At 40.7% G+C, this 284,131-nt stretch overlaps 2 protein-coding genes and 1 pseudogene across 13 annotated transcripts; 2 read left to right on the forward strand and 1 right to left on the reverse strand.

The window, feature by feature from the left end:
* The first annotated feature begins 1,258 nt into the window (after positions 1-1,258).
* LARGE2 (LARGE xylosyl- and glucuronyltransferase 2) lies at positions 1,259-6,942 on the forward strand. Its single transcript, XM_035722663.1, is given in 17 exon segments — positions 1,259-1,465; positions 1,562-1,720; positions 1,799-1,908; positions 2,273-2,355; positions 2,628-2,799; positions 2,801-2,928; positions 2,930-2,951; positions 2,953-3,184; positions 3,313-3,417; positions 3,928-4,040; positions 4,127-4,252; positions 4,330-4,485; positions 4,610-4,770; positions 5,181-5,459; positions 5,753-5,902; positions 6,000-6,195; positions 6,445-6,942. Coding segments are annotated over 16 exon segments (2,340 nt in total). The 5' UTR covers positions 1,259-1,465; positions 1,562-1,623; the 3' UTR covers positions 6,655-6,942.
* A 150-nt stretch (positions 6,943-7,092) lies between these two features.
* PHF21A (PHD finger protein 21A) lies at positions 7,093-198,717 on the reverse strand. 12 transcript variants are annotated; one of them, XM_027578106.1, is made up of 20 exons: positions 195,200-195,300; positions 194,712-194,809; positions 170,708-170,748; positions 169,241-169,352; positions 163,452-163,595; positions 158,075-158,107; positions 155,842-155,907; positions 57,788-57,991; positions 51,353-51,604; positions 50,046-50,135; positions 46,019-46,312; positions 28,023-28,121; positions 25,460-25,511; positions 24,618-24,697; positions 24,084-24,144; positions 21,396-21,559; positions 15,111-15,266; positions 13,822-13,897; positions 13,321-13,424; positions 7,093-12,002 (listed from the first exon to the last, which is right to left on the reverse strand). In XM_027578106.1, the coding sequence occupies exons 5-20, from the start codon at positions 163,503-163,505 to the stop codon at positions 11,745-11,747; spliced, it is 2,043 nt and encodes a 680-aa protein (XP_027433907.1). In that variant the 5' UTR covers positions 163,506-163,595; positions 169,241-169,352; positions 170,708-170,748; positions 194,712-194,809; positions 195,200-195,300; the 3' UTR covers positions 7,093-11,744. The 12 variants fall into 12 exon arrangements, with proteins under 12 accessions (XP_027433907.1, XP_027433912.1, XP_027433916.1 ...); XM_027578111.1 differs by lacking the exons at positions 194,712-194,809; positions 195,200-195,300 and adding an exon at positions 198,195-198,717 and having other exon boundaries at positions 51,353-51,601; XM_027578115.1 differs by lacking the exons at positions 21,396-21,559; positions 194,712-194,809; positions 195,200-195,300 and adding exons at positions 21,634-21,656; positions 198,195-198,717 and having other exon boundaries at positions 51,353-51,601.
* On the forward strand, positions 104,358-105,387 carry LOC113913821 (annotated as a pseudogene).
* Positions 198,718-284,131: the final 85,414 nt, after the last annotated feature.

Consider the following 284,131-nt stretch of genomic DNA (forward strand, 5'->3'; position numbering starts at 1 on the left):
GAAGCAGGCTCCCAAGGAGAAGGGAGCCTGATGCGGGACTCGATCCCAGGACCCTGGGATCATGACCTGAGCTGAAGGCAGACGCTTAACCATCTGAGCCACCCAGGCGCCCAGGCCCTCACTTTTTATAGGTGAAGTTGGGCTAAACTGGCTCACGGAGAGGCGGCCTGGTGCATCCCATCCACGTTCCCCACATACTTAGTGCTTAGTGGGTACTGGACCCTGGTTGGGCTCTGGGACCGAGTACAGGACAAGATAGACAAGGCTCCAGTCCCACGAGCAGCCTTCTTGGGGTGGGGGTGGGTACCTATAAACAAGTCCGCAAGGTCAACTTCAGAGGAGTGCTAGGAATAAAATAAACCAAGGGATGTGGAAGGAGGAACCCGCGTCAGGAGAATCTGGTAGAATCCAGGCAGAAGGAACATCAAGAGCAAGTTCCGGGGCAGGAAGCCCTTAAAGAGCCGCAGGACACTGTGCCTTCAGGGAAGAGCCTAGGAAGGGGTCTGGGGAAGGGGTGGGTGTTCTATCAGATCACTTCACTTCGCAGGGAAGGATAATCCTGCGACACAGGACTGAGGGGAGGGTTAACTGAGATGAGGCTGGTCAAACCTCAGCACCGGGCCTGGCACGGAGAATGTGCGCTCAGGCAACCGCCACTCTTGTCGTTCAGGGGCCAGAGCGCCCACCACTTCCCTCCAGGGCTGAGGCCGGGCTGCGGGGTGCGAGGCAGGGCAGAGTGAGAAATCCAGTCCCAGCCCCAGTACCCCGGTCTAGGCAAGGGCGGGGGGAGCGGCGCGAATCCCGGTGCCCGCGTCAGGGAGTCCCCTTGCCAGCTCCCGGGCAGGACACGACCTTCGCAAGGCGGCTTTGTCCGGGCCGCGCAGCCAGGCGGGCCGGGCCGCGGGAAAGGCAGGGGGCGTGGAGCGGCCCCGGAGCTCCAGGTGCTCCGCAGCTCCCGGGCAGGGCTCGGCCGGCCCCGCCTCCAGTGCCCAGAGCAGGTGTCCCTGGCCCGCGAGGCCCCGCATTCCACTCCTTCCTCCTGAGCCCCGCCGGCCCTTTGATCCCGGGCCCGGGGTCACGGGCCCCTCCCCCGTTGGGAGGTTAAGAGCAGGAGATGGGGCCTCAGGGCTGGGAAGAGGGGATGGGCTCAGGGCAGGTGGCGGGACTGGTCCTTCCTGGGTGGCTGCCCCCGCTCCCTCCAGCCATCCTGGGGGTTTCCCGGGTTCCTCCCGGGCTTGGCTGGGTGGTCGTCCGATGCCGGGGTAGGGGGCGGGGCCAGTCCTCCTCGCCCCCCTCCCGTCCCCTCCCCTCCCCGGGGCCTCCCCGCCCCTTTGGGCTCAGCCAAGCGGAGGTGAAACCTGAACCCAGGTTGGGGGCGGGGCTGGCCTGCACTTCCACTCCCTTCCCCTGCACCCCGGCCGGCTTCTGGAAGAGGAAGGTCGGGGTCCCCAGGCCGCTGGGACAGGTGAGGTGGCGACTCAGAGCGGGAAGGAGGACCAGGCGGCCGTCGGGCCCCGTCGCCCAAGGCTGATCCTCCCCCGCCTCCCTCCCCGATCCGCAGGGACCGCGATGGAGCCCGCAGCCCGGGGTGGCGCCCCGCCCTGAGCACCCCCGCCGGCAGCCATGCTGCCCCGAGGGCGCCCCCGGGCTCTGGGGGCCGCGGCGCTGCTGCTCCTGCTGCTTCTGATCGGCTTCTTCCTGTTCGGCGGGGACGTGGAGTGTGAGCTCGGCGAGCGAGGAGGCGAGCGGAGGGGCCCGGGATCCTTCCCCTGCCCGCTGACGCCACGTGTCTCTGCAGACGGGCGGCCGCGGGGGGCTGCTGCCGTCGACGGAGACCCGTCTGCGGACCGCGGGGGCCGCAACCGCTCGGACTGCGTCCCGCCGCGGCCGCCGCTGCCCAAGTGCGAGGTAGGTGCGCGCGGCCCCCGGCGGCGGGAATCTCAGGGGCGCCGCGCCCCCAGCCGGGTTCCCCCGCCCGCGCCCCCCTCCCCTCCCCGCGGCACCTGTGGGAATCACGACACCTGGCGAGGCTCCGCCAGGTGGCTCCGGAACTGACCAGCCGGCCGGGGATGACTCCCCTGCTCCCGGCCTCAGTTTCCCCATTTGTGAAATAGGGGTGAACTCCTGCTCCGCATCCCCCCGCCCCGCTCTTCCTTAGCTCTGTTGCCGGGCGGGGCTCGGCTCCGCATCCCCACGCCGGGCCAGCCCCGTAGTGGGTCCTTACCGTCCAGTGGGGGAGGGGCTGCTGCCCACCTCTGCGTCCCCTCCCCAGCTCTTGCACGTGGCCATCGTGTGTGCGGGACATAACTCCAGCCGAGACCTGGTCACCCTAGTGAAATCTGTGCTCTTCTACAGGTATAACCAGGTGGCAGGGTGGAGGTGGGGAATCAGGTGTGGGGAAGGGAACACAGGCTTGGGCAGAATCTGGGAGCTCCAGTTACCCCATCTGCGCCACAGGGACAGTGTCCCTTTCTCCCTTAAAGGTGGTTCTAACAGTATCCGAAGCTGGGGACGGAAAAGCTCTTTGCAGAAGTTGGTGCTTTCACTTCTGAGCCCCTCCTGGGGGGTCTGGTCCCATGTTCTTCCTGCTCAGGCCTATCAGCTTTCCTCACCTGCCCTTCCCAAAGGAAAAATCCGCTGCACTTCCATTTGGTGACTGATGCCATGGCCAGGAACATTCTGGAGATGCTCTTCCACACATGGATGGTGCCAGCTGTCCGGGTCAGCTTCTATGACGTGGAGGAGCTCAAGGCAGGAGCCCTGGCCCTTCTGCACTTCTTTCTGGTGGTGCCCAGCCCTTTTCTTCCTCCCAGGGCTTCAGAGGTGGGGGCGTGTGGAAGAGGTTAGAGCTGCCTGGGACCCCCCAGTCCCATCACACCTACAGAAGCTCAAATCCCTCATCCTCCCTGGGGCATATGCCTTCTTCCCTGTGTCACCCGGAGTATGTTCTGGCACTCATATGCCCTTCTCTGCCAGGTTCATGCCCTGTCCTCCCCCACCCCACCCCAACAGCCCCAGGTCTCCTGGATCCCCAACAAGCACTACTCTGGCCTGTATGGGCTAATGAAGCTAGTGTTGCCTGCTGCCCTGCCCCCTGAGCTGGCCCGTGTCATTGTCCTGGACACAGATGTCACCTTCGCCTCTGATATCGCAGAGCTCTGGGCACTCTTTGCTCACTTTTCTGGTGAGAGGCCTGGGACCCAGCCCCAGCCGGTCTCCCCTCCCTGGCCTGTCCATGCCGCGCTGTGGCCTAGCCCTGAGCCGAGGGCCAGTGGCAGCCTCAGGCAGCTCCCTCGTGCCCTCCCCTCCCAGATGAGCAGGTGATCGGTCTTGTGGAGAACCAGAGCGACTGGTACCTGGGCAACCTCTGGAGGAACCACAGGCCCTGGCCTGCCTTGGGCCGGGGATTTAACACAGGTGGGACAGTGGTGGGGGGAAGGCAGGAGGGGTGGGCCACTGGTCCTCAGGCCCCAGGGACGGGGCAGGGCACAGAATGCTAGGAAATCCCCCCCACTCCACCCAGGAGAATAGTGCTGTGGAAAGAACACCAGGAGAAGAGCCGGAAAACAGTTCCAATCTTTGCTGTGCTGGATGACTTTGGCCAAGCGCTGTGCTGGATGACTTTGGCCAAGCCACTCGGTTCCTCTAGGCCTCTTGTTTTCTCATCCATTAAATGGGGATGATGTTGCCAGCCCTGGGGTCACTGAGAGGGAGAACATGGCTGTGGAGGTGCTCTGTAAGCTGTGCAGTGCCCCCCCTTCACCCCCGAGAGGAATGATGGTTGACCGAACTGGTCCATGCTCCTGTCTGAACTGTCCGAAAATATCAATAAGTCAAAAAGTAAACATTCAAAAGACGTCTTTGTGACCCCTGCCCCCAGGAGCAGGGTTGGCCCAGGTGGGCATGATGACCCCTTCCCCTGGGCAGGTGTGATCCTCCTGCGGCTGGACCGGCTCCGGCAGGCTGGCTGGGGGCAGATGTGGACGCTGACCGCCACCCGGGAGCTCCTCACCCTGCCCGCCACCTCACTGGCGGACCAGGTCTGGGGGAGCCTCTGACGGGGAGCGGTGGGAGGGTGGGTGGGGAGCAGGCTCTGGGCCGAGGCATGATGACTGTCTCTGCCCAGGACATCTTCAATGCCGTAATCAAGGAGCACCCGGGGTTGGTGCAGCCCCTGCCCTGCGTCTGGAACGTTCAGCTGTCAGACCACACGCTGGCTGAGCGCTGCTACTCGGAGGCGTCCGATCTCAAGGTGAGTAGGGTGGGGGCCGAGAGGTGGGCTTCTGTTCCCCGTGCGCATCCCCCGAGCACCACCCTCCTGGGTCCCAGGTAATCCACTGGAACTCACCCAAGAAACTGCGAGTGAAGAACAAGCACGTGGAATACTTCCGCAACCTCTACCTGACCTTCCTGGAGTATGATGGGAACCTACTGCGGAGAGAGCTTTTTGGGTGCCCCAGCCCGCCCTTGGCTGGGGCAGAGCAGGTAAGAGGTAGCCGCCTTCCCTCGCCTTGGGGAGGCTCTGCCCCCTCCCTGCTCTGCTGGGACCCGGCCTTGTCTGGGGACTTGCCCTCCAGCCCTGGTCCTCGTCTCCCTGCCACCCCGTCAGGTGCAGCGGGCCCTGGCACAACTGGACGAGGAAGACGCCTGCTTTGAGTTCCGGCAGCAGTGGCTCACCGTGCACCGCGTGCACGTCACCTTCCTGCCGCACGAGCCGCCGCCCCCCCAGCCTCACGACGTCACCCTGGTGGCTCAGCTCTCTATGGACCGGTGAGAGTGCCAGGGGCCAAGGCAGGGGCTGGGACGGGGGGTTTCCGGGAGGATGGTTTCAGTGGGTGGAAGGAAGAGCTCTCGCCTACTGCCTGATGCTTGAAGAGTTCTAGAACTTGCAGACACTGGCTGTGGTTAGGAGCTTGGGTTTGGGGAATCATGCAGGTGCCTGGAATTGCCCCTCTGTAGCTGTGGGACCACGGGCACCACGGGCAAGTCTTAATATCTCTGGCCTTCGGTGTTCTTATTTGTTACCTGGGAAAGGGCCCCCCCTGTGGGGTAGTTGTGAAGATGCGGTAAGACCAGCTTTAAAAGCCCCGAGAAGGGGCTCAGTAAGTCAGGGGAGGGGTGCCTGCGGCAGCTGTCCTGGGGAGGTGCTCCAGCCGGGCTGACCACCGCCCTCGCCCCAGGCTGCAGATGCTGGAAGCCCTGTGCCGGCACTGGCCGGGCCCCATGAGCCTGGCCTTGTACCTCACAGACGCAGAGGCCCAGCAGTTCCTGCGTTTCGTCGAGGCCTCGGCAGTGCTCTCTGCCCGGCAGAACGTGGCCTACCACGTGGTGTACCGGGAGGGTCCCCTCTACCCCGTCAACCGGCTGCGGAACGTGGCCTTGGCCCAGGCCCTCACGCCTTACGTCTTCCTCAGCGACATTGACTTCCTGCCTGCCTATTCCCTCTACAACGACCTCAGGTGGGCCTGAGGAGGGAGGGAGAGGAACGGCAGACGGGTGTGTGTGGACAGGGGCTCCTTTCTGTCCTCTGTAAGATGGGGGTCGTATTGGGGCGGGGGCGGCCGCATCGGTTGTCTGGGCTGCCATAGGAGAGGAGGGGAGGCTGGGATCCACTTCCCATAGCAGCTCTCCTGGGTCTGCCTCCCGCGGGGCGGTCGAGCCAGCCAGCCCTGGGTCCTGCAGCTGAGAAGTCAGGGACTCGCTGGGCCCGGAGCCGTCCCTGCTGCCCTGTTCACGGGCGCTCCCCACTCAGGGCCTCCATCGAGCAGCTGAAGCTGGGCAGCGAGCGGAGAGCGGCTCTGGTAGTGCCGGCATTTGAGACCCTACACTACCGCTTCAGCTTCCCCAGTTCCAAGGCCGAAGTGCTGGCCTTGCTGGACTCCGGCTCGCTCTACACCTTCAGGTAGAGGAGAGGCTCTGCTCCATGCCCCACACCGCTCCCCCGCCCCCAACTGAGCTCCTAGCCTTAGCTTGGCGCCCTGCCCCATCCTGTTCCACAGGTACCACGAGTGGCCCCGGGGTCACGCGCCCACAGACTATGCCCGCTGGCGGGAGGCTCAGACCCCATACCGTGTGCAGTGGGCCGCTGACTACGAGCCCTACGTGGTGGTGCCACGTGATTGTCCCCGCTATGACCCCCGGTTTGTGGGCTTTGGCTGGAACAAGGTGGCCCACATCATGGAGCTGGATGCGCAGGTGAGGATGTGGCTTGCTGCCTCCAGTTTCAATTTGGATACCTCCAGGCCCAGGGAGCTCACTACACCTCAGCGTGGCACACGGCACCAGTAGGCAGTACTATTAGAAGTTTCATCCATATAGAACTAATATCTGCCCTTTGACCTCACTTTGGCTATGAGGGACTCTCAAGCCCACTCCCCATCCCCCAGAGCTGCAATCCTCCCCCCAGCCCAGGCAATGAGTGTCCATGTGCCTCCGCCCCTATAGGAATATGAGCTCCTGGTGCTGCCCGAGGCCTTCACCATCCACCTCCCGCATCGCCCAAGCCTTGACATCTCTCGCTTCCGCTCCAGTCCCACCTATCGTGACTGCCTCCAGGCCGTCAAGGATGAGTTCCACCAGGACTTGTCCCGTCGCTATGGGGCTGCTGCCCTCAAATACCTCACCGCCCTGCAGCAGCCCCGACACCCTGCCTGACCTCCTGGTGCGTGGCTCACCCCTGCCCGCCCCCCCCCCCAGCTCTCACAGGCCCCCTGCGGACACTGGAGCAACCCTGCCACCCTCCCCACCCTCCCTGCTATTTAAATTATTGAAGGTCTCAGTGGAAAGGGCTTCAGTTGGAGCACCTGCGGGGTGGGTCCTGGGGGCCTCCCCTTGCTGCTATCTATGGCTGGGGTCTACTCTCCCAGTGCGCCCCAGCTGTTTGGGGCTGGTTTCCCCATCTTCATCTGTACATCCCTTTTTCATAATTAAAATTCTTCAAGCTCTTTTTCATGTTCCATCTGGTTTGGGGCATGAGGGTGTGGGTCAACCATGAAGGGGCTGAGTCTCCCTGGAGTTGCAGGAGGGCCCGGACCCGAGTGTGTCTTGCCCACCCTCCCCTGCCCCAAACCCAACACCATGAGGCTCAGAGACTTTATTTGGCTTTATTTAGTAAAATGTTAAAATAAATAAATACAAATTGATCAGCTGCTCTGGATCCCCCCCCACCCCCTCAAAACAAAAATGAAACAAACAAAAACAAAAACTTTGAAGCACAAAACTCCAAATACAAGTTCTACCAAGACTGAAATCACAAAGGGCGTGGACAAAGAGACAGGATTGGGGGCTGGCTGGCTCTTTTCTGCTCAGAGCTTGCTGACCTCTGGCTGCCCGTCCTGTCCTGCCTGACTGCAGCTTACCCTGGACTGAGGACCCAACGACACAGAGGTACAGGGGCCAAAGGCTGCCGTGGGGGATGGCAGAGTCCTCAGGGAGGAAGGGCCTCGTGGGGAGCGGGGGTGGGGGGGAGTAAAGTGAAATTTGTGAGTCCTGCCCTTCCTCTACAAGGGCTTTAGAGTTCCACCCTGGCTCTCTGGAGGGAGCGACCCTCAGCGTCCTCCCCTTCAGTAATGCCGGAGGGCCAGGGAAATCTTCCTGGGGGCCACCCCCTCCCTCGGAGAGGAGCGGACACCGAGGACGGCTATAAGTCAGGGTGAGAATGGGGCTCCTGTTTCCTGCCAGGGGTGCCCAGCTGAGGGGTGGGGGTGAGGCCCACAGTCATTTACACAGAGTGAAGTTGCCCCTATCCAACAGAAGCCATGGAATCTGGAGAACCCAGGGCCTGGAGAATCCCTGGGCCACCATCCATCTTACTACCCCAGAAGAGCCTTTTACCCCTGGGGTAAAAGTCTCCTAAATTAAGCCCTTTGAATAAATCAGAAAAACCACACCCTAAAAGGGAGTGAAGGGAGGAAACCGCTTAGAGCTCGTCATGTGACTTGGGATGAGAGCCTAGAGAGGCTCTGCTGGCCCCAAGAGGAAGAATCGGAGATGGCTGGCGGAGCAACCGTACATGCAGACTTAGTGGGAAACAGTCACCCTCACTTGCGGGGAGAGGCGTGGGGCGGCCGTTGTGCCTGTTCGCACTGCCTGTCAAGCCTGAGCCAGGAAGAAGCCGGGAGAGGCAGGCCCCGCAGGGAAACCGGGCACTCAGATGCTGCTGGCTGGAGGTGACCGCAGGGCAGCGCCACCCAGGGAAGGCCCCACCTGGGGGCTGCCCCGAGCCCGGTTGCCCCAAAGGGCCTGATAAAGAAGGGAGAAAGCAGACCTCTGGCTGAGCACAGCAGCGGTGAGACAAGACCCAGCAGGCTCCAGGAAAGAAAAAGGACCTGCGGGCGGCATTGGCAAGAATGTGAGGCGCGAAGATGACAGCAACATGAGCTCACCAGCTCCAGGGTGCAGTGCCTGCGCCACTGGCCTCCTGATCAAGGGCCCCAGACCAGCCACTCCCTGGCATGTGAAGTGACTGCGAAGCCAGCTGGTCTGAGATGTGCCCGTGAGCAGCTAAACCCGGGCATGGCCAAAGAGCAGCAGAGGGAAGGAGAGGGAGGTGGGGACAGCCCAGGTGAGGCAGGCATGAATGCGCATCTCAGGTGGTCACAAGCACCCGCAGGTCTAGGGCACAGACAGAGGGTCTTCTCTTGGCAGGACAGTAGAGGAAAAGGAAACGGGGCGACCAGGACCTTTTCTTGGCAATAAGTAGAGTTTTGGGATTTGAGTCCAGAATGTGGGGGTTTGGGGGCAGGGTTGCATTTGTACTGCACACTAGCTGACTCAGAACAGCTCATACCTGCACTTAGGAAGACTCCACATCCCAACCCCAGGTAAGGCCAGAGTGTGAGTACTCACAGCAGCAGGCAAAATGCTGGTCAGTGCCTAGCTCTACCCACGCCCCATCTCCCCCCGATACCCCGAGAATTCGCAGGCAGCTCCTTTCTGAGCAAAGGCCTCTAGTGATGATCGTTTCCTAACTTCTTTCAAGAAAAGACAGGTATCATGTCGCAACTCCCAGTCTCTGGGCCCAGACAAGTCAAATGGGAGAGCTTAAGACCAGGCGCACAGCCTGCTGCTGGGCTCTGAACCTCCGCCAACTATTCCTCCAACTAGTCCAGGCATCTCCAAAGCTCCCTGACTAGACGTAGCACCTTGGTTTCTGCAGGAGAAAAGGGAGCTCCTCTGTCCCTCTCAGGCAACCTCGAAGCCAGGGCCTGACTCTGAGGCCTGTAGAACAACAACTAATTCCCTAACATTCTGGGAAGGGGAAATGGCCAGTAGAGATGAGGCATATTTGACCTAAGAAGTGTCCCTTTCTCTTGAATTTGCTTTCAGGTTTCTAACTGGGATCTCTGGGCCTAACTGGGCGAGGGAGAAACTAACGGGACCTTTTCTGCCCCTCCTAGACTCTGGCTATCATGGAGTATGGGGCGGGCTTAGGAGAGCTGTCCCAGAAGAGCCGGGGCGACGAGCACCTGCCTCCCTCCTGTGGGCCAGGCACGTGATGGGCCAGGCATGTGATGGGCCAAGGTCTCCAATGAGGGCACACACCTGACAAAATTTATTTCCCACAAGGCAAGATGATAGAAATGGTCCAAATCTTTCAGAACCCTGGTTTTCTCAAGGAACAGACAGGCCAAGCCAAGGCAAGCACAGCGATTCTAGCCAAAGGTCGCCCAGGACACTTGAGGATGGTCAAAGGGCAGTAAACTCTATTGCCGGTACCTGGAGCCAGCAGGCAGAGAAAGCAGCTGGAGAGTCAGACCTCTTCAAAGGCAAGACAGACACAAAGGCCACCTTGGGGCTCTTTGTCTCAGAGACACCATGTACCCTCAAGACCTCTCACTCCTTTGTTCTTTCTCAGCACCAAGGGCTGATGCAGCCAGCCTGCCCCCTGCACCCTCCCGCCAAGGCCAGGGTGCCTGGGCACCAATGAGTGTCACTGGCCGTGTCCTTCAAAGTTGTCCCCCAGGCACTCACAATGCTGGTGGCTGAAAGACGGAGAGCAGCACCAAAGGAAGGGATCTTATTTAGGCACCAGCCTTTTGCTCTAGCAAAATCCGAGGAGACAATGGGTAGGGTAGGGCCCTGATACCATCCACACTCCATGGGGGCTTCAAAAACAGAAGCCCAGATCCCTGCGCCAAGAAGAGAGGACAGTCCTTTCCGAGGCGGGGAGAGTGGTGGGAGGGCTCGGCCGCTGCCCGTCAGGGCTGCAGTCGTCCAGAGGACAGAGATCATGGAGACTAGCCCACCAGTCTTGAGACACAAACACAGCAAAATGTCATCATGATCAGCAGGTTCTGTGCTAAAAAATTATAACTACACAGCATTTTCTCCAGTTCTGACACCTTTTTAATAGAAATCACTGTTTTTAGGAAACAAATAGCACTTTTGTAATTTTTTTTTTACAATGTTTCTTACCTTGATCTTAATTTTAACACTAGGAAGACCTCAATATCTTTTATTTTCCTTTTTAATTTAAAAAAAAGTTGTTGTTGTTGTTTTCCCCAGATACAAAGATTTTTGCCCTTGCATAAAAAACAGTGCCCCGAACGATGACACAAGGACTCACACGGACTCACTGGACCTCACTGACACTATGATTCCTATTCTACCATGCACGGCCTCGACTACCCTTAATTGACTGTCAGCCTGAAAAACAGCTTTTCTATTCCTTATTTTAGTTTTTGTTACCAAAAAAGTAAAATAAACAACAAAATAAAACTTTTTTCTTAAAGAAAACAAAACAAAACAAAAATTTAAAAAAAGAGAAAAGAAACATCTCCATTCAATTCACACACACCTGGGTCGCGTGCTGCTTCGCTCAGAATCTTCTCTTCTTATAAATATAGAAAAGGGATGGAGCTTGTTTTCAAGTAAAAATCACTGATCCACCTTGTTTTCCTTCCTGGACACACACACCCTTCTTCCCTGCCCCGGGCAATGGCCCGCCAAGCAGGCCTCTTGCCTGTTCTTGGAGAGGGAAGGTAACCGGATCATCCACGGGGATGCACGCCAATTTGCCAAAGCGGGGGAAGGAACGCGGGGAGTGGTGGGGGCGCCTGGGGCGGGAGGTGGAGCGTGCGGGAGAAGGACCCCGTGGCTGTCCTCGGTGTCCACTTCCCCGTGCATTGTGCCCCACCCCAGACAATAGGAAATACTGCTTATTTGATAGACTTTTCCCACCCCGGCTCCCTCCCATTCCCTCCCATCCCTCCTCTGGGCACTGGGGTTGGTTAAATCTCAATTTCCTTTTTTTTGGTTTTATAGTAGTGAAAGTTTAGAAACAGGAAAGCCCACACACTCTTTGGACTTGTCTTCTCTACCTAAACAAACGGCTCGGCAAATAAGGATCTGAAACCTGCTCTCCTCCCTCCGCCCGTCCCTGCTCCCCACCCAACAAAACGCAAACAAACCCATGGTGGCTGTGGAGGCTGCTGCAGGCACACACTGGTGTATAATAGAGAGAGTAAATATATTATTTCACTTGGCATGGTGCTGGCAAAGAACCTCCAGCTGGCACTATTTCATGTAACATGGTCCAATCTTTGCATGTACACACAGAATAAGAAGGATCAATTGGCAAACTCCGGTGCCACCTGGCACAAGCATCTTCTCTCTCTCTGGAACCAAAGAACCAAAAGAATTCTGTACTTTCCAGAAGAAATCCGGCTTTGCTTTTCTAGAGTCTTCAGTGTTTTTGCTCTCCTGGCCGCCGGGAGCCCGCGGCTTCTCCTGGCGGGGCTCTGTTATTTAGTCTCGCCCCCCTGGGTACAGTTCGCTGTGCAGCTCTGGGGGGAGGGGGAGGGGGCCGGCGTGGAGGTGGCGGCGTTGGCAGGGGGGGTGCAGTCCGGGCCGTTGGAGATGGCCCCCACAGTGGCCTCAGAGTCTACAGGTTTGGAGAGGTCGATGCCGTGGATGAGGCGGATCAGCTGTTTTACCTTCTCCAGGGAGCTGTGCATCTCCTTCTGCCGGGCCAAGATGGTGTTCTTCATTTCCATGCATTTCTGCAGCAAATGAGAAGGGCAGTGGCACTGAGCCTCCGTGGCTTTTCTGACAGGCCTGGCAGCTCTCTCCAGGGAAAAGAACCCTGCTGGCTGGTGTGCAGCCCCTAGACCTTGCTCTGCTCTGCACTGGAGGGGGCACTACCGCCCAACGAGTGAGTGGTTTAAGAGCCAACCCTGCTTGACACTAGGACTTAAAACCAAATGTGAATTACCACTCCAATGCTACAAAATAAAAGCAATTTAAAAACAACATTCCCAGAGCTGCGCTCAGGCTGGTTTGGGCAGGTTTGGGTAGGCCTCTGCCTTGCAAATGGGTGCTAATGTGCTCAGGACTGGACTGAGCTTTCGAGAGTAGAAAATGAGCCAGTGGTATCTGGATCCAATTTGAGGGCTACTGAGGATCACTTGGTCGGCAAGAATTTAGAGGCAGGCCTGGGGTAGCACAGTGATATTTGGGAGAATCAAACACTGCAGCCAACAGAAACCCTTCTGCTCGGTCATAGACTTGTAGTCTTTTGCCCTTTTGCCCAAGGTCTCCCACAGTTGCTGGCTTCTGTTCTAGGCAGGAAGAGAGATGAAACCTGCATGCCATGGGGAGTATGGTGACAAGGAGAAAGCAGTGGAGTGGGACAGCCCAACTGCCACCAAGTCCAGGGTCCCACCTCCTGTCCACAAGGGCTGAGGCCACCTGGCTCCAACAAGGGGAGGGGTACCTATTCAAAGAGAAATAAAACTTGCTCTGGAGGAGCCTCAGAATCTCTGCTGCAAATACAACCTGGACAGGCCAGGCCGGGCAGTATTTACTTCCAGTACTTGTCTCCAGGAACCTCTCTTTCTCAGGCCGGTCAGGAAAACCTGGAGACGCAATCAGCAGGGTGTGGAAGAAAGGATGGGAGCGACGGGCCATGCAGACAGACCGCTAACTAGGATGACTAGCAAGGCTTCTATGCAGGGACCTGATCTGTGTCTATCTGGCATGGGGAGAGGCTTCATACTCCTCCCAAACCCACTCAGGAACACACAGGGGTGGTGGCCATCCTGCCGTAGCTGCTACTGCATCTCTTTAGCCTGGAGACTGAAAATCCTCTCTCAGGTCAAAGCCACTGGGAGGTTCCAGAGCTTGAAGACACCATATACCAACTGGCCACCTGTCCTGAGGGCCAAATTGTAACTGAAGGCAAACTTTGCATCCATCCCAAGTTAGCTGTGTTAACAAGCTAAAGGACCCGAATCCGCCCTTGGGAGCCACATGGACTATTGTGCACGTGGAAGGGTCCTCCTATCTGTATCCATCGCTGAAGGCATGAGCTTTACTTACACTTATAGAATTGCTGAGCTGTTTCACCTTCTGCTCTAGTTGTTCTCGTTCTTGTTTTAAATCTGAACTCCATTTAAGTAATTTCTGTTTCTCTTCTTCTTTTGCTGAAAAACAAAAAAAGAAACTATTTTTAACAATAAATTCTTTGAAAAGGCCACTATTTTCAGAATGCTGGCCAAAGAAGGCATTTTGCCCAAAGTTCCCCTGAGCTCCAGTCAGAGTGCAGATCATGCCCACCCAGACTTACCCTTATTCGGTGTATAGCCAGGTATGCTAAGAAAACTGTCAGTGGTGTGGGCCTGGCTCTAAGTAAGATGCCGCTTCTCATTTTTCCTCCCCAGGAAAATACTACACAAACTTTTCAATTTGTTCAAGAAAAGCTTTTCATTTGTAACTTTAAATTTCCTTTTGAAAACAAAACAAATGCAGCCTTCCCGTACTTTTTTTTTTTTTTTAAGCAAGGGGAGGCTTCCACAAAAGGGGGTGTGGATGATTCTTTACCTGCTTTGTAGGCGATATAGGAATGAACAATTGCTAAAGTTCCAGGCCATGGAATTGCTTCTTCCTTCTTCAGCATCTGAAAAAAGGTTTAGAATTTTACCTTGAAAGGAGGTATAAACACACATCCCCTGTGTAGTGACAAGCAACGTGTCTTGTCTTATGGTGGACTTATGGTGGCTTGGCTGCAAAACCCTGGTCTGTACTTTCTAGACTATGAAGTTCCAGATGCTCCTGACAGGATGAGTTTCAAGGACAGGAAAAGCCAAGCCACTCGAGCCCCAGCTTGGAAAGAGGCTGGGACCTGGCTGGGCATTCCCAGCTTCTCATGTACGCTGCATACGAGGCCCAGCGACCCAGGCCGCCAGAGCCACTGGCATCCTTGACCAGCCTGTCTCAGGTGTCGCTTTACATGTCCCTCAAAGATAGCCTGACCAAGGAAACGAAATGTCAGTTCCAAATACTAAAGTATAATCCGGACCTTGTGCAGAAAATTACCAGATGGTCAAAGAGCAGCTTCAGGAGAGAACACAGAGAGGCTGGTCTCTACTACCTGGCGAAGACGGTAGAATGCGGACCAGGATGAAAAAGGGAAAACCAGAATTCTCTCAAACAGGATTCCAAAGACCTGAGCAGCATGCCAAAGCTTGCTGAGTTATTAGGTCTATTTATTATTTATACTTTGCCTACTTCTAAAAAGACTGAGACAGCTTATCATAAAAACATAAAGGTACGTGGATAGTTGAGAAAAAGAGGCCAGAAACTAAACAGAGAAGAAGGGAAGAGGCTAGGACAGTTTCAAGCCCATGAAACAGTAAGATGGCCACTTTACAGTTAGTTCTCTGATCCCGGTGATGACACAGGTTAAAGGTGAAACTGTTATTATTTGACTTAAACAGTCAATTGGGCACTTTCCTTTAAGGGTTTTATTTCCAAAAGAAGAGTCTCAAAACCTACTGGGTTTGGACCATTCTTAGAGAAAGAGGCTGAAAGTCTTATGGCTTTGAAAGAGCAAGGTCATGAGAAGATAAGTCATTTTAAATAAAGGGAAGCAGTTAAGAGTCTTTCCACCTATACACAGACTCACCACCTCAGTAATAGGACAGAGAAGCTTGAGAGGATGGATGCTACATGGGTGAGTGCGGTGCCACGAATAGCCCAGAGGTGCCCAGGGGAACTACCAGGAGAGGGAAGAGACTCTGCCATTCCCCCAGATCTGAGGGGAAAGGAGGTCCTCCTGAACACACTTTCTCCTCCTCAGCCCATCACTCTGTCAGACCCACCCATGGTACCTGGTCCTGACATCTGGGACAGATCCACATGCCCTTGGGAATCGTTTTCAGAGGAGGGTCTAAGCAGTCCAGATGATACACACGGGAACACGTGTCACACATAAGCAACTGGCCGCTTTTTCTGCAAACGCTGCAAAAATCCTCATGGATATCACCCTAGGAAATTGAGAGGAAAGGTAAGAGAAAGGACAAAAAAGGTAAAACGTGAATGCTAACGTGCACATTCTGGACATGTATGTTTCAGGACAATTAGCTGTGCCCCTCCAACATGTTACCAAAGTATTCGAGGAAAGAAGGAATTACCAATGGCACAGCCCCCACCTACTCCATACAGCTGAGGCTCCCTGGGCAGGGACAGTATCCTCAAACTAGAGTTGACAGAAAAGCCGTGTAATCACCTAGGCCCAAATTAGCTTTACAGGTGATAGCTCAGCACTTTTTTGGTAGAGCCCAAACCCACAAGTCATAAAGTTTGAAGCCACTGAAATCCATTTATCAAAGTGTTCCACAATATGATACAAACAATTCTCATTACCCATCATTTTTAGGGGAGTTCAGGATTGGGAAAAGAAGACAGACAAGAAATGGAATTTTACTAAATTCTTTGCTTGCTCAGGGAGAAAAAAATACAGTGCATGTTCAAATGGGAAAAGATTAAGTCAGGAACAAATTACACTCACACGAGCTTTCTAACATGAAGAATTTAAAAAGCCAGAGCAACAGCTGATAATGTTCTCTTTTTTTTTTTTAAAGATTTTATTTATTTATTTGAGAGAGAGAGAGAGAGAATGAGAGAGAAAGCACATGAGATGGGGGGAGGGTCCGAGGGAGAAGCAGACTCCCCGCCGAGCAGGGAGCCCGATGCGGGACTCGATCCAGGCACTCCAGGATCATGACCTGAGCCGAAGGCAGCCGCCCAACCAACTGAGCCACCCAGGCGCCCCGATAATGTTCTCTTAAAACCACTATTTGGCATTTGCTGTGCAATGGGCCATTCTATGCTGGGAGGCTTTATTCCTCCCCATAAAACACGTCACCAGATGGAAAGAGACGAGCAGCCCCTCTGCCTGTCTCCCCGCCCCTACCACTGATAGTGCTAGTTCTCAGGTAAGTCTGCTGGAGCCCTCTGAACAGAAGGCCCCATCAGAAAAAAGCAGATCTACTTAAATTGGAGAGGAGACACTGGGGGTGGGCGGGGGAAGGTATTTAGGTCAAAGGTATTTTTCAGCAGATCCATCCCTGGCCTGTTCTGGGAACAGGACTGATAAAGACACATGGGAAGGAAGACTGAAGGGACGTGCCAGAGGTCAGCCAGCAAGGCAGCGCCACAGCCTGGAGCCCCCTCTTTGCTTCCAGTGTGTTGGTTTAGATTTCTAGGCTGTTCTGCCAGAAAGCCTTATACAGAAACTCTGCACAGACAGCATTGCTCAAGTCTTCTTTTCTATGCTATATAACCCCTCGGCCACCACTGCTGGAGGAACTTGTCTTCTTCCCAGACCTACAGCTTCTCTCTAAAGAAAAGGAAACTTTCTCTTAATTCACTAGGGTATGCAGAGCCTAGAAAACCAGCTGCGAAAGGTTGTTAAGATAATCAGAGTGTGGACTCATTTTAGTCTTTCTTAGTAAGAAAATATTATCTCTGGGCAATAAAAAAGATACTCAGTATATGAGCAAAAATACTGCATGAGTGTGCAGCCTTAAAGTTCAGCTTTGAAGCAACAGAAGAGGTTAAGGTCTCATCCCTCAATTAACTGTAACTTTCTTCTTTCATTCTTAAAATCAGGGTGAAAGGCACTCTTCTCTAAAGAAACAGTCTTTCTTGAACCCAAGTCCTGTGTGAGTCTGCATCTTTATGAAGTTTATAAAAATTTTAAGGTTTCAGAGACTGTTTCACATGAATCCTAGATAAATTACCAGTGGTGAAATAGACAAAACAAACTGGACATCTTATTCTGTTGGGTAAAGAGTCCTGCTCACTTTCTTTTGCTCCTGAGTAGGAGCACATCAAGAAGTGGAGGGCAGACAGCATGTAAAATAAAGGTTAAATAACTTCTTTCAAGTTTCAGAAGAAAAGACGACTTCATATCCTATTTCCATGTTCTAGAACAACAGTCCTCAGTCTATTCCATGTCAGGACCCCTTTACAAATCTTAAAATTACTAAGGACCTCAAAGAGCTTTTATTTGTATTTATTTATATATTATTTGAATTATACTTATTGCTATTTACTGTATTAGAAGTTTTAAGTTTTCAATTTTGAAATAATTACAGAATCACAGGAAGTTACAAAAATAGTATACCAAAAAACTGTAAAACCCCAGAACACACAAGTGCACATCCCATGAGCCAGGAGAGTCATGACATCGTTACAGGGCATGTAATATCTGGAAAACTCCACTGGTTACTCTTGAGAGAAAGAGAATGAAAATGGCAAAGAATATTTTAGTATTATCATGAAAATAGTTTTGATTTTATGGATCCCGAAAAGAGTCTCAGGGACCACACCTGGAGAACGACTACCCATAGAAATGAAAAATAAAATGCCAAGGTATAGATTTTATCTACCCAGAATGGGTTCTCTGCTTAGCTTAAAGAGAGCATAGGAAGTCCCATGGAGGTGCTGCTCCAAGTCAAAAGGCTCAGGCTTTGGTGACTGAATTACTACCATAAACCAAATGTTAAATTGAAAAATGGTGACCCATGATTCTTTGCTAGGAGCCAAGCATGTATGTTTTTTGCAAACACCCTGGCTGTATCAACTGCAACTTCATCATTTGCTAAAAGAATTTTATAACTATGTCAACATATCTTCCCTTCTCATAAAACAATTGTGGCAACAAGGTATATCCTGAGGATTAGTGTCTGACTGGGTTTTGTATTACCAAGTCCTTCTAGACAGTTACTGATCCCCAGGAAAGGCTTGCCGCTCAGCTGTAATTGTTTAATTAATGTTGTTGGGGCTTGTCCTACCCACCAGCAAACATACAGTCTTGTGTGCTGATTTTAATCACTGCCACTGTTGGGATACTGTAAAAGTAGAAGTCAATTGTCTTAAAAAAAAAAATCCATTCCACTAGGTTTAACTTAGGAAGTTCTAACATATTTAGTGGTTTTAGAAAAGCCTTCTTTTACCTTTGGATTTCTGAAAAGAACAGTGTTTGCATTTTAAGACAAAACCTGGCAGAAACTTTTACTTTGTGATTTGATCTGAGTAGATGCCTCGAGTTCAGTCTCTCAAAGAAAGCCACAGACCCCCATTAGGGGGTCAACGTTTAGGAAAGGGACTCACACGCAGAACCACAAAATCACCTGTTCCCTGGCATTTGTACACCACACTGTGGGAGACCCCCACCAAGAGGTCATAAGCCGGCAATCCCTCCGGCAATGCTTCAGCTGCAGAAAAGTTGGGACAATCTTTGGTACCAGCAAACAAGGTTTCTGACAAGAACTCCTGGTACTCATTACTCGGGACAGGTAGAAAACCTGTATCAATTACTAATGCCAAAAGTCAGGCAAGCTGGATGAAATTCTGAATTTCAAGAGCAAGGCTGAGTCTGTAGTCATCAGTTATGTCCAAGGAAGGAAGGCTGCCAGAGAACAGAACTCCACTATTACCCGGTCCTCCAAAGAGGATACTTCCTTTGCTGCTTTTAGAATTTTAACTCAGAATGTGCATATAGTAGTCTTTTGTTCTTTGGACAAGGGTAGATCATTAGTAAGCACGAGAACCTTCCAGTTCAAGGGACATTTTACTTGAAGATGATCCTAAAGACAAGCTCTGTAGTTCACAAAAGAAATGGGACATGTACAAAATGAAACTCTTGGTTTCCCTCCTCAAACCTGCTCCCTTTGCCATCTCAAGTAAATGAGAGTTTTATCCTGCTAGTTGCACAGGCCGAAAACTCTGGATTCACCTTTGACTATTCTTACCTCATACCTAATCCTGCTGGCTCTTCAAAATATATGCAGACTTGGTCACTTTCCTCCATCTCTACGTCTACCACCCTACCAGGCCAAGCCATCCTCAGCTCTTGCCTCCTAACTGGTCTCCCTGCTCCCATCCTGTCCTCTCCACAGTCTCTTCTCCAGATTTCAGACACAGTGATCCTTTTAAAATCCAAGTTGATTTTGTAAACACCTTAAAAACAGTAAATGCCGGCAAGAACCATCAAAGGATGCTATAACCACTGGGTAACAGTTTGTTGGGGAACTAGATATTTATACAGACTCAAAGCTATCTCTGCCAGAGAAAAAAGGCCCCTTTACAAGTGGAAAAATTTGATGTGATCTATGTTAAAGGATGAAAGCTAACATCACCAACAGCGGGACAGACCGACTGACGGCACGTGCTACTCGTTGTGAAGTGCTGAAAAGGACTCACCATCTCATATTTAGTGTTCCTACAAAAATGCATACCCCGAGTCTACTCCTGAGGAAACAATCAGATCATCCAAATGGAGGGACACTCTACACAGAAACTGGCCTACCTTTTAAGAAATGCCGATGTCATGAATGACAAAGAAAAGCTGAGAAACTGCTCCAGAGTAAGGAGACGAAAGAGACAATACCATGGCAACAAATATCAAGAGTGATCTTAACCTGGATTCTGGAGCAGAAAAAACAAAGTGCCCCTAAAGCAATTATTGAGACAACTAGAGAAACCTGACTATGGAATATATATTATAGAATAATATTTACTCAATATTAAGTGTCCTCAATTTGATAACTGCATTGTGACTGTATCAGAGAATATCTTTGTTCTTAGAAGATACATGCTGAAGGGTTTCGGGTAAAGATTCATGGTGTCTGCAACTTCTTAACTAGTTCAGCAAAATGTGTGTGTGGTGGTGGGGGAGCATATGTGGCAAAATGGTAATAACCAGTGAATCTGGGTGGAAGGTATATATTTGTTCTTTGTATTTTCTTCCAACTTCTCCGTAAGTTTGAAATTTTTCAAAATAAAAAGTTGAAAAATTAACGTCACTCCTCTCCTCAAGGCCCTCCAGTGATTTCCCCCATCTCCCTCCAAGTAAAAGCCCCAAGGCCCTGCACCCTGGGCCCTGCTACCTCTGGGGTGCCATCTCCCCAAATCTCCGCACTCCTTCTGCCCTGCTGTCCTGGCCTTCTAGCTTTTCCTCCACACCATGTACGTGCCTACCTCACGGCTTCTGCATTGCTGTTCCCTCTGCATGGAACACGCTCCCCATGATCTACTCTCACACCTTCTACTTCCTGCCAGAGCAGCTCTCTTCCCTCTCTTCATAAAACAGGAGCCGGCTGCCATTATGTCCTATCGCCCTTATTCTGCCCCAGTGTTCTTTACAGCACTTATCATTACCTTTTATGTGTTCCTTTGCTTATTGCTGGCCTCTGGCCCTGTAATAGGGGCTCCTTGAGGGCAGGGAGTTGGTTTTGTTCCCTGTTCTATCCCCAGCCTCAACAACAGCACTTGCTCAGCGGAGGAGTGTTCAGGAAGTGTTTGCTGACTAAACTCACTGCTTTGTAAATGCTCATTTAAAATCTTTGGGCGCCTGTGAGAGAACCACACTGATGGTCACCAGAGGGGAGGTGGGTGGGGGGCTGGGGGAAATAGGTAAAGGGGATTAAAGAGCACACTTATCATGATGAGCACTGAGTACTGTATCCAATTGTTGCATCACGATACTGTACACCTGAAACTAATATAGCACTTTATGATAACTATACTAGAATTAAAATCAAAAGCATAAAAATAAGTAAAATAAAAACAAACAAAAAAACCCCCCAAATCTCAGGGTACTAGTTTACCATCCTGCAGTTTCTACATGCAGGGCCACTAAACGTTTTCAGGAACCTGTTTGATCAATTCTGCTGAATAAAGCTGCTTGAAAGAAAAGTTTTCCACTTCTTGAATTCTACTTGAAGCAGGAAACAAGGACTGCTGGGGGAAAGTGCACCCTGTTCCTTTTCCTCACCCCGAAACACAGACGATGGAAACCTGAGCACCTTTAAAGTATATGAGCTGACTTCCCACCCCATCCCCCTTCCTGAGAACTCATTCACAGCAGATCAAATCCAGATTTTAAAAACTCTGACTGAGCCTCCTGATGTAGGTGATTCTCAAGGACATGGCAGGACCTGGGGCCCTGGCAGAAAGCTGCCTTACATGGTATACAGGGTCCTGTAGGGAATACTGCTGTTCCAGGGTTAGTCAAGGAGATGCAGCTGGTAAGGAGACAACACATGATAACGGTTTCCCCAATTTAAGCTCTCAGAAAGAGAGCACGCTTTTCCCAAGTTACTTACGTCTGTGGAGGTGGGGCTGGGCAGGGACACAGGCTGAACAGGTGCAGGGAAAGTGAATGTGGTCTCTGTCTTTTCATTTTCAGGGGAGTCAGGATGACTGGATGGGGGGGATGTTGGGGTAAGGGCTCCAAACCCCAGCACTGCATTGTATTTTGGAGGACGACCTATATACCAAGAGAAGGGAACAAAAGGGAAAAAAGGGGGAGGGAAAGAAAGGGGGAAAAATGATCTTACATACCTTTGGCCAGTGTTCCTCATTGGCTAGCATGGAAAAGGAAGTGAGGTAGCAGACAGAAGGTTAATACAACAGTCCCAAAGAGAGGAAGTGAAGCAAAGATTTAAATGTCATTAGAAACAACTGCATGAGTCTCAAAAGAAAGGAGGATAAGAGAGCCTTGGAGAATGACAGGAGGCCTGCGTCATGTCAAAGGGCCTGGCCTTGGGTGGATCAAGGTGACACTCCTGGACTATTATGATTTGAGATTTCTAGCGTGAGAACAAGATGTCAAAGCTCAAAGAGGGCCACAGCTAGGAGTAAGAGTTTATTCTCCCACTTCTACATATTGTTCTCTAAGGTTTCTCTGTAACCATCATCCTTATAATCATTAATGATTCCCTGGTCCCACAAATGGATTTATTTAGGATTTCTGCTTTTCCTTTTCTCTCCTATCTATATTTTGGTCATTTCACTGCTTGTGAGGGTGGAGAAAGGCAAACTGAGGAGGCAAAACTCAAGTTAACTATTCTTACCCCTTGCTAGTAGAACTAGTGAGAAATATGTTCTGGGACTAGCTGGAACCTAAGAGCTAAAAAAATGATCTGAGCTTGACAATGATTTTAGGTATGTCTGGAGCCAGATTCCCTCCCCAGATGATCAAGAACTGTCTCCCCGCTTCTGTCACAAACACTCTAGTGAACTACATGTCTAAGGACTGGGGCCTGTCACCAAATCTAAGAAAAGGCCCTGCCATCAGCAAGGCTGCTGAAAGACTGACCGGAACAAGAGCACTGGGAATCAAGCCTCGAGGCTACAGAGGATCTATAAATGGACTCTGATGGGTGTGGCAAGACTGGTCAACCACTCCTGCTTTATGATACATCTAAGCCAGGGTCCTTGTCAGAAGGGCCAGGATCAAAGCTTCTAAGCTTTGAGTGATCAAAAGTATACTTTCAGCACGGCAAAGGGGGAAAAAAAAAGCCAGAGAGGCACACAACTGCCTACAAGCACTGGTGAAAGGTTCACAACTTTGCCAACAGTTATAATTTATATCAGGATTATGCACAAGAGTCATGATTCTGTCAGACATTACACAAATATTACCTATCTGTGTTAAACTGGCAATGTCTGCAGTACAAAGACAGGGAATTTAGGGCTGCCCAAAGGGGAAGTGAAAGATGAATGCTCTTTGTTTACCCACAGAAGGCACATCTAGGCATTGTGAATACAGGCTTTCATCCTCTGACCTTGGCAAGTGATGCCAAGGTCTTTCTGGCTCATTTAACCCCTGTCCTCTTAGCAGATACTCCCCACCAGCACACCAATTAACTGTGGCTTCTGACTGGGGGCTCCTTTCTGAGAACTAGGTCAGAGGTCACTAAAAATTGCCAAAAATAAAACAACAAAAAATAACCCACGACACTGGTTACTGTGGCCCAGGAATCAATAGGAAGCAACGATGTAGGGTTTCCCATGGAAATATTTTTTTGCCACCTAAAGGACAGGTAGGTAATGAAACATTATAATGGGTCACTGAGGGCAGGTACACTCTCTCTTTTGGGTGAGGAGGTGGTAATGGTACAGTTGGCAGCCCTGCCGCAAGGGTCGGGATGACCTCCTAGGCTTCCAAGAGCTCTGAGACAGTGTGTGCTTATGCAAAAATTAGTATGCTACTCTACTTGTTCTGCAACCTTTCTAGCCTGGAATGTAATTCAGGGACACATCATCATGTGGAGAAAAGGACCTTGGGATGTATTACTAACATCAAAGAACAAATTTCAGAACCTTGTTTATGAGCTCAAACTCAGAGCTGTTAAGACCTACTCAGACCTGCAAGGAGGGCTGCTGCCTCTGCCCCGCCCACAAGTAAGGGGCACCAGCTGCGCCCCAAAGCCTGAAATATGGGGACGGTGCTCTTTAGGAACTTCTACTTCGGGGAGCCTGTTTCGACCATGACCTCGCTTCCTTAGCTGGAGATGCCCTCAACTCATAGATTCTAAGTTCTCAGTGTGGCTACGTCTCTCCTTCCTGGAAAGTCTGCAGCTCACAGAAACCCGAGTCATGCTCTGGTCTCGCCGGCAGCAGGATGACTTAGACACTACTAAGAACACCTTGGCAACAGCAGGCTCTGTTCTGCTCAGAGATGCTAAAATGCTTCCTTTCACACAATGTTCTGTTCGCTGTGCTATTCATGGACAGCCTGGTGGGCCTGGGGCAGAAATGCTGTATTAAGCCATTTCCTTGAGTCAGCTTTGCCAGAATCCTAAGAAAGGAAGCTTGCGATTCAGGATACAGAACTCTAAGGAGAAATATCACTCTCTTCTTCCCCCATTTTCAGAGAACAACAACAACAAAACTATGTTCAAGGGATTTAGGAGTTAGGCTCTAGGACAAGGGGAGGAAGTAGGGGGAAGAAACACGACACAGAAAGCAGAAGCAACAGCGAGGGAGAGCTACAAAAAGGTACTCACCTCTCTTCCGGGTCCCAGGATGCATTGTACTGTTCAGGTATGTGACTGCACTCTTCTTACGCTTTGAGGATTGAAGAGGGAAAGGTAACTAGTTGAATAGCATGGTTACTACTAATACTGGCACAAGCTAGAGACCAAGCACGGCATGCCTGTCAACACGCCAACAACTGAGTGCAAGTCACCCCAAGGTCTCAGTGCCAACGGGCTCTATTATATATACTTGGCTCTGAGAGAACAGAATATTCCAGAGAGGTCTGCCTCTGCTTCAGATGACAGCTGTGTTGAAGCCAAGATGAGTTAAATTTTTAAGGTAGGCTTGTATTTGCTCAAACTTACGGAAAAAACTAAGGGGAAAGCAGTAAATAATAAAAATGAAACAGTATGATTAGCCAGAGAAAAACCCATCATTTCAAAAAGCTGGCCAAGTATAATCAGGGTACTGTTCCTCGGTAGGTTTTCAGATGGGAGGAGATGAAAAAATTCATAAATAAAACTAGAACTGTGAGGGGAGGGCCAAGTTCTGGCCAGGAATACCTCTGGCTCAAAGACTGCTCCGCTGTATACTGGATTTGCTGTTGTTCTTCTTTTTCGCTCTTGCCTCTTGCTTTGGATTTCTTGGGAAAGCAAAAGGTTTGAATTAGAAGAGAGATATAGAGAACCTCAAAAACTGAACTTCACTGTTTATCTTTTAGTTTTCCCATGACAAATCAGAAATGGGGGCACATCCCTCTGTTTCACAGCAGCCTCAGCAGAGGCAAGCACACTGCTGGGAAGAAAGGTGTAGGACCATCTACTCTCACCTCTCAGAAAGCAAGACCATGCTGTCCCACAGTGTGGCTCTCTGTGACCCAGAGCTTAACAGCAGCCAACACATATAAACAAGCTGTCCTCATCTATTTGTAGTTCACTGGAATACAGGTGTGGATGAACTTTATCCACAGACCTAGACTGAGTAACCATAGTTCACCAGTCTTGAGTTAAATAATAGGACAGGTGTAGCTTTGTAACTGTTCTTAAGATTCGAATAACCCAGAGTGATTGAAAAATACAGACAAAGATTTGTCAGAGGGGCATTTGATACTTCGTGCTGTCAGGAAAAAAAAAAAAAAAGAGTTCCTCTAAAGTGAACAGAAGTCATAGAGGCAGCTGGGGGGTCTCCCCTGGACAGCAGTGTGGATGACAACAGGGAGGGGAGGGGATGAACGTCAGATAGAGGAAAGGCAAGTTTGACTCCAAAGGAAAGAAAGTCCACACTAGCTGAACCATACTCTATTGGCATTCCAGTGTTCTACATTCTAGCAATAAATTCAACACTATTTTCAAGAACAAAGCTCTGGGCCAGAAGCAAGGCAGGACCATGAATTATCTTCTCTTACCTTCTAGATGGTCATGTGTTACCAATCCTAGAGACACCATGAAGGCAAGTTTCTGTGCCAGAGAAACAAGAATGTACTTCAGTTTGGGTTCTCACAAAGTCAAATGCATGTTCCTAGTTAGACTTCTTGGCAAAGCCAGCCCAATGGGCTGGTTGCTTGAAGGAAGGAGGCCAGGTTCAGGTGACCAAAGAACAGACCTTCCAGGGCCACTCTGGAGGCTTTCTGGTCTTATAAGGATCAAAAGAGAAGGTCGGGGGCCTGCATCTTCCACTTTCTCAATAACAGAAATCAGCGTCTTTGAGTGCCCTAAGTTTTTTTTTTTTCCCCCAGAAAAATCCTCTTACAAGGAAGAGGATTTCATATTCAAAAAGCATGCAGAGGGTGACAAAGAGCCTCCCATACAACAAGCTCCAGATGCTAAGTACTTCACTTGTCACAGCAGGCAAGGGTTTCTTACATTTTTACTACCAGTGACTGGACAATGCTAACTCAAAGCTAAATGAATTTTAGGAACAAGAGCAGATGATTCTGCTTAATATTACCATTTTTAAATCAAACACGGACCTAAAAATTATGGAGGAATCTCTCTTTGGAGACCACTCTCAGCGCTCCAACAGAAGTTAAACTGATTAGAATACTGAACCCCAAAGCTGGAACATTAGATGCTTAAAGTTGGAGAGAGCAACAAACTAATCCCTATTTTGCTCTGTAGTTGCATGTGGTCTGACAGTATGTCTTCATGTGCATGTGGTTGCTAAATATGCCAAATAACAGATCATCAATTTCTCTCACTGATTATTATCAATAAAGAATATCATCAATTGTTAGGACATATTCCTACAGAATTGCTTATATCACCATGTGGTCTTTAAAAATCCTGATAGCTTACCTTCAACATTCAATACCATGATGTTTTGGCCCAGAGTGATAGATTCAAGCTCTTTAAGATACTGAGTGTTTTAGGAAGAAACAGTCCCTGAACAAGCCACTTGAGAACACAGAAGTGTCCTTTACTGGTATCCTCAGGGTTCTGAAGAAATTTTTTTATTTTATTTCTTATTTCAAAAACTTAGGTGGGAGCCTATCCCCCAACAGCCAGCGTACTTTAGTAAGGAAAAACACTCTTAGATTTGCTGCCCATTTGCCACACTGCATGTTGAAACGCCATATACTTTCTGACTGCCAATTAACTACATTCCTGCTTTTCACTATTCTTCACAACCTGATCAAGATTAGAAGGCTGTCCACCAACTGTTCTCTGTTTGTAAACCAGTGTGTGGTTTGACATTCAGATGCACCTTCTTTTAATCAAGTGACAGTACTCTTCTTGACCAGTCACATCCAACTCATCTTTGCCAGTCTAGTTCAAGCTCACACAAAAAATTATTAAATAAAAACAAAATCTCCTCTCCTCTGGAACAGATTTTCAGTGATAAAGAGAATAAAAAGTTGTCAAGAACTTTTGCCTCATTCTGTATCACACATGTACCAAAAACTAATTTATTCTCTTTATGGCAGTGATTCTGTCCAATTATAAGGTGGAATATCCACCACTATACATTGTAGTGGTGCCCGCTCGCCCACACTGGGCCACCAACGTAAGATATCCTTTTCCTTTGCTAATTTTGTGGATGACTTCACAAGTTCCTCAGCAATTTGCATCACTGGTACTTCTTTCTGGTTCAAGTTCTGGCCCCTTCTTTACAGATAAATTAAAAACAAATCCATTTCATATCAGAAAGAATTATAATTTGGGCTTGTTTTAGAAAAACCTGAACTGGCTTAACTTAGTAAATCACTGCTTTAAAAAAATGACATGAAGTTTTGATAGCTTCCTGCCACTATCTGACATGGTTTCATTAAAAAGAATGCACTGAGGACAGAAGGAAATAGACTGCTGGTCTAATAAAATCCAACTATCAGATATTCATCATCATATTACCTGTCCACATTTTTCTTTTAGAGCTGCTTATACAAGAGCCAAACTAAAAAATTCTCTTGTCTAAGGGGACACACAAATTCACATTGTGTACTTGTACCAGTCCTGTTTGCTACGTAAGTTTTTAACTCTATCCTGAATTGTAGTACAGATGTTATTATTTTCATCCCTACTTTTAGGCTTCAATGAACAACTTTTGGGTTACTGATTCATTTGGGGTTTGGGAATCAGGTGCAATGCAATGGTAGAAACAAAAATGCACATATAACAACTATAATCGATAACATAAATAAACCTTAACTGAGTGAACCGGATGGACCTCTTAGAAGTGTTGGCTGAGACAAACAAAACATAATTATCATGAGGAATACATGGGAAAATGATCATTAATCTTACATTTCAAATTTGTAACATTGCCTGAAATGCTGTATGCCAGCTCACAGACACTCCAGGCCACACTCTTATTCTGCTTTAGGCCAAACCGACTTGGCAATACATTATTGAACAGTGAGGAAGCACAAGAAAAGGACAATCAAGTGACTCAGAGAGCAAGTCGCCCTCCTGGTTTGTGAGAATAAGTTACATCTCACAGACTGAACCATGCCTTTGGAGGGCTAAGCCTACCTGAGGGTTCTCCTCCCGTTTTGGTTTGGGTGCAGCAGGTGGAGTGATGGTACGGCTCTCTGTTTGTTTCTCATCTGTTTCTGTGTGGGATTTAATTGTCTAGGGAAGAAAAATTAAATGAAAATTTAGAATTCACTTTTTATTAAAAAAATGAAAACACAGCTTAACTGTAGCCAACGAGGAAGAAAAGAAGAACATACTCAAATTGGAAACATATTAATAAAGGAGGCAATATGGATTACATTTTGGAAGGGGGAAAATAAAATGTAAGGCCCCAGCTGAAATAATTAAATTGTGTAACTAGAGTAGATATGAATCTATAACTACAACAGTCTAAATTATACAAAAAGAAAAATCCACAGTTTAATTCCTATGTATAAAAATGAGTATAGGTTGCTCTATTTCACTATATTTTAGAATATAGGGGCAGTTTTCCAGAAGCAAGCCCACAAGCCCACTCTTGTTACATATGGGTCAAACTCCAGTCCACAGCACTCTTAAGATCTGAATAATGTGGGGCGCCTGGGTGGCTCAGTTGGTTAAGTGACTGCCTTCCGCTCAGGTCATGATCCTGGAGTCCCAGGATCGAGTCTCGCATTGTATCGGGCTCCTTGCTCAGCGGAGAGTCTGCTTCTCCCTCTCCCTCCCCCTTCTCATGTGCTCTCTCTCTCTCTCTCAAATAAATACAATCTTTAAAAAAAAAAAGATTTGAATAATGTAAAAAAAAAATCTTACATATACTTCCTATTTCCAATTCCAATCATAACCTACGAGAACATGCAGAACTACCCTCACTTGGGATATTTAACACCTGCCTATATCACTCATCAGAGGAGAGATGAACTTGCCAAGGAAAGGTCATCTTGCAAGAGGCTGACACTCTGATTACCCCGAACCTTGTCTTCCAGATGCAACCATTCAAACAAAAGAACACCAGTAGCATTATCATCTAAGTACAAATGGTAGCTAGCAAATCGGTAGACTGGGCTTGCATTACTATTCTTATTATGACTCAATGGCTAATTCATTTTATGAACCCCTCTGTAAATACTGATATGATATTAGAACAGTGGATATAAAACTGTGAACACGAACCTAATTTACTTTTTCAAATTAAAAAAATGTGGATGCTGTCTTTCTGTATGTCAGCAAGAATTAAATGAGAATGAAGCTGATTATTGACGAGGAAGAAGCTTCGGTCCTATAAGCAGGACATCAAAAGTTCTCAAAAATCATTATGCTGTGAAATATGCTACCAGATCTGAAAAACAAATACAATCACAAAGATCTTTCACTTCTTTCCTAGCCACTTCCATATTTTCTTTCTGCTTCTCTTATTACTTTAAGAGAATGCTAGCATCTGCCTTATCAATACTGCGGCAGCCACTGTTCTGGGGCACAAATGCTGCCTGATATTTTATTTTTCATCAATTCCCTGTCCTATTTCCTCCTCTATATGATAAGCTACTTGAGAGCAGGCATTATTCTACACACATTTTTTACAGTCCTCTGTGCCTAGTACAATGCCTTCCAGAAGAATCACTCACTTCACCTCTCACATACATTTTTTAACCAAAAAGGACATATTTCCTACATAAAACAAACCACTGAACACACTACAAGGGGACACAATGGAAAAGTAGTTTATAGTGTTATCTTTAAGGCTCTGGGTGTCCAGAAAGCTTATTTTCATGGCTTTCTGAGTAAGGAAGGGCAGGGGTCTGAGGGAGGGGGCATAAGAGGTCAAGTGGAAGGGTCTGCTGCTCCTCCAAGGCTATGTGAAGTTCCTTGGGGGTCTCTTGGTTCCATCTCTACGGCTGAGTGACACACGTAGTGGTAATGCCTCTGGGGAAGGGCAAACCAGTTCCTCTCCGCTAAGAAATTACCCAGGGTTCAGATTTTCTCTCTCATTCAAGAAGAGTACAATTATCTCAGGGTTGGATAAAGAACACAAAAAGCATCCAAAATAAATAAATAAATAAATAACACAATCAAAACACTTGGGAGATGTATTTCTTTCATGGAGCTACTGCTCTGGGGGAAACCAGGCCATGTTGCGAGCAGCACTATGCAGAGGTCCGTGTGGTGGGCAACTGAGGCACCTCCACCAACAGCCAGTGTGAAGTGCGGCCTGCCAACAACCACGTGACTGAGTTTGGAAGGGAGCTATCCAGTCCAGGTTGAGCCTTGACTACAGCCCTGGCCAACCTGTCTGAATGCAAACTTACGAGAGGCCTTGAGCCAGAAGCACCCAGCTAGGATGCAGGTTGATTCCTGACCCTCATAAGCTATATGGGATAATAAATATTTGTTGTTTTAAGCTGCTTAAAACAAACCCAAAACATTAAGGTTGGGGGAGTGAGAGAAATGGCAGAACAGGGAGCTCTAAGAATTAATCCTTCCACTGAAGCAATCATTAAGCTGGCAAAAACAGAATCAACTTTTTAGAATTCTGGAGTCTAATAAAAACCTTATAGCAACCAGGGGGACACTTACTGAAGAAAGAGGCTGCTAAATTTCACTAAGAAAGCATTTTTCCTTACCTATCTACAAATCCCCATTCCACAGCTTGGACAGAGGCTTTGGGGATGGAACCCTGTGTTCCTAGTGTGGCTTGTGGTGCCAAGGGAAGCAACATGGACCTTGTTCTCAAAAACTTGTGGTTGTGCATTTTGACCTGTTTGATGGTTCCCTGAGGACTGGTACAGAGGCTGACCTTCATTTTGCCCACCTTAGGCTGAAAGTGGCTTTTGGGGTGGCTTCTGATGAAAGCATCTAAAGACATGTTACCCATAGTCACCTGGTGCAAGGGATGGTGGATGGAGTATACGGCAGACAGACCAAAAGGCCTGGGAAGGAGGAGACTGAGGAGGGAGATTCTTGTAAGAGTAAGGGCTTTGAAGGGGTATCACATATGCTGGGGAATCCAGAGTGTAGTGCATATTCCCAGGACTAGATGCATGCTCAGAAAAGATGTGAGAGAACCCTAGGCTTATACCTCTGGCTGATCTTTGAGCTCTGTCCCAGAAAGAGGTGAAGGCTAAGCTAGGGTTATAGACAGCCTGGCTTAGCACTGAAGAATACTCCTGTTCAGAGCCAATCTGCAAATATAGGAAGGGTTTGTTTTTTTTTTAATTTAGTTGTTGTTGCTATTATTATTATTATTATTATTATTATTATTATCATGTCTTTTTGGCTCCAGTTGTTTAAGGAAATCTGTCAGGTCACTAGCTGACCCGAGACAACAGAACAGAGATTTCAGAGACTATACATGACAAGAAATACAGTTTTTGCAAAAACAGTTTGGAAAAGGCACTAAACAGACCTCAACAATCAATAACAGCAAACTCTGGGGTGGGAGGAGAATCTAATTTCCAGAGTTATCACACTGTAATTTCAAAATGAACAGTTTAACAAAAAATTGGAAGGCATACAAAGAAACAGGAAAGTATGGCCCATAGTAGGAAAAAAAGAAATCAACAGAAACTGGCCTTAAGGAAACCAAGACATTGGACTCTTTAGAGAAAGACTAAGCGTCTTAAATATGCTCAAAGAGCTAATGGAAACCATGGACAAAGAACTGAAAGAAACCAGAAGAACAATTCCCCATGAAAAAGAGACTACCAATAGAGAGACAGAAATTATTGAAAGGAACCAAATAGAAACTCTGCAGCTGAAAAGTATAAAAGCTTAAATGAAAAATTCACTAGAGGGGTTCAGGCAAAAGAAACAATCAGTGAACTTCAAGATAGGACAATTGAAATTATCCAGTTTGAGGAACAGAAAGGAAAAACATGAAGAAAAATGAACAGAGCCTAAGGGATCTGTGGGACATTATCAACATATGCATTATGGACTCCCATGGGGAGCGGAGAGACAGAGAAAGAAGCAGAAATAATACTTGAAGAAATAACAGCTCAAAACTTCCCAAATTTGATGAAAGACAGGAATCTACACATCCAAGAAGCTCACTGACATCCATATAGAATAAACTAAAAGAGATTCACGGTCTGGGGGAAGATGGCAGAATAGAAGGACCCCGAGCTCTCCCTGTCCCTACATTTACAATTAGATATCAAACACGTCTAAGTCAATAAACCAGAGAGCAATCAGAAGACTGGAAGAACAAACTCCCCAACTAAATATACAGAAGAAGCTGGATCTGAAAGGTTAGGAAGTTCAGAAAGGTGGAGGGAGGTTACCTGCAGGAGGGAGGGAACTGTGCGCATGGAGATGGCAGAGAAATGGGCCCTCACACCAGGGAGCTCACATGGGGAAGACTGAGCCCCATAATGTTTGGCTTCAAAAACGGGGCTGAATTCCGTAAGTTTTTTAAACCAGTGGGACTTGGAGCCTGGAGCTTTAAAAGTCAGCTGACTCAGCACTGAGCAAACCAGGAGGGTGAGTGATAGCTGGGTCAACACCCTTAAAGGGACAGCAGCCTGAGCCAAGAGGCAAAATAAAAATGGCAATGTGCACAACACTTGGGTCAAATGGGAGACAGATCTGTTCATACTGATCATACAATATAATACTGATTTTGGAGCATGTTGGGGACTTCTCCAAAAACAAAGGAGCTGGCAGGTGCCGTTTTCCACTACCCCCACCCTTCCCCCAAGCATAAACCTGTGGGAGACAGTGCTCTCATATCACCTAAACTACCAAATTAACTGACACTGACTTCTGAAAAAAAAAAAAAATCCAATGTTTTTGAATATAAAGGTCATTGTGTTCTTCTTAAAAACCACATTGTTGGGCGCCTGGGTGGCTCAGTCGTTAAGCGTCTGCCTTCGGCTCAGGTCATAATCTCAGGGTCCTGGGATCGAGCCCTGCATCGGGCTCCCTGCTTGGTGGGAAGCCTGCTTCTCCCTCTCCCACAAGACCCCTCTATATGCTGCCTACAAGAGACTCATTTTAGACCTAAAGACACCACCAGACTGAAAGTGAGGGGATGGAGAAATATCTATCATGCAAATGAAATGGATGTCAAAAGAAAGCCAGAGTAGCAATATTTGTTATCAGATAAAGACTTTAAAGATTTATTTGAGAGAGAAAGAGAGTGTATGAGCGTGCACATGTGGGGGGAAGGGCACAGGGAGAGGGAGAGAGAGAATCTTAAGCAGGTTCCACACCCAGTGCAGAGCCTGATGCGGGGCTCCATCTCATAACCCTGAGAGATCATGACCTGAGCTGAAACCAAGAATCGGACGCTTAATTGACTGAGCCACCTGGGAGCCCCAGATAAAAGACTTTAAAACAAAGTCTGTAACAAGAGACAAAGAAGGACACTATATAATAATATGGGGGACAATCCAACAAGAAGATAGAACAACTGTAAATATTTATGCACCCAACACAGGAGCACCAAAATACATAAAACAGTTTATAATAAACATAAATGAACTAATCAATAATAATACAATAGTAATAGGGGACTTTAACACCTCACTTATATTGGTGGGCAGATCATCCAAACAGAAAATCAACAAGGGAACAGTGGCTTTGAATAACACATTGGAACAGATGGATTTAACAGATATATTCAGAACATTTCATCCTAAAACAGTAGAATACACATTTTTTTCAAGTGCACACAAAACATTCTCCAGAATAGGTCACATATTAGCCCACAACACAAGCCTCAACAAATTTAAGACTGAAGTCATACCACACATCTCTTCTGACCACAATGCTATGAAAACAGAAGTCAACCACAATCTGGAAAGACCACAAAATCATGGAGGTTAAATAACATGCTACTAAACGATGAATGGGTCAACCAGGAAATAAAGGAAGAAACAAAAAAGTACATGGAAATCAATTAAAATGAAAACATTCTAACACCTCTGGGATACAGCAAAAGTGGTTCTAAGAGGGAAGTATATAGCAAATACAGGCCTACCTCAAGGAGTAAGAAAAATCTCAAATAATCTAAGCTTACACCTAAAGGATCTAGAAAAAGAAGAGCAAACAAAATCTAAAACCAGCAGAAGAAGGAAATAATAAAGATTGCAGCAGAAATAAATGATATAGAAATTAAAAAAAACAACAGAACAGACCAATGAAACCCAGAGCTGGTTCTTTGAAAAAAATCAATAAAATTGATAAACCCTTAGCCAGACTTATCAAGAAAAAAGAGAAAGGACCCAAATGAATGAAATCACAAATGAGAGAAGTAACTACCAAAACCACAGAAATACAATTATAAGAGATTATTATGAAAAGTATTATGCCAACAAATTGGACAACCTAGAAGTGGATAAATTTCTAGAAACATATAAACTACCAAAAGTGAAACAGGAAGAAACAGAAAACTTGAACAGACCAATAACCAGCAAAGAAATTGAATCAGTAATGAAAAAACTCCCAATAAACAAAAGGATCAGATGGCTTCACAGGCGAATTCTATCAAACATTTAAAGAAGAGTTAATACGTTTTCTTCTCAAACTATTCCAAAAAATCGAAAAGGAAGGAAAACTTCCAAATTCATTCCATGAGGCCAGCATTATCCTGTTACCAGATCTGAATAAAGACACCACTTAAAAAGAGAACTACAGGCCAATATCTGTGATGAACATGAATGCAAAATCCTTAACAAAATACTAGCAAACTGATTTCAACAATACATTAAAAAAATCATTCACCACCATGACCACGAGGGACTTATTCCTGGGTTGCAAGGGTGGTTCAATCAACGTGATACATCATATCAACAAGAGAAAGGATGAGAACCATATGATCATTTCAATAGACACAGAAAAAGCATTTGACAAAGTACAACAACATCCATTCACAATAAAAACCCTCAACGAAGTAGGCTTAGAGGGAACATACCTCAACATAATAAAGGCCATATATGAAAAACCCACAGCTAACATCATCCTCAATGGGGAAAAAGTAAGAGCTTTTCTCCTAAGGTCAGGAACAAGATAAGGATGTCCACTCTCACCACTTTTATTCAACATAATACTGGAAGTCCTAGCCACTGCAATCAGACAACACAAAGAAATAAAAGTCATCCAAGTGGGTAAGGAAAAAGTAAAACTTTCACTATTTAAAATGACATATCTGAGAAAGGGTTAGTATCCAAGATATACAAAGAACTTATAAAACTCAATACCCAAAACACAATCCAACTAAAAAACAGGCAGAAGACATAAACAGACGTTTCACCAAAGAAGACATCCAGATGGTCAACAGACCCATGAAAAAATGTTCATCATTACCTATCATCAGGGAAACGCAAATCTAAACTACAATGAGATATCACCTCACACCTGTCAGAATGGCTAAAATCAGAAACACAAGAAACGATAAGTGTTGACAAGGATGGGGAAAAAAAGGATCCTTCTTGCACTACTGGTGGGAATGCAAACTGGTGCAGCCACTCTGGAAAACAGTATGGAGGTTCCTCAGAAAGTTAAAAACAGAACTGAGGACCCTATGGTCCAGCAATCTCACTGCTGGATATTTACCCAAAGAATACAAAAACAGGAATTCAAAAGGATACATGCACCCCTTTGTTGGATGAATGGATAAAGAAATGTGGGGTGTGTGTGTGTGTGTGTGTGTGTGTGTGTGTGTGTGTGTGTGTATAAAATGAAATATTATTCAGCCATAAAAAAGAATGACATCTTGCCATTTTCAATGAAATGGATAGATCTAGAGAATGTAATGCTAAACAAAATAAGTCAGAGAAAGACAAATCCATATGACTTCACTCATATGTGGAATTTAAGAAACAAAACAAATGAGCAAAGGGGAAAAAAAGAGAGAGAAAGACAAATGAAGAAATAAACTCTTAATTATAGTGAACAAAATGACGGTTACCAGAGGGCAGGGGGTGGGGGATGAGTTAAATAGGTGAATAGGTGAAGGGGATTAAGGAGTGCCCTTGTTGTGATGAGTACCAGGTGATGTATGGAACTGTCGAATCACTATTTTGTACTCCTAAAACTAATATAATACTGTATGTTAACTAACAGAAATTAAAATAAAAACTTAAAAAATAATAAAATAGGGGCACCTGGGTGGGTCAGTCAGTTAAGCATCTGCCTTTGACTCAGGTCATGATCCCAGCATCCTAGGATCAAGGCCCACATTGGGCTCCTTGCTCAGCGGGGAGTTGGCTTCTCCTTCTCCCTCCGCTCCTCCCCCTGGTTGTGTGTTCTCGCTCTCTCAAATAAATCAATAAAATCTTTAAAAAATAATAGTAATAATAAAATTTAAAAAAATAAAATCTGTGTTGCCATAAAAAGAAATTAAAAATAAATAAATAAAAGAGATCCATAGTGAGACACTTTGTAGTCACTCTGTTGAAAGCCAAAGGCAGAATCTTGAAAGCAGCAAGACATATGTGATGCATCACATACAAGAGGTCCTCAATATGGTTAGCAGTCAACTTCTCCCCAGAAACCAGAGACCAAAGGTAGTGGGATTACATATTTAAAGTGCTGGAAGAAGGGGCACCTGGGTGGCTCAGTCGTTAAGCATCTGCCTTCGGCTCAGGTCATGATCCCAGGGTCCTGGGATCGAGCCCCGCATCAGGCTCCCTGCTCTGCAGGAAGCCTGCTTCTCCCTCTCCCACTCCCCATGCTTGTGTTCCCTCTCTCTCTGTGTCTCTCTCTGTCAAATAAATAAATAAAATCTTTAAAAAAAAATAAAAAAATAAAGTGCTGAAAGAAAATCACTATCAACCAAGAATGCTATATCCTGCAAAAAGTTAAGGAAGTTCAATGTTAGTAGATCTGACCTAAAAGAAATGCTGAAGGGAGTTCTTCACGCTGAAATAAAAAGACACTAGACAGTAACTTAAAGCCATACAAAGAAATAAGAATTACGGTAAAGGAAACTACACAGGTAAAAATAGAACCCAATATTATTGTATCTTTGATCTGTAACTTCTCTTTTTGTTTCCTATGGGATTTAAAAGAGAAATGCATAAAACAATTATTATAAACCTATATTAATGGGCATATAATGTATAGAGATATAATTTGTGACAGTAACAACATAAACTGGGGGGGCAGAGCTGTATAGGAACAGAGTTTTTGTATACTATTAAAGCTGAGCTGGTAGGGGCACCTGGGTGGCTCAGTCATTAAGTGTCTGCTTTCAGCTCAGGTCATGATCCAAGGTTCTGGGGTCGAGCCCCGCATCGGGCTCCCTACTCCACGGGAAACCTGCTTCTCTCTCTCCCACTCCCCCTGCTGTGTTCCCTCTCTTGCTGTCCCTTTCTGTCAAATAAATAAATAAAATCTTTAAAAAAAAAAAAAGCTGAGCTGGTATCATTTCAATTGTTAAAAATTTATGAATGTTAACTATAATCCCTATGGTAACAACTAAGAAAATAATTAAAATATATACAGAAAAGGAAATGAGGGCATCAAAAGTGTGCACTAGAAAGAAAAACCAAACACAAAAAAAGGCAGTATTGGAGGAACCGAGGAACAAAGAAAACCTAAGACACGTAGAAAACAAATAGCAAAATGACATAAGTCCTTTCTTATCAGCAATCACTTTAAATGTAACTGGGTTAAACCCACCAATTAAAAGACAGAGAGTGACAGAATGGATAAAAAAAAAACATGATCTGAAACATATGCTGTCTATAATAGACTCATCTTAGAGCCAAAGATACAAAAAGGTTGAAAGTCAAAGAATGAAAAAAGATATTCCATGCAAATAGTAACCAAAAGGGTTCAGGGATGGCTATACTAGTATCAGACAAAATTCACTTTGGGTCAAAAGTTTTTACAGGAGACAAGGAAGGTCATTATATATTGATAAAAGGGTCAATTCATGAAGAAGACATGACAATTTTATTTTTTTATTTTTATTTTTTTAAAGGTTTATTTATTTATTTATTTGACAGAGAGAGACACAGTGAGAAAGGGAACACAAACGGGGGGAGTGGGAGAGGGAAGAGCACAGAGTCCGATGAGGGGCTCAATCCCAGGACCCTGGGACCATGACCTGAGCCGAAGGCAGACGCCTAACGACTCAGCAACCCAGGCGCCCTGACAATTTTAAATATATATGCACCAAACAAAAGATTCTCATATATGTGAAGCAAGTTTTGACAGAAATGAAGAAATAAAAGTTCTATAATAATAATTGGAGACTTTAATACTTCACTTTAAAGAATAGAAAGAATGTGTAGATAAAAGATCAGTAAGGAGGGGTGCCTGGGTGTCTCAGTCAGTTAAGCATCTGACTTCAGCTCAGGTCATGATCTCAGGGTCCTGAGACTGAGCCCTGCACTGGGCTCCCCGCTCAGCAGGGAGTCTGCTTCTCCCTCTCTCTCTGCCCCTCCTGCTCTCTCTCAAATAAACAAATCTTTATAAAGATCAGTAAGGAAACAGAGGACTTGAACAACACTATAAACTAACTAGCTCTAACAGACATATAAAGGACAGTTCACTCAACAACAATAGAATACACATTCTTAAGTATACATGAAACATTCTCTAGGACAGACCATGTTTTAGGCCACAAAACAAATCTTAATAAATTTTAAGACTTAAGTAACACAAAGTATCTTCTCTGACTACAACATAAAGAAGCTAGAAATCAAGGATAAAGGAAAACTGGAAAACTTTAAAATATGTGGAACCTAACAACACACTCTTAAACAACCAATGGGTCAAAGAAGAAATAGCCAGAGAAATTGGAAAATACTTTGAGAAGAATAAAAATGAAAACTCAATATACCAAAACTGATGTGATGCAGTGAAAGTAGTGCTCAGGAGGAAATTTACAGCTCTAACAGTTTACATTAAAAATAAGAAAGATCTCAAGCCAATAACCTCACTTTAAACCTTAAAGAACTAGAAAAACCTTTAAGGAACTAGAAAAAGAAGAACTAAACCCAAAGCTAGCAGAAGGAAGAAAATAATAAAAGTTACAGTAGAAATAAATGAAATGGAGAACAAAAAACAGAATCAATGAAACCAAAAGTTGGTTCTTTCAAAAGATCAACAAAATTGAGAAACATTTAGTTGGACAGACTAAGAAAAAAAAAAAAAGAAGATACAAATCACAAAAATCATAAGTAGAAGTGGGGACATTACTACCAATCTTACAGAAATAAAAGGGACTAGGAAAGAGTACACTGAAGAATTACCAACAAATTAAATAATATAGGTGTAATGGACAAATTCCTATGAACACACAAATTACCAAAACTGACTCAAAAAGAAACGGAGAATCTCAACAGACCTGTAACAGCTAAAGAAATTGAAACAGTAATTAAAATCCTCCCCAAAAAGTCCAGAACCAGACAGCTTCACTGGTGAATTCTACCAAACATTTGAAGAATTAACACTTTCTAACTTGTTCTATAAAGCCAGTATTACCTTGATACCAAAGCCAAAGACACCCCAAAAATAGAAAATACAGACCAATGTCCCTTATGAATGTAGTGAAAAATTCTTAATAAAATACTAGCAAACTGAATCTCACAGCATATTAAAAGGATGATACAGGGGCAGCTGGGTAGCTCAGTCAGTTGAGTCCCCAATTCTTGGTTTCTGTTCTAGTCATGACCTCGGGATCGTGAGACTGAGCCCCATGTCGTACTCTGCAATCAGCGTGCTGTCTGCTTGGGATTCTTTCCCTCTTCCTCTCCCTCTCCTTCTGCCCCTCCCCGTGCCCCTCTCCCCTGCGCTTGTACTCTCTCTACTAAGTAAATAAATTCTTAAAAAAATAAAAGGATGATACACCATGACAAAGTAGAACTTATCCCAGGAATGAAAGGAGTGTAATACACCACATTAATAAATGAGGGCAACCCCCCCAACACAAGACCATCTCAATTAATGCAGAAAAAGCAACTGAACACTCACTCATGATAAAACACTCAGAAAGCTAGGAATAGAAGGAAACTTCCTCAGCTTTATAAAGGGCATTAATGAGAAACCACAGCTAACATACTCAATGGCAAAAGACTGAAAGCTTTTCCTCTGAGATTGGAAACAAGAGAAGTATGTCCACTTCCATCAGTGCTATTCAACATTGTGGTGGAAGTTCTAGTCAGAGCAATTAGGCAAGAAAAGACGTAAGAGGCATCCAAATTGGAAAAGGACAATCTAAACCTATCTCTATTTGCAAAGGATGTGATCTTACATATAGAAATCTCAAAGAATCCACAAACAATTACTAGAGCTAATCAGAAACTCAGCAAAGTTGCAAGGTACAAGATGAACACAAAAATCAGCTGTATTGTTATAAACAGTAATGAACAATTGTAATAGGAAATTAAGAAAACAATTACATTTATAATAGCATCTCAAAGAATAAAATATCTAGGAATAAATTTAACTAAGGAGATAAACGACTTGTGCACTGCAAACCATAAACCACTGCTGAAAGAAATAAAGAAAACCTAAATAAATGGAAAGAGATCCATGTTCAAGAAACGGAAGACTTAATATTGTTAACAATGCTATGCAAAGCAACCTACAGATTCAATATAATTTCTATTAAAATTCCAACAGCCTTTTCTTGGCAGAAGAATTGAAAAAACCAATTCTCAAATTCATGTAGGAATTGCAAGGAACCATGAATAGCCAAAACAATATTCAAAAAGAAAAACGTTGGAGGACTCACACTTCCCAATTTCAAAACTTACTACAAAATCACACTAATTAGGAGAGCGTGGTCGGTACTGGCACAAAGATAGATCTACAGACCAACAGAACAGGATTGAGAGTCCAGAAATAAATCCATACATCAATGGCCAACTGGTTTTCAATAACAGTGCCATGAGCATTCAAATGGGGAAATTCTCTTCAACAAACGGTGCCAGAAGAAATGGATATCCACATGCAAAAGAATGAAACTGGGCCCTTATCTCACATTCTGTACAAATATTAAGTCAAAATGAACTACTAACCTAAATATAAAAGCTAAAACCATACAACTCCTTAGAAGAAAAATTAGGGGTATATCTTCATTTTCTTAAATGTGACCACAGATTCCTAGATGTGACATAAAAACCATAAGCAACAAAAGAAAAAAGATCAAAACTGGACTTCATCAAAATTAAATAGTTTTGTGTATCAAAGGACACTACCCATATAATGAGGAAAATACAGGCTTCCAGGAAAAAAAAAAAAAGTGAAAAGACAACCTGCAGAATGGGAGGAAAAAAATACCTGCAAATCTGGTAAGAGTCTAGTACTCAGATTATACAAAGAACCCTTACAACTCAACAACAAAAAGACAAACAACCTAACATAGAAATTGGTAAAGAACCTGGATATTTCTCTAAAGAAAATATACAAATGGCCAACAAGCACAAGATGTCCAACAATTTTAATAATTAATGAAATGCAAATCAAAACCACAATGCAATACCACTTCATACCCACTAGGATGACTATAATTTTTTTTTAAGATTTTATTTATTTATTTGACGGAGACAGACACAGTGAGAGAGGGAACACAAGCAGGGGGAGCAGGAGAGAGAGAGAAGGAGGCTTCCCGTGGAGCAGAGAGCCCGATGCAGGGCTCAATCCCAGGACCCTGGGATCATGACCTGAGCTGAAGGCAGATGCTTAACGACTGAGCCACCCAGGTGGCCTGGATGGCTATAATTTTTAAGAAGAGAAAATAATAGTAAGTATTACCAAGGATGCAGAGAAAATGGTATGCTCATACATTGCTGGTGGGAATGGAAAAGGATTCAGCTGCTCTGGAAACAGTAAAAACGGAACTGTTCCATGATCCAGCAATTCCACTTAGGTATAGACCCCCAGGGACTAGAAAACAGATATGCAACAAATATTTGTACATGAATATTCATAGCAGCATTATTCCCAATAGCAAAAAGGTAGAAAGAGGCCAAATGTCCATCAATGGATGAATGGATAAACAAGTTGTGGTATATACATACAGTGGACTATTATTCAGCCATTAAAAAGAAATGAAGTACTGATACATGTTAGGATGTGGATGAATCTGGAAAATACTATGCTAATTAAAAGAAGCCAGACACAAAAGGCAACATATTATATGATTCCATCTATATGAAATATCCAGAATAGGTAAATCTATAGATACAAAAAGTAGAGGAGCAAATGGAGTAATTACTTAAGAGATACTGGGTTTTATTTTGGAATGAAAATGTTCTGGAACTAGACAGAGGTCGTGGTTGCACAACACTGTAAATGTACTAAATGCCACTGAATTCTTCATTTCAACATGGTTAATTATATGTGGTATGAATTTTACCCAAGTGAAAAAAAATGGGAAACAAACAAACAAAAACAAGTAAGATTTTAGCTTGGTTTGGTCTTTGTCAGACATTATAAACCATTTATCCAGAGGTGAAGCTGCCCTGCAATTGCTATTTTTTGCCTACATGGTGTTTAAACAGTTATCAGTATTTTTAAAACTAGGTGATTTCTCAAAATATCTGAATTTTTGGCCTTTCTTAAAGGAAAAGTTTCCATATGATAAAAAAATTGGCTATTGTCAAGAAGTAGTTGCTTCCTTGAGATGGCATATATTACTTTCTGGCTTACCACAGTCTCTTCTACCTTCTTTGGTCTTGTTGACACCAAGGCCAAAATTGTCAATTTTATCATGCTTGTCTTACTATTTCAAAGAGAAATTAAGAATAAAAGTGGGATATCTCTTGTACTCGTGCTCCCATTGAAAACTGAAAAATAAAAAGTCTACGTGTTTACTTCCAGCCTGCTTTACTCATTTATATTTACTGCTTTGCACCCATGACTATTTGAATTTAGAAATCCTGTTCTTTTTGGTATGATAAAGACAGAAATCAAACACTCTGAACAAGATTAGAAAAACTAAGTTAACCATTTATACCCTGAATTCCAAATTCATCTTATGAAACTTGGCTGCATGAATAATCAAAATTAGTCACTTGCAAATAAATAAATGTCCAAATAGATTCATCAATCAAGGTTGAATAAATTTGGATTGAAGGTAAAGCAAAATCCATCTCTGGTCACTTGGATCTATTTTTCCTGCTAGAGCATTAGTATTAAAGTGGAAGGTAAAGAGTCACCAGCTCACGTTTCCTAAGAGGGAACACCGGGATTTGAGGATAATACATTGGATAATATTCTCATCTTGGAAGGACTCCTAAAGAGGATCTAGTGTAAGTTCCTATGCAAGATATAGAAGTAGGGGAATGGGTGGCAATCTGGCAGATTTTTCCCAAAGAACCCAGAACTTTTTTTCAGTAGCTTACCTTGGGGACATACATGGAGGTCTTTGTTGCAGGGGGAGGATGCAGTAGATAAAATACAAACATAATTCCTGAGAACTAACTGCATCAGTCTAATAGACTTTAAATGCTTTACTTTAGTGCATCATTAACAGGTGTTTAGCCCCATTTCACAGAGTGCTAGAGAGTCAGGGACATAAAAGGCAGTGGTATAGGGGATGTAAGTTTGTCTGTCTCTGCTTTTCCACCAAAAACATGTTTCCAGCCTCAAAGCTCTTTAAACTCTGGCACTCATGTTTTCAGGGTCACAATGTAACATGGCTTCTAAAAAGGGTAAGACAGGGACGCTCTTATCTGGGGTGGATAAGGAAGCTGGTAATGCCTGACAGGGGAAGGAGACGTTAGACACTGTTGTCATAACAGACACTGCCTTCTTCCTTTTCTGTGCCAAGATGGGAGACCTTTGAAACCACACAGCTTGCCATGCTTCCTCCCCCGGAGGCAAAGCCTCCGTCCGTGCCTGTCCTAAATGCACTACGCACTGAGGTCTGTGAGGGTTTAGGCTTTGATTTAGCCACCCTTGTATTCAGGCATCACATTCAGCATAGTAACTGGCAGGTAATCAACACATTTTTATTAAATGAATGTTATCACCTAAAGGAAACAGAAGAAAACAGGAACCCATCTGGCCTGGTCACACAGAGAATGTTGGACACAGGTTTTGATAACTCAATGAGCAGACTGTGAGTAGTACCTCTGTAGCTACAATATTTATATTGCTTCACGCTTAGCCCATCTATGAGATCTCCTAATCACTATAAATGTGATACTAGAAATGAAACACAGAGAAGAAGGATAGGAGAAAGATCTGAAGTCAGAGGATTCTGAGGATGGAGTGTGGTCTAAAGAGCACCCCTGCTGACTGAGCTTAATAACCTGCAAGCCTGTTAGGGCAGGTGGTCTACTAAACTAAACTAATATAGTGATGACTGGATTCCTCCATTAGATCAACAAGGAGAGAGACCATGGAATTTACTGCTAGGAAAGAAACTTTTTTTTTTTTAATTTTTAAGAATTCCTGGGTACCTTTTTATGGTATTATAGTTAAAATTAAAAGCTCTATGAACATGAAAAGATATTCAAGATCCAATATGAAAAAAAGCAAGTTACAAAATATATATTGCTTAATTTTGGTTTTTGCTTTAAAAACGTTAGTAGGTGCACAGAAAATATGTGGAGGAATATAATCTGAACTGTTTATATTGTTTAAGTGTCAGGGGTTAGAATTACGGGGGAAGTTTACTCTTTCCATAGATTACGGAGTGGATGCATTTTTGTACATTACATATTTTTGTAATGCTTGAGTTTTCTTTCATAAGGAATATATACTATTGTAGATGTAATCAGAAAAATAAGAAATGTAAAATTAAAATGAAACTGAAAAAATAAGTCTCCTAAAAGTATCTTTATCAAAAAAGAGGTCAGAGAAAAATACTATTTAGTTATCTAAAAGAGAGTTTTGAAACCACATTCTTTGGAACTCTAAGGCTCTTTCACCAGCTCTCTGGAAGCCAGCACAGGACACGAGGGCAGCTGATCTCTAAATACACTCCTATGCAAACTTCCCAGCTTGAGCACTTCACTATCATATTTTAATAACGAAGTTCTGCTGCTACTAAGTTTGAAAACTTGGGACATAAAACATATGTAACTAATTTATTTCTGAATGCTCCTTAAAGCACTTTCTGGGGTTTGAGTAGGCTCCCCAGGAAAAGAGATCTGTTTTCCCTTGTGTTTTCTGAGCATGAGGTTTTAGTACCCGGCTTTTTAGTGCAAGGTCTGCTGCATTTATGAGCTGTCTGGTTAGAAAGCCGGGTGCTCTATGCATAAGGATCCTCTGTTCAAGAAGGCCAAGGCAGCAGGAAGCCTCTCATTTCCACCATCTGGCTAGCCTCTCTGAATCATGGTCAGCCATCCAGAAGCAGAAGATTCAGGATCACCAGAGACTATTTTCAGATGAATGAGAACTCAAGCCTGAGCAATTAGAAATAGGTCAATGACTTTTTAAAGCAACTTTCTTAAAAGAGGATGCTTTTCTTTGCAAAATTCTTCTTTCTCATCATTGGTCTTTCTTTAAATAGAATATGGTAACTGCCTATAAATCCTTTTTCTTGTTTTTAGAAGTCTTCTGTCACAGAACCCTTAAGAATTTTTGGAGGTAACTTGTATTTCTCTAGCCTTGTGTTTTTAAGAGAAAATCTGACTTTAGAAATATACATGAGAGACTTCAATATTTGAGCTAAAACGGCTGTATTCTCTAGAGTTTAAAAAAAATGCTTTTTAGAAATTTTAATTTTTTCATTTGGTTCTTCATTATCTGTAATAACCAGGGGAAATCTGTCAAATGAAATCCCTTTCCCTGTTTTGTTTACTCTTCTTGCCTTTCACAGTCATATCCTCATCTGTATTCTTATTGGGCCAAAACTAATATGCCATTTTCTGTGTATGATTTATCTCTGCGCTTCAGGAGAGCAGCAGAACCCATCTGTGAATTTCAGCTCAGAACCAGCAGGGGGAGCTCACTCCCACAGGAATCTGAATCCATCTGGAAGGGGATGGTGGGAAAAGCAACCCAACTTTCTTCAGTAAGATTGGCCCTTTTGCACTGTGGATAAATGATCACATGATAAGCAACAGGTTACTGACAATGGTGCTGAGATAAAGCATTCTCAGAGCCAGCCCAGCCTCAACGGCAAGGCTACTACTGCCCAAAGCAGATGCATACTCTGCCTGTACCTGTTTTTCAAGGCTTGGCTTGCTAAGCTGTACAGTCTGAGGTCCAGCGAGTCTGGTCCCTGGAGTAGCTATCACAATGCTGGTGAGCTGGGCCATGGGGAACGTTTTGGCTATGGTTGCAGTCTGCCCATTGACGACACGGACGGGGTGGATGGAATTCTGGGAGGTAGGGAGGGTCGTGGGGGTGAACTTGGTCAGCATGACGGGCCTCTGGATAAGTTGAGGAGCTGCAAGCATGGGAGGAGGTGCTGGGGCAATAGGAATGTTATTCTGGGCCACAGGCTTGGGTCGAACCTATGGGGAAAGAGAGGATAATTATCATATTACTTAAAGAAACTTCTCAAGTCTTGTAAGTCTAAGACATTGCCAGGTCTTTCACACTTTGTACGTGAAATGGTATTTAGTACCAATATTTATTAATATTCATTTTGGTATTATTAATTCTATGGCTGTCAGGATATATAATCTTATAAAAGACTCATCAGCTCTTAAGAGGGTCCAAAGGTTACCCTCCAACGTGGTTCTTCTGAATCCAAACCTTAGCTCCCTCTCCCATACCATGCTGCCTCTTCGGACTGAAGTCAAATGCCTAATCCAGAGGCTGGTCTCACCCAGGATTTGTGCCCAGTATGGTAATAATGCTGCCGCTGGTCTTAATTCACATTCTAAATTTCTTCATGTCCGTGGCTTCAATTCAGCGTGGCTCCTTGCTCTCTAACTCCCTGTTCTTGGCCGCTCCTCTAAGTCACCTTTGTGGGCTTCCTCTTCCTCTGCCCAGTCCTAAATGTAAGTATTTCTCAGAGTTTGTCCTGGAACCTCTTTTATTCCCAATCTCCTCACTCCTCCTGGGAGTTCTCACCCATCCCATGGATTCAGTTACCATCTGTGTACTGAAGACGTCCATACTTGGTATCTCAGGACCACACATTTCTTGAACTTCAGAATCATATACTCAACTGCCTGTCATATATCTCTACCTGGAAGTCTCCCAAGAAATTAAAAATCAACATGTCTAGGGGCTCCTGGCTGGCTCAGTCAGTGGAGCGTGTGACCCTTGATCTTGGGGTTGTGAGTTTGAGCCCCACGTTGGGTGTAGAGATTACTTAAAAATAAAATCTTTAAAAACAACAACAATAAAAAATCAACATGTCTAAAACTCACCTATTTCTTCCTCCGACTCTCTCTTTCCTCCTCTTATCATCCCCTCAGGAAATGGTCTTTTCCTGCTAAATAAACTTCAGAACCAGTCTTGATGTTGCCTACTGTACCTCTACTTCCTAAACCCTTCTCAAATACGGCTGCTTTCTACCCTCATCCTGCCATCGCTCTACCTCATGTCTGGCTTTACTGGAACAGTGACAAAAGATTATGATTAAAAACATGGGGTCAGCCATGCCTAGGTTCAAATCCTGCTTCCTACCACTTACTAGCTGGCTAACCTCAGGTAACATACCTGACTTAAGCCAGCATTTTTTGAACTTTCTGTACAGTGACCCTGTGGGCAAAATCTTTTCCCCTTATGCATGAAAGTTTGACCTGCAGTTAACTCTCCAGCTCTGTTCCCCTGGAAACCTGATTAAGGGTAAGAATGTCAACTACGTTACCAGGCAACATTGCTTATGGTAAAAATGATCCCTTATGGGTAAATTGAATCTGAATGGGGAGAATTATAAATACTTGATGGGACACCATGCTTTGGGCTTCATGAAGTGGGGTGACTTCTGTAACTGAGCATGTCCAGTGTGGGGACCTTGAAAGCCACGGCTATGGAACTGTTATAAGATACACTGGTTCCTGTGTGGCATAAGGCTTCTGTGCCAGGATGGCTCGCCCACCGTCCTGATCAAGATCTCATTTCCTTGCACCTGAGCTATCACTGAACAGCTGTAGAGACTGCTACACAGGCTGACGAAAAATGTCTGATGCTGTCTTGCTGGTAAGCTCTGGTTTCTGTCTTGTGTTGAAGTGTGGGCCTTGACAGTCCCATGAATCTGAATATTTAGCTGAACTTAAGATGACCCTGTGGTGGCTGCTGTGGACACACAGTAGGGAATACATTTCTCACTGTACCAGTACATGCATACAGACATAGACCTATATCTCTATAGAACAAAAACTTCATGAGACATTATGTATGTGCAATGTACTCTAATGTTTCATATTCTGTTTTGTTCACTTTATTTAAAAACTCTGGTCACAATCCATTAAATTAATTTCACACAACCTACTAATGGGTCATGACCCACTGTTTGGAAAACATGGACTAAGCCCTAGGTTCCCTACCTAAAAAAAAATAACAACTACTTTCACAGGGCTGTTGTGGGGATTAAAATAGATAACCCACAGAAGGTGCCTAGCACAGTAAGCGGCACATAGCCAGAGTCTTCAAACATTAGCTATTATTGCTGATGATGTCCTAACTATTCTTCTTGCCCACAGTCTTGATCATCTCCAATCTATTCTCCACACAATGACAAAAGGGAATTTTCTAAAACAAAAATCTGATCATTTCAAGTATTTGTTTGGAAATGTTTTCATGGATCCCCGTTGTTCCTGGGATAAGGCCCAAATTCCTACATAATCTAGAAGGCCCCACAGGCTATGGCACAATGGGCTTCTCCAGCCTCACCTCTTACCCTAGCCTGAGTCAGTTACATGGCCCACTATGATCAGCTACACCAAATTGCCTTGTGGTTCCTTAGGCTTACATGCATCTCTCCATACTGGATTAGCATATAGGCTCTACCCTCTGCCTGGGACATTTTTATTATTCCCCCAAAACTTTGTCAGGCTAACTTTACTAGGATTTTAGGTCTCAGACTGAATGTCAACTCTTCTAGGAAACTTTCTAGAATACCCTTAAGAATGAGTTGGGTGGGGCGCCTGGGTGGCTCAGATGGTTAAGCGTCTGCCTTCGGCTCAGGTCATGGTCCCGGGGTCCTGGGATCGAGTCCCACATCGGGCTCCCTGCTCCTTGGGAGCCTGCTTCTCCCTCTGCTTCTCTCTCTCTCTCTCTCTCTCCCCCCCCTCTGTCTCTCATGAATAAATAAATAAAATCTTTAAAAAAAAAAAAAAGAATGAGTTGGGTGTCCCTCCCGTGTATGGTCAGACTACCCTGTACTTCCCATAATGGACACTGTGATTGCCTGTACATAGATCTGAAGCCATCTGAGGGCAGAGAACTGTCTTGAAAACTGGCTTTTTTGATACCCAAGGTATTTATTAAGGATCTACTGGATAAATGATTGAAATCACCTTATCTCATGTTCTCAATGCCCAAACCTAGTGCACGGGCAATTTGGAAATCACCTATGTCCACTGACCACAAAATCCCTTACTCTTCTCTCTTTGCCTGCAACATGGGGCTTCTGATGGGAACTCCTAGCCTTTCTATGAGGCAAGTCAAGTACCGTCAAAACCCAGACTGGGGCAATCCTGACATCCTGCAATGAGAATGATGAGTTCAGTGCAACTGCTAGAAGAATTCTCCCAGGGCAATATGGGCAAGCAGAGCTGCTTGGGTTTAGGTAGAAAGTTCCCTGTGAAGACCCCCAGTCTAAACTTTTATAGGCAAGGCTTTGTGTTTAAAAAGTATGCTTAATGCCATTACTTCCCAGAGTAAAACTAAATTTCTCTGGTTTCTACTGGTTAGTTTGGCTGTTGTTTCCTTCCCTACTCTCTTTGGCACACAGGAAAAAAAAAAAAGCAGTGATCGCATTCCTTCCCCACTGGAAGGCAGGTTTGGCTAAACTTCCAGTAAGTTAACATCATAAGGTTTAAAATGGGGCTATCTTAAATTCTCCTTTTCCTCACATCCCCCTGCTATTGCGTTTGGTCATTGCTAAGAAACCCTGGTGATCAAATAAGCTTCCTCCCAGTATAGAAATCAGCATCTAGAACTTTTAGCTAACTAAGTAAGATCTGAACAAAGCTGAGCTGATGAGCACACTTCAGGCTGCTTAAAAAGGGCCCATGAGGACTTCTGTCTCACCTAACCTATCCCTGGGCTTGTCACTGGTTTACTCACCTGCGGAAGAAAGTTTGGACGTGGAGTGAGTCGAGGAGGGGGGATAAACTGTGGTACTTTGATGGGCTGAGGAGGTGTTGCCTGAACCTGCTAAAAAATGGGAAAAATAAATAAACCACAGAGGACAATAACTGTTCAATATCAAAGTTAGGCATTCTTACAGTATTTTTAGCATCACTATTCTCTGGGTCAGGCAATATTTTCTAAAAGTTTTCACTGTAGAATTAACCATCTGAATTAACACTGCCTGAAGAAAATTTTTTCCTACCTGCATATTTTACCCTACAAAGTGAACCAACTGCATTTCTGTGTCCTTACACGCCTAATGTACAACACAGCAGCCTCGGTAATCTTAGACAATTTCCTTTGACATTTAAGAACTCTTGCACGTACATATTTTAAAAGTCAAGAATGGATCCAAAGTAAAATCAAACTTGCTGCCTGGCCAAATGAGCTTTCTCCTAATATAAGAGCTTTATCTAGCAGTGAATAGCTTTATTCCTGTAGAGAATTTTCTAACTCTCAGCATTTGGCTGAGATAACTGGTCGCTTCTCTCAAGATTCCTGGTAAGTGCTGAAGCTTCACTTTACTGCTATCTAGTTTAACTCATCACTGGTCATCATTCAAAAGCCACGAAGAGCTCTTAGCTGCAATTTTAAGAAGGGACTTTAAAACCACAATTTGGTTATATTTCCCCCAAGCTTCAGAGAGCATCAATTTCTAAATGGTTTTACCCTAGAATCTCATGAAATGAACAGTTTTTGTTCAAGTAATTCTTCAAGGGATCTTTTTTTCTGATAGACCTTGGGCACGGACACTGTTAATTTGTGAGTTTCTTGAATATTTTTCAAGTGCCTCAGCTTGTTCTAGTACTTCCTTGGTGCAGCCAATTTCAAGGGATAGTGAACTAAAGGAGTTCAGCGGGGAGTTTTCCCCAAATTGGTAATACAGAAGCAGAGAGTGTAAGCACTCAAGTTTCACAGGCAGGTCTGCAAACAGGATGGAGAGAGCTACATAAAACTGTGTGCATGCCACTACGAAGGACATTCCTCCCCAGGTCAAGTCATACTTTGACTGCAGATAATGCGCTGAATGTATTTTGGTCCTTGGTGCCAAGGGACACCTCTACAGTTGTTTGAGCAGAAAGTAGGAATGCCATATTCCCTTGTCAGCCTCAAGGAAAACTTGGTATGGCTGAATGATGGAGACTAAAAAATCCAGCAGGAGCACAAAATGGATACACTCTACAAATGCATATCCTGAACCCTCTCATGTGGGCACACATGAGTAGCAGCTGCTGGCTTACCAGAGTGACTGTGTTTTTTGCCACAATTTGGACAGCCTCTGCCCCAGGCCCAGTGACCTTACTAGACGTCTGGAGGTTGACTGGTGTGTTCTGCACATCAGTGCTGAGCACAGCCTTCTGACTGTTGATGGCGGTCACCATAGCAATGGTAGGTCTCTGGCCCACAACAGAGGCAGGCATGGTCGCAGTTGCTGCTTTCAAGACGAGAGGTAGTGTCTTTGTGGTAATCATAGAAGCTGTAGTTACAGTCTTCTAGGAGACATGGAGAACAGATATTAGGACACTGAAGTGTGATCCCACTAAACAATATGCTACTAATCCCCAGAAGAAAACAAAGCAATGATTCTTATAATCAAGTTTCTCCATATAACATTTCTTTTGTGTACATACAGCACACTTCTTGCTATAGGGAAAGACTGTCTCTAGTCTGTGCCAGAGTTTTCAAATTTAGCTTCAAGTTCATAGTAATAATCACGGACAAATATGGGCACAGGATTTTCAACAATGAATGGGGTGGGTTTACAGATACAGAATATGAGTGTACCTATTTATCTGTTTTTTTATTCTTTGCTTGCTCTCAATTAATTTAAACTCTGTAGAAGTTGCAAATTGATGGGGTATACACCATCTCTATCTTTAATTGCTACAACCTCATCAATATGAAGAAAGCCATCATATAATTCTGGTTATCTGCCTCCTGTCACACAAAATCTGGGATGAAAGGACAGTGTCTTTTCATTCTTTTGAATGTCACCCTAGAGAGGAGGAAGGGAAACTCACATGAGGATTAGCACAATTGTTGCCTCAGAGGCAGTAAATCCCAAACTCTAGATAATAAAACCTATTAACCACCTAGTATAGTAAATACCAGCTCCTGATACCAAAGGGCTGTGAGTCACTAACTACAATCTTTTCTCTGGAGAACTGCTGCAAAGCAATCAAAGATCCAGTGAAACATGACAAAGTGGAAGCAAACACCTGTTTCAAAAAGCCTTATCGATCAGGGGCGCCTGGGTGGCTCAGTTGGTTAAGCATCCGACTCTTGGTTTCGGCTCGGGTGGTGATCTAGGGGTCGGACATTGAGCCCGCTGTCCGGCTCTGTGCTGGACGTGGAGCCTACTAGAGATTCTCTCTCTCCGCCTCCTCCTGCCCTTTCCCCACCGCTTAAAAAAAAAAAAAAAAAAAAAGCCTGATAGTTGAGAGGACGAGCAGAGGTGACAGGACTTGACTGATCCTCCACAAGTGCTTGTGCTCTGCAGCTGTAGTTTCTAGACTTCTAGCTGTAGTTTCCAGAGTAGTTAAAGGGGCAGTTACAAAACAAGAAAATGCAAACAAACTTATTACATGGCACACACACCTAATCTAGTGCCAGTGCTCACTCAAGATCCTAAAGCTCCAAACGTTTCAGAAACATGGAAGTTTATGTGGTCCAACATGCTGGTTCTGGTTTTGATACTACTCCACCTTTTTCTTCTTACTCTATATTGGCACTGTCCAATTTGGTAGCTCCCAGCCACACACAGCATTTAAATTCAAATTAATTAAAACAAAATAAAATTAAAACATCAGTTCCTCAGTCACACTGTCCACATTTCAAGTGTTCAAAAACCACTGGTGGCTAGTGGCTACCAAACTGGACAGCGAAGATTTCCGACACTGCAGAAAGTCTGATTGGACAGCACTGCACAACACCACTGGAAAGGACCCTGCTCTCCCTGAAACAGATCTGGACAAATCCCCTTGTGCATTTCTATTTCAGTGACTGTCAGTACTTGTGTGTTAAGTTGGTTTTTTCCTACGTGTCTGAAACACAGATAAACATCATCTAATCTTTTAATATCTTTATTTTCTTTCAATGAAAACAATTAGTGATCTGGCCTCATCTATCCCATCGCAGCCTATAAGCAATCCTTATTAATGGTTGTAATTAAAATCACCCAAATCTTTGTTTCCTCTCTCTAATCAGCAACACAGGCATGTCTCATTCTCCTCGGTCAGTGCCTCCTCAACTGTGAAGTGGGAGTAAAAGGGGAACGCTGGTATTTATTCTGGGGGAGGGGGAGGCAGGTCATCTACTATCTATCCATGATGAAAACCAAATAAAAGCTAAATGCTGTTTATCATTAGAAATATTACAGTAGTGTAGCAGAAAGGACTCACTTTACATTACCAGCTATTTGTAATCACTGTTTTTAACCCAGTGTGATATTAGCCCTTTCTTTCAGTTTAAGACATTAAAATACAAAGACCTTTTCAAATGGTGAGCAAATCACACCAGATGGCATTCAATCTTGGTGCCAACACAGGTTATGGAAGTAAAGGCTCTAATCAGCAGAACTCACTGACATGGATTTTAAAAACAATTGTGCATGCTGTTACTGCTTTGAAAGAGGTCATGTACTTTTGTTTGAAACATCCTTGGTTCAGGTAAATCACTATCAATATTCTGAGTCGCCCTGAAGTGATTATTCTAAAAAAAGTCAGTAAAACCTCAAACTCACCTGAATTATATACGTACCATTAACTGCAACACTTAAAAAACCCTGAAACCTAACAAGTTTGTTGACATCTTAGGTTAGCATTTTATTCTACTTTATAGATATTTAGTTGTGGCTAATTTCACAACATGTATTCTAGCACCTATATAATTCTCTGTATATATAGGCACAAGGCATAGTACTATAGTTAACTGAAGAAAACTTTTTGAAAAAGACATCAAGTAACTACTTATTTACAGCAGGTATCGACACAGGTATTGCTTAAATCTTTACCTCTGGTCTGGTGCTTATGCTATTCTAAGAGCTTGGGAATATAAACCAAACTCTTGGGAGTGTTAGAGTTTAGAGACAATCTAGAATTTTGAAATCCAAACCTAATGACAACCTCTGACCTATTTGGCAGGAAGAAGAGAAGACACAGGAGAGGGAAGGTATCCAACAACAAAGAAAATTATTTTTCTGGAAGCTATGATTAGTCCCTGGTTGATGTTGTCCAATTGTGATTGGCTCCAAGACAAGAGAGCAGTTTCCCCACAGTGTCATGAAGAGGTTCTTTAATTTTGACAAAATCTAAACTACACCAACTAGAAATTAATGCAGAAATACATGGCAAGAAGCACTAAAAGCAAACTCTTTTTTTTTCTGCCAAGTTATTATTGTTGTTTACCTGCAGAGCATGAGGTGTGATTTAAAACAGACTCCAATGAACAAATCAGAACCTACAGCGATTATTATTATGGGTTCTAGTGAACTTCCATATCTATTTTAGACTATTTTCATTTAATTTTGAATGGCAGATAACTGCTGCGCACCCACATGACTACACATAGAACCACCCCACTCCTCTTTTTGTCCACTAGGGTTTATTTTCTATTTGGTTTTATTAACTGTATGCTTCTTTACATTTGTATTATATCATTAAAAAGGACAGGATTGTGAGTACAACTTGAAGGGTATACCTTCTTCTAGTCCTTCATTTTTTTTCCTATAAATTGAAAAAATTTCATAATCTACCTACAAGGATGAATTTGAGTTAACTAAGTAAAGGGGACTGGTCCCCCCACTTCCTATGCCTTGGTCCCTGCTAGCCACCTGACTTCAAATAAAAAACTTTCTCTTCCACCTCCTGTTTGACCATGGCGATTGCTACTTAATAGTTATTCCTTTCTGAACTTAGATATTTAATATATGCCATATACAACTTCCCATTTGTCCCTGACCTCATGGACCTTTAATGACTCCCACTGACTGCCCAAAACTCCAACGGTTCTGCCATGCATTGGAGGGCTTCTACAAGCTAGCTTCTTTCTGCCTCTGGCTTTATCTCCCTCTCCAGTATTGCCCAGAATCCACACTACAGCCACATCAGTCTCTTTGCTATTCCTAGGACACACATTTAGTTTTGTGACTCCATACTTTAGTTCACACAGTTCTCTACATGTGATGCTCTTCCCCTCTGCTCTATCACTAAAATCTCACTGATCTGTCCACATCCTGCTCAAGTGTCACCTCATTCATGAAGCACCTCTGATCCCTCTAGTTAAAATTACTCTGTCCTCTGGCCTTTTCACAGCTCTTCACCGGTACTTTCATTTTATTCTTCTTTGTTGCCAGTTTACATTTTCCTCTTCTTCTCTAAATTTTTAAAATTCTGTCTTATTTGTGAATCTACCCTCTTCACTGCCTAGCACAGTATTTGCATATAATAGAGACCCAATAAATATTTACAGAATGAATGAAAATGATAATATACCAGATTTGAGGCAGGGACCATAACTACCTCTTTGTATACCAGAATCTAACACACCAAGAACACCCAATAAATACTGATTGACAGTTTACCGTAAAGACAGAAATCAAAAACTTAGAGGGTTTTTTGGCTTTTAAAATTAACAGAATAGTATAAAACAAGCTAAGCTAAATCAATTAAATATATCAGGTGGGCTACCAGGTGGAGAGGTGCCACACAACACCGTTTGGGGGATGGCCCTTCGCCTCTTACCATCATTCACCTTCCCAAAGTAGGACAGAACTCAGATTACTAGGGAAGGAAGAGGTATTACAAGTATTATATAAGTATTTCCTCTGATTTGTGGGACACGGAATGTTACTTGAACAGAAAGTTTCCATGGGTTAAGAGAGAAAACTCGTACATAGCAGGAAACAATGAATTCTATCACACTCCTTCCCCGTAAACACTTTCTGATCAAACTGTCCTTTGCAAAGAGAACAAACGAATCAACTCCAGCAAAAGTAATCTTATGATAAGCAATCCTTCAGAAGAAATACGAGTCCTGGTCAGGGGGTTTTAAAAGTCAGTTTGAATGCTTAATTTTCAAAGATCCTAGGAGTGGAGATTATGGTAAAATTTATGCTCCAGCTATCTGACTTACAACAGGAATTACTCTTTTTCCTACTTTGGCATTTTATATAATGTTGGCATTTCTTTTTTTGGTATTGTCTGGCAGTACAGAAGAGCAGCAAAGGGACAGACTTTCTTCACCAGAACATCTGGGTTCAAACCTCGGCTCTACCACACATGCTACCTGTACAATTTTTGATAATTACTTAATCTCGCTGTGCCTTAGTTTTCTTTTCTAAAAAACAGAATAATAATAATAATACCACCTTCCTTATTAGCGTTGGGGTAAGGACTGTGTATGTTATATGTAAAGCGCTCAGGAGAATAGCAGTATACAGTAACTGTGACTGTCAACTATCTTTAGTAATCTTTAGTATTTTTTACAAGTACTGTATTCTTCACTTGAAAAATGTTCTGTATGAATGAGCCCAATGTCCACAAACAGTGAATAATCAAGTAAACTATAATCTTTTTCTCTATGTATATAGTGAAGACCTAGTGTTGGTGCGTAAAGGATGCCCATGCTTGAGTTTCAGAAGATCCCAACGTCCTTGAAGTCATGTGCAAAAATGAGTTTTACCAGGTGTGAATGTGTATTATTCTGGGGAGAGGATCCACAGCCTTCACCAAAGTCTTATAGGGCTTGTGATCCCTAAGAATCAGGAACCACTGCTCAACCATCCCATTTTAAAAGGTATGCCCACATTAAAGGCAGGTGTGTGGAGATCACGCCTGAATAGTTTTCTTGTGTGTGTGTGTTCCAATAACATTTGATTTATAGATGTTGAAATTGGACTTTCATATAATTTTCATACAAAATAATACAAATACTATGAAATATTTTTAACCATTCAAAATGTCAAAAACATTTTCATTGGATAGTTTTCTTAACTGAACGTTATTCCCAAATATGTCCTTTTTGTGTATCTTGCCTTCCTACCCTTATATGCTAGTTTAAGTGCCCCTTTCAGCAAAAACATCTGCACAGCCATACCAAGTTAGAATGATATTAAGCCTCCAGTTCCTAGTTCTAGTTTGAACCTGTAGCTTCCGTTTCAGATTTCCTTCAATATATGAGAACAAATTCATATGCTCTGAATAATGGAAACATATCACCCTTCTTCTGAATGCCTTTCTACCTGTTTCCAAGGGTCCCGCTCCTGGAATATCTCCACACCTAACTGCTAAGAGTTCCAGCAAAACAATTCCAGAGAAGGCAGAGTCACACAGACTTTTGGAACAAGTGCAAAGAGATACTTCCAGAAATTCAAAATATGACCTTAGTTCTGTTCTAACACAGAGAAGTCATTTTTTCTTTGTCACTGTCTACCTTTCCCCTCTTCTTTGGACAGGTGGGAAATCATTTAATTTTTGCTCCTCAGTAGTATCATTTCCTTCTGCCAATGAATTTCCAGGGATTTTTACCCCAGTGTATAGTATAAAAAAGTAACCGGAGTAACTTTTGTCTAGTGCTGGCTGAGCTTTAGCATGGTCTGAAACAGGCCCCAGCTCTACATGACCGACACTAAACCGGCCTACGGCAAGAGGCCTGCAGGGCCCCCTCCGCACTTTTACCTGTGAAGCGGTCAGGCTGGGAGAGGGTGCAGCTGGCTGGGCGTGGTGGTGGTGGTGCTGCTGCTGCTGCTGGAGCTGCTGGAGTGGCTGTTGCTGTGCTGTTTGCAGTTTGTTTTCAGATTGTGGCAATGGCTGTATTTGGAACTTGTCCGGTTGTTCCTGCTTTACTATCAGGTTCTTCCGCAGCTGTTCAACTACCCTTTTCTACCCCATGAAGACAAAAAGAAAGAACGTCTATCAGAGCATTGTTCTATCGGCTCTGTGAAATGGGCAACTATACCTCTGACATCTTTCCATAACCAGCTTCATCTAAAACTTGTGACATCTAAAACCGACAGATGCAACACATGAGGAGAAACCAAGAGCATAAGACACACTTCATGTACCAAGGGAAACTGAGCCACACAGAGAAGAAAAGATAATGGAGATCACATAGCAGAGCTCAGATTTCAGCTCCATTATTAGCTTGGTGTGCTCGGCTGGAAGGGTAATATAGCGTAGCTGTGAGGACGTGACTCTGGAGACATAGATTTCAGTTTTGCTACTTACCAGCTCTCTGATGTTCGGCAAGTTACTTAACCTATCTGTGTCTCAATTTCCTGTTCTGTAAAATGAGGTGATTAACAATACCCTTAGGGTTCTAATGAGTACCAAACAAGCTGCTGGATGTAAAGTACTCACAACTGTGCCTGGCGCATTGTTGGTCGTTTTACTTTTTCTATCTGATAACACAGACACTGGCCATATTAATTTTTGTTATTCACACAAACATCATTTATCAGTTTCATACATTAAACAGACTTTTAAAAAAGATTTTATTTATTTATTTAACAGAGTGAGAGAGAGAGAGAGAGAGAAAGAGAGAGCAAGAGAGGGAACACAAGCAGGGGGAGTGGGAGAGGGAGAAGCAGGCTTCCCGCCAAGCAGGGAGCCTGATGTAGGGCTCAATCCCAGGACCCTGGAACCACGATGTGAGCCAAAGGCAGTCACTTAACCAACTGAGCCACCCAGGAGCCCCTAAACAGACTTTTAAACAGAGAAACCTTGATCTCAGAAATATGTCATACAAACAATACTCGTTCTGAATTACTCAAATGTGTAACTCATGAGCAGGACCTCTTTGCTGGGATAAGATTTGCAGAAACATGTACATCTGTTTAGGCAGAGGAGGGATTTAGTTACATGGGATAAAAATATAAAAACTAAAGTTTCTTGAATATTCTAGCTCTTATTCAAATCCAAGAAAAATGCGTATTTGGATACTTTCTTACTATAATATATTTCAACAGAATGTAAGCTCCAGGGGCACCTGGGTGGCTCAGTCGTTAAGCATCTGCCTTCAGCTCAGGTCATGATCCCAGGGTCCTGGGATCGAGCCCCGCATCAGGCTCCCTGCTCAGCGGGAAGCCTGCTTCTCCCTCTCCTGCTCCCCCTGCTTGTGTTCCCTCTCTCACTGTCTCTCTCTGTCAAATAAATAAATAAAATCTTAAAAAAAAAAAAAGAATGTAAGCTCCATGAGGGCAAGGACCTATTTTGTCCACAATTATACTCAGGGCTAGAAGTATGTAGCTAAGTAAATGTCTCTTCACATTATGTGTAAAGTGATGGGGACCAGAGACTAGCAAATGACTCAGAGAACATGTCATATAAAACCATTTGGGGCCAGACTTGGGCTGCCTCTCTTGGTCTAATGGCTGGAAGCAAGTATAAGCAGTACTCCTCATATATTTTCAAGTGAGTTCACCAGCTGAGGTTTGTTATTTCTGATAAAAATAGACTGCCATGTTCTAATACAGATCATGAATGAAGAAAAAGAAGTAAATGAAAATCTTTAAATAAAGGGTTAAGTGAAACCATATGGCCAGGTTGATTTCAACCCCCCCTTATGATTCTAACCAACTTCACTGCACATATCCTCTAAAGAACCCAAACTTGTAAGGTTACTTGCTTAACATGTTTGAACATTAAAATATTTATAAAATGGATTTTTAAAAACTTTAAGTCAATACGAAATATATCATTTAGAGAATTAATATTTTTATTGATTCTTTTTAGGCAATGAAAATATCCTATAAAGGCGAATGGGGCAGGGGGAAGTCTGCTAAACTTTATACTCCACTAGCACTGCCTCTTTGAATAGTTAAATTTTACAAAGAAAAGAAAAAAAGGATGCAGAGTCCAAAGTCTTTGCAGAAACAATTTGTAGAATACTAAAAAAATGCAGATTAATAAAAATATCAAATTCTTATAAAAAATTAACTTCCCAGTCTTCAAAACCCTATTTCTCAAGTATAAAAAGATAGAGTAATTGAACTCACACAGTCTGGTGTGATGGCAGTGGTGCCACAGATAAGTTTGAGGATCGTGTCACTGGTAGATGTTTTTGCTTGGTGACTTCAGAACAGTAAGACATTTAACAATTAAATCACTATTTTAAAAAATATTTTATTTATTTGAGAGAGAGAATGAGATACAGCATGAGATGGGGGAGGGTCAGAGGGAGAAGCAGACTTCCTGCTCAGCAGGGAGCCCGATGTGGGACTTGATCCCGGGACTCCAGGATCATGACCTGAGCCGAAGGCAGTCGCTTAACCAACTGAGCCACCCAGGCGCCCTAAATCACTATTTAGAGTTGCTTTCAGTTCTCCTCCCTGAGATACAACCAGCACTAAACAAACAATAGTAACAAACTAGCTGGAGTGTAGCATCAGCAGCCCAAGAAAGGGACTCCAAGAACCTCTACAAAAAACCCAGCTCAAATCAGGGGGAGCAGAGAAACCATGAGGAAATAATAGAACACAAATGTGACACCTGCCAAAAAATAAACTTTGAACAAAAACAGCACAGGAAACGAAATAATTACTCTACCAGGCACAAAAGGAAAAGGTTTTATTTTCCTCTACAGCCATCCCTGGGAAATACAGCGTGCTCTCCTACTTAGTGCCTAACTGGGGTAAACTAGAAGCAAGAGACAAAGCCTGGAACCCACTCCCAGCGTCGTGTACAACAGAAGGGAACAGTAGGGGAAAGAACGAGGAAGGGATGCAGGCTAGAGTACTCTGTAGCCATATGGCTAGAACAAGGTGACGACCAATCAGAACCAGAATCAGCAAAGTGGGAGTCAGTGAGTCACACTGCATTCACAACTGTTCCTCCCCCAGGGCCTGAAACAAAGCCTGTGGAACCTGTGGGGAGGCACGCGGATCAAAATACTTGCAAACCTGCATTAGTCTTTGAGAGAAGAAAAAAAAAAAGCAAAGAGAAGAAAGCTGTGCAGATGGGACAGGGTCAGATCATATGAGCTGGGTAAAATTTTCTTTGAAAGAAGGCTCTGGTATGTTTCCGAGTGCCGCTCAGAAATGCATTGCCCCTGCCCTCCTTGTGTGTTCCCATTAGAAGAATGCCAAGCTTGTAGATGTGCAAGTCTATGAAATTTTTTTAAAAAAATCAAGGTCTGAGGGAAGCGCTGATGCCTCTGTCACTTAAATATCTATCACTGTGTCTTGAAAACAAATATGTGAAGTTAGGGGAGCTCTGCAGTGGAGGCACACCTTAGGCATACAGAAACCCTGTACATTCTTTTAAGGGCAGGCTGATAAAGGAGTTGCCGTGTGCTTTTCAGTTGGTTTTCTTAAGTTCCACAGCCCAGTCTTGTTCTAGAGAGCTTAGTCCCCAAGCTCCGGCAAACACACCATTCACTTTAACCCCAGCAGGAGCCCGATCTGGATCAGTACCAGTTATGCACAGCAGTAAGAGAATATAGCTATCAAATTTCATAAATTTTAGCTATGTGCTATCAAACAAAGTTCTTAAGTATCCTCTCACTTCCACAGGAAGTGAGCCTATACTTTTTATTATTATGTGTTTTAAACAAAGAAATCATGGGCGCCTGGGTGGCTCAGTTGGTTAAGTGACTGCCTTCGGCTCAGGTCATGATCCTGGAGTCCCGGGATCGAGTCCCGCATCGGGCTCCCTGCTCAGCAGGGAGTCTGCTTCTCCCTCGGACCCTCCCCCCTCTCATGCTCTCTCTATCTCATTCTCCCTCTCAAATAAATAAATAAAATCTTAAAAAAAAAACTTTTAAACAAAGAAATCATGACTTCTGCTGGCCATTAATGAAGGTTTATACAAAGTAAACAATTTGGTATTTTCACTGTTATTCACATATAAAGGAGACCTTGAAATGTTGCTAATTATCTTGGAACATTAACCTGAAGCTTTGAGAAAACGCTAAGTGTCACAAAGTGGCCATTTGTCACTGACTAATAAGTTAATGAAATTTCAAAAGAAAAGGGGGCAGGGAGAGAAGGAGATGAGAAAGGAAGAGCTGTAGAGAATGAAGGCAGAAGGGAGGGAGAAAAAGCCAGTCATCTTTCATCTATCATCTTTCCTTAATATGTTTTCTGTAACAACAGGCCAATGGGCCTGGTGTCCGGAATGGCTAGTACCGCCCCCTCCAATCAATCCATCTGTCAGCTGTCAGGAACTACTCCATAAACCCAGCATGTAAGTCCAAGCCTCAGATTCCCTTGACATTCACACATCACTAGGTTTTATCAGGGCTTGTTCAGGCAAAAGAGTTCACAGAGCCTACTGTAACACTTCAAGTCACAGTTTCTGAGACAGGTAGTCACGGTGATCAATATTGTGACATTCAGCGATACTATCAACATGTTCACACGACAGCAAGACAGATCCCAAAGAAAAATACAGAAGTTTATAGGTACGACTCAACAGAAAATCGGGTTCATTTTTCAGCTATGTACGTCAATCATTCCAAGTTCCGGAGAGATGGCAAGACACCCCCCGCCCCAACCAAGGCACCACTTTATTTCCATCAAATTCTCACAGAGATTTTAAAAAGCTTCTCTCAAAAGGAGCTCTAGGTACCAGGCCCTGCCCTCCATAATTGCATGTCAGCGATTCACCTAGTCACTCAACTTGTTGGTGTTTCATTCTGCATTATCTGTTTTATGTCAATTATGATAGGGCAGCACTCACTCAGACATCTTCTTACAAGATACTGCCTTAAAAATTCATTTTTTAAGATTTTTCATACATGAATCAGTCATACAATCTGGAAATAGAACCTGCACCCTTCATACCAGAGACCAAAAGAGACTTGTAACTTTTCACAAATCCAGAAAGTCAAGAACAAACCTTACCTATCCTTCCTACCAAAATGCAGTGAAAAAATTTTCCAGGTCTTCAGACTCACCAATTGCTCAAATGAAACAAGCGACACTAAATTGTGGTGCACAGAAAAACTAATATGGAGAAATTCACATTTGTGGAAGTCAAAATGAAAAAAAAAAAACCAACTTTCTACTCTCTGAAGTTCAACCACTGCATTTATAAGTAATACCAATATTCATCAACACTGAAGACACAGGAAGGAGACAGGATAACAATCTTCAGAATGCTACTACATAATTATCCTTTAAAGAACAGGGTATATGTTACTGACATAAATTCGTGACAAAATTAAAGGAATTAAAAGGAAATAGAAAACTGAGTGAATATTCTACCATTTTATGAACAAGAACACAAAGAAAAGGCAATATATTCAAAATCTGCCCCTTGCTAATGCAGTAAATAAAATTCAAAGAAAGAACATGCACTGAAGTTATTAGAGAGAATGTTCTAGGGGAGACACGCAGGACAGAATTTTGACAGAGAGGAAGGAGGAGGAATATTGGCAGCAGCAGATATAAAAATATACTTAGCTGAAAATAACTGCATTTTATTTGTTTTGCAAGGAACAAGGAAAGTTTTCCCCAAACTCTCCGATACTCAGTTTCAGGGTTAGAATTAGACAGATTCTAACCTATAAAACCTTTTAAAAAGGGATATGCCCTTCTGTTTGACAGAAGCAGTATCTACAACCACCTCATCTTATACACAGAACTGTTTATGCTGTCTACTAAAGAGGATCTGCTTGATCTTAGAGAGCTGGGAACACTGATGCTTATTTTAGAGCTCTGGAAAGTGTCATGGAATTTGTACAGTACAATATAAATGAATTAAGGACAGCAGTTGGAATTACCAGAGTTTTTTTTTTAATGAAGTTCAAAATTCTCCACATGGATGCTTAACAGATGGTGGAGAATACACATGTCATGGTACTGATTAGACTTTGGCTTACTTTTTTAATTAAAAAAATATTTGTTGGGGTTTACTCTTCCTTCAACACACACACACACACACACACACACACACACACACACACACACACAATGATATTTAAATCAATAGGTTTCACATCCTATCTCCACAGGAAATTAGAACTTTTATTCATACCAATGGGATTTATATTCCATGTCTATAGGGGATTAGACCCTTTATCTGATAGCCTGATTGAAATGCAGTTTACATTTTTCTTACTTAGTTCATTCATGCTCTAACAGATAAACTCCACCCTTCCTTATGCATGACTATGAAAGACTGCTAAGATTGCCGTAATCAGATGCTGCCTAAACCTAGGGACCCTTCTAAGAACCTGGGAACTGCCTTTATTTGCATCCAACAAGAAAGAGTGTAGCTGTTGTACTCAAGAGAGATGTGTCCCCTGGAGCACTTCAGTTCTCCAGGATGTTAACATACCTGGATGTGAGGGCAAAATAGTATAAACATAGACACAGACTAAAAAAAGAGCACTGCATGCTGGGGATGGTGGTTGTAAGATACTTCTCTACAATAAAGACAAAGGAAGGCAAAATCAGAACCCATTTGGCTTACAATTAAGTTCTCTGTGTTTCTTTGAAGCACTAAGCTATACTGTCCTGCCTATTTCAGAAACATATTGAGGATCAACTGCATTAACGGTGGGGAGTGCTTTAGAAAATTGTTGAGGGCAATGTGAAAATAAGGGATGATAACCAATGAATAATACAATTTGTCTAGTAGGAATTTTTAACTGACAGCAACAGCTACTTAAATGTGACTTCTACTTCCAATGTCAATTATATTTCAATCACTTGATTTTTAACATCTAGTCAAATATTTGTGTGTTAGTTTTTTTAATGGTAATCACCAAAAAAAAAAGTACATGATTAAGAAAGAGAATGCTATCTGTTGCCTTTTCATCTCAAAAATCAAACACATTAGAGAATATTTCCCTGTACAGAAATCTAAGTGTGGCCCAGATTTCTTATACCTCTATAGCGGTTCAGGGCCATATTCTGAATGCATAAAATAGATGTCCAATTTAAATGTAACCTGACCCAGCAAACACCCTAGATATAGTAATGAGAACAGCAGAAACAAACATAAGAACCATTTATAATCTGCACAATTTAGCTGCTTGCTAATATAAAAAAGTACCTGAATCTTTGTGTTTATACCACAATGAGATACGACAGGGAGGCTATTAATTTGTAAATTAAGCTCCAGTTCATCAAAATGCATGCCCCTCTGTAACTATCTGTTACAGACCTGCACACACCATGAGCTTGTCATTCATCATTCCATGGCTCTATTCTACAACTTAAAAGGCAGCATTGCCTTGTTAATGTCAGAGTTGTCCCATCCACTATAGAAATTCTCTTTGCTCTGTCCTGAAGCTGCTGTGGTTGGTTTTCCTCAGTAAAGAATTATGATTGGAGGTTGCTGTGCAGGAGCTGTCCCTGGCAAGTTGGATATGAAAATACAATTTAAGCACAAGTAATGATCCTAAAACAGGAGGAGGGACAAGGGGGAACAAAACCAAAAACCTCTATCATTTTGTGGGACACTGCTCAGATAAAAGATGGTTTTGCCTACTCCCAAGCCCTGGGTATAATGAGAAATGTAGGAAGACAGAATAAGATGCTGGAAGAGGTTAATCTAATAGATAACCAAATTCTATGCAGAATACATGTACGAGGACATGAATCAATCATGTCTAAAGGAGAGGATCTTTTAACAATCCTTAATTCTGCAGTTTTATCTTAAAAGAGAGAAAAAGGGGCGCCTGGGTGGCTCAGATGGTTAAGCGTCTGCCTTCGGCTCAGGTCATGATCCCAGGGTCCTGGGATCGAGTCCCGCATCGGGCTCCCTGCTCCTTGGGAGCCTGCTTCTCCCTCTGCTTCTCTCTCTCTCTGCTCCTCTGTCTCTCATGAATAAATAACTAAAATCTTAAAAAAAAAAAAAAAAAAAAAAAGAGAGAAAAAGACAACAGTATTAGAACGATATACTCTGTCAGGCAGGATACATCAAGTAGAAAATATTCTATGATGAGGGCGCCTGGGTGGCTCAGTTGGTTAAGCGACTGCCTTCGGCTCAGGTCATGATCCTGGAGTCCCGGGGTCGAGTCCCGCATCGGGCTCCCTGCTCAGCGGGGTGTCTGCTTCTCCCTCTGACCCTCTTCCCTCTCGTGCTCTCTATCTTTCATTCTCCCTCTCTCGAATAAATAAAAATAAAATCTTTAAAAAAAAAAAGAAAATATTCTATGATGAAATGCAGTATTTTCCTTGCATGTGAAAAAAAGTAAGTCTTACAAATCACTGTAAACACTGACATTTTGAATTGGGAAGTATCTTTTTTTTAAGATTTTCATTTATTTATTTGACAGAGAGAGACACAGCGAGAGAGGGAGCACAAGCAGGGGGAGTGGGAGAGGGAAAAGAAGGCTTCCCGCAGAGCAGGGAACCCGATGCGGGGCTCAATCCTAGGACCCCAGGATCATGACCTGAGCTGAAGGCAGATGCTTAACGACTGAGCCACCCAGGCTCCCCTGAATTGGGAAGTATCTTAACAAAGGTACATCCTGAACACTCTTGATGTTTAAAACATAACTGTTATCATCTGCCATAACAGCATAAACACATAGATTTTAAAAAGATTCCAAAGCTACCGAATGAGAGTCTCTTAATTTCACAAAGTATTTGCTATTTTAGTAGTTTAATTTATCACCAAATATTTGTTACAATCACTTAAAGAGAAAAATGAACAGTGTTACAAATTTGCTTTCTGACAAGACCCCACATAAAACAACACAGAGGAAGCAATTCCATCACCTATGTAGGCTGCCAAGATGAGAGATGGTTAACTTCAAGGGACTGGATCTTCCAAGACACGTGACAAAAGATGATTTGCACTACTCTGTGTTTAGTCTGAGTTTTCTGCATCAGAGACAGAAGAAACTTGAACTCATCTTTCAGAATTTTAGAGAGGGTTTGCTTTTTTGTTTTAACTTGTCAGTACTAGAAATTTTATTAAAGAGAGCTAAAGATTCAGCAATATAGAAAAAAAGCATGTATCACCTCCTAATGAATAAAAAGCATTTGGTTAAAAATTTAAGTATTTTATTAAGTCTTAAGTGTGAAGTAAAATATTTTTCACAGGCTATGAAAACCACTAAACCCAATCCACGAGGCTCTATATGAATATTTAGTTTTCACACACACACACACACACACACACACGTACACGCACACACACTCCAAGCTTTAGAAAAGATGGCATGGCTGCAGTAAAAATGATTTGTTGCTTTTTTCAGCATACTTCTTTGTACTAAAGGTAGAGCCGCTTTTTACCTCTACTGTTCTCCAGTTTCCATATCCAACAAAATTATTGAGGTGCAGGGTCAGAAGAGAGGACACTGTACTGAACGTAAGATCAGTCCCTTGATTTTTAAAATTAGACTTTATTTTTTAGAGCAGCTTTAAATTCATAGTAAAGTTGAGTGGAGAGTACAGATAATCCCCAGATACCCTCTGCACTCCCTCCCTCCTTATCAACATCCTCATCAGAACAGTACATTTGTTAAAACTGATAAACCTACACTGACACCTCATTATCACCCAAAATCCATAGTTTACACTAGGATTCACTCCCCAAGTTGTACATTCTATGAGTTTTGACCAATGTATAATGACATATGTCCACCATTATAGTATATGGAATAGTTTCATTGCCCTAAAACCCCTCTGTGCTCTATTCATCCCTCCCTCCCACCAACCCCTGGCAACCACTGACCATTTTACTGTCTCCATAATTTTGCCTTCTCCAGAACGTCATATAGTTGAAATCATGTAGCAGGGAGCCTTTTCAGATTGGTTTCTTTCACTTAGTAATATGCATCTAAAGTTTCTCCTTGTCTTTTCATGGCTTGATAAGCTCATTCTTTTAAGCACTGAGTAATACTCCATTGTTTGGATGGACCATAGCAGTTTCTTGACTTTTAGATACAGTCTAATGTGGCACTGGTGATTTCTAAATGGTTACAACAGAAACAACAATCTTATCAGATAGATATTGCCTGCCAGGTAGGACACACTGAGGCTCTAGAGCATCTACATGACTTGACCTAAGTCTCAAGCCAGGGGTAGAGTCAGACTTAATTAACACTTCTAGTTCCTCGTATCTAATTCCATACCCACCCCCTTCCCCCCACCCCAATTCTTTTACTTGCTGGTAAGGACTAGGAGCCCTCACATCTATATACTACATAATATAATAAGCCACAAAAGCACCTCATAAAAAATCATATATATATATATCTTATATATATCCCCCCACTTTTAGGAAAAATGAGTAGAGAGGCAATATTATGCAGCAAAAATAATACAAAGGGTCAAAAAAATCTGGGTCCTGGTCTCATATTTGTCACTAAGTCACATTTGTGACCTTGGGTAAGTTATTTACCTATTCTTGGGCTCAGCTTCTCTCAGTCTCCAACATTCTCTTCTGCTTAAAATTCTATGAATCTCTGAATGGCAACAGTACAATTTCTTGATCTATACTTTTTATATAGTGCTGTACATAGAAAACTAATGCTCAAAATGATGATCTCGACACACTACAAAGAAGCTAAATTATTAAAAAATGTTTCATTCTGGGATTGCAAACTCACAGGCAGGTAATGTACATGAATGAAGCAGGCCAGCTATGAGATAATAAGGAGTGATAGGGACTAAGGTCAACTCGAGAGGGAGGGCCCTCCCTGTCTGAAGGCACTAATGTAAGAACTGCTTTTAACACTGCGAGGCAAACAAAATCTCTCTGCTGGTTAGATTAAGCCCAGGGGCTACCAGTCTTCAATCCCTAGACAATAATTATATACAGTGAACTGTAGTTACCAGCAGAGAAATCAGCCATTACTTAGAAAAATTTTCAACAATAGGAGGGGAGTCAAAAAGGATTTCAGATAACCAGAAAATTAAAATGACTTTCTGGTTAATTAAAATTTACCACTGTAAAAGGGCTGGGATGTGACTTCCGTGGGAAAAGGTGCAGACATAAAAAGCAAGTAATCAATGGGCACTAAGAAGAATATGGTTAAGATAAAATATCTAAAGAAAGAAGAGAGACAAACAACTACACACAAAATACAGAAGAATGAAAAAATTAATAATAATGTGTCCCAGAAATGTGCTGACTTTATCAAAATAGCTTGAAGTACCTCACAGATAATTTACCCCCCTCCCCATCACATCACCCCACCATAAGAATGAACTGGAATCAGTTTATCTACCACTGAACTGTGGCTGTCTCTAGGGCTGGAGAAAGCAGCTGCTTAAACAGCCGCATTGTAGATGAAAACTGCCTTGTTGAAGCTGTCCAGGGAATTAAAGTAAGCAAAATATGATCATCAGACTTGGAACCCAACTAGAACACTAGAAACATCTCCTGCCATTTAACTGGTTCTCATTTTTGAGTACTGAGACTTCAAAATCATTTAATTTACATAATTAAGAAAAAAGGAATTCATGTTACGAACATATGGATTATTTAATAAATTTTCAAGAATTCTACTTTCTAAGCGAACCCTAGATGAAAAATGATGGTACCACTTTCTACAACTTTCCTAATGGTGTGATATTTTTAGCTTAAGTAATCATTCATACATGTACGCAGTACTTTACACTTGTAAATTTTCATACCCTCTTAGCAAATAAGATTTTTACAACCGTGTAGGGTGGATTAGAGCAAGAGTCATTGATTCAGACAGGGAAACTGAGGCATCTGCTGACCAATGGCCAACCAGAAGTTACACAGTTACCTAATAGTAAAATAGGCACTAGAATATGGAAACCTTATCCTCTGGAAAGTAGTTTGAATGAAGCTCTGTTCACTGAACAAAGAGCTGGAGCTCATTTGTCTGAGCCAACACTTCTGGGGCTGACAGGAGGTTGGGTGATATCCAAGTGGACTGACTGAATGTAGAATATACTGGTGTGGGGAGATGAGCCAAGGGGGAGAGATGTCCTTTGCTGGACATCAGTCTCTAGATACAGTAAACTGCCAGGAAACAATGACAGGCTGTTGAAAGCCAAGGAAGTAAGCTGTGCAACAAACTGAAGGGGCCGAGCAGGAGAGAAGCCAGAGGATGCAGTCAGGGTTGGAAATGTGACAGCCAGAGGTGAGGCATGGACAGCTCAAGAGATCAGTCTGGAGCAAATCACACTATGCCCACTCTGAGGAACGTTTCCTATAAACTGCTCTGAGCACTTGGAAGGGCTGGGAATGTTCTGAAAAGGGATGGGGCAGTGCTGGATGACTTGCTCCAAAATGCCAGAGACAGTATTTCTGTCATCAAAGATACTCTCTCTGGCAGCTGAGCAGGGATACACACTGAAGCCAAACCAACGAGAACGATATGCGTCTTCATCTATGGAGCGTGATGGACAATGTTAAGATTCTATTGCTAACCTTCTACCTCAAGCCAAAACTTGAATTCTGGAACAATGACTTCAATTTAATAAATGGAATGGATGCTGGCAGCATTTAAACTGGTAAAATGTTGGATTCCAGCGGGTTTTTAAAGGAGTATATCACAGCAAACTTTACATATCAGCCACTAATACAAAGCTGATTTAAAATTTTTACTTACTAAAAGATTTATCTTACTGCCATAAAAACCATACAGCGATTTTGCTTTTAAAAATAGAACACAGATGATCAAAACCCATATGCAAAGGGGCTGGGGAAATAACATTATAAACCACACAGAGATGTTTTAAAATCAGCCTCCCCACTTCCAGAGGGGCTACGAGGAATCCTGGCTGCTCCTCCCCAACCCATCATGCGAGACCAGGGCTCCGTCAGTAAGACTGCTGGGCAAGTGACACAGCCATCATTCTGCCAAGTCTCCACAGGCCTGATGGATGTGATGCTGCCTTTACTTATCTTGGTAGGCAGCACAGCCTTGCCAAGAGTGGCTGTGTTTCAGACTTGGTAAGAACAAGGTGTTGGGGGTTTGCTGTTGTTGCATGGTTCTGCAACACCTTATTTCAACTCTATGCTGAGCTGGCAAAAGCACTAAATCAACCCAGCCCCGCAGCAGGACGACTTTGCAACATTCACTGGCAATGTGACACACTAGTAACACAGATTTGTCTAGTCATCACACCCTTTGAATGTCTCCTTGCTCCTTCTCCGTCCTTGTCTCTCCCAGCTGCAATTTTCCTTACTAAATATTTCCTGTGATATTTTCAACTGAAGGACATAAGGATCGAACTCCATCTTGAGCCTGCAGAAATGTGTGTAATCTTTATGCTACTTGTAGATCACGGGAGGAAGACCTGTCAGGTGGTACTTGAGCTTCCTACAGCCTACCTCTGTCTAGGTGCTGCGAATGAGGAGAGGTGACTGTTTCCATCCTCTTTAAAAGAACCCAGTTGATTTAAGGATGGCTGTGAGGGCAGGTAAGATGGACCTTCTTGGAGAAAGCAAGGATATTTGTCGTCTGATGGATTCAGTGGAATGGACCTACTCGTGTGCAGGCTGTCAGTCCTGCCACTAATCAGAGGGGAGAAAGCATATTTAGGAAAAGAAAATGGAACAAACTGACTGGAAAAGAAGAAGTGACATGGAAGTACAATGTTTAACACGCAGCTTTTCTTGGTGGTTGAAGGTGCTCCTTTCCCAACCGAGACACCCTGTAACAGGAAGGAATCATTCCTACGCAGGGGTGCATACCTATACTTCACAGGGTGTTTGTTTGTGTGACAGTTATACTGTCATAATTTTAGATAGTTAAACCTCTGCTCCAGGGTTTATAAAAGATCAGAGCACTTGTCACTCTTGGTGCAGGTAGAGTGAGATAGAGTGGTTGAGCAGTTCATTTTTCTTTATAATTACACTCCATTAACCTTCCACATGAGCGCTCCCCTGTGCTTTCATACCAGCAGCACCAACTGGCTGCATTTGATAAGGCTCTACGGAGTCTGCAAGACCAGCACATGCAACAAAAGGAACACTTTAGTACTGCAGACTTAAGCAGAAGCTCAATGCAGCCCACAGCCCCTTACTGGCACACATACTCAGCTCAATTATACATGTGTTGACAAAAACAAACCGAAAACGTAAAGCTTGCAACGAGCAAACAGATGATGGGAACTTATTTAAACCAGAAGTGATCTGAAAATCTTCTGATAATCTTTATAATACTAAAACCCCAAATTTATTATTATTTTTCTAACCTTTGATAATGTGGAATCCTGTAAGGAATGTACTCAGAATACTAAAGCTTATAGGGTGAGACAATTACTGGGTGATCTATATCACAATTAGATCACACTGGTGTCTACGAGCTGCATGTTGTGAAGGTAATTTACATGCTTAAGTATTTCTCCTTACCTGTCTCTCAGTAACTCATTTAAAAAAACAATAGTTAAGAACTAGCACTAAGTCTATCCCTATCCTTCCTGACAGTGGCCACATAAATGATTTCCCTTTTTGAGAGAAAAAGAGACCTATTCCATCAATAATGCATTCTCCCGGAGTTTTTAATGCAGCACCCGGAACACTACTTTCCATACGCACAAAGGTAGATTAGTGCTTTTTCTACCCTGAGCAAAGGCTAGGTGTTGCATGCTTGAGCAGATAAAACGAAAGCCAACTTGGGAAGTAGGTGCTGGCACAATTAATCTTGACTAGGATCCCAATTATTTGGGAAACAAAAGGTAGCTATATTTATACCTCTGCCTTAACTAATGGCATTCACAGTCCTCACACATCTCAGAATAAGGTTTCTGCCATGCTAGTTTGTGTTTCTGGGTGCATCTCCTAACCACAGTGACCCAAGGAAGGTCAACAGGTATCCTGACAACGCCACTCACTGCTACCTCACTTTCTCTGGCAAATGTACATACTGAAGATGTTGGTCTATGACAAGTGTAACCTGACAATCAGAGAATTAAAGCATAGGAACTCAAGTGGTACAGTATTTCCTTTGGCAAATGTTGTATTTAAAACACTGTTCTAGAGCTATAAAACCACAGCAAAATCTTGTTTTTGAAAATTAATGAGATGCTTAGTACTTCTGAAAGTGTTTGGCAGAGAAATGATTGTTTACATTTACATTTTGAAGATGGATGATTAGATCTGGGAATTCTACTATACTCTTCCTTTTTTCTATGCCTTATGTATGAAACTGAAGATTTTTTCCATTAATATTTTTCTTTTGTTTAATACCATTACAAACTTACATTACTGTGTGTTTTTATCATACTTTCCACCACAGTATCCTTTTTAAAAATGCTTTTCTTAACCCAAATATCAGATCTGGGCTCCAACTAAATAGCTCATAATTCTTTAAAAGCCAATACCAATGATAAAATTTTAATATTTTCTTGCTGCACGTTACATGCTGAAGCATTCAGCATAATGATGTTGAATGACTATGTGCCAAGAGATAAAAACCAACCTATGCCTAAGGAAGCAGCTCCTGAAAATGTTGGTTTTTCAATGTCCAGATCTGGGTGACAATCAGATTTCTCCTCTACCTAATCATGCATATTTTTCATTTCCCAGTGAATAGAATTTCATTCACTAAGTATTTGTTCTTCAGTTTTAAGAGTGGTAGACAAATTAAAATTCCACTCTCTATAACCATGTTAAGAATCAGCAAAAGCCAATCTACCTGCTCAGGATCTGTCGCTCTGACTCATTGTTGAGCCATCTGTTTATGTGTGCTGCTTGTCTCACGGTGCAAATCAACCTGCTGCTGGGCAGACCTGCCTCACGCTGCAAACTCATTCTGCAGTTTCAACCTCCCTCACCAGCAATAGGTCCTCTTATCGGAATTTAAACTACCACTTCAATCAACTAGAGTCAGACCTTATTCTACTGCTCTTGTACAAAAAAATGATACACCACAGGCCCACGTGCAAACAGGTCATCTCTGAACGCTGGGATTGTGAGGAAGGTGGCAGCATATTTCTGCTCCTATCAAAACATTTTAGTACCATCAGCAGCAATCAGCCTGCTACTCTGGAATATACATGTACTACTGTGGCGAGAGGCTAAAAAGATTACTGAATCCCAGAGGACAAGGGCATAAACTGTAAATACAAACCATTCTGGCCTTCCTTGTTTTAAAGACCGGCAACTTATTCATAGATGGGTTTCCATCTGTGTGATTAGCACACAAATTTAAAGCAGCATTAGAAAAGGTTCTTGGAACATCCTCTGAAATTTGCTTCCTGTTTTGCATGTACTTTGCTAATCACTCTCTCATCTTAGATTTGAAAGGATGTTAAGGCCATGAACAGGATGGAGAGCAGTATAAGGTTTGAAGACAATATTTATTGAACATACCTACAGAGTATATAGTGTTGTGTTAGCTGTTGTGGTTATAACATTAAAAGGTTAAATTCTTTAAGAGGTTTATATAGCTATTTCAGGAAACAGAAGATACATACGCAAAAGAACTATAACATTTCTTATGGAGTACTAATAAGCAAAATTATTGGAAGATTTTTTAAAAATATGTAAACAGAGAGCAAGCAATAGAGAAAGTGAAGCCACATATAGAGGATAAGATCAAACCCAGGAGAGTACATTTTGAGCAATGCTAAATCCAAGGAAATTTTGGGGGGAGAAAAACAATTAAAAATAGGCTATCAATAATAATTAAAAATTATTACTTTGGAGAAATGGAGTAAGGCAAATTTAGATGCCAGTGATTGATTGCAGGTCCCTTTATATTAAGATAAACAAACATGTACCCGGGGCGCCTGCGTGGCTCAGTCATTAAGCATCTGCCTTCAGCTCAGGTCATGATCCCAGGGTCCTGGGATCAAGCCCCACGTCGGGCTCCCTGCTCCGCGGGAAGCCTGCTTCTCCCTCTCCCACTCCCCCTGCTTGTGTTCCCTCTCTCACTGTGTCTCTGTCAAATAAATAAATAAAATATTTAAAAAAATAAAATGTAACATTAAAAAAAATTCCCCTCTGTCAAATAAAATCTTAAAAAAAAAAATTAAAACAAACAAACAAATATGTACCCAATGAAAGACATATATGTACTTCCACTGGGCTTTCTTCTTTACACTTAAGAAGACTGCTCTTTGAGAATCGAATGTAGAATTAACCTATCTTGTTCCTAACACATGTACTTGAAAAAATGCATGTCTATTTTTAGAAAGGAAATTTTAAAATCTATCTGTAGAGGACTTGAAAAAGATATAATTTAAAAGGAGTTGAAGAGCTTCTAGACTGGTGTTTAGAGGAGGAAGAACTGTGCAGAAATACCTAAAAACACAGGTCAGAAGAAAGCAAATATTACGCTGCTTATTAGCAACCAAAGCACAGGGATGAGAGAGAGACTGATACCTACATGAGACTTTCTGTCTCTTAGTGGGTGAGAAATTCATCACATTGCATTTTGCTCAAGGCCCTACTGTCTCCACTGTACACAAACATCTTAACTTTTCTCCTGAGGATGAGTCATAGTCGTGGTGAACAGAAATGCTTGTCCTGTTCCTCTGTGCTAAGGCAAAGTCACAACCTCCTGCAAGGCTGGTGGAAATATGACATTTACTATACAACCAGCAACATCGCTAGTCTTTTTTTTTAAACAGATACTGATAAATGGAAATAGCGATCAAGGGAAGATTCTAATTTTTATTTTTTTTTAATTTTATTTATTTATTCATGAGAGACAGAGGGAGAGAGAGAGAGAAGCAGAAGGAGAAGCAGGCTCCCAAGGAGGAGGGAGCCCGATGCGGGACTCGACCCCAGGACCCTGGGATCATGACCTGAGCCGAAGGCAGACGCTTAACCATCTGAGCCACCCAGGCGCCCAAGATTCTAATTTTTAAGTTGACTGTAAAGTTGAGGTTAGCATGTTAACCCTCTCAATTGCTTGATACTTGCAAAAAACCAAAAACAAACCAAAAAACAAACCGCACCATCAAATCATAAGCAAAGACAGCAGACTTTAAAGAAGAAAGCAACATGTTTAGTGAGAAGAAACTGCTACCTCATTTCCCACACTTTGCTGTGAAAACAAATTATTCACTTCTACACTATATGCCAAGGAATATAGTGTTACTTGGAAACTGCATTCTCTTACCTTTAGATGGGACAGCAGCGAAACCCTACCTTTACTTATACTCTACTAGGAGTTGCTGAGTCTCTCTCATCAATATATGAGGATACTCATAGCAATTCCTTTTTTTAAAGATTTTATTTATTTATTTTAGAGCTAAAGAGAGAGAGAAAGAGAGAGAGAGAGAGAGCAGGGGGAGGAACAGAGGGCTAGGGACAAACAGATCCCACACTGAGCACTGAGCCTGATGTGGGGCTCGATCCCACAACCCCGAGATTGTGACCCAAGCCAAAATCAAGAGTTGGACACTCAAATGACTGAGCCACCCAGGTGCCCCAAGAATACTCATATAACTTCTGAATTCACTGCTACAAATGACTATTAGTTGAGATGTGGGACTAAAGAAAGTACGCAATTACCAGAAACTAAGCTAACAGTCAAACTGTAGATGTTAAGGATTTTAATGTTTTCCTTTTGAAAACTACTAGTAGACTTAAAACTGACCAAAAACTTATCCAGTGCAACTGTCTAGTTATTTTAATCCAACCCTTCTGAAACACTCCTACTAGGATATAAGCTTGTATGTCAGTTTGTCATTATTTGTTGCACAAAGATCACTATTTGTGTCATTTTCTAAATTCAAAACCTATGTTAAAATAAGAATTTCACACTCTAAACTCTGAGTAATGCCACACCAACAGTTTGACATATCTTTAGCCATCAAACCCAGATATTTTGCTAACACAGCTGAAATCACACACCAGAACTTATTAACACAGATGTTTAGGAGCAAAACATCATAGAAGTCATGTACTGCTCTGATAGAGAAGCTGAAGGGAATGCGTAAGTTGAAAACCCATCAAAGGCAAGGATTCTGTGTCTACCCGGGTGGTGAAAACGGGGCTCTATGATATTTTAGAAGCGGGTGTCCAAAGACAGGCCCTTAGATTTGCCATTTCAACAAATTTCTATTCTAATAAATTACTGCTATGTACTTAACCAATGGGCCTGTAGTAGGTTCTAATGAGAAAAAAACACATTCACCTGACCTGAGAAATAAATAACAAGACTAATAATGAAAGCCACAGTTGTGGTGACTAATCCATGCTTCCGCCACGTGTCCCACAGCTTCAACAGACCAGCTAATAACACAGAAAAGAAAACAAAAACATTGCTAGCCCACACTGCATTTTTGTGTAAGAAAAGAGCAGGAAGAAGATTAACTGCATTCTTTTTTTTTCCCCCTGATGCTTACATTTTAAAAATTCCATTACTATCTTGCCAGATTTTCAAGAGAAAAGCTGCGCATCAGAGTTAACTGGTACGATAGGCCATGGGAGAATAAAACCAATAAGAAACCTTTCTGTTCTGCACTTCACAGGGCTGTCACGCGTACTAGAAAAACGTCACTTTGAAGCCCTGTTTGCATTCCATTTTTAACTAGAGGGAAGAGGATGGAGGTCTTTGGTTTCTATGACAACCCAGATGGGCCGTAACACACGATACTTACAAATGTTCAATTGCAGGGATGCCAAATCAAATTAAGGCAGAGTTAGCACTACTTCATAAAAACTAGATGGGGGAGAAAACAAAATACTTATGGCAAAATGATGCCATTTCTAGAAGTGGTTCTGAAAGATTTCATGAGCAAATATAAAGAAAAGAGTGACTATTTTTAGTAAAAACAAATAAAACAGTAAAACTAATATATAAAAATAAAGCTCCAATTTACATGAGTAAATGTTTTCATTAAATCTGACTACTGGAAAATTACTACCTCACTTAATGTTAAAAAAAATTCCTCTCAAATAACATGAATTTCATTAGTGATTTAAATCATTACAATCTGGCACACTGGCTGGGTTTTAATGGTGAGTTGAGCTCCTTTGAGCAACTTTTTCCTTTGCTCCATCCTCAAGATTTGTTTCTATATTTGGCATTTATAACTAGAATACTTAGTTCTCAAAATAATTGTGAAATGGCTAATGTTTCAGAAAGGAACTAATTTGTAATTCGTACTTACTACAACTTATAAAATTTATTAACTTTCCAACAGAATGCAAGAGTAATCTACCATATTTCTTACCATTTACAAATTATGATTTATTTGAAAACAATCCCCAGCAAACACTCCCGGCTTTTAAAGCACTATTTTAAAGAAAGGTATATTCACATGTGGTCCTCTTTATTTGAGGGGAAAATAAAATGTTTTATTATTCAAACCTTATAAAAGAATGGATTTAGATCATGGCTCTTACCAGTGGGGAGAGGGGTATCACTCACCCTTTTAAGATCATAATGAAGAACTATGAAGCCTGCCCCCCAAAATGTCATTATGTGCATGAACATATACACACATTTTGCTCATATTTCAGGGCGTTGAGAGCCCTACCTCGAATGCCCTCCATAGAGTTCCTAAGTTCACATCCTGGTTCAGGTCCCTTCTTCCCAAAAGCTAGAATTCCAAACTTGTAATAATGGAAGTCCCCCAAACAAAAAAAACCTTAACATTCTCAACATTAAGTAGATTGATGGTACCTTTTGACTTACAACACAGGTCAAATTAATTAAAAAAAAAATTACTTTAATAAATATGTATCTGCTGCAGAAATTTTACTAAAGCTTGAAGACTAGGAGTTTGAACTCTTTTGGATTTGCACAATCAGGTAAATCTGTTTCTGTGACTTTTTCTTCTTCCCCCAAATGGCATGAAACCATTTAAAAATTATTTTGAGAGATTCCGAGATAGGAGAAGTTTGTACAAGCAGGGCCAGAATAATTTCCTTGGACAAACGTTTTTATAACTCAGATGTTTCTTGTTTTGAAAAGAAAACCTGTATATAAAGAGTTCCATTTAAACAAGAATAGCCTGGAACACACTGTACCTCTACTGTTGTACAAGGAAAAAGCTTGCACTGAAGGCTAAAAACTTTACAAACCAGGATGCTGGTTTTCCTTTTGTCCCATCCATGTGACTCTAGTCTTCACTCAGCCTCTCTTCAGTATTAGTTTCCTCTGTTACAAAATGAGGATAACACACCTCTCTACCCCTGACTGCGCTCCAAGAGAAAAGAGAAAATCTTTCCTAAAATTAGAGTTATAAAATATTCAGCATTCCTAGTCCTAATAATGACACTAAATAATAAACTGATGGTCTAAAGATGCTGATGAACTTGATTTTTAAAACACTATAAAGCTGCCCTGCTGCCCTTTATTATAACGATGTGTTCATGAAGGGCAGAGTGAGAAAAGGCTGCAATTCTCACTAGGATGATGACTAGTGCTTATAGAAGATTAAAAATAAGAATGATATATTATGTAGAACAGAAGCAAAGATGGCAGTAAAAGCATGGCTCAGCACACTATGGAGCACACGATCTTTAATTTGAGAGGTGCTGGCCAGCGCCTGTGTGCAGGCCCACACAAGTCCCTTTAAAAGCTTCATTAGACTCTGGATATTTGCCCTTCATCAATTGTTTCCTATGCCAGGATTTCCTTTTTGAGTGTTGCAACCTAATATTCCTCACCCAGGCAACCACGAGCCTGTTTTGGAAAGGTTCCCTATTTCAGAATCCTCAGTGCTATTTCCATTTGGAAATACATCTTTATGAAAATATGTATCATCCCCAGAACTAAAATGCTTAGATATATTAAGTTTCAGCTGTAAGTGGTATTTTTAGAAAAGTGGTAATTTCAGAATCTCTGCTTCAAAATTACAGAGTTGGTTTCTTTTTTTAATGGAGTCACAAAGTAGAAAATTAAAAAGACATACCAACGATTAAAGTTCTCCCCTCCCTTCTTCTTACCCTGTTTCACTTAAACTCTTAAAAATTTGTTTTCCTTAAATTCTTAAGATCACCAAATTATTTACATGGTAAGAAATTTCATCAGATTTTATCTTCATAAAAATCAAATACCTCAATGCAAAAGAGTTCTTAACAACAGTCAGTGTCCGCGGATATGGTCTGACTTCGTGGATGGTGCTGCTGTACGAGAGAGTGATTCAATCTGAGATGCCTCGGACGCAGCAAAAAAATTCCTATTTTTGACTAACGGAAAAGGATTTCACTTTTAATAGGCAAGAAATAAGAAATTAATTTAATGCTATATGTCACTGTACCCCAATAAAAAGAAAAAAAGAAAGAAGAGACATTGGGGATGAGGGGCAGAGGAGAAGGAAATCTTTGTTCTAAGATTATATTAAAAGCTACTTAAAACATGTAAGTGATGACATTTCATAAACTAAAATATTTGATCCATGGCTATAACAGAATATCCGGTATCTTTTTTTTTTCAACATAACAGTTTTAAAGAATTGCGCTCATTTGACCTCTTATCCAACAGAAACTCATTTTCCTTCATATTGGTTTGCAGGGCACAGAAGTATTTATTTTGTTACAGTACTTAAGTTCTACTGTGGGTGAGTGTTACATATATCCTGCCAGGACTGGAGAGCATTCCATTAAACTGTCTCCTCAAGACTAAGGGACTTATCACGCAGAGATCTGTTTGTAAAACAGTTAATGTCTCCTGAAAAGACGATCTCTCCCTCTCTTTCACTATTCCCATACACCTGCATACACTCAAAATTTCTTCTTCTTTCCTAGGCCTACTTCCAAAAAAGAAACACAGGCAAGCAGATGAGTTGAAGTGCTATGCAACAATGTTTACTTTGTCCCTTTATAACAGGATTTCTCTGTCATCAGAAACTTCTCTGACTATGGAAAATAAGATTATGCAGTTAAATTTTAATACATGCCTGTATGACATGCATAAGTACAAATATGTGCATAAGGTATGATTAGAAAAAAATGAGCTTATTTTCATAAGTCACAAAAAATCAGTCACAAAATAGTTATGCCTTGTTTATACAACATTCCTAAGATAACCTTAAGCTGTTTTTTTTGGTTAAAGCTTTCTCAGATCCTAAGAAAAAGCAAAATCCTCATTTGAGATATTAATTTGATTAATGGGTACCAAATATTCAGACCTTCCTGTTGTGACTTATAAAACAGGTCATTTTGACTGTATTGGCAAAAGACCTTGATTGTTCTCAGCTTTTTATTACAACCAGTGAATGAAACTATCGGCAATCTTTTTAACTAAGAAATCTGAACTGCTTCACACTGGAATAGTTAAATAAACATGAAGGGAACCATCAGCACCAACCACTTACTCCCCATGGGCAATGAATAAAATAATAATATTTGTAGCACAATTAAGCCTCTATGGTTCAAGATGGATCATCCCATCAATTTTGAAACAATTTTACTCTAGCTGTGTGAATCTGATCATAAGGAAAAAAAATCACTTCTAATGAAATCTGGAATGACTTTTTTGCATGTGAAATATATTCATCATTTCTTTAAAAATTTTCACTTCAGAACTCTTAAAAAGAGAAAGACATAAAGCATAAATAAAATATCTTAATAATTTAAAGCCTACAAATGACTGTGGTAGAACACAATTTTTAAACTTTATTTTAAATTTAATTTTTAAATCTTTATAGATAATAATTCAAATTCAGACAAGAAAGAATTAAAGAATTGGGATGTTCATTTTATTTTGCACTTATGACTAAAGAACCAGAATAACCTACAAATGGATCACTGTTGATCCAATTCCTGTAAGAACTAAATGACTTTATTTATTTTTTTTTAAACTTTTTTTTTAAGATTTTATTTATTTATTTGAGAGAGAGAGAATGAGAGATAGAGAGCACGAGAGGGAAGAGGGTCAGAGGGAGAAGCAGGCTTCCCGCTGAGCAGGGAGCCCGATGTGGGACTCGATCCCGGGACTCCAGGATCATGACCTGAGCCGAAAGCAGTCGCTTAACCAACTGAGCCACCCAGGCGCCCCGAACCAAATGACTTTAAAATTAAACCTGTTATAAACTATGAGCTTTAAGAAGTAACTGCTTCCCATTTTCAATTGTTTTCCAATGTTTCCAGAAGCCCAAACAAGAAGTATGATAACAAGGTAATAAACTATGAGAAAACAGTAAGTTCAGAATCTTTCAGCAGGATATACAACTAAGGTAAAGGCTAAGTCAAAGCTAGAATTAACAAGCACCTAACAAAATATTGTAGATTACAGTTTTTTAGTTTGAACAAATCTGCTCTCAGCCTTCAGATCTTCCTAATATTACCAAATAACCTCCACAAATCACTCTATATACATAGCAAGGAGTCTAAGAATGTACCATTACACTCAACCTCTAAAGATACTCATGATCAGTTCAACCACAGAGGAGGCTGTCTGCTTCAGTTAGATGGAGTTATCACTTAATGAATTAACGCCATCTAGTGGGATCAGTGAGATTTCAACTGAATCTAGTTTACTCCAGGTTACTACAATCTATTCAATTGGTCAAATGCCTTGTTTTTAAAATATATATACACTTGTACTAATAAGTGTACTACCTTGAATGCCTACTATAAGAATGTGGTAAACCTGTCTACAATAAAAATGGCACAAAAATATTTTAAGATGAGCAATCCTCACTTAGAAAGGAATATTTCTATTCTTGAAAGGCACAAAATATTAATCAATATGTACTAATAATTTATATTTTCAAAGATCTCAGAAAAGTGCAAAGTCAAATTCAAAACAATATCCAGTCAATAAAAATTAAAAAAAAACAATAATAATACCTATTATTTATTTAATAGGTTTATTTAAAGTTATAATCTTTAAAGCGATCTTGCAATGTTGTTCTACAGATGATTCTGTTATAAAAACACTTAAATCTGGAGTGACTAATCAAAAAAGTTATTTTTCTTATGACTATGATGTGAATGTCTCATCTGTCAACACTAGCTCACTGTATACTCACCATGTGCCCAGAAACATGTCAAGTGATGATGAGGTTCTAAGAGATAAAGAAGGGACCCGGCCTTTCAAGGAGCCCAGACAGAGATCTGAAGCAAGGAACTGGTGGCACCTTGCAGGAGATACTTACAACTACCTTTTATCGTAGTTTTATTGTTAATTTTCTTCACATTAAAAATAAACTGCTACCATGAGTATTAAATCCATCATAATTTTGATTTAGTTACATAATTTAACCCAAAAATTGATGAGAAAAAAAGATGTGGATCCTCCCCATAACCTAATGATGGAAATAATCTTTCTTTAATTTCCACAAGTGTGATTTATTTTTATCATTTGCAAATCTCAGGATAATGGGCTTCTCCACTTTGCTCCTCCACGGAACGTCAGAGTCTCTTGTAAGGTACAGGCCCAGTGATCAGTGTTACTATGTCATTTACCTGCCTGACAGCGTATCTGCTTCTACTTCTTTGGCACTTCTTGGGATTACCATGCTCTGGGTAAGAACATACAGGAATTTCAAATAAAATGTGTTCACTGTTTTTCTACTCACTAGTAGGTAGGAATTCATGTAAAGTGAAGTTCAGGAAAGTAACCTGCAAACTATTCCATCTTCTAAGCGGAAATGTTAACTTTTTAAGATTTTGGCATCTTCCCCTGCACCGTGTATTTGTTTACATGTCTCTCCCTTATGTTCTACCATGTCAATATTAGACTGATAATCTAGAATAATGCTTAGATGATAATTCGATCAGATTTAGCAACATGTGTGATATCTTCAAGGACATGGAAATTCTCCTTTGTATGTGTGTGTCTGTGTATACCTGTGTGTCCTTATTAAAGAAAGTATAGAGGGGAGTTCTGTATTGTAAAGCATACCTGGGCCACTATGAACCTTACATGGCCTGCGTTCTGAAAAGATTAGCTAAATTTAATCTAAACTCCTCTCTTCCTTTCCTGATGGAGTCAGGAAATGGATGATATATCCCACCTTGACCCAGATTTGCTTCACTAGAAAAATGTCAATAGCCTAAAAGATACTCCAGGGGTCAATGGTAGAATATGGGGAAAGAGCCTTCCTTGACTGGCTAGGTTGACTGTCAAGTCTACCTGTACATCTAGTCAAAGAAAAGAAACTGTAAGATATGATGAAATGGGGCTGGGTTTAGAGTATGAAAACCTTACACTGCTGGACAAGTTATACCTCTCTGAGTTCCAGTGTATGTATTTGTAAAATAAAAATATGAATAAAAATAACAACATAGTGTATATTTCTCTTACATAAATATATCTGAACAAGTGTTAAATTTAAGTGAATAAATGTGAATGCAAACTGAAAAATGCTATTTTCAGCCTAATAATCTTATCTGCCTTATCCACTCTCATTCCACCACTGATCTGACCCATATTGTCCCTCCATCTTAATTAGATCCTTCGAAAAAATTCGTCTCTTCCCAGCTCAGTGAACTTAACAAATTGGCTCCCATTTTGAAGCTTTTGTTGATGATGGTGCCTGGGCCTGAAGTACCCTTTCTTTCACTCCTCTGCCTCTGTGTGTCCATCCACCCTTGAGGGTTCTGGTTAAGTCTCAACTCCTCTGTAAAACTTTTCTTTACTCTTCCTGCCTAGAATGATCTGTGGAAGCCTATTTCACCAAATGTCTGAATCATACAATTTAACATCTAAGCATATAATAGTAATAGTAGCTGAAAACAGTTATAGAGTGCTTACTAGCAGGCACAGTCCTAAGCACATTAACTATGTATTATATAATTTAATCTGCAAAGCAATTCTTCTAAGATAGGTACTGTTAGTATCTCATTTTACAGATGGAGCAACTGAAGCACAGAAAAGTTAAGTAACTTCCCAAGGTTCCCAAGGCAGTAAGTGGCAGAGCCAGAAAGGCAGGATTCTAACTCCGGGCAGTCTGGTGCCAGAGCCCATGCATGCTCTTAATCCAAGAGACAGCAAGGATTCTTCTTATTAAATGTTTTAAATACACGCGTTTGTCTTTTGACCCAGAATGTGTGACCCCTGAGGATAAGGGCATTTCATCTAATGTTAACTCTTCCACCACCTTGCATTTTTCTGGGCTATACAATTAGGTACTCAGGGTTTCCTTGAAAGAAGAGATGGACCATCAGTCATTATAATCTGGGAAAAGAAGTTGAGCTCACAATGAGCCATTTCAGACTTCAACATTTTCATTATTTAAATAAATACCCCAATTTGGTCAGCTTTCAATAAGAGACCATTCCTACTTCTAGTCCAGAATCAAAAAATTTAGAGATGTCAGAGGAACATTCATTTAGTCATTTAACAATAGATTACCTTCTAAGATGGCAAAACATACACCTGATTTGAGAGTTAATCGCAGGAATAAGAATAATCTTTTAAGACAAAATCTAACGCTTTCTCCAGATTTATACCCATATCCACAAAGCAGACTCTGCAGTATGTGTAAGGAAAATTAATAATGGAGATTTAATAATTCAATGATTAAGTCATCTGGAAACAGGTATAGTACCAGTCCCAGATATACAACTATTTAAAAAATGTCAGGATCCTATAAATATAACTGACATTACAGTTTACAAAGCCTTTTAAGTACATGTTATTTGTACCTCACAAAAATCCTGGGAAACTATTTATTTTAAAGAAGACTAAAGTGAAGCTCAAAGAGATTTAATGATTTGTCCAAAATTACACTGCTACATGACAGAAACAGGATTCAAATCTTTGTTTTCTGACTCTAATGCCTACGTTCTTTCCTGCTTTACAACAGTGCTGGGAATAGTGGTGTGGATAACTCAAAATTAAATTATATTTGACTTTGGAGTATGTTTTTTTGGGTCTCATCTTTTGGTAATTTATAATACTGCAAGTCAGCAATAATCGTAAAACAAAAATAAAAATACTCTTGGCCCCGGAAGAAACAAACAGCAGATATCCTAAGCCAGTGTGCAAAAGCCTTGGCCCATAGAACTAGAGACCAAGAAGTCAAAATAATTTTATGTTTGTACCTCTCTTTACCTTTTATTTTGGAAGTTTACTGTCCCCCTCCCCTAACTAGCTTCCCACCCTAACCCAGTGGATGGGGAGTAATAATGATTAGTTGATTTGTAAGGCCGACTTGCTGGGTGCACTGGAGTAAGAAAAGTAACCAAATAGTGCACAGTATCTCTCTCTTCACTGGCTCCTTCCCCTCCAACTATATAAATAAGCATAAGTCTCTTCTGTATGAAAAACTCTCTCTCTGTCGCTCTCTCTCTCTCAGTCTGCTGTTCATTCTCCTTCTCTTTCTTGAGGGGTGAAAATGAAGTGTGCAATCAGTAGAGTACCTAAAAAAAAAAATGGGCATCCACTAAACTATAGTTCTCTTTCCCCTTTGTCGCTAAATTTCTTTTTTGTTGTTTTTTTAAGTATTAATTTTAGGTGTGCCTGGGTGGCTCAGTTGGTTAAACAGCTGCCTTCAGCTCAGGTCATGATCTCAGGCTCCTGGGATCGAGCCCGACGTCGGGCTCCCTGCTCAGCGGGGAGCCTGTGTCTCCCTCTCCCTCTGCCTGCCTCTCTGCCTACTTGTGCTATCTCTCTGTCAAATAAATAAATTTAAAAAACCTTTTAAAAATTTAAAAAAAATAAATATTAATTTTATTAGGAAAGCATGTGATAGCTGTATTAGATTATATAATCACTTAATTTGAAAACCATGTGGCCTGAGGATATCAATTAAAACATGGATTTTTTTCCATTCATTTAACAAATAGTTAAGGAACTTCGCTAAATTTCTTAATGGAGTAACTGGGCGTTTTGAACTTCCCACTGGATTTAGAGTTCCTTGAAGACAAGAATGGACTGTTTCAACTGGTAACTTCACTTTTCAGCCTAGCTAGTGATAGGGTGTTCAAGAAGCATTCAATGAACCAATTGTTGAAATAAGAAGACTGGAGATTTCTAAGATATCTTCTGGCTCTTGAAGTCTAGTATTTCATGACATCTCTCACTTGGTACTAAACATTGCTTTTCATTTCTAAATTCATGAAAGAGTTTTGGCTGAGATCCTTTTTCTTCTCTGACTTCTGCAGAATAGAGATGTTATTTCAGGCAATGTCTTTAGCTAACAAAATTTCCCCAAAGCAAAAAATGTGGATGTCCATGAGGTTGGCAGGGGGAAGTTTCAGAGCAGTTTTATTTACTGATTGACTTCAAAAATGAAGGAATTACTATTAATTTTTTGCCTTCTTTTGGGGTGCCTGGGTGGCTCAGTGGTTAGGCGTCTGCCTTTGGCTCAGGTCATGATCTCAAGGTCCTGGGATGGAGCTCCGCGTCAGGCTCCCTGATCGGTGGGAAGCCTGCTTCTCCCTCTCCCATTCCCCCTGCTTGTGTTCCCTCTCTCTCTCTCTCTGTCAAATAAAAAAATAAATAAAATCTTTAAAAAAAATTCTTGCCTTCTTTTTTTAAAAATTTTTTATTGTTATGTTAATCACCGTATATTACATCATTAGTTTTTGATGTAGTGTTCCATGATTCATTGTTTGTTCATAACACCCAGTGCTCCATGCAGAATGTGCCCTCTTTAATACCCATCACCAGGCTAACCCATCCCCCTACCCTCCTCCCCTCTAGAACCCTCAGTTTGTTTTTCAGAGTCCATCATCTTTCATGGTTCGTCTCCCCCTCTTACTCCCCTATTTTTTGCCTTCTTTTAATTTTAAAGCTGTATATGCAACCCATCAAAACAGAAAGACCAAAAGCTTCTTTAGTATAACACTAATTTTTTATTTTTAAAAAGATTTTTAAAAGATTTTATTTTTTATTTATTTATTTGAGAGAGAGAAAGAGAGTGCATGCATGCGCACATGAGCAGGGGGAAGGGCAGAGGGAGAGGGAGAGAGAGAATCCTAAACCAACTCCGTGCCCAGCACAGAGCCCAAGGTGGGGCTTGATCTCAGGACCCCGAGATTATGACCTGAGCCGAAATCAAGAGTCAAACACTTAACCGACTGAGCCACCCAGGAACCCCTAGTGTAACATTAATTTTCAAACTTTATGCACAAAAATTAGAAGCAAAGTGCACACTCTAGGCCCTTCTCTATGTATAGACTTCCAGACTATCAGCCAATCATGGCTTCAGTACCTCCTATGCATCTTGAGACCCAGGGTAAACTACTTCCATTATGCTCTCCCTTGCACTAGACCTCCTCTTCCTTTTGATCCTGACAATATCTATTCCTGAGCTGCTCATTACTACTGGAGCCTGAGTTCATGCTGTCTTTACCCCCACCTTCTATTCACCCTTATGTGATCAGCTATCAATTTTCCTCAAACACTATCTCTGTCTTTCTTGACCTCTTTGTGCAGTTGCACCATTGACCATGCTCTTCCTGGAACCCTCTGCTCATCTGTCATTATTGTCTTGATTCTCTTTCCCATGGTATTGAAAGCTCCTTTAAGTTTAGATTTTCTCATATTCAGATGCTTTTCAAGTTTCTAACCCAGGCCCCTTTCTATACTTATTCACTGGGTTAACTACAGTCAATCTCAATGCTGCAATTATCTCCATGGAACAATGGAAGACCACACACCTTGGAAAGAATTCTGGCCTGTATGACTAGCTGGCTTCAGGCAAGTTAATTAACTTCAGTCTCAGTTTACTCACCTCTTATATGGGAATAACAGTATGTACTTCACAGGGCTGCTGTGACAATTAAATGAGGTAACCCTATATAAAGTACCTAGCGCAGTGCCTGGGACATGGTTTAGGTCAATAAATGTCTCTAGCTCTGACCTCTCTTGGAACCCCCTTCTAATCATATGACAAACATTTCTATCTTAATGCCTCACTGACACCTCAAATCTGGCCTGCTCAAGACGAAACGCATCATTGTTTTTCCCCTCTTGCAGTTTCCTATCTTAATAACCCCCTAACAGCTCAAGCTGGGAATCCTAGACACATTCACTCCATCCTCCCCCTCACCCCTTACATCTAATTAGTTCCCTCACGGTTTTGTACTTCTGTCCCACTACTGTAATTCAGTCCTCTTACTAGGACAATTTATAACATCTTCCTAACTGGTATCTTTCCCATCTAAGAGCAGATAGATCCCTTTGCTGATAGAACAGTCTTTCTCAAAAAAGGGATCTCACCATGTCATTTCTCTGCTTAAAATTTCCCACGTCTTCTCCCTAGTAACTATGGAATAAAGCCTATACTCCTAGGTGAGGCATTAAAGGCCCCCGACAACTGTATTTCATCTCCCACTATAGCCATTCCTTCAACTACTCTGAATTATTCACTATGTCTGTAACTTGAAATGCTTTTTCTTGCCTCTGCACCTTTGCTTAAATTATTCCGTCCCTTTCTATCCAGCACCTCTCCTACCCGTCTAAACCTCACCCATTCTTGAAGACCCAGAACAACAAACACCGTTTTTTACATACACCCTTCCCTAATCCCCTACTCAGGATTAATATCTCCTTTCTCTGTAACTGGAGAATACCCTGCTTATAACTCTATGACGGGATGTACCAGGATCTATTTCATCCTTCAATTTGTAGTTCAAACATGAACTACTACTATGCTGTGTGTGCCTTGAGAACAAGAGAGTCTAGGTCTTGCTCATTTTTTGCAGTCCATTGCTTGGAAGTTGGTAGCTCTCACAGATGTTTGTTAAACTGAACAGAGCAATTATATGATTCTATCAACTAGAATGCAGACCTACAGCACTTAAAAAACTAACTAAACAGACACTATCCCAACCAATGATCAATGATCACGAATGACTAATGGCAAATGGACATGATGTGCCCTGCTGTGATGAAGGCACAATGTACTCTAAGCAAAAAAAAAAAAACATTTAACGTGGATTTAATCATGAAGAAACAACCAGATAAAACCGCAAGGCATTCAGCATTGCAACTGCCCTGGACGCTTCAAAAATGTCAACAAATGAAACATTCCCATCCATCGCCCCGCCCCCACCTCCTGCCCCCAAAAGGCCATGAAACTGTTGTAGGTTAAATATCAAAGAGAAATGGCAACCAAATGCAATGTGTGATCCTTGACTGGATCTTGGAATAAAAATAAAAAGGCTTTTAGAGAACATAATGGTTGCCTACTAGGGAACTGTAAGTATGACACTAGAGCTACCCAAAAGTATAATCCATGACCCATGCTCATCTGTAAACTGTTATCGATACGTGGTGAGGTAAGTAAAAAAACTGAGAAGTAAACATTTGTAAACTTTTACAGAAATGTGACAAAGTAAATTTATGTCTGTTAAACTTAACAAGATAAATCTAATAAGATATGTGATATGCTATTTTTAAGTTTCTTTTCTCTAGTAATTAGTATTATTGTATTTTACGAAAGTATAAACAATGGATTGGAAATTTTTTTTTAAAGTAGGCTCCATGCCCAACATGGGGTTTGAACTCACGACTGAGCCACCCAGGCGCCCCTGTAGCAATCTTAGATGTCCTAAGTGTGATACTGTGGCTATGTTGGAGATAAATGCTGAAGTATTTACTTAGGGTTGAAATATCATGATGCCTACAAAAATCAGCAAAAATAAAATTAAATAAACATGTACAGAAAAAATAAACTAAAACTTCAATTCATGAAAATGTGTACTTGTTGATTTTTACGGGATACATGTGCTATCTTCTCAGCTCTAGTACGGTGAAAAATGAAATTATTTTAGCAAAACTCAGAATAAGTAAAGATATAGGAGATATCGGAGAATACTAAAAGCTAATAAGAGTGCAGACCAGTCCTTACTGACAGCCCCTGGATGCGCTCTTTTCTTGCCTGTGAGTGTAGACAGAACATACTCTATCTACCTGTGGTGGTGGGGCTCCATGAAGCAATTTGGTAAGCTAAAATTCCTGACAATGAAGAACTCTAGATTTGCTCTTAAAAAAACAAACAGATCTGTGATTCAACAGTCTTACAGATCTGTACTTCTGAAACAAATAATGCAACATATGTTAAGAAAAAAGAAAAAGAAGAAGATAGCAGGAGGGGAAGAATGAAGGGGAGTAAGTCAGAGGGGGAGACGAACCAGGAGAGATGATGGACTCTGAAAAACACACTGAGGTTTCTAGAGGGGAGGAGGGTAGGGGGATGGGTTAGCCTGGTGATGGGTATTAAAGAGGGCACATTCTGCATGGAGCACTGGGTGTTATGAACAAACAATGAATCATGGAACACTACACCAAAACAAATGATGTAATATATGGTGATTAACATAACAATAAAAAATTAAAAAACAAACAAACAAAACAAAACAAAAAAACCCCAAACTGGGAAAGAGATCATTATCTTTTTTCACTGTAATGTTTTCTTCCTAATTTCTATAAAATTAACAAAGATTACACAAATCAAAACGCCAATGGTTTTGTTCATTGTAAATATGTAGACTGATAGGAAAAACTAATCTTTTCCTTAAAAATAAGGTAGGGTTCAATAGAAAAGACCATCAAATAGCAAAGTACAACGCAATCAGCTGCCCGAACTGCATGTCATTATTATACTTTTCCTTTTCAATTTTGTAATCTCAACTGGTGCAAAAAGGAAAATTTGCTATCCTGGTTAGTTAAATTAATTTAACTGTAGGGGTTAAAAAAAATGTGTCCTATGCTTCAAAAGCTCCCTTTTTATAAAAGCATCAAAATGTACTTCCCCAGAATGGGGAATGACCTGATGGGTTGGGCATCCTCAGGGTTTGGGCTCAAGCTCATCATCACCTTCAGAACACATACTATTACCATTTAGCCTCTGAGGTACTGGGCCAGTTGGGCAATCTAGGGGGGAGGGCAGGGCGGGAAGAATCTTCCTAAAATTGAAAGAAAATCGTCTGAGAACTTCATCTCTTGTCAGTTCAGAGAAAACAGCTATCCTGAAATATCTGTCTGTGCATAATTTAATTTATGTGTCCATTCAAATGCCTTTAAAATCTCACTAACCTATTTGACTCATTTTCTTATGGAAGGGATTCCATACAATTACAAGTATATATCACATGACTTGGCAATAGACAATTTGGCAAATATGAACAAAATCCTGAAATGGACACCAAATTATATTAGAAAAAGAAAATAGACAGCAATTGATGCTTGTAGGAAAAAAATGATGCTGTACTGAGGATGACTGCAGGTAGGAGCAGATGGCAATAACCCGCTTAATGGCACTGCTTACTGCATACCGTGACACGCTCTCACAGATGCATATCACCAATTTCTAAAATAACATCTCAGAGCAATGCAACCCAGTGCAAGACTTTTTATGACAAAATCAATGTATCATCACTGTAAGCAGCAAGAACACACAAATCATGTAAGAAGCTAAAATTGTACTTAAAGACAAACTGAGTTGGTCAAAAATAAGGCAAGAAAAAGAATTAAAATAACCCCTTCCCATTCTGGAAACTTAGTCTACTTGGGTGTTTTGTTTTGTTTTTGTTTTTAATTTGGAGACTTTGAAACTTGCATACTCTATATTCCAACTTTTGTGGATGCTAACTTCTCAGTTATCGGTTTTTTGCTTTATCTTCTTTGAAGAGGAAAAGAAAGATCTGCTTTTTAATGCTTTCCAGGAGACAGGAGAAAAGACTGTCAGCTTTTGAACTTGGCAGTAAAGGCACTTTTTGATGAGTTTGGGCTCTGAGTTTCAAATAAACTCATATCAAAATTAAGCATCACATCAAATCAATCTTAATTTTTTTTCATTTGAGATCTAGATTAGCCTAGAAGCTAACTTTTATTGGTAAATATGCATGCCATGCCAAAAAATAAGATGGCCTTTATAAACTAAGTAGGATTAAACCAGGCCCAAACACCCATATATGGCCAATACAGGCAAAGTCTGCCTACAGTAGGGATCAGAAGAATTTAGTTAGAGATACTCTGCCATACTTCTGAGTAAGTTCTGGAGTCAGTATTACAAAGTATCATGTTCTTACTGATGCTATAAATTCCACTCAATCCACCACTTGAAACAAAATTTTTCAAGACCTAAATGCTTTGCTTTTGAATTAACTTATCGGGCAGTTAGACTACATTCCAGTCTTAGAGATGAAATTGAGTCCCATCATTCTGTTTGGATTTGACTGGCTTTGTTTTTGTATTTCTGCTTGAGAGTTAAACAGCAGCAATGCCCTAGAAAGGATAGCACAACACTGAACTATGGAAGCAAGTAAAACGTGAGTTATACCTCCTAGGCAGAAAAGGACCATGTAACCATAAGCAGCAGAAAACCCAGCATGCACCTGACTTTCAGACTTCCTAATAATCTTAGCCCTCATGTCACAGACTCTTGTCCTTCGAGGGCAGACCAGCATTCTCAACATTTTAACTCCCTTTATTTTGGCCATCAGTTTGAAGACATGGCTTGACATGAACAACAGGAACTTAGGCCAATTCCGAAAAGCAAAGAGACTCTAGTGAAAGCAGGTTTTCCATTACTTCCATTTTATTTATCCTGGCTATTTACTACCAGTAAATGGGCAACTCTGCCCCTCAAAAATACTCTGATTGGCAATAGGATTACTTTTTCTTGGATCTGGTCCCTATTTTGTGCCATCAGTGGAATCATTTCCTAATGTCTTCTTTTGTTCCCTGTTGACATTCTCAGACATGGCATTTCATTCACACATATTGCATCTGCAGAGTAAGATCCTGTGACATGTTTGGGGACAATACTAGAATTCCCTTAAGTGGCTGCTTATATCCTGCAGCAAACCAATTTTTCATTAGAACTGCCACCAAAGAACAGGAGAGCTGGCTCTGACATTGTTCGATTGGTCTTCATGCAGCAGCAGGAAGGAAGCACCTTGTACATATGCAGTGGGTGACAGTCTCACAGGGCATGTGTCTGCCATGTCTTTTACAGCAGACCCTCAACACGCCTGGCTCCTACTTTCACTTTTTCTGCTCCCCGTGTTTCTAACACCATCTGATGATCTAGAATATAAAATAATATTCTCTTTGGTCCTATTTACCTCCAGAAGTTATGAAATTTCTAACATGAACAGGACTCCCAGCTCCCTATATCTTAAACTATCTCTTAGGACCTGCACCAAGGGTACAGACTTCAAATTCAAAGGTAACCTGTCTTGAATGCTGATGTGCCAAACCCATGATAATCATAATCAAAAAAGATTGTCTCTAACTTAAGCATTTCAAATACATGGAAGGGACCATTCGATTTTTGAAATACCTTCACCAAATTTTTAACGATTAGCAAGCACACACCACCACCTCCATCAGTGTCCTGAATCCGTGAATGGTATCACACTGGGCCACGCATCACAGAAGGTGCCATAGAAAATAGTCAAAAGACAGAGACCTTTATCTTCTTCAAGCTCACATTTCAAGAATTCCTCAGGAGGGAGAGAATAATTCCCTTGGCAAGAAAAATAAAAACCCAGCACAAGAATAGAAAATGCAGGCATCATACTAAGTGTGAACAGAAAAGACCTGCGTGTGCACGTGGGGTGTGCCAGCGCAACAGAGACAATCGGAAGTCAATGCTCTCTTCTTTAAAGAGACACAAATGCGGTAAGGAGAGAAACAAATGAGAGAATGACAAAAAAGAAGTAAAAGTTCATCATACACATGTGATTTTGTGATGTTTCTACTGCACAACAAAACTTCGTTCTGTTAGTTTCTACTACAGTTTACCTAGGCTGAGTATAAATAATGAGAGAAAAGATTAGGAAATAAATAGAGGAAAAGTTAAAAGAATTGGTATTACTTGGTCTGGGAAAGAAAAAAGTGATGTAGAAAGGTCCCAGTGTAAGCGCGAGCATCGCTGGTTTCCTGGCCTTCCGTAAGGCCGGCCGGGGGATGGCAAAGGGGCTGATACCCAGGCCCCTCCCATTCTGAACAGCGTGCGAGTCTGTCCTGCACAAGGCTACTACTCTGCACGGAGCCAGAGGACTAAGCAGAAGGGATTTAAACATGTCAGGAACTAGACTAACATTTGGGAAGTACCAAAATCCATTTCCAAAAACAAATGAAGAAATTAAGAAGGAAGACTGCCTGCCCTGCGAAAGGGTTAGGTCAGCATTCCCAAACTGTGTCATGAGAACAGTGGTGTGTTCCTGGAAAATAATTTGCTAAATATCAAGTTAAATGCAGTTAAACAATTTATTACAGAATCCCAGAATCTTCAATGGATAATGTGCATTAAGAACCTCAGAGGTAGAGAATATGTAACATTTCTTAAAATTTTCTAATTGCAGAATGCTTTTTGCATGGAAAACCTGTTAACACTGTTACAACACTAATGTTCCAAGGAACACAGTTTGGGAAATTTTGGTTTAGGTGCAAATGAATGTGAAAGCAAGGAAAGGACCAGGTGGTGTCTGAGGATATCTCACAACTTTATGATTTTATATATATATTGGGCCAACTGGAACACTGATTGCTTTCTTCCTCTTCCTTCTCATTTATGCGGTGATCCAGGCATAAATCTACCTCCCATTAAGTTATTATCTTCTCTGGTTCTCCTAATTCTCCCACTTACTCATCTAAGCTATCAGAACCTTCCCTCTCTTCCTCCCTCTCTCCCCACATCCCTTTCTTCCTTCCTCCTCCTTTTTCTTATTAGTAGACCTCTTTCTCCCATAAAAATGTTTTCCATTTATTAATAAGCAACATCACTTTTCTTCCATTAAAAAATGTTTGTCATTGCTTTTCACTTAATATTAAATTTCTCTCTGATGTAACCATCTAAGTTCAGATTCTCCTCTATTTTTTTACTTTCCACTTTAATTTACGTGTATAAGACATGGGGATGTTTCTCAGACTGAACCTGCCGCTCTGATGATTCTTTAATTTCCCTGTTCTCTACCATCATGACTCCCTACACCTCCAGGCTAGTCTATAAAGCCACCATCTCTTATTATTGAATATCCATCCTTTCCAATAAATAATTCCTCACAGGAAGCTGTTCAAGATGAGCATTAGGCTGGGCTGTTCCATTCTTGCTTTTTAATCTTGTCACTATTAGATACCACTCATCAACTGTGTAGTGGTGTTCTAGACAATTTATGGAAATAAGTATACATTGCCTACACACAAGGAGTTTTCTCTGAAAGACAGAACACTGATGTGGGTATGCTGAAGGGGAAGAATTTTCTCTCAGGCACACATACTTAGTATTTTATAAAACTTTCTCCATCTCCCAAGAGAATACGATATTATACCACAGATTGAAAGAAGGGAGAAGTTTTTATGGCTTATCTCCACTGAGTTTTTTCTTTGTCCAAACTTACTGTGTCCCCCTTCACTCAGACATGACCAACAAACAGGCAGGGGAATATTACCGGTGGCTTTTAGGTAAAAGTCAAATTCTTGCTGTTGAACCAGATATCCCCTTTACCTTTATTCCTGTTTTAGCACTAACTCTACTCCTTCCATAATAGGTTAAGTTAGTAGTGATATCATCCTCCTGATAAGACAACAATAAAACTCTAACCATTTACAGTTCTGAGCTATAAAAATCCTTTTATCTGAGAAAGAGTAATTGATTCTCTGGTATCCTGAGGACATTCTGATTTGATTATGTTTTTCTTATAATACCATTTTTTCTTTAAAATTTTCATTTTGAAAAAAAATCAAAAAATTTTTCATTTTGACATAATTTCTGATTTACAAAAAAGTTGTAAGAATGGCACAGAGTTCCTGTATACCTTTCACCCAGACTTCCCAGATATCAACTCTGCCACATTTGTTTTATTCTCTCTCCCTAAACACACACACACACACACACACACACACACACACACACACACACACACTTTCCCTGAGCCATTTTCGCGTAAGCTGCAGGCATGATATGTCTTTACTACCGTTTTGCTAATAAATAAATAAGATGGATTCAAAGACAGATGTGTGATGGAGCAAGTATAGGTAATGGGTATAGGACATATCAGATGTTCATTATAAACTTCTTTCAACCTTATTTTATGTTTGAAATCTTTCCATAATAAAATGTTAGGAGAAAAAAATCAGAAAATCAATAATGATACAATGCTATTATCTAGAGACCTTATTCAAAAGTAGATTTTGCCCATGTCCCAATAATGTCCTTTAAGCCAAAGAAAATCCCAGGTGATGCCTTCTTACTTATTCAAATGTGTCCTGTTTTCTCTATTTCTCTGATGGAGCATCAGAGGAAGTCAGCTTTCTAATTATTCATGATTATGTGAGCAAACTGGACTAAGGATAAACCAAAATATCAGAATATCCAAAATTCTTTTATATTTGGCTTTTAAATTGTCAGTGCTTTTGGGGTTAGATATATCTCTATAATTGTGTTTTGATGGAGTTTTAAAATTAAAATTCCATTAGAATGTTCGGAAACACCCAAGCTCTGTGGCATAGGAAGTGTTTTTGTAGTAGAGTATGCCGTGGGGAAAACTGCCCTGGGTAGAAAATTCAGTTGCAGACAGGCTATGATGTAGATAGCGCAAGGTGCCTGAAAGCTGACAATACGTGTACTTAAGAATGCCATCCCAACGCCTTACGATCCTTTGCAGACACAGCATCAAGGTTATTTTTATTAATATACCTCATTTTGGCTTTTTAAAATAAAACCCGAGGAAGAGTACTGAGGAGGACTTTCCCCCTTCTCAGAATAAAAATAGGGAAAAGCTTTAGCTACCTCTTCTATACCCTGCTCGCCCCTCAAACAAGTTTATGTAGTAAACTGTCTCCATACTGAAGGGCTGACTGCCTTTTTATCATCTGAATTAGAAAATGCAAAAAAAAAAAAAAAATCCTTTAAAGTCAAACACTGGAATTAACATATGAGCAGAGCTCCTGTGGGCATTTAAATCCGTAATTAAAAAACCTGAGACGCATTGGCTTGGCAATCGTTATTGTCTAACGTGCGCAGATAGCCAAAAGGTACTGAAATGCGACATTCTGTCCCACATGACTCACTCACTCAGCAGAGACAGCCTCATGAAGAATGCTGAGAAGGCCTTACATCTTTAAATGCCTAGCCCACCAAAGGTCTCTCCCCCAGCACTGATAAATGCCCAAGAGGTCTTGGGGAGAGATTGTTGAGTGTCTGGAACTCAGAAAATCTGCTTTTGCTAGCATGCTCCATTTCTATGCAGGAAAAGGAATCCTTTTCTGAAAAATTAAAAGTCTGAGAGTAGGAACACACACACATATGCACGCAAATCATCATTCCTCTCTGATGTGTGAGAGCGCAGCACACAGCACAGCAATCCAGCTACGAGCCTCCCAGATTATAAATAGGCTGCCAATCCAAGCAGCAGCTGCCTCACATCACTCTGCTTTTTCTCCCTGATTTTATTGTATTTCAAAGATGATGCACTGATTTCTACAAGTTTTCTCTGTGCTAACAGGTACAACACGTACAGGCCAAGGAAATTTGTTTTTAAGATTATTCACATCAAATGCTATTCCATGCTAATCTGCCATTGTTTACCTTATTTATACATGTATAAGAGGTTTAACAGGTTTGCACTCCTGCATTTTCTGTGATAAATTAGGCCCTCAGTATTACAGTTCCACACTCAATCGCAGTCAACCAAGAAATTGCCTTTATAAAGGCAACTGAGCACTCTGTCCTTTCTAGGCTTGGAAAACAGTACTACCTACACCTGAATGCAGACGCCTGCACAGGAAACACACAAAATACAATGCAATTTGATTAAGTCTTTAATGCATACAACTCTTTCAAGAATGAAGCAAACCAATCAACTAAATGTACTGCTTAAGATCTTTAAAATACCCAAGTGCTAAAGACATTCCCAACTCATCTTCCATCACGTAAGAACAGCCAAAGCTATGAGGAGACATCTTTCGTTCCCAGATAGAAAAGCTACCTTCTCAGAAATCAGTATTCAGGGGGACACCTTTTAAAAAATGATTCCTATCTTCTCTTTATCCTGCTTTCAGCATATAATTCACACTGGAAAGATACTTAATAAGCAAAGTGGTCAATATATTACTTTCCTGTTTGTAGTAAGCACATTAAGAAATCTTATTTGGACACCACAGAAACATCAATCCCTATCCATGATACACCTTATATTATGCCAAGGGAAAGCAGCCTAAACTACCATTTTCTTTGGCAATAAGGAATTCAGTTCACTTCAACCTAATAATACAAACAGGATAAATGTTTACTACAGCTGGAATTATTTAATAGGCTGGTAATTAATTCTCTAAATACCTGAGTTGGGAATCTCAGGGGACAAATTTTTTTTTTGAAGGGTGGGCTGTAGGGGTTATAACAAAAAAGGATTTGAAAAAGTTGTCTTATCCAAAAACTACACTTGTGTTCTTAATTATCAAGAAAACTTCCCAGCATTTGTTTGGTGTCAGGATGCAAAATTATTTCAATTTTCAAGTACATGCACACACAGTTGTCCCTAACCTTTTAACTGCGAAGTCTTGGTTCTTTTGGAACAATCTCACATTAATTTCTACAAAAATAATAATATTGCACACAACAAAATATTAACAGTTGAGTGCTAAGCCTGTAGGCAATTTTTGCTTTGCTGAATTAGTTGAAGGTTTACAATAAAAATACACTGTTTTGGAGATGTCTGGGTGGCTCAGTCAGTTAGGTGTCCGACTCTTGATTTTGGTTGAGGTCATGGTCTTGGCGTTGTGGGATCAAGCCCTGCATCGGGCTCCATCCTGGGCATGGAGCCTGCTTGAGATTCTCTCTCTCCCCCTCTTCCTCTGGCCCCCATCCCCTTTCTCTCTCTCTCTCTCTACTTTTCATAATTAGAATAGTAATTACATTACTTACTTTTGGTAAAAAAATGTTTTCCCTCCTTATACTTTAAGGCTTCCTGTAAAGCTAAAGTCTATATGCTAAAATACTTTCTTTATACTTTAAAAGCTTATCTTTCAAAGGTCTTTTAATTTGTCACCAGCTTTAACTGTGTACTACTACACCCCTGAAGGACACACGAACATAGGATGACTGCAGACAGTTAAATGCACTTGCAATCCTATTGGATCTCCAAACTGAGCCGGAATCCAATGCTGATGCGAACATGGCTTATTAATCTGAACCTTATCCTTTCAAAACAAAATGCAGCTCTTAAAGGAGTGGTGTCTGCCATGATGGACTAAACTTTAGGGAAATCTAGTAGTTAACTCAAGAAGTCAATGTTAACTTCTCATCCCATAATCTTCAGCAAATTTTTTGCACTTAATGTTCTGAGATTCTCTTTCACTGATTAATTCTACATGATACTTACTGAGTTTCACAAAGTCTAACAATTACTTGAGTTGAATTTTTCCTCACATAATAGGTTCCCAAAACACCATTCTATTCTATTTAGACGCCCAACTAAGTAACTGTTCTGAAAACATTGTTTTTGTCCTATAGTTCCCTTTGAGTTTAAGGTTCAAAAAGTTCTTCACTGTCTTCATTGTTAAACTGTATTTCCTTAAATATAACCTAAAAAAGTAGCAACAAGTTCCATGTCATTCTCAATAGTGTACCTGGAATAAAAACTACAAATCACTACTGGAATGCTTTTTTAGTTAAAAGTATTTCAACTTTACTTACCTTACCTATTCTGCAGTTACACAGTAAAAATAACATCAAAGGCATATAAGAAAATAGGAATGTGAATCCCTAAATTGGGAGGGGGAGGCAGATAAAATACTCTTTATTTATGAAAGTGTTTTTAGAAGACTCTTAGGACAGTGTTTCATAACTTGATTTAGTAATTATCCTTCTCACTGTAATTTGTTCTCAAAACTGAAATGTAATACACTACCCCTTCTGCTGCAGGAAGAAAGCCTGACATATACAACTAATACAGTGGGTTGTTGTTCACTACAGGCTTTGGACAAAGAATCAACTACTAAACAACAAACTGCTGACTCTATCTGGAGAACATCTTGCTAATACATTAAAAGCTACTGCAGGTTAAGAATCCCAGCCTCTGGGGCGCCTGGGTGGCTCAGTTGGTTGGGCAACTGCCTTCGGCTCAGGTCATGATCCTGGAGTCCCAGGATCGAGTCCCGCATCGGGCTCCCTGCTTGGCAGGGAGTCTGCTTCTCCCTCTGACCCTCCCCCGTCTCATGTGTTCTCTCTCTCTCTCTCACTCTCTCTAATAAATAAATAAAATCTTTAAAAAAAAAAAAAAAAAGAATCCCAGCCTCTGAAAAGAACTATCCAGAGAATATGACCAAGCTACATTTTGGTTTCTATCCTCTAAGTTCTCTGACTTCTTTTTTTTTCCCTAAGATTTTATTTATTTGACGGAGAAAGACACAGTGAGCGAGGGAACACAAGCAGGGGGAGTGAGAGAGAGAGAAGCAGGCTTCCCGCGGAGCAGGGAGCCCAATGTGGGGCTCGACTGGGATCACGACCTGAGCCGAAGGCACCCCTAAATTCTGTGACTTCTTTAAGTGAGTGTCAAACGAAAATTAGTCTTCTCTCCATAAGCTCTCTTGCTTCAATCAAGAACGCTTCTTTCAGCCAAGATGTCCATCGACAGATGAATGGATAAAGAAGATGTGGTATATATACACAATGGAATATTATGCAGCCATCAAAAGGAATGAGATCTTGCCATTTGCAACGACATGGATGGAACTGGAGGGTGTTATGCTGAGTGAAATAAGTCAATCAGAGAAAGACATGTATCATATGACCTCACTGATATGAGGAATTCTTAATCTCAGGAAACAAACTGAGTGTTGCTGGAGTGGTGGGGGGTGGGAGGGATGGGGTGGCTGGGTGATAGACATTGGGGAGGGTATGTGCTATGGTGAGCGCTGTGAATTGTGCAAGACTGTTGAATCACAGATCCGTACTTCTGAAACAAATAATGCAACATATGTTAAGAAAAAAGAAAAAGAAGAAGATAGCAGGAGGGGAAGAATGAAGGGGAGTAAGTCAGAGGGGGAGACGAACCATGAGAGACGATGGACTCGGAAAAACAAACTGAGGGTTCTAGAGGGTAGGAGGGTAGGGGGATGGGTTAGCCTGGTGATGGGTATTAAAGAGGGCACATTCTGCATGGAGCACTGGGTGTTATGCACAAACAATGAATCATGGAACACTACATCAAAAACTAATGATGTAATATATGGTGATAAACATAACAATAAAAAAATTTTTAAAAAAAGAACGCTTCTTCCATTGTAAGAGTAGAGGACACCGCACAGTCTTTTATTCTAATTATATGATTTGCCCAGATTTTAAACATTTGTCTAGCATTACGATCATGAGATTCTTCTTTGAACCAAACAGTAGGGACTGAAATCTCTGATTTCAATATTAGCACTTAAAAAAATAATAATAATCTGAAAAAACAAACAATGGGGAGAATACTCTTTTTATTTCAGCCCAAAATGTATCAAAAGCTACTTTTCATTAGTCTACTCTATGGATGTTACTAAAACTTAACTTTTAAACAACCATGGACACAAAACTCAAGATCTTTGAACCCTAAAATACATTCTTTTAAAGAAAAGCTGCATCATAAACATAATAAACCAATTTTTCACTGTATCTCAAATTTGCATTCAAGTAATATTTTATGCTCTCATTCAACTATTTTCACTTACATTTTCTATACCTGAAATTTTCAGACTTTGAATATCATTTCTTTTGAACCACATTTTGTGTGTACATGTGTGTATGTGTGTGTGTTTCTGTTAGCAATTTCTAGTATTTTGGGGTGGAATGGGAGGACTGATCAGAGAACAGCAGCATCTATCCATATTAGCTCACAAGGAAATAAATGTTTTAAATAGCAAATAATGCAGAACCATAGGAGCTAGAGACTGTACCAGTGAGTGAAGGTCCACAAGAAATTTATGTATGAGGGAGCACTTACATCAAGTGCTCATGTGCCATACATTGTTAGCTTCCCAAGCTCAAAGTCCCAGAATCATCTCATTCTTTCTCCCCCTGCCTTGTGGCCTAGTGTCAATCAATTCGTAATCCTGCAGATTCTTGTTCTGTATCTGCAGTACTGTTCATTCCAGCCTTTCCTACTACCTCTTGCCCCTTACTTGTGTCAGAAATAATTTCCTTACCCCTAAACTGCAATAATATGATTCTAACTACACTTTGGCACCCCATTTCTCCCTTTACATACACAGCTGCCAAATTAATTTCAAGAAAGCATAACTCAGATTGATTATATCACTTCCTTGGCTAAAAAAAAAAAAAAAAAAAGCAAGACTCATAGACTATTACAGTTGGAAGGGGCCCCGGTGGTCCCTGAAACCATCTGCTGAGAGAGAGGGGGAAGGGAAGGTAATGGAGCTGAAGCCTAGAAACAAGAACCCAAAGGCAGTCCACAGGACCCAACCGGGTAGAGGTCTGGTAGGATCTAACCTAACTGTTCATGCAGACTACACAAAATCATTACCTTTCTAAAAAGTTAACAACAAACATGCATAACAAGGCAGTATACATTTTAAATTGTTTAGTTAGCAGATTCTTTTCTCTTTAGATTAACAGGCCCTCTGAGGCAGGTCAAATCAAAAGGGTTTGGCTGAGACTCTTCCTCTAGTTTTTTCTGTAAGGCCTACTAGTGTCTGGGGAAGAAAGCAATAATCTTATTTTTTTCCCCAGAGACTTTATTAACACCATACTCAAAAGCTGAAATTATCCTTAAGTATTCAGGAGTGACACATGCTCAGATACTGTAGAAATGGGGTGAGACATAAATGCTTGATTAAAGTTAGCAGTACCATTATAGGTCCAAGGTCCTAAATTGGATTGGGTCACATAGTTACACAATTTTTCCCAGCGCACAACTTTTTCTCTCCTCTTCCACACCAAAATGAAAATCATAGTTCTACTGGCTGATAGTTTAAATCAAAGTCACAACCCAAATGTTAAATGCTGCTTTAAAAAGAAAACTGTCCTACACCAAAAAACTATTAGGAGTAATAAATGAATTCAGCAAAGTTGAAGGATACAAAATTAATATACAGAAATCTGTTGTGTTTCTATTCACTAATAATAATGAAGTAGCAGAAAGAGAAATTAAGAAAACAATTCCATTTATAATTGTACCAAAATGAATAAAATAACCTAGGAACAAACTTAACCAAGAAGGTGAAAGACATGTACTCTGAAAACTTTAAAACACTGATGAAAGAAATTGAAGACAACACAAACAAATGGGAAGATATACCATGCTTATGGACTAGAAGATTTAATATTGTTAAAGTGCTCTTCTAACCAAAGCAATCTACAGATTCAAGGCAATCCCTATCAAAATGCCAATAGTATTTTTCACAGAACTGGAACAAATAACCCTAAAGTTTATATAGAACCACAAAAGACCCCAAACAGCCAAAGTGAACTTGAGAAAGAACAAAGCTGGAGGCATCACAATCCCAGATTTCAAGATATACTAGACAAAGCTATAAAATCAAAACAGTAAGGCTCTCTGCTCCTCCCCGTTCGACAGACAGCCGCGAATTCTGGTGCAGTGCCAGCTGCGTCCCTGAGACATGATGGTGAAGGTTGGAGTGAACGGATTTGGCCGTATTGGGCGCCTGGTCACCAGGGCTGCTTTTAACTCTGGCAAAGTGGATATTGTCGCCATCAATGATCCCTTCATTGACCTCAACTACATGGTCTACATGTTCCAGTATGATTCCACCCATGGCAAATTCCACGGTACAGTCAAGGCTGAGAACGGGAAGCTTGTCATCAATGGAAAGTCCATCTCCATCTTCCAGGAGCGAGATCCTGCCAACATCAAATGGGGTGATGCTGGTGCTGAGTATGTTGTGGAGTCCACTGGGGTCTTCACCACCATGGAGAAGGCTGGGGCCCACTTGAAGGGTGGGGCCAAGAGGGTCATCATTTCTGCTCCCTCTGCTGACGCCCCCATGTTCGTGATGGGTGTGAACCACGAGAAGTATGACAACTCCCATTGTCAGCAATGCCTCCTGCACCACCCACTGCTTCGCTCCTCTGGCCAAGGTCATCCATGACAACTTCAGCATCGTGGAGGGACTCATGACCACCGTCCATGCCATCACTGTCACCCAGAAGACCGTGGACGGTCCCTCTGGGAAGCTGTGGCGCGACGGCCGAGGGGCTGCCCAGAACATCATCCCTGCTTCCACTGGTGCTGCCAAGGCTGTGGGCAAGGTCATCCCTGAGCTGAACGGGAAGCTCACTGGCATGGCCTTCCGTGTCCCCACCCCCAACGTGTCCGTTGTGGATCCGACCTGCCGCCTGGAGAAAGCTGCCAAATACGACGACATCAAGTAGATGGTGAAGCAGGCGTCAGAGGGCCCCCTCAAGGGCATCCTGGGGTACACTGAAGACCAGGTCGTCTCCTGCAACTTCAACAGTGACACCCACTTCTCCACCTTCGATGCTGGGGCTGGCATTGCTCTCAATGACCACTTTGTCAAGCTCATTTCCTGGTATGACAATGAATTTGGCTACAGCAACCGGGTGGTGGACCTTATGGTCCACATGGCCTCCGAGGAGTAAGAGCCCCCTGGACCACCAGCCCCAGCGAGAGCAAGAGGGAGAGAGAGGCCCTCAGCTGCTGGGGAGTCCCTGCCCCAACTTATCCCGCAAAACACTGAGAATCTCCTGACCTCCACCATTTCCATCCCAGACCCCCTGAAGAAGGGGAGGGGTTTGGGGAGCCCTACCTTGTCATGTACCATCAATAAAGTATACTGTACCCAGCCAAAAAAGAAAAACAAAAAACCAAAAAACAGTGTGGTCCTGGCACAAAACAAAAACAATGATCAATGAACAGAATAGAGTGCAGAAATAAACCTGCATTTATATGGTCAATTAATCTACAACAAGGAGGAAAAATATACAATGAGGAAAAGACAGTCTCTTCAATAAATGGTACTGGAAAAACTGGATAGCTACATGTAAGAGCAAAACTGAACCACTTTCTTACACCACACAAAAATAAACTCAAAATGGATTAAAAACCTAAATGTGAGACCTGAAAAACCATAAAACTTCTAGAAGAAAACATAGCCAGTAATGTCTTTGATATCAGCCTTAGCAACATTTTTCTAGCTAAGTCTTCTCAAGCAAGGGAAACAAAAGCCAAGACAAAATATTGAGACTACACCAAAATAAAAAGCTTTTGCACAGTGAAAGAAACCATCAACAAAAACAACAAGGCAACCTACTGAACGGGTGAAAATATTTGCAAATGAAATATCCAATAAGGAATTAATATTCACTCAATACCAAAACAAATCTGATTTAAAAATGGGCAAGGGCACCTGGGTGGCTCAGTCAGCTAAGTGCCCGACTCTTGATTTCAGCTCAGGTCATGATCTCAGGGTTATGAGATTAAGCCCTGCATTGGGCTCCGTGCTGGGCACTGAGCCTGCTTAAGATTCTCTCCCTCCCTCACTCTCTGCCCCTCCCCCACCTCTCACCCCTGCTCCTAAAACATTTTTTTAAAGTAAATAAATAAAAATAAGAAGAGACAGAGCTCTACCTCAATTAAAAAAAAAAAGGGGGCAGAAGACCTGAATAGATGTTCTCCCAAAGGAGACATGCAGGTACATATGAAAAGATGCTCACATCACTAATCACCAGGGAAATGCAAATGAAAACCACAGTGAGATATGACCTTACACCTGTCCGAATGGCAGAAACAAAAGAACAAGAGGAACACCTAGATGGCTCAGTCGGTTAAGTGTCCGACTCTTGGTTTCTGCTCAGGTCATGATCTCATGGGTCGTGAGATCGAGCCCCATGTGGGGCTCCATGCTCAGTGGAGAGTCTGCTTGAAGATTCTCTCCCTCTGCCCTTCCCCCCAATCACACACTCATGCCCACGCCCATTCTATGATAAATACATTTTTTTTAAAAGGACAAGAAATAAACCATAACCAGTGTTGGTGAGGATGTGGAGAAAAAGGAACCCTCATGTACTGTGGGTGGGAATGTAAACTGGTACAGCCACTGTGGAAAACAGTATGGACTTTCCTCAAAAAATTAAAATAGAAACACCACATGATCCAGTAATTCCACTACTGGGTATTTACCCAAAGAAAATGAAAACACTAATTCAAAAAGATATATGCACCCATATGTTTACTGAAGCATTACTTACAAAAGGCAGCATATGGATGCGGTATATATACACAATGGAATATTACTCAGCCACAAAAAAATGTTATCTTGCCATTTGTGATAATATGGATGGACCTAGAGGATATAATGCTAAGTGAAATAAGTCAGACAAAGAAGACAAATACCCTATGATTTCACTCATATGTGAAATTTAAGAAAGAAAACAAATGAACAAAGAAAAAAATTAACAACAAAAAAAGACTCTTAAATACAGAGAACAGGGGCGCCTGGGTGGCTCAGTTGGTTAAACGACTGCCTTTGGCTCAGGTCATGATCCCGGAGTCCTGGGCTCGAGTCCCACATCGGGCTCCTGGCTCAGCGGGGAGCCTGCTTCTCCCTCTGGCCCTCTCCCCTCTCATGCTGTTTCTCTCTCTCAGATAAATAGATAAATAAATAAATAAACAAATAAATAAACAAATAAAATCTTAAAAAAAAAATACAGAGAACAAACTGATGGTTACCAGAGGGGAAGGGGGTTGGAGGATGAGCAAAATGGGGGAAAGGGAGTGGGAAGTACAGGCTTCTAGTTATGGAATGAATAAGCCACAGGAATGAAAGGTATAGCATGGGGAATCTATAGTCATTGGTACTGTAATAACATTGTACGGTCATAGATGGTAACTACACTTGTGGTGAGAATGGCATAACGTAACATATTACAATTATTCAATCACTATATTGCACACCTGAAACTAATGTAACACTGTGTGTCAAGTTAACTTCAATTAAAAAATAAATTTTTTTAAAAAGAAAACTGTCTTAATCTATAAATTTCTCAAAAGGAAAGGCATCACAGTTTGACTTAAATAAGTCAAGAGCAATATCCAGTGTCCTTAGAATCCTACTACAAAATGATACCAATCTTATAAGACAAAGGGGAGATATCCTATTTATAAATGTAATAAATTTCACTTGGAATTTTTTAAAAATTTAAAATATCATGTAATTATCCAACTGCCTCAGAGATAAGCACTGCGGTTTTATTCTTTCTGATAAAAATATTAGGATTATATATTGAACACTGTTCTGCCCTTATTTTGTTTATTTAACAATTTGTCATGGACACGTTTCCATGTCAATACATGTATCATCCACACTTCTTAACGACTACACTCATGAATACACTACTTTATTTAACCAATCCCCCACAATGAATGTTTTCAATTTTCCACTATTATTTAAAGATTTTACTTATTTGAGAGAGAGAAAACAGTGCACACACGAGCAGGGGGAGGGGTAGAGGGAGAGGGAGAACCAGACTCCTGCTAAACATGGAGCCTGACTCAGGGCTCGATCCCAGGACCCCAAGATCATGACCTGAGCCGAAGGCCGACCCTTAACCAACTAAGCCACCCAGGTGCCCCTCCACTATTATTTTAAAATGATTTAATGAATATCCTTGTAAATATATCTTTATTCATTACTGAATCTCTCCTAAGAATAAATTCTTAGAAGTTAAGTTGCTGGGTTAAAGGATAATCCAATTTAGAACTTGTATTCCTATTCCAAAACTATTCTCCAGAGAGGCTGTGTATTATCAACAATAGTGTGTGAACTGCCTACTAGCCTATCCCTTACAAGTACATGGACTTGACAACTTTAGAAATTTTTTTAAAAGGTTTTATTTATTTATTTGAGAAAGAGAGCCAGTGAAAGAGAGCATGAGCTGGGGGGCGGGGAGAAGGAGAAGCAGGCTCCCCACTGGGCAGGGAGCCCAACCCAGGGCTAGATCCCAAGACCATGGAATCATGACCCGAGCTGAAGGCAGACGCCCAACAGACTGAGCCACCCAGGCGTCCTACAACTTTAGAAATTTTTACCAGTTTGATAAGCAAAAAAACATTTCATTATTGTACTAATTTATAATTTTTTGATTAGTGAAACAGAGTATCACTTCATATTTACTGGCCATTAATGATTTTAATATGGCCAATGATTTATATGAGTGCAAGTGCATGTATGTATGAACATATATGTATGTGTAGTACATACATGTATCTCTAAGAAACAGGCTATTAGCCACATCCTTGCATCCCTGTGAGCCCTTCTCTGATTGCATCCCTCTCCTTCTGCCCAAGAGGTAACTACTATTCCGAACTATTTTTTATCATTTTTTTCTAACTTTACCATTTATGTAGCTATCCATATACAATGTTTTATTAGTTTTTCTTCAAGATTTTATTTATTTATTTGAGATAGAGAGGAGAGAGAGCACACAGCAGGGGGGAGGGGCAGAGGGAGAGAGAAAAGCAGACACCCCGTTGAGCAGAGAGCCCAGTGCAGGACTCGATCCCAGGACCCTGAGATCATGAGCTGAGCTGAAGGCAGACACTTAACCGACTGAGCCACCCAGGCGCCCTGTTTTAGTAGTTTTTATGTATTCTTCCATGACTTGTTTCTTTTGTGCCCAATATTGTGAAATCCTCCACATTGATACGTTTATCTGTATGTCATTCATTTTTTTAAAAGAAGTATAGTGGGGCGCCTGGGTGGCTCAGTCGTTAAGCGTCTGCCTTCGGCTCAGGTCAGAATCCCAGGGTCCTGGGATCAAGCCCCGCATCGGGCTCTCTGCTCAGCAGGAAGCCTGCTTCTCCCTCCCCCACTTCCCCTGCCTGTGTTCCCTCTCTCGCTGTGTCTCTGTCAAATAAATAAATAAAATCTTTAAAAAAAATAAAAATAAAAAAATAAAAGAAGTATAGTATTCCACTGTGGGAATTCACATAATTTATCTATCTTGTCAAAGGACATTTAAATGGGTTCCATTTATGTTATTATTAACAATGCTGCTATGAATATTCTAGTGTAAGAGTATCTCTACAGATGCACTGCCCAAGACAGTGCCTACTAGCCACATATGGCTACTGAACACTTGAAATGTGGCTATTCCAAATTGAGATGTGTAGGAGTGTAAAATATAAACACTAGATTTCAAAGTAATGTTAAACATCTCAGGTAACTTTTAATACTGACTACATGTTGAAATGACAATATTTTAGATGTATTTATATCTAAATAAAACATATAGTTAATAAAACATAATTAAAATTATTATGATATAATTACAATTAACTTCATCTCACTTTTTTGTAATACAGCTACTAGAAAATTTTAAATTACATATGTGGCTTCTGTTCTATTTCTATTGGATAGTGCTGCTCTAGAGTATACGTCTAGGAGTAGAACTTTTGGGTCATAATGTATGCTTATCTTCCAATTTGGTAGAAAATACAAAATTGTTTTCCAAAGCAGTCGAACCATTTTACATTTCATCCAACAGTGTACACAGTTTCTTGCTGCTCTATTCTTGCCAACAGTTGTTGTTGTTGTTGTTGGATACTATAATTTTTGCCAATCTGGCAGAAGCTAAATGGTATCTCTCTAGTTTTTGAATCTCATTTCCCTAAATACTAATAAGGCTGATGAAGTTTCATATATTTGTTCATTGATGTTTCCTTCTCTGTGAGATACACTAACATTTTCACTTCTTTTGTGAACTGTGAACGTTCACTGCCTACTTTTCCCTTGGGATCTTGTCCTTTTCTTAGAGATTCCTAAGAACTCTTCCTATGAAGCCTAAAAGCCCTTTGTCAGACATGTTGAAATATTTTTCTTGGGTTTTTTTTAATTGTTGTTCTTGCAATTTTGCTTTACTGCTTTTGCCTTAAAGAAGGTTTGTCTTCTTTTTTTCCCTTACGTTAAGTCTTGCCCTGTGTAGTTTCTGGTCTTCTTATCATGCTAAGGAAGTTCTTTTATAATCTAAGATTTTTTAAAAAACAATAAAACTCTGTTTTCTTCTAATATTTTTATAATTTTATCTCTAATCCATTTTATTTTTAAATTCAATTAACATATAGTGTATCATTAATTTCTGAGGTAGAGTTCAGTGATAATCCACTTGAAATGTACTTTTTGAGTATGATGTGAAATAAGAGCAGACAAAAATTACACTGACTAATCAACTCATCAGAAGTCCCTCTGTGGCTATGGTTGCGCTACCCACCTCCTTATCTTAAGGAAGCTTTCTTCTCACCCTTGTCCTCCCCACCATGTGCACACCCACACGCACCTACAGAAACCAACACGTAGTCAGTGCAGGAGCTTATGCTACCCTGTCTCCTTGGACATAGCAATTGCTCTAAGCCTTAGATGAGGATGGTGGGCAAACATGCGACTCCAGCCACACAAATCAAAGTACTCCCTCAGGGATTTTCAACTTGGAGATAGAGGTGGAGAGCACTTCTCTTCAAAAAGTGATAATTCTGAGCCTGAAAACTGCTGTAGGTTACATCCTCTGCCACACAGAGTTAGTTTACAGTAGGAGAAAATGAAGCCAAGAACATAAGATGTAAGAGAAAGGGTATTTTAGCAGCTTTCGAGTCTGTGAGGACTGAAGAAGTTTGCTGCTTCTTGCATTCCTGAAGCTTAGTTGTTCATCTATTCCTTCCATTCATGAATACCTTAAAATTCTTTCAACAAATCCTCTTTTTGGCTTAAGCTAGTTTGAGCTGAGCTTATAATTTGCAATCAAAACAGTTCTGACCAGTGTAGGAATCGCACTTGATATCTTTCCTAAAGCGGAGAGCCAACTGTTGTAACTGATTAAATAACTCATCTTCCTCTATCTCATTAAATTTCAATTTATATGAAAGTTTCATTTTTGAGTTTGTTTTGTTCTGCTGATCTGTTTGTTCTTGCCAGCGCCACACTGTTTCACATATTATAACTTTCTAGTATGTTTTGACTCTGGCAACTAATTCAGTCACTGCACATATTTGCTGAATACATTACATTGTGCTAGGCACCGAGAATACCCCCTTGAATAAACAGATGATGTTCTGACTCTCATGGAGTTTAAAACCTAAAAGCAAGAAAGGATGAATAGAGACATTAAAATATAATGAATGTTAGGTTAAAAGGAAAAGGATGCACTAGGTGAACATCCAACAGTTGGACATAACCTGATCTAGAGGTCAGGGAAGGCCTCCAGGAAGATGTGGTTTTTACACTGAGACTTGAACGATCCATATGAGTGCACCAAGGTGGGGAGAACAGTGCCTCAGGAGGGGTAATAGTAAGTTCAAAGGCATAGAGATGCCCAAAAATGGCTGGTGTCTGAAATGAAAGAGAGAAAGAGTGGAATGAAGAGAGGTTGAAAAAAGCAGATGAGTATCGTACAGGTTTTTAAGTCATTCTGGGATTTTGTACTTGGCCCTACGAGCAAAGCAAAGACATTGGGGCATCTTAAGCTATGATTCTGATTTGCATTTTTGAAGACTCACTCTAACTACAGTAACTGGAAGGGATGAAGACTGGAAGCAAGGAGAGCCACAAAGAGTCTCTTTTAATAAGCCAGGCAAGAGATGATGGCATGGACTAAAGCAGTGATTATGGAAAGAGGACTAAATTTTGGAGAGCAGTGAAAGGGAACAACCAAGGATGCCTTTCAGAGTCAAAAATTACTTTCGGGTTTTAGGCTTGATTATTACAACAGACAGTGGTAATGTTTACAATAAGGAACATCACTGAAAACAATTGAAGACAATTAATTCAGGTTTGGGACAAATTTGACAAGCCTGTGGGACACTCCAGTGAAGTTGTTCAGTAGCAGCTGGATTACAGGTCTGGGCCAGAAATGGAGTATTCCCTGTCTTTTCCAAAGTTTCCCTGGCTATATTTGGGTGAACTTTAGAATCAATCTGTCACATTCCCCAAAATATCCATTGGAATTTTGAATGGAAGAATACTAAATTTACAGATTTCAGGAGAATTAACTTCTTTAAAAAAAAAACCATTAAATCTTTCCAACCTGAAAGAAGGTGTAGATCTTCATTTATTCAAATTCCTTTACATCTCAAAGTAAAAATAAAGGTACAGGCATTATACATTTCTTGTTAAATTTATTTCTGTGTTTTAGAAGATTTCTTGCTTTTGTGAGCTAGATCATTTTTCCCATTATTATTTTCTCACAGGATACTGCTGATATAAAGCAAAGTTCCTGGTTTTGATTTTACCTTGTATATGGCCACCATACTATTATTACTCGTAATAACATTCACTGACTTGCCTGGTTTCTCTATGTAGACAATCACATCATATGCAAATAATGCCAATATACATCTACTGCTCCAATAGGGTTTTTCATTTCCTTTTCCTATGTTGTTGTATTACCTAGAATATCCAGAATAATCTTCTCTTTTTCCTTGGTCAGTATCGTTATTAGTTTGTTAATTCTGTTGATCTTTTTCAAAGAATCAACTTTTGTTTACGGATTCTTTAATTCTGACTGATTTGATTAGAGTGCATCCAACCGAAATTTTTCAGACACAGTATTTCTCAGAAAGGCTATGTGAATAGTATACTTTGTGAGACCAAAAATGTCTTTCTTTTACTCTCCCACCCACATGATTCCTCTCCTAAACATAAAGTTCTCCTGTCACAAGCCTGTTCCATCAGAATTCTATGAGTTTCCACTATCTTCTAGCATTCAGAGCTGTTGATGAAAAATGTCACATTTATCTGACTCTCATTTCTTCATAAGTAACTTCTTTGGTTTTTGTTATTAACCACTGAGAAGTCTAGGTGATTTTTCTCCTTATTTAAGAACTTAAAATTTTTAACAATAAGATGATCTTTTCTCCCCCCAGATAATCTTGCCTGATGCTAAGAGCTTTATCCCAAGATCTGAGGCTTTTTTTTTTCCAGCTCAGTAATTTTTTCTTCTGTAATTTCTTTAATCATTGCTTTTCTTTTGAAACTCCTATTATATAGATATTAAACCTCTTCGATCTAATCTCCAATGTTTATTTTTTCAGTATTTTCCATCTCTTTTCTCTTCACTACGTCATACAATTTAATTTTCTTCTAATTTACTAATTTATCTTATTGCAGAACCCATTTTGTTATTCACTATCTCTACTGAATTTACTTTTGAATATTCCTATTTATTTCATTCTTTCAAAAACTATTTATTGAGTACCTACCATGTGCCAGATACCATTCTAGGCTTTTGAAAGAGGTAAAGGAGTTAGCTGTGTGACTATCTAAAGAACTTACCAGGTGGAGAGAATGGCCATTATAAAGGCTGAATGTTGGGAGGAGCCCCAACACATTCAAGGAAGAGTAAGGAGCCCAGCTGGAGCAGAGGAGGAAACGAGGACAGGCCCTGAGGTCTAACTGGCCATTGTAAGGACTTGACTATTCAGGGGGTAAGAAGGATAGCCTGTTTTTATTTTACCGATGAAATAATATCCTCTCAAACCTCACTGAGAATCCTTATGAAAAATTTAAAAACTTATCTCCCATTTTCTTGCATTAGCTGTTTTAGTAGGAGTGGGGTGGGGAATCCGTTTTGTTTTTATATGATTGCTCAGCTTCATTCCCCATTTTCAAGTTGCTGATTTTCTTCATATAACTGGTCATTTTTTTCTTATCTGCTTATACTTCCAAATCAAGTTTTAGCTAAAATCAACATATTTCTGGCCATTAAAGTCCAGAAGACTTTGTCCCAGGCAAAATGAATGGTTGGGAAGTCTGAGAACAGACAAGTACAAGGCCCATCTTGAAGGAAGCAGTTTACCGTGATTTTTATTATAATACTTGCAGAAAGCATGCACAGTCGGCATGGAGAGCTCTAACTTAAACCTAGAGACCTATATGCTAATCATCACACTCTTCATATGAGTCAGTATCTTAAAAATCAGGATAGGTATAGGCTCAAGCCTCAAACTCTCAAACACTGAATTCAGTTCTGTATTTCACTCCAACCTTCTCAGTGGTAAAGACAAAAGGTCAATATTATAAAGAGCAAACCAAAATTACAGATCACTATCAAGATCTCAGTTAAAACTGCACAATCTGCAGCTTTCTAGAGTCCTTGACTAAAGTCAGAGAAAATAATTTTAAAATTTTCCTGTGCTTAAAAATATCTGCATGAATGAAAAATACTGAGTGCTTATCAATCTGTTTCCTTTCCTGCAGCTTCCCAAGACTTTCAAGCAACACATCCATGGGGAAAAAAAAAAAAACCCTCAAATAAGTTTACTATTATTTGATATGAACAGCATTTTTTTTTTTTTTGGAAAAGAGATTAGGTCTTTTATAAGCCTAAAGCACATGTAACTGAAAATGTTCCAGTAGGAGAATTTAACCTTCCAAGTCTTTTTGTGCTGGCTTCTGAGTATGAACTCTGCCAGATATTAACAGGGTTACTAGATGTGGTTTCTTCTGAACAACCTCTGGTAGTAATCCCAAGTGACTTTTCACTCGACTCTTATATTTTAGTGGGTAGAACATAATACAAGTCACATGAATGGAATTTCATTAAACACAGTGGTCCCACCTCAATGGAAGAATGGAGGCAGGGTGGGGTGGTGGTAGAAGGAGAGACCTACACTACAGAGTGATAATACTACTTATAAGCAAAGAAAAATACTGTGTTACATAAACTATGAAGGTTTTTTTAGGGATTCTTTAATCCCAAAATAATTTAGCAATCTATAAGTAGAAGAGACGATGTCTGAGTAGTAATTTTTAAACACTAGGGAGAAGTGAGGGCTTGGGACTTTGTAGCCTTGTCCAATCTAAGATGACTTTGAGAGTAAAATAGTTGGATTACTCATTGTGGTATAGAAAATTAGGGTTTAGCGACTAATACAATCTAGTGTATGGAAAATAAGAATATATGCTAAAGGACTGCATTAAGAGGTCCTGCTGGTAACAAATACTTGCTTACAGTTCAGTCCTGAAGTATCTTACACAAAACTGCATACCATGCTGGGGAGTGAAAGGTTCTGTATATGTTCAAGTTTAAAAACTACTGCAGTTTTTTTCTTTTAGCTCTGATTCTCTCTCGTGAGTTGATTATTTAAATAGTAAAAACCCAGGAATAGCTTCCCCTTTCCTCTTCAGTTAAATATAAATCTATTCACCCTTAGAACTTACACAGACAGAGCTTGTAGGACACTACACACAGAAACACATGCACACACATGCACACACACACCCATTCAAAAGATTAAGGTTTTTGATCCAGCCAGAGTAAGGATTTCCCAGGTTGGCCCCATCTTTTGTCAGTGTACTAGATTTGAACACGACTATACACAGTAAATAGGTCATTCTTGCTGGTTTTTCATGGTGAAGATAATACAGTGAGCAGTAGATACATGAACTTATTTCTCTCGCTCTCTCCTATAAAACACATACAAAAATCCAACCTCCTATTCTCCCTCTTTTCTCCAACATGTCTTTCCTCACTCACCCCCCAACATAGTTTCAAACACAGAAGCAGAACTGATCATATGTTTAAAAACTGAATTCTCTCAACACACACAAATGCTTTTTAGAATACACAGTAAAGAGGCGCCTGGGTGGCTCAGTCGTTGGGCATCTGCCTTCGGCTCAGTCATGATCCCAGGGTCCTGGGATCAAGCCCCATATCAGGCTCCCTGCTCTGCGGGAAGCCTGCTTCTCCCTCTCCCACTCCCCCTGCTTGTGTTCCCTCTCTCGCTGTGTCTCTCTGTCAAATAAATAAATAAAATCTTTAAAAAAAATAGAATACACAGTAAGTGTCACTAAAAAAGAAAAAAAAAAGGCCGGAGGATGGAAAAGACAAGTCGGTAACAAATGAAGTCTTAGAAACATCCGGGACGTATAGAGAAAGTACTATGTTGACAATGATTTGAATGCTGTGGTTATTTCTTCTGAGCAATAACATTTTTGCTGCACACTACTAAACACACTAAAAATTTATTATTTTTAGTCATCTGGGTCAAATTTATCTTGGAAATATCAACCAAGGGGTTAATCTGAAAGCTAGAAGTCTCTTTTCCTTGGTTCCAATTATAGGCAGGCCAAGATCACCTGCTTCTTTCAGGGGAAGTGTGATCTAACTTGGTGAAGCATGCATGTCAGGATTCCAAAGGTACAGTTTCTGCTCAATTTGTCGCTTTATAAGCATACCTAATACATGAAGACCCAGATTTAAAATAAATTAGGAAGCATTTCTTGTTTTTATTTTTATGACCTTTTATTTTGTAAAATTTCAAACATACAGAAAAGTTCAAAGAATAGTACAATGATCCCTTCAATAAACCAAATATCTATATATCCTTCCACCCTCCTTCAAATCATCATGTATCTTTTTTTCCCCCATGAACAATCTGCAAGTAGACAACATGACTTTAATCCTTAACATACTTCAGTAGTAGGCATCTCTATTACAGAAAGCTTCTGTGCCTAATAGTAAAGATGTACCCTGGAACTTTTTAAAGTTCTACACTAAGAGATCTCTGAGAACAGGATTCATCTAATTTATTTTCTGAATCCTAGAAGTCTCTTTATTAAAAATAGCAATTTCCCCTACTATATTTAATACATTTTGAGATTTACAGAACAATTTCTGTAACACAATTAATGTCTGTGGAAGGTACACAATAATTCCTCAGAATTATCAGTTCAATAATATTTTGGTATTTTTCAGGATGTCAGGCAACTAAATGTAATTCATATCATTCTGATAAAAAGCAAACACATCTTGGGCCTGTGGGAGAGCCACATGACCAACCATATTCCTCAACAGGTCATATTCCAGATTTTTAGAGATCAGACTTTCAGGTAATGACCTAAACAAGTCTTTGACCATTTTAAAGTTGGAGTCAGAATTTGACAATGATCAAGAAGATCCTAGAAGAAGCCATATTAGTCTGTGTGATCAGCACAATTCTAAGAGAATCCATCACCACCTGAGCTGGTCTAGGGTAAGGTATAGAGCAGGCCTTTCTAATCGTCTTTCACATTCCCCTCACATATAATAGGACTAGAATGAAACCATCAACTCATTTTTGCAAATCCTGGGGGAACTGAAGGAGGAGACTGGTAAAATGTATAACATTTTTCCTGGCCAAGTAATTTGAACTCTCTCAATCTCACCTATGTCCTATGACTAAGACATGGTAATCGGGATCTCCAAAAGATCTTTCTTCTTCTAATACCTCCTATTATTCTAATCTTCATCTTCCCTCTCTCATCCTATGTCCTGCCCTTCCTTTCCATAAAATATATTTACATTTTTAATGTTGTGAGGAAAAACAGAACATTCATGTTTAAAATGCTATTTGGGTCCCATCTTACATCTAAATGTAAGAAACTCAAATCAATATAAAGTATACTTTATATAATCATTAAACTGAAATAAGTGATATAGGAGTAAGATTCAAAACCCTACCAATGATCCCATTTTATCCAAAGACCTCTTTTGGAAGTTATCATATTTAAATAGAGAAATAAAACAAATTTATGCAACTGTGGAATTTATTCTGAAATACTGTGCCTCTGAAGACAGACTACTACTGTTTACTTACATCATCACCTTTATCATTCATCTACACATAAAAGATTTTTCTCAAATTAATCCTCTCTGGTTAACATACTACATCCTCCATCTAGAAAAAGCAAACAGAAAGGCAAATAAAGCCCATATCATAGTCTATTAGCTATTAATATCTGCAATGCTCTCTCCTTCCAGTGGCCTAGTGAAGCCTTGGCCCCTGAAGTGATAAAGATGAGCTCTGCCAAACTATTCCCCGGCTCTAAGGCAGTATTAACACGTTACAAAGTGCCAAAAGGGCCATTAAAAAAAAAAAAAGTGACCCACTTTTAGAAGTCAACAGCTTTTTCCTTCTGGTGAAGTATGAATATTTAAATCAGGCAGACAAGTCAAGGAGCAAACATTCCATCCTGAATGCAACGTGTGCATCTCCAGCTCAGAGCTGAAAGGATCCCGCTGTCATATACCAACATGGAAATGAATGCTCACTTAGGACTCCAGAAGGGCAGTTTTCTAATCATTTTACTGCCTTTCAGACTTCGAGTTCCAGATTTGGATGTGAGGGAAGAAAACAGTAAAAGATGGATCATAGCAACTCCTTTAAATTATATATTTAATGATTTATATCAGGCATAATATAATTTAATTTGTAGTAAATCAAGCAAACTGATGAAAGGTTACATTTGTGGTTATAACAGCTGTAAATTTGTTTTTACCTTCATGATATAGTAACAATGCATTAGAGGAGTACTCCATTCGAGAAGATGGCAAACCCATCATAATAAAATTGACTAGAATCAAGTTTCAACCTAAGCACTACTGTTTAAATGAGATAAATAATAGCAACTATCAATATAACACAAGATACAGGAAAACGAACTGGAAAAAAAATCAAACTGCTATTCAAAAGCCTATCTACATTACAGCTATAGGGTTTCTTTGGCTTTACTGAGAATACATTATTAAATGAAATGTACCTTAAATAAGTGCAAAAATAACATTCAGAAAATTCATATTAAGGTAAAAGATGTAATTGGAAATTTTAGGGTCATCTGTTCCTACTCAAATCCATAATTATAATTTACAACAGAAACTCCCAATCTTTACACTGCCAAGCCTCCTGGACTAATACCTCCCCTACCCTTACCACCTCCTTTTGGATCTCATATTTATCTTTCAAACAGTTTTTCTAAGTAACAGCCTATGCAACTTATCATAAGTAAATGTAGGATTTCTCTTATTCCTTCAGGCAACCCCAGATCAGGAAGCAATGTTATAAATCAATTTTGCTTCTGCAACAGCTATCCAAACTGTTTTAAACATTAAACCTGCCCTTTCACTCACAAACATTTTCATTTGTAAACAAACAGGCCAAGATTTCACAATTAGGAACAAAATTCCTTTTAAGGAAGGAAACCCTGCTCTCCTAACTATAGACATTACTTCTTTCTACAAGATAGAGAATTGATTTAGTTCCCTGACTATGTTGTTTTAGCAACACAGACAAAAAAAGCAAACAGTCCAATGAAACCTTATTTCCTCCAAATACAAACTTGTTCCAGCCTTCAAATGCTAAAGCATTTGTAGGTGCTAATCAAAGATCACAAAGGCAGGTGCTGATCCAAAGCTTTCTAAGCCAGTCTAGTTGTAGGCAGGGGACAGTGTAGTCAATTAAAGCCTTCTAGTACCAGGCCCGATCATAACTATTCAATCTCAACTTGGTTTGTTTGTTTCCCACAATTTACAAAAAATTTTTAGTATGCAGCAAAGTTCTTATGTTTGCTCTTACATACCATGTTCATTGCTCTATCCTTGCCTTGGTTCACACAATTCCCCTGACTTAGAATGCCTCCATTCTCTCTGCCTTTCTGGATCCAAGTCCCACCTGGGTTGCCAAGCCTTCCCTGCCCTCTCTCTTCTCATTATCTATACCACATACTGACTTTTATTATGCAGTGTCCTGTTCTGCCATGTGTGTTTATTCCTTTCTTCCTACTAAAGATCATAAGCACTGGCACACTTATTAGACATTAACACAAAGGAAGGGCTGAAAAAACACTTCCTGGTTGATGTTGATGGATTTTTATATAAATATACACAGTTAAAATTAGCTGAGGGGAGTCAGGATGGGTGGAGAAAAAAACAGAGAGAGTGCCTGATATGTTTTTAAGACTTCACTATTACCCCGGCTTGATTACTTAACTATATTTTACCCAAGTTAAGCAAGCTAGGAATTAGAAAAAAATTTATTCAGAGCTTCTTAAATAAGCATTTTAGGTCCTAGTAAACAGAGTCACAAGAAAGATCCAAAGCACTACAAAGTGTTTCAAAAAAGAATAGCTGGAAATCAAGATTCTCTCTCTGCACATTCAGTTAATGAAAAAGGGCAGGGCTCCAACTTCAAAGGAAACCACTATTTGTTGTTCTCTAAAACGTATAGATCACTAGACTTAGAAAGCTCTACTCTCATCTTTTGTGACTTGCCTGATCCCTTTATGCTGCAGAGGATATGGCAGCCACATGTCTTGGGAAGAAGACTCTCGTCAAGGTTTACCTTCTTGGAATGTGGTCACCACAGAAATAAGGAGAAACTCCTTTTTGGGCTGGACTCAGTGGTCCATGAGTGCACTACGGTCCCTGTTTTCTTGCTCAAAGAGATAAAGCACCATATTAAAACTCAATATATTTGGGGAAGAAAAGATAAAAACACAAAAAGGGCCTGTCTTATCTCCAGAAATGCAATTCTCGGCTTTGTGAGTTCTGGCATTCTGCTTAGCCAGATTACCAAGCTTATTTAAAAGCTGAAGGCTTTACCCCAACTTCATCTTTTGCTATTTTCAGGGTTTGTTTCCACGAGTGCGCCTGAGCTTGTGTACATGTGCTTCACCCAATTCTCACACATCAGTGAATGGTGGCAGCAGAAACCCAGGTCCACAGCAAGAGGTTTAATTAACTGTACACAGGACAGTGCCAACAGTACTGGGGTCGACTCCCCTGGGGTAGCACGCCAACAAGGCTAATTAATATGCAAGGAAAATCCACTTCTGGGTGGGGGATAAGTGTGTCCCCATCAAATAGGCTATCAATACAAAAAAACCAAAAAACAAAAAAACAAAAAACCCAAACATACCCAAACCCAAACACCTTGCCAGGACAGCCTCAGCAAGAAACCAGAGCTTCTCTGAACACAACGAAAGAGAAAAGCCAGAATTTAGTGTTTTCCAGTGGATGGGTCAGGTTTACTCTGCTTTCTAGCAGGTTATTAGAAGCCACTCTAGGCAGTCCCATACAGGCCTTTCTAATCGTCTTTCACATTCCCCTCATATATATTCTCTGTCAGAAGGGTTGGTAATGGGTTTAAGCCATAAGACCAAAATAATATTAAATGATGATGGCAGTGGTGAAGATCTAGATTGTAATCCAGATGGTAAATGAACTTTCTACATGTAAACACACTGCAAAACTCAATGACTTGGAAGGAAGTCTGCCTTCACTCTGTGAAGAGTGTCTGGACAAATGAGAGTAGTTTCCAAAGACTCATCAAGGATTTCTCCTGTCTACACAGCAGGACACACAGTTGGCACTGCTCTCCATAGTGAACGTTGAAGTCAAAAGTGTATATTCAGGAATTCTGAACTGTTTTCTAGTCTACATCAAGGATGGCACAGATCAAAATAAACAGCTTTACTCTCAATAAAGTTTAAGCTGATCTACAGTGATTCAGGAGGGCTATACAAGCCTTTTTTTCATGTTTAACAAGTGACAAACTCATAGAGAATAAATGTAATTGACCAAATAAATATCACTAGGGGCAAATATATGAGCTATCGGTATAGTACAAATGCAGCCTGAGATAAAGGCTTCAGGCAAGTTACTTCACCTCTCTGTGTTCTATCTCCTCTCATACCAGTTCCCTATGTAACTCATAGGGATGTCAGGAGGATTAATTTGATAATGTCTGTAAAGTGCTTTGAGCTCCTTAGAGAAAAGTGATACAAGTGGTTATTATTACATTCCACTGAGGTTGTGAGGTTGTACAACATTAAAAAAAGATAAAATCAACTCTTTGATAGTTTATTATGAAGAATTTTTATAGCCTGACAAGGTAGTTTATAATGGTTTTTTATTAGTCTTTATTATACGCCCAGGAGATAGGAAACATGCCTGGCTCCCTCTTCTACATAAAGAAACCAAGACAGTGACTTTTGAGATGGGAGGCACTCTTATCTTTTCCAGATATGGAAAGCAAAACAGGAAGGTGAGTGGCTTTTTCAGTCACATTCAAGAGGTGAGAGGGTTAAGCATAATTAAGAATCTGGAAAACATCAAGGGTCACCACTGCGTTCTTTGAAACTCTGACACTGTTCTAACAAGAGTGTAGTGACTAGGAATCAGAAAGCCTAAGATTAAATACTTGCTCTTACCATTTATTTACTAGTTGTATAATCTTAAGAGAAGTCACTTTTTCTTTATGTGTGTCACTTCCCTCTGCACAGTGGGGTTTGGTGGGGGTCAAATTACATAAAGTATGGGAAAACTTGGGCAAGCAGTGACACGCTGTGCAAATAAGTTATTACCTTTATTACATCTCAATATTCTTGAGAATACGGGTTCTCCTAACCTCTACAACTTTAGGAAAGACAATTCAGTGCCCTCAGACTAAATGAAATATGTGGTAATAATTTTTAAAATAGCTTTATTGAGATATAATTCACACACCATACAACTCACCCATTTAAGGTGTACAGTTCAATGGCTCTTAGCATATTCACAGACTTGTACAACCATCACAATTTTAGAACATTTCATCACCCCAAAAAGAAACTCCAAACACATTAGCAGCCACATTCCCACCACCCTCTCTCACTCACACTCATACACACACACACACACACACACACACACTTCTCTCCACCCTAGGCAGCCATTAATCTACTTTTTGTCTCTATAGGTTTGTATATTCTAGACATTTAATCTAAGTGGAATCGTAAAATATGTGGCCTCCTGTGACTGGCTTCTTTCACTTAGCACAACACTCTCCGGATTCATCCATGTGGTAGCACGTATTGGCACTTCATTCCTTTTACTGCCAAACAATATTCCATTGTACGGGTATACCACATGTTATTTAATCTATCTATCAGTCAATGGTTATTTCCACTTTGGGGCTATCATGAATAATGCTGCTATGAATATTTGCATAAAAGTTTGGTTTAGACATATGTTTTCACTTTTGAATGTATACCTAGGAGTGATATTGTTGAGTCACGTGGTAACGCTATGTTTAAGGTTCTGAGGAACTGCCAGGCTGTTTTTTGAAGTGGCTGCACCATCATACATCCCCACCAGCAGTGCCCGAGGAGAAGGGAACTGAAGGGGAGCCAAAGCAGGGAGACGTGAACTGGTACCTGCTCAGGGAGCAGCTAAACTAGCTCTGCACAGTGACAGTTTGTGTTACTGACAAGAGCGATGAAAATGCTTCACGCCAAGTTTTAGAAGGAAGAAGACTGGCTGGTGGGACATTTTCCTCCTTTTCTCCCTCCTTGCCTTGGCCCAGGTACATAAGCAGCTTTTTACACACAGACTAATGCTCCTCCCATCTCTAATAGAAAGTAATACAGAACTTGCAGAGCCAGGCTTTAAAAAGCCCTCTATCATCTCTCAGATCCAGGTGGTAAGATAATGTTGCCCTTTTGAGTCTCTAGAATTGGTATCCAAAATTTATGAAATTTGGTGTGCCAGGCCCTCACAATTCCCTTCAGTGCACCAGGCTGAGCCCAGCCCGAATACATACGTTCAACACAGGTCAAGCATACGCTTGCTCCAACAAAGTGTATTCCTGTACAGTGGCATCTGCAAGCCAAACAGAACTGGAAGAGGGAAACAGATGGCTTCTAAAAGGGGAAGAGAAGAAAAACAGAAGGTCAGGTAGAAATGGGTGAGGGAAAGAAGGGACTGGAAGGAGGATAAGAGAAGGGAGAAGCATCTGGTTTTGCTCTTCCCACCTGCCACAGCACTCTCCTTGCTGGCTGCCAGCATGCTCCCTTGCAAACACAGCTGCAAGTGACAAAGAGCAGCCACTGTCCTACTCAGGGGGTGCCTTCCATGTTCCATACTGTAAACTGTACTGAAATGCCAAATGCCTACAAGAAAGGGAATTACACACCCATTAAAGCCTCAAGGAGCAAACTGCTGTCTATAGCCAAAAAATTAGCACTGAGACCCACAGGTTCCCTGCAAAATAACATAAGACTACCCAGAAAACATTAAAAAGCAACAGAATCAAAAGATTAAGTGCTTAAAAATGTGGCTTATTTTAATTCTGTAACTTTGTCAGACCTACGATTAACTCAATCAATGTAAGATCGTATTCTGTCATATATTTCACGTAGTCTCCACATGTTCAGTATGCTGTCGGGCTCTTTTACAATTAAAAGAAAATTAGCAAGTCTTTTCCCAGCAGAGTTAGGGATTGCCATTAGGGATTGCCAATGAAGGGAAATGCTTCACACCAAATTTTAGGAAGGAGAGATACTGCCTCCTGGGGGCATTTTTCACTTTCTCCCCAACTTTCCGAGGCCTAAGCCAAAGCCAAGGCAAAGGGAATATAAGCAGCTTTTTACACACAGACTAATGTTACCAGCAGAGTTCCAGTGGCCTTGCTCACGGCAGGAGAAGGCATAGTGACTAATACCGCTGAGTCTTGTTGAAGAAAAGTGGCTGGCTTCCTTTGATCAACTGAGTGGTGTGCTGATCAGTGTGATTTCCCTGTTCTGCTGACTGTGAGCGTGTTGGGGAGAGCAAGAGAGCTAGCTTCTGAGAGGCCCATGCAGGGAAGCAAATTCCATAGCTGCCGAATCACAGAAAGCAACAAGAAAGAAAAGAGGGCTGAACTGGAAGCAGACACCCTAATTCTGCCACAGCATGTTACTTACTGATACAGGGATCTCTGGGAGGGCAATGAAGTAGGTGCTTCTAAAACTCTAATTCATCAACTGCAGTATTATATATACTGTTCAACACATGTTCAAGACCAGAGTCCAAGCTCCTGAAACCATCGTTTCGAAAAGTTTTAGTCACTTCATCTTGATGGGGGGAGAGGAAAAAAAATGGAATTAAGGAACAGGAACTCATCAGCATAGGTAGCTCTTGGCACAGTTTTCGAGACAAAGGAAGTGCGTCCAGCACGTGTGTGTGTGTGTGTGTGTGTGTGTGTGTGTGTGTGTGTGTGCAGGACTATAGCAGCATCCCTCTCTCTTCTATTTGCCAGAGAAGCAGCCGTTAGATTAACACAAATTAATCTGCTTATATGCTATTCAGATTTTTTCCCTAGTAAACTGCAAATTTTACCTAAAGGTAAATACAGCGGTCTCCTAGTTCTCTGCTCCATTCAGTTCTTACTGAGAAACACTTCTGTTATCTCAAGTTTCATCAGCAGATTGTACTTCTTCCTAGGGAACAACAGCAAAAAGTAGTTTTCTAAAAGCATAGTCAGTCTCTGACGTAAAATACACCATATTTAAATGACTTCTTCCAAAAAAAAAAAAAGGATAACTTTCCATCTCTAAAGTTTTAATTCTTGATAGATGGAGTCTGTGATTTCTTACACTAGATTCTAATCGTTGCTGCTTTAGAGTAAATAGTCAACTGCAAATTGAGCAAATTGCTTTGGCTATCCTAGTACCAGAAATGAAATGGATTAGGTCAGCAGGTGGCATGTCATTTCAGTGCTGCCTGGGGGCCCAAAATACAGTTAGGTCATTTTTATTCTGGTGGCAGCAGGAATGGAAACCGGAGCATTTAACATTACCTCCCGCCTCTATTCTCACAGCCATCTTGGGCATAGAAGAGTTTACAGAAGCCCCTAAGCCTACATCTCCAGCATCTAGGCTGCTTCTAGGGCCTCCAGAGATACCCAAGTTGAAGCCGCCCAAGGATGCGTGGGATATCTGACTCTGGTCCTCAGGGACACAAAGCTTCTTGTCCACACAAGCAAAGTGAATTCTCTTTAACCACTTTTAAGCATGTCAATATGCAATTCCATTCTGCAGTACTTTCCCTGAAAGAAGAGAACAGCCATTATACCTCTACTCAAGGGGGTGGGGAAACTTTCCAGTCTTTGCTCTGGGGGCAGGGAGGACTGGAGGAAGGAGTGGTCCCAAGCCAAGAAACAAACACAAAAAGAGTGATGAGAGTGGGGAGACAGGAGGAGAAGACAGCCTGAACTAGGAGAAAAATCCTTCTGTCCAGAAATCTGGGCCTCTTGCACTGCTAGAACATTCAAACAATCCAACAACGGCTCTTCTGCCAAGCCTCCTTTCCTCCTATATATTTCAGGTTAGTAGTAGAATTAAAAAACTAAGGTAGTCTTTGCAAGTTTCTTCCTATGAAATAGTCAAAATGATCAGATTATTTAATAGTACCTGGACTCTAAGATGCTATGAGGTGGTAATACTCAACTTGCCAGGAAGAAGGAAAACGGATTTTGATATTAAACAATTTACAAATTTCAAAATTGCATATCCTATCTTTAGACAACTATATTTTTGTGATTATACTTTTCTACCATTTTTAATAGTAATAAAATAGAAAATAACATCAGCTCGAGAATCAGAAGTCCAGGCTCAATAGCTTACCAGTTATTTTCTGCCTCCCTTGTACCTTTTTAGAGAACTACTCTTTCCCTGCTCTCAGTAGATGTAGTTCATTCAGGGATGACCTCAATCCTGCTTCAGGGGTGGCATGTGACCCAGGTTTGGTCAGTGAGACAACTCTAGCTCCCGGGTCACCCTGAAGGACGACCAGTTCATGGACTGAAAACATGTGCATGCCTGAGCTGGTACTTCCAGAGAAAAAGAAAGCTTTCCCTCTTCGTTGGGGTTGATAAAATGGCAGGCTGTCACCAAGAGCTGCCAGAGGAAACCGCTGCTGGTACAAGACAACCAATATGCAAATGAAGCCAAAAGGAGGAGAAAGTGTTCTAAAACATAGTGGAAGCCCCTAAATCCAGCATGTCTAGAACCAGCTACATCCCTCAACTTACTAGTTACATAAGCCAATACATTCTCTTGTTTGCATAACAATTTTGAGTTGAATTTCTATCATTTGAAACCAAGAGTCCTCACATTACTAAACCAGCCAAATAACCTTGGACAAATCATTCAATCTCATTGTATTTCAGTTTTCTGAACTCTAAAGGTAGAGGCAAAAAAAAAAAAAAAAAAAAAAGCACATGTTTACCTTACAGAATTGAAAACTGCTAAGTGCTACACAGGAGGCATTGATATTTTAACTAAAACAGAAGGTAGAGATAGAAGGAATAAGATATTCATGGGGCTAAATTGCTCCTAGCTGCTAGTGCTGATAAGATAACATTCCACTTCTATTAGTTTTCTCATCATTTGCCCCGGTAGGGCCTGTGGAATCTTTATCAAACCTGTTAATCACCTAGTAAATCCTTAAGTATTTTCCCTTTGACTTTCAGTTGACAAGACTTTTCCACCTCCCTGGACATCTCTGACCAAACTACCTGAGTAGCTTACCATGATGGATAAGCAAAGGGATCACAGAAAAGGAAAATAAACAGTACCATCTTGAAAGGTGCGTGTGAGAGAGAGAGAGAGAAACGGTGTGAGAGTGAGAGAGAGGGAGCGTGTGTGTGTGTGTGTGTGTGTGTGTGTGTGTGTGTGTGTGTGTGTGTGTGTGTGTGTGTGTGTGTGTAATCCATGCTGGGAGAGAAGGTAAAGGAATAACTCTCATATGAAGGCAAATCAGGGATGAAAAGGAGCTACCCCTACCCAAGATGAAAATCTAAGTGCCTCAACTAATGTGCCAAAAAAAACCCTCCCCCAAAGCATTGATATTCCAAGAGCAGAACTGAACTATTTAAGATTATATTTTCAAGTCAAAATTCATAATTAAATGTAATGTGTATTTTGGAATTTGTTATAGTGTCCTGATAAATTTTTGGTTTCACAGAACACTAGATCACATCTCTCATGAATAAGAGAATGAAAAATTTTCTGTAAAAATGTACCTGGTCTATAAAACATCAATAGGAAAGAAGGATTATTGAAACAAATATCCAAAAGTAAAAGTACTAATGTCTAGTCCTCTTTTGAGTGATGTATGTGAGAAGATAAATAAAAAAAAGCACAACTATATTGTGCAACTATACTTGCAAGGGCTAGGAAGACAAATAATGAATGCACTACACTTTCAACTTTCAAAGTTTCTGGGCCTAAAGATTAAGCATGAATGAAATCATTTTTAAGAAGAGGGTTTTTTTGTTTGTTTGGTTGGTTGGTTTATTTTTATTTTTTTAAAAGATTTTTATTTATTTATTTGTCAGAGAGAGAGAGAGAGAGCAAGCACAAGCAGGAAGAGCAGCAGAAGGAAAGGGAGAAGCAGGCTCCTCACTGAGCAAGGAGCCCGATGTGGGACTCGATCCCAGGACCCCGGGATCATGACCTGAGCCGAAGGCAGATGCTTAACGACTGAGCCACCCAGGTGTCCCTTAAGAAGAGGTTTTATTTCAAGATATTTTCAGTACCTCTGACATCAATTAGCTTTTTCATTATAAATAAAATTATAACTACATCCTATGCCTGGTAAAAAGAACCCCATGGCTCAGCATTTCCTAACCTTAATCAGTGTTTCATGTGAACTGAACATTATTTTAAAGCAAATAAAAGATATGATGCTTTTCTTCAGGTTTCTAACTCGCCAAAATGTTTGTGAAAGCTAGAATACATTGGTAAACGTTATACACTTCCAACCATAGAGAAGAGTCAAAAGATAATTTCAGTCATCTTTCTTAAAAAATTTTTGCCAAAAGGAAAAGCTGAAAGCCAGAGTATTAATATAATAGTTATTCTGACAAACTATATTATGTAAAGTTTCTTCTCTAGCAAGATTCAAACAACAAACCAACACCATACAGATTTGTTCCCAGATGATTCATCAATAAAAATGCTATGTCAGATTGGCTTGGGGTTATCAGATTTAGTTAGTACAATATCAAACAACTTTAACTAAATTCAACTTGCTTTTTCCTGTATGTCTTTGTATGTATGGGCTCTACTCCCAGAGATTCTAACTTAACTGGTCTAATATGGGGCTCCAGATGCAGCATTTTTCAAATGTTCTTCAGGTTATTCTAGGGTACAAGCTAGGGTTGAACACCACTAGTCAACAGGTAGATGTGGGTCTGGCCTTCAATACATAGACTAGATTTTATTTTGATAACTATTCTATAATTGCTGAGAAAATCATTACTATTTAAATCACTATACTTTCATTAATATGCCAGTAGAAGATAAGATCCTTAAAAAGAGAAATCCCTATCAGCCTTGTTCAGCACTGAAGCCAAGTGGAATGCCTGGCACATGAACAGTTGCTCCATAAATATCAGTGAATCAATGAATTAAAAGCTAAAAAGTACACTTCAGTCTTAGTAGCTTGAAGCAATACAGCAGACGCTCTCTTAAATCAATAATGACCAGGTCAGAGGGCGCCTGGGTTGCTCATTTGGTTAAGCAACTGCCTTCAGCTCAGGTCATGATCCCAGGGTTCTGGGATCGAGCCCAACATCAGGCTCCTTGCTCAGTAAGGAGCCTGCTTTGCCTTCTCCCTCTGCTTGCTACTCCGCCTGCTTGTGCGTGCTCTCTCTCTGTGTCAAACAAATAAATAAAATCTTTAAAAAAAAAAATAATGACCAGGTCAGGATCAGTTAAAAAAAAAAGGGGGGGTCATCTAAATCAGTAAACCATAAGGGTGCCTGGGTGGCTCAGACGGTTAAGCGTCTGCCTTCGGCTCAGGTCATGGTCCCAGGGTCCTGGGATTGAGCCCCACATCGCATCGGGCTCCCTGCTCTGCGGGAAGCCTGCTTCTCCCTTTCCTACTCCCCCTGCTTGTGTTTCCCTCTCTCACTGTGTATCTCTCTGCCAAATAAATAAATAAAATCTTTAAAAATAAATAAATAAATCAGTAAACCATAAAAATTTGTATACATACCTAAGCATTTTAACTTAAATGAACATTCGTGAATATTCATTTGCTAATGTTGTAAGATAGGGCCAGGCCTTTTGTTTGGATCTACACCTTAAAGAATGTCCAAATGTCTTTCATAAATTATAAACATAAGGCATCCTCTACCATTTCCACTTGTGACTTTTTTTGTAGTTTCAAGTTTTTATTTAAATTCCAGTTAACATACAGTGTAATATTAGTTTCAGGAGTAGAACTTAGTGATTCATCACTTACAAACAACACCCAGTGCTCATCACAAGTGCCCTCCTTAGTGCCCATCACCTATTTCACCCAACCCCCCCATCTACCTCCTTTCTGGTAACCATTAGTTTGTTCTCTCTAGTTAAGAGTCTATTTTATGGTTTACCTTTCTCTTTTTCCCCCGTGTTCATTTGTTTCTGAATTTCCACATGTGAGTGAAATCATATGGTATTTGTCTTTCTCTGACTGATTTCACGTAGCATGATACTCTCTAGCTCCATCCCTATCATTGCAAATGGCAAGATTTCATTCTTTTGGATGACTAAGATTCCACTGTATGTATATATATATACCACAACTTCTTTATCCATTCATCAGCCGATGGACATTTTGAGCTCGTTCTGTAATCTGGCTATTGTTGATAGTGCTGCTATAAACACTGGTGTGCACGTACCCCTTCGAATCAGTATTTTTGTATCCTTTGGTAAATACCTAGTAGTGCAATTGCTGCGTCGTAGGGTAGTTCTATTTTTAACATTCTGAGGAACCTCCAAACTGTTCTCCAGAGTGGCTGCACCAGTTTGCATTCCCACCAACTCCACCTGTGATTTTTAAATTATGGTGAGAATTTAAGACACTTTGAAGCAATCTGAATGTAGAATCCTTCTGGAATTAATAATTTATCCCATTCTTTTACAGTTGTCTTACCCAAATGTTACTGGGCAGCAATTTTTTACTAACTCACCTTTATCAGCTCTTTCCAAAGCATTTAACTTGGTTTTCATGGGAACAACTTGCTTTTTCGTAAGTCACTGGTTTATGTAACAGTTCAATTACATAATTACAATAACAAGAACAAGTGGCATAAACAGGCTTGGGAACAAACACAACTCACTCTTGATAAGCATTCCACAACTGATGGGAGATGTATGTGAGTACCTTAGACAGCAACCTTCTGGCCACAGGCATTCGGAGGGACTGACAAGTGACAGTTAAGCCAATGAGTCAGTTAAGACTTTCCTCTGCACAGAGCTTTTACAGTTAGATAAAGGCTGGCTAACAGGTTTCTTCCCATTGACCTTTCCAATTCCCTAGGGCAGTCAGTTCATCCCTATACTAGCAGATCATCTGAACTGAGATGCAATGAAAAGTATCACCAGGTCTATATATTGCACCATCAGAGAATCAGCATGTATAGAGGTAGCAGGAATCATGGAATCTCTTAATACAAAACACCTTAATGTACATCCAGACTCTCTAATTCAGATGTAAGGCGTTTATAAGTTAACAATTCGGGATCCATTTAAAATACAATAGAAAATGAGCCTAAAATCAGAATTTTTAAAATGCTCAACGCATTATTTCACTGAGAGTCTTTGAGGTAAAAGCCTCAAAAGGATATAGACAAACAGAATAGGTCTGTTTTGCTAATTCAGAATCAGCTCCCATTTGGCAGGTGTCTCAAATGAGGACATTCTGGCAACAAAGAACTGCTGCCACCAGGAGGCTCTACAATGTACCTTTTATTGAAAGTCTTAAAATTTAAAATACTCTTGCTTCTCTATAGCTAATGTGATACCTTTTCAAATACACAAGTTTTCCATGGAAAGTTGTTTTTAGTAAAGTTACAGCATTTCTGCTCCCTACTCCCAGGTAATAAAGCCTCATATTTTGAATTTCATCTTAGAAGAAGAAAACAGAACTATTAAAAATGTTTTTAGAGGAGGCAGCAGTTTTGTTTTCATTTCAGCCTTTCCCAACAAAGCTGATAACTCCAACCTTATTCCATGGGACATCTGGCGGAAGACTCCAAAAGCAAAATAGACTGCATTTTCACTGGCTTGGGCTGTGTGGGCCAGCATCCATAACAAAGTAATTCAAATTATTCCTAGGTTAAATATGGAAGTGATGACAATGGCAAAAGGAGGACTTTTACTTTAAGGACCTGTAAACCTTGACTGTTTTCAAATAAGTCTCAGCTAGTATCACAGTCAAGATTTCAAAACAAGGACCTGGACTCTTGAAAAATAGGTACTTGCTAACATATTTTTTAAAAAGATAGTGAATAAATATGTCAACAACTGTCAATTTCTCGGAATCTAAACTTGTTCAAGATGGACATGTCATTTCTATTGTCAATGAAACATTTTCTTTTTTTTTTTTTTAAGATTTTATTTATTTGACAGAGAGAGACACAGCGAGAGAGGGAACAGAAGCAGGGGGAGTGGGAGAGGGAGAAGCAGGCTTCCCATGGAGCAGGGAGCCGGATGCGGGGCTCGATCCCAGGACCCTGGGATCATGACCTGAGCTGAAGGCAGACGCTTAACGACTGAGCCACCCAGGCGCCCCGATGGAACATTTTCTAGCATGTGTCTCTATTTCACCACAAGAGCGCTCCCAACCAATGAATCAGGAATTGGCTGTAAACATGTAATGTAGATTTCATAGATGCTCCTGTTTAAAAGAACTTTAGACAGAGAAACTTTAAGATAGCTATACAATCTCTGTGCTTTGTGTTAGTAAAGAAACCATGTGCTGCCCTATCCCTCAGGGCTCAGTTCCATAAAACAGTTACATTACTTACAAGCACAAATAGTTTAGTCTTTTTGCTGAGCTGATGGGCTTTTTACTTACCTATTTTAAAAAAGCTAGTCAAGTGCCACATCTTATAAAGATAACTGATTTTATTTGTTTTAAATAGAGTAAAAAAAAAATCAAGATGGATAAAGTGTTGAAAAAAACCCTCCAAATGTTAGCACCAAAAATAAATAAAAATATTATTGGTATTAATCTGTTTTGGTTTACCTAGAAGCCATAACAGATTTTTCCTGAGTTCATACTGTACTTGATTAAAGGAAACAGCCAGAATAGTTCTTTTCACTAGATCATGTCCAGAGGGCTATTAATGCTCGAGACCTTTTTGCTTCCCATCTTAGAACAACATAAGCAGTTATTGTATCACTGCACAATTCACACGGATATAATCTTTGAATGTCTCCGAGTTTTCCAGGACAGGGTTTCCTATCGTTTTTAGAATAGACTTTCTCAACCAAGATTCCTCATTTGCACCACAGAACACAAAAACGTATTTCAGTGACTATTTTTTCAATTACCACAAGTACAATACATAACTAGATCCACTGAAATATTAATTCAGTAGACATAATGGATGTCAAGAGCATTAGGGTTTACTTCTCCCACCAAACCCTGTCTTGTTTAGAAACTGTAGAAAAGAATGAAATTTCTTGAATTACTTCGGAAAACTTAACACTTTTTGTTCTCCATGTTTTGCTTTCTAAATAGAGAAATAAAGAAAAAATTGGTGTCTCTTTAAAAATGTCAAATATAATATGGCTCAAGCTGAAATAAGGAAAACCAACTATCACTCTAACTGCAACAGCAGCGAGGGGTGTCACAAGTGCAAAGTCAGTAGGCTGTTCTAGACCTTGCCCCACCTCACTAAAGGAGGACTGCCGCATCCTAACTGAAATCAGGTCTCACGACAAGGCACTACCCATGAACTCTGGTGAAATCCAACCCAGAGCACAAAAACATAAAAATATGATTCTTAGGGGAATTCTCCTCTAAAACTCCAGGCTTGCACAGCACGTTTTCAAGTGTCTCACTGGGTGACTTAGCTGCTAACCTGACTGATAGGTACAAAGCACTATCTTTAAAAACGTCTAATCTGTTTTTGATGGAAATTCCAAACACACCACTTTTCCTACTTTGCAGAGGTTTTTCTGTCCGTTAATTTTCCAACTAGGAGAAGAACTCTAGTCCTGTAACATCTTACCTAAAAGAAAGTCTAGTTAAATATAAAGGATCTCACTTAAATCTGCAGAGAACAGAAACTGAAGACCCTGAATGCCTCCCTGCACTCTATCACCGCCCTCCCACAGGGGTGAGGAAAGGAGGAAGGTTAACTTAAAATTCTAAGATGTCAAGTATCAGAACCTCAAAACTTCCAATCACTTACTTAGAAAAAAATGAAGGGATATATGCAATATCCAATGCATATATTCAACACCCATAATGTTTCCTTCTTACACTATGCTTAACTGTATCATACTCTTGGTAAAATGAAATCTGATTAAGACTTTTTTTTTTATTGAAAGGCTATTTTGAAGGTCAGTTCAAAGAATGTCAAACTTCTCACACATGACTAAAAGAAAGGCCTTGACTTAGTCTTGTTGGACTGATACATTCTCAGCATCTAGAAGGATACCTGGCATATAGAAACATAATAAATACTTGCCAAATCAATTAATCGTTAAAGCTTTTCGTTACATTCAAGGGAGAAGTCCATCCGGCATGTTAAATAGCTTCTTCTTTAAGAAAATGACCTTAAAAATGGGCACAAACTTTCCAGAGAGCAAGCAGGTAATATACAAGGCTTCGGAAGCTTTTTGGGATATTGGCTTAATACAACTCCCTTTCTCTGACAGGTGCTCCCTGATCTAGGCACGTCTGTACTAGAGACATGGTCGCCTGGCCCAAGCTGACTGGACGAGGACTAGATACCTGGTCCAACCAGGCTCAGTACATTCCCTTTCCAAAAATCTGGAATGAGAACAAGCCAGCAAGTCTGGGATGGTCTCTTGAACAGAGAAGATATAAACTTAGGAACTGTACAGTGTCCAGAAGACTTCTGTCTGCCAAGTGTACACAGAAGCTGAGAGAGAGGGGAAATGAAGCAGATGCAGAGAAAGACAGAGACAAGAGAGAGCAACTCTCCAGTTCTAGGCCAAAAGCTGCTCCTGGGTTCCTAAGTTGTTCTAACATGGTTCCAATAAATTCTCCTTTATGCTTAAGCTAGTTTGAAGGCAGATTCCTTTACACAGAACAAAGTTTTTACGAAGATATGTAAAAAATCCTTACTTTCTCCTGATCCTGTCATTTTTCACTTCTAAGAAAAAACCAAAATTATGTGCAAATATTTACGTTCCAGGATACATACTGCAGAGCTAGACATGAAACAGTAAAGAACCAAGAACAATCCAAATGTCTGAAAATAGTTAACTGACGGGGCGCCTGGGTGGCTCAGTTGTTAAGCAAGCCCGCCTTCAGCTCAGGTCATGATCCCGGGGTCCTGGGATTGAGCCCCGCATCCGGCTCCCTGCTCAGTGGGAAGCCTGCTTCTCCCTCTCCCACTCCCTCTGCTTGTGTTCCCTCTCTCGCTGTGTCTCTTTCTATCAAATAAATAAATAATAAAAAATAAAAATAGTGAACTGACTAAATTAAGCCCTATACAGGTATCTCCCACTTTCCAAAAGTTTGAGTTATCCCACTTTGCTGTCACAAAAGACCTACATTATTACCTGTTTTGACTGAAACAAATCCAAAGAAAAAAAGCCATTACCATATTAATGTAGGTCTTTCATAAAAGCAAGATGGTGAAATGCAAACTTTCAGAAAGTGGGGGATATGCTTCACTTTATGCCATTATTTTGGCTTATGAAAGGTTTCATAGGGACGCTCTATTTTCAATTAGCAGAGAAAACCTGTCCCATATGATAGGATACCATCAAGCCACTCAAAATTAATATTCTTGAGGAATATTTTAAAATGTAAAGAAATACACGACACATTAAAAATAGGTTATTTCAAAAATAATAAGCATAATGCCAATTTTATTTTTTAATACAAATGTATGGCATACAAAAAAAAAGGATCTACACATGGAAGTGAGATCACAGCGAAATTTGATTTTTCTCCCTTGAATTTTCCAAATGAACATTCATGACTTTTCTAAAAATGAAAAAAAAATGTTTAAAGAAATGATAGACTACAACCCCTAGTGCCAATACCTGAGTCTCCTTTTATAGCTATGGCATGTGCATGTACACACAATGTTATACTGTAGTAACAAATTTTTTTATTTAAAAATTAACTCATAGATATTAAACAAAAGAGACTAGTTTTGAGTAGATGGATTTGAGGAGGAAGGTCCTCATTCCACTGAGGTGAAAAGGAAAGATGACCTCCCAGCCATTATTTATAATTTCGTAAAAATTCAGAGGTAAGAGCTTCAGAAACAAGCTTCCCTGAAACAAAAGCAGAAAGAGCAAACAAAAGTCAAGGAAATGGGTATACTAGGCCCCCTTGTGATCTAGCTTTGTCTTTTCTTTTCTTTTTTTTTTTAAGATTTTTTATTTATTTATTTGACAGAGAGATAGTGAGAGCAGGAACACAAGCAGGGGGAGTGGGAGAGGGAGAAGCAGGCTTCCCGCCGAGCGGGGAGCCCGATGTGGGGCTCGATCCCAGGACCCCGGGATCATGACCTGAGCCGAAGGCAGACGCTTAACGACTGAGCCACCCAGGCACCCCTAGCTTTGTCTTATTTATACACTCCCCAATACTCTCCCTCTCACTTGACAATCTAATAGTGTTCTCAACTAGTATGATCCATCCACCCCTTTAAATAAATGTAAATCTCATATTTTTCCTTGATGTTATTTGAAATTCAAAACAGTGTGAGCCACATGGCCTGGATTCATACAGGGCTCTACCACTCACTGGCTCTGTGACCTAGGGCAAGTGACTTAACCTCTCCTCCATAAAATGGGGATAACAGTACTTATCTCCTAGGGTTACTGTGATGATTAAATGATTGAATTAGTATATTTAAAGCACCCAGAGAAGTGGCTGGCAAATAGTAAATGCTATATAATTGTACTATTACTAATACGATAATACTGAGCATTAAAAGGAAAACAATAGTGCAAAGTGCTTTGTTTTCAAACCATATAAGCTTACCTTTTAATCTTCACCTGACAGAACCTCTCCTCTAGCAATCCTAACTACTTGTAGTCCTTGAATATGCTTTTCTGTTTCCTATTCCTATACCTTTGCACATGCTGTTCTTTCTGCGTGGAAGGCCTCTGTCTAGCAAATTGCTACTCATCCTTTCATACTCAACTCCAGCATCAGCTCATTTGTGAAGGCTTCCATAAGTTATTCTCACTTCTCGAGAGAATCTCCTCTCTGGGTACCATGTATATTCTGACTTCAAATTTACCGTAATTGTTTTCATGTTAATATTCCCTATAAAAGCCTAAGCTCAGCAACGATGGGCTCTAGATATACGTTTGTATATCTAGAACTTAAATAATTCAGGGAGTACTCAATTTATTCAACAAATGTTTACTGACAGCCAATACATCGATGAACAAAACAAGTAAAAATCCCTGGCCTCATGCAGTTTAGAGTTTCTGAGCTGAGTATGGTACCAGATGGTATGTTTAAGGGCAGAAGAGACATAATATCCCATGGGGCTAAACTTATGAGTAATAGGCATTTATTATGTTTTATATTATATAATTATCAGGGCCTACATCTTTTCTCCACCCAGAAGAGAAGCACAACCAAAGGACACATTAATCTCTCTGGTAGACTCCTAAGGGATATCTTAACCAACTATAGAGCTGCATGTGGCTTGTACTAAGAAAAATGACAAAGGAGAATTAGAGAGGCCCAAGCAGAGTCCCTAGCACAGTCTGGGGATGGATGGAAGGCCAAAGATTTAGTGAGCAGGTGATGTGCCTCAGGAGTCCAGGATACCCCACAAAGACTAAACATCCTATCTAATGCTAAGTCCAGATTTTCATTTTTCTATCTAATTTTTAAATTGAAGTAATATATACAAATAGCTTTAAAAGATAGTAATACAGACTTATGATACAAATAACAGTCCCTTGTACCAACTCTCTCCAAAAATCTCTAGTTCTGTTCCTCTCAGGAAACCACTTGCAAGTCTTTTAGAGATTTCTTCAGGTATTTATCTTCTTATTTTAAAATATATACTCACTGATTTCCCAATTTTTCACTTTAATTATAACCTACTGAATTCTTACCACAGATAACTGAAATTTAGTTCTTACACTACCACCTTCTCTCATTCCATCCCCTACTATCATTACAGTCATACCACAATGTTTAGTTAAATCCATATATAAGGTTTGTATTAGAATCATGTAAAAAACATTAATCGGTGAGATAATTAGTTTACAGCAATTATACTTTTCTTGTACATTTTGTTGTTCCTGGAACTAAAAATGCCTTGCTTTGTTATTTGTTTGGTTTTCTATTTTCACATCATTAATTCTTCCCCATACTCTCCAAAGAAGCTACAAAACTGCTCTAAATGATGGCTCAAAACACATCACATCACAGAATATATCAGTCTATTTTTTCCCTTGGCTACATCTTTCCTAGAGTCCTCCACCCTCTTGCCCAAACTAAACTGGTTGGTCTCTTAACCTGTTGTACAACAGTCATCTGGGTTTTTCCTTCATCAAACGGGATTTTCTTCATCTCTCTTTTGTATTGGATTCCCTATTTTCTGGTTCCATGTCTTCATCTTTACTGGTTCATTTTCTTGTTTTAATGGAGAACATCCTCTAGTAGCTTCCTCAAAAAGGGTGCATGGGAGGTAAGTCTTGTGACCTTGAATGTCTACAATGTCTCTGTTCTACCCTCAGACTTTTTTTTTAAGTTTTTTTTTTTTAAGATTTTATTTATCCATTTGACAGAGAGAGAGAGATCACGAGCAGGGGGGAGCGGCAGGCAGAGGGAGAGGCAGAAGCAGCAGGCTCCCCACTGAGCAAGGAGCCCCCACACAGGGCTCTATCCCAGGACCCTAGGATCATGAACTGAGCTGAAGGCAGATGCCCAAACAAATGAGCCACCCAGGTGCTCCCCCTACCCTCCAACTTGATCAAGAGTTGGATTGGGAACAGAATTCCACATTGCAAGTTGCTGTTTTCCAGAATTTCAAAAACATCATTCCCCGTTCTAGCTTCCTGGGCTGCTAAGTCTGATGCCATCTGATTCCCAGTCCTTGTTTGCAACTGTTTTTTTTTTCCCTCTGAGGAAGCTTTTAACATCTTATTTCTGTTTTTCTGAAGTTTTGCAATGATGTGCCTCTCGGTATGGGGGTGTGGGTCTTTTTTCATTTGCAGTTGTTTGGTACTCAGTAAATTCTATTAACCTGGAATGTATGAGATGTCTGAGAAATTTCCTTATATTAATTACTGGATGACTTTCTCTTCTCCATTTTCAGGTACCTTGTCTCAGAATTTCTATTGGTCAGGCAGTAGACCTCTGGTGTGATCCTGTAAAATTTTTCTCTCTTCTGTCATTGATCCCTTCGTCTCTTCCCTTTATTAAGAGACTATTCCAATTTCATCTTCAAAACCTTTTTTATTATTGAGTCCTTTTTGTTTTCTAACTGCTCTCTTATTCCTAGTGCCCTGTTCTTGCCCCACTGATGCAATACCTTCTCTTACTGATCTGAGGGTCTAAACTTATAGTTCTTTTGAAATGTCCCTTCCAATTTTCTGGGTCTGTTTTGATTTTCATTTTAGTGCCTTCCCTTATATATCTGAAATTCTTGGCTGTTACATTTAAGAATGAAGGAGTCAGGATGTGGAGCAACTAAAACTCTCATACACTGTTGGTAGGAATGTAAACGGTACACATTTTGGCAGTTTCATTAAAGGTAAAAATACCCGTACCATTCCACCCAACCACACGTAGGTATTTACCTAAGAGGGATGAAACAATATCTCCACATATGAATGTTCACAGTAGCTTTACTTCTAATAGCTGGAAACTAGAAACAATCCAAAGAGTAGATCCTGTATAAGCCTATTTATTAAAATTCTAAAATATGTAAACTTAATCTATAGTGACAAAAGCAGACCAATGTTTGCCTGGGGACAGGACTGGGGAGTGGGAGGAAGGGAGAGATTACCAAGGATCACAAGGAAACTTTTAGAGGTGATGGATATGTTCATTATCTTGATTTGATGGTTTCACCCCATCAAAAATTAAACCCTTTTGAAAATGTGGGTTTATTTCGTATTAACTATACCTCAATAAATCCAGAGGACAGAGGGAAAATGGAAACAAAAAGGAGAGAGAAAGTATCCAAAATAAAAGAGGCTTTTAGAAAATGAGGTACTAAAAATGAATTGAAAACCATGGGGCTGGCGTGTATATAAGAGGGTCTTCTCATTATTCAGTATATACCCTATTTTCAGTGTGGTGCTCCCTCCTGCCCTAGACTGTTATACTGTGCCTAATATCTCTGAGTCAAGTGTCCCTGGTTAAATTTCTCTAGAGTAATGGCTGACAGACTTTTTCTATAAACAGCCAGGTCTTTGCCACAATTACTCAATTCTGCCATTGTAGCACAAAAGCAGCCATAGACAATATGTAAATGAAAGACATGGTTGTGTTCCAGTAACTTTATTTACAAAAACAGGCAGCAAGCCAGATTTGGCCCAGGTGCAGGCCATAGTTTGCCAATCCCTATGATAGAGAATAGATACTCTATCTATGATAGAATGATAGAGAATCATACTAGTCTTTCCATCTTTGGAGAACTAATCAATTTCTCTTCAGAAGTGACGGCTATAAAATGCTTTATACCTAAAGAAGATAATTAATCAAGTAAAAAGGGAAAGGGAAGTCATCAAAAAGGGATACTGAAAATCTAAAAAGAGTTGTATATAATCTTAGCAGCTATTAGCAGCAGGGGCAATACTTCTGATAGCTTGCAAAAACTGTTTCATCTGATGAACTCATATCTAGGACAAACAGAAATCAGAGCGGGAAAGGTACATCTTCAGAAGTTTTTGTGACAGGTGTTTACAAATGGCTTCCAACTGTTACTTTTGCCTACCTTGACTTTAGTTGGGGGCTTTAAGGTGTGACTAATACTCTGGGAGATTGCGTTCCAGATTTTTTTAAATTGAAGTATAACTGACACACAAGGTAACATTTAGTTTCAGGTATTCAAAATAGTGAGTTAACAAGTCTGTATGTTATGCTATGCTTACCACCAGTGTAGCTACCATCTGTCGCCATATGACACTATTACAATACCGTTGACTATATTCCCTGTGCTCTACGTTTCATCCCTGGGACTTATTCTATAACTAGAAGCCTGTACCTCCCACTCCCCTTCACCAATTTGGCCATCCCCTCACCCCTCTTCCCTCTGGCAACTATCAGTTTGTTCTCCGTATTTACGGCTCTCTTTTTAGATTCCACATGTAAGTGAAATCACATGGTATTGTTCTCTGTTTCACTTAGCATTATACCCCTAGGTCTATCCATTGTCACAAAAATCTCATCCTTTTTTATGGCCACGTAATATTCCTGTGTGTTTTAGGGGAGGAGTGTGTGATCCATTCCTCTGCTGATGGACACTTGGGTTGCTTCCATATTTTGCCTATCGTAAATAATGCTGCAATAATCATAGAGGTGCACATATCTTTTTGAATTAGTGTTTTTGTTTTCTTTGGGCAAATACCCAGTAGTGGAATTACTGGATCATATGATATTTTTATTTTTAATTTTTTTGAGGAACTTCCATACTGTTTTCCACAGTGGCTGCACCAATTTACATTTCCACCAACAGTACATGAAAGTTATTTTTACTCTACATCCTCTCCAACACTTATTTCTTGTCTCTTTGATTCTAGCCATTCTGACAAATATCAGGTGATATCTCATTGTGGTTCTCATTTGCATTTCCCTGATAGTGATGTGGAACCTCCTTTCAGGTGTCTGATAGCCATCGTCATGTCTTTGGGAAAATGTCTATTCAGGTTCTCTGCCCATTCTTTAATGGGATTTTTTGGGTTTTTTGATGGGATTTTTTGGGTTTTTTGGTGTTGAGTTGTATAAACTCTTTACATATTTTGGATATTAACTCCTTATCAGATATATCATTTGCAAGTATCTTCTCCCATTCAGTAGGTTGCCTTTTCGTTTTGCTGATGGCTTCCTTTGCTGTGCAGAAGCTTTTTATTTCAGTGTTGTCCCAATAGTTCACTTTCACTTTTGTTTCCCTTGCCTGAGGTCACTCCAGATTATTTTAAAAATCAAATAAACATTCCATGAAAAAGGTGAACTGTGAAATAATACGTTTTTTAAAAAATAAAGGCTGCTATCTCATTCTTAATTAAAAGGTCGACTAATTTACACTTCTATAAATCTGTCTCAAATTCATGACTAACTGCTACAATCTGTAATAAATGAGATACACACTTAGGAAAACAAATCTCAAGTTCTGTCAATGCACCCACTCCCCAGCTTCACTAAATTCTTTTCCTTCAGGCATTATAACTTTTCAGGATAAGTTTATGTGTGCTTCCTGACTCCATAGGAACAGGAGTGCTAATTTCTTTTCCAATTACTATATTAGATGACAGAAGCACTAGATAAAACGAGATCAGCAATAATCACTCACTGCTCATAAAAAGAACTAAGTTCAGAATTGATCTCTATCTTTAGTTTTCTTCTTGGTCAAAATGATATAATTTGTTTTGGCAAAAGGTGGAAAGGTTTTTTAAAAGGTGATGGAGGTGGGAATAGGAGAAAAGGTGACAAATTAAACACATTAGCTGGAGATTTCTAGGGCCTCATTTTTCAGAGCAAAGGAATGTTTGGTGCTTAACTGACAGAAACTAATAATCACTCTTGTCATTTTCAGACAGAGCTATTCAGAAAGAGGTTAGCCAATCCCTACTGATTCACACAAACATTTGCTTCCTGAACTCAGAGTAAATCAACTTTAGGGAACATGTCTTCTGTGAAGATAATTTTACAGGGCAGCCTCTCTAACCAGCTACCATGTGAAGACAGCAGCCCAAGAGTAAACTTCTTTTTCCTGTCTGGTTCTCTCACCCTCATCTGCTGGGAAAAAGAAATGCAAGAATCTGTGATCTGGCGTATCATTTATAGTGCTCAACATTTTAAAAAACTGAAATCCATAAATACCATTGCATTTTGATAAACTCTGGTTTTCCTGAATAATTTAGGTGTGAAGGTATTGTTAACAAAGGGACATCAAGGCTGCTATGCTTCAAAGGCATAGGATATTAATATTAGTAACAACGGTGACAATATAGTTTATAAACAAATATTTTAAATATCAATTTTAAAAATAATTTATAGCTCACATTTGAAATAAATTACATTATTTTCTATAATAGATTTACTTTCTTATAATATGTTGCTTTGGCAAATAGTAAAATTATTTTTGCATTCCTTGCCCTAAAGCAGGTTGCTAGCTTAGGGTAGCAAAGGGAGACTCTTCTAAAACCAGTAACAAGCGCTAATGGATATTTTAACTTTATAGTATTTTAGGATTCACATATCTTCAGATATACATTATAATTAATTTACATTGTAGAGAACACTGTTATAGATGTAGACAGACACTGTTGATTGCTTTTTCAACATCCATTATTCTCTATCCCTTCTGCTTCCTATGCTAACAAAAACCAATTTTGTTTGGGTATCTAGCCTCCAAATGTTTGAGGCAAATCCTCAGCTCCAGAACCTAAATCAGTCTTGGATCCACTCTTCTTGCCGGTGACTACTTTAAGCATTGGCATGTGACAAAAGTGGTCAATAAGATGCAAAGTCTGTTGAAGGGCCTCTAACTAAGGTTCTCCCTGCTCTTAAAAAGAGACATTTAAGAATAACTGGTCCTTTTATTTTTGCCCCAGAATGTTCATGTGTGAGGATATAAAGCCTGGAGCTACAGCAATGACCACGAGCAATGTTTGCTGACACACTGAGAGTGGCAGAGCAGAAAGAGGACTAGAACATGGGTTCTGATGGTGTTGCTGAACCGCTGAACTTGAACTCTAGCAATTCGTTAGGTGAATAAGTCCACTTATTGTTTCAGCTACTTTTAGTTAGCCTTTCAGTTACATACAGCTAAAAGCACCTGAACTGGCAACTATAATGCCCGTATTACAGATGAGGAAACCAGTTCAGAGAAATTCTATAGATACAAGGCCAGTCACGATTAGAACCTCTTGCTTTTCTTTAACCAATTTTTAAATACCACTGTGCATGAAGCACTAGGTATACACCAGGTTTGTGTGTGTGTGTGTGTGTTTTAAGATTTTATTTATTTATTTGACAGAGAGAGAGACAGTGAGAGAGGGAACACAAGCAGGGGGAGTGGGAGAGGGAGAAGCAGGCTTCCAGCCGAGCAGGGAACCCGATGTGGGGCTCAAGCCCAGGACCCCGGGATCATGACCTGAGCCAAAGGCAGCCGCTCAACCGACTGAGCCACCCAGGCGCCCCATATACACCAGGTTTTAAGTGTGAAGAGAACACAGTTCTTAGAGACTCACAATCTGGAAGGGAGATAAACATACCAACAAATAGTTAAAGAAATGTGATAAACAGAGCAAGGAGCTATCAATTCACAAGAAAAAGAATTTAACTATGCCAAAAGATGTTAGGGATGAATATATCTGAGAGAGAAACTTTTTTCTTGAGTGATTTAAAATTTCAAAAGACAACTTCCTATGACTCTTATATTTCAAAATAAACATTTTGAAAAAAAACTTCCAAAGAAACAGATGTAATCTTATAAACATAATGTTGAATAAAATAAGACAGAAAAAAATACACCCTATGTGATTTCATATACAGGCAACATTAATGTATGCTGTTAAAAGTCACAACAGTGGTTTCTTTGGTGGAAGGGAATCAGAGTAAAATGAAGAAAGCACAAAAAACTTTCTGTATAAATATCTGATACTGATGGTGCTAGTCATCCAGGTGTTTTAGCTTGCAAAAATGTATCTGAACTATATATACATACACATAAATATATACACATATATATGTAGTTTTCTGTATTTATACTATACTTCAGTAGTTTAAAAAACTAGTATGTTCCTTATAAAAAATACAGATAATAAGAATATAAAAAGTTAAAAGTGCCAGCTTCCTTGGTCACCTCTCTGGAATCCCATATTTCTGAGAGGAAATCACTATTAACAGCTCCATGTAAATAATTCTAAATAATCTAGAACTTTCCCATATTTTCTTTTTTTTTTTAAACACTTAATTCATTTATTTAATTGACAGAGAGAGAGACAGCATGAGAGGGAACACACAAGCAGGGAGAGTGGGAGAGGGAGAAGCAGGCTTCCAGCCGAGCAGGGAGCCCGATGCAGGGCTTGATCCCAGGACCCGGGGATCATGACCTGAGCTGAAGGCAGTCGCTTAACCAACTGAGCCACCCAGGCGCCCCCTTTTTTTTTTTTAAAGATTCTATTCATTTATTTGAGAGAGACAGACAGACAGAAAGAGACAGAGAGAGAGACAGCAAGAGGTAGGGAAGAGCAGAGGGAGAAGCAGTGAGCCAAGCAGAGAGCCCGCCACGGGGCTCGATCCCAGGACCCTGGGATCATGACCTGAGCAGAAGGCAGATGCTTAACTGACTGAGCCACCCAGGCACCCTCCACATATTTTCAAGTATAAATAACCATGAATGCATTCACACAAATTTTTTTTAATATTTTGTATTTTAAATAATAAATCATACTGTAATGTTTTACAATTTGATTTTTTACATTCCATTCATCTTTCCACTCAGTTAAGTACTTCATAATATGCATATATTGTCAACTCTTATGTACTACTTGCTAATGCACACTGATATATGTTTGTTTTCAATTTTTCATGTGTGGCTATTTCTGTACCATACTGTCCTGTAAATAAGCCTGTAGGTCAAAAGGCAGACTATTACACCAGGTTTAGTACTAGACAAAGAAGATAGGAAAGAATATTCCAGGTCGAAGAAACGATAGAGCATAACCAAGAAAATTTAAGTATGTGTCAAGTCTGGAGGACAAGGTGTGTATGAGTTCAATGGAGAGGCTCATGGGTAAGATAATGAGGGGTTTTCTGAGCCACCGTAAGGAGTCCGGATTTATTCCTAGAGTCTAAGGCAAAGGGAGCTACTGAAGCATCATAAACAGGAAAGCCAACATACAAGGGTTGTATTTTATACCCTCCTGTTAATAGTGAAAGGTTGGATGATAAAGATAGGACTAGATGCAATGGGATGCCATGGAAAGGAAGTAGGGGAGTATTGACAATGTTAAGGAGCTTGAATAAACAAGACTTTGCAATTATGGATAAGAGATTGAGAGAGAGACAAAAGGTCCATGATGCCTTCCACGTTTTGCTTGGACACTAGATAAATGGAATGTCATTAACCGAAAAGGGAAAGAAGAAACAGAATTTGAAGGGGGTTCTATCTGGAGAATATGGAGCTCTGGGACATCCAATAGGCAGAAGCTGAAACTACACATCTGTCTAGAGCTTAGGAGAGAGAGGGGAAGAAGCAATAAAGGTTTGGAGGTCACTGGCATTCAGGGGTGGTTTGAGGCTGTATGTCACCCATGGGGGAAAAACAGAGTAAGATGAAAAGGAAAACAAGGACGAAACACCACAGAATATGAATTTTTAAAGGGTAAGCTAAGGAAGAAGTGCCTGAGAAGAAAAGGGAGTAGGTGCATTTGAAGAGGTCAATAAACTAAGAAAGGAAGGTTCTTGGTTCTCTTAAGAAGAAAACCTTAAGAAGGAAATGGTCATTAATCTGAAATGCTACAGTTAGTTCAAGTAAAATGAAGTTTAAAAAATGTACTTTAGATTTGGCAATTATGTTACTAGAAGTTTCAGTGAGCTCACTAGAGCAGAATGAAGATGGAAACTAACTGCAGTGGGTTGATAAAGGGGCTATAAGGTAAGGAAAAAGTAACATCAAATAGAGACTAAGCTAAGATTAAGCTTTCTTAGAAGTTCAATCATGAAGTGACACAGAGACAGGGCAATGGCAGAAAGAAATTAACAAACAAACGAATTCTTGTTATTTAAAAGATAAAAGAAATGTAAGCATGTTTTATAAGGTCAGGAGAAGCCTAAAGAGAACCCAAAGGAGGTACAACAGACAGAAATGAGTGATGTAGCAACATCACAGAAGAGGTTGTTTCTAGATATATCAGGTTCCAGACTGCTGGCCCGACTCATTTACTGGTTTATACTACTTCACTTGATAAAAGTTCCTTTTCTGAAACTAAGATAAAGCTGCTCTGATTTGAAACAGTTAAAAATGGAGGGTATTATGCTAAGTGAAATAAGTCAATCAGAGAGAAACAATTATCATAGGATCTCACTGATATGAGGAATTTGAGAAACAAGACAGAGGATCATACGGGGAAGGGAGGGAAAAATGAAACAAGACGAAACCAGAGAGGGAGACAAACCATAAGAGACTCTTAATCTCAGGAAACAAACTGAGGGTTGCTGGAGTGGAGGCGGGTAGGAGGAATGGGGTGGCCGGGTGATGGACACTGGGGAGGGTATGTGCTATGGTGAGTGCTGTGAATTGTGTAAGATTGATGAATCACAGACCTGTACCCCTGAAACAATACATTATATGTTAATTAAAATTGTTATTGAACATTCTTAAGTAGAAAACAATATTGAGAATATTTTTTCTCAAAAAAAGGGAACTGAACTATTTGAATGGGAAATCTTTTTTTTTTTTTTAAGATTTTATTTATCCATGTAACAGAGAGAGACAGCGAGAGAGAGAACACAAGCAGGGGAAGTGGGAGAGGGAGAAGCCAGCTTCCCACCGAGCAGAGAGCCCAATGCGGGGCTTGATCCCAGGACCCTGGGATCATGACCTGAGCCAAAGGCAGACGCTTAACGACTGGGCCACCCAGGCGCCCCTGAATGGGAAATCTTTTAACAGTAAAATGCCTTACCATGGACATCATAGGCCACCTCACTAGATTACTAGCTTCTTGAAAGCATAATGAATTAATACATTGAAAAACACTTGCTACATATCTACTCTGCTAGGCTAGAGGGGTACAAATATGAGCAAGGAGCTACCTATCCTCAAGGAGCTTACAAATAATTACAACCCAGTGCAATGAAAACAAAGAGAAGTGGGCACAAGTACCATGAAAACACAGAAAAGGGTATCTAGCTTTGCCTGGAGAGTGGAAAGAAGTCAAGGAAAACTTTCTAGAGGATCTTTGATTACACTGGATCTTCAGAGGATAAGTAGGAATTTACCAGGTAAAAACGAAAGAGAATTCCTGCTATAGAGAAAGCATATGCGAAGGCACAGAGAATTGAGAGAGCCCAGTACAGATAGGTAACACCAGGGAACTTCTGGGGTATGTAAGAGGATGCAAGAGAGTCAATCAAGAATGAGCTGCTAAAGGCATCAGTGCTAATGAGCCTGCTTCTCCCTCTCCCACTCCTCCTGCTTGTGTTCCCTCTCTAGCTGTGTCTCTCTGTCAAATAAATAAATAAAATCTTTAAAAAAAAAACCACAGGGGTGCATATATCCCCTTGAATTACTGTATTCATATTCTTGGGTAAATACTCAGTAGTGAGGTTACTGGATTGTAGGGTAGCTCTATTTTTAATTTTTTGAGGAACCTCCATACTGTCTTCCACAGTGACTGCACCAGTCTGCATTCCCAGTAACAATGCATGAGGGTTCCTTTTTCTCCATATCCTCACCCACACTTATTTCTTGAGTTTTTGATTTTAGACATTCAGACAGATGTAAGCTGCTATCTCATTGCAATTTTGATTTGTGTTTCCCTGATGATGAGTGATGTTGAGCATCTATTCATGTGTCTGTTGGCATCTTTGGAGAAATGACTATGTCTTCTGCTCATTTCTTAATTGGATTATTTGTTTTTTGGTGTTGAGTTTTGTAAGTTCTTTATACATTTTGGATACTAACCCTTTATAGGATATGTCATTTGCAAGATTTTCATTCTTTGCACTCTCTGGGACCTAGTACCAAGCCTTTCACTATAGAAAACTCGCAATAAATGTATGTGGAACAAACAGAAGAGTAAGAATCTCAGATTGACAAAGACATTTGAAAAAACACAGACCCCAGGGAGAAGGGAACAGACTATTTAAAAGCACAAAGTAATTTACTGATGAAGTCAAAGTTATACTGGCTACGGCCTTGTTAAATAAGCATTTGTTCTGCACACCATCTACCAGTCAAAAGTTAAGATTAATGTTCTCCAAAGAGTCAAAGTGAAGAGTCCCTAAATACAGTGTTTGAAAAAAGTTCCACAAACTTAGACTTGGTCTAAATTTTCATTGCCTGAGGCAAATGCTCTTCAATAAGCGATGAGCATAGAAAGAAAAAAAAATACAATAGATCCCAGTAGTTCAGTGTCAAGACATGTAACATCTGACGATGAATGTTAAGAATTTCAAATTGAAATGAAAAAGTCATTCCATGGGGCTCCTGGGTGGCTCAGTCAGTTAAGCATCTCTTGATTTTGGCTCAGGTCATGATCTCAGGGTTGTAGGATCTACACTGTGCTGGGTGTGGAGCCTGCTTAAGATTCTCTCTGACCCTTCCCGCTCCCTCCCCCCGCTTTGTCTCTCTCCCTCTCAAAAAGAATAAAATAAAAATAAAATAAAAACTCAGTCCATTTGCCAGTATTAAAAATAAATGATTAGAATGAACTAAGAAGATTGCCCTAACCTACTAAAAGAAGCAAACTGCTGCATTTGGCAGAAATCACCACCTTACTAGATTCCCTCCACCACACTCAGGTAAAATGTCCTACAATAACATGGCACACATTATTAAAATATTGAGTTACTTCATCAAGCTTCTTTGTCAATCTTTGATTAATTAGGTACAACTATTGGCAATAGTGACAACTGTACTCCAAGAATAAAGGTTAAAAAAACAAGAGAAGAAGCTGATCCCCTGTGTACACAAGGGGAAGTAAACTCAACAAACAAGTGGACCAATGGTTTCCCATAAATATTGTGCAGGAGGGATGAACTTGATTAAATCCTAGGGATTTAATCCCTAGCTCCTAAGCTCTGGACAAAGATGAGGTCAGATTCCCACCATAATTTAAGAATCTCTAAGAAAATAACAATTTTAAATGCTAATGTGATGAGCCAATCACACTAGTCTGGTTATGAATGAAAAAGGGTAACATTCTATGGTCATCAGCATCAGAGGCTGGAGATAGTCATGTATCAGGTTACCATTATTAGACTACAAGAACTAATTTACTTACTTGACTCCAAGGCAATGAAGCCTAAAGGCAATGTAATTATTGTGCCTAATGTCCTATTTCAAAATATATTTGATAAAGGGCCACAGAATAGTTTAGGAATACAATTTACTAAATAAAACAGAATGAAGAATACAGTGATCTGGATTCTAGTCTCAAATCAGATACTGATTAATTATATATATAATCATGGCTAAGTCACAGTCCACATCCCAGTTTATGTATTACAGTGATGTACTTACTCATGACTGCATTAAATGTTCTAAGTCCTTAAAAAAAAGTAGTACTTGGAAAAAAAAAAGTAGTACTTGACATGTAAGATGAAGGTGCTCCATATGAGATGAAGTTAACCACTATGACTAAAGCTAACCTACTCCGTTTAATTAGAACTCACCTTCAAAAACATTCAGTGCATTCAACAGATACATGTTCATAACTCCTAAAAGGCATTATTCAAACATTCCATAAACAAGGAAATAGACATATTAAATTATTAACTCAAAATCTATGAAAAAGTCTCTTACAGAATCAGGAACAGAATCAAACTCCAGTTTCCCCTCCCCCACCCACAGTCCATTGTTCAAGTCACCTACTTAGCTTAAATAATGTTGTTTTATGCATCAGAAACATAATTAGTTATGACAGGAACAGAAACTTCTCTCCCAAAGGCTTCAAATCTATTTTAGTAAAATATGTTCAAATTTAAAATGAGAATGGTTTCATAAATGGCAACTATTTATTAAACCCAGAAAAGTATTTCATCTTGTATTAGGTTAAGCAATCTGTAAGGAATAGAGACTATCATTTTAAACACAGGGCTGGAAAAGCAAACCAGTAGCAAAAACCAAAGACTGTGGAGATGTCTACCTCCCTAAAAAAGGAATAAGATAAATAGCAGAAAGGATAAAAGAAAAATAGAACCTAAAACTGAAATATTTCTAAGGAATACAATGGAATATCTGTACCATGGACAAACAGCTTGAAAAATATACTTCCAGATAAGCATCAGATACCAATTAACCCATCTTCCACATTAGCAAAATGCTTTTTTTCCCCACAGGGTATCTCCTGGGAAAAACAAGGTACTGTCATATATGCTGTTAAGTTGATACAGCATTTTCTGGACGCTATTTGGAAATAAGTAGTATTTTAAAAAATATATATACTTAAGTTCTTTTATACTAACTTTAACGAAGTAAGATAGATGGATTATTGTTCTCAATTCTTTATATTCTATTATAAAATTATACATCCACACCCTTTGTCATATAACTTTGCAGGGCTTAGCCACATGATTTGTTTTGGCTAATGAGATATTAAAAGACTTGACGCCAGCAGAGGCTTAAAATGTATTTTGGTAGTTTGGTCTGCTTCTGGTATTCTGATGAAATGGGTATGCCCCAGGTAGCTGCTGCCTCTTCATGGTAGGCCTCAGAGTGAACAGGTACAGAGCAGATCTAACCCAACTTGTAGCCTGGAGGCAGGGCTAGCCAACCCACAAACTGAAGTAGATGTGTCTGGGCCTAGATCAGGAAAGCAGATGTGTCCAGCCTAGATCAGGAAAACCCCAGGTGATGTACAGACCCAGTGTGAAAATAAACGTTGTAAGTCACTCAATAAAACACCGGTTTGTTTTGCAGAACTATTACAGCAATAGCTGACCAATACACCCAGTAATCTCACACCTAAGAATGTATCCTAAGGCAATGAGAGAGAAACAAATTCACACATGTATTTCTATCATAGCGATATTTATAATAGCAAAAAACTGGAAACATCCTATTATCAAATATTAGAGGACTAACCAATTATAATCTAGCCAGACCACTACATATTTGAACCTATAAAAATCGTATTTTTAAAAAACACTAAAAAATGTAAGATGTTCATAATACTTTCAGTTTAAAAAGCATAAAAAGCAAGATGAGTATTTTAAAAAATTATCTAACCTCTATTCTGACAAGCAAAAGACCACACATCACGCCAAAATGAGGAGGGAGGGGTGCAGAATAAGAATGAACCCTGTTAAAGAAATTAATAGTTGCTTCCACATTTCAGTATTAAAACAGATGGATTGTCTGATTATAGTGGTTCATATACCAAGAGGAGAATGTCACTGGATATTTAAATGCTAACGCTCCCTGGAACAGACAAAAGTTTGGTGTTAAAAATTTTTTAAATAATGTTTCTTGTGTATTTCTGGTTATAAAAAGGAAACATATTTATTATACAGATTAAAGTAAGTATACATAGGGCGCCTGGGTGGCTCAGTTGGTTAAGCGACTGCCTTCGGCTCAGGTCATGATCCTGGAGTCCCGGGATCGAGTCCCACATCAGGCTCCCTGCTCAGCAGGGATTCTGCTTCTCCCTCTGACCCTCTTCCCTCTCATGCTGTCTCTCATTCTCTCTCTCTCAAATAAATAAATAAAATCTTTAAAAAAAAAAAAAAAGTACGTATACATAAGACCTTAAAGAAAAAATAAACCACCTGTAAATTCATCACCTTCCCACATTTCATAGTGACACTGTTTCTATCTGTATTTACATGCCTACATATATATATACATATGACACACTTAAAAGTGAGATTATAATGCATATGAAGCTGCACATGCTTTTTCACTTGCTTTATCATGAGCACACTATATGATTAAAATATTTTTGAAACCATGATTTTTAATGGCTCCATAACACATAATCTGTTTAACCAATCAAGTCTGGGGATCTCCCAAGTTAAAACTGTCAACCACAAATTAAAGCCATGTGGGTCAAGGAGCTGACTTCAAAATCTGCAATGGGGAGTTTATTCAAAAATCTCAAGTTACAGTTTGAAAACACTAGAACCTTCTAACCAAGAATTCAATGAAATTCACTGAGTTTTAGCCATGAAAGATGCTCATTAAAGACCATATTTTCCCAAATGGAGCATAACATTTCATAATTAGTCTTGACGAAGAAACCGATTAAATACCAAATATTGAGGTAGTAATAACAAATAAGAACTAGTAAGTGCCCATTGTAAGAATTAATGACTATCTATAACATTTTGATTTTTTAATAAAGCAAAGAGAATGTATGCACCTGTTACTTGTATAAAAGTGGATATAGAAAAAATGACGACAGAAAAGTGTACATAGTATAAAAAGAATAGAAACAAATAATGATAAAGGATTAGTAGTTGTTAATTCTGGAATATGACATTCTTTGTACTTTGCTGTATTTAGCATTTTTCCCACAACCAAAAAAAATGTTAAATAAAAATATTTGTCATGTGAGTAAGATAATTCAGATTTTAGTTATTAAAGTAAAAGGAAAATCAGTGTTTTGCCAGAGGCTAAGTAGATCTTTTGAGAAGGAAAAACAAAATGCTAGGCAGTCAGCATTAGGCGTTTGTTGTAAAATAAAACTATTTTAAACTAAATATCAATGTTTTATGTTGGAAATAAAAGTCTGAGGAAGGCCCAGCTTTTGAACTTTATAGCTGTGCTTTCTTCAAGTACCAGCCTACCTAAAAATATATTTTCTGTTCTATCAAAAAGGTTGTTTTAACAGTTAAGCAAATATTTTAAAAATTTCAAGGTTGCATTTCAGTTTCTGACTCCATTCTCTTTACTTTTTTTACTTTGTATACCTAAGGTTTTCCTGATGCCAGGCCCATTTTAAAAAATTCTAGTTTCTAAAATTCAAACTTAGTTCAGATGAGAGAGTTTACCACTTGATGAACTGTCTTACTGAACATAAACATAAACAGTTGCAATTTTCTATTAAGTGAGGTCCCTGGTAGAAAATACAAATGAAAGAATAAAAAGTTATAGAAATAAACCAAATCTTTACATCAGTTCTCACAAAAATTTCAAATAAATGTAAATTTTTTCAATTGCCCCATTTTCTCCAAATCTAGCTTTAGATTGTCTTAACTTTGTGACAGCATCCCCAACCCCCTAACTCCACTAATCAGTTCTCACCTTCTTTCCCTGCTGGAACACGTGAATTTTTCAGCAAAAGTGACTCATTCATTGGCATCTTGTCAAACTAACCCTGAAACTATAAGGAGGCTCAGCGCTAACAGAATTCTCAAGCTAGAACACTTTCACTAACACACATCATTTTGACTTTAGAGAACTGAATCACTTTCAGAGCCAAATACATACTAAAGAACTCTGTTTATATTTTTCCTTACAAATTGTTCTCCACCATGCTACCTCCTCCCAATTTTATTTTGGCAATTCCCTAATCTAAAATATCTCCTGTCTCTAGAGGAGACAAGATGGGGGAACACAGAAGCATAAGAACAGGACTGGGGAGAAAAAAAGCAGTTGTTCACTCAGCTTGGAAAAAGATTCTATTCTGAACAATTAACGGCTCGCATGCATTCCACATAGTTCTCAAAATTTATTTCTCCCCTTAAATGAAAACACAATAGAAAACACAATACAAACACAATCAGAAATCTCCAGGGATAAATTACTCTCATTACTATTATTTCACTAAATAAAAGTTTTAAAAAAAGAGATGAAAATCAATTATTGAGAACTATTTAGTCAAAAATCCTCAATAAGATGTCATTAGCAGGCACTATCAACTGCAAATCACCTTATGCTTTTGGTTCACACGTTCACCTATGCCAAGACAGAAAACTGCTCCTTTTAACCAGAGGGAGAGCGGTGGGGAAGGAACAAGAAAACCCATGCTTTGTCAGGTTACCACAGACATTTACTTAGCGTTCTATCAATTGTCACACTCCACCTGGTGGCAGGAGCTGCCTGAACTGGTGAAGTAGAGGTCATTATACAAGAAATTCCAAAGACTACTTTCCAGATGTCCTTGGAAAAACAGTAAGATGCTCTTCTCTTGCTCTATATAAATAAATCTAACAAGGTTCCATCTAATAAAGAATAACATAAAGGTATGACAATGATCAGAATGGGAGACCTACATTTATAGCTATTTATTTACAACCATTTTCTCCACAGTAAGTTAAATGTCATCTCAAGCCTTTGAAACAGGTTAACAAGACACATCCAGCAACTACAAGATTCTCTATCACACACTCCCACTAACTTTCTTTACCTCCTTCCCCTATGGGTAAACTAGAGAGTTTAATTAACACAGTTAACAGCAGCCTGCCACATTGCTTTTAGGTATTTGCCAGTAACATATACCCATGGGATACTCTAGACACTGATTTCAACCAAAAATAAAAATAGATAAACAGAGCTCAAACAAAATTAAAACTGAGTCTGGCTGCCCACACTTATTTTCACACATGAGGAAAAATAGCAGTTCTCCTAGAAGCCTCGAGCAGACTTATCTTTAGAACACAATGTTAAAAATATGCGCCCCCCCCCCCCTTTTCCCCTACCTGTTTCTCACTCAAAGCTGTGATTTTGGCTTGGAGTTCATGAAGCTGTTTCTTTAAATCAGCATTCTGATTGGAAAGAAAAAATATCTGTGAGAAAGATATTTCATTTGTTAACAGAATAGTAGCAAGAAGACTTTATGCATACTGTATTACAAATGATGAAGCAATCTTAAGCATTTAGCCAATCAAATTTGTCATGCATTAAACTGTAGTCATATTATCACCACCTAATGTAGCTCCTAACACTGGAACAGGGGCAGTTCCTTTGCGATGGTTTCAAATTACAAGAAGTTTTATATTTTAGCATCTTGTACTGTAATAGTATTTATTCCTTTCTATTGAAATATTGTTATTCTTTATAGAAAACATCAGTTGACAAAAAACCTAAAGCTCCACTAATCAGACAAAAGCAGGAAAACGGAAGTTATAAGTATGCATACACTGCATGCTTAACGGCATTATCAATAAAGATAAGAGTGTTTTCTCTACTTGCCCTCTCCCTTATTTAGTAGAGTACATTTGTTATTTTAGCCTAGATTTGAAAAGCTGTCAGTGCTGCAACTGCCTTAACACTACATCATTCAAATTAACACACTGACTACCAGGGTATTTTCTCAGTTCTAAAATTCTGGGAATCAAAAAAGAATACTATTTTAGATGAGATACACTGAGCGTGCTTGCTTTTTACTCAAGTGGGGAAAAAATCCAAAATTAAAATTTTCAAATGCTTAATGTAGCAGGACAGCCTACTAACAGACTGAACACCATTCCAATAAAAGATCACTTTTTCTTGTTTCACATGCATTTCTTTTGATTTCACCCTGCTTGGTCTTCTGTCAGAGTTGGGGCACATATCCTCCCCTTTATGTTTACTCTACATTGTCTTTTTTATAAGTATATTTGATATAAGGCTTCACTAATGAGATCAGTCACAAGATTGTCCAATGACTTACTGGCCCCTCAGATTCTTTTAAGACTGCTCTTTTACATGACCACTATCTCTATCAGAAATGCTAAAATTTTCAAATAATATTTCAGTTGCTGACAATGTAGGTTACCATATTAAATATAAAAGAGTCTACTAATCTAAGGTCTGCTGCCTCTTGGTTTCCTAAATCTAATTTAAATTTTAATACACTTTAAAAAATAAATAAAAATGGAAAAGCTTCTCAAAGAAGTAGGACTGTCAAACAGGAGTTAAGTGTGGGCCATTAATGCCCAGCCCTCAGAATCAATGGATTGTGTTAACACACACTAGTTAGGCCACTGGGTGCTAAGTTTTTGGAGAAATGAATATATTTCCCACTTCCAAAAAAATCAATCTGCTTTAGTACCATTCTTTAAATCCAAGAATTTATTTTCTTAACCTTACAATGAGGCATGTTTAACAACTACATATATATATAGTATATGTATGTGTGTATATATATATATATACACACACATACATATATATATATATTTACACATATACAATGGGTCTAAGTGTTCTGTGAACACATTTATGGGTAAACAAATCCTGAAAGTCTGATTCTTTCCAAACTTGTGACGCACTGTCTAATGGCTACAAAAGAGACACTACCTGAACAATAAATGTAATCATCAAAGACAAGATAACTTTTTAGGAAGATTTCTCTTCAGGGATAGAGAAGAAAATGCCTAAGTCAAAAACGCCTATGAGAATTTAAAGAGAAGGTAACATCTGCTGGATTATTATACAAGGTACTTTTAAACCCTCTTTAAGAGCTCTCTCAAAGATAAATTTTTTAAAAAGTTAAAAATTATTCTGAAATTATTTAATCATAGTGGAATTAAGTATTTAAATGTTCTGTACTATACCTGTAGTACATAAGCTATGAGAAGATAAGAATTGTTCTGGGCCATATACAATAATTTGGAGAACACAGAAAGCCTCAAAAACTGATTCTGAATAAATAAGCTTATGGAAATGAAATTTGAGCCACATGAAAACTATTAACTCAATTTCTCCCCCAAAATACTCAAAGAAATGAACATAAAAGTAAAATAACAGAAACAAAGATAAAATGATAGCTACACTATAATAGAATGACTGAATTTTTCTAAACCCTTATAATATGAAGACCAATCTGCTAAAAATAATTGCTGTTAGAGATGAGATAGTTTCTAAAACTTAAGTCCTGGTCTGTATTTTAGTATCTTATGGTTATTTTAAATTATCTTAAAAATTAAATGAATAAAAGTAGTATTTTACCTGTGGATCCTGCTTCATTTGAGCAACCAGTTTCTGGTAATAAAAAGAGAAAAAGAGCCATCAGTCTTACATTTTAACCCACTATGGCTAATCAGACTTGGCCCCAAAAATCTAAAGTTTTAAGTCTACCCAAAAAAATGAGCAACACACAATCAGAATAGACCAAAAGCTTCTGTGATCCATATAAAAGGTTAATGAGACACTCTTCTTAATAAATACATATATATACACACACAGGTATATACAAATAAATCAAACTACCACTTTGTGTTTGAAATGAAAAGCTCCTGCTTTTTAACAAATCTGGAGATGGGGTGGGGGATGGGGGCTTTTAAAAATCAATTTAATTAAGATGGATGCTCCAAAAGCCAAACATCCCTTTAAAATGTTGTCATTGTTTATAGAGTCCCAAAAGGCCTGGAAAGAAGCTGTTCCCATAACAAAACAGGCCTGTTTGTATACAGCAAAGTACAGATTTGGCAAGTCCGTTGGTTTGGTTCTTACCATAAAAGGAGGCTAGTGTCAGCTACGACTTTGCCACTGTCTTCTCTACACGGGGTGTACGCAGTGGAACAACAACACAAACTCTACCTACCTGGATTCCTCTGGGAAGGAGAGTGCTACCAGAATACTTAATAAGAAAGACCTTTACTCGGGAAAGCAGAAGTCCAAATAAATTAAAAAGAAAGAAAAATGGGCATCTTCTGACTTAACCCAACTTCTAAAAGCATCATTGCCCAAAGATAACAATAACCAGGACAGAAAAATTTGAAGGATAAAAAATATCAGAAAGCTAATTCCTAAAAGTATCTGGGAATAAGCTGTTCCCCAAGTGAATTTTTCATGTAACTAAAAAATCTGTCCCTCTGAGTGTCAGGGTACTTTTAAATTTTTTAGTCATAAAAATTCTAAAATATATACTTATCTGCCTTCTTAAACAGAAAAAAGTCAGCTTTGATTGATACTTAGAGGCATGATTACATCAATTAATAGACTATTCTATAAAGAGCACAACAGGTCCTTATAATAAAGGCCCCAAACTACTATGATTTAAAGAGCTCTCATGTCTACATTTTAGTTTTTCAATCTACTTCTTAATGCCAAGGAGTTAGCTAGCAAATCTTGTTATTATTATTATTATATCTCCTCCAACAGCCCCTGAACCCCAACTCAAATTTGCAGCTTCTGATCTGCTGTGTGATATGCACAGCGAACTAATTCTAAGATGAGCAAATAGGTTGTGATAGCTTAAGAAACGCCCCTTGAGTAAAATGTATACTCTTCGGTGAATGACTTCTGATATTTATTGTAGTTGGTCAAGAGCCTTACTTCAGGTGCTAAGATGCATTCTGGATAGCTGAGGTTGCCAACAATATAACCTCCATATACACAAGGTATATGTTACTGAATTCTACTTTATATGTGACAGTAGTAACTCTTCTGTATCCTGGCCTTAATCTACAGAACAGTAATAACACACATTCCAAGAGCTCAGCAAAACTGAAACACAACTTTATACATACATATTTTTTACCAGTGCAGCCTAAATGCTAGCCTCATTTTTTTTTTTAGATTTTATTTATTTATTTGACAGAGAGAGACACAGTGAGAGAGGGAACACAAACAGGTGGAGTGGGAGAGGGAGAAGCAGGCTTCCCACTGAGCAGGGAGCCCAATGCGGGGCTCGATCCCAGGGCCCTGGGATCATGACCTGAGCCAAAGGCAGACACTTAATGGCTGAGCCACCCAGGCGCCCCTAGCCTCATTTTTCAATGAAAAAAGTCCTTGCTTTTCTTTTTTAATTTAGTTACCAGAGTTGGCTACTACACTAAAGTTTGCCTTTATTTTTTTTAAAGATCTTTATTTATTTGAGAGAGAGAGAGAGCATGAGCAGGGGGGAGGGGCAGAGGGGCTTGATCCCAAGACCCCAAGATCATGACCTGAGTCAAAGGTAGACGCTTAACTGACTGAGCCAACCAGGGGCCCCTAAAGTTGCCCTTTTTAAGCCAAAAAAGGTTTCCTTCCATGACACTGGAACTTAAAAACCGACAACCACACTAAGCCTCCACTCCTGGAGGAAATAAATAAACCAGCTTTTCTATCTATAAGTAGTCAAGCTACATTTAGACAATCAGAGGCAGGACAGGAGAAGCTAGGCAACTTAACTAGACCATCCAAATCCCTAGTGACTTTAAGCTGACCCTGCGTTATCAAAATTAAGCTACTTTCTTTTGCAAGAATGCAGCAGTTTATTATGAGGATATACTTATGCCAAGGGTCCATGTAAACTACAGTACATAGACAAATCCAGCCTACAACCTGTTTTTATAAATAAAGTTTTATTGGGACACAGCCACACCCATTCATTTATATATTATCTATGGCTGCTTTGTCTATACAGCAGCAGAGTAGTAGTGACAGAGACCATAAATGTCCCACAAAGTATAAAATATTTTACCGCCTTTACAGAAAAAGTTTGCTGACCTCTGCTTTATACTATCCTCTGTTCCATGTAAATACTCCAAAAGTTCAAATATAGTTTCCATCAAATCTATGTAAGAATAATTAAAAAGGCAACTTCTCAAAAAAGATGAGGTCCCCATCACAGGCCATTATTATTTACCATTTACTCAACATCAACCCATATGTACATTGCAACTTTCTTAACCATCTCCCTCTCCGTAAAGAACAGAAATACACTTCTACCACAGCAATACTTTCCTAACGTGCTTCTATCCAGTAAGCTCAATTCAGCCCAAATGCCATCCCTAACTGGAAATGCAAAGGGGAGGCTTTTGCTCCAGTATTTAGTCAAATTCATGATCTGGCTTTGGCCTCAGCCTAACAGCCAGTGCCTACTTTGATGTCATTTCTTGCATTCCTGAACTTGTCATGATCAGTGATCATGTAGGTTACCACATTTCCAAACAGAATAACAACATCAGATTTACAAACAAGGCATGTCCTTGTATTTACTACTAATACTTAGTATTTTTCACCAAATAGGAAAGCATTCTAAATGTAATTACAGTGCAAATAGATGTTTTGTAGGTATATAAGTTGAAATATTATCAATCACCATATAAATGATTACTATTGCACAAACAAAATGTGTAATAATTAAGGATGAATATAAAAGCTCCTGATTTATCCTAAAAAACAGTTAAATATATAGGGAAATAAACAATGTAAATATTAAGAGACTAGGATAACTTTTGGAAGAACATTACATCCCTTTTGAGTCAACAAATGTAATTTTAAAAATTAAATTAGATTTTAAAAAGGAATAAACATTAAATTTTTTCATGATTATAATTTTCATAAAATTGGTACACCTGAATTAAAAATAAAGAAGCAAAATGATATTTAAGAATTCTCATTTTGGGGATGCCTGGGTGGCTCAGTCGGTTAAGCATCTGCCTTTGGCTCAGGTCTGGGATCAAGTCCCGCACTGGGCTCCTTGTTCAGTTCAGGGGAACCTGCTTTTCCCTCTGCCTGCCACTCCCTCTGCTTATGCACTAGCTCTCTCTCACGTGTGAGGCTCCCTCTCTCCCTCTGACAAATAAATAAAATTTTTAAAAAAGGAATTCTCATTTTTAGGGGTACCTAGATGGCTCCGTTGGTTAGGCATCTGACTCTTAATTTCAGCTCAGGTCATGATCTCAGGGTCATGAGATAAAGCCCCATGTCGGGCTCCACCCTAGGTGTGGAGCCTGCTTGAGATTCTCTCTCTTTCCCTCTCCCCCTCCACCCCCTTCTCTCCCTTTCTAAAAAAAAAAAAAAAATTCTCATTCTTAGTAATTTAGTTCAATTTAGGAGATGAGTCTTTCAAGAAAGTCTTATTTGGGACTTGTTCATATCTTGTGAGGATGAACTAAAAGCAGAATGTCAATGCTGCCATCTCCAAATTTCTTGAGAGGAGGAATATCTCCTAAAATCACATACAACTTCATTAAATATCTTTGATCCATACAAATTTCAGATTGGTTATTGTTCTCCAGAAATCCCTTCTATGATGATGTCAGCTCTGAACAAATTATGAATTTAACTGTTGTCATTTGCCATTCAGCCAAATTAAGTATTCAACACAACTCTAGGTTAAAATACTTACATCTGGGAAAAAGACAAGCTTGATTTTATAAATAGATTTTCATTCTCCTCAACTAGTAACAGAAGCGAGGCCAAATAAAAAAAAATGTGCATAACTTATTATATACTAAATTTCTTAAAATTACCATAAAACAAAACACACTTCACATAGAGAAGCTCACCTGTACACAGCAAGCTATAAGACTATGGCTAAGCAGGAGTTTAACAGATCCAAAGCAGAAGAAGGGATTTCTGAATACACAGACTTAATTGTGTGTTTGTGTGTGTGTGTGTGTGTGTGTGTGTGTGTGTGTGTGCGCGCGCGCCTTTGAAGCTTTCCTGTAAGCTCTCATCCACCCTAATTCTAAGCAGCTTGCAAATGTAGTAGTTATCAAAACCTAAGGGGTGCTTCCAACAGTTTCAGAAATTAACTTTAAACTATTCATATAAAACAAGGGAAACTTGTTTCCTTCTCTTACATAAAATATACATATTTAATATTTTATTGATATTATATAAACAATTATTAACATTTTTATGTATATACTTGAAGGTTTGTTCAGCCTATGTACCTGAGGTAAATTTTAAGAATTGTGATTATCTGAAATTTAAACATCTGTGAAGGCAGTGATGTTTTTGGTTTTTTTTAGATCTATTTATTTAAGAGAGAGAGAGAATGTGCGAGCGGGGGGTGGGGAGGGGCAGTAGGAGAGGGAGAGAGAGAATCCCAAGCAGACTCCATGCTGATGGTGGAGCCCAACAGGGGCTAGATCTCATGACCCTCAGATCATGACCTAAGCCGAAATCAAGAGTCAGAGACTTAACTGACCTAGCCACCCAGGCGCTCTGGCAGTGATGTTTTCTTTACTAAAGATTGGAATCAAGGCATAAAGCTAAGTTATGTGTAAAAACTTCAGTATAAATGGTAGTCAACTTAAACATGTCTCATTACTTAAAATATACAAGTTAAGTCACATGAACAAAGTTCTTCAGATGAACCCAAAAAAGGAAAAAAAGAGTTTGGGTTTTTTTTTTTTTAACACCTTTAGTATATGAAAAAATATTTTCCATTCTTTTCTCTGGAAAGGAAGTCAGGAATATTTTATTAAAGTTCTTATAAGTATTGTCAGTGAGTTTGTTATATAACAATAAAAGGCAAACGGCATGACTCTCGGACAACTGTCTGAAAGACGATTAGAAAGTGTACTGAAATTCAGAGACGGGACAGTTTACTAATCTTAGCCATTACTTAATAACACAACACAGAGAAGCCAATAATGGAACATACCTGGTGAACCTGAATTTCCACTTTAAGAGCCTCCTGTAGAGTCTGCAACTCCATCCTCCACCTTCTCCACTTTCTCTTATGTCTGCTAATTCTACAGTTTCTTCAGCCTCCGTTTAAAATAACAAACTCCTCTTCTCACTGCAGCTGTGGAGATCATAAAATGTTTCGGATCATAAAGGAAATATTTGTGTTAAATAAAAGAAATTACATTAGTTGAAAATTATTTGATGCTCTAACACAGAGTAAGAAATTTCCCAAACAGATTTCTTTCCAAAATGAATAGTTTTGTACTGAATTAGTACCACAACTTTCTGGGTTTTACTCACTGAACATTCCTCCACAGAACACTTCAAGTAAGTTAAGAAATGGGGTGGGGGGAGTGTTTAATCTAGTCATGAAAACATCTAAGCATGCTTACATGCCCAGCATTGTGATACATACTACATTCTGACAATACAGAGCTGAACAAGACCACTTCTCCTTTAGATGAGCTGAGAATCTAGAGGGTAAGACTACAACCATACAGGACACACTGTCCTTAGAGACACATAACAACAGGGTCATACATTTTTAAACAACACACAGAGTGAAATGGAAAGTTCAGGGTCTCTCAGAGGTTAAAGAATACCAGAGTACTTTCATCTGGATGGATTCTTACTCTATTTTAAAAATAAAACTCAAAACAGGAAAATTCTTGTTATCATTTAAAGATTTACATTTAACAAATTAATACTTTACAGAGCTAAAATGCAATCGAACTCTGCTTTGCATAAAGTTACGACAGGATGTTAAAAAATAAACCTCTCATGTATAGTAGAGGTGGTAGTCTAGCAATGGATGAGACATTTCCATCTTGACAATGAACACCATCTTCTTCAAGCCTGCCAGTGCATCTCCTTTAGTTGTGTGTATAACTGCAAGTGGTAATAATGTCAAAAGTCTAGACTTGTGAATGTGAGCCTTCCTATTCTGCTCTGTCATCACCACAATTTAAATGAATTCAATGGCTAATTTCTCTTTTTTTTCTTTTTTCTTGAACGTGGCCTTAGACATGATTTGAGGTAACCTCCCAGAGCAAAAGTTTGCTTTTGCCAAAATACATTTAAACTTTACTTCTTTCCCTTCTCCTCTTTGTACCTATAAAACCTGGAGCTAGAGCAGCTTTGCAGCATTCTTACAAACTGAGGAAGGGAACAATGAGGAATCTGAAAGAACCACTACTCCTTAAACCAATTCAATGAGATCCATAATCTTTACACTTTCCAAAAGTTATTTATCTACGGATCAAGTCCATATTCAACCTAAGTTTTCTTAAAACTTCTTTAAAACCTTATTTAACAGTTATAATGGAATCATTAACTATAGAATATATTCCTGTGAATATTAATTTTCATTAAATTTGCTTAATCTTGCTAGACTTAAAACATCACTGTCTATCTCTCCCCTAGGATCTATATACTATGTTATGTAATACCAAAACACTCTAACTTAAAAAACAATAAATTTCAAAAATAAAAAATTCCTTCAAACTTAACATTTGTGGAGGCTAGGAAAGGATTACTATACAATGATACTATCAACCAATAAAAGGCAGTATGTATAGGGGAGACCATTTGGAAAAGGAGATATGTTTCGATAAACTACAAAAGCAGTTTTTTAGCTACTTATTATCTTAGAAAATCTATGTAACTGCAATAAATAACTAAATATCAGAATCATGAAGTTACTGAGGTTTTTGTTGTCATGTAAGTTTTACTCTATATACAAAAGCAAATGCTGGGCGCCTGGGTGGCTCAGTTGTTAAGCGTCTGCCTTTGGCTCAGGTCATGATCTCAGGGTCCTGGGATCCAGTCCCGCATCGGGCTCCCTCCTTGGCAGGAAGCCTGCTTCTCCCTCTCCCACTCCCGCTGCTTGTGTTCCTGCTCTCGCTATCTCTGTCTCTGTCAAATAAATAAATAAAATCTTAAAAAAAAAAAAGCAAATGTTAAAACTATAGTATCACTTTAATTTTATTTTTTTCTAAGATTTTGTTTTTAAGTAACCTCTATACCCAATGGGCAGTTCGATCTTACAACCCCAAGATCAAGAGTCACATGCTCCACTGACTGAGCCAGCCAGGCGCTCCCCCTTTAATTTTAAATACTAAAATAATCTTCCTATTTGAATTTGTAACATATATATTAGAGTTCAACTTGAATTTGTTGAATTAGTTTTAATTTTTGCAAGGTTCTAATCAGAAAACATGTCCAAAAATGCTTCCTTATAATTTTTGTCAAATTAAGAATCACCTTGAAGTTAAAGGGGTATTTTCAACAATAAAAAGGCCATATTTGATTTTACTGGTAGTAACACAGAACATCATAGTTCAACTCAACATATAAACTCTGGAAACAAAGAGCAGATTAAAAACATGGAGAACTTACAATATAAAACTTACAACATACACATAAAGGGTTAACATAATTTATACATTAGAGTGCTCACAAATCTTAAAAATATGAAACAGCAACTCACAGAAGAGTAAGAATGACCAACAAACATGAAAAACATCTATCTTCAATAGTCAAAGAAATGTAAGTTTTAAGAAGATAAGTTTTGTCCATCAAACTGAAAAAGATCTGTAGAAATAAGAATACTCTGAGCTGTCAAGAGTTTGGGTCAGGTGGCACTTTCATAATTTCCTACTGGTTATCTCTGGGTGGTAGCACAAGGGTTATTTACTTTCAATTTTTCAGAGTATTGATGTTTTGACATTTTTCCACAGAAAATATGCATTTTTTTTAAATTAAAAGAAATTAACTGAGGATGGCTAAAGCCTCAGAAAATTTGATACTGATGAAACGAAATGTTCAGGAAAAGAAAAAGTAAAACCAGGATTTAACCTGGAGGCTCTAAAATGTCAAAGAGTGCCTCGCAGGATAAGAAGCCTGTAACTCAAGTTAATGAGGAGCTGACAGCTTTTATTCCTTCATCAGATTGTTGTCTGCTTATTAGAGACAGAGAAAGGCACAAAATTTTATTTGGCGATGACTAAATGCCAATTATTCATTTTATTTCAAAATAAAACTGAAGGGTTAAAAAAGTGACTTGTTACAGAAAAACTTATGAAGGATTAGAAGATTCATTTTATATCCTACTCCTTCAAAAAAGTTCTCTTTCTGGATAGCAGTTTTAAGAGATTGGTCTCTACCTAAAGGAGCACATTATATACATGTATTTATAGCTTATAAAAACAAGGCAAGCACATGTTGAATCCTTTTAAAAAATATTTTGGGGGTTTAGACAACTTACGCAGCTGTCATATGATGACTATGTGGGGGCAGTTTATAGCATCATAAAAAAGGTTTTATTTGCTAAATTTGTAAAAAGATTTATCCTATTTTGACCAATGCCAGCAAGTTACAACTAACAAATCAGCTGCTACAAGGTAAATATAAACAGACTCACAAAGCAGTAACAGACACACTTTACTGAGGTACAATGCCTTCTACCACCCAGCAGCTCTAAATGCTACCATCAGAGAGGGTAACTGCCTAGCACAAGATACCAACATTTGTTATCTTCAGAACCGTACGTATCAAACGACTGGAACACCTAGCAGCTTCTCACCTTCAAATAACATAAGACCAAAAACAGGAATTAATAAAAACTCCACAAACCAACAAAACAAAAATAATAATCAAATCTCACTAAAAAAAGACAGCATACCCCCAAAACAAGAAAAGACGGATTCCATTTACTTGCTAGGTAGCCACTCTCAGCCTCAGGGTTTTTAATTTGTTTGTTTGCTTATAAATCAGAAAAATGGGAACAGTATCATCTACTCATAAAACTGTTACGAGGTTTAAAAGAGATGAAGTTACACGAAAAGCCCTTTGTAAACTACAAAGTTCTATGCTATTCTTAACACGCTTAACTCTTCTACTCATACAAACCAACTTTTTAATAAACTTCTCAACACAGTATTTCGCTGAGAAAATGTAGGCTTCCCTATTTTCAAATTCTCTAAGCAAGGGGCTTCTAACTATTTTGCTGGGTAGAGTTGTGCTTAGAGATATGTGACCTCTAGGTCTTTCATTATGATTCTAATAATGTAGTAATGCCATACCTCTGAATTTACTGCTAAGAAACACTGCTCTGTTCCTAAATTGGTATAAACCTTTTTTCCCATCAAAACTCAAGTTGTCTACCAAGTTTCTTTAACTGACAATAAGTCCATAGAACACTGTGCTCCCAGACTGAATTCCCTAAAAATGGACAGCTCAGTGTTCTCTATACCAAATACTTACTTGGTGTAAGACTGCAGTTATTTTTGTCTTTGTTTTTCTTTTTAATTAAGTAAAATGCACATCAAATGTGGGGCCTGAACTCATGACCCGAGATCAAGTCTCATGCTCTATTGACTGAGCCAGCCAGGCGCCCCAAGACTCCACTTTTGATCTATATATTACACAGAATACTGTTTGGAGTAGGTTTAATTTTTTTAAAAAAAAGAAGTAGAGGAGTGCCTGGCTGGCTCAGTCGGTGGACTACGCAATTCTTGATCTTGGGGATGTAAGTTCGAGCCCCACATTGGGTACAGAGATTATTTAAAATTAAGTTAAAAAAAAAAAGTAGAAAGTCTTGACAGATCTATGTGTCCTTACTTGTAAATGTGTCAAATACTAAAATATCAGGTTTCAATTTGTACAAAAATGCTAGGAGATATAATAGTATCTTTAACTTTTAACTAACAGTGCTAAAAATGATCACAGATACTAATAAATAAAGATAATAGGATCACAGATACTAATAATAAAGCTCTTTAGTAGCACTTACTGAAAACTAATATTTCCTAACATGAATAAAAATGATATAAAAAATATAATGTTTGTTTTCTTATTTTCACAGAGGTATTTCTTTGGTGACACTCCACATGTCAACAGAAAATGCTACTGCACAAAGAACTTGGCAATCCTGATTTCAGAGGCTACCTTCCAACACTGGCAAGGTTACTATGCTCAAGTCTTGGTGTTAATAGCTGTTGACAAAAATCACCTTAGCTAGTGAGACTGATGTTTCCTAACCATTAGATTAGATTTATATATATGCATAACACAATTAGATTTATGATAATGTCTGAATGTGTCTGAATAAAAAATATGTATCTCTCCTCTCTGTTTTGGTTTTGGGGGAACAGGCCAGATCCTTATTTAGAAAAAGAAAAGGAATACCTATACAGGTCATACCATCACAACACAGTGTCAAGTCAGGATTTCTCGACAGCACCCTCTTTGTCATGGTCTGCTGCACTGTCCTGCATCTCTCTCTCTACCACGAATGTTCATTCTGATACGTAGTTTCTACCTCAGCTCCCTGGGCCCAAGCCCACGCCTAGCTAACACACAAATTCTTCTATTTCCTACCTTTCTTTACAGAAATCAAGCACATCTACTAAAATCAGCCCAACTATACCCAACAAGAACATTGCAAGTAAATTTAAAAACTCACAGAAATTCAGAATGAAGGAGTCTGGAGAGTAGTGTATAAGAGCACAGTGACAATGAGGCAGAAATTTTAGAGTTGATTGCCACATTTACTAGAATGCTATTTAATGACAAAAAATTGTCCAGATAAGCCTGGCCAGAATCATATAAATATTTACTACACAAAGGGTAACACAAGAGGGTGTGGTGGTCTTGGCATAACCAATAAGTACTTAATAAAAGTGGAAGTTATGGGAGGATAGATTTCAGATCAATTTAAGGAAGAGCTAAGGATTAGAGCTGTACAAAAAAGGAATGGGTTACCTTATGAGGTAGTGGGCTCCCTGTCATTAGAAGTATTCAAGAATGCTGCATATCATATCCCCCTCTTGGAGATTCACAATGCACATTAGCATATTAAAGGTTCTGAGAAGTCCTGCAGTAAAGAAACCTGTTTAACTTTAACGCAGCATTTCCCAAATTATTTGACCACAGAACATTTTTCCCACCCCCACCCCACCTCAATAATATTTACTCATTTCTGTGGAACTAGAATTCCTCAGAATACATTACAGAAAATAATGAGCTACATTTCTTTAAATGTAGTATTCAATATGTACCAATCTGTCAGGGATATAGGAGAAGAAAATTTCCACACTGGTAAAAGGCTGGAAGAGAAAGCCCTTAAGGTCCCTTCTCTGAGATTCTGTGATTCTATCACATCTCAAAGAAAAGGGCTATAGGGTCTTGATTATTTATTTAAAAAGGCTCCATGAGAGAAAGGCAAGTAAAATATAAAGGTAGTAAAATGCAAGGTTAACTGGTTCAAATGCCTCCCCCTTTCATGTTCAAAGCCCAATCCCTAAAAGATAAGAGAGACACCTCAAGGACAGTGAATTATCAAAAAGAAGCCTTAACCAAATATCTACTCCAGCCACTACATTAATTAAAATTTGAGAGAGAGAATTTAAAAAACAAAAACAAAAAGAAGTAGCCTCGTATTAAGGAATGATCCTATTCCAGCTCTCTGGTTTAATTTTTTATCATAATACATGCTCTCCAAATAAGGTTAATATTTGTTTGATCCTTGGTCACTAGACTGCCCTGTGCAATCTGCAATCTTGAATTAGACATTCAAAAAAATGATTAAAGTGTGATGATTTATAAGCTGTTAGTGTAGATACTAAAGTAGATATTAGGAAAAAAATATGTTTGCCTATATGCCCCCACACTGCTACAATTCACTCTCTCTCTTATTTTTTCCTCTTTTAGAATTATACAAACAACACACACTAAAAATGTAGTATCAAACATGAAGCCAATCCAGCATTAAATTTAAGGATATAAATGCTTAAGAGTCCCAAATTTCAAAGTCAAGGTTCCCATAGTTACATTAACCTAGCCATTTTGCACATACACTAAGGCCATCAAATTTAACAGCTTATTAAGTAATATAAAACACAACAGGAACCTGAACTTTTGAAATTCCTGACTTTAGAATTTTCAGCTCTAACCACTGCATTAAGGACATTTTTGGCAAAGGGGACCTTTACATTTTAACAGGTTATGGAATGTAGGAACATGCAAGCCCAGCAGTATTATTAGAAACACAAACGCATTTGAGATACACCTACGTGAAATTAGACAAAAATTCACTTTCACTCAGTGCAAACAGTAAAGCCTCATTTCTGGGAGAGAGCTTTTTTGAAAAAAAAAAAAAAATCACTGAACATCTGAATTATTACCCAACTAGCATCAGGCACACTATACCTGCCTCGTGAAAGTACTTACCAATTTTGGGGAAACGGGCTCTCCTTCAGCTCTCTTGCTCCCTACAGCAGAAGAAGGGGAAAATGGAATTAGACTACAAAGATTTATGACATGTCATTAAAGCTGAAGACTTACAGATTTCTGACTTTAAGAAGAAAAAACAAAACACACAAAAATCTCCAAAGCTTTTAACCACCACCCCACCCTACCCCAAAAATGGGAAAAGAGGTAGTTTTCACAGCAAGGAAAAAAATCCAAAGGCAGTTAAATCTCTAATTTTCCATTTTTCACTTTTCCACAATTTTTCCAAGACAAGGAAAAGTAAGTAGTTGACAGTTTCCCTTTCCTAAGAGACACACAAAAATAAAATGTACCTCATCTAAATAACACAAATACAGGCTCATCCCCAACAAATGGGCTTCACTGTTCATTGCTTTATACTAACAAATTAAGGTTACATCACTGACCCTTAGAGTTTGGTCTGTTTAAAAGGTCTTTTTTCAATTAATCTTGAAATGGACTTGTCTGATACAAGGCTTCAAAATTCACAGCATTTTATTTGCATCATCGTAATTTCAATTAAACTTTTCATTCACATTCTTCAAGCCTCACCACTTAAGGCTGTAAGCTACGCAACACAAACATGCCTTCCTCTCTGCCACATATTTAATCAGTGATAGAGCCAGAAAGAAAATTAAGGTTTGGGGATCTCAATCTAATGCTCAATGATGCTTTTATCAATTGCATTTTTTAAGATTAACTAAACTCCATTAAATTGACTTCTAAGTTAGAAAAGTCAAGTCAGGCTATACGGGTTTGTTTTTTGGGTTTGTTTTGTTTTGCTTTTTTTTTTTAAGATTTTATTTCTAAGGGGCGCCTGGGTGGCTCAGTCGTTAAGCCTCTGCCTTTGGCTCAGGTCAAGATCCCAGGGTCCTGGGATCGAGCCCCACATCGGGCTCCCTGCTAGGCGGGAGGCCTGCTTCTCCCTCTCCCACTCCCCCTGCTTGTGTTCCCTCTCTTGCTGTGTCTCTCTCTGTCAAATAAATAAATAATGTAAAAAAAAAAAAGATTTTAAGTAATCTCTACACCCAACATGGGGCTCAAACTCACGACCCTGAGAGCAAGAGTCACATGCTCTACTGACTGAGCCGGCCAGACACCCTATATTGTTTATTTTTAACTCTTCCCCACCCCAAACTTCTTTTTCAGTTAAAAAACATTAGGAAACAAAATTTAAAATTTTTCTAATATTTTACTATTAAATTATTTACTCCACATACCATGCTCTAAAACTTCCTTATGTTTTAAGCATGGTATGTTTGTTGACTGATGTTACTTCAATAGTGTTCTCATTTCGAGGGATATTGTAAAAAATCTTCATGTCATCCAGATTATAAATTTTTATTTAATCAAGTACAGTCATACCAAACATGCGGTAAAATAATTTAAAAGAGCCCCAGTTCAAGCAGTTGACATTCATTTCCAAAAGAAATTCAATTTGCTGTTTTATCCTGCCTTTTCTTTAGCAGCAGTACTTCTGAAAGTTCTCAAGTCCATATAAATGGCTATTTTAATCACCAAGATTAGAATGACTTCCAATCAAAAGAAAAATCATGCAAAGGTCTGTAGAATGATGTGGTTATTTAAAAGTGGATTCTCAGAAGGAAAAAAAAATTGTAACTACGTGTGGTGATGTAAGTTTACTAAACTTACTGTGGTAATCATTTTGCAATACACACATATATTGAATCATTATGCTGTATACCTAAAACTAATATAATGTCACAGGTCAGTAATACCTCAATTTTTAAAAAGTGAATTCTTAACATTACAGATAGTACCTACAGAATTCTGTACCACTCAGTACAGGCACACAGTAAATGTTCAGTAAATATCTGTTAAATGAATGAATTGACTAAGTGGACCCTTAACTTTGTTGATGACTTATTTTCCCTATGAGACATTTCTTGTTAGCTTTCTCATGCTGGTGATAATTTCTTATGCGTCAATCCCCCACAGTATTATTTGTTAAATGAATGACTTTGGATAAAAACAAGTAGATGAGAGAAGAAGATATTGCCATTTTAAAATATAATGAAAAGGAAAAGACTGATATATTATACTAAATTAAGAACTTCTGTTCATCAAAAAAACACCATTCAGAGAATGAAAAAACAAGGCACACAACTGGAGATGACAATTCCAACACAAAGAATAACAATGGTTTATAACCAGAACATATGAAATATGTTGAAACTCAAAATGATCAGGATAGAATTGGGATTTTTACTTTTACTTATACGGCATTTGAGAAAGTAGAGTCACATTAACTCTTCTGAAAAGTCATAATTCAGTAAAAAGGCACAATGGATGAACACCTTATCTCTAGGGCATTTTCTCCAAAAATCAATACCAGAGTTAATCCCAAATTGATAAAGAATTTTACCATATCGTGAAACCATGAAATCATAAAACTAGTCATAGAACTGCTTACAGGGACTGTAGATATCACATAGGAAATCAAAGCCTGAGAGGTTAAATGACTTCCCCAAAAGTCACACACCAATTGGTTGTAAAGCTGAAGAAAAGCTTACAGACCCTGAGATTCCTTTGACTGAGCTGGCCTTTCCAAGAGACCTCACCACCTCTTAACCAGGTGCAGCAGTAACACTTCTAAGAAACAAACTACAGTAAATACTGGCAAAATATTTTTGGAAAAGTCTCCACATAAAATTTTAAAGAAAAATTATTATACGTAAGCTATATAGGGCAGGTTTTAAAACTTGAGATCCTTCATGCCTAAGGGATCCTCATGCATGGGCTTCAGAGGGGTTTGCCAACCCTACAATACTATATGCTAAGTTCTGTATATATAAGAATTCTGGGAAGAGGAGACCCACACCTCTTTGCAAAGAAGTTCAGATACTAAAAAAGAGTCAATTATTTTTAGACTAGTGATTTTTAAACACTACTACTAAAGTGTTTCTTCTAATTGACTACCATTTGAAAACTGATTAAAAATTTTAAAAAGATTTTATTTCTATAATTTAGTAAGAGCGAGTGAACAAGAAAGATCTATACATAAATGTGTACTTTAACACTACCTATATGCGAAATGTATTTAAGTCTGAAATGCAAGTTTGATTTAAGGTGACTGAAAGTCCACTTAATTTGTTTCTCACATACTCTTCATACTCAGCTAAGGTAGTTAAAAATTTTAACCACATTTGCTTAAATTTTTCAAATATAGATTTATTATTAAAAATGCACTCAGGGGGCACCTGGGTGGCTCAGTTGTTAAGCGTCTGCCTTCAGCTCAGGTCATGATCCTAGGGTCCTGGGATCGAGCCCCACTTTGGGCTTCCCGCTTGGCGGGAAGCCTGCTTCTCCCTCTCCCACACCCCCGCTTGTGTTCCTGCTCTCCCTAACTCTCTCTCTGTGTCAAATAAATAAATAAAACCTTAAAAAAATGCACTCAGAACACATAAGTTGGACTAAATGAAATTATTTTTGCTTTTAGAGATGAATATATCTTGCTAAGATAACTTCCCATGATTTTCTGCAAACTAAAGATGGTTCACCTCTCCAGAACTTCACAGGGAGCTGCTTTAATTAGAGCTGGTAAAGAAATGAATCATTCAGATTTCTAATATGGTTGTAAAATTTAAAATTCCATCACTAAATCAAAGGTGATTAATAACAACTTAAGTACCTTTTGTAAAATATCTAAAACCTTTGTATGAAGAACATATATTAAATAATAAACAAATTTTGCAGAGAAAAGGTTTAACATTAGATCATGTTTTAAATTAGGCTAAAATTCATCCCACTACAAATTCGAACAATTAAGTTTATAGTCTGTGCTCAATCATAAATTTTGATAAGGGACTAGAATAGCACAGATAATTGTCATTCAAAGACACTTTAAAATGTCACCTTACGCAGAAGATTCAATCTCTTCTCTTCTACTACACCAAGCTGATACACTAATTTTATATACAATAAGTTTTACTGCTTTTTATCTACCCTTCCTAACTTCTAACAGAAAGCATAATAAGTTTGAAATAAATTTAAATGCAAATAAGTGCTCAGAAGAAAAAGCAGAATCCTGCTTAATGAGATTTCGTCCTTTAGGTCCCGATATAATAATCATCCCTGTGTACCCCATTCCTCTTAGTCTTACCCTCTCATGGACATCCCTATAGCACTTCCCCCCTCAGTTTCAAGAAGCATCAATTTTCCCCTCATTACTGGATCATTTTGTTTCTTCCATCTTTTTTTTTTTTTAAGATTTTATTTCACTACACCGTACGTGAGGCTCAAACTCACAACCCCAAGATCAAGAGTTGCACGCTCCATCCACTGGAGCCAGCCAGGAGCCCCGTTTCTTCCATCTTAAAAAAAAAAAAAAAAAGGCCTCCCTTGACTCCATATCCTTCTCTAGTTACTGTCCCATGTTTATGCTCCCATTTGTAAGAAAAATCCCTGAAAGAGTTAACCATATCTCTGTCCCTAGTTCCTTCTCCCCATCCTCTACTGGACTCACTCCATTAGGGCTTTGGCCTCCTTCTATTCTCAAGATCACCAAGGACCTCCCTGTTGCTAAAGCCAATAGAAAAATCTCAGGCCTCACTTCCATGTTTGATCAGTAGTATTTGACCCAGTGGATCATTTCTTCCTTCTTGAAACCCTTTCTCTCCTGACTCCCAGGATACCACCCAATCTTGATTTTCCTCCTAATCTCTCTGGCCACTGTTCTGGATTTCTTATGCTGGTTTCTTCTCATCTCTCAAGACCTCAAAATGTTGAACTGCCCCAGGGCTCAGTTCTTGGCGCTTTTCCCATTAGGTAATCTCACCCACTCTCCTGGCTATAAAATGATCTGTACACTGGTGACTCCCAAATTTTTATCTCCAGCTCAGACCTTTCCCCTGAATTCCAAACTCATATACCCAACTGCCCATTCAACACTTGTCAAATAGGTTTCTCAAGCTCAACGAGTTCAAAAGTAAACTCTTGACTACCTATCCCCCAACCTCCTCTTCAGAGTCATCCCCACTTCAGTAAGTGGCAACTCCATCCCTTCAGGCGAAAATCTTAAAGTCATGCTTGACTCCTCTTCTCTTTTTTCCACACCCAATCTAATAGCCAAGCACCTTGCATCCACCTTCAAAATACACAGACTTTGACCACTTGTGTCAACTCCACTACAACCTCCTTGATCCAAGCCACCACCATCTTTCACTTAGATTATTACAATAGCCTCCTAACTGCCCTCCCTCCTTTCCATCTTTGTCTTGCTACAGTCTATTCTCTCAGCAGCCAGAGTACCTCTTCAAAATCCAAGAAAGATCCAGTTACTCCTCTATTCAAAATCCTCCAATGGTTTCCCATCACACTCAGAAAAAAAGCTGAAGTCCTTTCAAATGGCCCACGAGACTCTAAGTGATTTGGGCCTCTGCTACTCTCAGACCTCATCTCCTCTCCCCATTGCTTAATCTGTTCCAGCCATACTGACCTCTTTTTTGTACTTCAAAAACTCAAAACAAGTTCCCTTCTCAGGACTCTTCTATTTGCTTTTCCCTCTGACTGGAACACTCTCTTCCATAAAATATCTTCATGGTTCACTCCCTCAAAATGTTTAGAAAATCTACAGCAGTTGCAAGAGAATACTAAAATAAAGACTACAATTGTCCTCAGAATTGTTCCTCTCCCCAAACTTACTGTAGGGATGTTCTTTCTTACGCTAACAATATCCTTTTTACTGTCTCCACCTAGCCAAATCTCGGCCAGTCATTCGGGTCCAGATAAAAGATTCAGGGATAAATGGAGACCTTCCCTAACTATCCCAACTCCCAGATCTTCCTTTCTTTGAATTCTCAGATAGTTTATCATCTCTCACATTCATCTTAAAATTTAACCACATACTGTCCCACATTGTAACTTATGTCTTATCTCCCTGACTACAAACATACACACACACCACACACGAGTAGAAATAATGCCTTGTACAAGTAGTTCTCAAACCTGTATCAGGGTAACTCTAAAACTTCAAAAAAAATACATAAATTCACAGGCCCTACCCTTAATAATTCTGAATTCATGATGTCTGATTTAGAGCCCAGATATCTGTATTTTTTTAACTCCCTCCAGAAGATTCTGATGGGTAGGGATTAGGAATCATTGCCTTACAGTCCCCCATTTCCTTCAGTACCTAGGAAAGTAGGCCTTCAAATAGCCTACAGCTAGAATGGACACCCCAGAGAACCAAATCCATTCCTTCATCAACAGGGGAACAGCAATCCAAGAAGTCTACATAACTAGCCAAAAGCTACAAAGATAGTAAGAGGCAAAGCCCAGCCTAAAACCCAGATTTACTGCTCTCAATCTAGGAATCCTTCCATTAGACTGTGCATAAATAAATGAAAGTAATAAAAATCCACAATTCACAGTAAACAGTGATTTTCTAATATTTGACCAATGATTGCAATGTCCAAGCTCTAAGACAGTGCACATTATGTTTGAAAACGTGAGCAACATTAGCTGACAAAAGACGTAAGAGGCCAGAGAGTAATTGAGGAAAGGCTTACAAATAAAAAAATAATTTTTACCAAGTCTTCTTGCAATATGTATAAAAACTTGTAAAATCATTTATTTTATAGTTGAGAAGTATTAGGAGAAATAAACGGAAAGAAGAAATCTTGCTTCATCATGCTATAAAGTACAAAAATCCTTATTCACAAGCTTCCACAGCTCACAAAGCTATAAATGTTTTCTGAGTCTAATCATAACATAAACTTAATTACAGATCAGACTTAGTAAATCACCCCATATCCCAAGATAACTCAAACTCTTATCCTAATAATCAGCTAACCTCAGGACCAAAACTCTTGCCATCAACAACAAAAAAACAACTCAGGTATCTATAAGGCATTACAAAAGAGTTTGGGTTTATCCTGGTGTATAGGGATTTAAGCAAGTGTCTCCTATTAACACTAATGGGAGTTCTGGGTGTAAACGATAAGCACCAAGGAGGAGGATCAATGCCCAGCACTGTATCTGCCAAAACCCTTTCTACTGCACTAACTGCAACTACTGGGACTTGTTCTCTCAGAAATGGGATAATAGACCCAAATTCCTATGTCTCTAAAGCACAAAGATAATTCAAATAAAAGTCACTAAGGAAGGTCACTGGTAAACACCTGATTTTAAAAACATACAAGAAACAGCTAAACTAAAACAACTGACACACTGAGGAAATTTTATAAAATAGCACCAACGAATATGCACAGAAGAAACTAGTGAATTGCTGGAGATAAAATACCTCACACAAAAATTCAACAAGATTAAGTCAAATTTTTAAAAATTAGAGCACGGTCAACCCAAGTACAGCCAGGAGCTTGTCCAAAGAAACACATACACACAAAACAAAACAAAAACTCCTCCCCTGATGGAGCCCTAAGTACACTACAACCCTTGCTTTTAAAACACAGAGGAAAACTCCTGCTGCATTGATAGCCAGGAATAATCACAGAGTACTTCCAGACAAACGGATAACAATCACAAGCTGCCAAGGACGACCAAAACTAACTAAATAAAAATTATAGCACCTTATTGTGTTCCATACTGCCTCACTTCTCAATACAGCACTGCTGTACTCACCAGGCTGGAAAATGAGCAGGTGCCTTTCAGGCTATAGAAAAATTAGTGACTGACACACACACACACACACACACACACACACACACCACACACACACACACACACACACACACACACACACCACACACACACACACACACACACCACACACACACACACACACACACAATCATAAACACAAACACAAAGGGATTGATATTTTTTCATTTGAAGCGGTTTAAGAAATGCAAGGCTTCGCTGTAGGCCTAGAAAACTAAGAGTAGGCCTTACCGAAGAAATGAGGAAAAAGCCAAGGTTTACTCCAAATCCACATTCAAAGACTAAAAGAATTAACATTTATTTCAATTAAAATGCTTTGGCAACAATCCTTTTTTAAAAAAAAGAAAGAGAAATTAAGATTTCCCCCATTTCTAATCCCAAGAGAAAATTAGCATCTTTTCTCTCTACACTGGTTTAGCTCCACAACACAAATAAAAAAGAATCCTGACTTAAGGCCTGAAAACTAAACATGGTTCCGTAACATTCACAGTAAAAACAAAACAAAAAACTAGGTAGTCCAACATATTGATTCTTTATTGTTGCTGCTATCATTAATGAACATTTAGCTCTATATCTGTACTTTGAAATGTCAACGGGAAATTGAAAAAGCTACAATATGCTGGGGATTTTAACTTTTGAAACAAAACCCACAAAGAAACACGAGTCTGAAGCATAGAGCCTCAATCATGCTGATAAGTAAGTGGTCCTAAAAGTTGAAAGTGAAAGCAATATACACCAAAAAAAAAAAAGAAAGAAGTTTGCTTGATATTAATGCTAGCCTTTAAAACCAAAAATATGTTCTGTTACAGAAGACTGAAATCAGGGCTTCCATTAACCTTGTTAAAAAAAAATCCCATGAGCATGGATTTTTTTCCTAAGTCTCTTCATCAGAGCAGCATGGGGTCCCATTAGGCACCCTATTTTACTTCCACCTTATAAATAACGTTAGCTATTCGCTATTTCCATGGAAACCAAGTACAGAGAAACCCACTTAAATGAATACCGGTTAAAGGAATAAGTTTTATTTTAGAAAGATTTTGCTGCTCTAGATGAACTCTACTGGGGAATACTACAAAGTCATCTTAAGTATAATTTTTAAAAATATATCTTTGGTGTAGGGGAAGCTTATTAGCGGTCCTGTTAAATAAGTACACTCCTTGCACTAAACTAAATATGCCAAACAGCATCATAACATTAAAGATACCTTTTCAATGCATTTCATGGGGGTTTAGATGCACGACACCCAATGACTATGCTTCCTCATGCATTGGGGTGGAGTAATTATCCTTATGGGTCTAATTTAATCTAATAAAAGCAAGGAAATTCAGAAATAAGTCTACCATCACCTTGTGACTAGTAATGAACAGGCCCCACAACTGCAGGCACATACATGACTTACTACTCCTCCAAAGAGGAGTGAACAAGGGAGCAAATAACTTAAGTTCCTAATCACCGTTATCACGTCCAGGGATAGCAGAGAGTCAAAATTCCCTCCTCAACAAACTATTTTACAAGTTATAACATGTATTCCTTAGTCAATTGGTATATACACATAGGTGAAATAGAAATAGAACATTCAAAGGAGAAAATGCAGAACAAGATTTAAGAATTTCCGATTTTAAGTTGCCCTACATACTCTAGAAAAGACCATTACTGGTGGCTCATACAAAAGTTGTCAATAGGCAAGTGTACATAAAATAAAATGCAACTAAGAAGGATAGTAAATTCAAAAAACTAATAATCAGTAAGTTTCCAAAGATAGAGGGGGTAGGAAAACTAAAATTTTTCCAGCAGACGTGGTTCTCCGTTAAGTTAGTAGTGGCTCAGACACCTTCAATAAGTTAAAAGACAAATGAAAGCAGTATTATCCTAAAGGATGATTATCAGTATTAAATTTACAATGTATGAAAAGAGTTAACATTCTCACACACATTTTTTTTCTTTGAGTATATCAACAGATCTATTTGTACTGCATGTTTTAAAAACATAAAAGTACTTTCCTTGTATGTTTCACACACTGTAAACATTGGCAAAATGATAACTTGAAGTTGGGTTAAGAGTAATGTGGTGTTTGCTAATATTATTCGCTCTGCTTTTGCATGTTTTTAAATTTCCATAAAAAGAAGTTTTTAAAAGTCCTATAAAGTTAAAATTCTTGTGTCAAATAAGTTTTTCAGTACGTATAATTATATAATAAATGAAACACCTTGTATAGATCTTAGAAGCTACTGAATTTAAATCCAATACGGCCATTAACTTAACATTTAACCACAACTAATTTCCAAGTTTTACTTTTCTTACCAAAACAACTCAGTTAACAGTTTAAAACCACCAGGAGAAATCTGGAAAGGAAAAGATCTGCTATTTTGCAACTACCAATTAATGAAATGCAATCAATGCCTAAAAACAAGGCATTATAGCTGTATTTTACATTTTACAAACTAAAGAAAGAAATTCTACGAGTCCTCTCTATTACTAAATCAGAATACTTTCAGAATCGGCAGCACCATAATTTCCAACTCCTTTTCCAGTTAGGTCCACAGGAGTACAGAGAACCATCTAATCAATTAATGCTTCCTAGTTCCCTTATCTTAGTTTAAGGGAACAAAGTTCCCCTTTCCCCACTATGCCCCCACCTCACCCCCTACCGGAAAATATAGCAACTTCTGAGGTAAAAAGGTCTTTTTCTATTCTCTTCCTTAGTCCAGATATAAAATGTTTCACAAATACTCAGTTACTTCGCAAGTGATTTTGAGCTATTATCCAACTCCTGGCTAAGGGCCCAAAACAAGGAGGTCCACAAACTGTTAAAGCCTTAAGGTCTTGATAACAGCTCTGTTTAAAAACTAATCATTACAATGGTGTTTTGTTTTGTTTTGGAGAGAGAATAAACTCGTGGTGGCTTTGGAGGGAGTGATGCACAGCAGACCGGACAGCTATACAGAGAAGAGATGGCAAAGAGACAGTAAAGAAGAGGGGAAAGAAAAGACAATGGAGGGAGTATGTGCAATCGATGTGCATCTCTCTGTGAAGCAGCTAATGTACCACTGAACCAGACAGGTTCCTGCATAAGTCTAGTAGGAGTTCAGCCCTGACATGAATGGCCCAGCTTTTACAAATTGGTCAGAGACAGACTGACTTTCAAAATTGTACAATTCTTTAAATCAACCTCCAAAGACCTCATAGGGTCTATTTCTAACTCCTGTGTTTATTGAAATGAAATACACTTCTAAACTTCCTACAATTCCATTCACCCAAGAGAAGCAACTGTTTTGTAAGCCCTGCATAAAGAATACTTAATACTGTGCATACACTATGCTAATTCTAAAACTACAAAGCTTCACTTACTGACCACTCTAGCAATTGTAAAGTAACATTACAATTTTTTTAATCGAAAGAAAACTATACTGGGGCGCCTGGGTGGCTCAGTTAAGCATCTGACTCTTGGTCTCAGCTCAGGTCTTGATCTCAGGGTTTTGAGTTCAAGCCCCATGTAAAGCCTACTTAAAAAAAAAAGAAAGAAAGAAAACTACACAGCCTGCTATAAAACTGTTCAATTTTTAAAATATTTGTGGAGATAAAGTACAAGCACATTATCAAAACAAACTTGCTGGAATTTCTGCTCAGAAAGCAGAAACAGTTGTTTTAGGAACACAGGCAAAATAAAATCTAGTAAATGCTCCTATCCACCTCCTAGGCCTTTATTAACTGGTACAGTTGGGTAAGTAAGAACAAAAAGTTAATGGAAGCTATTATTCTACTTTAACTCAAATGCTCATCAGTGGTAACACATGCCATATTCGGGGTGTTGTAGTAAGCTATTGCAAATGTATTTGCTGAATCCTAGGGAAAAAAATATATGGATCAAACATCAAAGAAGTTTCAGGTCTAAATTGGGAGTGAATAAAATTAATTCTATTTCACACTTAATGATCATTACTCCTCCCTCAATTACGGATTTCACTTACCAGATAGATACCTACACACACACACACACACACACACACACACACACACACAAACGGACATATTAAAAACTCAAATACTTTACCAAAAAATATCTTAAGTCTGAGATCATTGTAAGGTGGAAACTTTAAGAGCGGCTTTTCTCATAACCAACTTGTTCTCAGGCCCAGTTGCTAGGCTCAATACAGGTAACATATGACAATTAAATATAGAAAGAAAATAACAATTGCCATAAGAAAAGACCAGGCACCAGATGAGAGGAAATTTCACAGAGGCAAAATGCCCCAAATCAGAAGGCAAATAAATGATGTCCATCGTTACTAGAAAGCATTTGTGTGCCTCTACAATTATTTCCACTAGTTATTCCACTCAAGCATGTGTTCTCAGGGGTTAAGCACACACTTTGTCCCGAGCAGCTGACCCAAGGGACTGACCAGCTGATTAGGATTTTAGACTTTTCAGTTATAAGGCCTAGTCTACTCCTGACTCCATACTACGTGACCTACTGTAAACCACATCACTATGCTGGGACAAAAAAAAGGCTTATATATATCACTATGAGTTTTTAAAAAGTGCCCTATAATATTTTTTTAAAGTCTCTTAAAACTGACATATTCCCACATATTTTCTATTTCTCCCAGAGCTTTCACAAACAAGGACTCATTAGATACACTTTTCCCACCCGTACCTTTTCTCACCATGACATTTCAGGAAAAAAAACCTCCTTTCCAAACTAAGCTGTTCCATATTTACTCTTTCCCCATAAACTTTTAGTGGGACTGTAACCATAACAATGATAACAGCAGTTATTGCTTATCAAGTGTCTTAAGAGTTCCTCATTTTATCTTCATGTCAATCCCAGAAGGTTGGTGTTACCAGCCCTACATCACAGATGAAGAAACTGATGTCCAAATGAACAGCACAGGGCTTGATGGACAGCATGTATGAGAGACATCTTTGTTGAAGGGAGCTTAAATAATTAGTCCAGGTCACACACTCAACTTTAAGTGGTTGTACAGAGATTCCAACCCAGGGGTCAGACCACAAAGCTCAGGCTCTTTTCCCATTACGCAGCATTTGTCCCAAGCCTTGAGGAGAGAAGAAAGGACTTGAGAATTAAGGTTAAGTAATACCTAACAATAGTTACCACTTATTTAGCACATACTATGTGTCAAGAACTTAACTGCAGTTTATATGTTAACTTATTAATTCCTCATAACAACCTCAAGCTACAGGTACTATTATTTATTCATATTTTACATATGAAGAAACAGAGGCAGAGGCACAGAGGGTGAAGTGATTTGACCATTATTGCAGAGCTAATACGTGGCAAAGCTGCAATTTGAGCTCCAGTGTGGATACTCAACCACTGAGCTTTATTTACTGCCATGCTAAAAACTTCCCTTCATCTGAACTGCATGAAAACAAAACTTTTAACCTTTTCAACAAAATTACTGGATTGTGAGCCTTCGTGCTTTGACTACTTATGAGAAAACTATAGTACTCTTCTAAGCACGCACGCCAGACTTCTTTACAGGCACAAAGGACATGCCCCTGGTGATTAGATCACTGCACTGCTCAGGAAGTGGCACACTGTAAGGCTGGTTAAGAGCCCCCAGCCCATCTCTCTCCACACTCAGAATCACACTAACCATGCACTGCAAGTAGGCAATTCAGAGATCTCCCAGCGCAATCTTCTATAAAATGAACGTCAGTCTGGAAGTATCCAAGTGTGTACGGTAGTACCCTTCCAACACCCTTTCTCCTTCTTCCCAAACACCATAAAGAACACCGCAAAAGGAATGAATGAATCTAAGCTACTTAAAAATCATAACAAATGTCCAATGATAACTACAAATTTAAATGAGAAAAAAATGCAAAATTCTCATAGTTTTGTAACTTGTCCAAATTCTACATTCAAAAAAGGATGGGCCTCAAAACACACACACACACACACACACACACACACACACACACACACACAAAAGCATAGGCCTCTTTTAAAGTCTCAATTCTTAGACTACCTTTATTATCATAAATGTGCCTTGAAAGGTGAGAGAAAAATCAATTTTTACCTCAGATTCTGAATATTTTGATATACACATTTAAAAAAAAAAATCATTACTGTTACAAGTTACTGGGCTTTCCACCTTAATATCTACTAGTATGCTAATGTATTTAATTGTATAAATAAAAATGAGCATGGATTTGATTTTTGTATGCTAACATGTAATACACCCAGAAAAATAAATACAGAAGAACAGGACTGGACCTGGAGGTACTGAGAACTTGACACAATGAGAAAAGGAACTATTGCAGCTCCCTCCATTGACATCGTAAAGTTGCCACATTTTCTGGGCTCTCTTTTGAATTAATGTGGCATCTGTTCCAAGTACAGCATGCTAACATTTTACTAAAAGATATTTTCATTCTACATTTGTATGTGGTTTGCTTTTTATTTGAACTCCTGTTTTATTTCAGTGGTCATTATTTCTTTATACCAAGTTGTCCATTTGGCATTCCAAATCTATCTCCCCTATGTACAAAAAGGGTGGGGAACCATCAGTTTAAAACCCTCTAACAGCAATAATTACAATATGCTTTGCATATAGATTAAATAAAGAAAATAAGCAGCACAAAGATTTTTGTAGGCTTTTTAGTATCAGGTCCTGATAAGTTAACAGCATCTGTTCCTTTCAGAAAAAGAATTCTGCTCTGAAGTACTGGGAGGGGGGAGGAAGGGGAGAAGGAGAAGAGAGAAATAAACAAATACTAAATAGAATAATGCAAGTTACAAAGTTTGGTCTTCATGAAATGATGATTTCAATAATTTGCACATATCCAACTCTATCGAATGAGAACTGCTTTTGAAGACATCCTCAAAAATGCTGCAGCAACAAGCCAAATACAACCACTTGTACTTAACATGCATGCTGCATACTCCACAATGTTACGTCATATCAGGCACAGAGAAGACGCTTACCAAGCTATCCTGCGTTCTATAAACTGCCTAACAACAACAGAAAAAGGCACTGCCATCTCTATAGTGGGAGTAAGAACTGACAGGGTAGGCAGCCTTTTCCCTTTGGTCAACTCTGAAGAAAACAAATAAGGCTTATATTTCTGTCTTTTAAGCTCACCTCTCTCACAGCCTTTACTCTGAATCTTCCAGCCTTTCACAGAAAGGCTGTTTCTTTAAAATTAAAAAGGTGCAAAAGATCACTCCAACTTAAGAGCCCACACCCTGTGCCAACTGTCCTCCAGGTGTCCCCATGGCTGCCTCTCGGGCAGAAGAATGGCCTATCTAAAGCCCTCATCTCCAAGTGGGTGCACCCATCCCGGAGAAAGGAAGGGGGCCACGGAAGGAATTATTGCAACTTATATTTTTAAATATCACCCTTTCTTTAAATCTCAGCTTTCCTGTATGTTTTGTAACACACATAAAACACGAATTCAGAAAATTACATATAAATATACATTTACTGGTAGCAGTAATTTTTTAAAGTTTGGAGACAACAGGCCAACAGTATAATAAGAGAGGAAAATTAGGCTCTGCCATTCACTTCCTTGAATTCTTGTCTCTGCCTCAGTTTGACCATCCATGACATGAACTGACACCTCTGCACACTTAATACTTTCTAGGGCATGGCCTGAGCCACACAAAATGAAAAGCATATATGAATGCTGCCAATGCGAAAACCCTTGAATTGGCTTGTTAAAACTGACTATACTGGGGGCGCCTGGGTGGCACAGTCAGTTAAGCATCCCATTCTGGATTTCAGCTCAGGTCACGATCTCAGGGTTGAGGGGGCTCGACTCTGGGCATGGAACCTTCTTGGGATTCTTGCTCTCCCTCTGCCTTCCCTACCCACCCACCCCCACTCCCACTCCTGTGTGCCCTCTCTCAAATAAATAAATAAATAAATAAATAAATAAATAAATAAATAAATAAATAAATAACTGACTATACTGTAGTTTAACTAAACTACTCAGATCCAATTCTTAGAATTTTAAGGCCAGGCTTCAGCACTTCACTAAATACGAGTCTAAAGAAACATTAAGGCACCTTGAGTCTAAAGAAACATTAAGGCACCTTTGACACAAGGAGTGCATTCTAGGACTAGGAAGACTTTTTTAAAAAACTTCTGTAATAAAAAATTTATTACCTATGATGTAAAATTTTTTAATCTAAAAATTACAAAGGTGAATTATGACTAATAACCTTAGCAACAAGATAAAACTCTCAAAGCCAGAATCAAAAGATTATATTTAATGTAGATTATAAGGCCTTGAGGATGTCTTGTTTTACACAATACCAGAGTAACGAATGGTGCTCAAATAATTTTTTTTTTGTCACTTGAAAAAATGGTGGATTATCAGGATAGCATTTGGTAGTGGTTGAGTGAGTAGGGATAGGGATGGGGGTGAGGTCAGCCAACACTACTGACATAAAGATGTGAGCACCAGGACTAATTCCTATGCAGGGTATCTATGTGTATGCCAATTAAGCAGTACTTGGTTTGAGCTTCCATTAATTAAAATATTACAATTATTTTCTCAGCTTTAAAATGCTATTTTAATTTGTAAATGTTGAATGAATGCCTCTAAACAACCAAGAAGAGAACCCACCAGTTTTAAAAAAAGTTATGTGAAACCATAACTGATCTCTTTATAAATAGTAGCTACCAGAATAAACTAGTAGAACTTAATTCTGAAATGATGCCTCTTAAATTACTTGCACAGGACGGAAAATGGTGTTGCCATTTTAAATTGGTTAACATTTTTTGACGTTTTAAAAATAACAATGACCATCTCTAAGGCATTAAGCACAACTAAAAAGAACTTAAAATGCTTTTTGCCCCATAAGTCATAACCAGTCTAGAGTATAAGTTTATAATCTTAATGTATAAATCTTACCTCTCTCCTTCCAACCTCACTCCCACTTCCCACCTGAGCCTTATTTTCAAAAACAAGTTTTTTAAATAGCCACTTGAAAAAAGTAAACTTCAAGACAGTATTATGGTATAACTCTATTTATTTTTGAAATGGATATATATAGTACATATTTAATGCACAGGAAAATTTAAAAGTAGAATGGGATGACTTTCATTTTTTACTTTATACATATCTATAGGGCTAGAATTATTCACATGCACTGCCTTTATAATATTTCTTTTAAAAAAAGGACATTTCTCATCAAACCCTCTAAAATGTTGTAGTTACATAAGAACTAATTAAAACAGCAAATGTAAAATATCTGCACTTACTAAGAAAATGTATAAAATAACCTACGATGCTAAAGTGCCCAAATTCCAACCTTAAGAAATAGATATCAGTCCCCACTCCATGCTAGGCACTATGTTCACAATTGGCATACAATGAGGAACAAGACAGACACTATCCCAAATGCCTTCATTTCCATTCCATTCCAATGCTTACTATTTCCAAAATATTCAATCTAACCCAACCAAAATCAACATGAAACATTCTCAAAATGATACATCATAGCTGTGGCCATTCCAGTAAATTGAAAACTTCTTTAGTAGTTCATTTTCTAGGTTTCTAGAAGAATTACAAGTTTAGTACAATATTTTGGACACTTAAAAGGAGAGGCTCTGGAATCAAACCTGGGCTTGAATTCAGGTTGTAGCATTTGCTACACCTATGTGATCCCAGGGAGGCCTTCATTTCCTTATCTATAAAATGGAGATAGGATAATAATAGCAAATCCTCATAATATTGCTGTAAGGATTACAATTAAATGAGATCCTATATATAAAAAAGCTTAGCGCTATGTATAATACCCAGTAAATATAAAATTATTATTATTGTTGTTATTAAAACAACATAACCCTATGGTGTAAGAACTGTTCACAACTTGCCAAACATTTAGTCTTATATCTATGCCACTTCTCCCAAGAACAAATATATGTATTGGGGTAAGTTTGTATATTAACACGTAAAAATAGTTTTCAATATAAAAGCCCATAATTGAAAGCTTTTATTACCATAACACACCAGTATATTTATGATATTTATGTATATTATACACACACACACTCACACAAATACATCAATGCATATTGTCACTATCTATGCTGTAAACATGTTAAGAACTTGTCTGTTGACCATGGGCAGGGGGTATTCAGATCACCAAATATGATTCTAACTCATATATTTAAATGTTTAAAAATATTAACATTGTTTACACAATATAGACAAATACCTTAAAATTCAGGCATCTATTAGTGATTACAAACTCAATTTATATATACTACTTTAGTCTATAAAGTACATTCATCGGTATTATCTCATCCAGTCCTTTTAAGAGCATAGCAAAATCAGCTTTTACCATTATCCCCAACTTACCACTGCGAAAACTAACGCCCAGCAGGCTGAATTTCCCAAGAGCACACCACTAGTGACAGGACTGGTCTTTGGGCTGAGTCCTATGACACCATCACAATTGTTTCATTTCCATTGGCCTGGGACATTTCATTAAAAAAGACAGAAAACTGTGCTAAATACTTTAGGTGTGTCAGAGGACTCTACGGGGATTACACATGGCTGCCCAGTTTCACTCTCATTTCCAACTTTAGTATTTCAAGAATTACACACGTGTAATTATAAAATGTAGATAAAGAGCATTCATCCAAATCTGATCTTTCCTGCATTGGTCAATTAACACTAGAGACTATTTTACCCCTTATACTTAGCCCTTTGTATTTAACTTCTTTGTAACCACTGAACTTATTTCATTTTAATGTTAGGTCTTAAAAAAAAGTCAAGTTAATAGAAGATAAATAAAGCCACTCATAATGTGGCAGCATTATCAGATCAGATCCCACAAATTTTCGACACAGCTAAAGAATCTATTCAATCTCTGATATACAAATATTAACAAATTTCAGTTCATATTTATAAGAGAAAAAAAGGTTAGTATTATTACAGTGGTTGGTTTGTTGTGTGAACAAGTACTTAAATAATCACTACTAAAGGCAGAACTCTCTTAAACACAGCAGCCCTCAGCAATATTATTCCAGGAACTCTGCACAAGGGAAAAAGTTGGAACAGATATGGGCCAAGCGGGTAAGAAAGACACTATCTTGATTCTGTATACCCTCAAACTAAGGCACATACATTACAACTTTTGCTTACATTTTTCAATATTCCCAGATGTCCCTTTCCCTTCTCAAGAAGCTAAAAGAGACCAGCCATGCAGATAAAAATATCCTACAAGTTCAAGAGCCTAAAAGAAGTTAGAGTGTCCTAAAAGAGAAAAATAATGTAAAGACTTATGATTTTTTTGAACCTAACTTAAATAAGTACAACCCATGGACCTGAAACTACATTTTCTTTCTGGGGCTGCTCACTGGCCTCTAATTCACCAATCCTGTAACACTGTGAACTATGGTGATAGATTGGCTCGTGTTTCTAACAACAACAGAATTTTTCCAAGGTAACATACACTGTGACATGAGGAACATTTTTGCAGCACCTTATTTTCATTAATCAACTAGTATGGGTACTTTACCAGTGCAAACATTATGAACGAAAACATTTTCATTATCTTTTGAACTTTCCAAAGTCAACCAAGGGCTGTGGTACAATGGCAAAGAGCACTGAATAGGCAGAGCTGAATCCTGGTCAAAAGTCTGCGACTGGCTGGTGGCTAACTTCAGGCATATATCACTTAAGGAGAAACTGAGGTGCAAAGATACCTTACGTACAGCAAAAATTCTAAGGAACTGCCACATCATTACCATAGGCCAAAAATCTCAAGGTCTTGTCAGAACAGGCTGGGCTTCTGATCAAATAATCATGTAAAAAGAGGAAAAAATGTGAAGCATGCTATTTATTTAATAACAAGAACCACTACTACTGCTGCTGCTATTTCTACACATTTACTGAGGCTTTATTATGTGGCAGGCACTGTGCTAAGCACTCACAGATTTCAACATCTAATCTCTGCAACAACATTCTGATATTCATTAATAAAGTATCAGAACTTTAAAGAATAGAAAGAATAGAAATTTAAATTTTACAAAGGAAAATATAAACAAATTATTAAAGAAACCTCTGTTTCCTCTATCTTTCAGATTACATCCATATGAGTTTTAAATTTACATTGAAATCACATTTATTTTCAGGAATCTGTCTTCCATTTAAAAAATACTAAGATTCAAGATGTTGACAATTATTACAAAATAATTTTTATATAACCTCTAAACTTAAATATGGGCACTGAATAACTGGCCCCATTCAAAGAAAAGAGAACAGCATATGTATCAGGCCCTACAATAAGCTCCTAAAGCCCATATTAGCAATCTGTATGCTGTAATTATAAAGTGATCTATAGCAGCACAGACAAAAAAATTTACAATTGCTAAGCTAAGTTTTAAATATATAAACACAAACATACATACACATGTATCAGTTATTTTACATGTAAATCTTAAACTAGCTGATAAAAAAATACAAACTAATCCAAGGTAAACTAAAACACTAGGGTGTTTCTGAAAACTCACTTTAAAATATCAGCACCATGATAATCATAATATTAGCAATCAAATTGTACTTAGCAGAAAGTTCTTAGAGGCTTGGGAAGCTGTTTGTATAAAATGGAGTAGACAAGAGGGAAGGGTTCTCTGTGCTGTTTAAATCAACTACAGATCCCAGCATGCAATGCTCTAATCCGGAGTGAAGCAAAAACCCGAAATGCATCCTGGGACCTGTAGTAAGTAAACCACTTCACCCTATCACACTAAGTTTTAAGAAAGTCTGAACTATCTAAGCACAATTTGACTACATCTTATTATCAGGGCCTAGTGAAATTCAGATCTAACTTGTTTGCTCTCTGCTCTGGCAGTTTCTTTAGCACATATTGGAAAAAGTATCAATGAATATTTACATCAACATTTTCACATTAGAAGAACCTTAAACAGGCTAAGCATACAAAAGAAATGCTTAAAAAGCAAAAAGATTTTATACAATTTTTAAATTATTCTTAAAGACATCATTTTTAAAGCCATTTTTTAAAAAGTCTGGTTGATCAGTTTCAAAGTTCTCTATTCCCCTCCCCCAAGAAAGTTTTAATTGCTTTATCAAGTTTTCTCTTAACAGTCTTTCAAGTTATATTTTATAAACAATTTTTCTTGCAGAAAATTCTCATTCAAAAACATTTCCCATACTCTAATAATATCCACTAGGAAAAATATTCTTATTGTAAGAGGGACACATAACACCACCACACACACAAAAATAATATTTAAGTTTCTCTTTTGTCAAGTCCTTACTCAATACCTGTGCCCTCCTCTCCTAACCCCTCATTTCACACACACACGTTTCCAGAAAGAACACTTAGGAAAAAGAAAATATTCCCACTCCAGACTCTTTTTCTCTCATCCATTGACCTCTTCTTAAAAAAAAAAATTTTTTTTTAATTACCAATAACATGTCCAAATAGATAACTTTGAGCTGTTATTTATGTATATACAGTTTCTACACACACCCTATTTTCTGCAAGACTGAGGAAGGAGGCTGGGAAAGAACTAAGTGCAATCTGCATCAGGAGGCCTAACACAGGTGGCGGGTTATTTTCAGGCAACAGCACCTTCACAAACATGCTGTGGAATACAGTCCAAGAAATTCCTAACAAGGAAAGATAAGCTGGCACACAAATCCAGCTAAAAATCACCTGCAACACGTTACTACATTTCACCATAAAAGTGACAGGGTACTACAGGATCTGAAGCTTCATCAATACAACATACTGGCCATTAAGGCCAGATAGCAGTTGCCATGGTTACTATCACCCACTTTTATCAGGAAATTATTGTCATTACTCTGAAGTTTTTGGTACTTATTTAAAATCTAAAAAAAACCCAGTCTCGGGTTTGACTGTTAATTGAGTGAAAGAATCAACTACTGTTTGATTTGTAAGCATGCTGCTTCAGAGATGCACATGGTTAACAATACTTGGATCTGCAGCAGAAAAAAATCAATTCCTTTCTGCTGCTCCTTCTCCTCAAGTACTGACAGTTTGTATCCTCAGTGCAGCCAAAACAATAAAACAAAACCCATCTTTTTGGCTTCTGTGTTTAAGTCATTTTTTGTTCCCTAGGCCCACAAACAGAGTCAAAATAAAGCCTATATCACCAACCTGTTAGGCTCCATCCCCTTCCTATCTCCATATTACCGGTTCACTTTTTTGTCTATTTAAAAAACCAGAAAACATTTCCATGGATGATTCCAAAATATAGATAAGAATAGTTTCCTTCAACAGAGACCTGCGCACTATTTTTTTTTTTTTTTAAACAGGGGGAGGCCTTGCATTGTATTGGAGGGAGAGAAGTGGAGGAGTATTCAAACTGCCACACAAGTGTCTAGAGTGTGAGAAAGTTGCTGTAGAAAACCCAAAGGTTGACCAAACCTCACATATTATCTCTAAATGTGGTGGAAGAGTTCATCATCACCTCAGTCTAACACTGAACAGACAAGTAATATAAAAGTTATCCTTAAAAGTCCACTTCAACATTCTCACAAAAAATAACTCCAGAAATTTTATACACAAGAATTATAGGAAAGCCTACAAAACAGCACAGCCACATGTACATACAAACACACAAACAAGAAAACATATGCTATTTAAAAAGTAATTATCTACAATAAATTTAAAGTGGTGTTAGAGTACTACCTCCTTAAAAAAAAAATCTCAAAGCAGCAAAAATACACACCTGGTAAAGTTAAAGTGATCAAAATATATTGCTGTGCACCTAAAGAATACTCAGGGCCTACATAAAAGCCCAAGTACAAAAGTTCCTGAGAAGTCAACAAAAATCATGAATATTTCCCAACACAAATTAACAGGAAGATTCAAACATATTTCAAGAAATCAGGTCTGAATATAGATATAAAGGAATTCTGTCAAAGGTTAGAGACCTAAAACTTTAATCCCTTTCTTTTCTCCCTTTGAACAGCAATTAAATACAAAAGTTTTCAGCAATAAAAATACCAAGAATACAAAATTTAAAAGCACATTACTATAACCTTAACTTCCGTATTTCCTCAAAACAAAACAAAAAAAAAACAAGAAAAGAAAAACCCCAAACCAACTTTAGTATTCAGTGTCCACAGGATGAAAAAGTTAATACTACCCTGAGAGGTTTCATTTTTATTTAAACAGTTAAATGTTTTTCTCACTTCACACAGAAACAAGTTTCTATATTTAATTTCTAATTAAAGGGGCTATTTCATAAAGAGTAGTAGCTTCTAAAATATAAAACTAGACCTTTTGATATGCTCATAAACACAGGGACTCCCAATTATCTATATTTTATTTTATTTTAGTCCAAATTTGTAAGCAGAGTCTATTTAAAAGCCACAAATCAAGGCTCTGAGTTTTAAACTTTTGGGTTATTTTTACACAAAAATATTTCGGTGCACTCCTCTAGATTTGAGTAGTCATTTCCTCATGCATCCCTCTAAAAGAGAAAAACAAAATGATATACATATGTACCTAATACTAATACATACAGATATACATCTTTTTCACTTTGAAACAAGCTTGAAAGCTTTACTTAGAATTTTTCAGAAAGTTAGCAGAATCACTCAAAACATTCAAAACCTTAACTGTGACATCTGTTACTCTGTGTGTTAATGAGAGTCTATAGAAGAATCCAGGAACTTAAATATTCACTAAAATCAACTACTATCACATCAATGAAGAAATGAAGAAAAATTTTAATGGGGAATACACATTTCACAGGATCTACAAAAAGAAAAATGATCTTTTTTTTAATTATGAGAAACTGCCTCCATAGCATTTTTTAAACAAAGCTTCAAAACTGTAACAAAGAGCTTTTTGGTAACCACAGTAGCATTTAAAAAAAATTTCATAAAAGTGTTGGGGGTACACTTTTAATGTGTTCATTTCCCAATGATGCAGAGAATGTTAACGTTTTAAAGACAGAAATTTCTGTCCATGTATTAATTAGTTACCTATCTCAACATCTGCATGGCTTCTGACAATTTACAAAGAACTTTCACATGTCTTCTCATTTGATCTTCTGAGAAAAAAGTACAGTATTATGCCTAGAAAACCGACAAAATTCAAAGCAGCTTCATCAAATTTTCTACACATTCCTAAGTTTTTTAAACTTTGATACAAAACTTTACAAGCCACCAAAGTAGCATGATATTCCCAGGGATAAATCAATTCACCTAACACTAATATAGTTTCAAAGGAGCATGTGCTGTAAATGCTATGAAACTACTTTCATCTTTATGCAGTTATTGTTAAGTGTTACTAACGGACATATCAGGAGTGACTTATACTCACAGATATAACTTTACTTACAGTTCAAGAATCTCAGTCTTTGGAGGCCAACTCAAATACATCAACCATACGTATTTATAAAGCTGAGTGCCTAAGAATTTATCTACTAGGATCACTGTCTATAGATGTGAGGAAAAAAACACAAGAAATTAAAATTTTTTCCATACAGTATCTCCCTTTCCAAAATCTCGTATCTCTGTATCCTATCTGTATTAATATTATAGGAATAACACAAAAGCTAAAGCCCAATCATACCAACTTCTTTTGTTTACAGTCCTTGGACACAATCTTTTCACATTTGTGTTCAACACCCCACTCACCAATACAAGACTAACTCCTCATCAAAATAAAGTAATTCTAACAGCACTCTGTACCTAAGCGTGGCATTCTTAAGCTATCCACAATAACAAATCTACTTTGTGTAATATTGTAAGCAGGTAAAAAGCAATCAAAGATTTCAGTTTCAAATAGCAAATGTAATTTATTAATGGACTTTTAAATGGACTTACTAAAAATCTTTCTGGAACTTTAAGGCATTAATCCTGTTGCTTAGTTGAAGTTAACAGAGCTGTAATAAGTAGTAAGACCCTCAAAATTCAAGAGATTTGCTTTATCTTGATGTAGCACCTCCTGCTGGATAGCATTCAGAGTTCTTCATGTAAACAGAAGAAGAGTATTTCTGAGGCAGCTCCTTCCAGATGACTGAATGGGAAAAAGGATGGACCCTTCAAAGCTAAAAGAAATAGGGCCCCATCCATCACTCATACCTCTTAAAAAGAAAATCTGGTGTGGGTAGGAGTCTTTTAAATCTATTACTATTCTGGTTCCATAAGACCTGCCTGAGTCCAAAGTGCAACATGCTTAAATAAAGCTTGCAAAATCATCTAAAAACTACCTTAAAAAGCCTTCAAAAGCACTCAAGCAAAAGACTTTATTATGGCCAGCCAAGCAATGCCAGTCATATTGCAAATACCATTATGTTAACAAAAGCAAAAGTCTAACATAAAGAAAAACACCTGGAATATTTTTAACATATTGGCCAGAAGTTTGTGTTTTGAGAATTTTCTGCACCATTACTATGCTCCTTTTAAGAACAGCTGTCCATCTACAGAAGTTTTAAGTACAGAAATTTTTTGATAAACAGGAGTATTACTGCACACAAAAATTTCCTCTTTGCCATCAAGTAAGTCCTGATATTTTAAAATGTATTTTTCAGACATTTTAAATAACCCTTAATAAGCTAGTTTTAAGCCCACAATGTAGATTCCATATACAAGTGAAGATAGAAAAAAAGAATAGAAAGGAACTTACCAAAATCAAAATGAATAATAGTATTTCCAGTAAAAATGTAGTAACAGTTTCCTATAATGCTGTGAAACCAAGTAAATCGTGAAACTTAAAAAAAGGGGGGGAGGGGGCTACTCTTCAAAAACCAAAAGAAAAACTGACCTATTAATTTCTAGCGCCCAAATGTGATAAACACCAGATGTAAACAAACAACATAAGCACTGAAAAGTACACTTAGATGTCTTAGCCCCAGTTTCAGTCCCCTTACCAGGCCCTCAGTGAAGCCAGAGATGTTGATGAGTATCCTCTCTAAAAGGAGATATTCTAGCTCCCTGCCCTAAAGAACCCCTATAAAGTGTGCCTATGTAAAGGCTTCCTTCCTAGAGTGCACAGCTGCTTTTGAAAAAAAAAAAAAAACTTTCATCAACCCAAATTAATCTGATTCTAATATTCAGCTATCAATTATTAATACAGGAATGTTCTCTCTTTAATGTCCCCAGCTTAAGCATCTACATTCCTGACACCTACTATTAACAAAAAATGCACAGCTCGCACCCCAGCTATGGGGCAAATCTCTGAAATCCAAAACACAGCCACAAAGTTCACTGTCAAGGCCAATGCTGAGGCCCACACACGCCCGGACCTTAACTCACATTTGAAATTCTAGAAAGCCACATTTGCAGACATCATTTAAAAACAACACAATGTGGACGTGCAGAGTGAGATCCTCTACTTCAAGACCTAAACAAAGAATATTTCAACATATGCCCCGAATATGATGACACCAGATTCACCAATGAAAACAAAACCTGCCTACCATTAGCAGTCGTACCTTCATCTCAACAACTCAACTACTTAGAAATCACTCTCAGCACATCTGCACCCTACAACCGGCGTGTGGCCTTCTCAGGGGGTGCAAGCCACAGACAAAGTTGAAACGAGACATTCTTCCCCCGGTGCCCAATGTCGATATCAACCCCTCCCCTACCAGGGCCACCTTGCTGCTACCCACCATCGCGAACGTGGTCAGGGGAAAAAAAGAAATCCTAACAGCACCGCTCAGCAGAATAAAGAGACCAAAGAGAGGATGACGAGAAGTGTTGGGAACTGCGTGCACGACGGGGCTGGACCAAACGGAAAGAGTCCCACTCCGCGCGCCCCTCCCCCCGGCGGGGGCGCGGGCGGGGGAGGGGCGGCCGCGGCCCCTCTCCGAGCGGCCTGCCGGCCTCGGCCCGCGCGGGGTCCCGGGGGCGCCCCGCGGCCGCGGGCGGCGGGGGCGAGTGCGGGAGGGCCGGGCCCGGGGTGAGGGGTGCAGGCAGACTCTCCGGAATAACAAGTTGCAGAAGAAGAAGAATAAGCGGAATTTCCCCAACGCTGCTCCGGCCACCCAAGACAAATGCACCAACACACACACACACACACACACACACACACACACACACACTCGGGCCCGGCAGCGTCAGCAGCCGCAGCTTTTTTTTTTTTTTTAACCAGATCCCTCAGTCACCAAACAAGATGGTTTTCCCAAAAAAAAAAAAATTAATTAATTAAATAATCATAATAAAAACTTCCCCCCGACAGCATCCCGAGGGGGGGGCAGGGTGGTGAAGGAGCCGAGGCGACCATCCCCGGGCTGAGGGACAGCCGAGGGGGCGGACGAGGCTCCGCGCCCCCCGCCCCCGCCGGCGGCCCCCTCCCCGGCACCCCGCCGGGACAATGTGACGCCCCCTCCCCGCCACCCCCGGCGCGCCGCCTCTGTCACCCGCTTCGGCCCTGCACTCAGCGCCCAGGCTCCCGAGGCTGCTCATAAACTTACTTCCAATTTATCCTGGGGAGGGGTGGAGGGCAGAGGGAAGGAAGGGGGAGACAAGGTTTTTCCATTGTCTTTTTTTTAGGGGGGGAGAAATAGGAAGGGCACGCAGGGGGGCGCCCCGAAGGGGAAGTTACTGCTCAAATCTCAAGTTGACTGAGGGGTCCTGACGAGAACACCCCCCCTTCCCTCCTCCCTCCCACACACCCCTCCCCTCCCCCTCCCTCCCCCCACAACAAACTCCAAGCAGGCAGCCCCAGTTCCTCCCAGAGACAAACACCAGAGACAAGACAGAGAGACAGGGAGAGGGGGAGAGGGGGAAGGGGGGAGGGAGGGGAAATAGAGCTACTCAAGAAAAAAAGAGGAGAGTGAGGAGAAGAGAGAATGGAAAAGCTGGGATACTGCACCCTCCTGCTGCTGGCTGGTTGTCCCCCCTGGCAGCTGGAGGCAGGAACTCTGAGCAGGAGAAGCAGGAGGAGGAGGAGGAGGGAACTCTTCTTCATGGGGAGGGAGGGAAGAAGCTGGAGCTGCTGCTGCTGCTTCTGCTGCTGCTCTGGGCCTCTCGCACTTTTTAGATATTAGTGTGTTAAGATGGTAGGTTGTTCCCTTCTCCCTCCTCCTCCTCCTCCTCTCCTCTTCTCTCCCTCTCTCTCACTCACTCACTCTCTCTCTCTCTCTGGGCTGTTTCTTTCCTCCTCTTCCCCAGGCAAGGGGGGGTGGGGAGGAGGGGGTGGGGGGAGGAACTGGATCCTCCTCCTCCTCCAGGAGAGACACACACAGGCCCCGGGCCGGAATAGGGGTGGGGGGGAATCAGAGCAGCAGGAGAGAAACTGTGGGAGACAAACAAGCCCAACTCTTCATCCTCCTCCTCCTCCTCTCAGCAGCAGCAGCGAGCACCACCAGCCCATTCACCACCCGGCCCCGGGCCGCAGCACCTCCGCCGCCTCAGCCCGGGGATCCCTCCGCCCAGGCCCAGACACACTCGCCCGCGCGGGAGCCCGCCGCGCGGCCCCGCCGGCCCGCCGCCGCCGCCGCCGTGCGCGCCCCCGCCGCTCCCGAGAGCCGGGCGAGAGGGACTGGGGCTGGGAAAGCGGGGACGAGGGCGGGGGGGGGGGGGAGAGGAGGCGCCGGGGTAGAGGGGCACGGCGGGGAGGGAGGGGGCCGCCGGGCGGAGTTGTACGGCGGCCGGCCCGGGCCCCCTCGCCTCCGCCGGCGGCTCCTGGGCCACATGGGCCCCCCCCGGGGCGGGGGGGGCGGCGGCGTGGGGGGGCGGCGGGGGCCCGCGGCGGCGCTCGGGCGGGCGGACTACTTGACGTGTCGGTGCGGCGAATTTATTTCACTTTGCCTAAGGAACGGGGTGTGCTGCGGCCCCCATTGCCTAGGGAAAAAACCCGGATGTAAAGTGAGTGAAACTAAACTAGAGTGAAGTAGGGCAGCAGCAGCCAAACTCCAGTGCAGCGGCGGCGGCGGCGGCGGTGATGGGGCTGAGCACCGAGCGGCGGCGGCCAAACTCCGGGGCCGTCGCAATGATGGGCCCGTGCAGCGCCGCAGCTCGGCTCCCTTGTAGCTGCAGCCGAGGCGAGGCTGGAGCCCGCTGCGGCCCCCCCAACTCCGCGGCCCGAGCCCAACTCCCCCCTCCCGCCGGCAGGAGCTGCAAAGGGGCTCCGGAGCGGCCCCAACTCCCTCCAGTGCAACAGCAGTTTTAAGGGGGGAAAAAAAGCCGCGAGGGCAAAAGCGGAGAGAAGCAATGGGGAAGCACTGCAATGGGGGAGCGTGGTCCAGGCAACAGGAGAAAGATGCAACCTCAAGTCGAATGCAACATGCAATCCCCGGCCGCCGCTAGCCCGCTCCCTCCCCTCGCCACCCCGCCCCCTTTCCAAATAACTACCCTTGAACCACTTTATTAGCCACACTTAGTCCCACACTCGCGTCGGGGAGGGGCGGGGGACGGGGTCCTTCCCTCACCTTTATTTATTGCTTTCTCCCCCCCTCTCCATGTTTTTTATTCCTAAGTTCTTTTGTTCTAAGGGGGATGATGGCATTTACTTTTCTGCTTTGTGTGGCAGGGCAATCACTGGGAATCGGCCACGTATAATCCGGCGGTTTGTCATATTTTATTAGTGAAAGTATTTTATGCCTATTCTACCTCCAAGGACTGTAACATGGAGAACTGCAGGGAGGAAAAAAAAACATCAGAGGAATTCTTGTTTTGAGAGATTTCTTGGCGGGGAGGGGAGGGCCCTTTTTTTTTTTTTTTTGGAGGGGGTTTATTTAGATTTTCAAATGGATAGTTTTCAACTTAAAGCTTAATGTTTTTGTACGGATATACTACTAGATTCTAAAATAACCCCCAACCACAATAAAGAAAAAAAAGTCCAAAATTCTAGATTAAAGAAAAAAAAATCCCTACTGGACAGTGATATTATCTGGTCTGTGCAGCACGCTGGATTTAACATAGTGTTGGCCTTCGAATGTTAAATAACAATAAACCCCAACCTCAACTGAATACAAATGGGGGGTGGGGGTGGTTTTGTTTTTATGGCTCAGCACTTTTGTAGCATCTGCCACTACGCATTTTCCAGGCATTGATTAGCCATGCAACTCCCATAGGCATGAAGTCCAGTTTTTGCAGATAAAGAGCAACAGTGGTGAGATGATTTGCCCAAAGTCAAAGTGAGTCATTGACAGAACCAGAAATAGCCTTAAACTCTTATTTGTTACTAGTCACATCTTTCCCATTAAATAGTATTTCCTCCAAGAAATAAACAGTATTTAAAAATAAATAGACGTTCTTTACCTTGTTATGTATTTCCACCAGAGGTACTTTGAGATCTTCAGATACGAAGGTGTTTTCTTACTTCTGTGACCTGCAAAATTAAGTTTAGTTTCTCAAGAAAAAGAAATTTTTAAAAATTCTGATTTCTTAAAGCTAAAAAAAAGTATGGGTTTTATTTTACATGCATAGTCCATTTAGTACTCTGAGCTTTATATTAAAAAAAAATTTCACAGCAGAGAAAGTGTGTAAGAGTTTGAGAGCAAAAATGAAAATCCCTATAAATGATTCAAGAAGCCTGGATGAACTCATAATGTTGTGAAACTGAACCCATAACACAGTCAAGATGAATAACGGAAGGACAGGTTGGGTAGTAAGACCCAGCTTTGCCACCTAGAGATAACGCTAATGTATTTAAGAGATGAATTAAGGCAGGGCCTTTCAAACTGGACCAACTAGGAACTGGAACCACAACCTAATAAGATCATTTCAAATCAGCCCAGGCTGTCGAAATTTTTTCAGAGCAAGACTGCTTTAGTGTTCTTTCTGGAAAAAAAAAAACAAACTTAAAAATGTTTCAGAATTTCATAGAAAAAAAAATCAGAAACTCAAATTGTGCCTGAGCATGTAAATGCTCTAGAAGAGGAATCAGTAAATTTTTTTTCTGTAAAAGCCCAGATACTAAATATCTTAGACATTGTAGACCATAGAGTCTCCACGGTAGCCACATTTCTCAACTCTAGTTGTAGCACAAAAACAGCCATAGAAAATATGTAAACATATGAGCCTGGCTGTGTTCTAATAAAGCTTTTATTTATGGGCCTTGACATTTGAATTTCCTCTACTTTTCTTGTGTCACAAAATATTCTTTTAATTTTTTCAACCATTAAAGAGAAAAGTGAAAGCATTTTTAGCTTGTGGGCTAAACCAGTGGGTGAGCAGGACTGGGCCCATGGGCTATGGCTTACCAACCCTGGCTTTAGAAGATTCAAGCTGACAAACAATAAGATGTTTGTGTGTCAATCAAACATCAATGTCATGCAAAATCGCATTTTTAGATATTTACATTTAATTAAAATATTCTAATTTTCTTAACACTTCTACAGCTATCAAACTCTATGGGAAAAGAATAGCTGTGATTCCTTAATAGATATTTCCATTTCCATTCTCTTTCCAACTCTAAGATGCTGAGGAGGAGTGGAACCAAACCAAACTGACCCAGATTCTGACACCTGAGTAGTACCACTCCTGTTCAACTAAGACACCTTGAACAAGTTACTTAACCTCTCAAAGCCTCAGTTTTCCTATCCTATAAAATGCAGCTATTAATATTTATTTGTAGGGCTGTCAAGAAGATTGAATAAAATAATTCATGTCAAGTGCTTAGTACAGTGCCTGGTACATGGGACTATAGAATACATTTTTTTCCCCTGTGTCCTCAAATTCATTTTCCGAGTAAACCACTCTAAAAGTGACTCTGGAGAGGATGAACACATAGAGTCCCAATATCTTGTCAGTCTGCACTGCCACTCGTGGCATATGAGGTCCAAGGATTCTTGGGTGAGTCAAGGTTGTGGGGTTAATATCGTGATAGATTTTGGGGGGTCTTTCTTAATTTCTAAGCATGCCACTCATGGGCATTTGGTAGACCCACACTAGCTATGTGGCCTTAGACAGACACTTTAGCCTTCTGAACCCTGTGTTTCTCATGCACAAATTAAAAATAATCCTTACTGGATTTTTGAAAGGGTTGAGTAGCATAAGTACTAAAGGAAAAAGCTAACAATTAGTATAAGTTAGTGAAAATCCCAGAAATAAGCTGAAAATGGAAAGTTTACACCAGAAGCTCCTTTGAAGTAAATCATTTGACTTTTAGACATGAATGACATAATAGTAAGAGCAGGTGCACAGTAACTTAGAATTTGCTCTCCTACAACCTGTTTACTCCTCCAAAACTATTTAATAGCCATCAAAACCCTGTTGAACAAAAGTAAACTCAAATTTTGAATGTTATTAAATATTGGAGTACAGCTTTTCATTTTTATAAAAGTAGTCAAATCTATCTGTGGTTTCCTGTATATTCCTGCCTTCTGATCCCTGCTTCAAGAGGTCATCCAAAGTCCAAGATCAGAAAAATATCTATAATTTTCTTCTTGTATTTTTATGGTTTCTATTTTTTACATTTACCTCATTACCACATATAATTTTTGCGTGTGTGTGTGTGTGTGTGTGTATGTGTGTGAGAAAGGAGGTAGGGGGGCACCTGGGTGGCTCAGTCGGTTAAGTATCCAATTCTTGGTTTAGGCTGGGGTCCTAGGATCAAGCTCCTTGTCGTCGGGCTCTGTACTCGGTGGGGAGTCTGCTTGAGATTCTCTCCCTCTGCCCTTCCCTGCACTCTCTCTCTCAAAGTAAATAAAACCTTTTAAAAAAAAAAAAGAAAGAAAGGAGGTAGGAATCTAAATAACTTTTGTTTGATAGGAAATATTTAATATTGGGATTCTATTGGATAATATAAAATGTCATTCAAACTGATAAAACAGCTGGTCCCCTATAAGGACTATCAGTCTAATGCAGAGATACTGTTGATGTAGGAAAAATATAACAGAGGCTTATATATTATGGTATTATATGGAGGCATTATGCATTATAATAGAAAAGTCTCTTCTAAATTTCTTTTTTTTAATTTTTTCTTTTTTTAAGATTTTTATTTATTTATTTGACAGAGAGAGAGAGAGATCACAAGTAGGCAGACAGGCAGGCAAGCAGGCAGGCAGAGGGAGAGGGAGAAGCAGGCTCCCTGCGGAACACGGGGCCCAATGAGGGGGGGCTCCATTCTAGGACCCTGGGATCATGACCTGAGCCGAAGGCAGACACTTAACCGACTGAGCCACCCAGGCACCCCTAAATTTTCTTATTTTACAGTTTTGTAGTAGTATGGTACACAATGCACCCAGGGATAGTAAGGTGTTTTGTACTTGTATTTGTACATGATTGTTTCTGATGTTCTGACTATTTAAGAGTATTTCAAACAAGGTAATGAACTTACCCCCACCCCCACCCCCACCACAAAGGCCTAATTGAACATGTTTTCTCATCCAACTCCCCTTGCCTGTCCTTCGCTCAACTATCATCCTTTTTTCTTAGGCTGAAAAGTAACCCCATTGTCTCTTAAAAGGTCAGCCTAAAGGAGATTTAAACTGAAAACCTGAGGGTCCTTCATTGAGGCAGAGAGGTAACTACTGGAGTTCCCCAGGTCTTTTCTAATTCCTCTTGGGCTGGAATAAATGAAAACCTGGCTTGTACCAACAAAGTGCTTAAATAAGTAGAGGAGACCTATCAATGTGATTTTTAAAGAATTATGACAGAAAATCTCCAGTGACTAGCAGAAGTTGAATATACGTTCTTTCTCCCCACTGTCTCAATGGTGGTTTCTGATCTTTTAAAAATCTTCACTTTAACTCTCTTGCGTGTGCATTTACAGAAAGCCAAAATCATAGTTGGAAATGGATCAGGAATAACTTGTAAATAAATAAATATTGGTGGATAAGCAGTTGACTCTCTAGAGAATGCCTTCAATTTCATTGCTTTGCCATAATCTCCAAGGTCAATTTAATCCTAAGCAACACCAGGTGTGTGTGTGTGTGTTTAATAGAATTAACTAGACCAGAGCTCCTAGGCCTTGGCACTATTGACATTTGGGGGCCAGATAAATTTTTTGTTATGGGCGGCATTGTAGGGTGTTTAGCAGCATCTCTGGTCTCTCTACCCACTAGATGCCGATAGCATCTCCCAGAGAGTGGTGACAACCAAATATATCTCCAGACATTGCCAAATGTCCCCTGTGGGGGGGGGGGGGGGCAGGGGGAAGGAGGGTAAAATCGTATGAGGGATTGCAGGAAGAGTTGGGGGGGGTGGGGAGGGTGGTGAAAACCACCGAACTAGACCAAACACCGTGGACAGATTTAGGCGTGTACGTGCATGTACGTGACTCTGCCTTCCACACAGAAGCAGATCCCAATTCCTTTCCCAAAAGTAACTGATATAGATCAGGGGGCCTAAGCTGGACCTGTTGTTAAAAACAAAAATGGTTGCAATTAGAACTGTAGAAACGTCTGCCTTAAAGCTGCTGAGCTAAAAATATCACAGGGAGATCCTCCAAGACTGGGGATGTTAAAAGAATTTTATCATCTTATTATTTCCACCTTTAGATTATCCATTATCAACATAAATAAATTGTATTGTGGGCCTCTGCAATGACGTTATCTAGTGCAAGGCATTCCCAGATTTGGAGTCTGAGAACCTGAGCTTGGGTCTGAGCTCTGCAAATGTCTAGTTAATCACTTTATCTCTCTGGGTCTATTTCCTTGTCCGAAATGGGGAAAACAATAATACTTAATCCACTGGATTGTTGTGAGGGTCCAAGCTGTTAGTAAGAAGTAGCAGGGCTTATTCTTGGGGAATTAGGAATGCTAGACTCATGGAGTCCTGGGTTGACCCTGAGCAAATGATGCACCATCGCAAGCCACACTTTATGTGCAAAATGCAAAAATAATCATAGGATTTCATAAGGTTGTTATGGAATTTAAATGAGATAACGTGTCATATCTGCTGGGTTAAGATTATTATTGGTCTTTGGTAAATTGCCTCAAATTGTACAAATACATATCATTTTATTGTAACTTCTTTTCTATGAGCATCAAAACCTGGAAATTTGAAGAACTAGTTAATACTCCTACGCGAATGAGACCCTGTTATAAATAAGTAGCATCCCAAATTCCAGCCAAGGGAAGGCAGCATTAAACTAGTGTGCAACCTTCCAACTTTCCTATTAAATCAGTTAGGGCACAGGTTTGTTGCAATCACATAAGGTTCTCTTCCCTTTATTGAAATAATGTTCTAATAAGGTTTTTACAACCTCTCTATCACATAAAAACACATGGGGTCAGGCATAGCATGCCCAGCTTGCACAATGTATGTCCAGTCCTGAACATTTAAATCTGACTAGGTGCTGTTGCAAGCGTTAACACACTGCACTGCAGTTCTAAGGTGGGGTATGGGGAGGTGTTTCCTAAGTTTAAATATAAATAAAGGGATTTTATAAATATAAATAAAGGGTATCATGTATATAAACCCTATGTAAAGGGTTTAAATAAAAATAAAGAGTATCTGTTATATAAACTTTTTAAAAAAGATTTTATTTAGTTGAGAGAGAGAGAGCACAAGCAGGAGGAGGGGCAGAGAGAGAGGGAGAAGCAGACTCCCCACTGAGTAGGGAGCCCGCTGGGGCTCAATCCCAGGACCCCGAGATCATGACCTGAGCCGAAGGCAGATACTTAACTGACTGAGCCACCCAGGAGCCCCTTTTTAATTTTTTTTTAAGATTTTATTTATTTATTTGTCAGAGCGAGAGCACAGGCAGGGGGAGAGGCATGCAGAGGGAGAAGCAGGCTCCCCGCTGAGCAGGGAGCCCGATGTGGGACTCGATTCCAGGACCCTGGGATCAGGACCTGAGCCAAAGACAGACCCTCAACCGACTGAGCCACCCAGGCATCCCGCCCCTCTTTTATATAAACTTTTTAATTAAAGTATAACATTCATACAGAGAAGTGCACAAATCACAAGCTGTACAAATCAGTAAATTTTCACAAAGCAAACACACTTATGTAATCTTTGAGTGTTTTTAAAAGTTAGATAAGCCTGTAATAAACATGTGTTTTATCATTAGGTGGTAAAAAAAAGATTACTATGAATTATTTTTTATAAAGATTTGGTAATTTATTAGAGAGAAAGAGAGAAAGTGAAAGCGGGGGGAAGGGCACAGGGAGAGAATCTTCAAGCCGACTCTCCGCTGAGCACAGAGCCAGGATACAGTTCTGGATCTCAGGACCCATGAGAGCATGACCTGAGCTGAAACCAAGAGTGGAATGCTTAACTGACTGAGCCACCCAGGTGCCCAAAAAGGTTACTATAAATCTGAAAGAAAACAGTGGAGATTTCCCAGACAAGACAGTAACTGTCTTTGCTGTGCAAATGTGATTCTGAATTGTCAAACAGCAATATCGCAAAAATGATAAAGCCAAAGTCATTTCACCCTCTACCACTTGATATATGATTTTAGACAATTAACTTCAAGTGCCTCGGTCTTCTTATCTGTTAAATGGAGATAATAACAGAATTGTTATTAGGAATAAATGAAATAATATTTGCAAAAGTTTGGATGAGTTCTGACACACACGCTCTTCATACATGTAAATGATTATCCATTTAGGATGATTTCCCAAGGGACAACAGGAAGGAAGTTATGGAGATCACAAGAATTATTTTAGAAAAGGGGGAGATTTTGCACAGAAAGGGAGCTAGACCAGAACAGCTAAGGGGTGCTATCACTGAGCCCCCAGACCAGCAAATGCTAGAGAACAAAGCCTAAGAGAAGCAGAGTACCCAGAGGCAGCAGGCAGGGTGATGAACCAAGGGGCTGTAAAGATAGTGCAGTTCTGAACAGAAAGCCACAGGGGTGTGCCTGGCATCCAAACAGGACATGACCTGATTTTTCAGAGACCAGAGTAAGGTCTAGGAGTGATTGTTTGTTTGATGTGGGTCTAGAGAGAAGAGCGAGAGAAGAAGCAGCCATAGGAATCATAATCCCAGGGGTCAGAGCCTTGAAAGGCCCGTGCACCGAAGGAAGGGACTCGTTTAGGACTTTATCCAGGCTAAGAGACTGGAGCTACTTATAGCTTAGGAATGACCTCAAGGGTGTATTGTCAGGCCTGGCATTCCTTCTCACTGAAATAAGATGTAACTGTGCACTCGAATCGACTTGGATCCTGAATGAGAGAAAGAGGCGCTACTAAAGAAGAACCGAGTCTCAGGAGCTAGACATGGCAGGGAAACCTCCCCTCTGGATGATGACAACAAGGAGTTGCTCCCAATCCAGCCAGCAACCTAACTGGTCACAGCTGGACCTTAGAGCGTCCTTATTTCCTCTTCATCATCTCAATCTTGAAAACGGCCAACAATGCTCTACAAATCTTTAAAAGGAAGCAATTTGCTTTTTTTTTTCTTGACCAGTTACAGGGAATGCATCAATAAAGAAGATTCAGCAGGATAATTTTGGCAAACAAGTGTGACCCAGTGTCCTCACTTTCATGAAACATTTGTCACAAATGAATAAAGGGGATGAAGTAACCAAGCTAGGGATAGCCAACGGTGGCCTGTGGGTTTTCCAGAGCCTGAACTTGGGCTCGGAATCCTTCTCAACCCAGGGCATCAGGCAGCCAAATATTTGGAGCTTGCTCAAGATAGAAATCCATCTTGTCAACCTGGACTTAGCCCTCATTTCTTGTTATAAGTAATGCACCTATCCTATCTACTTGTCCCAAAGCCCAATTCAAAGGGTATCAGATTTGAAAATTTGCCTGGCTTCAACCCTGCATATTTAAATTAAGCCCTGGATAGGTAACAATTGCCTCTCTATTTAGGGACCTGTTCTCATATTTCTGAGTTTATAACTGATTTATGACCTATAAATAGTCACATCAACCTCATTGCTGAATAATTTACATACTGAGGTCATGCTCTCTGGATGAACCTGACACCCATTAGTGTTAAACTAATCAACTGTGTGCATCCAAGCTAGAACACATGGAGAACCACACCCCAAAGTGGTGGGAACCGAAAGGCAGAAGACCTAGATAGTATTCCCTCTTTTTAAGTCCAGCCAATTTCCTTTCCTTTTAGCTTCATCTCTGAAGTGGGATATTATTTTCCCATAGGTGGAAATGTTAAGAGATCTCTTAAAATAATAAATGTTTTGAAGGCTCTCAGAACTGAAAAACTCTAGACTCAGAGCATTATTTCTGTAGATACAGCGAGGGCTAAACAGAGGTTGGTAATTTGTGCTCTACACTTTATTACATCAGTGAGCCAGATCTCTTCTGCACTATGAGATGGGAGAAGGTTTTTTACAGCTTTTGGGTATAGTCTATGTTCCCATCTGTGAAATGGACTTGCCATACTGCTCATTCCCCTTTGCCTGCAGAGAACCAATTAGATAGAAGTTGCAAAAGGGGGCGCCTGGGTGGCTCAGTCAGTTAACCGTCTGCCTTCAGCTCAGGTCATGATCCCTGGGTCCTAGGATAGAGCCCTGCGTCGGGCTCCCTGCTCAGCGGGGAGTTTGCTTCTCCCTCTCCCTCCAACCCTCTCCCCCTGCTCGTGCTCTCACTCTCTCTCTCTCTCTCTCTCAGATGAATAAATAAAAATTCTTAAAAGAAAAAAAGAAGTCGCAAAAGATTTGAGTTTACTGAAAACTGGTGCTGTAAGTGAAAGAAAGAGGAATTCATTAAATTTAAAATAACTCCACTGCCACCATCCCAGCATCTGGGTTAGTGAATACAAGTAGGGGTAGCAGTGGGTTAGGGACTTTGGGCTAAGAATTGCCTAGGTAGCTATGGAGCTAACACAGAGAAGTAGGGACCTGAAACATTATGTTCTCCTAATATATTGAGAGTGAGAATTAAAAAAACAAGAAGCATTTTCCAGTAACCACTTGGGGACTTTTGACTCCCCAAAAATGCAGGGCATGAGTCTCAGAACCACAAACACTTTATTTTAATACTACTTCTTCAATTAGCATAAGCTCAAACTTATTATTTTTCCAAGTACATTGTGTTGTCACTGTTCATCTAATAGAAAAGAAAAACTCATTCCAATTCCAATCTGGATGAATATTACATTTCCTTTGATAAACGTCAGTGGGTTGATGGGAACAGACCCATTCCAAGCTGAAATGCTCCAACCTAAGCTTTGTGCCTAACTGTGCCTAAAGACAGCTCATTTCACCCTGGAGTGTCCTTGCCTCAGCAGCCTAGGCAAAACCAACTGAGAGTATGACAACATTAACATGGAGATCTCATGTTCATCTGTTATCAAAACCTCAGTTTACAAAAATGTCGTTTTAAAGAAAAAAATGGTTTGGCCTGAGTAATTGTATATAACTAGAAAAAGCAAACAAACAAACAAAATATGATATAGTAGCTAAGACAAGTGGACCCTACTTCCAATCTAATTTTGGATCTAATTTTTAAAATTAAAGTTTCTCATATTTATTTTTACCAAACTTAACAATTTCAGAGACATTTTATCCTCATTATTGATTGGACTTCAACTGGAAATAGCTCCCAACGCTTTAAATCTAAATGCCTCCGCCTTCTCAGGTGCATTTAGCTGTTTGACACATTGGTGTGTCTTAAATTTCTGTGAACTGGGAGCCGGGTCCCCGTTCCACTATTCGCTACCCGTACACTTGAAAACATCACTGGTTAGCTGGCTGAAGTTTTTTCATCTTCAACACGAAAACTTCGGTATCTTATCACACCAGGATAGTTGGGGGATTTAAAACAGGGACCCCTAAAATTTTCCTAATAAGCTTTTTTCCCCCCACGAAGACTTGCTGTTGATCATTAACAGTAAACTTAATAGCTGCCATTTACTAAGTATTCCAGGCCAGCTGTTCTGTGCATACTTAAAATTTTATAGATAAGAAAACTGAGGTATAGAGGGGTTAGGTAAATTGCCTAAAGTCACATAAATAGTAAATGGCAAAACTGGGACTCCTGCCCATGGCTACTTAGATTCAGATTCTGCTTTCTAATGGGAATCCCCGTGAGCCACAAGGAAGGAGATATGGGCTAGTGCCAGGCTTAAAGATGAATCAGGCAAGGCTTAAAGAAGAATGAATGGATTCTGGGACAAGGGTCTCCAAAGAAGAGCAACTTACCTTTGCTTTGGCAAAAAGAGAAGTAAGTTTCTATTCCACATAGGGAGACACATCGTATAACAGAAAATGTGGAGTTTGGAATCAGAACAGCCTATGTGAGACCCTGGGTGAAGCCACTACTTAGCCGAGGGGCCTTGGACAGGTTATTTATCCACTCTTAGCCTTGTTTTTCCTCTGTGAAATAGGGATAATAACACTTGCCAAGCTGTTTTGGTGGTCAGAAATAATTCATGTCAAGTACTTTGCACATGGTAGGCATACAATACAGGGCAGGCAAGATAACGTACCCTTTCATAAGTCCCCTGGCAGCGTTTTCCCAAAATGTGTTGTTAGTAGGCATTAGGTAATAAAAGGAAAAGATGAAAGAAATTCTAAGTGAGAGGACGGTTTGGCCATCAAGTAAATCTGGGAGATGCTGTTAAAGCAAACTCAAACTGTTCCTTTACTGCAGGACTTTTCAGAGCCTTTAAATTGCAAAGATGCAATAGGAATCTCCAAGAGGAAGCATTTTCCCAATCATTGATCAGACAGACCCATTTTTTTATGGAGCATTTTATAGGACTGACATTCCTGTGGAACACATGTTAAGAAGCACTGGTTTGGTGAGTTTGGGAAGAAAAAGCTGGGCTCCTCAGGTTTAGTCATCATCAGGCGATTACTGTTCTGTAGTACCTCCAGAGCAGTCTCTCCTCTCCATTTATTTCTCCCCAGGATAGGACTTCTTTTTACAAATGTCACAGAATGAAGCTCGAAAGGCGATTTCTAGCATCCACTCAAGTGAAAAGTTCAGCACCCAACAGCACCAGGCAACATCCACAAAGCTGACCAAGGAAGACCCATGGGGCCCAGGCATGACCCGGCCCCCAGATGGCAGGACACGGCTGCTTCTTCCCTCCTGCCAGAGCAGCTTAAAAAGTGCAGGTACTCCCCACACCACCAGAAGGCATCAGCCAGGGGAAAAGAGATCCCATCACTTGTCACTTACCCAGACAGCAAGAGGCCAGACCATCCAGAGGGGCCTGCTTAGCTCCTGTCCTTGCACTTGGCCAGCTATGGCCCAAGGAGGGGGAAAGAATTAAACAGAGGATCAGCTTTTTATTTTCATGTAAAAAGCACTTGCCCTGGGGTTATAAATGTTATTGCATTTGTGTAGCACTTTACTGCTGCCCTCAGCTTGCAAGCGTCACGGGATCCCAGTGGCAGTACTTTTATAACCCTTGATCAATAGCTTATTTCTATCGCCTTCAGTCCCAGCTGCCAATCCATTCTGTATAACGTGGGAGGCAGACTTCGCTGCTCTCCAGCTGTACATGGTATGAATGTAAACTGGGCGGGGAACATATGTATGTGTGTGCGTGCATTGAGTGGGGGACACGGGATTTTTGAACAAGGAATGACAAAAATGGGCCCCTTGTTCTGGGAGACTACCACAAAACTGGGAGTTTTCTCTCTAGCAACCAGAAGGAGAGCCTTCTCTCCCTTTCTCTCTCTCTCTCTCTCTCTCTCTCTCTGTCTGAAACAACATGGTTGGTATTCTTTGGTGGGTCAAGAGAAATAAGACATGATTTGCTCTTGTTTGTGTGTTTTTCTGTTATGTATATGCTGGGGGGGGTGGTGGTGGTAAAAGGTGGAACGAAAAGATGTGTGTTCTAAGAGAGAAAGGGCCGTGGCTGTCTTATCATCACCCTTGTGTTCCCGGCACCTAGACAGAGCCTTGCACAAAGTAGGTGCTCAGGAAATATTTGTTGGCTAACTGAATGAATTCCCATTTGCAACAGGAGGGGAAGAGGAGAGTCCTGGAACATTCTCTTAGAACTGCCCGGGCTAAGAGCAAAGGACAAAGGCTTTATGTCACCGCAGCGCTGGGGACCACAAACAGCTACGGCGTGTCTGTTTTATTTAAGGCTCACTGTTAGGCACCGTAGGAACCATGAGGAAATAAGATGGATGAGCGCAACCAGCTTTCATTGTTCTACCTTTCCATGGAGCTGAGTCAGCTAAGCAGCCCCTTAGAGGACAGATACCTCACCGCGCTGTCTTCCCCGCCCCCCCTTCAGAAGCGAGTTTTAGGACCAACTCACTCTAGGAGATGCCTCGAAGCAGGACCCCAAGGCTCCCCAACATTCTCCAGCGTCAGGAAAATGACTCTGGCTCTCAGTAAAGGCAGCCAGGCCTGCCCTTGTCTGAACCTACGTCCTTGAGACTCAGCCAAACCTCTCCCGGCTTGGCGGAGGGATGTTGAGGTGACATTCTTCTCCCTGCCACTCAGCATCTTTTAAACAATCCTCCTCCACCTTGGGAGAATCCGCATGAACTCACTGCAGACTAGGGCCATGGAAGCTGAAAATTCCCTTTCTCCCTGGGAGGGGATTTCGGTGCAAGTGAAAAAAACACACCTCCCGTGAAAAATAAGAATCTGGGATCTCTGCAAGTTGTTTCTGGCTCTTTCGGTGGCCGGTGGTAGAAATCCATGTCAAGCGGAGTTAGGTGAAGGAGGGACAGGGACCTCGTTGGAAGGATATAAAGGTGTCTCAGGGGGCCAGTCAGTGGGCCTCAGAAGGACCTGGAACTAAGGCCTGGAAAGGGTGGAGAGGCAGGAGTAGCAGCTCCCCATGTCTGCCTGGTACCAGCTGCACTTGAGCTGCTCCCGTTCCAGCTCATCCCAGAGTTCATAGCCTCGGGCATGTGGCGGGAGGGAAGCAGGAGGTTGGCACAGGCCCTTTTGGCTCTGGACCACACCGCCTGTAGTGCACCATGAATTAATATTTCTAATAAATCCTGTAATTATCTTGTGAACAGAACATTTGCATGGCACTATATTTTTTGGGTTCAAAGCATTAATTTGTCCAACATAAACATTAAAAAATATACCATCATTTTGGTATCCTTGTTTCTTTATTTCTTAATGCACCAGGAGCCTTACAAAATAGAAGTGAGCTCTAAGGTCCCAACTAAGGGGTGCGTGCACCCTGCTCTGGGTAGCCACCTCCAATGGCCAGCTCTCAGGCCCAGTTCTGAAGGTCTGGGAGAGGAATTCTGCCCCGCTCCACACGGGCCAGAGGTTCACCCCAGCATCGTCAATTGTAATATTGCAAGCTCCCTACGGTTGCAGAAGAAAAAGGGTTGTCATGGGCTGGGCAGACAGACACCCTACACGGTGTAGCTACTGAACTATCCTCTTCATGGGCTCACTCTGTGCAGAGGCCCAGCTGTTGCAGGTCTCCATCCCTGCAAGCAGAGGACCCCCAAGGACTGTGGAATCAAGGAGGGAGCTCACCTTTCCTAAGTGTGTACGACCCCAAAGCATGCTTTCCCCCATCTTGTTCCAGTGTACTGCTGTTTTCCTTGAGCCCGCTACCTTTTTCTTCGTAATTTTCTGATTTATCATATCTTTTCTTTTGAGTTGCCTCAAATTCTTTGTGGCATGACAAAAGAAAAAAAATTAAATAAATGTCAGGGTTTGTATTTAATGTCATCAAATCAACACACATCTTGTAGGCTTCTCAGGATCCTAGCTGTCCTCCAAGAGGGTCCAAGTTAACCTGGGTTCGTCCATCCCTCCTTCCCTCTCTCCTTCCTTCCTTCTTTGTTTCTTTTGTTGTTCAAGAGTTACATTTTTCTGTAGAAGCAATACAAATATCTCTAAAAAATGTATTTCTAAATGGGAAGTATGACCAATAAAATAAAAATCACTCAAATATCCACTGCACACCCCAAGAGATAATCACTGTTAACATTGTGGTGTATAACTTCCCAGATAATTGTCAATTAAATTAGCCCCACTCTTAAAATAACTCTTTACTATAGCATTGACTTGTAACCTTTTCTACTTAGCAATATGTCATATGTGTCTTTGCACATCACTGCATATTATTCTGGAAACATCTTATTTCCTAAACTGGAATCCAATTTGGTTTTCTGATGTATAAAATATTCATCCAATACAGAAAAATAAAGTTTCCCTCCTAATTCCACTCCCTAAAGATAACCACTGTTACTAAAAAATAAATCCTTCAAGTTTTCATGTATATGTAAACACACAATTTACATAAACAGAATCATAACATATAGTGTTTTGTAACCTGCTTTTTACTGCTTATCACTAGATCATGAGTATCTTTCATGTCAATACATATAATGCACCATCTTTCTTCATGTTTACATAGAATTCCATTCCATTGAATGAATGTCATAAGTTATTTAATCACCTATTGTTGGAAATATGTGAGTTATTTCCAATGTTTTTAACTATTATTTTACTATTTATATACTGTTATTGCTAAACATCATTGTACATACATCTTTGTCATGTGGCTGATTACTCCCTTTGAAAAAATTCCTAAAAAGAAAATTGCTGTGAAAAATAGGATACATCTTTTAAAATTTGATTCATATTAATAAATTGCTCTGTAGAAAATTGTACCAATTTACATTTCACCAACGCGTATGAGTTAGGATGATTCTCCATACTGTCTCCAGCATTGGCCATTCTCACTCCTTTTTATCTTTGCCGATATGACAGCTGAAAATGATATTTTATTGTGGTTTCAATCTGTAAGTCTTCAATTACTGGTGAGGTTGAGCATGTTTTTATATCTTTGTCATTGAATTTAATTTATGAGCTATCTGTTTATGTTCTTTGCCCATTTTATTTTACTGAAGTATTCTTTTTTTTTTTCTTATTGGTTAGTAAAAGTCCTTAATATGTTAAGGCTATTAACCTGAACACCTATGTTGAAATTATTTTTTCTCACTTAGTTCATTGTGTCTTTTGCCATGGAGAGTTTTTGCTTTTATATATTTGTATCAGCCCTAGGTAACAGAGAGTCAAGTAACAGGAACTTAAGCCAGAAAATATTAACTATTTAATTAACCAGAAATCCAGAGGTACGATGTGGTCCCAGAATCAGTGTGGTGGTTCCGAGGTATCGGCTGTCTCTTTATGGACGTCCCTCAGATTTGCCATCTGCAATGTGCTGACAGGGTCTTCCCTCGTAAGATGAAATGGCTGTGACACCTCCAAATCTTACATCCTCATAGTCTAATGAGGAACGCAGAGTATGAGGACAAAAAATTTTCTTCATCTCACAGATCTGTTATCTCATCAGGAAGGAAAATCTTTCTCAGTAGTCCCCAGCAGATTTTTATTTACATCTCACTGGTAACCAGTAGTATCTGCCAAAATAGTCAAACCTGTCAATCATTTCCTTCATGACTTGTGGCTTACCACCATATTACCAAAGGCCCTTCCCACCCCCCAAATTCTTTTAAAATGAACTAGCCATCTCCCCCCCTCCAATAAGCGTTATCTTTTGGCGTTTTGGTTGGAATTACATCAGAATTACGGATTTAAAAATAATTAATTAAATAAAGTTACAGATTAATTTTGGAAGACTTCACATCTTTACCAATATTTAGTCTTTCCTCCCAGGATCATGGAGCGTGCCTTTATCTTTCAAGTCTCCTTTCATGTCCTTTAGCAAGGTTTTATAGTTTCTTCAGAAAGATCCATTTTTGTTAAGTTTATTTGTAAGTACTTTATTTTTTACACCAATTGTGAATGGATCTTTCGTGCCAAAAGAAAAGCCAAGGAGGGACCATTCTTGCATTCCTTAAACATACCCTATTTGGTTATGGTTATTTTAAAATATTGCTTGATTCAATTTGCTAATATTTTATTTAGCATTTATTCCCAAGAGAGGTTGGGCTATTATATTTTTTATGCTTTGGAGTATTTTTATAATAAAATTTGCAAAGCTTATAAATGAATTAGGGAACTCGTGATCTCTCCCTTACTCTAAAGCCTGTTATCCAATACAGTAGCCACCAACTCTGTGTGGCAACTGAGCACTAGAAATGTGGTTATTGCAACTAAGGAACGACATTTCTAATTTAATTTAGTTTAGATTAGCTTACATTTGTATTTTAAAACCGATCCTCGATTCAGCTACTGAAAAACTTTTGACAATATTTGGAATAATGTGGGTATGTGAATCTACTCTTCAACTGTAAATTTCATGAAATCTAAATCTTTAGAGATCGGTATTTCTGATAAAAATTTAGTGTCTGAATTGAGACGGGTTATAAATGTAAAATACACTGGAGTTCAAAGAGTGTGAAAAATGATGTAAAATATCCTATTAATGATTTTTGTATTAATTACATGCTGAAATTAAAATATCTTTGTATATTGGATTAAATCAACTACATTATTAAAATTAACTTCACCTGTTCCTTCTTACTTTTTTATGTGGTTACTAGAAAAATTTAAATTCTACATGAGGCTCACATTACATTTCTATTGGACTACACTGCTCTAGATTTTAAATAACAGCAATTATCTGATACTTAACATTTGCTAGAACTATAGTTGTTTTTTTACAACTGCATATTGTCCCATCAAATGGATGAACTAAATGTGGTTAACCAACTGTTATTGTTGAATATTTTAGGTTATTTTTTCCTTTCTTTTTTCTACCTTTCTTCCTTTCAACAATTATAAACAATTTTGTGTTTAACAAGTTTGTCGCTGTATCTTCGTATAAGAGAATGACATGATCAGATTTACCTTTTGGAAATCACTTTGGTCACATTGTAGAGCACAGAGTGGCCAAGGCCAAGCATGGATTCAGCCAGTGAGGAAGCCATTGCCAAAGCTCTAGGGAGATGGAGCCGGTGGAGATGGAAAGAAATGGACACTTTCCAGAGATATTTAGGACATAAAGCCAATAGGACTTGGAACAGATTGGATACCAGAATCATGGCAAGGAAATCATCAAGGAAGACTCCTACGGTTCTTTTGGGGCATCCAGAAGTTGGTAGACAGTCACGGAGTTGGGAGTCCTAGAGAAGGATGGGTTTGGGGGAATAAAATCTTGAGTTCAGTTTTGGAATGGTGATTTAACATGCTCTTGACGCATCCAAGGAGAGATGTGAAATAGACAGGTCAGAGCAAGAGGAGAGGATGGAGGTAAAATTTGGGAGTCATTGGTATACAGGCAATATTTGAAGCCTGAATGATATCTTCTGGGAAGAGAATGTACACTGGGAGATCTGTGTGCTGGGAGGGGGGGTAGGAGAGAGACCAAGCCTTGAGGAACATCAATATTTAAAGCCAGGTGGAGAGGGAGGAGTTAGGGATGGAGACTGAGAGTGACCAGAGGTGCAGAAGCAAAGCCAGGATTGTGTTCTGTGGACTGTCACAGAAGTCAAGGAAAGGGAGAATTTTAGGGAGAGATTATCAACAACTTCTGAGAGGTTTATTGAGATGAACTAAAAAAAAAAAAAGTCTATTGCTCAATCTCACCAATAATCAGGAAATACAAATGAAAACAATAAGATATCACTGTTTACTCACCAGATGGTTAAGATTTTCAAGATTAATAATATCCAGGGTGGGCAAGGATAGGGGGAAGGGTTAATCTCACATCCTATCGGTAAAATGTAAAGGTACCAACTTTTTGGGTTGTCTTGGCAGCATATATCAAAATATAAGTGATACATACCCTTTAACCCAGCAATTTCAATTCTAAGTATCTATCCCAGGGAGATACTCACTCATGTGCAAGAGGCTGTGATTACAATCCTGTTCACTGCAGCACTGTGTATAAAACTGAAAAACTGTTAATAACATAAATGTCCTTTGGTGGTAAAAAAAAAAAACAATGCCACATACTATTGAATATCGGGTAGCAGTTTAAAAGAATAATGTCAGTTTATATACACTTAAATGGAAAGCTCTCCAAGACACTGTGAAGTGAAAAATAAGTCATAGAACAATGTATATAACAAAATACAATTGGTATATGTTTAAAAACCTGTTTATTGCACATTTAGATTTATATGTGTATAAATGGATAGAAAAGTGTCTGGGAGGTTGTCTGGCAAACTGTTAACAATGATGAACCTAGGAAGTGTTTTAGGGTTAGTAAGGACGGGTGAAGAAGGCTTACTTTTACTTTGGAATGGTTTGCATTTTTTTTAAGATTTCATTTATTTGTTAGAGAGAGAGAGAGAGAGAGCACAAGTGGGGGAGTGGCAGGCAGAGGGAAAAGTAGGCTCCCCGCTGAACAGGGAGCCTGACGCAGGACTCGATCCCAGGACCCTGGGATCATGACCTGAGCCGAAGGCAGACACTTAACTGACTGAGCCACCCAGGCATCCCAAGAATGATTTGCATTTTTAAAACAAAAATGTATTCATGAATTGTTAAATTTCTGTGTTTTCATGCTCACGGCATTCGGAAAGATGAGGATTATTGGTAATGAGTTTTATCTAGGTTGTATCCAGGAATGAGCTGATGGAGGTGAAGCCATATTGGAGAGGTTTTCCTGTTTATTTATGTACTGTTATTCTACCATTACCCCCATTAGACCTGTGACACCTGTGCCTGAGCCAGGCTCTTGGGACGTGGGGTGGAAAGAATATGAGCTCAAGGTATGAGAAGAGTCAGATGGCTATCCCAGTACCACCAGGTACTAGCTGAAGCCTTTTCTTATCTGTTTAATGGGAGCATTCACTGAGTTTTGTAAGGATTCAATAAGATCATATTGGTGGGGTTTTCTTAAGATTTATTTGAGAGAGAGAAAGAGTGCACGCAAGCAGGGGAAGGAGCAGAGGGAGAGGGAGAGAGCGAATCTCAAGCAGACACCCCACTGAGCACAGAGCCTGACAACAGGGCTCAATCCCACGACCCTGAGATCATGACCTGAGCCAAATCAAGAGTCCGCCACTCAACCGACTAAGCCACCCAGGCGCTCCAAATGTGATGATATTGTAATCACAAACACCATTCAGGTGGTCACTAACGTTATCTTAACACTAGATCCTGGGCCCAAAAGCCCACTTATTGTCCTGCATCTTGAAATGACCTCTCCTAGTGTTCATCCCAAGCTGCCATGGCTTGCCTGGGACCTGGTTTCACGACAGGGAGGCTTCCCCTCACCAGCCTGCCTCAGCTGACTGGTAATGGCATTTTGAGTAGCTGTGTTGGGAAGGATGCTGAAGGCCAGCCGGCACGTGCATCACAATCCATCAGCAATGTCTGAGGTGGATACAGGCGCGCAGCGTCACCACACGTGTGCCTCCTATATATACCAAACAGAAGACGCAAAGGCTTGTCGCTCTATCACCTTTTCCAGGAATTGCACCACTTATTTCTTTCTTTTCGCCTTTCCACCTTTCTCTTACTACCTACTGGTTCTATCTAATCTTTTATGAAGTGTCATCCCCCTATTATGTCTCCCAAGGATATTTGTGTGTATGAAGGGCTTCTTGAAAAGAGAAAGGCCTTCAACATCCCCCAAAGATGAATCTTTAATGGTGAATTAGAGCACAGTGAAACTTAGTCATTGAAGTAATTTGGGGGCCCTACCTTTTAAATCACACCTCAGAGATAGCTTCCTTTCCTGCTTCTACAGTCAAAAGGATACTCGAGCAGTCGTTGCCTCCTATGATGGCATCCTCCCAGCCTGGACGGGCCCCACAGCCTGCTTGGGTCACGGGGCAGGGCTGCCCTGAACGTGGGAAAACCCAGATGGATGTCGACCCTGGTGAGAGGAGACTTCCAGGACCACTGGCTTCCCACTTCATTTTTCTCAAACTCCCATCTCTTTCCTACCTAACAAACAAGGCAGCGTCTGGGATGTAAAACCCCTTTTTGCGGGGGGGGCACCTGGGTGGCTCAGCCAGTGAAGCGTCAGGACACTTGATCTCAGGTTCATGAGTTCAAGTCCAGCACCCATGAGGGACTTGTGCTATTTCTTCCATCTCACATACATAAACTAATGCTCCTCACACACTGTCCTTCTCTCAATGATTTCTTAATCTTAAAACTGACTTTCTTGGAAGGATGCCCTTCCATTTTGTTTGTATTCTTAGGTTTGTTTTTTTTTAAGATTTCATTTATTTATTTGACAGAGAGAGACAGTGAGAGAGAGAACACAAGCAGGGGGAGTGGGAGAGGGAGAAGCAGGCTTCCCGCGGAGCAAGGAGCCCGATGCGGGGCTTGATCCCAGGACCCTGGGACCATGACCTGAGCCAAAGGCAGACACTTAATGACTGAGCCACCCAGGCGCCCCTGTATTCTTAGGTTTTTAAAATAATGATTTTGTATTATTAAAAAAATAGAGGGTTTATTTGTTCATTTTGTCGGGAGGCAAGGAGCAGATTTTTGAATAGCTTTCTCTGCCTTCATCTTTTACAGCAGAGTTATTTCCTGTTCGCTTGAGTTTACTGGGTGACAGCTACATATAGTTTAAGGGTATTTGTCCTCTTGTCCATCGCATTTGGTCTGATTAATCTATTGGCATAAATACAAAAAACTTTGCCTACATCGTTTGAAAGACTTTGGAGTTAGGAGCCATGAAAAGTGAGTGGCAAGAGCCCAACAAATGGGTCCAAAAAAGCTGGATAAGAACAGCATTTTTTGTTTGTTTGGAAGTAAAACTATCTCATTCTATTTGTCCTAAGTTGCCTTTTTCCTTCATGTTTTGTTGTTTGTTAGCATCTCTGTTGGTTTTCTATTGTTGCATGACACATTATCAGAAACAACACCAATTTATGATCTCGAAGTTTCTGTGGGTCAGGAGTCTGGATACGGCTTCACTAGGTCCTTTGCTCGGGGGCTCAAACAGGTGCAATGCAGCCAGGGCTGGGGTCTCACCTGAAACTCAGGGTCTTCTTCCAAGCTTGTGGTCATTGGAAGAATTCAGTTCCTTGCAGCTGCTTCTTCAAGACCAGCAGGATTTTCTCTGATCTCAGGGATGGTCTAAGACGCTTTAAAAGCCTCACCTGCTTAGGTCAGGCCCATGCTTTAAAAGCCTCACCTGCTTCAGTCAGGCCCACCCAAAAAAATAAACCCTCTATGAGCTTCCATTTGATTAACTCAAAGTCAGCAGATTATGGATTTGAATTACAACTGCAAAAATCCCCTCACCTTTGCCATATAATGTAACCTCTCAAAGGAGTGGTGGCCATCATATTCCCATGTTCCACCCACACAAGGGGAAGAAATTATACAAGGGTCACTGGAGGTCATCTTAGAATTCTGCCTATCACATCGTATTTTTACACTGAGCCATCATAGACAAATGAGAAAATACAAGTAAGCAAAAAGAAAAAGTAAATAATTGAAAATGCTACCATCTAGAGATAACTTCTCCTAAGGTGTTGACTTAGCCCGCTACACCGTTTCTATATGAATATGTATTTTTTTTACTGGGATTAGGGCATACATACTATTCTGTTCCTGACTTTTTTCCATTCCAGCATGTTTTGAAAATATCTTTCTATATCCACACATAACGATCTATTGCATCTACATTAAAGGTTGTAGTATGCTCCAATTTATGAAACTACTATGATTTTTTTAAGTAGTCTGCTACTTGGGGCAGGGTAGGTTAAATAAACTTTTTATTTTTGAACAGTTTTAGATTTACAAGACAGTTGTGAATATACGGAGTATACAGTTTATAGGACAGAGAGTTCTCATATTCCTCACACCCAACTAAGTAACAGTTTCTCTTATTATTAACATCTTACCTTGCTATGGTACATTTTTTACAATTAATGAATGTCTATTGATAACATGATTACTAACAAAAGTCCACACTTTATTCAAATTTCCTTGGCTTTTACCTAATATCCTTTTCCTGTTCCAGGATCTCATTCAGGACACCATATTACATTTAGTCATCATGTCTCCTTAGGCTCCTCTGGCTGTGACAGTTCTCACGCTTCCCTTGTTTCCGATGATCTTGACAGTTTTGAGGAGTACTAATCTGATCCTTTGCAGAATGCCTCTCAATTGGGATTTATGTGACATTTTTCTCACGATTCGACTGGGGTTATATTTTGGGGAGGAAGACTACGGAAGTAAACTACCATTTTCATCCCATCATACCAAGGGTACACACCATCCACACAACTCATCACTATTGACGTTGACCTTGATCAACCAGCTGGGGTTGTTTTTGTCGTGTTTTTCCACTGTCAAGTTTCTCCCCCCTTTTCCCACTTTTCCCCCTTTTCCATGCTGTACTCTTTGGAAGAAAGTCACTTTGTGAAGCCCACACTTCTGGAGTGAGGAGTTTGCTGCCCCGCCTTGAGGACAAAATACCTACATGAATTATTTGAAATTCTTCTGCATGGCAGATATGTCTCTTCTCCTCCACGTATATATTCAATCACTAATATCAGTATGGAGTTGTGGATATTTATTTTATACTTTGGGTTATAATCCAATATTACTTTATTTTGTTCCTCAAATTGTTCCACTTTTAGCCATCGACAACTCTTTCATTTGGCTCCTGCGATTCTTCACTCTTCACAGACTGCTACCGTTGTGGGTGTGGTCTTTGTTTCTTTGAGTGCTTCCTTACTTTCTGGCCTGACAAGATGCTCCCGGTTTATCTTGTGTGTTTCCTGCCCCAGTCCTAGAATCAGGGGTCTACTAGTCTTTGACACTCGGATCATTTCCAGGATTTTTTTTTAACACTTTCTAAACAAGACTGCAATGAACATCCTTGAAAATATATAAACGGGTATATTTATCTGACGATTTACTTTGAATTATTAAAAACAAAAAGGCAGATCCAGAACTTATATAAAGCCAGTGAAAGGATTTTGACCAAACCTCCCTCTGTGTGCCACTTTGGAAAATAGGCAGTTTCTATAAAGTTAAATATACATTTCCTATATGACTAGCAATTCCTGTTGCAGATATTTACCCAAGAGATATAAAAACATGTCCACTAGAAACATTAGTACCAGATATTCATAACAGCTTTATTTATAAAAGCCAAAAATTGGGACAGTCCCAGTGTCCATCAACAGGTGAATGTATAAAGAAATTATAGTAAATCCAGACCGTGAAATATCACTGAGCCATGGGAAAGAAATGAACCATTGATGTGCCTAACAATACAGAAGCATCTCAAAAATATCCTAAGTAGAAGAAGCCAGACACAAAAGAATACATCCAACCTGGTTCCATTTGTATGAAATTCTAGAACATGTAAAACTAACCAATGGGGATAGAAAACTAATAGTACCTGGGGTGGGTGAGATGGGTGGGGGGAGACTGGCTGCAATCTCAAGGGAATTTTTTAAGGTAATGAAAATATTCTAGATCCTGAATGTAGTTGTGGTTACGTGAGTTTATACATTTGCCAGAACTCTGAACCGTGCACTTAAAATGGGCGTGTTTTACCATATGTAAATTACACCTCCATAAAGTTGATTTAAACAAAACAACAAACTGAGTCCAGATTGCAGAAGAAAAAAAAAAAAAAACCCTGCTTTGAAGGGAGTAGGCAGGGAGGGAGGCAATCGCCCTGGGGCGGGTCTTCTCAGGGAAGGCAGTCGGGCCTCTGTTGCCTGTCTCACCCAATTCACCATCTACAGACTCTAATTCTGGTTCTGCCATGTGCCCTGCCCACTCTTTGACTTCTGCTGAATGCCAGAGGGCATCTCGCAGGCTGAATGAGTCCAGCTGCAGGGCTTGGGCTTGGAGAGAAGGAGGCTGCAGGCGCCAAGGGTACCCCCACACCCAGCAAGCCCGGAGGCTGGAGATGCCCTGTGCCACATCTGCTTGTTGGGGTGCCGGCAAAGGGCTGTAAAGTGTCGGGACCCTTGGCAGCTCTGCGGCAGAACACTCCCTGACAATTTGGCAAAAGTGTGGGTGCCTCACTGCCGATGCAAATGGACAGAGGTTTATACAAGGCCACTTAGGGTGGGCTGCCGGCCAAGGAGTGAACTTCAGGTCCTGGCCCAACCAGCCGCAACATGATACCTCAAAGAGGAGGCAGCACCGGGAGCTGGGGAGACAGCGGGTCCAGGTGACACAGCAGGAGGGGCTCTTGGAGGCCACCGGAGAGACCAGGATGTGAGACTCCGGTCTTAGGGACGTGACTGAGGGTCCCCCTCCACCTAGGGGCAGTGGTGGTAAGCGATGACCACGACCAACTTGTGGAGATGTCAAGAGGAACCTTAGCAGCGTGGAAGAGTGGGACATTTGTAACAGACCAGATCTGCCGCCAGTTAAGCAGAATTTTAAGATCTGAGGTATTTATGCAACCAAGCTCACTCATTCCTGCGTGAACCTTTGCGGAGGGCCTTCGATGAGTCAGATGCTGTATTAGTCACTGGGGATTAAACAGGGGCAAAACAGAAAAATCCCTGCTGTCATAGGACTCTCCTTCGGTGACAGCTCTGTGCTGTCATTTCACCCGGAGGTGGGTGCTTTGGAGGAAGACGGGGAAGGGTGAGGGGAAGGGGAGAGCCACGTCAGTGGTGCTGGTCAGGCCCCGTGGAGGAGGCGACACCTGAGCACCGCCAACTTTGTACCCAAGGGCTGGAGAAGCCTGGAGCAGACGGGTTACTGGTAAGTTCTGAGCAGGGCAATTTCTGGGTCAAAAAACATAATCATGTTAAGGCTTTTGATAATACTGCTAAGTTATCCAGAGAGTTTCCTAGGTTGCCTTCTCAAAGGAGAAATGCTATGTGTTTTAGGAGTACTTCGGAGAGTTTAAAGAGTATGTGTGCGTATGTGGTGGGGCAATGCCTCCTTGCTCAAATGCCATCTCAGAAGGCACAGTTCAAGTCCATTGCTTCCCATTCACGCCAGCCCAAAGATTTTAGGAGCTAAACATCCTAGCAGCTGAAAACACCAGTCGGAAAGACCCGCGTTTCTAACCCAGCTCTGCCACTCATCTGCTCTGGTGCAACTTTGAACAACTTTGCCTACAGCTATGTAAGCCTCGGTTTTCTCATCTATAAAATGGGCTTTCTAAAATGCTTAGCTCAGAGGGTTGTGTGAGGGTTAAACAAAGTGATCCAAATGAGGCGCTCTGCAGAGCACCCAGCACAGAGTAAGTGGCCGTGCTATTCATTCTGCAAAGTCAGCTCCTGACCTGGGGGTCAGGAGCAGCCCCAAGCACAGGGCAGTGTGCTCCCTCACGGACACAGAGATAGTGTGGGCCTGCTCTGCACCTGCTTCCAGCTATCAGGTCAATCGTTGAAGTTCAAATGTTGTCCACTAAGGTTTTCTATCTGGCTAAGATTTTTCTACCCAGGTATGAGCTAACCCAACCTTAAAAGACCCCCGAATGATGTATATATTCGTGTCTGTGTGTGCATGTATGATTTTTTTTCTCCTAGAAAGGAACAAGGATTTTTCCACACGCCCCTTAGCAAAACCAGCTGAACCGAGTTAACTCAAACTTCTCAAAAACAATTCACCTCTGCACTTAGACCAGAAATGGAATGTTTCAACCCTAAACTATCCTTGTGGGGGGGTGTGTCTGAAAACCCACAAATGATTTGAAAGAGGGTCAGAGTGAAATCATCATGAGCCTGAGCACATTTCAGCCACCAGACGTGGCAAGTTTTCATTGTTTACTTGCATCTGTTTGTGGTTTTTTTTTAAACCCAAAATGCAGATACAGCCATTATTCCACTTGGAACTCAGACATGAAATGTTCTGCCTCTGCTCTCCTCACATACTTTGTATTGTAACATCAACTTCTCACACCTGCTCGTGTCTCTAATTGTCCCAAGGTCCCCAGACTCAGCAATCACACTTCAGCACTTCCTTAAACTTAATACTGAAAGACGTGCTGCTCCCTCATCCTCCCCCCGACCCCTCCCTACCTCAGGGTGAGGTGTCCACGGCAGGAAACCCTAATCTGGAAAACCCTTCTGAGCCTGAGCTGTCGAGCACCCGCTCCCAAATGCTGATCTGTGAACAAGTTTTCACTCATCCCTAGTGGGGTAAGATAAACAAGAATGATACAGAGAGGTTTTTGTAACACCAAATGTATTCCACGTTTAACTCGTAAATCATGTCCTTGTTACTTTTTGTTTTCAAATATTCTTTTATGAAATTTAGTGAAAATAGATGGAGGTTAGTTGTGGTTTTTTTTTTTTTATACTGTCCTACTTGGCAAAATAAAAAGTTGGCAAACTTAGGCTCATCTCATACATTTTGAGATCTTCCTAGTCTACAGGCTACACAAGTCTAGGAATCACCTGGAAAAGGAGCCAGCCTAGTGCAGGAACTGAGGGAGATGTGCGTGAACTGGATACCTGCTCCATGCTAGGCTCATGCAAGCCATTTCCTCCCACCCTTGTGACCACACTGTGGCGTGGGTGACAGTATTTTCATGTGATGACTTAGGAAAGTGAGGCTTCTTGCGGGTTAAGTGACTTGCCCAAGGCCACTCAGCTAGGAAGGGGGAGGGAGAAAGCTGGGATTTGAACGCAGGCTGCATCCAGCAACGTCTGTTCCTGCCTCCCCTCGCGCAATGGTAGATTCAGAAAAACATCTAAAATCGACGTGGTGAAGAGTCTTATTCAGAAGACTCTGCAAATAAATACATTCATACATCAAAAACAAACCCTTCCATCCACTAACACACACACACACAGAGAGAGAGAGAGAGAGAGAGAGAGAGATGGACTACAGTATTTCATGGTCGATGCACTTTCAATAAACACAAGGGCTGAAATTAAGAAAGTGTTAAGTGCTGACCGGTCAGGGACAAGCTGATTCATAACGCGAAGGGGCAGGGGCGGGTTCTGAGCACATTAACCGCCCTCTTCGGACGTCCAGTCCTCAGAACAGGAACCGGACGCAGCAGCGGCTTCCTCATTACCAGACAAATGTAAAGAAAGTGACAGTCTAGGAAAAAACAAGAGTGATTAGGGGATGGAAGAAGCCATGAGTAAAGATGAAGAAATAATTATACAGCTTAGCTAACTCATAAATCAAGGACGATCATTCCATCTACAAGCACCAGCAAGGTGAAAAGAACCAAAGCGAAAGGTCGGCTCTTTAGTGTACATTTAAAAAAGGAAACAATGGCCGGAATTCAGAGAGTGTTAAAAGCCCCAAGTCAGGGACAAGAGGAGTCACTGTGAAAAATCACCTCCCCAGGGGAACTGGCCAGAACCCCAGGGGGTTAGAGACGCGAGCAGATTGGACAGAGGTGCGGTCAGAAGAGGCGCGGTGGGGAGCAGCCCCCTCTGGGCCCTGCAGGACGATGATCGCCCATCTGAGTTTGTTCCCCTACTTCTTTTACACCTTCTCTCCCTCCACCTCCACCTCAGGAAGATAGGATGATAAATCCAGGAGGAAAACAGAGTCAACAAATATTGCGAGGTGTCATAACATTAGCCTGGCTGGGTTTGATTGGGGGCCGTGACAGAAGAGCACTAATTATCTCCGAGAAAGCAGTCCCATTCCAGAATGATCCTGGGGACGGACGGAGCAGGCCCTCGCAGCTTTCCCCTGGAGCCCTGCCGGGGATCAGGTGACCCAGGCTTATTTATCCAAAACCAGCTGTCACAGGATTAACTGCTAGCTTGAGTGGGGTTCCCCATCACTTCAGGCGGAGGAAGGTGAGATTTGGGCAGAGTGTCAGCCTCCATCAGCCTCTGGAATCTTCTGCCTTTTTTTTTAGAAACCCCTAAAAATGCCTTAGAAATGCCTGGGCCCTGGTACCCAGAAGAGTATAGAAGACCAAGGTTTTTGTCTGCTTCCCACTGGGATCAAACCGTTTGGGCCAACCTGTGAAGAAGAGATGCTTGTCCTGAAAAGCCTCACTGAGGAAAGCAGGACAGGTGGCACAGGAGGTCAAAGGCTGAAATGTGGATTCCGAGGAGAGTCTGGAGCTTGGAGATGTGAAGGGAGCAGGTGAAGGGTAGCTCCTTCTTGTGAATGCACAGAACCCAGGGCGGGAGAGGAAATGGACCAAAAGCAACAGAGATGGAAAAACCTAGAAACCTGGTCAAGCTTGTATTACAAGGACCTCATTTCAAGTTTCTTGCATTGTCCTGCAAATCACTGGTATTCCACAAAGGTTTATCATCACAGTGCAACTAAATAAACATAAAACCAATGGGAAGATAGAAAGGCTCAAAGAATCACAGGAGCTAACTAAGGCACAAGGTGTATGTGATAAGCATACTGAGGGCAGGGAAACTGACTACAGATCCTAGAGAATGTTCTCCCCATGCAGCTCTAAGCATTTAAAGGATAAACGATGCCAGCTAAAAAGTCAGGCATTTTAAAATAGTGACATCCCTCATAAGGAGCAGTTCCATCTTTTTTTCAATTTCTCTCCTTGGTCTCTTTGTGATTTTTTTCTCCCTCATAAAATGGGCAGTCCAAGTTTTTAATCTGACCTGCTTCTCAGAATGGCCTGTTGGCTTTAAATGAGCTAAAGGGAAGTAACAGAATACCCTAGTCTGGAACATCATGTCCAGGCATCGATTACGTGGCCAGCCGGCCCGAGGGGCAAGTGGTTGCGCCCTGGGCTCTTCATCTCAGGGACCACCTTTGCATGGCTGCATTCATTCGCCAAACCAGCAGTCACCAAGTACGAATGGTAGGCAAGGCACAGAGCTGGCCTCTGCGGGAGAAACAAAAACACACAGGATGCAAGAAACGGAGGTCCTTGAGGACAGGAGGGGTGTAGTGTTTGTCTGGGTTTTTTTTTTCTATCCCTCCATAACTACCCCTAGGAAGAGGGACACTGCAAGCTACCATGAGTCATTTACTAGTTAGTATAAATGAAGGCTCAGAAATGAAGTTAGTGTAAGGGTTGAGGGACAGAGAGAGAGAGAGAAAGAGCAAGAAGACACAGGTCTGTAGGAGGGAGCACCATCTAGGGTACAGAGGGGAGGGCCATCCTGGGAAGACCAGAGGAACCGAAGACAAGCCATATAACTTCGTTAACTAATGAAACACGTACACACGTGCACACACACACAGAGGATAAAACTGGCAAGGCCCCTCACTGGAACCGGGGATAAAAGATATAAGCCCAAACCCACAGGGTTACTGTGTGCATTCAAGAGCATGGGAGGCAGACAATTGTGAACAAGGATCTGTAAAACCATGTGACAGTTGTTACAATAAAGTTAAAGAAAGGGATAATGGGTGCAATTTTTAAAGGAACCATGGATTAGATAATGGATCTGTACCCAAGTTAAAAATCCTGACTTTGACAATTGTACTGCAGCCCTGTAAAAGAGTGTCCTGATCTTGGAAAATATACACTGGAGTATTTCCGGGTTAAAACAATTGTTTTAAAGGCACATACATATACAACATCTGAAGAGCACAGAGGATGGAAGACTGACCCTAAGGGGGTGAGGAAGAGAAGGGGGAGAGCGGAAAGAGGCTTCACCAAGGATTTGACAACTGAGTACGGTGTGAAAGACAAAGGGGTTCACGGAAAGAAGGGTTGGAGAGCAGGCATGCTGGGCAAAGGTCATGGCATGAGCAAAGGTCTGGCTCAGAAGCATGGAGCATGGCCCACTTGGAAACCGTAAGGAGTGAGGCCTACTTAGAGTTTCCAACATGTGAGGAGGAACGTGGATGAACAGACAGATGGGACAAGACTCCGAAGGGACTTGGCGCTAGTGCAGGGCAGGTTCTGAAATTGGAAAGTCAAAAGAAATTCCTTGTAGGCACAATTCGCATCTGCAAATCAACCACTCTCTGTCCTGTGAGACAGAGAATATGCATGTAATGTGTGCAAAAAAAGGCTCAAGACCATTTTGAAGAAACAGTTTTTAAAATCAGGTCAACTGAGCCAAGAAGAGCTCAGAATTGGGTTGGGTGAACTCATTTCACAAAAGTTTATGAGCAACGACTCTGTAGGCATTGTGCCAGGCCCTAGGGAGAGAGAGACGAAATGATGTGGTTCCCAGCCTCAAGGTAGATCACAGGCTGATAATCAAGAAGAGCTTCTTAGACAAAGTGAGTTTTGAGTGGGAGAAAGGGGATGTGAATTCACAACCAGTCAGGTCTTCTTCCAGGCTACCGTTGACCTCTACCACTGGCCTCTACTGTGGTTGGTACTCAGGCATCAGTGCACGGATGCTAGGGATGGAAAGCCCATTTGGTAGCCTTCTAAACTGGATATGATTGACCTCTACCCAGCCACAGTGACGAATCTGTTGGAGGAATGTAAAAAAAAAATTTTTTTTAAACTGGCCAAGAAAATTAGAGACTAATTTCATTCATGCACATAGATGCAAAAGTCCTAGAAATTGAGTTCAGCCACATATAAAAAATACATGTTATGATCAAGCTAGGTCGATCCTAAGAATGCAAGAGTGATTTAACATTGGAAAAGCTATTAATGTATAAAGAAGAAAAACTGTATGATTATCTAAACAATTGTTGAAAAAAACATTTGCTAAAATTCAGCACCAATTCATAATGAAACTTCCTACCCGATAGAATTTTTTTTTTACCAAATAATTACAGCAAACGTCATTCTTCAAACATCATTCTTCAAGGTGAAATGTTAGAAGCATCCCTTTAAAAATCAGGAACAAGACAAAAATGTCTGCAATTCTTCTTTCCAGCATTGTACTTGAGGTCCTATCCAGTACAATAAGAAAGGAAAAAGAAATTAAATGTATAAGTTTTGGAAAAGAAAAAAAACAAGACTGACATTATTATAGATAATATAGTTGTTTACTAGAAAACACAAAAGACTTTATAGATAAGTTACTGGAGTTAATTTTTTTAAAGCTTAACAAGGTGGGTGGATAATATGAACTGATTGCATTTCTAAACTCCAGCAATGAACAGTTAGAAAGCATAATTTCAAAAGATGCTAATTATAATAGCAACCAAAATTAAGGTACTTAGGAATAAATATGATGTAAGGTGTGGAAGACCTTTATAAAAAAATTAGCTTTATTGAAAGGCATTAGATAAGACTGAAGTAAATGGAGAAATGAACCATATTCATGAATAAAAAGTCATAACATGAAAATGATGTCAATTCTCTTTCAGTTGCTCTACTGAGTCAACTCAAGTCCTTATCTCAAGAGGGTTTTTCAAGTAACTTGACAAGCTAATTCTAAAACTTATATGGAAGTGTAGAGTCCTAACAGTAGTCAAGATATTCTTGAATAAAGAATAAGGTGTAGGGACATTTTCTACTATATATAAAACATAATATAAAGCCACAGTAAGGAATATAGTGTGGTATATATACAGGGACAGACAAATTCTCCAAGGGAATTGAACAAAATACTCCAAAGCAAACCTACCTGAAACCTTGGAAAACCTTATGGAAACTTGATTTATGACAGACATGGCACAGCAGACCACCAGAGAAAGGATAAATTATCCATTAAATGGTGCCCACAATTTATTGTTCATGTGGGGAGAGGGGGAAGAAGATGGATCCCTATCTCACACCATATCCAAAAATGAATTCTGTGTAATTTAAAAGCAAAACATACAAGGCAACGCTTTTAAGTTTTTAGAAGAAAATATAGAATTTCTTTATGAAATCAAGAAAGAGAAGGATTTCTTATACAAAGTAAAAAATGTACTAACCATAAAACAAAAGACTGACATATTAGACTATATTAAAAATAAGAACTTCTTTCATCAAAATATATCTTAAATGGGGCACCTGGGTGGCTCAGTTGGTTAAGCGTCCAACTCTTGATTTCAGCTCAGGTCATGATCTCAGGGTCATGAGATCGAGCCCTGGATCAGGCTCTGCGTTGGGCGTGGAGCCTGCTCAAGATTCTCTCTCTCCCTCTCCCTCTGCCCCTCCCCCCTAAAAAGAAGATATATATAGATATGTTAAATAAAGTGAGAAGGCAAGCCACAAAATGGGAGAGGATGTCTGTAATGCATTAACTGACCAATGAATATATAAGAAACTTTTCCTATAGCTATCTGCAAGCTCATTTCCTTGTCTCTTTCAGAACCTTTACTCAAATGTCATGTTTTTAATAAAATCTTCCCTGACCACTATTTTAAAAACTGCAAGTTCACCACCACTCCTGGCCCTGCCTATTGTCCTTTCCTGCCTTATTTTTAGCCATAACACTTATCATTACCATACATACTATATATGTGACTAAATAATTTGATTGCCTGTCTCCCCTTCTCCCCAGCAGACTGAAAACTCTGAAATGAGACAAGGAATTTTGGTCTATTTTGTTCACTGCTGTGTTCCCAGCATATAGAAGAGAGCACATAGCAGGTGCTTAATAAATATGTGTTGACTAAACGAATACTTACAAGCCAATAATAAAAATACCCACAACCCAATAGAAAAATCAGCAACAGGCTTAAACAAGGCATCTCAGAAAGAAAAGAAAAAAACCCACAACTTGTCAATAAACATGTAAAAAGATGCTTGAATTTATGAATAATCTGGGAAATGCAAATTAAGACCAAAATGAGATGCTATTTTGTGCTCACCAGATTGGCAAGCATTAAGAATCCTGACAATACTAAGTATCGACAGGATGAGGGGCACAGGAAACTCTTAATATACCTACTGGTGGGAGTGTGAATTATTTCCCTATTCGGAAAACAATTTGGGATTATCTTGTAAAGGTGAACATGTGCCTACCCTACCTGTCAGTTTCTCCGTTCCTAGATGCAGGCCACAGACTGGTGCCAGGAAGTAAAGGATCTGTGATAAGCCCTCATGAGATGAGTACAAAAATTGAAACTCAGCATTTAGAAAATGCAATAGCAACTTGATGTTGCCAACTTTTATTTATGTTTCAGACATTTTTTATCATGGTAAAATAGACATAACAAGAAAGTTGACCATTTAGGAGCACCTGGGTGGTTCAATCAGTTAAGCAACTGACTCTTGATTTCAGTTCAGGTCATGATCTTGGGGTCCTGGGATCAAGCCCTGCATCAGGCTCTGTGCTCAGTAGAGAGTCTGCTTGAGATTCTCCCTCTCCCTCTGACCCAACCCCTGCTCGCGCTTTCTCTCTCTCTAAAATAAACAAATACATCTTTTTCAAAAAGTGGGTCAATTTAAACCATTTTTAGGTGTATAGTTCACTGGCATTAAGTACCTTTACACTGTTGTGCAACCATCACCACCATCCATCTCCAGAACATTTGCGATCTTCCCTGACTGAAATCCCATACCCATTAAACAACAATTCTTCATTCTCCCTGCCCTCTCAGCTCCTAGCAACCATTCTACTTTCTGTCTCTATGAATTTGACTCCTCGAGGTACCTCATGGGAATGGAATCATAGAGTATTCATCCTTTTGTCACTGGATTATTTCACTTAACATAATGTCCTCAAGCTTCGTCCTTGTGGTAGCACGTGTCAGGATTTCCTTCCTCTTTAAGGCTGAATAATAATCCATTGAATATATACACATTTCATTTACCCATTCATCCGTCAGTGAACACTTGGGTTGTTTCCACTTTTCATCTATTGTGAGTAACTGCCACGCCATATTTATTGAAATATATATCTGTTGCATATAATAACATTTCATTTTCCAAGTAATCATATTTATGGTATTTTACATAAGTATCAGTCTGGAACAGATTGGAAAAAAGTTACAATTTACCCACAGATAGTTCAAGAAGCACCACCGTGGAGTAAAGGCTTCCAAACTTTTCTAAAAACCATAGTAAGAAAACTCTTCGCATCACAGCCTGAGGCACACAAACCTAACTGAAAAGGAAGTTTCACGAGCAATACTCCCCATGAAATGCACTAACATAGTTACAGCTCTCTTCCATTTAAAAAAAAAAAAATCCTGGTTGAATCTATTAAATTGATTTCACAGCCCACTCAAGATCATGAATCTCAGTTAGAAAACCAGCACTCTTGAGAAATCCTTCTACATGTGTGTCAGGAGCCATGTGAAAGAATATTCCCAGTAGCGTTCTTCAGAGAAGTCAAAAAAAAAAAAAAGAACACCATCCAAACATCCATCAATAGGAAGCTAAACAAATAAATTGTGATATATTCACCTAACAGAATATTACAGGGGCCCAATCAATGTTTATTGAATGAATTAATAAACAGCTGTGAAAATGAGCTATTTGGATGAATCTTAGTAATACAATGTGGAGGGGACAAAGCAAATCACAGTCAACTCTATGCTGAATGAAACCATTTTTTAATAAAGATTTTACTAACTTATTGGAGAGAGAGAGAGACAGAGATAGTGACAGAGAGCACGAGTGGGGAGGAAGGGAGAAGCAGACACTCCGCTGAGCAGGGAGCCCAACGTGGGACATGATCCCAGGGCCCTGGGATCATGACCTGAGCTCAAGGCAGACGCTTAACCAACTGAGCCACCCAGGCGCCCTGAATGAAACCATTTTTAAAAAGCTAAATGATTAGGGTGCCTGGGTGGCTCAGTCGGTTAAGCGTCTGCCTTGAGCTCAGGTCATGATCCCAGGGTCCTGGGATAGAGTCTGGTGTTGGTCTCCCTGCTCAACGGGCAGCCTGCTTCTCCCTCTGCCCTTCCTCCCTGCTCGTGTGCTCTCTCTCTCTCAAATAAATAAAATCTTTTAAAAAAATGAATAATAAAAGCTAAATAAATCAAGCAATACTAAACATTACATTGTTAAGGGGTGCACACCTGTGATGAAACTATCCTAGGAAGCAAGGGAATGATAAACACAAAATTCAGGACAGTGGGTACCTCTGAGGGTAGGGGCAGAGGGCGGGACTGAGGAGGAGCTCACAGGTAGCTAACAGAATTGGAAATGTTATTGCACTGGGCAGTTTACAAATGTTCCTTTTATTATTACGCTTTCTATCTAGATATATACCGTATGAATTCTTTTAGCTATCAAACATCTTTTATAGAAATGAAACTGATGGAACTGGAGGACAGAGAATTCTACCCACATTAAGCAAGTCACCTCTTTCATTGATACAGCAAAATATCAATACAGTGGGCCCCCTGAGCTTCTTCCAAGACTGGGAAAAGAGCTGATAAGCATCTGAGGGTCAGGTTGGAAAGAATGGTATCAAGCAAGGCACTGGCACACATCCCATCCCCTTACAGAGTAACCACTCCAAGTCTCCTACTCATCCAGCAAACTTCCACCCCTTAACCGCTTCCAACAGCCACAGAATGTTCTTCTGCATCCCTAACTGTTGGTTGCTCTTAGAGTTCTGGTTTGGGGAGCTCAGGGAGGCAATAGAAGATTTCCGGCACCTCAGAGGTCAGGATCCATGACTTTACTCGCGCCGGTATTTCTAACTTTCACCCCAGGGTGTGCGCGGAGTCGGTATTGGGTAGTCCTTTCCTGTATAAATGGATGAAGCACTTGGTGAGAGAATAAATAACTATAGCAATTAAACTATACCATTTCTGTCATTGCCAATGTATGAGATCACAGCAGGCTGTCCTGGTTCATTAGCTACCTGTGACATAGTTATGGGCATGGCTTCCCAAAACGTATTTATGAATTGAAGATCTGATAGAGAATGGACGATGAGCTCACAGGATAAAAATGGGGAAGTGGTCGGCTTTAAAACAAAAATGAGAAATCCTGGGGATTTTAAGAGTCTCGTGGCGCATATCAGTAAATTGGTGATTGTCTCTTTTATCCCCACTTTAATTTTTACCATGGTTAATCCCGAAGTGTCATGACCATGTAATAACATAACACAGGATGTGGAGGCACTGTGTGGGTTTGAATCCCGGTTCCTCCATTTACTGGGTAGGCTTGGACGAATAACGTTGCCTCTCTGTACCTCAGTTTTCTCATCTGTAAAACGGGAATGGTGGTGGGTCATAGAGTTGTAATGACCCCAAGTGATTAAGTGAGTTGCTATTTGTGAAGAGAACAGTGCCTGGCATAGAGCAAGCACCCTATTTATTGTTAAAGAAAATCCTTCCCTAGATTGACAACTCTCTTGCCTGCCCACACGCCTCCTATACTCTTGGGGTTAGCTGCCGTGTGGCTACTCAGACTTGCACGTGGAAAGGCGATTTCTGTGGCCTTTTCCATGGAAAGCCTGAAGAGCTTCCACCTTTCTGGAGCTCTGCTCTAGGACCCTTTGCTTAGTGTGCTTGAAGTCCTATTGTCCTTGCTGGTGTCTTCTAAGGATCGCCTCTAACATACACGGCCTCCTGACGTTCTTCCTTTGTGACGCTTACCCTGCTGCCGTTCCTTTCCATCCTCCCTGTCTCTGCTCCCTCTGGCCTCTTCACAGAGCCCTACTTCACAGCCTCCTAGCAGATTTCCCTCCAGTCTCTGTTCCTGCCAGTTCATCCTTGGCCCTGGGGACACGTTAAATCTTCCTCAAACAACCTTTGCGCGGCATTCTCACCCACCCGCCTCTGCTGAGACCCTCCCTTCCTTTGCCACTTGACAAAGAGTGTTCAAATTCCTCAGCTTGACTATCAAGACCTCCGTGGTCGCCTTTAGCCCTTTATTGCTCCCTACTTGCCTGCACAAACTTCTTCTTTTTTTTTTCAATAGCCAAATCAGTCTATTCATTGCCTCCATACTGGTCATACCTACACCCACCCAGACACCATTTCCTCCACTCCCAAGCCTGGAATGTTCTTCCCATGACTTCAAGGTCTAGGAAAGACACTCTGAGAAGTGAGAGAAAGGCACCAAAATGGAGACTGGGGAATATCAAAAGCAGATTTTGCATTTCTAACTTGACTTGGCCATGATCCCAGGAATGGGGGAAGGATTCTCTCCCTCCTCCTCCTCCTCCTAGAAAGGAGCATGGTGGTTAAGAGCATGGGCTCTGGCTCTGTTAATTCCTGGCTGGGCAAGTTACTTATCTGCTCTGTGCCTCAGTCTTACTCATCCGTAAAAGGGAGGTAGCAACCCTTTACCTTTTACCTAGTACCTTCTGGAATGGATGTGGTGATGTGCACGACGATTCCCCCTTCAAGACTGAGACACCTAATCCCCAGCTGCAGGAGTGATGGCCACTGACTGCTCACACGGAGTCCCTCCCAGGAACCGACCTCAACCAAAGGAAGCTGCACTGCTCAAGATTATGTCCCCTCCCTGGGGAAGTCTGCTTCCAGCACTGAGGCAATGGGGGGTGAGGGGGGCAGGTACGAAAGCCTGGCCTCCCCACCTTGACGAGACAATTCCAAAGGGGCATGCCAGCTTCTAACCTCCCCACAAAATCTCCTGAGGTCCCTGTTGTGACTGCATCAGAGGCCAGAGGCCAACTTCTCTCTCCGCTCACCCCAGCTCCCTTTCCTTTCCCTCGCAGGTGTTGTTCCCAAAACTACCCCTCAAAAAACTGCCTGCATGCAAATCTCTGCTTCAGAGTCTGTTTCCCAGGAAACCTGACCTACAACAGGTGGTTGGTCTAGGAAAGCAGTCTCCAAACTGGGATTTGGGAGCAGAATTGCTTGCTAGCTGACTGGCTCTGAGGACCCCATTACTGATGGCAGGTGGCACACGGAGAGCCCTGGCACGTGGCTAGAGTGCAATTGCTCAAACATTCCCCTGCTGGTGACCTGGGATGGGACACAGGTGGACACTGGTGCCCCGGGGGGTGCAGCATATCAAGCATTTCGGAGGCTCTGGTAAGTACTATTTGTAAAGACTATAGAATGAGATGGCTGTTGCTGGAGGTGGCAGGGGATTGATTCACTGGAGAAAGACACTGAAAGGCCCAGAATGATTAATCACCAATATAAGGCAGAGTGTAAGAGCTTGAGGCCATCTTTGGCAGCATATAGAGAGACTCTCATCTCCTGCACTGGAGGGCAGAGAAAATGAAGGATCGGGCCTGGCACTTAATTATAGGAGGAACAGGACTCCAAAGAAGATTGAATTCTCAACTCCAGCAGATCTGCTATGCCAAGGTCGGGGGCCTGATTAGAAAGAATGGGACCCTGAGATTCTCATGAGGCTGCAGGCAAGACTGGTCAGGACTCTAGGCATCTCGAGGTTTAGCTGAAACTGGAGCATCTGTCCAAGCTCATTCTCATGACTTTCGCAGGCCTTAGGAGAGCCTTTCCCAAGCTCATCCCTGCAATTGCTGGTAGGTCTTTGTACCTCTCCCTGTGTCCTGTTTGTCCTCTCCACATAGCAGCTAGTGACAGGAGGGAAGGAGGGAGACAGAGAAAGAGAGTGAGAGGGCACCAGGGAGTCTTAGACAGAAGCCATAGCCTTTTTGTGCCCTAATCTTGGATGTGCCATCCCATCCCGTCTGCCATTTTCTATGCATTAGCAGCAAACCACTAGGCCCAGTCCACACTCAAGGTGAGAATACATGAGGGAGGGAGTGCCAGGAGGCAGGGGTCATTGGGGACCACCTTAGAGGCTGCCTACCACAACCTGGCAGACCTTTTCAGGTTCTGGAGATAGCGCGTCCCATGCCGGAAGACATTGTGGCAACCCATTTACTTACTGACAAAGAAGACTGTCAGCTTCCAGTGGAGCCCAGAGCAAGAAAGGGCTCTTAAGCAGGTGCAGGCTGAGGTGCAAGTGACCCATCATAGGCACCTATGATGGGAAAAGACACTGTATGGAGTTTATGGCAAACCCTGAGAAGAGTCACAAAGCGGATCCCTAATATTCTGGATCAAGGCAATACCATCTAGAACAGACGACTCTATATCCCATTCAAAAAACAGCAACCTGTGTTCTACTGAGCCCTGGTAGACACAGAGCACTTGATCATGAAACATTAAGTGACTGGGAAGCCAGAACTCTCCATCACAAGCTGGGTCTGTCAGACTCACCAAGTCACAAAGTCATTTGGGCTCAGAGCTCTCCATCATAGGATGGCGGTAGTATATCCAGGATCAAGCCTGGGCAGAGCATAAGGGCATAAGTAAGCTGCATGAGTAGGTGGCTCAGACTCCCATGTACCTCTCCCTCAGTTCACGCCAATGACCACATGCGGAATCATTTATGGCCAGCAGATGACAAAAGGAAAAGGTTGGGCGTGGGTCACAGATGAGTCAGCTCAGTATGTGGGTGCAAAGTGAAAATGGACCACGGCTGCATACAGCCCCACTCAGTGAGGGGTGGGGGAAGGTGGGGATTCTGAAGGATAACAGTGAAGGGAAACCCTTTAGATGGTGTACAAAGAAAAATGGCCTGAGATTAGACTATATAGTGATTCAAAGGCAGGTGTGATTGGCTTGATTCGTTGGTCAAGGGTCTGGAAGGAGAAAGATTGGAAGATTAGGGACAAAGTAATCTGGGAAAGAGGTAGATAGATGAACCTATGGGACTGTGCATGAAGTGTGAAAATCTTACTCCATGTTAACAGCCATCAAAAGTCATCCACTATGCAAAGGACACCAATCAATCAAGTAGGCTGAATTTTACAGGTTGTTGATGTCAGCTAGCCTCTACCACCAGCCACCCCAATACTGGCACAAACAGAGTAGCCACAATGGCAGGCATGGAAGCTGTGCATGAGCCCAACAGCATAAGCTCCCACTCAGCAAGACCGCTCTAGCTACTGCTGCCGCCAAATATCAATGTACCAGCAACAGAGACCAATACTGGGTGCCTCACACGGCCCCATCCTTCCAGAAGAGCAACCAGAACTTGATGGGAAATTGATGACATTGTAACCCTTCCATTCTGATTGGGGTAGCAGACTAGAATGAACACATATTCCATGCATGAATTTGTCTGACTACAGACAGAATGTTGGATACACTGGAACAGAATCTCACATAATGTATGAGACCAAAGAGCCCACGAAAGAGATATGGCTATGGATATATGATCACAGGATCCACTGGTCCATGGCATACTGCACCACTCAGAAGCTGCTGGCCTCACAAGGCGATAGAATGGCCTTTTGAAAGTACAACTGAGGTCCAGCTTGGAAATAATGCCTTGTGAAAATGGAATACCATCCTCCAGGACATAATCTAGAGCCTACATCAATTATATGGTCCTGTGTCCCAGTTAGGTAGAGTACATAGGTCTGGGGACTGAGGGGTGGAAGTAGGAGTGGCTCTGCTTATCATTACTCCCAGTGACCTCAGCTCAAGGAGTCTAGAGGTCTTGGTCCCTAGAAGGTTCCTTCTATCAGGGATGCAGTAATCCAACTTGTGGCAAGAGACCAGTGGGCAAGGAAAAAGTTCATCTTCCTGGAAGGAGCAACTGACACTTACCATTGAGAGGAGGTGGGACTGCTGTAGAATGAGAGCAAAGAAGATATTTGACCCCAGATGATCACTGGGACACACTCTGTGTCCCTTCAAACTCCGTGTCCACTGTCAGCAGTAAATGGACAAATGCAGCAACCACAGCCTGAGGCCAAGCAAGCTGCCTAAACCAGCAGATGTTAACTGAGAGTGAGGGGAATCTGGAATGCAGGGAGAGGAGGTAGCAAGGAATATTAAGCAGTAGCCTAGAGAGTCAGAGCAGTTGTTTGTCCTACTACCTTCCTCGTCTATGTGTCCCCAGAAAGGGACTTCTGGAGAAGCTTCTGAAGAGGCACACTTAGTATATTAAGCAAGTGGATCTGAGCATAAGGGGTGGACTGTAGTGGATCCTCTGGTGTACTGCACATAGGACCCTTCAGTGTTGGTTGCTAACAATTCACAGTTCAGTTCCTCTCCAGGCATTGCCCTCTGTCAAAGGAAGCTGTTTTGTTCAAATTTATGTCCTCTCCCTAGAGGCAGCCCACATCCAGTGACTTGCTAATGGGAGGTAAAATAATTCAGCTCCCTGGTTTGAATTGGGACAACTCTTCAGGGCCATCCTAGCCCCAGTGCTACGCCCTCTCCCCGCCCCGCGCCAGAATCTGCTGAGACCTCTTTGTAACAGTTCTACCCGCTCTGTTTAGGGGTGTCCATCAGCCTTCACAGGTGTTCCTGAGAGTACTCCCACTTCCTGCATGCAAATCTTGGCTTCATATCTGTCTCCCATGGAACCTAACGCTTCTACCCAGAGTCATTATAAGAATTAAATGACTTAGTTTCTGGAAAGGGTTTGGAATAGGTCCCAACACAGAGTAAGCCCTGTATAAATGCTTATTGTTACTACTCTCTCCAATACTGTGGAGTGTCCTGCCCTCATTCCTTAAACCTCGGTTAGTTCTATTATTTCCCCCATTCAGAATCTTCCACTGTGGGATCCATGTACCACTGGTGATATTTGAAGTGATTTTAGGTATTTTAGGTAGTATACTGACAAACATCTTTTAATTATTGTGAATTAATTTTTATTTCACTTTTCATTTTGAAATAATTTTAGATTCATAGGAGGTTGCAAGGAAATGGACAGGAAAGTCCCATGCACCCTACTTGCAATCTTCACCAATGTTAACATCTTACATAACAATAGTACCATAGCAACACCAAGAAATTGGTTTTGGTATAATCCACAGAGCTTATTCAGATTTCATCAGTTTTATATGCACTCATGTGTGTGTGTGTGTTTGTGTGTGTGTGTGTGTGTGTGTGCAGTTCTATGCAATTTTATCATTATGCAGTCTTGCATAACCACCACCACCATAACCAAGATACTCAACTGTACCATCACCTTAAGAGTCCTTTGTTACCCCTTTATAGCTACAAACTTGCTCTTTTCCCCATTCCTAAACTCTTTTCTTCATTTCTAAAAATCTGTCTTTTCAAAAAAATGTTATATTGATGGAATCATACAGTATATAGCCCTTTGGGATTGGATTTTTTCACTCAGTATAATTTTTTTTCAGATTCATTCAAGTTGTATGTATCAGTTCATTCCTTTTTACTACTGAGTAGTATTCCATGATATGGATGTACCACAATTGGTTTGACCATTCACCTACTGAAGGACATTAGGGTAGTTTCCAGTTTTTTTGGCTATTACAAATAAAGCTGCTATGAATGTTCACATACAAATTCCTGCATGAAAAAATCTTCCTTTCACCTGCAATACATGCCATCAAGTATACTTGCTGGGTTATACAGTAAGTTCTCAGTTTTGAAAGGAACTGGAAAACTATCTTCCAGAGTGGCTCTACCATTTTACATTTGCACCAGCAATGTATGACTGGTCTAGTTTCTCCACATCCTCAAAAGCACTTGGTGTTATCACTATTTTACATTTTAGTTGAATTTACTTATATTTATATTAACATTTATTTATATTATTCTTATATTTATGGCAAATAATACTGGTTTTGCTTTTATAGCAGTGATATAAAATTTTATTTAAAAATAAAATTAGGCCTTAAGGGGCGCTTGGGTGGCTCAGTCAGTTAAGCATCTGCCTTCAGCTCAGGTCATAATCCCAGTGTCCTGGGATTGAGCCCCGCATCAGGCTCCCTGCTCAACAGGGAAGCCTGCTTCTCCCTCTGCCTCTGTTCCCCCCTCAGCCCCCACTCGTGTCCTCTCTCTCAAATAAATAGATAAAATATTTAAAATAAAATAAAATTAGATCTTAAAAAAAGTAAGTTGTATCAATGGAGAATATTGAGTAACAGTTCCAATGTACGTGTTGATAGCAAAAATCATGAACTTGGTGCATAAATGTGTGAAGTTTAAGAAGCCCTACATCGAGGGCGCCTGGGTGGCTCAGTTGGTTAAGCGACTGCCTTCGGCTCAGGTCATGATCCTGGAGTCCCGGGATCGAGTCCCGCATCGGGCTCCCTGCTTGGCAGGGAGTCTGCTTCTCCCTCTGACCCTCTTCCCTCTCATGCTCTCTATCTCTCATTCTCTCTCTCTCAAATAGATAAATAAAATCTTTAAAAAATATGCATAAAAAAAAAGAAGCCCTACATCAATTTATCTGTATTATGGGTTAAATAGGTTTTTGTGGCCCAGCCATTTTGTTCCAAATATTCCAAATAATAGACCCACAGTAAAATTTTGGAACATACAACTATATGTTGGAATCCACTCCCACTAACTTGTATTGCTTCATTCCTTCAGAGTAGGTTCTATATTATCTACCCAGTGGCAAACTCCATAAAGACAAGGATTCTGTCTTATACCTCTTAGGACTTAGCACTTAACACATCAATAAGTGCTTCGTGATTACTTAAATGCATGGCAAGAATTCCTGGGAATATTGAAATTGCTTATTATGACAGACTGTTACACTGGCAGCCCCCAGTGAACCATGCCTCCTGGGAGTTAAGTCCTTCAGTAATACCTTCACTGTAATACCACACTGACTCTGTACTTATCCAGAGCCTTGGACATTAGCAAATGTGACACAAGCAGATGGTTATTAAGCACTTGTACACCAGGGCCTGCTTGTGCTCTTGGAATGTTCCCTCTTGGAATGCAGCTGCCATGTGGGAAGAAAGTCCAGGCTTTCCTGCTGGAGAGAGATCACACAGAGATGCACAAGGCCACATGCGGAGAACCAAGGTGCCCTGTCAAGTTCTCAACCGAATGTAGGCACATAGCTAACAACACATGGGGCAGAGCTACCCAGTCGGGCCACTGAATCGTGAGAAATATATCACTTCTGTTTGAAGCCATTAAGCTTCGGCATGATTGGTTACATAGCAATAGATACACTTAACGCTGCCTAGGCTGGGGGAAAGAGATGCTTTTGCAATTGGATCAATGAATCCATGATGATAGGTTGTGGACAGTTGTAGAAAACTGGGAAGACACAGGCAGAAGAAAGACAGAAAGAAGACAGGAAAGAACACAGTCAGGATGGGCTTATTTATTTAAAGTTCAGGATGTTTGAATCAAGGAATCATAACATTTAACAGCCTAAATTTCCTCATGATCACTTAGGCCAGGGAGGGCTAACAAGTGACCTAAATACCATCTCTCCTCTCTGCCAGACCCACGGCAAACATCACCAAGTGATCACAGAACTCTTTCCTGATGAACTGAGCATAGCTTCTGGATCTTTCTCAGCACACTCTCCAGACAGCCACGAACCAATTAACCAGACTTGGCACAGGATATAAAACCAATCTCCATCTCCAACCTCTACCATTATTTTACTAATAAATGATTCTAGGACCTAAGATATTTTTTTGCAGAGCTAGTCACAGAGCTGGAAAGTAGCTAGTGTCAGCAGAATTAAAGCTCTAGACTCCTGAAGAGCCTTGAAATTGGTCAAATGAGTTTAAGGCCAGGCTCTGCTACATTTTAGTTATGTGGTCTAGCTTAGACAAGTTCTTTAACCTCTTATTTCCTCATCTAAAAACAGGGATAATATTTTTTCTTTTTTTTTAAGTTTATTTATTTAAGTAATCTCTATATCCAACGTGGGGCTCGAACTCACAACCCTGAGATTAAGAGCTGCATGCTCTACCGACTGAGCCTGCCAGGTGCCCCAACAGGGATAATAATTTTATCTCACAAAGTTGCTGTGAGAATTAAATAAGTTAATATATTTTATGTAAGAACACTGACCGCCATGCCTGGCATGTAGTGGGCTCTCAGAATACATTGACGTCCCAACAAATAGCAAGGAGCCCCTGGAAGGGAGAATTTAGTGCTTTAAATCTGACCCATGAAAATGAGCAAAGGGAAAGCCAACATATTTTGTCCACAGGAGAGAAGACATGTGGTGGGTATTGGAACTGGTGTGGAGGGCCGAAAAGTGGAGAAGCAGCCGGGGTGGGGGGGGGGGCGGCGCTGAGAGGAATATCTCTGTTCTCTGTGTGTTGCTGGTGGCAGCAGTGAATCTTCCTTTAATCTACCAATGCCACTCTCCATTCTGTGATAATTGTCTCATAATTTTGCCATTTACCTAAAATATGCAAATCAGGACCTGAGAACATGACACTGAAGCCCTAGCCATCACAAAATTTCTCAGCAAAGCAAAAGTTGTTCTCCAAGTTTAGGTCTCATTTCTCCTGTCTGGATGGCTCCTTCAGCTCCAGTAAGACACCCTGAGCCTCCTCTCTCTCCACCCAAGTCTTTGGAGAATGCCCCAAAGTCACATTCCACTCACATCCTCCCCAACCTGACCTTTCACTTGCTTGAGGGCCTTGCCAGGTCCACAACCATACCAGGCTGTGAGGTCCCAGGTGAGAAGGCACTCACTTGGGGACCTGGGTGGCTCAGTCGGTTAAGCAGCCAATTCTTGATTTCAGCTCAGGTCATGATCTCAGGGTCCTGGGACCGAGCCCCATGTCAGGCTCTGTGCTCAGTGGAAAGTCTCCTTGAGGATTCTCTCTCTCCCTCTCCTTCTGTCCCTCTCCCCTAAAATAAATAAATAAATCCTTTAAAAAAAAAAAAGGTGGCATTCACTAATCCATTGACCAAGAAGAGCACCACAGTATACTCATCCACAGCTCATCTTGAAGAAGGAGGTCCCAGTCTTGCTGGAGGAGGCCAGCCTTCCCATAATTCCTCCCTACTCCAGGCAGGATTCTTTGGTTGCAAGCAACAGAAACAAACCTTGGCTAACTTAAGCAAGGGTATGTATTAGGAGGATGGGGCCAACTCAGAATCAAGAGATAGCCGAGAATGAGGCTGGTGGAGTTGGGAACAATGACAGCCATGACATCCTGGATTAGGAGCCCATCAACCATCTTGTTAGGACTCTGCTTCTGGCACAACCTTATGTTATCTTTCTGCCATTCTGGTGAAGATCCCAAGTCCTTGAATCTGACTGGTTTGGCTCGAGCAAAATACCCTTTCCTTTGCCACCTTGATTGACAGCCCAACTGAGACTGCAACCAATGGGAAATGAGTAATTGTCCAAAATTGAAACTGGGTTTGTTACCAAAAGAAGGAAGCAAAATAGTGGGTCAAAAATTGGGTAATGGAGCCAAAAATTACCCGTGTCCAAAACACCCCCATTCTCTCTCCACTTACACAATTCACCTAGCCACCAGGATTCCAGGTGCTGTGTATGCACAAAAGTTGACAGAACTATAAAACAAACCTGGTGATAAACCAGCTGAAGGAAACTCAGTTACAGGAGAAACTGGGTTTTGGGGGTCAGAAGACCCAAGTTCTAGGTCCAACACTGCTACCAGCTGTGACTTCTGTTTCTTCAGCAATGAGATAAGCAGTGATCTATCCAGCTGGTCATTGTAAGCGTTAAAATAGATAATGCACTTGAAGGCACTTTGAAGGCTGTTGAACATGCAAACTTGGGGGGCTGTTATTGGTCTGCCTGGGTTTGTATAATTTATTTCACAGATCACATCATATCAACTACTTAACCTGAGACTATGTTTGGCCAGGAGCAGTGCGCTTTGCCCTTAGCTGGCAGACAGGCTGCCTTAAAGTGAGATGAAGGAGAGACAGCCCTGCAGGTAATGCAGTGGGCAGTCTTATTTCAACCTATTTTGCAATGCAATGAACTTGAGGAAATATTAGGATGCAGTTCATAGAGAGTTCTTACTAACTCAGAAAAATCAACTCCAGTGAGAGCCAAGAAATAGAAAACCGCCAGGGTGTAGGAAATAGCCATTTGGAAGAATGCATCAGATATTCAATATTCAATACAGAATTGAGTGGCAATGTATCATAGTCGTTGAGAACACGAGCTTTGAGTCATGAAGACCTGAGTTTGAACTCTAGCCGCATCCCTTACCTCATCTTTACAAGTATGACAATAATCCATTCAACGAACATTTAGTGAGGACTTATTAAATGCCAGTTATTATTTTAGGCACTGGTGATACAATGGTGAACAATATAGATTAAAAACCCCTGCCCTCATGGACTTTACATTCTATAAACAATAAGAACAAAGTAAAATATATGGTATATCAGATGGTGATAAATGCTATGGAGAAAATAAAGCTAGAAAGGAGGCCAGTGGGGTGACTGTGGAAGAGCCATTATAATCTGTTGAGTGATCAGGGAAAGCCTGGCTCTGATAATAACATTTGAACCAATAAATGAAGGAAGGGAAGGACTGGATTATGCGGATGTCTGAGGGAAGACTGTTCCAGGCAAAGGGGATAGCAAGTGCAAAGGCCCGGTCATAAGAGCACACCTAGAAAGTCCAAGGAAACACAAGGTGGCCAGGAAGGCCTTAGGAGGGCTTGTAGTTGGAGAGAAGACAGACATCAGAACAGAGTATTGGAGATGGGGCCAACACATAGGGCCTGATACTTTGGCTTTTACTCTCAGTGAGATGGGGAGCCACTGGAAGGTTCTGAGCAGGAGAGTAACAATCTAATTCAAATTTTTTAAATTTTTTTAATTTAAATTTTGTCAGCTAACATACCATGCAATATTGGTTTCTGAAGTAGAATTCACTTATATACAATACCCAGTGCTCATCACAATCAGTGCCCTCCTTAATACCCATCACCCATTTAGTAGCCCATCCCTCACCCACATCCCTCCATCAACCCTTTTTGTTTGTTCTCTATCATTAAAAGTTACTTATGGCTTGGGAGCCTGGGTGGCTCAGTCGTTAAGCATCTATCTTCAGCTCAGGTCATGATCCCAGGGTCCTGGGATCGAGTCCCACATTGGACTCCCTGCTCAGCGGGAAGGCTGCTTCTCCCTCTCCCACTCCCCCTGCTTGTGTTCCCTCTCTCGCTGTCTCTCTCTGTTGAAAAATAAATAAAATCTTTAAAAAAAAATTACTTATGGCTTGTTTCCCTCTCTCCTTTTTTTTCTTTTCCCCTTCCCATATGTTCGTCTGTTTTCTTTCTTAAATTCCACATGAGGGTGATCATATGGTATTTGTCTTTCTCTGACTAACTTATTTCACTTAGTGTAATTTACTCCATCCATGTCATTGCAGAAGGCAAGATTTCATTCTTTTTGATGGTTGAATAATATTCCATTGTGTGTGTATGTGTGTGTGTGTGTGTCTGTGTGTCTGTGTGTATCACATCTTCCTTATCCATTCATCAGTCAATGCACATGTGCTCTCTCCATAGTTTGGTTACTGTTGATAATGCTGCTATAAACACTGGGGTGCATGTACCCCTGCAAATCTATATTTTTGTATCCTTTGGGTAAATACCTAGTAGTGCAATTGCTGGATCCTAGGGTAGTTATATTTTTAACTTTTTGAGGAACCTCCAAATTGTTCTACAGAAGAGGAGCGATCACAACCAACACCACAGAAATACAAACAATCATAAAATAATACTATGAAAAATTATATACCAACAAACTGGGCAACCTGGAAGAAATGGACGAATTCCTAGAAACCTACACACTACCAAAGCTTAAATAGAAATAGAAAGAGGAAGAAATAGAAAATTTTAACAGACCCATAACCAGCAAAGAAATTGAACCAGTAATCAAAAATCTCCCAACAAACAAAAGTCCAGGGCTAGATAGGTTCCCAGGGGAATTCTACCAGACATTTAAAGAAGAGTTAATATTCTCCTCAAACTGTTCCAAAAAATAAAAATGGAAGGAAAACTTCCAAACTCACTCTACGAGGCCATCCTTACCTGGATTCCAAAACCAGACAAAGACCCCACTAAAAAGGAGAATAATAGGCCAATATCCCTGATGAATATGGATGCAAAAATTCTCAAAATATACTAGCAAATCGAATTCAACAGTACATTTAAAAGAATGATTCGCCATGATGAAGTGGGATTTATTCCTGGGCTGTAGAGGTGGTTCAGCATTTGCAAATCAATCAATGTGATACACCACATTAATAAAAGAAAGGATAAGAACCATATGATCCTGTCAATAGATACAGAAAAAGCATTAGACAAAATACAGCATCCTTTCTTGATAAAAATCCTCAACAAGGTAGGGAGAGATGGAACATACCTCAACATCATAAAGGCCATATATGAAAGACCCACAGCTAATATCATCCTCAATGGGGGAAAACTGAGAGACTTTCCCCTATGATTAGGAACAAGACAAGGATGTCCACTCTCACTATTACTATTTAACATAGTACTGGAAGTGTTAGCCTCAGCAATCAGACAACTAAAAGAAATAAAAGGCATCCAAATTGGCAAGGAAGAAGTCAAACTTTCACTATTTGCAGATGACATATCACTCTATGTAGAAAACCTGAAAGACCACCAAAAAATTGTTAGAGCTCATACATGAATTCAGCAAAGTTTCAGGATATAAAATCAATGTGCAGAAATCTGTTGTATTTCTATACACCAATAATGAAGCAGCAGAAAAAGAAATCAAGGAATCGATCCCATTTGCAATTGCACCAAAAACAATGAGATATCCAGGAATAAACCTAACTAAAGAGGTAAAAGATCTGTACTCTAAAAACTACAGAATACTCATGAAAGAAATTGAAAAGAACACAAAGAAATGGAAAAGCATTCCATGCTCATGAATTAGAAGAACAAACACTGTTAAAATGTCTATGCTACCCAAAGCAATCTACACATTTAATGCAATCCCCTATCAAAATACCAACAGCACTTTTCACAGAACTAGAACAATCCTAAAGTTTGTATGGAACCACAAAAGACCCCAAATAGCCAAAGCAACTCTGAAAAATAAAAGCAAAACTGGAGGCATCACAATTCTGTATTTCAAGCTATATTACAAAGCTGTAGTCATCAAGACAGAATGGTCCTGGCACAAAAACAGACACATAGATCAATGGAACAGAATAGAGAACCCAAAAATGAACCCACAACTATATGGTCAGCTAATATTTGACAAAGCAGGAAAGAATATCCAATGGAAAAAATAATTTAAAATTTAAAGGCTAATTTGCGCTGCTCTGTTGTGGGCAAAGGCAATACGGAGGAAGGGAAATACTCAACTCCAGCCCTCTCTAGCCATGCTGTCCTACTTAAGGCAGGGAGGGGTTGAGAAGCACTTGTGAAATTCATAGTCCAGAGGTATAGGCTCGCCAAAAGACTAATCGCAGAACTATAGAACACTTCCCTCCTCCCACAGCTACATACTACATTTCCTTTTACCTAGTACATTATGTCCAGCCACCAAGAAAAAATTACAAGGCATACTAAAAGTCAAAAAACACAGCTTGAAGAGATAGAACATGCCTCAGATAGAACATGAACCAAACTACAAAAGATGGTAGGGATGCTGGAATTATCAGATTAGAATTTAAAACAACCATGATTAATATGCTAAGGGCTCTAGTGGATGAAGTAGACAGCATGCAAGAACAGATGGGAAAATGCAAGCAGGGAGATGAAAGTTCTAAGAATGAATCAAAAAAGAAATGTTCTAGAGATTAAAAAAAAAAAAAAACCACTAACAGAAATGAAGAATGCCCTCAATGGGCCCACCAGTAGACTGGACACAGTTAAGGAAAGAATCACTGAGCTTGAGGATATCTCCACAGAAAACTTCTGAGATTGAAAAATTAAAAAAATTAAAAAAATTAAAAAAGAGAGACTGGGGAAAAACAGGACAGAGTATCCAAGAACTGTGGGACAACTACCAAAAATATAACATACACATAATGGGAACAGCAAAAGGAGAAAAAAGAGAGGAAGGAACAAGAGAGCAAGAATAAATATTTGAAGCAATAATGGCTGAGAATTTCCTCAAATTAATGCAGAAATGAAACCACAGATCCAGGAAGCTCAGAAGACACCAAGCAGGATAAATTCCCCCCTAAAACAAAAATTAAAAAAAAAAAAAACTATACCCAGGCATGTTATATTCAAAATGCAGAAAATCCAAGATAAAGAAAAAAATCTTAAAAGAAGCCAGAGGCGAAAAACACCTTACCTATAGAGAAGCAAAGGTAAGAAATACATCTACCTTCTCCTCAGAACCATGCAAGCAAGAGGAGAGTAGAATGAAATACTTAAATTGCTGAGAGAAACAAAAAACAAAAAACACCAACATAGAATTCAGTACACTGTGAATTGTCCTTCAAAAGTAAAGGAGTTTAGGGGCACCTGAGTGGCTCAGTAGGTTGAGCATCTGACTCCTGGTTTTGGCTCAGGTCATGATTTCATGGGTCGTGGGATTGAGCCCCGTGTTGGGCTCTGCCCATCTTCAAAAAACCTACAGCTGATACCATACTTAATGGTAAGAAACTGGAAGATTTCCCAGTAAGATCAGGAACAAAGCAAGGATGTCCCCTCTTACCATTCCTTTTCAACGCCATACTGGAAGTCTTAACTAATAAAATAAGACAAGAAAAGGAAATAAAAGCATACTGATTGGGAAGGAAGAAATAACACTCTCTTTGTTCGCATATGACATGATTGCCTATGTAGAGAATCTGAAGTATTCAACAGAAACAAAAACTCCCGGAACTTATAATCAATTACAGCAAGTTTACAGGATACAATCTTAATATACAAAATTAATCACTTTGAACAAGTAGAATTTGAAATTAAATTAAATTTGAAATAAAACAAAATACTATTTATTTTAGCACTTTTCAAAAATGAAATACTTAGGTATAAATCTTAACAAAATGTACACAAGGGCGCCTGGGTGGCTCAGTTGGTTAAGCGATGGCCTCCGGCTCAGGTCATGATCCTGGAGTCCCGGGATCGAGTCCCACATCGGGCTCCCTGCTCAGCGGGGAGTCTGCTTCTCCCTCTGACCCTCTTCCCTCTTGTGCTCTCTGTCTTTCATTCTCTCTCTCAAATAAATAAATAAAATCTTTTAAAAAAATGTGCACAAGATTTCTATGAAGTACATATAGGAGGAACAGAACAGAGAGTCAAGAGGTAGACCTGCATGAATAGAGTCAACTGATCTTTGGCAAATGAGAAAAGGCAATACGATGGAAAAAAGATAGTCTTTTCAACAAATGGTGCTGGAACAACTCGACATCCACATGCCAAAAAATTGCATCTAGACACAGACCTTACACCCCTTGCAAAAAGTAACTCAAAATGGATCATAAAGTGGCTGAAGGCACATTTTAAAAATAGAGCATAGACCTAAATATGAAACACAAAACTATAAAACACCCAGAAGATAACATAGGAGAAATTCTAGATAATCCTGGATTTGGAGATGACTTTTTAGGTACAACACCAAAGGCACAATCCATGAAATAAAGAGCTGACAAGCTGGACTTCATTAATATTAAAAATTTCTGTTCTGTGAAAGACACTGTGAAGAGAATGAGAAGAGAAGCCACAGTCTGGAAGAAAATATTTGCAAAACACATAGCTGATAAAGACTATTATCCAAAATATACAAAGAGCTTCCAAAACTCAACAATAAGAAAATGAACAGCCTGGTTAAAACTGGGCCAAAGATCTTTACAGACATCTCCCCAAAGAAGATATATAGATGGCAACAAGACATGAAAATATGCTCCACATCACATGCCATTAGGGAAATTACAATAATGAAATACCACCGCACATCTATTAAAATAGCCAAAATCCAGAATACTGACAACACCAAACACTGCCAATGATGTGGAGCAGCAAGAACCCTCATTTATTACTGGTAGGGATGCAAAATGGTGCAGCCACTTTGGAAGACAGTTTGGTGGTTTCTTAAAAGCTAACTTACCATATGATCCAGCAATCACACTCCTTGCTATTTACCCAAAGGAATTAAAAACTTATGTCCATGCAAAAACCTGTTTAGAGCAGCTTTATTCATAATTACCAAAACTTGGAAGCAAACAAGATGTTCTTCAGTAGGTAAGTGGATAAACTGTGATACATCCAGACAATGGAATATTATTTAGCACCAAAAAAATTATCAAGCCCTGAAAAGACATGGAGGAACTTTATATCACTAAGTAAAAGAAGCCACTTTAAAAAGGCTATATGTACCGTATGATTCCAACTATATGAGATTCTGGAAAAGGCAAAACTGTGGAGATAATAAAATGATCAATGGTTTCCAGGATTTGGTGGGAGGAAGGATGAGTAGGCAGAGCAAAGAGGATTTTATTAGGGCTATAAAATTATTCTATATGATGCTCTAATGGGAAACATGGCATTATAGACTTGTCAAGATCCATGGAATGTACACTACCAAGAGTGAACCCTAATGTGAACTGTGGATTTGGGGTGACAATGATGTGTCAATGTAAGTTCATTAATTGTAAGGAATATACTACTCTGGGGAGGGATGTTGATCCATGGGGGAGGCTGTGGAGGCAGGGGCAGGAGGTATATGGAAACCCTCTCAACCCTCCATTCAACTTCGCTGTGAATCAAAAACTACTCTAAAAAAATATTTTTTTAAAAGAGATTTTTAAAAATCCAGGGAAGAGTTCATGGTGGCTTGGGCAAAAGTGGTGGCATTGGAAGTGGGGAGATGTGGTTAGATTCTGGATTATGTTTTCAAAGAAGAGCCAACAGAATTACCAATGGAGTGGAGCATGAGGGCAAGAGAAGAATCTGCGTGCCGCCTACGCGAGACGCCGTAGGACGATAATGCCCTACAGTGCCAGGCACACACTAGATATTCAGCAAACACTGAAATCTTCTAAAATCGCAGAAGAGATGATGGTCTTCCCCAAGGTAATATCTTAATTAGGTAACTTGTGGAGGTAGGGTTCAGGACACACAAAAAACGGGAAAGTAGAGGATGGCTAAGTTCTAGTCAACTTTCCTCTTTTTTTTTTAAGATTTTATTTATTTATTTGAGAGAGAGAGAGCATAAGTGGGGCGTTGCAGAAGGAGAAGCAGACTCTCCGATGAGCAAGGAGCCCGATGCGGGGCTCGATCCCAGGACCTGGAGACCATGACCTGAGCCAAAGTCAGATGCTTAACCAACTGAGCCACCCAGGTGCCCCAACTCTGCTCTTTTATAGGCAATATTTTTTTGTGGCCAGCAGCTCCGTTCTGGAAAGAGGGGATAAATGAAGTAGGGACAGAGAAAAAGAATGATTCATCCCAGGACTGGTACATAGTAATAACTCCATGAGTAACACTTCTTAGTAATCATGATGGCAATACTAGCCAGACAGGAGGCATGTTATATTCTTCTTCTTTTTTTTTTAAGATTTTATTTATTCGAAAAAGAGCAAGAGCGAGAGAGATCACAGAGGGAGAGGAAGAAGCAGACTCGTCGCTAAGCGGAGAGCCCGATGTGGGGCTCGATCCCAAGACCCTGAGATCATGACCTGAGCTGAAGGCAGATGCTTAACAACTGAGCCACCCAGGCACCCCAAGCATGTTACATTTTTCAAAGACACATGCTAGGCCAGCATCTTCACTGTAGTCTCGTAGCCTGTGACATGAGGTTAAGAGGAGATTTATGTTAAGGCATGAAGAAAAGCCAAAGGATTGGTTCTCTAAACATTGATTGTCAATTCCCAAAGAATTCAATTCTACTTTAGTTAGAAATTTCCTATCATCTTCCGAGCCCATACTCAGGATTAGGCACATGTATTTCTCTAGGGCTGAAATTAGCTCAGCAAGATAGGCATTAGTGTGTCTATTTTACAGATGGGAAAAAGTGAGGCTTTCACAAAGGAATCCCTCACTAAGGAGTTGCGAACCTGGGTTCAAACCCAAGTCTGTGTGTCTCCAAAGCTCATACACCTACCTCACTTCTGTTTTGTTAACAATAGCCAGTCTTCACTGAGCGCGTACCCTGTGCCAGGCCCTGGCGTTTTACAGCTTTTAATATGAACTATGATCATCCCCATCTTATAGATGAGGAAATTAAAGCCTAGAGAAGTTAAGAAACTCACTGGTGACCCTCTCAGCTGTCAGTTAGTTGGGACCCAGGCAGTGTGGTTCTAGGTTGCAAGCAAGGTCCATACTCACCTGTTAAAAAAAATTGTTTTTAATATAATAGTAATACATGTTCATGGTAACAATTTTAGAAAATACAACAAAGAATTTTCCCATTTGGAGATAACCGTGATTATCATTTTAGTGGACAACCTTTTCATCTTTTTCCTGCACACACATGCACACACATGCACACATACTCACACACGTGTACACACATATTTTACAAAAATAGGATTATATTAAATGTGCTCTTGCCCTACCCTTCGCTCTCTAATATAATATGTTGTCAACACCTTTCTGCTTTTTTTTTTAAAGATTTTATTTATTTATTTATTTGAGAGAGAGAACGAGCAGTGGGGAGGGGCAGAGGGAGAAAGAGAGAGAAGCAGACTCCTTGCTGAGCGGGAAGCCCAGCTCGGGACTTGATCCCAGGACCCGAAGATCATGACCTGAGCCAAAGGCAGATGCTTTACTGACTGAGCCACCCAGGTGCCCCAATACCTTTCTGCTTTAAGTGTTTTCTACAATGGTGATGTGTTACTCTCTTGGGTCATGCACCTATCTGAGAATCCATAAGAATCCTCCCTTCCCCTAAAATGTGCCCACATACACATACACACACATGATTTGGCATATAATTCCAGAGACCCCCTGAACCATGACTGAGAGCCAGTTTTACATCATTTCTAATGTCTGAATAATAGTCCATCACGGAAGGATGCCCTGTAAGTTACTGAACCAACCTAAGTCGGTCCCCTATGGTTGGACATTTAGATTATTTCCAATTTTCCACTATTGTAAACAATGTTGCAACAACTACTCCTATGGATAAATCTTTGAGTATGGCCCTATCTATTTCCTTGGGATCAATTCCAAGAGCACGATCATTTTTAGGGCTTTTGATAGTATTTTCAAATCGCCCTCCAGGAAGGTTGTATCTATTTACGCTCCTGGCAGCAGAGCCGAAGAGGACCCATTTCCCCACATCACTGCTCGCAGCCCGTCTTATAAAACGCTATATTTTGTACCTTTTTAACCCTGCCTTGCAACTTCTCTGTTTCTCTCTGCTCTCTTGGAGACAGTGATTTCTGACTCAAGGAGCTGGAAACAGCCGTCTTTGGGGAAGACTCCAGGTTGAGAATTGCTGTCATTCCCTGCTTCGATAAAGCCCCAAAGGCTGTGGTTTCCTGGATTTTGCAGAAGACACTCCTTTGCAAATCTCTTTGCCCTTGTCTTTGGGAGGAAAAGTGTCACTAGGCGAGAAGAAACAAACAGGCTACCCTTTTTTAAAAATCTTGGTTGATTTTTAAACATTTCTATTATGAAATGTTTGTCCCCAAAGGAACCAGGAGGGTTCCTTTTAGTAGATCTTAAAATTCATAGATAAGTAATTCTGTAGTGTAACTGCTCCTTCTCTCCCACTTTAGACAGCCAAATCTGTCCTGATGTATAAAATTTAGTGGGGGGAAAAAAAACTCAAGTTTGGCTCGAGAACCCCACGAGGCTGGTTATAAGGAGAAATCTCTTGCATATAGTAGGCACTCAATAAATGTTTGTTGAACCACGCTGGAAGACTTGGACATGTACCCTGGAGTAATAGGAGATTTCATGTACGTGTTTAACTACTAAAGCTTTCATTAACTGTGGCAGTGTTAAATACAGTCGGTACTAATGAGGGGGAGTGGTGACCTGAATACACCAAAACAGAGGGAAATCCCAGATCAACTCTATTTAGTCTTGAAATACAGTCCATGATTTTTTTTCCCTGTAACAGATGTACCTTTCCAATTCTGTTTGGCTTAGGCGAATATTACAATGAGCTTATCCTCCCTGAGCCTACAGAGAGAGACTCTACGAGGCAGTCATCGGGCTAGATTTAACAGTCACCAAAGAAATCCCAATAGGGACATATGAGGTGATCTAAAAGAATCATTATTAATTGCGTTAAGTGGGATATCAATATTAGTTTAGCTACGCAGGGATATGTTCTTTCTTTTCTAAAGTTGCATGCTGTCATTAACAAACAAACAAATTAAAGTTGCCACAGACCATCTGCAAAAGGCATAGTCAAGATTTGGCTCTGTTACAGCAATAACTACCGTTTCCTGGAAGTTGTTTGTGCAAACCAGTTTAGATATATTAACTCAAAATCCTTATAACAAAGCTCTGCGGGGCAGGTAATGTTTCCGCCCTGATTCTGCTTGGGGGATCTCTCCCCTCCCACATCGGGTACTATAATGAGGGAACCAACAACCGAAGAATCCTGCCCTCCTGCCCAGGGGGTGGTGTGGTACCCAGGCCTCTCCTGCCCTCCTCAGCCTACATGGAGGAATCCTCAGACCCACAAGGAAAAGCCCTGAGCACCACTCTGAAGAGTTCATCCATCAGCCCTTTCTGAGGTCAGAGGCTGGGGCTTTTCTGTCTATTCCGTGACCTTCCCCTGCTCAAGGCAGCCACAGATGGTTTCTATTGCATGCAACCGAAGAAGGCTGATGGACAGAGAAATGTTAGCTGACTCACCCAGACTGCCCAGCTAGTAAATGGCTAAGTGCGAATTGTGGACCCAAGGCTATCTGATGTCAGAGCCCCCATGCCACTCCTCAAAGGATGTGCATACAGGGTTTGGGTCAGGTGCCTTCCAAGTCCTGACTTTCACTTTCTCTGCCACCTGCTTCTTCCCTACAAAATTCTTACACACTTACTTCCATATCCATCTGCCCATGGGGCTGGAATAATACATCACTGGGCTGATGTAACTTACCCCTCCACATTGGGCACCCGGTGTTCATTCAGTGAGTGCTCTAATCCGTACTCACACCACCTCTTTATAACTAAAAAGGAGGTCTGCTCCAGCCTCCTGCCTCAAAGAAATCCTGCCCTAACATCAGTAGAATTCAGTCACGCGACAGGACTCACGTCTGCCACCACCATTATCAGAAGGCCACTGGTTACCGCCAGCCTTGGGGAGCACCACGGGCTAATCTAATATAGAACACAAGCATCCTAAAAAGACGAACTAGGAGAGAAAGCACCAGAGCCTCGGGGGAGCGGGAAGAACACAGGCTCTGCGGTCAGAGAGATGAGCTTCCCTGAGCCTTCGTTTCCTCATCTGTAAAATGGGGATAATAGTGCCAACCTCACAAGCTCCTGAGATGCTTGTATCAGATGGAAAAGTTAAACTGCCTCATACACTTTAGGAGCCAACCATGCCAGTGCTTTCCTTCCTAAAGAATTTAGGACAGTTGATTGCTTATTCCTATTTTTAAAGATCTCCAAGGAAGGAGAAACCATAGCATCCCTTGGTAGCTAGTGCCAGTGTTTCACAACCCACTTAGATGATGTGTGAATATAGCACAGAGTCCCACATCCAAGGAGCCTGGCAGAGGCTGGGAGGCATGCCAAGCAGCTTGCTGGACGGCTACCCAATCCTATCCCTTCCCCCGCCATTGCCTCCTAAATATATATATTAGCTTAGCCATCCTTCACGGGCCAACCTCCTTTTGGAAACCCTGTCTGATAATCTGGTTTGAAATGTTTTCGGTCTTGCAACCACTATATCACCTGTAGGCTGTAACATGCTCCAGGCATTTATCAAAAACAGGCTGGTACTGTTTAATTCTGTAATTGGTTAATTCCATAAATATATATCAAATGCCCTTCTGCATTGCCGGACAGCATCCTAGGCACCGGGCATATAGCAATGAATAAAACAGATGAGGTCCCTGCCCTCATGAAAAGCACATTCGAGCAAGGAGTCAGGGGACAGAAAATAAGCATAGACAGTTGATCAAAAATGCAGTGCAGGAAATGAGAATAGGGAGGGGGTGGGTGACCATTACTTTGTAAGAGGAATGGCCGGGCCTGGCTCCTGCCTACCTCGTACCAGCTCCCTCTCATTCCCTGTGCCCCCGGCAGGCTTTCTTTCAGCTTCCCCAAGTCGCCACACTCCTTACAGCCCCAGGACCTTTGCACACTCCCCTCATCTGGAATACTCGTCCCTCCCTACCTCACCTGATTAACCCTCTCTTTTTGATGAGGTAACAGTTGAGCAGACACTGGAAGGAAAGTTGGAGACTACTTAAATGTGCTTGGTTTCTCGAGGAATATACACTCCTGAAGGGCAAGAGAAGGCAGTGGGGAGTACTGGTTAGAAATGCTAGTTCCTGAACTGGATCCTCAGGATCCCTGCCTTATCCTCAAATCCTCAAATCCCTGCCTTATCACATCCTAGTTGTATGACAAGTTCCTGGTTCCCCAAGTCTCAGTCTCCTGGAAAATGGAGAAAGAACAGCATTTATCTCATAGGAATATTGTAAAGATTAAATAAAGTCATGAATGCACAGCGATGGGCATCAAAGGCAGATCTACCCTGAAGCTAATGCAACTTTGGGAATTTACCCCCCACACACACAATACACACACACACAATACACACACACACACACACACACTTGCATCAGCCTCTTACAATGCCCTCAGAGGGGCCCAGCAATGAGTTTACATGGTCACATGTTTTTGTAAAATATGTTAAGAATAATCAGTGAAGACTACTGTCTCTTCCCACTTTGACTCCCTTCTGTCATACTTCTCACATCAGATGGCACTGGAAAGGACATGGCCCTTTTGCATTCATAATTCAGACAGTGAACTCAACCACTTTGCCCCAAGTGAAGAGGAGACTGGCCTTCCCGGAATGTGGTTAGTTCACCATCTCAGGATCCTTCCAGAGTGCAGAGGGCTGTGGGCAGGTGCGGGGGTCGCCCACCCACCACTGCCCCCACACCTGGAAGAGGAGGTTTTGGGGAGCTGGACAACAGACCTCCCATGGGGCTCCCAACTCCAAAGCCTCAGGCTGAAACCTCAGGACATGCTGGGGCCTTCTTGAGTCTATCAAGAGCCAGCCCCAGGGTCTGGCAGTTCTTATACTTAAGCTGAAATCTCTGGAAATCCATACCAGCATGGGAATGAGCTGTTTTCCCACTCTAAGGGCTCAAAACAGCTCATGACCGTCTTCCAAAGGAAAACCTTCTCCCTACTTGAAAGCAGTTATAAAATCATGTCTTGGCCTTTTATTTCCCAGCCAAATGATGCCAATTACTAATAGCAAAAGGAAAGAACGTGACTCATGGACGTTCCAATTCTGACGGCTGATTGCCATAAATTCCCTGGTCCCTAGAGCTCACTCCGCCTCTCCTTTATGACCATTCTCCACAGTCATCGCCCAGAAAGTCACCCTTTCCTCTTGCTTTCCTCCAGGAAACTTCTAGAAAGATTTCTTGAGGCCCACCAATCCATTTGCAAGGTCACACTAAGTCCCTTGCCCACCTCCCAGCCAGACTCAGGGGAAGACTTGATTTTAGTATCCTCCTGTGTATTTGTGTATGTATAAGCACATTTATTTCTAGAACCTATTAAACAGAGAATCTTTGTACACCCTGGTCTGCCCCGGGTCCTACCCACCATCCTCTCCTGCCTTCCCTGGGCTCGTATCTCCCATTCATAAACTCAGCAGGTTCACCATCACTCAAAGTACACAACAGTAACAACAGTGTACGTTAGCCTGGCTATCTCCCTGAAGGCACATTGTGCTCATGACCGCCCTCCCGAGCCCCTGGCTCCCAAAAGGTCAAGACCTCAGCCTTCTCTCTGCCTTCCTGCCCACCCCCCAAAATCAGAGTAAGACCTCCAGACTCCCAGGAGCAACTGCCCTTTTACCGAAGGGAGGAGGGAGAAGAACTTTGGTTGACTTTTAAATCATTGTCATAATATATCGACTTTGCGGCCCAACAATGTTAGGATCCATATCGCCCTAAAAGTGTGACTGTATCTTGGTGAGGATGGGGGACTACTTACAATAATAATTTCTCCCTAACTTCCTGGAACAGTCTCAATATCTGAGCATTTTTTTAAAATTGAGGTGGTTTGTTAAATGTGTAATTAAATGTGATTGGAATGTATAGCTTTTATATACTTAGAAAAAAAGGCATGGGGGGAATGTCCTTTCTTAGACCATGTGCCCTGATTTGGGATTCAGAAAACCTGATCCCTGTAACAGGAGAACGCTGTATCCTCAGGTCCAATAGCTTTTGCTGATGGATTCAAGAGGCTGAGGCTGGGGTGGAGAGTGTGAAAACACTTTGAAAAGACCTTTCACTATCCAGATGCAAGCATTTATCATCATCATCATATCATCGTTATTAGCAATAATAAGTGGATCAGGGGGAGCTTTTCAATGCAAATCTAATCACACTGCGCCTTTCCTCCAAGGCCTCCCACTGCTGGATAGAAGCCAGAGCAAACCCCCAGCCTCCAGACCCTTCGTGGCATTCTTTATAGGAGGAATGGCAGGGAGGAATTCTTTATAGGAGGAATGGACTCCTGCCCACCTTGCACCAGCTCCCTCTCATTCCCTGGGGCACGTGCAGGCCTTCTCTCAGCTTGAATTTGCTACCCTCCTTCCAACCTCAGGACCTTTGCATACTCCTTTTGTCTGGAATACTTGTCCCTCCCTAGCTCACTTGTTTAACTCCCTCCTTTTGTCCTAATATCACACTTCCTCAAGGAAGCTTTCTCCACCTTTCCTGACTGGGTAAATCCTTCCCTTCTATATCCTCAGAGAATCATGTTCAGCCATCCAACTATTTATTAATTCATAGTTACTGAGTGTCTACTACGTGCCAGACAGTATTCTGCAGGTGAGAAATATAATGGTGAACAAAAGAAGTCCTCAGGGAGCTTCCACTCTAACAGAAGAAGAGGCAATAAGCAAATGAGCACATACATGTATACGAGAACATCAGGCAGTGGTAAGTGCTATGAGGGAAAAAAGCTGGGTAAGGATTAGTGTGGTGGCAGGAGCACGGGTAATCATTTCAGATTAAGGGCAGCAGAGAAAGCCTTTCTGAGCAGATGATACCTAAACTGAGGCCTCAATGAAATGAGGAAGCAAACCATGAAGAGGTGTATGGAAAGACGACTTCAGACAAAAGAAATAGCAAGGATAAATGTCCTGGGGTGGGTATGAACTTAGTATAAGTCCGAAGAACAGAAGACCAATGTGCTGGGGCGCCTGGGTGGCTCAGTCGGTTAAGCGACTGCCTTCGGCTCAGGTCATGATCCTGGAGTCCTGGGATCGAGCCCCACATCGGGCTCCCTGCTCCGCGGGAAGCCTGCTTCTCCCTCTCCCACTCCCCCTGCTTGTGTTCCCTCTCTCGTTGTGTCTCTCTGTCAAATAAATAAATACAATTAAAAAAAAAAAAAAGAAGAAGACCAATGTGCCTAGAGTTGAGAGAGCAAACCTACATGAGGTTGGAGGACATGTAGACAAGTCTTTTGAGGAATTTTGCTACAACCAGGAGTAGATAAATAGGGCTCCCACCAGGGGAGCTCATGAGCATTATGGAGGGTGTCTCTGTTTTAGTTTTTACTTTGTTTTAAGATGGGAAGCATTACAGCATAGTTGTGTGCCAAAAGGAATGTTCCAGTAGGGAGGGTGACAATGGTGATTCATGAGAGAGAGATCACTGCAGTCAGTCCTCCAGTAAGTGAGGAAGAATGGGATCCAGGGCCCCGGTGGAGAGCTTGGCGCTACACAGGCACAGGGACGATTTGTAATCTGCGACGGGGGGAGGGCAGAGCACATACATATTGATGCTGGAGGGCTGGGGGCTGGTCAGTTTAGTGGTGGATAATGAGCATTCTGATGGCCTCTGTTTTCTCAGTGAATGGGAAGATGAAATTATCAGCTGAGAACCGGGCAGAAGGGCACTGGGGCTGGAGAAAAGAGGAGAAGGTACCAATAGGCATCTTGGAGAGTGGCAGACTGACTGGGGACTGTTGCGGGACCGCTGGGCATGGCTGAGGCAGTCCAGTCATTTGAGGACTTAAAGTAAAACAAGCCCTGTCTGTGCCATTGTGTTCTCCAGCCGTGCTCCTGTGCCCAGATGCAGGTGCAAAGGAGGTGCTCCGTTGAGATTAACCAGGGTTCAACAGTGAGCATGGGAGTTATGGAGCAATCACAATACCAGGCCATAGAGTCTAGGTTGGGTGAGGAGGAAAGGAAGGCCTAGGTGAGAGGTGGTGAAAGACGGGAAAATACGGGAGAGAGTCAGTGGACTGAAGACCTCAAAAGGGTCAGAGAATTGTTGGAATGGTAGTCCTAGGATCACTGAGTTGGGAGGATATCTGGTGATGGTTAGAATGGAAACTTCAGAGGTGCTGTAGTTACAGCAAGGTCTGTGTGTGACTATGGCTGAGGTGGAGAGGAGCAGGGGACCATGGTATTGAGGTGTCAAGAGACCAGAGGCAGGGTGACAGAGGGTGGTCTACATGGGTCTCACAGTTCCCATGGACGATGGCAGGAGTGGAGATACAGAGAAAGTCAGTGAGCCAGGTAGTCAAACTATCAGTGAACACATGAGCAGGGGGAGGTAAGTAAAGAGCATAGTGGTGGTCTGATGACAGGCACTCATATTTTTCATGTTTATATGATTATTTTATTAATGTTGATTTTACTCACGACACTGTATGCACCATTAAGGGTAGGGACCATGTCTGCTTGTGTTCACCATATGACCTACAGGCCTCTAGCTCAATGCCTAGCAGATAATAGGTACTTAATAAAAACTTCTTGAACAAATGAATGAACAAATACCATTCTCCGGAATTGGAGAAAGAGAGAGGGTGAGAGGCATTGATCCAACAATTTGCTCCTTTCTTTTCCCATTAAAGTTCTCAGCATAGTGCTTATTTTCAGAAATTTCAGTCAATGGTCACTCTACTAACATTTATGAAATACTTGTTAAGTGCCAGGTGCTGTGCTGCATGTTTCAAAGAGGAGTAAGCCATGGCTGCAGCTATCAGAGATCTCTAAGGCTATCTGGATGAATTCAGGAATAAATAACTTTAATGTGATGTGAATAGAGCAATGATAGAGGTATGTGCAAAATGCTCCAAGGACACTGAATCTGACTTCCGGGGTGGGGGAGATGGAAAGGCTGTGGGTACAGATAATACCTGGAGAATGAAGACAGTCAGCTATCAAGACAAGCGGAAGGTAGGTGAAGGACCAACCTGTCCAAAGGTATCAAGGATAGGACAAGCTTAGCAAATTGAGAAGTCTGATGAAGACTAGCAATTAAGCTAAAATGTCATCTGTCCCTTATATTTATGGCCAGTTGGTTTGCAACCAGCATATTAAATAATACAATGGGGAAAGAATAGTCTTTTAAACAAATGGTACAGGGACAACTGGACATCCATGTGGAAATGAATGAAGTTAGACTCCCACCTCATACCACATACAAAAAGTAATTCCAAATGGATCAAAGACCTAAGTATAAGCATTAAAACTACAAAACTCTTAGAAGTAAACCTAGGTGCAAATCTTCATGATCTTGGATTAGGTAATGGTTTATTAGCTATGACACCAAAAGCAAAAAGGAAAAAATAGATAAACTGAACTTCATCAAATTTAAACTTCTGTGTTTTAAAGGAGACCATCGAAGTAAAAAGACAACCCACAGAATGGGAGAAAATATTCACAAATTATTTATCTGATAAGGGACTAGTGTCCAGACTATACAAAGAACACTTACACCTCAACAACGAGAAGACAAATAACCCAATTTTAAAATGGGCAGAAGATCTTCTCCGCAGAAGATACACAAATGGCCAATAAGTGCATGAAAATCGTCCCATCATTACTCATTGTGGGAATTCAAATCAAAACCATGAGATGCCACATTATAACCACTAAAAGGGCTCTAATGACAAAGGCAGACATTAACAAGTGTCGGGGGGATGTGGAGAAGTTGAAACCCTCATACATTGCTGGTAGGAATGTAAAATAGGGTAGCTGCTTTGGAAAACAGTCCCTCAAAAGTTAAACATAGAGTTACAGTATGACCCAGCAACTGCACTCATATAAATATATATATATATATATATATACCCAAGAGAATTGAAAACATATGTCCACACAAAAACTTGTACATGAATGTTCACAGCATCATGAATCACACAGCCAAAAAGTGAAAACAACTCAAATGCCCATCAATTGATGAATGAATAAACAAAATGTGGTATATCCATACAATGGAATATTATTTGGCAATTAAAAGGAATGAAGTGCTGAAACATGGTACTACATGGGTGAACTTTGAAGCATTATGCTAAATAAAATAACCAGATGCAAAAGACCACATATTGTATGCTTTTATTTGTATGAAATGTCTGGGATAGGCAAATTAATAGAAACTGAAAGTATATTAGTGATTTACAGAGGCTGGGGAAAGGGGAAAATGGGGAGTGACTGCTAACTGGTACAGTTTCTTTTGGAATTGATAAAAATGTTCTGGAATTAGATAGTGGTGATGGTTGCACAACTTTGTGAATATACTAAAAACCACTGGGTTGTACAAATTAAAAGTTGAAATTTTATGGTATGCAAATTATAGCTCAATTTTTTTTTAATGTCATCCAGGGTCCCTGTGGCATGTAGCCCACGCTAAATTATGTGGATTAAATCCTGCAGGCAATGGAGAGTTTCTTAGTGCTGTGTGTGTGTGTGTGTGTGTGTGCGTGCGCACGTGCATGTGTATGTATACACTCTTCTTCCACTATAGTTGGAAAATCAGGAAGCTAAATCAACAAAAATCCCCTAGGGTGCTATGACCTCAGGGCAATCAGTACGAATGGTTTGTTGTATTTCCTTACATTCTCGTTTGTGTTTGTACTGAGATTATGTTTTATGTACAATTTGATATGATGCTCTTTTTTTCAGTTACCATAAACTTATTCTAAGCATTATTTAAAAGTAAATTTTCTTACCTAATTATAACAGTTATTTATGGTAGAAACTTTGGAAAATATAGAAAATTATAAAGAAGAAAATTAAAGTCGTCCATAATCCCACCAGTTCGAAATAATCATTACAGACATTTTAGTGTATTTTATTTTGTCTTTTTTCTATGAGTAAATGTCATTTTTAATAGCTGTATAATAGGCCATCCAGTATCGTAGATTACTTTTATTGTAATACAGTTAGGCTATTTCCAATTTCTCTCCATATAAATAATGATGTCATAAATATCTTTGTTCATAAAGCTTTTCCATAGATGGGGTTATTTCCCTAGCTTCTCAGAAATGGCATTACTAGTCAAAGACTGAGTATGCTTAAGCCTTTATGATGTATCCTTAAACTGCATTCTAAAATAGTTCAACAAATTGCATTTCTATTAGCAATAAATGAGAGTGCCGGTTTCACAGCATCCTCATCAGCATTGAGGCTTATACTTTTTAAAACTCTCCTTTTAAAAAAATTTTTTTTTCATTCTACTACAGGTTTCATAAGAAAGAGAGCAGCATGCTCAAGTTTGTATTTTAGATGATAGAGCAGCTGGGCTGAAGAGCGACAGGAGAGTGCTCGCGTGGGAGCCAATTAGGGAATCGCTACACTGGGTGCACTAGCAAAGGAAAGAAATGACACCGACAAGCAGTGAGGATGGGCTTCATGGCATTCCAGATAAGAAAGACATTTCTAAGAAAGGATGGGTTGGATTTGTGACCCGAAACTGGCAGGAAGCGAGAGGTGTTGAGTTTGACTACAAAATGTCTAGCTTTGGAGGTACAGTGGAGGGTGATCACTATAGCCTGAGGCAGGGAAAAAGGGAAGGAGGAGCAGGTTTAGAAGGAAAAGAAAGCTTCCTGATTGCACTTCATTACTTTCGGTGCCTTCCAGAGTTCCGGGAGAGGACGTCAACGTATCCATTAACGACATGAATCTGAAGCTTGGAAGAGAGGATGGCACCAGGGATAAAAGTTTGAGAACCATCCGTGTGTAAATAGGAATGAATGAGATCACTGTGGGCTGAGGAGTAAACACCGGGAGAAACCCAGCATCGTAAGGCAGAAAGAGGAATGAGTGAAGGAGAAAGAGTTGCTCAGGAAGCAGACGGGAACCAATAGACATGGGCAGCAAACACCAGGGGGAGGGAGAGGTTCAAGGAGGGAGAATGGTCAACAGTGTCAGATGCCTCGGACCCGACAAGAGTCCTGAGTCAGCAAGGAAGACCAAGGAGGGTCCCTGGAGAGTGGGCAGCCTGGGGGTGTCGGAAAGGTGTGAGAGAGGACAGTAGCCTCATTGGGAAGCCATTCTCCTCAAGTTTTTGTCTCTCCTGTCATTGGGGCAGGAGTTGGTCAGTGATCCCACTCTTTCCTGCCCACCAGAGCGGATTTGTATTACAAATGGAAACTGAGGAAGAGGCTAGGAGGCCTGGCTCTCAATCCTGGCTCTGCTGTAATCCCGGACATCTGATTTAGGCTTCATCTTTGATCTCTTTACCCATAACACAAAGGGTCGGTGACTAAAGGGGTGCCTGAAGCTGACCTCGGGTCAGTGTTGGTCTGCACCCAAGGTTCCCCATGATTGAAATGAGAAAAATAAGGCCCACGTAGGGTGTTCTCATGAAGGAAGGTACCTTCAGGCAATGTAAAAGTCTATCCTTTATTCTGAGATTATGTCTTTCCTACTTTTTATAGGAAGCTGTCCTTTCTTTTGTGAAATGATGGTAGATGGTAGCTGGGTTTTTTTTCCCCTCATGTTTCTCTCTCATGTTTTCGTTTAGCAAATAAGTTGGTTACTCTCTGTTGGCCCACCAAATCAGCTTGGGAATGTTACTGATTTATGAATGGCAAAAGTGTAGGAATTAGTGACCTAGATATTTTTTTTATTTTTATTTTATTTTTTTCAAAGGTTTTATTTATGTATTTATTTATTTGAGAGAGCGAGAATGAGAGAGAGAGCACATGAGAGGGGGGAGGGTCAGAGGGAGAAGCAGACTCCCCGCTGAGCAGAGAGCCTGATGCGGGACTCGATAGAGAGAGAGAGCGCGCGCGTGCGTGCGGAGCTGAGGAGGGGCAGGGAGAGGGAGAGCGAGAATCTTTTTTTAAAAAAATATTTTATTTATTTATTCGAGAGAGATAGCACGAGAGAGAAGAGGTCACACGGAGAAGCGGACCCCCTGCCGAGCAGGGATCCCGATGCGGGACTCGATCCCAGGACTCCAGATCATGGCCTGAGCCGAAGGCAGTCGCTTAACCAACTGAGCCACCCAGGCGCACGAGAGTGAAAATCCTAACCAGGCTTCATGCCCATCGAGGAACCCAACTCTGGCCTTGATCCCACAATTCTGAGATTATGATCTGAGCCAAAATTAAGGGTCGGACACGCTTAATTGACTGAGCCACCCAGGTGCCCCAGTGGCCTAGATATTTTTTAAGACTCTCACCTCTAAAACCCTGAAATCCCAGCCCTCCGAAGATAGTCCTAGAAGGAAAATTTAACGGTGCAGTGTGGGGCGGAGCTAGCACCCCTGCTATGTAACCCCACCGCTCAGCTCCGCGGCTTTGAGTCCGGGCCTTTGCCCTGAGATGCTGCGTTGCCAGCCCCTCTTCATCCTGCGGTCTTCCGTGTGCTCTGCAGGCTGGCCACCCAGAGCCCGAGCCTCAGTCACTGCTGCTCCTCCCCCGTGGCCAGGCTCTCCTGCCCTTTGATCCCAGCTCGGTGCCAGACTCCTGCACACAGTAGATACTCAGTAAGTAGTTGTTGAACGAGTTCCCATTTTATCCGTGAGGAAACTTTTTTTTTTTTTTTAAGTAGGCTCCACACCCAACATGGGGCTTGAACTCACAACCCCGAGATCAAGAGTCGCATGCGCAGTAACGACTGCGACTGAACCAGCCAGGCGCCCCTATCTGTGAGGAAACTAACTCATCCCCTTCCTTAATCTCCCCAAAGACAGGGATGTGTATCCCCAATGTCTAATAGCTGTCTTGGGGGTGCTCAGGGAATATTTGAGATGAGTTTTTTTTTTTTTTTTTTTCCATAATACCGCTTGGCTAACATGCAGCAGAAACTAAATCTGAACCCAAATCATTTAACTCCAGTCCACTGCTTTCCCTCCCCACCATCGCCATATAGTGGACATTCATCATCAGCAGGGGTGAGGTCTGCCGGCAGGATGACCTCTCCAGGCCTCCTCAGTTCAAACTCAGAAAGCAGTGTAAGCCTGAGCCAGGTCTTAACCTCAAGAGGCAATTTTATTCTGTTCACACCGGCTGATGACGAAGGGGGCCATCCATGAGATGCAAAGCTTTTGAACTTCCCCTTTATCTTTCTCAAAGTAATGACTGCTCTTAGTTTAAGAAGTTAAATTGTGCTAAATACACCTTTAATGAAAAACAGCTCCTCTCCACCCCAGAGGCCAGCACGATCACTCTTTTGCATGTTTTTTCCTGGTGTTTACCTCTCTAAGTCTAAAGAACAAACTTAAGATGATAGGTCTCCATCTGTTGAGTTCCTCTTCAACTAGCGTCCAGTTGATGAACGAGGAGTTCGCTTTTCTAAAGCACTACGGTTCCCCTCTTCGGCTCAATGTAGTTATAACTCCTGCTTACGTTCACACTTAATGTTGACCTTATTCTGATTATATAATTGGTATTCACTTGAGCTAGTGTACCAAGATATGCTTCTCTTTTTGGACAAATTTTGTTTACTCCAAAATTAATAATTACCTTTTTTTTCCTTCTTTTTTTCATTTGTGTATTATTCTGGAGAGCTAGCAATAGTTTTTCTTAGGCCTTCTAACACCCTTTTGATATTTCCTCAAACCAAGCAAGTCGGATCATCTCTACCCATTCCGTTTTTTTCTCGAAGTCCTCCCTAACTGGGTTTCTCCTTCCATCTGGACTGGTTGCTTCCATTGTCATCCTAGAATCCTAGAAGTTTCTTTTGCCATTCTCCTGATTTAGATCCTCTGTATCCTGCGAAGAGGATGTCACCATTCATTCATCCATTCATGATGAATGTAATTCATCATTAAATTTCATTTCATTCTCCTCGCCCCGCCTTCAGTGACTCCCTGAAATGCCTGGGTCTTTCTGGGATTCTGAAGGGCAAGCTTTTGGACCTCTTGTGGGCATTTCCCCCCACACGGCTTGACTATCTCCTCCTTTCATCCCTTCTCTTGTCCACTGATGTCCTTTTGCCCATTCTCCTTGTCCTTTTCATTCACATGGAACTTTTTTTTTTAAGATTTTATTTATTTATCTGACAGATAGAGAGGCAGCGAGAGAAGCAGGGAGAGGGAGAAGCAGGCTCCCTGCAGAGCAGAGAGCCCGATGCGGGGCTCGATCCCAGGACCCTGGGATCATGACCTGAGCCGAAGGCAGACGCTTAATGACTGAGCCACCCAGGTGCCCCCACATGGAACTTTAAGAGAACATGGCGGTAAACACGTATTCAACCCACTGTGTTTAACCAGAGCATGGGATACCCTGTGAAACAAATTCTAGCAAACAGACAAGGCTAAGAATTCTTTTTTTTAAGGGAAAGAAAACGCTTGCAGAGTCTCCCCCCTGTAGTGAGAGCACTGAACTTGACAATCATGGAATTTTATGGGTGAAGTGACCTCAGACATTATGTACTCTCACCACCTCATTTTACAGATGTAGAAAACGAAACCCAGACAGCATAAGTAACTCGCCCAAAGTCACGGAGCAGAGAAATGTAAGGAGTCCCTGTATTTTCCACTTGTAATCCTATGTCGTTCCCACTACCATTCAGCCTTCCCAGAAAAGCCCCTCAGGCAATAGAAAGATTTTCCTCTTGATGGAGCTTCCAAAGCAAATGCCTTTTTGCTCTCTGGGCCAGTCTGACCCTGATCAGTCCCATCTGGAGAAGAACCATGACAATGAACTAGACACTGTTTCTCAGCAAGACTGGGAGTGTTCGTGGCATATTAAACAGAGATCATTTCTTAAAGGATAGAGTCAGAATAACAAATCCACCTTAAAATAAACCTCAAGTCAAATTACTAATTAACACCTAAGTGTATTTAAGCAGAAATAAGTTCAATCGTCTAATTAATTTTTCACCAGTTAAGTCCATTTTTGCATGTTGCATTTTATACTGCCTTGGCAAGGAACGGGATTGGATCCCTTCAGAACCATCTTCCACTTCCTGGTTTGCTAAGTAGTTCAATGTTATTGTCTGTCTCCAGAAAATATAAGTCACCCCAAACTGGTCACATTGCAACTTCATGAGGTTTATAAAGTAATTCTGGGGGAGGAGAGGGGGCTGCAAAGATGAAGATGACGAGATATGGTACAATGGAGTGGAAAAGGTGCCCGTTGAGAGGCGGCCTCTCACGTGGCCCCTAGGGATCCCTGCTTCTTGGCATTCACACTCTTGTGAAGTCCCCTGCCCTAGAGCGGGGCTGGCCCAGTGACTAGCTCCTAAGGAATAGGATTGATGGGATGTGACTACTGAGAGGAGGTTATGACCTCCAACTTGGTTGCTCCTCCTCCCCTGCTCCTCCCCCTCCCTCCCCCTTCCTTTTTCTTTCTCAGATCACTCAGTCTGGGTAAAGCTCTGTCATGAACACCCCCACAGAAAGGCCCACATGCCAAGGAGCTGAAGCCTCCTGCCGAAAGCCCCATGAGGGAGCTTAGAGATGGCACCTCCAGCCCTGGTCCAGCCTCCGGAGACTGAAGTCTCTGGCAACGGCCTGAGAGCAGCCTCCTGAGAGACCCTGAGCCAGACCACTGGGCTAAGCCACTTCCAGGTTCCTGACCTGGAGCACCTTTGTGCGATAATAAATATTTTCTGTTTTAAGCTGCTACGTTTGGGGATAATTTATTAGACAGCAACAGTGGAGGAGACCGAGGTTTGAGTTCTGATTTTTCTACTTCCGTGCCAAGGCATCTTGTATGTGTCTCCCTTCACCTCTCCTAAGGGTGCCTCTTTCCTCGTGTGTAAAATGGGGATAAAGACCATACCTACCCCACAGAGTTGCCGAGGGGTTCAAGGAAAAGAAATTTTAAATGATCGTGAGGCAGTAGGCATTTTTATCTACACCGCCTCATTTAATGTCCTTCAAATGGGAAAAAAAAAACCACATGTGAAACACATCCAGCAAATTGGAAAAGTATACTAGTATCATGAAAGCCAATTCGTTTTATGATTTATTAAAACGTTGTTTAACCAAACATCAAGCTTGGATCGACCTTAAATAAACCATATGCCTTTTAGAACTGATGGGTTTTAATTAGTTTTTTAATTAGTATGTGAGAAGTTTGTAAACCTGTTAGTTTTGCTATCCAAATTAGAAGAACAAGCTTTACGGGATCCTCTCAAGAGATGCTCTTCAGGGACCAGGGTTAAGGCCCACGGGCCCCTCGAATGAATACGGCCCAAGCATAGCTCTCTACCCCAACCCCTCAGGCCAAGCCTCATTAAGGACCCCACCCTCTTCCTGCTCTCCAACCTGGAAATCGAGTCATCTACCCAGAATCCTCCCCTTCCACTCCTCACCCCACATCCTGTCACCAAACCCCGCAATTCTAATTCAGAAACATTTCTTCCTTCCCACTCCTGTGTTGCTGTTTTAGTCTATGTTCATCGCTTCCACATTTTTTAATCATTAATATTATTAATATATGTAATTCTAATAACATACATTAAATACATTATATATAACTATACTATCATCATAATAAATATTTAAAAAATCCTATTTATCGACAGTGCATTGTTTCACAGGTTCAACTCTGCCCTGGTGGTGAAACTTACAGGACCCCTGTCTTCACAGAGCTGACAGCCTGCTTCATGCAGCTCCGTGAGAGCTAAGCTAGATGGAAGGTTGAGAATTGACTGCCTTGGTCTAAATCTTGGCTTTTCCACTTACTGTGTGCCTTTGGACAAGTTACTTAACCTTCCTGTGCTTCAATTTTTTCACCTGGAAAACAAGGATAATAATAACACCTACCCCATAAAGATTAAGAATATTTTAAATGGGTGGAAAGATTAGGGATATTTTATATGCACAGTGCCTGCCAATCAAAAAATGTTACCTGTTATTATTCTGGGTCCATATCACGTTTTCTCCAACACCTGTATCTCTCTAGGACACACCATCCTTTCCAGAGCAGTCTGACTTTTCTTCCTAAGGAGCCATTTGGCCATGTCCATCTCCTAGCAAATGTCAGTAACAGAGGGCTTAGCATGACCCACCTGTCCAGCTCACCTCTCGGGCCCTCACCTTCCACTTCTCCCCGCCCCATGCCCCATGCTCCATCTCACCGTTCCTAAAACAGGTCCCTCTGAGCCTAACTCTGTGTCCTGGCGCCAAGACAAATGAGGTACAGAGGAGAGACAGGCTTGCTCAAGGGGTGGCAAAGGACAGCACCCAAGATGGCGGCTGGGTGCTCCCACCTCTCTTTCAAGCTCTGTAAGGAAGAGACGGAAGAGGGCTGCGACTTAAGCCCTTCTTTGTGGCAGGGAATAGCACAGGCCTTAAAATAGCTGGGATGTTTGCTACCAAGAAAAAGCACATGAAAAGAAAACGAATTAGACCTTTTCCTACCTTCCCTGGGAGCACAGAACTGCCTCTGCTATCATCTGGGGGGAAAAGAGAAAAAGAAAAAAAGAAAGAAAGAAAGAGCATGGACTTTAAAGTGAGACCCACGTCTAAATCCTGGCTCTACCTCTGGAAACAAACACGCACCCTCAGTTTCTTTGGCTGGGAAATAGGAATGATAATGGTTCCTTTGCAGAGTTGATGTGAGGATTCAATGAGAAAGCTCATGTTTAAGTACCCAGCGCATCACGCGGGCTCCAAATTAAAGGCTACCTTCCCATTTTCTCTGTCCTGTTCTCTGCGCCAGGGAAGGTCTCCCTGCTCACCCCACCCTATCTGCCTGATGAACTCCTACTCAATCCTCAAGTCTCGGGCTCGTCACCCTCCCAGAGAAGTCTCTCCTGGTTTTCTCAGGCAGAGTTCACGGCTCCCGCCTCTGTCTACCCCCCAGACTGGGAATTCCTCCAGAGCATAAATCACTACTTAAACACCTTTGGATCCTCAGCCTGGCATCATTCAAAAGCAAATGTCTGTTGGGTAGTGTTCTATGGTTTCCTTATGAAAATAAAGACTTCTTAGATGCTTTAAAATATTTTCATTACAGTACTCTTTGTAATAGAGAAAATTTGGGAGCAATATACATGTCTAATAATTAGAGGTTATGTAAATTATGGCTAATCCTCAAAATGTGGTATGCTGCCATTAAAATCATCTTGCAGAAATGTGCTGTTGACATTAAAAAAAATGTTCTCAATATATATTGTGAGGGAAAGAAGCAGGTTTCAAAACAGTACTATGTACAGAATGATCCCATTTTGTGACAAAAATATAAATGTTTATGTATGCATAAAAAAGGTCTGGAAGGACCCAGTGGTTGTCTCTGGGTGGGTGGAATTTGCATGTTTCTTTTCCTTCCTTATGCTTATATGTATTTTGTGATTTTTCTATAATGAGCATAAATTACTTTTGTAGTAAGAAAAAAATTTTTAACTACCAAAATTGTTTTTCTGATTGTAATGCATTTTCATTGTAGAAAATTTGGAAAGTCTGAAAACTATAAAAAAGAAAAGATAATTATGCACGTTCTTCTACCAAGAGAGTCTATTAACATTCTAGTATATTTCTTTCTAGTCTTCTTTTTATGCATGTATGAAGTTTTTAAACTACTTGAGATCAAACTGATCTATAGTTTAATGTCCTGCAATTTTTTATTACATTGTGAATATTTTCAAAAATTATTACAAATTCTAAATGCTAGATTCTCACAAAGGGCTAGAAAATTCAGCTATCCTGGGGGAGAGAAAAACTAAAAAGAGGGTTAACAACCTCCCAAGCACAGCATAAACATTTTAAAGACTTTCCTAGGCCCAAGAGAGGGCTTACATTGTTTAAAATACTTTAAAATATTCCGTAATAACAGTTTTAACTGCAAAATTTTTGAAGGAGCCTTTTATACTTTTGCTATTGAATTTGGCTAAACATACTCATTTAATTTACAACTGGTGAACAACTCAATTTATAATTGGCTATAATTTCTCAGTAATAACTATTGTACATATTTGGAAACTCATGCAAAGTGAGAAAAATCCAACCTACAAATTGTTTTCAAACATAAAGAAACCATAAATTTTAACAATTCATGATGTTAACATGCTGTGACATTTAATAGGTTTTTAATTAAACATTTCTTGATTTTACAGTTTCCTTTTCATGTTTTGGAGCCAATAGCTTTTTTTGGATTTCAAACTTTTCCGTAGGCCCTTGAAAAGTACCTAGGCCTTGGGTTCTGTGTCTACCCGGCCTCACTGAGGAAAATGCCCTGAGTCCCTTTGGCTACCGGGCAAGCATGGCGGACAGACGTTAGAAACTTTCAGAAAGGTTGGGAGCCACTACAAAGGCCAGCAATGGGAGAGGCAAATTTATTTACCGGAGTTGTTTTTTCTGTGCCAACCTCCAAACAGAAAGTAGGAAATTTTGGACAAGGGATTCCTGCACCAACAGATTTTTGCTTCTCAAGTACAGAAAGTAAACTGGGGAGAAAGGCGGGGGGTGGGGGGAGAAGGAGAGAGGCAAAAAGGAAGGAGGGAGGAAGAGAGAGGGCCACCATTCATTCATTAGTCGCTTATTACTACCTCTCACCGAGTTGAGTGATTTACATACCGTATTTCATTCAACACTCAAAACAATCCTATGAGATACGGACTACTGTCACTCTCGCTTCACAGATAAGGGTCCTGAGGCTCAGACTGGTTAGGGCATTGCCCCAAGGTCTCACAGCTAGAATGTTCTGGTTCACGACTGTCCAACCCAGAAGCCTGTGCATTAACCCCTATACCAAACGGCCTCTCCAAACACACCTGCCCTATCTGGCCCCTCCTAAAATTCCAGAAGAACAGACTTTAAAGCTGAAGAGCCCCAGGAGATCAGCTCACCCTTCCTGTCTCTGTCTTTGTCATAGCACGGCTCACAAGGACAATCTTGTTCCCTGTTGGCATCCCGCTGAGCCAGGCGCTCCCATGGCCCAGGGGCACTGAGCCTGGCCCAGAAAATGTGCTCAGGAGATGTTGGCTGAATTAACAAATCAAATAAATCTCTCATTTTGCTGAGGAGGAAGACCAGAAAGGAAATTGGGGGGACCACACAATGCAGGTAACCTGCCCCTGGTCACCCAGCAAGGTAGTGATGACCAACTCGGGATTAGAGTGCCAGCCCGGGCTTCTTGCACTATGTAACCTAAATTTATACAGAGCTTTCCTCTTTCTTTCATGTCACTTCATTCTCACAACAACCATGTGATTATTATCATATGTCATCAAATCTAAGACCATCCATAGGACAAACCACTCTTTCATGTCATAGGGAACAGAAACAACAACACTGTCAAGGATCCTTGAGAGACACCCATCAACTGTAAGGTGTATGCCTGCCACATGAAAGATGTGTGTGATGTTATCCATATCTTATAGACCTGGAAAGAGGCTCAGAGGAATGGAGTGGCAAGTCTCGATCACAGAGCTATTAAGGGGCAGACCTGTGTGACTCAAACCAGTCCTGGGCTCTCTCTACAATTATACCTCAAGGCATTATGATTTGATGGCTGGGTTTTTTTTTGGGGGGGGGCTGCTATTTAAATAAGCATCATCATTTAGCTTGGTGACACAGCTCCTTCCCTACTGGATTATAAGCATGATGTCTGAGAGGCATTGTCCCAGCACCTAGCACTGTGGCTAGCACAGAGAAAGCCCTCAAAAATTATCTAAGAGATGGAGAGGGGTCACACTGTGAGGCACATCAGAAGTGCAGAAAATGGGGGGCGCTTTGGTGGCTCCATTGGTTAAGCACGGGACTCTTGATTTCGGCTCAGGTCAGGATCTCAGGGTCCTGATATCGAGCCCCTGTGCTGGGCTCCACACTCAGCGGGGTGTCTGCTTGAGATTCTCTCTCTCCCTCTCCCCTCTCCCCGATCACCTGTGTGCACACACTCTCTCTCTAAAATAAATAAATCTTAAAAAAAGAAGAAGAAGAAGAAGAAATGCAGAAAACATGGGCCTGAGTTAGAAGCCCCCCACCTTGGGCCAGTCCTGTGCTGCTGATAGCAGATGAGGGGAAAGGCAAGTGCAGAATGGGGGGTGGGGATGGGGGGTGGGGCAGGACGCCTATACTTGGAATGGGTCCTGAGGCAGACAGCCCTGGTCAGAATTCCGGCTTTGCCAGCTACTAGCTGCGGGGCCCTGGGTGAGTTACTTAATCTCCCTGAGTCTCTGTTTCCTCGTTGGCAACATGGGAATAATAATGCAGTTCTGCATCTCTCATGAGATGGTGTGAGAATTCAATGAGAAAACAAAAGTAAAAAGCTTAGCACAGTGTCTGGCACATGGCAAACAATCCTTCACAGCTAGAGCCAGGTAAAGGAAGAAATGTCTGTCTTACGCCATTTTGAACAGAATTGAACTGGCTGGGCGGTGGGGGATTTCATAATTGGGAACCCTCGGCCTCAGACTGGCCATATAAACAGACGGTCCTGCAGTGGAAGACCTCCCACCAGCTTTTTCAAGATCAAACACACAAAATAAGACATGAGAGTCCTGTCTTATTCACCTTGTCTAAATCACCATGTCTAAATCACCTTAGCATAGACACTGAGCAAATTAACAGAACCCTAAGCACTTACCTTGGTCAACCAAAAAGCAGAAATGTTTAAACCCAAGGTAGAAGAGATGATTTTCTAGGAAAATAGAAAATATGGCTGCTAATTCCACAAGAGTTTTTAAAAATACACTCTAAAAAAACGAAACCTATTAAATACTGCAGAATAAATTGAGAATGTTTTAAAAGAGCTATACCCCAAAAAAGTGTCAGGTCCAGATGGTTTCATGGGTGAATTCTACCTGCTATTTAAATTGTTCCAGAGCAAAGAGAAAGCAGGAAAACTTCCAAATTCTTTTTATGAAGCAACAGAACCGTGTATAAAACCTGACAAAAAGAACACAATAAAAGAAAAGACTAAGAAAGAGATGCTGGAAGCTGCCTCTCTGCAAAGTCTGTAAACACTGGAAGCATTTCCCTTAGAGTCAGGAGCAAAATAAAGATCTCCACTAACCAGCATTATTTAACATTGTTCTAGAAGTGCTGGCCTATACAATTGTACAACAGAAAAAATAAAAACAAACTAGAAGTATGAAAACAGGAAAGAAGAAAGCAAAATTATCATGATTTTTTAGACGATGTGACCGGAAGCCTAGAAAATGCAGGATAACTCACTCAGGAATTATCAGTAAAATCATTCAGTATCAATACAATAAGATGACCGACTATACGACTGATAAACAAAAATGGGTAGCTTCCTTATATGCAATCATCAACCAGTTAGAAAATATTTTAAAAAGATTCCACTCAGAGGGGCCACAACAAAAACACAACTAATACAAATGTGCTAACTCTATAAGAATGCTTAAGAACGCTACTAGGCTCAATAGTCTGAATAAATGTAAACACAGACCCATTTTTGAATAGGAAGATGTGCTATTGTAAAGAGGTCAGTTCTCACCAATCATTATATTTACAGTGATTCCAATTTTTAAAACATACAAAAAGAATTGCTTTTGGAACAAGATGGACTGATTCTAAAGTTCATGTGGAAAAAGAAGCATGCAAGAATAGCCTGACCAGCGTGGGGAGTGTGTGGGGGAGGGCCGTGAGGATAGACTCTCTACCAGACATTAAAACATAATGTAGTGTCTTAGCTAGAACACGGAAACCACAGACAAAAGGAAAAAACAGATAAATTTAGACTTCATCAAAATGAAAAACATAAGGAAGAAAAAAACAAAATTAAAAACATGTGTGCTTCATAGGACACCATTAAAGAAGTGAAAACACAACCCAGAGAATGGGAGAAAATATTTGCAAATCATATATCTGATGAGGGACTAGTGTCCAGAATATATAAAGAGCTCTTACTGCTCAATAAAAAGGGATAAATAATCTAATTTTAAATGGGCAAAGTATTTCAATAGACATTTATCCAAACAAGATATGCAAATGGTTAATAAGCACAGGAAAAGATGCCCTACGTCATTGGTCATTACGGCAGTGAAAATCAAAACCACAATTGGATACCAGTTCACACTACAAGGACGGCTATAATCAAAAAGGTAAACATTGGGGCGCCTGGGTGGCTCAGTTGGTTGGGCGACTGCCTTTGGCTCAGGTCACGGTCCCAGGGTCCTGGGATCGAGCCCCGCATCGGGCTCCCTGCTTGGCGGGAAGCCTGCTTCTCCCTCTCCCACTCCCCCTGCTTGTGTTCCCTCTCTCACTGTCTCTCTCTCTGTCAATTAAATAAATAAAATCTTTAAAAAAAAAAAAGGTAAACATTAACAAGTGTTGGAGGATGGGCAGAAATTGGAATCCACATACACTGCTGTTAGGAAAGAATGTAAAATTCTGCAGCCACCTTGGAAAACAGTCTGGCAGTTCTTCAAAAAGTTAAACATAGAGTAATCATATGACCTAGCAATTCTACTCCTGGATAGATAGATAGATAATAGATAGACAGACACAAGAGAATTGAAAACATATGTCTACACAAAAACCTGCACACAAATGTTTATAGCAGCATTATTCATAATAGCCAAACAATGGAAACAATGCAAATGTACATCAGTAAATGAATGGATAAATAAAATGTAGTAGAAATATAGAGTGGACTATTACACAGCAATAAAAAGGAATGAGGTACTGACCCATGCTACCACGTGGATGAACCCTGAGACTATTACGGCAAATGAAAGAAGTCAGCCATAAAATGTCACATGCTGTATAATTCTATTTGTATGAAATGTCTAAAATAGGCAAATCCATAGAAACGAAAAGTAGATCCGTGATTGCCAGGAGCTGGGGGCCGGGGAGAGGGGAGAAGGGCTGCTAACAGGTACGGGTCTTCTTTGTGGGGTGATGAACATGTGGTAGAATTAGATAGCAGTGATGATTACACAACTCTGTGAAGTTAGCAAAAACCTGAATTGTATTCTTAAAAGGGGGAATTCTATAGTATGTGAATTATATCTCAATAAAGTGTTATTTTAAAAAACCACGATGTAAAACTTTGGTAAGCAAAACAGTTACCTCCAAAGACCAGAATAAAATACAATTATCTGCCAGACTTTAGTATATAATCAAGGTGGCATTTCCAAAAAGGGGAAAGATAGATTATCTGGAAAGTGATCCTGGATCAACATTCCCTGATGGGTTAACAGTGGGGGGAAGGCAGCACTTAGAACCCCACCTTGCTCCTTTCACCTACATATATCCAGATGTATCAAAGACTTAAATGTCAAAAGGAAAGCCATAAAAACACAAGAAGTAAACAGGGAATTTTTTTGTTAAATCTTAGAGTGGAAAATGCAAGACACAAACACAAAGGCCCCCCAAGAAAGAAAAGGTATAAATTTGACTTATAAAGGTTCTAAATTTCTACATGAAAAAAAACAACCAAAAGACAAATAGTGAACTGGACAAAATATCTGTAAAAACATAACACATTTCCAGTTTTCCTTTTTACATAAAAAGTGTGTTTCTATCACTAAGGAAAAACAACCCAATAGAAAAACAAACGTGAACAGACCATTTCCAGAAATAAAAATGTAAATATGAAAAGATGTCAAACTTCACTCTTGATTAAAGGAATGTACATTGAAACAACTAGATACCATTTTTTCATCTATCAGATTAGCCAAGGTGAAAAAGTTTTCTAAAATACTGTATGTTCAAAGATGTGTAAAAAGTGGTACAACTGAAAACTTATATCCACATAAAAATCTGCACACCTGGGTGGCTCAGTCGGTTAAATGTCTGACTTTGGCTCAGTCATGATTTCGGAGTCCCGGGATCGAACCCCACACTAGACTCCCGGCTTGGCCGGGAGTCTGTTTGCCCTTCTACCCTTCCCCCACTTGTGCTCTCTTTCACTCTCAAATAAATAAAATCTTAAAAAAAAAAAAAAACCTGCACAAGGATGTTTACAGTTGACCATTGAACAACACAAGTTTGAGCTGTGTGGGTCCATTTATATGCAGATTTTTGGATAAATATAGTAAAAGTACTACAAATGCATTTTCTCTTCCATATGATTTTCTTTTTTTGTTGTTTTTATTTTGTTTTTATTTTTAAGTCATCTCCACACTCAACGTGGGGCTCGAACTCACAACCTCAAGATCAAGAGCCCACATGCTCCACCGACTGAGTCAGCCAGGAGCCCCATATGATTTTCTTAATAACATTTTCTTTTCTCTAGCTTACTTTACCGTAAAAATATACATATCATACATATAGCGTACAAAATATGTGCTAATCGACTGTTTATGTTATTGGTAAGGGCAATAGTAGGCTATTAGTAGTTAAGTTTTTGGGGGAGTCAAAAGTTACACTCCGATTTTCAACAGTGCAGAGGTCGGCTCACCTAGCCCCCATGTTGTTCAAGGGTCAACTGTATAGCAGCTTCATTCATAATTGCCAAATCTTAGAAGCAACCAAGATGTCCTTCAATAGATGAATGGACAAACAACCTGTATGGTACGTCTGTACAATGGAATATTACTTAGCGATAAAAAGAAATGAGCCATCAAGCCACAAAAAGACATGAAGGAACCTTAAGTGCATATTGCTAGGTGAGAGAAGTCCATCCGAAAAGGATGTATACTATATGATTCCAACTATATGACATTCTGGAAAAGGCAAAACCATGGAGACAGTAAAAATATCAGTGTTTGCTAGGGGCTTGGGGAAAAAGAGAAGGAGGGAAGAATAGGCAGAACATAGAGGATTTTTAGGGCAGTGAAACTACTCGGTATGATACTATAATGGTGCATATGTGTCCTTATACTTTTGTCCAAACCCGTAGAATGTACAACACCAAGAGTGATCCCTAATGTAAAGTATGGACTTTGTGTGATAATAATGTATTGGCAGTGGTTCATCAGTAGTAACAAACATGCCACATTAATACAGCATGTAAATAAGAGGGGAAACTATGGAGGGGGGAGGGAAGGATGTGGGAACTCTATCCTCTCTGATCAATTTCTCTGTAAACCTAAAACTGCTCTTAAAAAAATAAAAGCTACTAATTTTTCTTTAAACTTGCAAGAATACAGTGGTGGTAGGTGTGTAAATTGGTACAAATCCTTTGGAACGAAATTTGACAATACTTTCCCCAAATTTTAAAACACATGTCCTTTTACACAGTCCACTTACCAGACTGAATCTCATACAGATAGTCACAGGTAGGAAATGGCATTTACACAAGACAGTCATCAGTTCTGTCTGCAATAGCAAAAGACAGGAAATAACCTTGTGGCAGGCAGAATAATGCTCCCCCAAAATGTCCCCCATCCCCATCCCCAGAACCTGTGAATATACATGGCAAAAGGGAATTAAAGTTGCAGATGGAATTAAGATGGCTACACAGCTGACCCTAGAATAGGGAGAGTCTCCGAGTTGGCTCAATGTAATCACAAGGGTCCTCAGAAGAAGAAGGGCAGAAAAGGAGAATGAGAATAGGGTGATTCGAGAAACACTGGACCTACGGTTGCTGGCTTTGAATATGGAGGAAGGGGACACAAGCCAAGGAATGCAGATGGTTCTAGAAGCTAGAAAAAGCAAGGAAACCGATTCTCCCCTCACGTTGCCTCCAGAGGGAAGGCAATCTTGCCAACATCCTGCTCTTAGCCCAGCAAGACCCATTTCGGGCTTCTGATCTATAGAACTGTAAGATAATAGAGTTCTGTCATTTTAAGCCACTGAACCTGTGGTAATTTGTGACAGCAGCATTAGGAAACTCCACAGACCTAAACGTCTATCTGCAGAGAACTGGCTGAGCAAATGCAGTGCAATACTGTGCAGCCTTCAAAGTCACAGGCCTCTATACATACTCTCATTTCAAGGAACACTGTGTAGTGAGAAAAAAACCCACAGAGTACAAGAAGAGTGTAGATCACATGTTATCTGTGTCAAAACCTGTGCACAGTTTAAAATCCACATACATCCTCATATGTGCATTGGCGAACCCTGGAAAGATACACCAGAACCTGGCACTGTTATTTAATACTTATTGCCACCAGGAGAGGAGAAAGTGTTACAAGAAGTTCCAACAGCAGAGATGCTCATTTCTCATTGTATCCTCTCTCAGGCTTCTTGGGTTTTGGTGTGGGTTGCTGTTGTTGCTGTTGTTGTTTTAATCATGTACAGGTATTACCTTAAGAATAGAAAGAAAAAAACTGTGAAAAGGGAGTGAGCTCTGCTCAGACTTAAATGAGTTGTTAGGGTTTTCATCTTCTCAATGAGTACTGGCTTCCCCCTTTCCACAGTTCTGTGTATTGTGTACTGTCGCATGTCTTTTCTCTTGTGATCTTGCTTAACAACCCCGACAGGTTATCATTATCCCCGGTCCACAGGTGCGGGGCTGAGGCTCAGAGAGGCTCACTGACCAAACTGCACAGCTGATGAGTTGTGCAGTTGGATGTTAGAGCCTGGTCTTCTGGTTCCAGGGCTCTCTCCTCCAGCCACTGCAGGTTTGGTGCTGCTAGTTCCAACAGCCGCTGTAGGGGCAGGCCTAACCCTCAGAGGCTACTACCCAGGGCTGTCAGATGGGGATCTCAGCCCTCTCTGGGCCTCGGAGTTGAAGAGAAGGTCAGGCTCCAGAGGGGGCCCTGCCTACCCTGCCTTCTGGAGGCAGCCCACCTTCTCGGGTTACATCCTGCAGCAAAGTTCCTTCTGGGCCTTTGGGGAGAGGCGGCGGCTAGCCATCCCTGTGCCTCTAATTGTTCTCTCTGGTGAGCTCATGATGCAGTGGGCCGGGCGCAGACACCTGCTTTCCTCAGGCAGGGATGAAACCCTAGAGAGGACGGGCCTCTGTGGAGTATGACATCTTGATCAAATAAAGGCTGCCCTGAGATTTCTCATGCCTTCGAGCTCAGGGCCCCAGATGTGGGGGGTTTCCCCTGTCTGACTGCAACGCACAACGTCAGGCGCACAAATCCACCTTCCTGGGCCTCACTTACTGGTAAGACAGAGATCCTATTCTTCTGTTGCATGGACAGGTGTGGCTGGGAGCACGGTTTAAATATAGCCGAAATTTCGGCTTTCATGGGATCTCAAGGCATTTAAAAAAAAAAATGAGTAATTAATGAAGTTCCGCCTCCCAGAAAAAGCAAGGATTATCGTCTTCATTTTATAAATAGATCAAAGGTCACACAATCAATGGCAGATGTAGGAAACAGATGTAAGAATTCTGCTTTTGTCCCTGGCTACAGCCACTCAATCCCACCCCTGGTATCACTGACAGACCTCCTTTCTGCTCTCTGACTTCTGGCCAAAGACGTGGAATTGGCCTTTATATGTTTCCACTTAAAGGTATGAATTCTATGTATGGTTCATATGCCTTTGATATGTCTGGAATGTATAAAAGAGAAGGAGAAGAATGATATTTGATGCTTTTCAGAGATCATGTTGGGACTGAGCCTTATATAATGGGTCAAATGCCAATAAAGGAAAAAAAAAAAAAAACCCGCTCACCAGATCTTCAGGAAGTTC

The sequence above is a fragment of the Zalophus californianus genome, chromosome 11, assembly GCF_009762305.2.
Source record: "Zalophus californianus isolate mZalCal1 chromosome 11, mZalCal1.pri.v2, whole genome shotgun sequence".
In the NCBI taxonomy this organism is placed as follows: domain Eukaryota; kingdom Metazoa; phylum Chordata; class Mammalia; order Carnivora; family Otariidae; genus Zalophus; species Zalophus californianus.

Excerpts from the sequence above, each read along its gene's own strand:
- PHF21A (XM_027578105.1), bottom strand. The coding sequence starts at position 163,505 with ATGGAGTTGCAGACTCTACAGGAGGCTCTTAAAGTGGAAATTCAGGTT. Across the intron at positions 51,605-57,787 it reads CCAGCCTGACCGCTTCACAG|AAGACTGTAACTACAGCTTC; the intron begins GTAAAAGTGCGG and ends CATGTCTCCTAG. Across the intron at positions 13,425-13,821 it reads CTATATCGCCTACAAAGCAG|CAAAAGAAGAAGAGAAACAG; the intron begins GTAAAGAATCAT and ends TTTGTTTTTCAG.